Source organism: Rhinatrema bivittatum, chromosome 1 (assembly GCF_901001135.1).
Source record: "Rhinatrema bivittatum chromosome 1, aRhiBiv1.1, whole genome shotgun sequence".
NCBI lineage: Eukaryota > Metazoa > Chordata > Amphibia > Gymnophiona > Rhinatrematidae > Rhinatrema > Rhinatrema bivittatum.
In genome coordinates, this window is record NC_042615.1 from 683802222 (window position 1) to 684090579 (window position 288358).

The window sequence follows — 288358 nt, forward strand, 5'->3', positions numbered from 1 at the left end:
GATAATACTTGCTGGCACACGTGGCACTGAAAAGTGTAAGAGGAGTCTTCTATCCCCTAGTTAGCAAAGGGGTCTGAAATTACCTGACCAATCAGCCTTGGAATAGTGGAAAGCAGAAAGAGAAAAATATATTGCAAAATATGTTACTGAAATATGTTTCTGGACTGCCACACTACAATTTTTCCTTCATATTGCTATGACAGAAATCATAGGGGTGAAAATGTCTGTGATCTTCTGTTGTACTGAAATGCGCACTGCAGTAGCATATACTAAGGCAAAGGTTTATGGCTGATAGTGTATACATGTTGTCTAAGATACAACAAAATGCTACTATTAAGATCAGTAAGCAAAATATGAGTCTGTTCTAGTATAATCTCAATAAACTATAACCTTTTCCTAAGGCTGTACATACAAAAATTACAATTGCTTGATTTCAATTCTGTGGTCATTTTTCCGGGTGCTATATATATATGAAGCTGGAACAGTGCTGTTTACACTATTAATGACTACAGCTCTATGCATTAGCTTTCATACATCAATATATTTTTTAATCCTTCCTTGGATTCTATGTTTCATTGCAAACAATTGCTTTAGGCTATACACCTCCAGTATCTCTCAAGTATTTGACATCTCTAGAGATTCAGTAGGTGTTCAAAGAGAATTGTCATTAACTTGGAATGTGATCATGGTTTGCAGAAGGCACAAACTGCAGTCAAACTTAAATCATTTCCATTTTCAAGATTTTATACAACACTTTAATACAGTTTGTCATTCATGACATTACTAGTATTAATCAAAATAACTGTCTCTGTGTTAATCAAATTGAATACTAAAGTGCTGCAAACATTTGTTAACAGTGGAAAATAATTTGCACACATATGATTGGTTGCCTTCCACAAAGCACATTATCATTACAGCTCTCTTGTAAAGCTGTTTTTAAATACCCATGATTTTTGTCTGATGATTGTAGACTAGGCTAAGCATTTTCTGTTCTCTAGAAGTCTACTAATTTGTTATGTTTTTTACTGTTGATATATTTCACATATTGTTCCTTCATTTATAGGTAAGGGTGGGTGCAGATGTTGATTTGTGTAGGGTAGGATTGCACTAGGAAGAGGACATGTAGGCCTTATTACTTGCTCTAATTCTTCTAATAATAGTATATTACAATTAATACATGCAGCTGTATTATATTTTATTATGTTAATAATTGTAGTACTATAAAATGTTATGATGAAATGATGCTCCTATTGGTAATAAAACCCAACAGGAACACTTCTGCATCAGGGTTATGTTATTTTAAGTTATATGGATTTCTTTGACTTGTTCATCCGTGAACATCCTTGTGAAGCATGAGCTCACAGTGAATTATAGTTCATGTCAAAATATATCTTTGATTGTGATGTAATCAAGTTCTCTCTTTCTTGAATGTACTTTAAAAGCTTTTCATTTAAATTCCTAAAAGTATGGTATGTTTTTCAAAGGCACTTTGCATTTTCCTGTCCAATAATTCCCCTAAACTCTCGTTCCTGTGTTTAAAGTACAGGTAATCGGTGATAGAATGTCTCCGTCTATTATTTTCAAAGTGTCGTAAGTTCAGACATTCTTCTTTATTGCTGTCCTCTTCTTCTTCTTGATCTCTTCTTTCCTTCTCTTCTAGTCCCTCTTCTTCACTTAACATGTCCTCCTTTTCCTCGCAATAGGATTCTCCACCAGCATGTTCACGCTTGTTGGCTATGTCCTGTCGCAAGTACACCTTATCCTGATGGTGGTACACACCAGGACTGCAACAGCTGTCATCCTCTTCCTCGTGGCAGGAGCTGCCCTTAGCACTCTCCCCATCTGAATGAAATGAGGTCAGCTGCGCTCTTCTTTTCTGGGAGAGGTCAAAGGGCTCTTCTTGTTCCATGTTCCTCGAGACACCTGTTTGAGGCAGCCCAGTTCTTCCTCTTCCACACCCTGTGTATAATGCACAAAAAAAATGCCGTTACTTTAAATGTCAAACAGGTATTATCGGTGGCTGGTCCTTGGTAAGCTGCAGTACTCAAGAGGAAAATCTCAAGGGTAGTTTAAGTGTTTCATACCTTCCCATCCACGTTCACTTACCAAAAGATAAGGTCCACTTAAAAATGAGTGAGCACAATAAATAAAGTGATAACAGAGAAAAAATGGGCCCTTTTTGAAATTCTAACATCACCTTCTGTCTTGTTTCCACCCAAGAGGAGGGAAATTTTCAAAGAGGTTTTTGTGGGCAAGTACTTTACCCATAGAAATGAGCTTTTGAAAAATTGCAATCCCGATATGCAGGTAAAATCCCACCTGTATGTCCCTTTCATGAGTAAGTTTACCTGGACTGAACGGAGGCATTATGGGGGAGGGAGGGCTTGGCACTCATGCGCATGCATTTGAAAATTCAAACATGTGCGCATACATTTCCAGAAGAAACATTCCACGCACTAAACAACAGGTGTAGGTACATTTGGAGGGATAATTTTCAAGATGGACTTATGTGTGTAAGTCCACTTTGAAAACGGGTATAAGTTATGTGCATATTTGCCAGCTAACTTATGTGCGACATTGCAAAATTACTCCCAAAGAGACCACACAAAGGCCACTATGATCTCAGGTTTATTTTAGTTATTTATAAGCATTTGATATTCTGCCTTTTTCCAAGAATGGCCTCAAGGTGGATTTTAATCACATTTAAATTAAATTTACCGGTACAATAACAACATTAATTGCAGGGTCATTTGACTCATAATTGAACCAAATGTATCATCATCGTAGCATTTCATGTTTATTTTTTCTTCTCTACTGAGCAGAGGCTGAACTATGGAAAGGCCTGGTTGAACAGCCAAGCCTTAGCTTTTTTCCAGAAAGTGAGGCAAAGGGGGAGTGGCAGCTTTTTTTTTTAGTGCATAACAGCTGAAAGCATGACGATTTGTGCAAGTCAATCTGACAGAAGCCAGAGGAGGAGAGGAAACAAGGGCCATTTGGGAGGATCAGGGTTTTCTAGCGAGAGTGAGGAAGGAAAGAAGTTGGGAGATTCTCAAGGGCCTTTTTATTCACATTATTTCAAGATGAATCAAAGGGTTTTGAATATTATTCTGCTTTTGACTGGGAGTCAGTGTAACTGATGTAAGGTAGGCTTTATGTGGTCAGCTGCCTTGACCACTACCAAAATTCTGGCAGCAGTATTCTGCAAGAGTTGGAGGCATTTCAGACTGTACTGAGAGAAGTCGTTGGATATAGAATTACAATATTCAATTTGGTTGGTGATTAATGCTTGAATTATGGTAGCTAAGTTGTGTTTGTCAAGGTAGTTGCTCAGTTGGTGAATCTGGAGTAGATGCCCAAAGATTGTTCTTTTACTTTTTTTTTAAGACAGTCCACTATTATAAATGAGACAAAAAATGATAAATGTATATTAAGGACTTTTATACCAGCTGTGCATGGCTCTCTACCTCATAATGGACTTTAACATGCTATGGGTCATAACTAATTATTGGTCCTATTAAATAGCAAAAATACTTTCTTTGCATTCAATACACGCCTGACAGTTTCAGCGCAGTTTAACCAAAATTTATATCTGCTTGTTATCTCTCAGTGTCTTACAATCTTATGGCAACCATCTCATAAGATGCTGAGAGGTAGCAAGCAGATAATATGTTTGGATAAACTGCACTGAAACTATGCAGGATAAACCCCTGAAGCAGAGAATGAAACATGGTATCTTGTCAGGCACTTATTGAGTGCAAGGAAAGTACTTTTACTTTTTATTTTTATCTGCACATTTAAAAAACCTTTTACAGCTCTGACGTGAATCCTATCCTACCCCTAGGAACGAGGCACTGGGTGCAGGAGTGGAAGAGTAAGACAGACCTTGTGGACGCCACTTGGCTGCCTGCATAGGTTGCATGTGTGATGTGTGTGTTCGAAAGGGAGCCTGCCTGGGATGGCTGGATGTGAATAAGAGGTAGCCTGGGATGGGTGGGTGGGTGGCTTGTGAATGAGAGCCTGCCTATGATGGATGGATGGTGGGTGGGTAGGTTGGTTGGTTGGTTGGTTGGTTTTGAATGAGAGTCTGCCTGGGATGGATAAGTGAATAGGAACCTGCCTAGGATGTAAGGTTGGTTGGGTGGGAATGGATGTCTGTCTGGGCGTGATGTGTGTGTGTGTGTGTGTGTGTGTGTGAATGGAAGCCTGCCTGGGGGGATAAGGGATATGTGTTTGTGTGAATGGGAGTCTGCCTGGGATGGGTAGGTGGCTTGTGAATGAGGTCCTGCTTATGATGGATGGATGGTGGGTGGGTAGGTTGGTTGGTTGGTTGGTTTTGAATGAGAGTCTGCCTGGAATGGATAAGTGAATAGGAACCTGCCTAGGATGTAAGGTTGGTTGGGTGGGAATAGAAGCCTGTCTGGGCGTGGTATGTGTGTGTGAATGGAAGCCTGCCTGGGGGGATAAGGGATATGTGTTTGTGTGAATGGGAACCTGCCTGTACGTGTGTGTATGGGAGCCTGCTTGGGATGGAATGAGGGGGCATGTGTGAATGGGAACCTGCCTGGAGGGGATGAGTCCATGTGTGAATGGGAGCCTGCCTGGAATGGGGTCATGTGTGTCTGAATGGAAGCCTGCCTGCCTGCCTACCTGGGTGGCAGCAGAGCAGTGCATGGTTTTCTGTACACCAAACTGGTGCCAGCTATAATTTAATGTACCGGTAGGTGGAGAAGGAGCATCTGAGGATCGTTCCTGCACAATCTAGAAATTTGAACCTGTGAATGGGGTAAAAGAGGTTCAGGAATGTGTGTCAATTTTGACAATTTGGATTGCTGGAGGGAGCAGGGCTTTTATTTGGCAGCAAAAGGGGGCCTGGGACAGAGCATGAGACTGACAGTTTCTATTGTGTGTTTGTTATTGAGGAAAACAACAAAACATTTGTGTTAAAAAAAACAGAATGGAGGAGGGGTTTGAGCACAGCAATTTTTCACACAGGGCAGCAAAAATGCTAGCATTGGTCCTGTCAACCTATCTCCAAGACCTGATTATATCTTCAAGGGTTTGAAGGACTGGGACTAGTGCCTTCTGAAGATCAAGAACAGCAGCCACAAAGTCTCTAAGGTGATTTGATTTGACTGCAAACTCACCTCCAAAGAAGAACTGTTGCTATGGTTCTACCTGCTGCACAGCCTCCCCTCCACCAGGGGTCCTCAGCAAGTTCTACTCCCAGCTGCACAAGTTACTTTCTCACTGATTACCTGATGGCTCAACCCCCAGGCCTACTTATTCCAGCCTGTCCATTCTCTCAGTGTGTCTTCATTGAGACACCTTGGCTCTCTGACCTGGCTAGCTATGCCTTGTTATTCTATCTTGTCTTGTGGACTACCCAGGCTTTCTACCTTGCCTTGTGGCCTACCTTGGCCTCCTACCTTGCTCTTTGACCTTCTAAGTTTACTTGCCTTGATTTGGGCCCTTCCAGGCCCTCTCGCCTTGCTCTGCAGCTTTCCAGACCTACCTGCCTTGCTTGATGCCCTCATGGGCTTTCCTATCCAGCCTTGTGGCCTTCGGGCCTTCTAGGTTCACCTAGTCAGCCTTGTGCTTTGAGAGGCTTTCCTGTTTATTTTTGCCTGTTCTGTCTAGTCCAGTCTAGTCCTTGTCTAAGTCCTATCCTTGTTCAGTCCTAGTCTAGTCTTGTCTTGTCTTGTCCAGTACTTGTTCTGCCCTACCCAGTCCAGTTCTTGTCTGTTTCCCAAGCCTTTCCCTTGTCCTTTGTCTTTGGCCTGTCCTTGATACCAGTCCTTGTCTCCAGGGGCAGCTCAAGGCAATCTGCTGCCTGAGGTGAGGGATGAGATGGCGGTCCCTCGTCCCGCCCCCCCTGCCCCTCCTCTCTTCAGCCACCACTGGCACGCCGGCCTAGCCTCTGGGAGTGTTGGCAATCCCTCCTTCATGCCGCCAGCCTGGCCTCTAGTGGCGGCGGCGTCCCTCCTCCATTCAGCTGCCACCAGCCTGGCCTCCAGTGGCGGCAGCCCGCAGCAGTAACCCTCCTATTTTCTGCCACTACTGGCCTGGGTCGGCAGCTGCAGCAGGGGCAGGCAGGGTGAGGCAGACATCATAGTGGCATCTGAGAGGGGCATTTTTTGTTGCCTCAAAATTCTGCTGCCTGAAGCAGCCTCCTCACCTTGCCTCATTATAGAACCACCCCTGCTTGTCTCCAGCCCAGCCTGTACCTAGTCCCAGCCTCCAGCCCTGCTGTATCCAGTTCCCAGCTTGTGTCTGTATCTATCCCTTGCTGCCCTCAGTGCCAGCCTTCCAGCCCTGCCTATATCCAGCTCCTGTCTTCTCTCAGTCCCAGCTCCCAGTCTTTGCCTAGTCCCAGCTCCCAGCCTGTACCTGGATCCAGCTCCCAGCCAGTGCCAGTGCCTGAATCCAGCTCCCAGCCTGTACACAGCTCCCAGTCCATGCCTGCTCTAGCCATGATATTCTGCAGGAGACAAGTCCTACCGGCCCCCAGAACTCAAGGGCTCAGCCTGAGGGGGAGGGGGGCTGTTTAGGCAGAAGATCAGCCCTAGGCCTGCCCTGTGGTCCTGTTTCACCTCTGCAGGGGTGCTCCCTGACTTCAGCCAGCTGAACCGTGACACCAGGCTGCAATTTCCCTGAGTATAATTTCACAAAAGCAGCTTCCAGCAATTCTTCCACATACTGTTATTCTGTCTGTGAAGCAAATACTGTGTCCCTCAGCAAACACCAACAGTCCACTCATGGCGGAGGAATGATTTCTAAGATCCAAAGCCAGAGCAGCTCCATCAGTCAGAGATGAATACCCAGACCTGTTCGAGGTTACCAAGATGCAGACAAATTAATTTCCTGCAGGTTCCCACAGCATCAGTTTGAGGGGACAGGGGAACCTGTCTTTTGAACTCAGAATGGGAGTCTCTGCAGGGAACTCCCATGGCTTTTTCTTCCTCTTTGGCATAACAAATTTGATTGAAAACATCACAGGGAATTAAGGAATAACCCAGCCAGGAACTGTAAATAGTGAGCCAGCGGGGACAGCAGGTTTGTATCTAGGCTGCAGCAGCCACCTTGCTCTCACAATTTATATTTTTCTTAAAAAAACACAGTACCTCTTGTTGTCATGTTTTTACATTTGAAGAATATTCCTGTAATATTAATACTTTTTCCCCCTAGAAGAAAATCATCTTTTTTTTATTATGTACCATCAGTACTCTTACCTTTCTAGCATAATTATGTATTTTAATAATTGCAGATCTAGGTCTTTCCGTATTCCTTTGCATAAATAACATTTTCTAGGCTCTTGAAAGGTTCAGTTCTACATTCAGCCATTATGCACACTCAGTCAGCAGTTCTCTGACTTTCACATTTTACGGGATTCCCAGCAAACACAAATTAGTTCATCAGGACCTGCTTTCCCTGTTTTCAACTGTCTTCTAATACTGAACATTGTTAAGTAAACCTTTCAATCTCAATTTTTAAGAATCCTATCAAATCTTGACTTGGTTCTCTACTATAGCCAAGGGTACAGTGAACTGGAAAGAAAAATTACAAACAGTTGGAGTGGTATGGATATTCATATATACAACGTGTGGCTGGAAATACCTACAGTACCTGAATGTAATCCACTTTGAAATTTCTGAAAGGCAGAATATAAATCAAACAAATCAGACCAAGGTTTAAGTTTATGCATGTTATATAGCATCCGTTTATTATTATTATTTCCTTGGGGGAGTCACAGACTGTGCTCCTGTCCCTCCACATTAGTACAAGATATCTTGGGGGTGGGAGCCCAAGGAATTGTCTTTGTTGTGAAGAGTTTGGGAAAGAAGTGTTGTTAGTTGTTGTGATACTGAGCAAATGATGGTTTGTGTTTTATTCAGTTGGGCTAACCTGTTCGTGTGTTATGGGGTATGAGAGAGTGAACCCTTAAGAGAGATGAGAGGAGATAATTAGTTGGAGAGTGACCTGGGAAGGCATAAACTCTGGGTCAGTTCAGCAGGAATTGCCCTTTCTGAGAATGGCGTGGAGGATAGAGAGAGGGACCTCCAGGATGTAGGGAGCCTGGAGCAGCTAGTCCACAGGCTGGTGGGCCAAGGGACCCTCCCAGGATGCAGCAGGGCCCTGCAGGGGCTTTTCCTCTCACGAGAAGAAGCCTGAGGCCAAGGCACTGGAGAAGAGGTGAGTCTTCCTCCCGTGAGGAAATGGCCAGAAGGTCGGAGAACGGGGTCGTTCCAATACGAGGAGTGCCCTGACAGTATGGTCAGAGCGTGGAGGTCTGTACACTGCTGGAAGGGTGAAGTTGGGAGGACTGAGAGGGGTGGATTCCATGGAGGAGTGAGTAAAAAAAAAAAAAGGTGCATGTGACCCATTGAATTGTGCATTCTGTTAAATTCCTTTCCACACTGCTGTCAAAAACAATGAGAGAAAAATAATTTTATACTCTGCGGATACACTAATGAAGGTACAAAGAGGCCCTCTATATGCTATGTCTATACTTGCTGGCTGGGATCTGCAGATGAATAAAAATGAAGACGGTAACTTTTAAACAGGCTTGCGGGCGCCCATGTGCACACGTTCGTCAGCCTCAGGGACACGGCCATTTTAACACATATGTGCGTATATGCATGCTTGTTATAAAACAGACGGACTGCGTGCACATGTGCATGCAATTTTAAGTGGACATGCGCTTATGCATGCAAACGCCGCTTCTACCGCATAAGTGGGGGGATTTTAATAGACACGGACGCCAAGGTTATTATCAGTTTTCCCAGTTCATTCCCAGTTCACTCAGGTAAGGGCTAAGACTTACAACCCCCCCCCCCCCCAGTTTAATAGCCTCCCTTCTCCCCTATTAGCCCCAACCTTTAAAATTGCGCTGATCTACCTAGATTTTTTTGTTTTAGAAGTTGCATGTCATCCATAGCAGAAGTAAAGTTATGTGGTGGGGAGCCCGGTGAGCACCAGTGTGTATAAGTATTTATGTGCAAATTTCTATTTTAAATTCAGGAACACCAATACCCTGCCTAGACCACACCCACATCCTGCCCCTTTTTGGAACTTTTGATTGGTGTGGATAGCAGCAAGAACATGCGTACTCGGTTGGCTTTTAAAATCCGCTCAGCGCACGCTGGCCCAACAAATTTGCGCATCCCCTAATTGATGCACATGTGGGCTTTTAAAATTCACTTTCAAGTGTTTGAAGATATCCTTGAGCAATTTTCATTTTTCAGGACTCGAGGTGGGAGCCAGCAAAGGGAAGCTAGTCTGGAGGGGCAGAGTTCATGGAGGGGAGAGAGAGGTTTATCTCTTCCTGACCAGATCAAGAGAGAAAGGGAGAAGTGTTAACCACCTCACTTCCTCTACACTGGTCCACTTCATCATCTGCATGACCCATTTGCTGAACCCACAAAACAAATCAGAGACTGATCCTCGCTTTATACAGGTTATGTCCTCTCGATATTTTATGTACTTCATATTATTATTATTGACATGTATATCAAATCTCTCTATTATTCCTCATCTTCCTATTTGTTGAAGTCTCATGTGGGAGAGATTATTAAAGATCTTTTGCTTTCCTCAAATTCTCTTTTTGTTCATAGGGTTTGAGAATCCTGCAGACATTGAATTTGAGCCTGGTGACATATGCACTTCCAAAAGTGGTAATAGGTTACACAAACTGGTTTTCCTATACAAAGTTCATCCACATTTGCTTATCATAAAAACATAGGAAAGTTTATTGTTGTGTTTCTATCCACCTTGTTTCCATTACTGTTATGTGCTAGGAAGTCCATATTCAGAGGCATTTAGCAGGATAACTCAGAAGTTATTCGGCTAAATGCCAACTTTTGAATGTTTTGGGCACTTATTCATTTGGATTTCTCATTATCTAGAATGTTCCTATGCAGTCGGATAACATAGGGGCATTCTGGGTGTTTTTTCTGGGAGGAGTTTGGATAACCAGATAAAATATCTGGCTAACTCTGCTTGTGCCATAGAGCTGTCCAAACGATAGCTGGATAAACTCTTCTTTAAGCTAGCCATCTGTATTCAGTAGTGCGGCTGCACTACTAAGAACCCTTCCAAAGTTAGCCAGAGATCCAACCAGTGCCTGAATAAGAACCTCTCTATTGTGTTTTGTATGGTACTGAAGCATATACACAGTCATGTTAATGATTCTTACCTTTAGAATGAAATCTTCTTTCCATAACACCGTGTTTGACTTTCATGTGCCTTGTAAGGTTTCCCTTCAAGGTGAATTTGCTGGGACAGTAGACACATTTGAATGGTTTGCTATCCGAGTGCAAGTGCATGTGACCCATTAAATTGTGCATTCTGTTAAATTCCTTTCCACACAGCTGTCAAAAACAATGCGAGAAAAATGATTTTATACTCTGCAGATACACTAATGAAGGTATAAAAAAGGATGTATATTCACAGAGCAGAAATCAGTGAGCACTATACTTTAATCTGGGAGTAAAACAACCAAAATATAAATATCAGAATCTCAAAATACAGGTAGCTATAGCTGTAAAGTTAAACTAAATGTGACAAAACATAAAACATATATATTTAAAAATGAATAGTATTCCATAATATATTGGATAATATATTAAACAATACCCAACATGGCCATATTTCAGTGAGATGCCTGCATCAGGGGTAGGTACTCCCAAGATTTATAATACAAAACAAGAAAAAAAAAACAATTAACAACAAAGAAAAATGTAAACATAAGTAAGAAATATTAGAAATTGGTGATGGCAGCTGGTGGGGATGGGAGAGTGAAGAAGTTGGATGATTTGTTTAGTCCCTGTTCCCCAACCAAAAAGGCATTCTGCTGTCCCTGCTGAGAACAAAATGGTGAAAGGTGTGGACTAAAGGGTCAGGTATTCCTGGAGGAACCCATTGTAACCCATTGTGAATTTCTCTTAACTAAGAATATATCTGAATGTTTAGCAGTATCTGTGGAGAAAAATGTTCCTGATGAACTTAAACAAATTGGCCTTTCTTTGAAAAACATTACATTTAGCCATAGGGACATAGGATAAACCTTTACTGAGGAGACTTTCTTCTGATATAAATAAGGTTAGGATGCCAGGATTAATAACTGGTGGATCTTCCTGTTCCATCTTCTCCCTCTCACTAATCTGCCTTAAATGCCCATATGTGTCCTCCTCCTTATTTGCCTTCCTAGTTCTAAACTGTTTACCAAAACTTGTACGACAAAAAGATACTCCTGTACCTACATTTTTAGCCTTTCTTGTATTCTGAATGAATGAATAAATTGAGTGTTTGTGAGCTCCAGCTTTGCTGTTTAGCAATAGAAGTTTCTGATGTTTGTCAGCTGAATATTTTATCCTATTTATTTTTATTTTCATTAATTTTATATTTAATTATTGCATGCTTTTATTTTTAATTTTATATTTTCCAGTGGTAACATTATTTGTTCCTTTGTAACAAACATCATACATTTTAGTATTGAATTCTTATTTATCATTTTAATGTCTTGTTTGATCTTTTTTTTTTTTAATTCATTTTTTATTTTGTATATATTTTTTAAAATCCCTTTGTTGATTCACTCTGTTCTTCATGTCATTTAAAACAGTGGTTCCCAAACCTGTCCTGGAGGACCGCAAGCCAGTCAGGTTTTCAGGATATCCACAATGTATATGCAATCTAGGACAGGTTTGGGAACCACTGATTTAAGAGATACATGATTATTTTTGTTTTACAATAGTTATCTGTGATAACGTGCAAGCGGTTATTGGCTGTATAAGGGTGCCAGAGGACAAATTAGTCTGGACTCTAGCCTTTTCTCCATAGAATCAGCTTTATTATTTACAGTATAACAGAAAAGAGGTAGAAAGGTCTGTTACCTCAGCAGTTCTAAATCAAAAGTTACAACAAGAGACAGTCTTGTCATAGCAGCTGCCTTCTTCTCATCCCCAGGGCCTCCCTGTTTCCTCCTGGGCTTTCTCTCTTATTCCTCTGCTTAGGAAAATGCCCTGGGACCAGAATTTCCTTCTGGTTGCGTCAAGTTGTGTCAAGTTTTGAGAGTGGTGGCCACATACAAAAACATAGTTTGGAGAGGAGCATTTTTATGAAGATAAGTTGTTTTTTGCACTTATTTCAATACTTGGATTTTGAAAACACATACACTGTATATAGACCAATGATTATAGCAGAGGACGGCACTAAGTAGCTATTTAAGTATATTGCCATTGGCGTCCATGTATGATGGTCTACCATAATAGTATAATTTATTTATGATAATATAACATATAGAACAAATGAAGACATGGAAATTATTATATTTCTTTGATACTTATTGTTTCTATCTCATTGGGTTTTGATTTATTAGTATAAAATGTTCACAACCCCTGGATAGAATAAATCACAAACAGAGAAAAATACAGATCCCAAATCTGAATCTATACATGGGCCAATGTCTTGACATATGCCTTCCTCAGGGGAAACAAAATTACAGAAATAGCTGAATTAGATCAAGAAGTTCAAGGCCATCAGAGAAGGAAAAAAATTAAAAACATTTTAGCCTCCCTGTCCTTATTGACATTTTTATTTTAACCATGGCCTCTGCAAGCAGGTTAGTCCTGCCTTCTTGGTAGCCAAATGCTTTTGAACCACTGCTGTTCAGGGCTGTAACTGCTGCTCCTTGTAAATTACCCCAATGATTTATGGTAGGCCCATCTACCTTGGCCCTTCTCAGCCCCACTCCTTCTCATGCTCCCCACACTTTCACAGCTCCTCCACTTCCTACTCCCATGGTTCCTTCCTACTCCTCTCTCATGGTTCAGTGTGGGGCTTGTGAGTCGGTGCATGCTCACAGACCCTTCAGTGACCTTACCTCCTTCAAGCACATAGGTTTTCAGTTACCGTGGGAACCCATGTAAGAACTTAAAGTAGGGCTGCTCCAGGGCTTGTGAGTATATACTGACTCACAGACACACTAGAAACTTTAGATTTACAGTCACCATGACATTTTTATCAGTTGGGTGTATAGGAGGGTTGAAGGTGAGTATGAGGGGGCAGGTTGGGCAGTATGTGCAGTTTGCGCACAAGCTTTCTCCTCTTTCAATCATATACCCTCTAACACACTCACATATTTACTCTCATGCTCTCTCTCTCACTCACATACATGCTCATTTCCACACACATACTCACTCATATTCCTCTCATTCTCCCACACATATGCACACTTTTCCCCCTCACACTCACTCCCTCATCCAACACTCACCCATTATCTCTCTCCACCACAAACCCAGCAGCTGCAGCAGCAACCTCCTTCTTAGGGCCCACATGGCTGATGGGACTCCTCCTTCTTCCAGTCATGCCATACCCTGCTTCTGCCATGGGCTGATGGGACTCCCCCTTCTTCCTGCCCCCGTAGGTCAATCAGAAGGGCAGGAAGAAGGGAGGAGGCATCCAGTTGGTCCATGGGGTAGGAGAAAGGGATGAAGCATCCAATTGTCTTGCTGGGGCAGGAGAAAAGGAGGAGGCATCTGATTGGCTCACTTGGGCAAGAGAAAGGGAGGAGGCATCTGATTAACTGCGGGGCCAAGAAAAAGAGAGGGGGAATCTGATTGGCCTGTACATGTCAATCAGGCTGCACAGGCTGCTTCACTACAAGTAGCAGCAGCAGGGCATCCAGAAATTTTAGGTGTTGGCCCAGAGATCTGGCAATTCTGCTAGAATTGTGGAGTCTCCTGGTCAAACCTAGAGGGTTCCCAGGTATACTCATAGGTCCCATGCTGATTTTTTTAAAAATATTTTTCATGCCAAGTGAACATCTGCACGGTATTTCCTAGTTTCTGGCTACTGATGCCATATGAGGCAAAATGTTGGTTGGACCATAGTCCTCATGGCCCACCCCATTCTGCTCATGAGTACAGCACCAGGTTGGTTGGACTTAGCTGCTGAAGAGAGGAAGAAGCCTAGGGTCACCTGTGGAGTCTATCCCACCATTGGCCAAAAAGAAAAGGAGGCCCAGAGCCGCCACAGGTAAGGCGCAGAGAGAGAGAGAGAAAGGGTAATAGACACTGGAAGGTGGATGTGGTCAGAAGCCACAGGACAGGCTCCCCCAGCAGGGGACAAATGCTGGAGAGGGGAAGAGGCAAGGACACATTCTTCGGTGGACAGAGGGGTATCATTCGCCCCTCAATGGGGGAGGGAATGAAGGCAGACCCATTTGTTAGAGCATTGTTCATTTTGTTTCTATTATAGTCAATGAGAACAGAGAAGGGAAGCACTAATTGCCTGTAATAGAAACAAAAAAAAATCATAGAACTGAAATAGAAAGCTAAATAGCAGAAAATGAAAATGACATTTTTTCCCCCTGTATATCCCTAGCATTTAAGTGTCCTTCCCCTGCTGATCTGTCTTACAGTAGCCTTGTAAATGAGTTACACTGCTTGTTTACAGAGCCAAAAGTCTTCTTGCTGCTGTAAAGCCTGGCAATCCTGGAGGGAGGGGAGAGAGACACAAGGGAGGCACAGGGGAGGGCGGTTGAAACACTGTGGCAACAGCTAATGAACCCATTTTCAGGTTTGCATGTAGAGCATGCACAACCGCATTAAATGTAACTCAGTTGCGTTAGGGGTATTTACTGCTCACAAGGCACTATTTAACATGCACGTTAGGGTACATCACCAGATAGGCCACTAGTAATCTGTGTTCCAGCAAAGTGCATAATGAGGATGGAATATCCTCTTTGGAGTCACAACATTCTAGTACTTAAGTTTTCCTGATTTGTGTATCGTACATAGCTCTTAATATGGAACAGCATGGTTTTGTATATATTATCTTTTAAGCAGCTTGCTGTTCCACAGCAGTAGATAGCCCTGTGTATAGTACTGATTAAAGGTCAATACAAAAAAAAGCAATACAGTCTTTTTTCCTTTTGCTTTGATTTTGCTGTGAGAACAGGAGAAGAAAACAGAGGCATGCAGTGAGGCACAAAGGCCACTGCTGTGCTGTCCTTCCCTTGCCTTCTTTAAATTTGTTCCTAATAAGTAGGGTGTTCCTTTCCTCAAACAGAGAGAGAGAGAGAAAGAACAAGAGAGAAGGACTGTAAACTGTCCAAAAGGACCGTGAGAAAACAGGAAGCTTTGAAAAGTACAAGAGAAGGCAAGATGAAATCTGTTTTCAGGCAGTTCCCTGGGGATATGTGAGCCATTGTTAAGTCGGCAGCTTATGCAGCTATATCCTTCCTTCTGGTGAGGAGCAGCCTTATGCCAAAAGGCTGCTATCTGGTCATTGCCTTAACCCTCTGAACACCAGTTAAGCATATTGGACAAGTCCAGGAGTCCTTCATGATGACATGGTTATTGGAACGTGGAACCAAGTCTTTTTTTTTTTTTTTATTAATTCTCATCCTTATTAATGCTACAAATTGTAGTCTTGCTTTGCATAGGGAAATGAGGATTACAAATTTCAAAGAAGAATAAGTAAAGCATGGCACTGCCATGCCTGTCCATGATAACTTGGAGTTGGAGTCATTGGGTAACCATATTTCAGGATTAGTCGTTATGCTGGACTATCAGGAACACTCAGGCTTCGAGTTAACAAATGTCTCCAGCAGAAAGAGTTTACAGTAGACTAATGTTGCAGAACAATTATTGACTATACAGTGGTAGTTTATAGTTGTGTGCATGATTTTTTCCTATTGTTATGCATGAACCTGTTTTTCTTGGGGAAATCAGATCTGAAAGCTCATCGGACTGCAGCAGCAGCACCACCAGTCCTTTTGAATCAAAGATGATTGTTTTTTATGATTGTCCTTTTTGTGGGTCCAAAAATGGCTGATGAGGCCACTTCAGGATTCACAACAAACCAGATGTCTCACAAAATCAATTACTGAGGACAAATGATATGGAACACCTGTGCCATAAGTATTTATAAAGGGATTCCTTATAATCTATAGGTGCTATTTCACACACACAAGGATCTTACCTTTGTTCACCTCCAAATTCTTTACATTTTTAACTATGTTTATTCATGCTATCACATCCACACACATGTAATGCTTAAAACAGTGTCCATATTTTCATATCTCACACATGTCCAATATTTAGAGATCAAGTGGACATGTATAGAAATACTCCCTAAAATAATGACACAAGCATATAGAGGCCTCATGGTGTCCAGTTTTTCCAAGCTGAGATTCACAGAAATCCCAAACTGAAATTCACAGCCATCCAAGTCACAAAAGTCCAACACGAGATTAATTTCAACAAAGATTACCTGCTTCTGGGAATCTGAACATTTGCCTATTTCCAAAAACAAACTTCCATCTCATTGCAGCATTGTCACTTACTTTTTCAGAGATATTTTTGACATCTTTAAAAAAAAAATGATAATGCTACAATGAGATGGAAGTTTGTTTATGGATGTAGACAAATGTTAGGATTCCCTGATGCAGACAATCTTTGTCAAAACACAGCCTAATCATACTTTTGTGAGTCTGACACCTGTGAATTTCAGCTTGGAAGGTTCAGTTACCATAAGTCCTCTGATGTCCTTTTGCGTCATTTTGGAGAATATTTTTTCCATTCTTCTTGTCTTTAAGTGTTCTTCATGAGTGAGATGTGAAAATATGGTCAAAAGCTTGAAGAATTACATGCGTGTGTGATGTGATAAAATGGACAAAAAAAGATAAAAATATAAATAATTTAGAGGGGAGCAATGATTAAATTCTTTGGTGTTTAACAATTTTGTGAAATAACACAGATTCTAAGTATTCCCTGAGAAATATATATGGCATAGGTTCAGGGCCAGCAGAAGATTTAGATGGGGTTGGCAGTGGCCTAGGTTGCCGGAAGTGGGCGGGGCGGGCGAGTAGCTGGTAAGGGTGGCAGTTTGAAAAGGATGGATGAGATGAGAAGTGGTGTGAGTTAGGTAAAGAGCTGGAAGGTGTTTTCCATTTTGGGTATGTATTTCTTTGAGGAGCTGGGGTCATTTGACGTGTGTGTTTGATAAAGAGAGAGATCGTGTGACCACATCATCGTCTAGGGCAGCTGGACACCCTTCCACTGGCACTGCATAGGTTTTTATATTACCTTTCTTCAGTAATTGATCTGGTGATGCTACTGGCTTCTTGTGAATATTGTCATGGGGTAATTAGATGCCTTTTGGGAAAGTGATTTGCCAGTCCAAGGCCTAGATTTATCATTTTGCCTGTGATAAAAAGGGGTGTGGTTAGGGTAATTTTTTAGTTACTGCAACACATAGAGAGAGAGAGAGAGAGAGAGAGACTGAGAAAGAGAGAATCTTTAAGAACATAAGAAATTGCCATGCTGGGCCAGACCAAGGGTCTATCAAGCCCAGCATCCTGTTTCCAACAGAGGCCAAACCAGGCCACAAGAACCTGGCAAGTACCCAAATACCAAGAAGATCCCATGCTACTGATGCAATTAATAGCAGTGGCTATTCCCTAAGTAAACTTGATTAATAGCAGTTAATGGACTTCTCCAAGAACTTATCCAAACTTTGTTAAACCCAGCTCCACTAACTGCACTAACCACATCTTCTGGCAATAAATTCCAGAGCTTAATTATGCGTTGAGTGAAAAATAATTTTCTCGGATTAGTCTTTAATGTGCTACTTGCTAACTTCATGGAATGCCCCCTAGTCCTTCTCCAAGCTGAACAGCCCTAACCTCTTCAGCCTTTCCTCATACGGGAGCTGTTCCATCCCCTTTATCATTTTGGTCGCTCTTCCTGTACCTTCTCCATCGCAACTATATCTTTTTTGAGATGCGGCGATCAGAATTGTACACAATATTCAATGTGCGGTCTCACAGCGATAAAGAGGCATTATGACATTTTCTGTTTTATTAAGCATTCCCTTCCTAATAATTCCCAACATTCTGTTTGCTTTTTTGACTGCTGCAGCACATTGAGCCATCTTATTCCTGGGTGGTAGCTCCTAATATGGAACCTAACATCATGTAACTACAGCAAGGGTTATTTTCCCCTATATGCAACACCTTGCACTTGTCTACATTAAATTTCATCTGCCATTTGGATGCCCAATCTTCCAGTCTCGCAAGGTCCTCCTGAAATGTATCACAATCTGCTTGTGATTTAACCACTCTGAATAATTTTGGATCATCCACAAATTTGATAATATCACTCGTCATATTCCTTTCCAAATCATTTATAAATATGTTGAAAAGCACCGGTCCAAGTACAGATCCCTGAGGCACTCCACTGTTTACCCTTTTCCACTGAGAAAATTGTCCATTTAATCCTACTCTCTGTTTCCTGTCTTTTAACCAGTTTGTAATCCACGAAAGGACATCGCCTCCTATCCCATGACTTTTTAGTTTTCTTAGAAGCCTCTCATGAGGGACTTTGCAAACGGCTTCTGAAAATTCAAATACACTACTTCTACTGGTTCACCTTTATCCACATGTTTATTAACCCCTTCAAAAAAATGAAACAGATTTGTTAAGCTAGATTTCCCTTGGTCAAATCCATGTTGACTGTGTTCCATTAAACCATGTCTTTGAATGTGCTCTGTGATTTTGATCTTTAGAATAGTTTCCACTCTCTTTCCCAGCACTGAAGTCAGGCTCACTGGTCTATGGTCTCGTGGATCACCTCTGGAGCCCTTTTTAATTATTGGGGTTACATTGGCCACCCTCCGATCTTCAGGTACAATGGATGATTTATAGGGATCTGATATTAGGCAACTATTTATACCACTGTAGAAGGGTCAACTAGTAACTCGAGGTGAGGTTTTGGTGGTGGTCTAGGGTTTGGGGGCCAGTTTTACATGCACAGTCAGAGGTACAAACAGTACAGTACACATCAATGAACATTTGATGTGATTTGGAATGAGGAAAGGAACACAAAGATGAGATTTCTACAATGTACAATGTTCTTTCGCCCTATCTTGATAGCACCTAGGTATAGTATTCTGTCATTCCTACTTTTCCCTTCCTGTTGACATTACAGGTTTTCAAAGTGTAGAGATCCTTGAAACAGGCTCTTCCTCTGTCTGGGGTCCTCTGGAGCAATGGACTCTCATGAATTGATATTGAGTTGGTATTGATAGCATCTCAAGTTACTAGTTGACCCTCCTACAGTGGTATAAATAGTTGCCTAATATGTGTGCCACCCAGAGTCCCTCTCTCTTTCTCTCCCTCCTGCTATATTGCACAGCTTAACACCAGGGAAAAAGGTGTAATTATTTCTGGTGTCATAATGTGCATTACGCTATCGCACACAACATTAAAACATTAAACACCCCTCATTTTCATAAATTCCTCCCCTTTGACTAAATTTGCATATACATCTCGTGATGCGAAAGATAATGCATTATCATGGGAGTTAGGGCCCTACGCGATTTGAAGAATAACCCTGTGAGTTTGACAAACTCAGTTGCAGCTTTGGATACATGATTCTGAGCAGTACAGGTGGCCCTGGATTGTTTATTCAGTTGGCTGTATACTATTCTGTCATTCCTGCTTTTCACTTCCTGTTGCCATTACAGGTTTTCAAAGTGCAGAGATCCTTGAAACAGGCTCTTCCTCTGTCTGGGGCGCTCTGTCTGGGGCAATGGTCTCTCACAATGGTACTGATGTTGCACTTCTTCATGTTGGCATTGAGAGCATCCTCGAAATGCTTTCTCAGCCCTCCTTTTAAGTGTATGCCTTCCCTTGATCGATCAGGGAGAAGAGAATTTGCTTCAAATGTTTGGAGTCAGACATCCAGGCAATGTGACTGGCCCAGGGAAGATGGTGTCAGATGATCATCACGTCAATGGTTGTTGTGATGACTTGTGAGAGGACACTAGTGATGGTGCGGCTGTCTTTTGACTAGCTTCAGAGGATCTTTCTCAGAAATTCTCCAGCATCTTGAGGTGTGTACTGTGCCTATGTCTCAGCTTTGTACAGTAGGGTGGGGATTACAACTGTCGATCTGATGTTGCAATCATTGATCACTGGTTTCTTAAGGGCATACAATGAATGTGACAAAACTGGACTAATGAAACGTATCCGTTATGATCCAGATTAATCTCAGAGCACTAACCAGGAAGTGTAGGAAAATACTTCTCCTTTTCAGCTGAAATAATTGTTTGCGGCTATCAAATACAATACTGCTTCTGCTTTCAGTACTAATCTATTTGTAGGAAAATTACTTTTAATAAACTTTTTATAAATGTTCACTATCATTGCTATCGTTCTGATCATATACACACTGCGGATGAATCTTTGACTGCCTGCATCGCTGTAGCAGTGAGAGGTGTGAATGATGTGGCAGCACTGGGCACATCTTTGAGAGCGGCTGTCAGAGACGGTGAGCTGTGGCAGAGCTGTTATGGCCACCTGCCTTGCAGAAGGGGGAAGGAAGCATGGCCTGTTCTGCCTTTGCAGTATAGGATGCTAAATTCTGCAGCACTAGCTAGGACACTGAATCTGTGTATGGATTTGGAAGCAAGCCCTAACTTTCCCCAGCCCAACTTAAATGTGGTAGAGTCAGAAGCAGTATCTGAGATAAACACGGAGGATCGCCGAGGGGATGATGGGAATTGTAAAGCTGAATTAGTTGGGTGTATGGGCACACTAGATAGGCCATGCAGATTTTTTTCTCCCATCATGTTTCTGTGATTTCAGACCTGGATCTGTGTTTCAGGTATGGGGGGGGGGGGGGGATGATGGTACCAGAGCGTGACAGAAAGATTTTTTTTTTCAGATTAATGCTTTCATTTTTAAGCTTTGCTAATGTTTCTGTGATTTATAAGATCCCAACATTTCTTGCAACTGTGTGTGTGTGTATGGGGAAGGGGGATGCCCATTCATTTATAACAAAGAGAAAGTGATGTTACCTAAGTAATCTCTTTTTTTTTTTTTGGCTATTATCATTTCTTATGTATGTAACAATTAAATCTAAATTTCCAAGCCCAAGAATAATGAGGAATAAAGGTAACAATCATGATAAAAAAAAAAAAGAAAAGCATTAAGAGAGATACCAATTTTCATTTTATGCCAGCATTCCTAGTTTTAGCCCTGTGTGCATTAAACAAAGTTCTGGTCCTTACTTCATTCCAAATGTGAAGTTCTGAAAAGGACAAAAAAATCTTACGCTCATAAAGCAATACTCAGTCATAGATTAGAGCAATGACCCAGAAATGTTCAGGCTGAACGCATGGTTTCTGCTTGAAGTGTTAAGTCTGTAAGGTTATGCACAGCTTTCTCTAGGTGATAAATATTTCAGTATGACCTTGTTTCTAAGGTGCTGATGGGACTAAAATTTCCATGTTGTGAAACTCATCAGAAAAATAGAATATTGTGATAAAACTGTTTCAAAATATATTTATCTATGATTGAGATGTCTAATTTTGTATTATGTTTTTCTAAGGTCTATATACAGTATAAATATTATTTGGTATTGTGTATAGGTCTCAGGAATCTCAATAGATGCAGAATAAAAAGTCTTGATTAAGCACATATGTGTGGTTACCCTAATACTGAAAACTGACCCTACTATAAGGTAGCAACGGGTTCCTCACAGTCCTTGAAACTACAATATATGCTGTGAAGGAATGCATCCAAATGAACCTCAAGTTCTTTATTTAGAAAGCTGCAGAAACTTATGGTGCTAGCAAGAACCACAGAGGAAGATATTGCACCTTAAATAAACCTTTTTGCAGGAAACAAGAATTTATTTCCAGTTTATGCAGGTCTGTCACTGGAAAGGGGCATCTTCAGGCCTAAAAGCAGCAGGACCTGGGCTGTGCAGGAGTTAGACTATCAGTACCACTACGAGCCCCAGGAACTGCAGAGCTTCTCCCTTTTACTGGTCTGCAGCAGTGAAGTCCGTTAATGAGGGAAAGTTAGCAGGAAAGGCCTGACCATAGCTTTCTGTGCTGATATGGTGGGAATGCTGTCTAGTGACCAAAGGGGGAAAAAGACAGGCCAAGAAGAACAGAGAAGTTCATCCAATTACATACCATAAGAAAGATTTATCTTTACATGCAACAAACTGTACCACCGCTAGCTGCTGCTGTGTGGTTGGAGTTTCAGAAGGGTTCAGCGCAATCAGCTACGGGTAGTCAGCTCAGATATCACAAGCGCCCATGCCTCACTACTGGTACCCAGTACATGCCAGCCAGCACAGAATCTGAATCCTTATCTATCGTGTGGCCTCCAGCAAAACAGTAAAACTGCACTTAGGGTGCAAGGTCAGAGACTTGTGGTTCATATTGTAGGGATGTGAATCGTTTTTTGACGATTTAAAATATCGTCCGATATATTTTAAAACGTCAAAAGTCATTAGAGTCAATATTTAATAAGAATTCCCCCGATTTATAGTCAAAAATCGTAAATCGGGGGAAGGGGGGAGGGGAAGGGGGAGGGCGGGAAAACCGGCACACTAAAACATCCCTAAAACCCACCCCGACCCTTTAAAATAAATCCCCCACCCTCCCGAACCCCCCCCCCAAATGTCTTAAATTACCTGGGGTCCAGTGGGGGGGTCCCGTTGTGATCTTCCACTCTCGGGCCACGGGTGCGTTGATAGAAAATGGCGCCGGCGCTACCTTTGCCCTGTCATATGACAGGGCAAAGGTAGCGCCAGCGCCATTTTGGTTCCTATCCCCCGACGTCACGAGCGTAGGAGATCGCTCCCGGACCCCCGCTGGACCCCCAGGGACTTTTGGCCAGCTTGGGGGGGCCTCCTGACCCCCACAAGACTTGCCAAAAGTCCAGCGGGGGTCCGGGAACAACCTCCTGCACTCGAATCGTGTTGCCATACGGCCGGCGCCATTTTGCCGTACGGCAATATGGCCGGCGCCATTTTGCACATTTAAGACATTTTGGGGGGGGGTTCGGGAGGGTGGGGGATTTATTTTAAAGGGTCGGGGTGGGTTTTAGGGATGTTTTAGTGTGCCGGTTTTCCCGCCCTCCCCCGATTTACAATTTACACGATATTTAAAAAAACAAAACCGCGACGATCCGATTCCCTCCCCCCCCCCAGCCGAAATCGATTGTTAAGACGATCGATCACACGATTCACATCTCTACAAGAAAGTAGTTTTCTAGTGTAATAACCAGGTTATCAATAAGCAATCAGCAAAATGCATGTTAGTATTTGACCTGTTGTGGGAATTTGCGCTGCGTTGAATGGGGTCGAATATTACAGTGTGGGATCGTCATGTGCCTGGGCTATTTAATGCTTTGGCTGATTCTCTCTCATTGCAAGTGGGCCTTATTTCGGAAGCTTGCTCCAGAAGTGGATCAGTGCGGAGCATCAGTACCACCTTTCCTATGGAACTTTGGTTCCTGGTAGCATAGAAGCTGCTCTGGGCATCCCTAGCCCCTTCTACCTGGACCAGTTATTTCAAAGGAGCTGTCAAGGTGGTGCCCTTCCTTGCAAGCTTGGGCTGGCGGTGGTGTCCTGTTTCTGATGTTTGCCTCTTGCAGCTTATTGAAAAAGCGAAAGCTGATGGGGTTTCAAAGGCTGCAGTTTCCAGGCAGTTACTAGGGTTTTCCTTTTTTATGCGGGTTCATAGTTGAGGTTTTCCCATGGGTAGATTTTTGGTTCATCGCTTATTACCGGGTTGGTCCCGGGGCGCTGTGCAAGAATCAGACAGACAGTTACCCATTACTCATGATATCTTGATCAGGTTATGGGATGTGCTACCAAGTATTTGGGACTCGCAATATGAATTCTGTTTCTTCCATCTAGCGTTTGTGCTTGCCTTTTTCGGTGCTTTCTGAGTTAGCTGTTGCATCGGAGGTGGACCATTGGGCCGAGGTGGGGTTGACGCAACCCGTAGGTAGGGACCTACGGGTCCCCACCATTGGCAGGTGGAGTGGGCTGAAGGTAGAGGCCGCTGGAGCTTCACCTATACTAGCCCTCGTTCCCCATGGGTTGAGCCTTTGGGTTCCGGGGCCGGCAGGACTTAGGTGGGCCTCTAGGTTGGTTTGAGAAGAAAGGTTGTTCAGCCCAGAGACAGCAGTCGATAGGTGGCGTAGTCCTACCCTGGATTGGGTTCGGTACAAGAACTCAGGCGCCAATGGAACGGAGAGTAACTGGAGGCACTCAAGCAAAGAAAGGCCGGAGCCTTGTAAGTCCACGTCCAGGGAATAGGCTAGAGGAGGCATCACTGACAGGCTTGGATCAGGGCCGGCGGCAAGCGGAGGTCATGGCAAGCAATGTAGAATTCTGGACACGGAGATGTCTGTAGCAAGGCAATGGTCAGGGCACGGAGAAGGCAGGCGTAGTCAATCAAGGTGATGGTCAAGCATAGCAGAGGTCCGGGACTGGAAATAACCTGAAGAGTAGTCGGGCGTAGCAGAGGTCTGGGGCTGGAGATAGGCTGAAGAGTAGTCAGGCATAGCAGAGTCGAAATTCAGAGAGTCAGTCCAACACATGGACAGGTCAGGAACAAGGAAGACAGGAACAGGGAACCACGGGAGTCAGGAACGCGAAATAGAGAGGATTCTCTATCAGCAACGAGTACAAGGAGTACGAGGAGACCTGTTGCAAAGGCAACGCTATGGAGAGAGACCTGAGCTTATATACACTGAAGAGTCTGACATCAACATCTGGGGCTGCAGCCAAGTTCCTGTCGTGGGCCGTTTACAAGGATTAGCTATGCGCGCACTCACGCCTAAGGAGGGGCACAACGCTGATGGCAGCATCTCTCTGCAGGCCACACAGAGAGGCCTGATGAGCAAGAGCATCTTGGCTGGCAACACTGGGGACCATGGCAGAGCCAGAGGCACCAGAGGCAACCCAAGGTCGGAGCTGGAGGCCCACCACCGCCAAGGAAGAAGAACCAGGAACTAGAATCTGTGTAAGAAGGTGAGAGGGCCACGCCGTGGGTCTGCCACAGGTGGCACGTGTAACATTAGTGAGCTTGTTGCCAAGGTGACTAAAAGAGCAGAGTCTTCTGGCTTGTTATCTCAACACGTTACATTGGGTAGTGACTCAGTTATAATCTACATTCCCAGTTCAAAAATGAATCAGGGTGGTAGAGGTGCTTCTGAGCGGTTCCAGGCTTGTGGACCTATCCGGTGGCTGATTCTGTCGCTTTAGGCGAATTCGCCTGGCTTGGGGTTCGCGATTTTTGGTCCATTGTGACTTGTGTCCTTTGACTAAGTACCAGTTTGAGATGGTCTTACGTTCGGGCCTGACCGTGATCGGTCTGAACATTGGTTGGTTCAGGACTCATTCATTCCAGATTGGGGCCACAATATCTGCAGCCTCCTCTGGATTACTAATAAATCAATACCCAAAAATAGCATGAAAAAATGAACCATACAATGAATTAAGAATTCTGCTATGAAAAGGAGAACTTGTCTCATATACAGTGACCATCATATAGCGCCATTTGCTGCTTGTGGCTTATATAGGTAAAGCCCTGTATCGTGCTAGGGCTTTATAATCATTGGTCACTTATATGTAAAGTTCGTAGATTCTTCATATAGAAGCTATCAGATGCACTTATCTGAGAAACATTCCACAATACAATGAAGTCTCTTATAGTCCATAGTCCTGAATGGACAAGCCTCCTCTGGATTGTCAGGTGGTATAATTCAGAATATTGGGTGGAGGAAATCCAACACCTTTGTGGAGTATGTTCATCCTGGGGCTTCTTAATGTGTTTATCATACTAATTGTTTTCTCTTTGCAGGTGCTGCATGCTGGGGGACAATTGCATGGATAGGAGGCCATTCATACATTGTGTGGGCCTATACGCTTGCTTGCGAGAATCCTTATGGGATGCAGCTGGACTTGGGGTAGTATGGGGTGACAGTGTTGGTTGGGGCATAGAGGGATGAACTGATTCCTTGCCTGTGTCACGGGCTTGTTTGTTTCGGGCACCCACACATGGTGATTATTCATCTTGGGGGTAATGATTGGGGCAAGATGTCTGGCTACAAGTTCATCAGTATGGTCAGAAAGGATTTGATGTCTATTTCAATTCTATTGTCTGCTGATAATTTGCTGGTCTGACATAATTCCAAGGCCTGCTGCAAGTGAGCTAAGGCCAATCAACAGATTGGTTCTTGGCTGGTTTCAATATTAGACATGACTGGTCATGGGACCTGGCTGGGGGTTTGTATCTGGGGGATAGGGTTCACCTGTCCTTTATTGGCTTGGACTTGTTTCTGAATACGGTGCAGGAGGCCTTGGAAGTCATTGTTTGTGGGGATCCTGACCACACCTTTGGGGGGGGGGGGGGGGTCACAGGTAGTTTCTACCTGTGCCTGAGCTGGCTTGGGTTCTGCCTGGTGTTGAACAGCTGACTGACTTGACGGTGGTCATGTCAGGGATTCCTGGGAGATCAACTAGGTGCAATGTCCCACGTATGGCTTTTTGCTGGATGGTGGTAGGGGTCTACATGCACGGCTTCTTGCTAGGTGGTGGCAGGGGTCGTGGGTATGTTTATTATTAATTATGTTAACCTGCAGGCTGGGTAGCCTGGCGGTGTCTATCTTGCTGGTCGGTGGCAGATGGACGCTGTGGGTTGATTGTTATTTTATATCTGGTTCGGACTCCTGGTGGTTACTTGTAATAAAGCTGCGGCCTGTTTGATCCCACTCGTTGTATGTGTATTTATGGTGATGATTTTTGTGAAGGGACGGGCGCGGAAGAAGCGTACATCCTGGCTATCCATATTACTTTGGGTACCTGCAAATGAAAGTTCATAGCAGCAGAGCTCCAGCCCAGCAAGGGTGGGGGGGGGGGGGGGGGGGGGGGGGGCAGGTCGCAACTGACTTTGAAGATGAAAAGGAATATAAAAACATAAAGATGTCCTTGCACCCAGAAAAGATATACTGTAGCTAAAATTTATTGACATAAGAACAGACCTGCTGAGCTTTCTGTGTGATTGAAACAGTTTCAAAGCAGACATCTGTTACCTACCTTGCATTTAAAGGGTTTGACATCAGAGTGGACAATCATGTGTGCCTTCAGGGTCTGTTTCTGCACAAAGCTTTTGAAGCAGAGGTGGCACTGGTACGCTCGGATATTGGTGTGGATTAGAATGTGCCTCTTCATGTTAGCTAGAAGAGTGAACTCCCGGCCACAGATGCCGCACTTGTGCTCTTTCACCCCCTAAAAGAAGGAAATGCTTGAAAACAAAATAATAAAACAGATACAGTACAAGTGTAGGCTTTTGTTTGTAAAAGATTTTATTTCTCTCCAACAAATCCAATATTTCAGGGTTTTTTTCTTTTTAATCCCTAAAGTTTTGGGAAAGAAGGCAGAACTAATGTTGAAAAAATTGAATCAGTATTTTATAATACCTTAGGGGGTCTGATTCACGACAGCTTTCCTCCCTTTCTGCGTCTATGGTTAAAAAGCTCACTGAATCAGACCTTTAGTCATACTGAAAAAGGGGCTGTTAATTAAGTTTTAAGGATGATAAAACTAGTGAGTAACACGAGTAGAGAGATTATAGAGAGATGTGAGAGATCATAATGGGCAAAACCATAAGCATTTAAAAATTGTTACTTCAAAGACATTCTTCAGGCCCATTTTTCAGGCTCTGGTTTATCAAAGTGATCACTGCACTTTAAGTCTAAGATAAATAAGGAGCTACAGTACTTAGGGACTTTTATTCAACAAATAAATAGCTGATTGCTGTAAACAGAATTATGCATGCTGAAAGCCCAAATCTGCAAATTTGGAAAGTTTGTAGGCAAGTAAACTGGCTGTGGCCTGAACCTAATCATCAATGACAACACTGACTCAGCAGAATATCTAGTAGGGTCAATTCATTATTTTTATGTTTGAGTCTTACTTATATTAAAGACAAAATAAGACACCCATATGACCAAAATTCAGAAAGCCAAGGCAACAACACATTAATGCAGCCTCTCCAAACTGACTGACAGCATGAAGTAGTAAAGAGTAAGACCCACTTTTATTACTGGATTTCTCATCAATTTATCATGAAAGTCGTAGTGGCTGATCTGCTTATATGCAATTTTTTTGTTAAGTTTTGTATGCTAGATTTCTGCTTGTTATCATTCTCTGTTTGCATAGAGTTGTTTCTGATGCTTATGGATTAATAAGTGTCCTTTCATCTATTTCCTGTGTAAAGAAAGGAGTAAGTGCTATGAGCATCCCTTTGTGCTACAGGTTTGCATGATAAATTGTTGAGAAATCTAGTGATAACCATGTAGATTATACGTCTTTATGCTTCACCAGTTTGAACATTTTTTTAGAGTTTATACCTGGGATTATCTTTGTGACTGTGGTTCTTCTCATGATCTGAAGATTTATAAGCCTTTTCTGCCATCACAAATTATCTCACACTCATAAATCGAATCAGATACCATTCTGTGTATGAGATAAATTGAGACCCTCCTGCTAAGATGGCTGCTCTCAAAGGTCCATGGGAACAACAGTGGAATTGCTTAAGAATTTTCAAAAATAACCTAACAGTGCCATTTGTAATACGGGTATTGTGAGTGGGTGGAGTGGAGACACTGCCCGACGTCTCCACTCCGCCCGCCTTACCTCTTTGGCGACTCCCTCTTTGGTTGATGGAAGTTTGGCTGCTGCAGCGTCATCTTGCCAACCTCCTCCGGCGTCCCCGGACCGGCTAGACGCTGCCTTCCGCCATGTTCTCCTGAGGCCTAAGGGCGCACGCACAACGCGGCCCCGACTCAAGTACCAGCTGTGGCGCGAACCTCAGGGGCGTCCCCCTGAGGTGATGTCATCATCACCGGATATTTAAAGGTCTCTTGTTTTGCTAGCTAATCGAATTAGCAAAGGGTTTCCTACCTAGCTGCTTCCAGGTATCACTGTGGATGGGATTCGCTCTCCGCTTACCTTGCTACTCTGCCTCCTCGGACTTTACCAGGGGTACCCACTCCTCGGGGGCCTCGCTCTCTCTCTCTTGCTTTTCAGGTCGCAGTCTGAAACCGGTACTCGCTCGAGGGCCCAGGTTCCCGGATCTGCTACCGAATATAACTTCTGCCAGGAAGTCACCGCTGCCTACAACACCAGTGAGTTACTATCTCTCTCTCAGAGCTTTCCCTGGAACCAGGTACTCGCTCCTCGAAGGCCTACTTCATTCCAGCTCTTAGGCTGTTCTAAGGGACTACAGTGTGAGTGTTACCATCAAGGTTCTGTTCCTGAACTCTGCATACACTGCCTACTCACTATCTCAGTTTCTCTACAGCTCAGCCATTCTGGGATCGCTGTTCCAGTGCCTGAGGGACTACAGCCCAGCCGGGCTCTTCCAGCTCACTACTGCCACCTCTGGTGGTTCTTTAAAACAATTTAAAAGAACTAGTGTGTGTCTGTCTCCCAACTCTGAGCCTGTCTGGTGGTCCCTCTTGGGATCTTCTCCCATGGGCATGGTCATCTGCCACTGGCCCAAGGATCCACCCACAATTATCACAAATAACAACAACGGGATAGGCACCATCACTTGCCACATAGTTTTATAATATCACATACTGCAGGATGGCTATATTTAACTTTTAATACAGTATGGGATTTTAAATGCCCTGTGCGCGTAAATCCGGCCAGATTTATGTGCTCAGGTTGCACAAATGTGCACCCCCTTGCATGCGCCGACCCCGGGTTTTATAAGATACGCGTGGCTACGCGCGTATCTTATAAAATCCAGCGTACTTTTGTTCACGCCTGGTGCGCGAACAAAAGTACGCGCTCGCGCAAATTTATAAAATCTGCCTCTATATATTTAGAGGGGTAATTTTGTAACTGCCTAGACTGGTATAAAGTCTGCAGGTAGGTTTTTATCTGCATACTTTATGTCAGTTTTCAAAGGGAAAGCAAGCAAATACTTTCCTTTTGAAAATTTAGCCCATCAAATCTACCTGCACACAATTACAACTGCTAACTTGTGCACATGTTATTTTCAGGAAAAATATGCACATATTTTTGAAAATGCAAAAATATTTGTGTAATTCCTATCCCCACCCACAAGAATGCCTCTTCACACTGTGGATAAAAAAGTAGGCACATGGGCCTATCAGGTGGGCAATTTTATAAACGCCCATTTCTGCAGGTACAACATTGTTTTATCCACAGAAATGGCTTTTATTATTTTATTTATTTATTTCAAGTTTTTTATATACCGACGTATAGCAATCTGCCTTCACACCGGTTTACATGATAACAACTTAATACATCGAATTAACGTTGTAAAGTATATTACAATTAACATTGGAAAGTATATTACAATTGAACGAGAAACTGAATAGCACAGCTGTAGCAAATTTTAACCGATCAGTTACTAACATCAGGCACAATGAATGGTATTGTAGGCGGGGAGAATCGGATCTTTAATTAGCTATAAGAGGGGTGCGTTGAAGGAGAACGTGGAAGGTAGAGAGAATTGGATAGGTGAGAGGTGGGAGAGGAGAGCTTGTGTAGTAACTACAGTTTGGTTGGATGACACTTATGGATGGTTTTGCATTCGTAGACTCCAATTTTCTAATTGTCTTCATGAGGTCAAAGTCCCAAGATACTTTTAGCCACAATGAGGGAGAACAATCCCCAGATGGACAGTTTAAATAGGTATATCATGATTGAAAATTGTCTTCTTAAAGTACTAGGTGTCTATGGTTTGGTTTATAAGGGTCCAAGGTCTTTTCTCAGTGACATACAACTACACATTCACAATTCATTCATTTAACAAAGGTCTGACGTGAACTTTAAGATCTTTTGCACCTAGCACACCTTCAGCATAAAACTGCCTCTGGTTTAGAGAGGAGTTTGGTGCAAATATTGAGGAAGACTTCATGTCGCTATGGGACCTACCTTATGTGTTAGAGAATGTTGCTTGAGATGGTGAGGCTGCACAAACTCCATGCCACATTCAGTGCAGATGTAAGGGCGGATATCTTTGTGCTTCATCATATGATTCTGCAGCTGACTTGGATACTGGAATGTTTTGTCACAATCAGTGCAATTGTACTGAATCGGGCCACGGTGAGTGGTTAAATGCCTTTTCAGCTGCGCCAGGGTTGGAAAGTCAAGACCACACTCCACACAAATGTTTTCTCGGCCACTCTCATGCTTCAACTCATGAGCCTTCAGTTCACTTGGGTATGCAAAACCTCTGCCACAGATTCTACAATTGTATGGCTTGATATCACTGTGCTGCATCATGTGTCTCTTAAGGTGGCTAGTTTGTGTAAAGGCTTTGTGGCAAACTTGGCACTTATGAGGTCTAGTGCCTTGGTGCGTCAGCATATGAGTATGCAAGTGACTTAATTGCTTAAAAAGTTTGCCACACTGGGTACAAGCATGTGGTTTTATGCCATTGTGTCCTAAGATGTGGGTTACCAAGTTGTACTTGGATGTATAGGACTTCTCACACATTGAACATTTCCAACGCTTTTTGTCACCTCCTACATCAACATAGTAGCTATCATCAATCTGAATGTTGACATCTACCCTTTCCACTTTTTGCTTACTGTCATCAGTTTCTTTAGGTTCAATCCTTCGAAATGGTTGATCTTCTGACCTTTTTAATTGGAAGGGATGTCTGAAGTGCATATTGGGTGGGGGCATAAAGAAAGGAAACATCATGTTAGGGTGGACTTTAGGATAGTAAGGATAGGTAGGATGCAGGAAAGCAGGACTGTTATACCACATCATACTTGGACTTATAGGCTCTTGTTTAATAGGTTTGGCACCTAGATGTTCCAGAGTACTATAGAACTGAAGTCCGTTACACAGGTTGATCATTCGGGAGTTGTACTTAGGCTGCTGAGGTTGTGGAAATATTAGAGGAGGAGCTCCCATATTCTTGTCTTCTATAGATCCATGAGAGGATACATTGTGATCTTCAGGGAAACAGTCATAAGCCATCTTAGAAGGCATACTTTTTCTTTTCCGGGATCCTCCTTCTAAGGATCCATGAAAATTATCTAAATCTCCCAAAGGATGGCCATAATGAAATGGTATAAGTTGTTGTCTGCATTCCTCACTGAGTGGTGCGAATCTGTTAAATTTCATAATGGAGGGAAGGTGTTGCAGGCTATGTGGAAAAGGAGGCGGTTGCTTAATGTCCATATTGAAGCATGTGACTTCATTTCTGGCCTCACGGACTTCCTTTTGCATTGCTGTCTGTTTTCCTTCAAAAATAAAAATACAGTGTTTTAGATTTTTTATTCCTTAATTCTTTATCAAGAACTCTATACATCTTATGTAGTTAATGCGTAAATTTATAGTAGCATAATACAGACCATAAACTATTATTCCTATGATATTCCCATGCCATGTTAAAGTTTATTGCATCAAATTCAGATTATAATTTTCCAGTCTTATCATACTATACTTTTGATATATTAGCATATGAGTCATCACAGTTCTTCCATTTAATTTAGTACAGTAGATGAAACTAGATATATTAGTTTACACAAAAGTATCTATATTTTATGCTTAATGGTGTGATAGTGCTAAAAGGTTATGCATAATATATAATATATCTGGACAACTTATCAACATTTTATCAAGAGTAAGGAATGACAGCACAGTTACAAACTGTTTCAGGGATCTAACATACCTCTTTGCATTGTGATAAAGTAAAGGGAGATACAAACAGAGTATATCTGGAGGAATTCCAATTTGCATATGTGTAACACTCCAGAATATTCAATGGACTCCACTCAAATTGATGCAGTTAGAAGGGAAAATGACATATATTGGATAAGTACTGAAAACCAAAACCTTTTCCTATTGCATTCATATTGACTGCTTTGATTGCAGCAGAATTTGGAATGGATTATAGTGGACAACCAGTAATACTGCTAGCAATAGATTTAGCTTATCCCTTCCCTAATGACCCTCATCTCAGTATGGAGACCTTCATCTCAATGCAGTGACCTTTTAGATTTAGGGTCAGATGTGAACTTAACCTCTATTAGTTAACTTAGGTGGTTGGTTCTGTAGTACAGATTGATAGTCTTGGGTATCTATGTCTTTAAGTGAGTGTGATGGCAGATGTAACTGTAGAGTGATGAAGGGGTAATTGTTTGCTTCTTATATTTATTTGCTGCTTTGATACTGAAAAGACCACAACAAAAGGGCCGAAAATTGATTGACAGCAATATGTGTGCAGGCAAAAGACCAGCAATATACTGAAGACTAACAGTAGCATGAGGAAGTTAGTTAAACAGGAATATCAGAAGTGCAGAAAAGTCTAGAACATCTTGCTGCAGAGGCTATAAATGTGGCAAGCATATGAACATGTGCTAACATCTATATAAGGCAAGACTGACAATAAAGAATCCAATGTCTGGATAACCATGAAGAGCCTGCTTTCCAATGCATTCCTATACATTCTGCTTTCTATTTAAGAAATCTGATAAGGCTTTGTTGTTGGAGATGAGAAGAAAGAGAAAAAAAAATTCTGCATATACAGTGTTGATCTCCCCACTGAAATTTCTAAAATACCTGATTTAGTCCATCACAGAATATTTCAGAGTGTCAAGGCAAAGATAAAAGATGAGAATTTAGAATTATTCCACAATGCCAATCTATTGTCCTCTACAAACCTAGTGGGAATTATAATAATGGAAGATATTATATATATATATATATACAAAAAACCCCCCAACATACAACCGCGGGGAACTATAAGCACTATTATTATATTTAATAAGTCAAATACAATATGTAATGTTTTTTAGAAATATAAATCTTTTATTAAATGTTTTAACAAAATGTACTAATAATTTAAGTGAAAAATCATGTATACATGACATTAAATATTTCAAAACATACTAAAATCTAACTGTTAGTCCAATCAATGATATTGGCGAAACGAGGACCTTGTCGGGACAACAGAGAGATTCCATCAAAGGAATTACACTACTATTATACATTTACTGCTTTTGAATAAGTAATGTACATTAAGACATAATATACAAGATTGTTAAAACAATAAGTGGTGTATTCCTTTGTATAGACCCATGTCAACATCAATGAGGTTAGGGTACATTTAGTTCAATTAGGGTCAGATTGAGGATAGATACAGGAGAAGATTGGGGTTTATCATTGATTGGACTAACAGTTAGATTTTAGTATGTTTTGAAATATTTAATGTCATGTATACATGATTTTTCACTTAAATTATTAGTACATTTTGTTAAAACATTTAATAAAAGATTTATATTTCTAAAAAACATTACATATTGTATTTGACTTATTAAATATAATAATAGTGCTTATAGTTCCCCGCGGTTGTATGTTGGGGGGTTTTTTGTATATGAGTTTTTGCACTAGTAGAAGTAGAATTGCCAAAAATTTTTTTGCTAGCTATATTAGGTACTTCTTTGGCTATGGAAGACACAACGGAATTGGAAATGTTTAGTTACACGGATACCGCAGCAGCGGAAGTTTTGTCTGGTATACGTCTTTTTGATGCTCCCATTGAGACACATACTGCACCCCCGGATTGGGATACTGTCATTAATTTAAAAAAGCGTTTGACATGTACAGAATTACATTCAGCTCTGCTCAATGAGTATTGCAGGATGAAAAGAATACCTCGTGGGTTGAGGATGTACAAGGAGCCATTTCTACATGCGCAGAATGAGAAGTTCATAAGCCGTTGGAACGCTATTCTTAATAAATGTTCTCATGACCTTATGTTATTGATTATAGAAACATCTAACGAGTCGGTGACGGAGTTACAGACGCAAATAGAGTCTCATATTGATAAAATTAAAGCAGTGGTCACGTTGGATACCTTTACTAACCAATTGTCTGAATTCAAGACAAATATGGATAAATACTGGGAGGAATTGAAAGCAGCCAAAATAGAGAAGTTTCAAAGGGATGAGTCTGACTATACACGAGGGTACGTGTACCCTTGGATGAACAAAAATAGGATTTATAGACGTGCAAGAACTTTTGACTCATCCTCTAGTGATTCATCCGATGAGGATCCCTCTTCGAACAATAGACAAAACAACATGGGTAGACGGGTGACATTTCAGAATTCATCACAAGGAGGGCAATCAAAGTCTCAGTCAGTCTCAAATTTTCTACCACAGCAGACGGTCAATACAAAGAAAAAAACAGGGATCTTGCAGAACAAACCTTACAATGTGGACGCGAACAAGCGCAAAACACGATCCCAGCAATGAAAGACTCATTGGTATTTAATTTATCATCAAGAGGGCTGTCTCAAGTAGAAATGACATTGTTACAAAAGGGACTATCATTTGTTCCAAGTACAAAGTATGATTCCTTTTCCATGCGCATTTCGTTACAAAAATTTTTTAGAAAATTAAAAATTTCTCGATATTTTAAGGATCAACCCCGATTAGAGACTAGGGGTTTGTGGAGACCATCCAAGTGGAATCCCCCAGGGGTGGTGGATCCAGCCTTGGTAATTTTTGAGAAATTGATAATGCGTGATTTGGAGACTTTGGAATTATCATCCACACAAATGAATTATAATCTTACTAGGGAAGAGCGAGAAGCTTGTACAGCCCTCCAAAATGATGATACTATTACTATTCGTCCAGCCGATAAAGGGGGAGGCATAGTGATTTTAAATACTGACGATTATGATAGAGAAGTTATGCGCCAGCTGGCTGATCGAAATTGTTATACTGTGTTAACACAAGATCCCACACCTGACCTTCAAGGTATTATACAAGACATGTTGGAGGAAGGTGAAGCTCATAAATTCATTACAAAAAAGGAGAAACATTTCCTATGGGAACCATATCCTAATACACCGATTTTTTATGTGGTTCCAAAGATCCACAAATCCATGGTTGCACCTCCGGGACGTCCGATAGTTTCGGGCATTCATTCAATATTGGAACCTCTATCTAAGTATGTTGACTCTTTCTTAAATCCATTGGTCAAAAAGAGCCGATCATATATACGAGACTCTGCAGACTTTATTTTACGTTTAGAAACGTTGGCAGATATTGAGGATGAGTGGTTATTGGTGACAGCGGATATAGTATCACTGTACACCAATATCCCTCAAGAGGATTCGTTACAGGTGATACAGGAAACATTAAGAACAAATGAATTTTCTGAAAATAAGAGTCGGTTCATTACCCAAGTGGCAAGAATAGCGTTGACAAAAAATTTCTTTAGATACAAAAATGATTATTATCAGCAAATTCAGGGGACTGCCATGGGCGCCACTATGGCGCCTTCGGTAGCCTGCCTGTATGTTGCAGAGTTCGAGGAACGGTATATTTATTAGGGATGTGAATCGTTTTTCAACGATTAAAATTATCGTCCGATAATGTTTATATCGTCTTAAATCGTTATAGAACACGATACAATAGAAATTCTAACGATTTATCGTTAAAAATCGTTAAATCGTGTTAGTGCGCATTAACTCGAGTTAGTGCGCACTAACTCCCCGTTAGTGCGCACTAACTCGATTTAGTGCGCACTAACTCGATTTAGTGCGCACTAACTGAAAATGATACAAATAAACACTTTCCAGGTCACTGAAGGTCAGTTAGGAATGAATATGTGTTCCTATTGGCTGGCTGCCCTCTTATCTATTGATGTTACCAAGGTTACCACTGAGGTGATGGTTGGGGGGGATGGGAAATGGAACTGGAAACTAACGAACACCAACAGAAAATGAAACAAAGTGTTCACACTTCCCAGGTCAGTAAAGGTCACTTAGGAATGAATATGTATGTATGTATTCCTATTGGCTGGCTGTGCTCTTATCTATTGATGTTACCAATATGGTTGGGGGGATGTGAAATGGAAACAGTTGGAAGCTTGACAAAAAAAGTAATGTAATGATCAGCACTCACGTGACTAGAACTTGTTTGTTTATTATTTTTGTTAGCAGGCACCTGAAATGCTAGTGCATGTTGAATTTGCCAATCACTGTGCATTTTAGAAAGGTGGTCCTGGCTGGAACTGTACACAGTTCAAATATATGTAATTGATTGTTGGTAAGTGTATTTTTTAAGTAGCCACACTGGCACCAGTATGTTTACTTTTCCTCCTACTTAACTCACTAGCTCAGCTTTGTAAGAAGGGCTTCTCTCCTTGTGTGTTGTTTTTGTTTGGTGTGAGGAGAGCAGAAACATCAGATCTTTATTCAATCTACTACAGTCATCTCTTACAGTGCCCTATCCCTATTAATACCAGGAGTGTTGTGATCTTCCTGCACACAGTGCCCTAACCCTGATACCAGTCTGAGACAGCTCCCTCCCTGCATTACTAGTGAGAGGCTGGCTTCACAGACAGGGGGGAGCTGCCTGACCCTCACTCCTGACTTCCCCCATGTCCCAGCTAGTGAATGGTGTGTGGGTGAGGGGGGGGGGGAGGATGGTGAAGTCTGAGACAGCTCCCTCCCTGCATTACTAGTGAGAGGCTGGCTTCACAGACAGGGGGGAGCTGCCTGACCCTCACTCCTGACTTCCCCCATGTCCCAGCTAGTGAATGGTGTGTGGGTGAGGGGGGGGGGGGAGGATGGTGAAGTCTGAGACAGCTCCCTCCCTGCATTACTAGTGAGAGGCTGGCTTCACAGACAGGGGGGAGCTGCCTGACCCTCACTCCTGACTTCCCCCATGTCCCAGCTAGTGAATGGTGTGTGGGTGAGGGGGGGCGGAGGATGGTGAAGTCTGAGACAGCTCCCTCCCTGCATTACTAGTGAGAGGCTGGCTTCACAGACAGGGGGGTGCTGCCTGACCCTCACTCCTGACTTCCCCCATGTCCCAGCTAGTGAATGGTGTGTGGGTGAGGGGGGGGGTGGATGGTGAAGTCTGAGACAGCTCCCTCCCTGCATTACTAGTGAGAGGCTGGCTTCACAGACAGGGGGGAGCTGCCTGACCCTCACTCCTGACTTCCCCCATGTCCCAGCTAGTGAATGGTGTGTGGGTGAGGGGGGGGGGGGAGGATGGTGAAGTCTGAGACAGCTCCCTCCCTGCATTACTAGTGAGAGGCTGGCTTCACAGACAGGGGGGAGCTGCCTGACCCTCACTCCTGACTTCCCCCATGTCCCAGCTAGTGAATGGTGTGTGGGTGAGGGGGGGGGGGGAGGATGGTGAAGTCTGAGACAGCTCCCTCCCTGCATTACTAGTGAGAGGCTGGCTTCACAGACAGGGGGGAGCTGCCTGACCCTCACTCCTGACTTCCCCCATGTCCCAGCTAGTGAATGGTGTGTGGGTGAGGGGGGGGGGAGTGGATGGTGAAGTCTGAGACAGCTCCCTCCCTGCATTACTAGTGAGAGGCTGGCTTCACAGACAGGGGGGAGCTGCCTGACCCTCACTCCTGACTTCCCCCATGTCCCAGCTAGTGAATGGTGTGTGGGTGAGGGGGGGGGGGAGGATGGTGAAGTCTGAGACAGCTCCCTCCCTGCATTACTAGTGAGAGGCTGGCTTCGCAGACAGGGGGGAGCTGCCTGACCCTCACTCCTGACTTCCCCCCATGTCCCAGCTAGTGAATGGTGTGTGGGTGAGGGGGGGGGGGGAGGATGGTGAAGTCTGAGACAGCTCCCTCCCTGCATTACTAGTGAGAGGCTGGCTTCACAGACAGGGGGGAGCTGCCTGACCCTCACTCCTCCGGGGTATTGTGATCTTCCTGCACACAGTGCCCTATCCCTGATACCAGGGGTGTTGTGATCTTCCTGCATGCAGTGCCCTATCCCTATTAATACCAGGAGTGTTGTGATCTTCCTGCATGCAGTGCCCTATCCCTATTAATACCAGGAGTGTTGTGATCTTCCTGCATGCAGTGCCCTATCCCTGATATCGGGATGTGTGCAAGAAGATCACAACACCCCCGGTATCAGGAATAGGGCACTGTGTGCAGGAAGATCACAACACCCCCAGTATCAGGAATAGGGCACTGTGTGCAGGAAGATCACAACACCCCTGGTATTAGGGATAGGGCACTGTGTGCAGGAAGATCACAACACTCCTGGTATTAATAGGGATAGGGCACTGTGTGCAGGAAGATCACAATACCCCTGGTATCAGGGTTAGGGCACAAGTTCTAGTCACATTGACTGATCACATTACTTGTTTTGTCAAGCTACCAACTGTTTCCATTTCCCATCCCCCATATACTGTCAGTAGGAAACTTGGTAACATGAATAAATAAGAGGGCAGCCAATAGGAATACATATTCATTCCTAAACTGACCTTAACTGACCTGAAAAGTGTCAAATTGTATCATTTTCAGTTAGTGCGCACTAACTCCCAGTTAGTGCGCACTAACTCCCGTTAGTGCGCACTAATCGGAAAAAACGATTTTTAACGATTTTTTAACTAAAAAATCGTGCCTAAGACGATTTTCTTGCCCTGCCACACGATTTCTATCGTTAAGACGATATGGAAAACGATTCACATCCCTAATATTTATGTTTCAACCCATTGGTCTAACATCTTGTGCTGGGTACGATTTATTGATGACGTATTCCTAGTTTGGAAGGGTTCTTTGCAGGCTTTTTCTGAATTTAAACTCTGGATGAATGGAATGGATTCCAATTTACAATTTACTTTCACTGTGCATGAAAGAGTAGTTTCATTTCTGGATTTGCAGGTATATAAGCAGGGTAAACGATTGGTTACTTCCATTTTTGTCAAAGAAACAGATCGTAACAATTTGTTACATTTTAGCAGTTTTCACCCACAGAACCTGCGGACTAATATCCCTGCAGGACAGTTTCTTCGATTGCGACGGTTATGTGGCAGTAGAGACGAGTATAAGAACCAGGCAGCAAAGATGCGGGATAAATTTTTAGCTAGGGGATATCCGGGTAAGACGATTAAGAAAGCATATAAGAGAGGGTTATATGCAGACCGGAGATCTTTACTGCAAACTAGTCAGCGAAGAGAAGAAGATAGGTTAGTATGTGTACTTCCGTACACATACAGAACCCAAAAGATTCAGGAAATTATATTACAACATTGGCATGTTTTAACGTTTCATGAGACTTTACAGAATAGACCTTTGTTCGCACGCACAAGAGGACGCAATTTACGAGATATATTAGTGCATTCGGATCCGCACCAAATAGATACAGAACTAGCACCTGGCCAATATAGATGCCAGGGATGCTCCGTGTGTAAACATGTTTTAGAGACAAGGAGCTTTCAGCATCCAACTATGCCGTATAAACAGGTGTTGAGCCGTCACTTTGATTGTAGTACAGATAAGGTTATTTATGTCATCGTATGCCCGTGTCAGAAACTGTATATTGGCCAGACTAAATTACCAATTCGGACTCGTATTATACAGCACAGGAGTTGTATACATACTGGTAAAACTGAGTCTCCTTTGGTCAAGCACTGGCAAGATAGTGGACATACGGAAGATCAGTTAAAATTCTGTATATTACAGCAGCGACCCAATAGAAGAGGTGGACATATTTCCCAAGATCTGCGGCAAACTGAACAGAGATTTATATATTATTGGCAAACAATGGCACCTAAGGGACTGAATGCGACAATAGAGTGGGAAGCGTTTTTTTAGTACTGCAGTGTTGGTACTTTATAAGTAATATAAGTTCAGCACTGCATATAAATAAGAATTTCTTTATATAAAACTCTTCGAGATACTGGGGATTGGAGGTTGATGTTCAGCTGGTGTAATAAGTGGGATTTTTTTCCGAGTCATGTGAGAACGGGAGAATAGGGATTTTGCCCTTTGATAGGATTTTGGAGGGGGATGACGTGATTGGATGGAGGTGGGAACGTGAGAAGGGATTGGATGGTACAACAGACTGAAGGGACGCATATAAAGAACTTTTGGAGAAAGGGGCCTCATTATGAAATACGCTCTGAGTAAGACGCACGGTTATTGAAGCCCCAGGTGAGTGTTTGAGTTTTTTTAAGAGAATGAGGTTCAGCGCTAAAAACTGGAAGTATGTTTTATTTCTCTTTGAGCACAGGGAAGAAATATAAGTGGTAGGAACATTGGGGCGGATTTTGAATCATTAAGAAACGGATGCGAAACCTTACTTGTGCGGTTGAACGATGAGTCGGCTGGAAGTTTGTTAGGAGCGTGGTATCTGTGATTCCATCATGAGAACAGCAGTTTTCTTTACAAATAAGGTATATTACAAAGAGCTTTCTTTTTGTTTATAGAGCCATTGGTGAATTGATCTGAGTAGCAAAGTGGGAGCAGTGTGGGAATATATTCTGTGGTTTCTGTAGAAGTGGTAAATTAATCTGAGTAGCAAATTGGGAGCAGTGTGGGAATATATTTTGTGGTTTCTGCAGGTGTGGTGGATTTAATTGCAACCCTGAGAGGAGAGTTTATGGTCAGAAGATTGCAAAGACGGCAGTAAGAGGAGATAGAAAGGTAATACTATAATTGTGTCTCTGTGGAAACATCTTAAGAATATATCAGACTATAAAGCATATCATGTTGATTAATTTTTTGAATTATTTTTTCAAACTTCAAATCAGAAATAGAGTTTCAAGATGGGGATGTAAATTTTCTTTTTTTTGAATTACTTTATAGGAACACATTCATATTCGGGAGATTTCACATATTAAGATTTAAGGAGCCAATGAGCCGGATTGAATAGAATGTGTTTTTTCTGAATCCACTCCGTTCAAAACGCAGGTAGGAGTGGACATCAGGATATAGTTTTTTGTAAGTTTACCATTTATTGATTATTTTTCAATCAGTAACGAACATTTCGTTATAAATACAATGTCTTAAAACTGTGTTGGTTGCAATATCATGATTTATGTGACAAAATTGCTATATATTGACGTAGTAGATGAAGTGTTGAGTTTGATATAATAAGAGCTTTATGCTTTCAGATGCGGGTGATGGAAGTTTTTTGTTTTCATTGATGTGTGGTCTCAATAGAAGTATTCCCCTGAAGAAGCCAATATTGGCGAAACGAGGACCTTGTCGGGACAACAGAGAGATTCCATCAAAGGAATTACACTACTATTATACATTTACTGCTTTTGAATAAGTAATGTACATTAAGACATAATATACAAGATTGTTAAAACAATAAGTGGTGTATTCCTTTGTATAGACCCATGTCAACATCAATGAGGTTAGGGTACATTTAGTTCAATTAGGGTCAGATTGAGGATAGATACAGGAGAAGATTGGGGTTTATCATTGATTGGACTAACAGTTAGATTTTAGTATGTTTTGAAATATTTAATGTCATGTATACATGATTTTTCACTTAAATTATTAGTACATTTTGTTAAAACATTTAATAAAAGATTTATATTTCTAAAAAACATTACATATTGTATTTGACTTATTAAATATAATAATAGTGCTTATAGTTCCCCGTGGTTGTATGTTGGGGGGTTTTTTGTATATGAGTTTTTGCACTAGTAGAAGTAGAATTGCCAAAAATTTTTTTGCTAGCTATATATATATATATATATATATATATATATATATACACACATACATACATATACACATATACATACACAAACACACATATAAAAAGCATGGCTGTGTGTGTGTGTATGTATATATATTTATTTATTTATTTAAAGGCTTTTATATACTGGAGTTCATGTACTAGTACATACCACTTCGGTTTACACAGAACCAATATTGGAAAATTACATCAAACAAGTGGGTATAAAATAACAAGGCTAACTTTGTAGGAACTTAGAACTTGAGTTAAAGGAGAGAACAGGACCAAGTGGTAACAGATCAATGTAAATAGCTAAATAATAAATACAAATTCTTACAATGAATACAAATGCTTACAGATTACAGTCTTCAAAATCTAAGTTTACATCAGAATAATGTTTAAATCTACAAGAACTAACGGTTACATCTTCAAGGTTTGTAGACTTCAAAGCTGAGGTTACATCTGACTTAAAAGGTATTGGTGTAGCATGCTGTAAATTTAACGATTGGGAATATGAGACCAAGAAATACAATTAAGAGTTGCGGCATCAGACATCTGGTTAACGTGATTATGAAATGCGTGAATGAGTCTAGTTCTGGGACGTGGCTCTGAGCGAAAACTTTAAGTGAAGGCTTTTGTAAAGAGCCAGGTTTTGAGTTTCTTTTTGAATGTTCGAGTACAGGTTTCAAGACGAATGTCCGTGGGGAGGGCATTCCAATGGAGGGGGCTGGCAGTCGAGAATGCACGTTTGAGTGAGGACTTGGCTGAGGGTACGTGTAAGGTGCCTAAGTAACTGGTTCTGATTGGTCTTGATGATGCATGTGGACGAAGTGGACAGCTTAGATCAAGCGATGTTTGGGAATGGATGGTCTTGTGGGTTATAGTTAGTACTTTGAAAATGATTCTGGATCTGATAGGGAGCCAGTGTAAATTTTTTAGTATGGGTGTTGTGTTCACCTCTGCTGGTGTTAGTAAGAATCCTGGCAGCGGAGTTCTGCAACATTTGTAGAGGTTTGGTGGTGATGGCTGGAAGGCCTATAAGCAGAGAGTTGCAGTAATCGATTTTAGAAAATAGAATTGTTTGGAGGACTGTTCTAAAGTCCTGAAAATGTAGGAGAGGTTTCAACTTTTTCAGAATGTGTAGTTTGTAATAGCATTCTTTCGTTGTGTTCTTGACAAATTCTTTGAGGTTCAGCCTATTGTCTAAGGTAACCCCAAGGTCTCTTACTTGAGTGGAATTGAAAATTGGAGGTGTGGTTAGGTTGTTGGTAGGCTGAAGGTTCTCATATATATATATATATTTACATACATGCTCATTTACATTTCTTCTACTAAGAACATTTAGAAAAAGCTGTCAATATTTTGAACATCAGATGATGTATTGTTGAATATTGATAATAGATATCACTTGCTTTTCCTGCAGAATCTTTTTCTCTCTCAAAATTAACATAACTAGGTTTGCAAAACTAACCCCCTCATTTATCAAAATGTGCTAAGGCATTTTCGCATGCGTTAAGGGCTTATCGCATGTGAAAGCACCATATTGTATGGTGTGATGCAAATCCGAAAAAAAGAGGATAAGTTAGGGGTGGGCTTACCATAGCCCTATTGCATGGCTTTCACTACAATGTTTTCAGGAGCATTAAGCTGTATGATATGAGAGAGAGAGAGAGAGAGAGAGAGAAATAGCCACAATGCCATCACCCTAGTTAAGTATTTATATCTCTGTGGGAGGCCCACCTAGTAACTTGAGGTGAGGTTTAGGTATTAGTGTAGGGGGTTAGGGGCCACTTTGACATTCAATATGAGACGTACGAACAGTACAGTGCTCTCTTGTGAACATTTGATGACCCTCGGAGTGAGGAAACTCAGTCAATGATGAGATTTGTGCAATGTTCTCTCAACCTAGCTTGATGTCGTCCATCAAGCTAGGTTGAGAGAACATTGCACAAATCTCATCTTTGGGTGAATTTCCTCACTCCGAGGGTCATCAAATGTTCACAAGAGAGCACTGTTCTGTTCGTACGTCTCATATTGAATGTCAAAGTGGCCCCTAACCCCCTACACTAATACCTAAACCTCACCTCAAGTTACTAGGTGGGCCTCCCACAGAGATACAAACACTTTCCATGTATGAAGGTCAATTAGATACAAGAAATAGATCAACTACTGAGGATCTGCCAGGTACTGGTGACCCAGACTGGCCACTGTCAGAGATAGGATGTTGTGCTTGATGGACCTTGGTCTGACCCAGCATGGCACTAAGTTACCTCCAGCTCTGGATGAATACAGGTTGTGGTAACTTACATTTGGAACTGTTTTATAAAATTCAGGTGCCTATGTACTAAGCATTAATAACAGTATTAAATGCACATTAATGCGGGCATTAGCAACTGCTTATGTGGCAAGCGAATTACATATTCCATTCCCCTCCAATGTACAAAACGTGCCTCTTATCTCTCCTTCCCCTGACCATCAAAACAGACTTCTGTGCCTTCTACCACCTCCCAGACCTCATTCACCACTCCAAAAAGATCTTTGAATCATTGCCTATAGGAGGGTCCTGGTATTTATTCTTCTGGCAACAGCACCAGATTCAAAATGGTGTCACTGACAAACAGACCTGCTTGCCAAAGCATGTTTATCATGACTATTTCCCACCCCTAGTCTCTATTTTTATTGGTATCTCTAGTTAGCACCTTACTTAGGGAGTCATTTTCTAAGCCTATCGCACACGAAAAGTCCCTTTTCACGTGCGATAGCTTGCCGGGGAGGAGTCGGGGCGGAGAGGAGGCGGACGCAGCAGTATCTTTGCTGGCAGCGATAAGGTAAGCACTATTATCATCGCCAGTAGCGTGCCCAATAGCACCACCTTTCACGGTGGTGGTGCTATTGGGTGCGAAAGCCAGCATCGATAACATCATGATGATGCGATGGCTACTGGCTTTTGCAGGCCCGTCCCCCCCACCTTTGCCCCTCCACCACCGCTGGATTCACCATTCTGTGCGAGAATGGAGAATCCAGATCTTAATGGGAACTAATTTATTAAGGCCTTTTTTCTGGAAAGTTTCTGCACATCTGCAGATATTCTACCTTTGGCATTGATGTTCACGGTGGGGAAAAAAAGATATGTGGGCCATATTGCCCTCTGTATTTGTCCTAAGCATGCTTGAATTTTAATCGCCATTTTCTTATCATTACCCCTGATTTTAGCCTGTTCCAGGTGTCCATTACTCATTAAATAAATGATTCCTTGCATTTCCATTAACCGTCTCTAATTTCAAATCATGACTTCCTATTCTTGTACTTTTTTGCTATGGAACATGCTGCTTTTTTATACTTAACTAAAGCCTGCTTGATATTTGTATGTCTTCATGATGCTTTCTTTTGGAGTGCTTGATTGGAAGAACTGCCGTAAGTACAAAACCCTAAGGGCCTTGGAAAGAGTGAACTTTTCCCCTGTGCAGGGGTAGGGGCTTTGCATAGCCATGGCCCTCCCCATTTGCCTTTAATTCATTGAAATCTTTCACATATTTGAATGTTTCTACAATATCCCCTCTTTGCCTTCTTTCCTCCAAATAGAGTATAGTTTCAGTATGTTCAACCTTTCTTTGTAGGTTTTGTTTTGCAGGTCATGTATGCGTCTTCTCTAAACTACTTCCATTATCTCAATAGTGTTATGAACTTACGGCCTCCAGAACTATACTCAGTACTCAAGGTGGGGGTCTCACCAATGACCTATTCAAGGGCCATATTACCTCCTTTATCATGCTGATGATATTTCTACTTCAAGCACATTATTAGCTTTCCCTGTTGATAATTATGTTGACTGTACATCTGACATTATTACTCCTAAATCTCCTCATTCAACAGTAAATGATGGCAGAGAAAGACCCAAGTAAGCCATTCAATTTGCCCAGCAAATTGTTTAGAGTAGTAACTGCCAATCCATGCAGATGACCTCCAGGCAGAAATAGTACCCCTAAAGTTAACTGATTCATCGTATCTGCATACATTATTTTATGCAAATAGAATTAATCAGTGTAGATGTCGCCTTCCATGGGCAGATAAGATTGATTTTGAAGGTGTAGAGTTCTTATTTTCAAGTGATAGACACCTAACGTTAACACAGGTTACCTTATTTCTTCATTTCCATCCTTTAGCCACTAGAAGGTTCATATTCAGAAGCATTTAGTTGAATAAATCAGAAACTATCTGGCTAAATTAATATTAGGGAGCTTATCTGGCTGATAACCTTTTATCCAGTTAAAATTTGGCCAGATAAGTCATGTGTAACTGGGAGGAGCTGAGTTAGCTGGATAACTTATATAGTTAACTCCTGTTGCCTTATAGACCTGTTCTAAAGTTAGCCAGATAAATTTATCTGGCAAACTTTAAGATTTCTGGATATATTGCGGCATGGCCATACTGCTGCTGAATATATAGCTTAAGTTAGCCAAATATGTTTTTCCGACTAACTAGCCGAGCTGCATGAAGGTTGAATATGAACCTCTTGGGATACTCTGTATACTATTTATCCCATGCCCTTTTGAATTGTATTACTATTCTTGTCTTCACCACCTCTTCCAGGAGGGCATGCCACACATCCACCGCCCTTCCCATGTTCCTCCTTTGGAGTTTTATATCATGACCCCTAGTTCTACAACTTTCCTTCTATTGGAAAAGGTTCAGTCCTTGTGCATCATTAATACCTTTCAGGTATTTTAAGTCTGTTAAATATCTCTCCCTCCCCTCCCCCCCCATCTCTCCTCTTCTTCAGGGTATACAAATTTAACTCCTTCAGTCTCATCTTATAAGTTTTTCCAGTGCAGACAATACACCATTTTGTTTTCCCTTATCTGGACTGCTTGCATTCTGTCTCTATTGTCACAGATCATAGCTTTACCTGCAGAAAGACACACTTTTTTCTTTTAACCCTTCCGCTATGATGCTCAAAGATATTAAGCAGAGCTAGTCCCAGAATCGATCCTTGAGGCACCTCCGTTTATCACACGTCTGTCCTCAGAGTGAGTTCCATTAGGCACTACCTGCTGTTGTTTGTCAGTCAACCAATTTGTAATCTACTCCACCACCTTGGGACCCACTCCCAGGTTTTTCATTTTGTTTATGAGCCTCTTACGCATCATAATGTTATTGTTATTTAGCATTATAACACTCCAGTTCTCAGCTTTCCAATTATATATTGCATTTATTTATTTATTGGGGAAATGCTTCCAGCAATATGTTTTTATAAAGATATATTGAAATTTAATTTAAAAAAAAAATCCTTAGAGACTAAGTATATATTAAATGAAATCCTACAGGGGTGTGGCTGCCCAGCCTGTGCCCAAATCCTCTTCAGCAACACTTCTGCACCTAAAAAGTAGCTATATAGACATTAGCTCAGTAAACCAGGTCCTATCAGCCTCATGGTGGAATAGTGCTCAGTATTACTTAGGGTTTCTCTAAAGTTGTGAAAATTTCTCTTCACAAAAATGAGACTGCTTTCAAACAACACTGATGTTAATGTCTTCTGTAAGGTATCACACAAACAAGCCTCTGTATCATCTCTTCTATAAATACATCTGAAAGTGTTGTGGGTAATAACAGCTTGCCACTCAGAATATGCCCTTCTTTTCAAGGAGGCACTGTAGTCTCATGGTTTGAGAATTAAACAAGTCTGAAGAGTTGCTGGGATGTATGCTCAAATCTTCTTGTGATTAAAATCCCTTTGGTGATCTTAGGCAAGACGCCTGTCTCTCTGTGTTTCAGTTCAGCTAAGAGTAACTAGGTAGTGATAGCAACAGTGTCATCCCCCTTCAGCTCTTGCAAAGTTTTCCTCCATTTCTGGAATAAGTGGGGACTGCATGTACTTTCTGAAGTACAATAAAATTGTGTTGGAATTCTGTTTAAACAGTGATATATATTAATCTAAATTATTAGTTTCTTTATCGTCCATCAGACAGATGCATGGGTTTCCCCCCCCCCACCAACCAGCAAATGGAGACAGACAAAAAGCCTTCACTGCGCTCTTGGCACTTAAGCTGCTGTGCCATCTCCAGACTCAGTATTTTCTGTCTCCAGCAGATGAAGGGGTGTCTAACCTGCGGTTGGACATTTTGGTCTGAAGAAATTGCTTCCAAGGGTATTAAGTCCAGTTTTGGGTTATCCCCTTGGTGGAGTATGGGTGAGTGGGGGGTGGGGGGGGTGTCAGTGGCCCTTCTAGTTTTTCCCCAGTTTTTCATAATGGTTTGATAGCCAGTGGGACTTGCTCCCTCATAGCCTGTCCTCTTCCCGCCTTCTGGTGAAGCACCAGGCTGCCCTATGGAAGAAATCAGCCGTAGGGAAGTATGATATTTTTTCTTTTGTGGCTCCTCTTGTTGGGTACATTGTATCTTTACGCAATCAATCTTAAAAAAAGAAAAAAAAGGCACATGTTGGAAGGCAGTGCTAGGATTGGCTCAGAGACACTGAGGCTAAGCAGCAGGAGCGTTTGCAGTGCCAATCCCATGGTGCAGGGAGAAGTCTTTCAGCTCAATTTTGAGAGCGCAGAATCTGTTTATACATACATTTCTCCAGTTCCTGTACAGTGTTTGAATTCAAAATGGCCATACCTGAGCAGTACGAAAAGCACTGTGCAGCTTGTGGGGACCAGAAGGCGATTTTGTTCCCAATAGACCTCCCTGAGGATAGGGATGAAGGTGGGGAATTTCTGGAGGAAGGTGAGATTCCAGTAGCGGACGTTGATGATCTCACGGAGGTCCAGCTCTTCAGACATGAGGAATTGCCAGCCACGATTGCTCAGGCTATGCCAAAGTTAGGGATCAAAGAGAACAAGGCTGAATCTGAGTAGGAGGGAGAGGATCCCATTTTGGAGGACCTACCCTTTCCACCGGTCGGTTAAAGCCTTGGTATTTAAGGAGCGGGACATGCTGGAGGATAGCTTGAAGTTTGGGAGGGCAAAACTATATGTAGCCCCCTGGCGGAGTACATAAAATGATGGAAGGGGTTTCTCTATTGGTTAAGGGTCATCCCTTACAAATTTGTTTGATGGGTTCTAAAGTTTGGTCATGCAGATGGTGAAGTAGACCTTAATAGTAACAGCAGGAATAATATATGACACCATTTCTCTTTTTGACTGACTGGACAGGGAGGATACCCTTCAACTCCCCTCCATGAACTCTGAGCCCACGCTTCACCCCATTTGTAGAAGACACTGAGCTTCAAACTTCCAAACAATTAACTTTTTTCCTGGATGAATCAGCCAACAAACCATTAACATGGCTGAGAAGCAATATCATATTTTTGACACCGAATACATCTGAAATTAATGGGTTTCAGGCAGTCAGCACTACACATGACATCATGAAATTCTGGGAACATAGTAGTACATTCCTTTCTCTTATCTCTTTTTTTTCCACATATTTTTATTACATTTTTCACGAATTACAACAGGAGCAATCTCAACATCCAAACAGATAAATGAATATAATTAAACACAGTATGGTAATCCCCTGCTATCCACCCTCCCCTTCTCCCCTGAATACCCCAACCTGTGTAAAACTGAGTTACCCAGAACAATGACGAGGATAACTGCTTCTACATGAGTACTAGAATATTCACTTATCCAGGCAAAGAAATAAATAGAGACAGATGCATTCTAATCGTGGAACTAGAGGATCCTGCTCATAAATTGAAAATTACATTCTTAATCACTGTGGGTATTGTGTTTAAGAATGGGAGCCAGACTGCAGTCGTGATCTCTCTTCTGGCTTCAGAGAGCGATTTAACAGTAAGATATTCAAAAGTAAGCAACTTTAACATCCTCTTTTCCCAAGAAGGTAAGCAGGGGGAAACTTGCCCTATCCAGTTTTCTAATTTCACCTTTTTTGCAATAACCCTTGCTTTGCCTAAAAACATAGTTTGAGGCTTAGTGAGTTTGGGAGCGAGAACAAGATAGAGAGACCAAATAACCAAAATTGTAGATCACTGGGTAGGAGATAACTCACCTTAGCCCAAAAGGAGTATATTTTTGGACACTTACAGAAACCATGCATATAATCATTTTGTTCCGCTCTACACTTTTCACAAATAGGAGACTGACAAGCTTTAGCTTTAAATGCCCTAGATTGTGATAAGTAAACCTGCCAGATAAATTTGAATTGTGTTTCCCGTAAGACAACATTCTCTGAAATCTCCAGAATGTGTTTAAAGTAATATTGGAGATCAGTGTTTGTCAGCTTTACCTCTGGCCAATGAGACCACCATGTTATTACCTCAGTGTAATCCTGATGATCTTCTAAAAGGAGCAAAGCCTTAGAGTATTTGGCACATGAGGGTTCTCACCATTTCTTCTTGAAAGACTGAATCTAACGCCTATTTTTTTTTTATTTTTTTTTGTCAAAATAATTTTTTTTTTAACATGGATAGAGAGAAGGAGAATCAGAAACTTAAATAGCTGATCACAATAGGCCCAAGAAGAAAAGAACAATACAAAATTAAAAAGTACAGCATATCATCAAAATACAAACCTAAATTCTTAGCATCAATACTGAATGCATACAAACAAAGCCCCTGGGGCCACAGAACCTCAGGCCATAAAAGTAAGCTATACAGAGTACTTCTCCTTCCCTCTACCGCAGTAGGGCTACAGGCAAACCAGCATATAGGAACATACTCATCACATTCACACCCATGCATACATCTCAAACAGAGGAAGCAAATACTGAAACCCATCCCATCCTCCCAAACAAACACCCCTCACAATAAAGGACAGAATTACCGAGCAGGGAAAGGCACTAGAATAAGCAAGAACTAGTCCAAACAAAAGAAAAGGTTCCGCAAACACAAAGAACAAAGGAGAACATTTGAAAACAAATGAGCCACCCAAGACTCAGCAGTTGGTTCTTAATGCAACCTTAGGCCCTTGAGCTCTTCCTGTCACGAGGGGGCTCCCGCACGGGGCCAGGTCACTTTGTTTTATAGCCCGTATGTCGCAGCCCAGACTGAATATCTACGGGGAAGAGATCGTAAAAACCTCCCACAGTGTACAATAATATTCATCAGACTTGCATAAGAAAGCCATTTTCTGAAACCAAGAAGTTGGGGTGGGTGGCGCTTCTTCTATCCACACCGCCAAAATACATTTACAGGTAATCAAGAGGGCCAACCATATGAATTTCGCCTTGGCTGTGGACTGACTGGAGGTCATTCCCCCCCACACCCAGTAAAAGAGTAGAACCTCTCCTCGCAATCGTAAGGCCATTACACTGGCACAGGGATTTTAACACTACGGACTGGAAACCATCTAAGTGAGAACAGGAAATGAATCGATGAATAAGAGATCCTGTCTCCATGCCACACTTGACACACAAAGTAGAGGAAACCAAACCCATATGATGACTCCTCACATCATCAGTATAATCATGGTGTAACAACTTATATTGTAATTCTCACAAGCTGGAATTAGGAATGAAGTGATGTAGAAATGTAAAACAATATGCCAGGGATTCCTTAGAAATGTGTTCTCCTAACGCCAATGACCAATAGGTGGCAAGGCTGCAACTGTTTTTTTACACAATCTATGCCAACCTGCAATAGAGTTTTTCAAAAGGGACATCTTGAAGCTTCTGAGCAAAAAAACTTTCTGGGAAAAAGCTTCAGCGTCCCAAGTAAAAGTACCTAAATAATGCAGTGTCTGAAGATACGCAAACAAAAGTGTTTAGAAGGGACTTGAAAAACCCGACCCAACTCAGCAAAAAAGAGAACAGGTGCGCTAGAATCATATAAATGCAGAATAAACCAAATGTTCGCCTTAGCCCAGCCATGAAAAACCCACATTACCCAGCAGAGGAAGCAGCAAGGAGTGGCAACCGGGTAATCCCCATTTAGCCCTCAGCCAGAGCCAGGCCTATATACAAGAGTAAAGCAGAAATTTAGAAAAAGGCTGGCGCTGAACATCTCCAGGCCAGGCTTGGATTAAATATAAAGGAGACCAGGGAGCAACTATGTTATCGAGTAATCTAGCTTCACAAAACGTGTACGTACCAGTCAGCCACTCGCCCATGAACCTCAATTGGCACGCTGCATTATAAATTCTCAGATCAGGAAAGGCCAGGCCTCCTGCTACCTTGGAACATTCAAGTTTAGCATGGCTTATTTGTGTGCACTTACCATTCCAAATAAAATTGAGAAAAGTGGAACGTAATTTATGAAGGTCGCGCGCGGTAAGCCAGCAGGGAAGCACTTGTAGTTTGTCTAAAATCTTGAGTATAAGCACCATTTTTAGAAGCGCACATCTGCCAAATAGAGATAATGGGAGAGACTGCCAAGCTCTCCGCTGAGCCTGAATCTGCGTGATGGTTTCAGTAATGTTCAGCCTATATAGTGAACCTAAATCCCTAGGAATCCACACTCCTAGATATTTAATTTTATGCGAAGCCCAAGTGAGAAGAAATGGACCCTCCCAAGTTTCCTCCAGTCTCGGGTCCAATGCCAAAGCCTCAGACTTAGAGAAGTTTATTTTAAGACTTACCATCTGATTAAACTGAGAAAAAATATATATATTTATTTATTTAAGGCTTTTCTTTACCAACATTCTTCAGTGACATCATGCCGGTTTTCATTGCAAACAGGGAGAAAAGAAAGAGAAATCAGTTACAAAAAATAGGGATCAGCAAAACTGGGAGAAGTTGACATGAAATACATAAAGAGACAGGGGTAGATGCATACGTAGGATATCATAAAAGCTAAAACATCAGCTTACAATGGCAGAATATAACAGTAGAGAACTATTTACAAATCATGTGTGTATGTTTGAAGTGGCGTAAGGCAGAGGCAGGAGAAAAAGGTAACTAGAGTGTTCACAAAATTACGTATAAAGAGACTGGAACGGGTGGGAAACATATAGGGTGGGCAGGTGAGGTTATGTAGAGATAATCCAGAGGGGATTGAGATGCGCAGGGTTAGGGTTGGGCTTCTTTGAATAGCCATGTTTTGAGGGGGTTTTTTAAATTTCTGTGCGCATTGCTTCAGTCTGAGTTCCGGTGGCATGGAGTTCCAGGCATCATGGTAGCAATGTATATGGCACGCTTTTTGGTAGACTTGAGGTGCAAATATTTTGGAGGAGTGTGGAGAGTACCTTTTAGGGATGTGAATCGTTTTTGAACGATTAAAATTATCGTCCGATAATTTTAAAATCGTTCTAAACCGTTAGAGTACACGATACAATACAAATGCCCACGATTTATCGTCAGGAGCATTTATATTGTATCGTTAAATAGGGCACGGGAATTATTTGGGGGAGGGTGGGAAAACCGGCACACCAACACAACCTCTAAACCCACCCCGACCTTTTAAAACAAATTCCTTACACTCCCCCACCCTCCCGAACCCCCCCAAAATGTTAAATTACCTGGTGGTCCAGTGGGGGGGGGTCCCTGGCGCGATCTCCTGCTCTTGGGCCATCGGCGCCATTTTGGCTACCACTGATAAAAAGGCGCCGATGGCCCGAAAAAAAACCCCCCACCCCGACCCTTTTCAAATTACCCCTTTTCTTCTCCCACCCTCCCGACCCCCCAAAAACCTTTTAGATGTACCTGGTGGTCTAGCGGGGGGTCCAGGAGCCATCCCTTCAATCGTGCCGGTGCCGGTGCTGGAGGTTTCAAAATGGCGCCGATCGCCTTTGCCCTTACCTTGTCACAGGGAGCGACCGTCGCTCCCTGTGACAAGGTAAGGGCAAAGGCGATCGGCGCCATTTTGAAACCTCCAGCACCGGCACGATTGAAGGGATGGCTCCTGGACCCCCCGCTAGACCACCAGGTACATCTAAAAGGTTTTTGGGGGGGGTCGGAAGGGTGGGAGAAGCAAAGGGGTAATTTGAAAAAGGTCGGGGTGGGGGGTTTTTTTTCGGGCCATCGGCGCCTTTTTATCAGTGGTAGCCAAAATGGCGCCGATGGCCCGAGAGCGGGAGATCGCGCCAGGGACCCCCCCCCACTGGACCACCAGGTAATTTAACATTTTGGGTGGGGGGGGGGGGGGGTCGGTGGGGTTTTGTTTATCTGCTCAGGCCTCACTAAAAATTTAACAATGTGAATTGGAATCGGAACAATTCCAATTCACAATCTCTAACGATCCAATTTTTCCCTCCCACCATCCGAACCTGATCGTTAAGACGATCGGGCACACGATTCACATCTCTAGTACCTTTATATGATGATCTGGTAGGTCTATTGGGTGTGTGGAAGTGGAATGCGTCTTTCAACCAGTGCATGTTCTGGTTGTGGAGGGTTTTATGTATGATGGTGAGTGTTTTATATGTTATACGGTGGTGGATGGGGAGCCAATGAAGATCTTTGAGGTTCGGGGTGATATGGTCAAATTTGCGTGAGTTGGTGAGTATTCTAGTGGCGGCATTCTGAAGAAGTTGAAGGGGTTTAATCCTTGGGTAGACCAAGTAGGAGGGAGTTGCAATAATCTATTTTGGAAAGGATAGTAGCTTGTAGTACTGTTCGGAAGTCGGTAAGGTGGAGTAGAGGTCTGAGGTTTTTTTTAAAGTGTTGAGTTTAAAGTAACAATCTTTCATAGTCGCGCCAATGAATTTTTGTATAAAGCAAGGTATAGTCTGCCTGGGGCGGTCTACAAACAAAAGGATATTATCAGCGAACAAAGCAATTTTTAGTAGAAAATCACCAACTAAGATACCTTGAAACTCCGCCTCAAGTCTCAATTTAGACACCAAGGGTTCTATCATCAGAATAAACAATAAAGGCAACAAGGGGTAACTCTGACGAACTCTGCATTGCAGAGCAAAAGAATCCGACAGGATTCCATGGATAAGAATACGGGCACTAGGGTTACTATATAAAACTGTCAATCACTCCACTATTCTACCGGAGAACCCATAGTGAGACAGGGCCCAAAACATAAAGTCCCACAATAAAAAGTTACAAGCTTTTTCTGCATCAAGGCTGAAAATAACAGACTCAGCTGTAGTGGTGGAACTCAATGCAGCAATCAGCCTACACACATTTTTTATCCCTTCGCCATTTCACGAAACCCGTGATATTTATTATTCGGGGGAGGACAGTGCTCAGTCTATTTGCCAAAACAGCAGCCAGGATTTTCAAGTCAACATTGATCAAAGAAACAGGGTGATAGGAACCCACTTCCAAGGGATCCTTACCTTACCCTTCTTACACAATACAACTATTACCAACTGGTTCATATTAGGGAACCTTTCTCCACCAAAATATTATAAACTGCGATAACACAGGAAGCACCAGGAATCTTAGAATTTTGTAAAATTCTGTGCACAATCCATCCAGCCCCGATGCCTTCCCAAGCTTCAGGCCCTGATCACAGAAAAAATTTCACCATTCCAGATTGGATCGCTGAATCCCTCCACCTCCTCCATAAGAACATAAAGAACTCCATTGAGACAGAAAGTCATAGAAGGTCTCAAAAAAAGGAATCATGAACTTCCACATTCATATCTTTAGCACTAAAATGAGCACTATAATACTCCAAAACTCTCTTAGTAATATCTGAAAGGGAATGCCGGGGACACCTGAACTGTTCCGAATCCCTGCAATGCATGATTTCTGTCCCTGTATCTGCACAAGGTTTGCAAGAAGTTTGCTAGGCTTGTTTCCAAATTTATACATCTGATATTGGAAATATTGCAGGGACTTGGAGTCCCGCTGATGCAGCAAGTGATTCAAAGCTGCCTGGGTTTGATCTAAGGTAAATTTAAAAGAGGGAGACAGGTCAACCATATGCTGAGCTTGCGCAGCTTTCAATGCTTTGGTAAAAGCTAGAATCTCTGCATTTCACTTTCAGTTAGTTTTGGCCACATACGCAATTATGTGACTCCGCAAGACCACTGTACCCGCTTCCCAAAGCAACAAGAGTGCGATATCATATGTATTATTAAAAAACAAGTAATCCTCCCAACACTGCTTGATAAACATGGAACCTTTTATCTAAGTAGAGTTCAGGATGCATCCGCCAGGAAAAAGTGCGGCGCAGAGACTGCCCAAGCCTCCCACAGACACCGGGGCATGATCAGAAATAGTGCCAAAAGTAGCATCCCTCACCCCTGGATAAAGACCATTGGAAAGTAACAAGTAATCCAAACAGGAGTAGGATTTATGCAGATTAGAATAAAAGGTGAAATCCTGCTCCCTTGGATATAAAGACCCGCCAAACATCAAATAGCTCCAACTCCTTGCAAAGAAAATTCACACCCAATCCCTTCCAAGTACTTATCGACAGCCTTTGCAGGTTGACAATTGTCCTGTCTGCTAAAACATTAAAATCACCCCCAACCACTATTTTGTAGTCAGAGAAGGTAAGAAGGTGGCCCACTAACAAAAGAAAAAATGTATGAGAATAAGTGTTAGGGGCACTCACCATATTTCCCCTAGCCCTTCCCCTCCCGCCAACCATCCAGATGCAATCATAAATATACCAACCATTCTCACAAAAAATACCAGACTACCACAGTCACTCCAAACACCCCAAGAGATTCAGTGTCCCCCTGCGATAAATTATCTTGCAGCCAAGAGACATCTCACGGAACCTCCCCCTCCCTCCAAAAATTACAGTGATATGCAACTCAGTAGAAAGGTGGAGTAAACAGTGCTACCACTATAGAGGACCTAAACAGCGCATAAACAGTAGGTTAACATGTCCAAAAACTAGGCAACTATATTAATCCCAGAAAAAAGGGATGGGTACAAACAAACATGTTAGCCACATAAGACAGGATAGGAACAACATCAGCAAACTGTTCTGGCAAAGGATCCCACAGCAAGCCTCAGAGGCAATGTACTTAAAGAAAAGTAAAGACAGACAAATGCCAGCATCGCCTCTCCATGTGGGCCTTTCCTGGTCAAAAAAAATATAGGAAAAACAAAATCTTAGGGTGCAGAATAGCAAAACTCAGGCAGGAAAGCTGCAACCATAACCAAGACAAAAACATTGCCTGCCAGATCACTCGTTCAATCCGTTGGTCTAGGAGGTAGCATGTTCAGGAATGCCTCAGCTTCTTCCTTAGCGTTAAGGAACAAAACTTTGTTGTCATTGATGAACACGCAGTTTAGCAGGAAACAATAAGGCAGAATGGATTCCCCGTCAGTGCAACTCCGAACAGGCCAGCGACAGCTCCTTCCTCTGTGCAGTGACACGGGCAGAAAAAAATCATTGAAAGCAAGATTTTATGTCCCATAAGTTCAAGAACTGGATGTTGTCGTACTGCGCGGAGCAATCTAACCTCATGGGACCAATAAAGGATGCGCGTCTTAACCGGTCTAGGTTTGTTGAGCCTATTCGATGAATCCACTTGCAGCGGAGACGATCTCCCTCAAACACCAAGCCCACTCGCTCTGGAAGCCATTTCTCCAGGAAATCGTAGAGCTCCTCCTCCCATAGCTCCTCTGGGAGCCCAATAATTTAAACATTTTTCTGCCGGGTACAGTTTTCTTGATCTTCCAACTGGTCAATCAAGGCCAGATTTTGTGCTTTCAAGTCCACAATATGGCACTCAGCATCCACCAGCCTGTCCTCCTGGTTGGAGATACACTGCTCCGCTATGTCCATCCGTTTAGACTGCCCTTCAAGGCTTCCCTTTATATCATCCATAGAAGCTTGAATGTTTATCAGTTGTTCATCCAGGGCTGCCAAAACACTATTTGAGATCTGCAATAAGACCTCCTCCAAACTCGCTTGCAAGATTTTAGTGTGCTTAGTCATGGCAGCCATCTTGAAATCGCCAGCTCATTTTTGTCTCACACAGCGAACACTCCTGCTGCTCATAACTCAACCGCAATTCCCCAGGAAATACAGCAGACTGGACCTGGGCCCTTAAATGTAAGATTCATATAACATAGGAGTGGAGTCAAAGCTGTCTACGGCATTAGTCAGCATTGTGCAGGAGGGAGGGTCCTGAAGCTTGCACTCCCAGACTCTGTTCAGCTTGGCGCCATAACCAGAAGCCCCTAACTTGCCTATTAAACTTAAACTAGGATTTTTAATAAGCTGGGTGGAGATATAATGATGGAATTTAAATAAGCAAAAAAATATTTATGCAGTAGTTAGAATGTAAGTTGCAAGCCTTGAAAACTACACAGGGTACCAGTGTTTTCCATAATGTCGAATGTGGGTAAATTCCTTTTTTCCCCAGTCCTTGAACACCCCTTGTTCCATCCCTGGGGGAAAATAAGGGTTCCAGTCTATATGTAAGTGAGCTGTAAGATGTCCTTTTTGTCCAGACAACTTGCATAAGAATTTCCAAGCTTGCCTACAAGAGGTGACCACCAAAACAGACTTTAAGTCCTTCAAAAGATCACACCAATCCACTTGTAAAATAGATGAGAGGGAAAATCCATCCAACCACATTTGGTGAGACAAAAGAAGAACCCATAAGCTAGTCACGAATAAGTCGTAGTATACAGGCAACATTATAATGCTGTAAATTAGGGCAATTCAGCCCACTCCATAATAATGGTAATTGTAAAAGCTTCAGAGGAAGCCTGAATTTCTTTCCATGCCATACACATTTCTTGAAAGACTTTTCTATCTCCTGTAAGTCTTTCTGAAGGAGCCAAACCAGTAACATCTGCATCAGGTACAACCATTTAGGAACTTCTATCATTTTTAATAGATGAATTCGGCCGGAAAGCATTAAAGATAGATTCATCCATTGGTTAATATTAGTTTGCAAGGTCTGGAATAATGGCATCACATTCACCCTATAGAGAGAATACACGTCAGAGGGAATCCAAACTCCCAGATATTTCATTTCTGACTGAACCCAATGGAGAAAAAAGGTCCCAACCCATCATTGATGTAAATTACCTGACACATCTAACGCTTCCGATTTACCTTGGTTGATTTTCAGACCTGCAAATATGCCAAATGGATTTGATAGGTCAAAACTTTAGGTAATGAGTACTTGGGGCAAGTAAGAAAAATTAAATCATCATCAGCAAATGCTGCAATTTTAAAATAAGTCTCTCCTACTTCCAATCTGAGTATGGATTTGTCCTCTGCAATTATCCAAAGAAGGGGGTTTATTGAGCGTAGGTATAAGAGCGGCGAGAGAGGGCACCCCGTCTTACCCCTTTATTAATAGGGAAGGGGCAGATCTGCCTCCATTTGCCAGGATAAGTGACATCGGGGTTGCATAGAGGAGGGAAATGTGTTTTATGATATTCCCTCTAAACCCGAATCTACCCAATATAGAAAGAAATATGGCCAAGAGACTCTGTCAAAAGTTTTTTCGGAGTCAAAGCACACTGCTAGGGCTGGGATTCCCCTATTTCTACAGAAACTCATCATTGTAGTCAGCTTAATAACATGGGTCAGTGCCGTTCTACCCTTAACAAAACCCACTTGGAGAGGTGAGATAATAGCAGGAAGTACTAAACTCATCCTATCAAGCGAGAATTTTTGCAAACATTTCAAATCACAATTAAGTAAGGAAATTGGCCTATATGAAGTTGGTAGAGTGGGATCCTTACCAGGCTTGGCCAAAACTGTAATATGCAAAGTGAAAGCCCCTTGGAAATTTTCCCTGCAGTAATATAAGAACATAAGAAATTGCCATGCTGGGTCAGACCAAGGGTCCATCAAGCCCAGCATCCTGTTTCCAACAGAGGCCAAACCAGGCCACAAGAACCTGGCAATTACCCAAACACTAAGAAGATCCCATGTTACTGACGCAACTAATAGCAGTTGCTATTCCCTAAGTAAACTGCTTTTCTGTACACCCTCCGACTTAATATCATAGCAATATTAAGTCGGAGGCCCCAAAAATAAAAAAAAAATAAAAAATTAAATTAAAAAAAATTTAAAATCTGCCCGTGGCCCGCAGGTTGGAAGACGGATGCTCAGTTTAGCCGGCGTCCATTTTCTGAACCCGTGGCTGTCAGCGGGTTCGAGAACTGACGCCGGTAAAATTGAGCATCGACTATCAAACCCACTGACAGCCGCCGCTTCTGTCAAAAAGGAGGCGCTAGGGACACAAGCGCCTCCTTTTACCGCTGGCCAATACTGAATCGCGCGCCCAGAACACTGGCCTGTGCGCATCGGGAGAGCGGGCGCTCGACAGTTCTCCCACGCTTCTTTCTGTATCTGCCCAATAGTGATTCCAGTGGTTTCTTTGGCACACCTAGCACACATTGGGGCAGAAATACCCTTGGTACCTTCAGAGATTGCAGGACAGACACAAGGAGCTACTTTAGTACTCAGGGCCTTTGGAGTCACCTCCCTCCACCACCCGACCAAGGACCCAGGCCTTGCAAGGAAGAGTCAGTGTTCGAGCTAGCTTGGGAAGGTTCCTGATCCCACGAGTACAACAAATACTGTTATGGCCTCATCGGGTAGCAATCTGCACCCGGGGATGGGGTTACACCTGGACTGCTGCACATCAAGGGACGCTATGGGGTAGGGATTACATAGTGAGGTCCGTATGACATAGTGAGGGCAAAGGTAGCGCCGGCGCCATTTTGAAGATTGGCAATACGGCCTGCGTGCAGGAGGTCGCTCCCGGACCCCCGCTGGACTTTTGGCAAGTCTTGTGGGGGTCAGGAGGACCCCCCCCAAGCTGGCCAAAAGTCCCTGGGGGTCCGGGGGCTATCTCCTGCACGCGTGACGTCGGGAGCCAGGAACCAAAATGGCGCCAGCGCTACCTTTGCCCTGTCACATGATAAGGGCAAAGGGCCACCGGCGCCATTTCTCTTAACGCAGCCGTGGCCAGAGAGAGGGAGATCGCGCCGGGACCCCCCCCCCCACTGGACCCCAGGTAATTTAAAACATTTTGGGGGGGGGGATCTGTTTTAAAGGTTCGGGGTGAGTTTTAGGGTTTTTTTGGTGTGCCGGTTTTCCCGCCCTCCCCCGATTTACGATTTTTAACGATTAAAAAAAAACCAAAAAAAAAAACAACAACATGATGATCAGATTTCCCTCCCCCCCCCAGCCAAAATCAATTGTTAAGATGATCGATCACACGATTCACACCCTACTAGGAACAGCAGCTGGAAAGCTATGACCTCAAATGCTCATAGTCTGGGCAATAAAATCCCAGACCTGCAGGCTTTAATGGTGAAGATGGACTTGGACATTGTTGCTGTTATGGAGACCTGGTTCCCTGATTGGGATATGGCCATCCCTGGCTATAACTTGTTTGTGAAGGACAAAGAGGACAGAAAAGGTGGAAGATGTCAAAAACAATATCCAAGCAACTGAATTGCAAGGGACATGCAGTAGAGAAGAATCATTATGAACTGTCCAAAAAAAAAAAAAAAAAGATGGTGCTTCCATTTTTATGGGTGTGATCTAAAGGTCTCCTTATCAAACAGAAGAACTGGGCAGAGATCTGATTGAAGACATCCATTAGGTGGAAACGAAGTGAGAAGTGTTGCTTGTTGGAGATTTTAATCTGCTGGATGTGGAGTGAGCTATCCCTTTTATGGAATCTACAAGAAGTAGAGAGAGAGTCTATGTCCTTCAAGGGGCTCTCCTCAAACAAATGGTAATGGAACCAATGTGATACTTGACCTAGTGCCCACTAATGGGGATAATATCTCTAAAGTCCAGTAGGTGCCCACCTGAGCACCAGTGATCATCAGACGGTATGGTTTGATATCATGAACAGGATACAGAGAAGTCACACGAAGACCCAAGTTTTGAATTTCATAAATATGGTCTTTGTCAAAATGAGGAGGTACCTGGAAGAAGAACTGTAAGACTGGGAAAAAATAGGTGAGGTGGAGCAACAGTGAGCCAAATTAAAAGGAGCTATTACAAAGGCAACAAATCTATGTGTTAGAAAAGTAAATAAAAGTAAGAGGAAAAAGAAACCAATCTAGTTCTCAAAGGAGGTAGCTGACAAAATAAAGGCAAAAAGAACAGCATTTGAGATGTGTAAAGAATCCCAAAAAGAGGAACACAGGGAAGAATATCTGGTGAAGCTGAGGGAGACAAAAAAAGAAATCAGGAAAGCAAAAGATCAAGGGAAGAAAGGATTGCCACAAAGGTAAAGCGAGGTAACAAAACCTTTTCAGATAAATCAGAGAAAAAAAGGCCCAAAGTAGTATAGTGAAACTAAAAGGTGATGAGCAGCAATGTGTGGAAAGAGATGAAGATGTGGGAGGAGATACAAACAAAATCAGTCCACTCAAAAAAAGCAGAATATGTGTCTAAGAAGCTAAACAAATCAAGGAAAAGAAAGTGGAAAGCAATGACTACAAATGCTAGTAGTTTGAGCAACAAAATCCCAGACCTGCAGGCCCTAATGGTGAGGCGGACTTGGACATTGCCGCTGTCATGGAGACCTGGTTCACGGAGTCTCACGAATGGGATGCGGCCAAGCCGGGCTATAACTTGTTAAGGAAGGACAGAGAGGGCAGAAAAGGGGGAGGAGTAGCTCTTTATATTGTTTTTGATATAAAGACACAAGCAACTGAACTGCAAGGAATGAGGGATAGAGAAGAAGCATTATGGGTTGTCCTAAAAAAAAAATAAATGATGATGGTGCATCCTTCTTTACTGGAGTGGTGTACAGGCCTCCGACTCAGTCAGAAGAACTTGACAGAAATCTGGTCAAAGACATACAGAAGGTGGGAAAGAAGAGAGAAGTGTTGATTGTTGGAGATTTTAATCTGTCGGATGTAGACTGGAGAATCCCTTCTGTAGGATCTGCCAGAAGCAGAGAGATAGTGGATGCCTTGCAAGGGGCTCTGTTCAAACAAATGGTAATAGAACCCACGAGGTGTGGCATGGCACCCCCTAGTGGTGGGTCCTTGGGGTGACTTCTTGCTTGGAAACATCCTCAATCTCTGCAATAGCAGGGTTTTTTTTGTAGCTGTGGCAGCACTGAGGCTTCCCCTGGAGGTGGTACTGACACTGGAACCTTTAGGCAAGGAGGCTATCTGTTAAAGTTACTTAGACTGGGTGACTCATTAAACTAGGAGGTTGAGGCAGATGTATACTCATTCCCTCTCCTGTGCCAAAAGTAAGAGTCACCTTCCAGTCATGTGACCTTTTGCCATAACTTAAAATGACATATTGCACACTCAGGCAGTAGCTTAATATAATGCTCTGGAGTTTATTGAAGCTAGCTTCCCATAAGAGAAGTTACATACAATATTATAGTGTTGCCCAAAACATATTTCTACCTAATTAATGTGAGCTTTGATTTCCTATCCTTTTAATCCAGTGATTCATTAAAATAAAACAAACTTCTTTCTCTGTGCTCCACTATGCTTTCCAACCACCTGCACATGGGCAATGCAGGTTTAATACAATTATGTCACTCTTACTTCTCCCAGGTATAAAACAGCATTGGAAAACCCCATTAACAGAAGGGCTTCCTAGGTCAGCTATGTAGCCTTAATACAATTCTCAACAGCTGTAATAGTTTAATACAATAACCCTTTTTACACAGCTCCTAGCTCATACTTACTGTTAACCCCCAAAACATTTTCTTCAGAGTAACTCCTACTTGGTTCCCATAAAAAAATAAGTGCTCTCAGCATTTAAAATAAAACCTTCTACCTTCACTTTTTCTGTAATAGACCTAGCAACTCTAATTAACCCATAACAGTGCTAGAGGCTCTTATCCATCAAGCTGCTGCACAGAAGTGAAAGGGAAAGAGATAATCTTAGGGCTGACTTAGCTTTAACATAAAGGTGTGCCTGGGCATCGTTCTTCTGCCTCAGCCTCTCCATCCTCCTCGCCTTCCATTGAACTCTCCTGGATTGCCTGCTACCTCCTGTTCTCCCCTGCTTTTTGGAGGGCCCCTCCCTTTATTCAGGTTAGCCTACTCCTCCCTAAGAAGACACTGCCTCTTTGTTTCCCTGCCCCAGCACTTCCAGGGGCTGACTACCAGGGCATCTGGGAAATGTAGTTTCCCCTTTACACCTGAAGGGGAAAAAAACCTAAAGCTTTACAGTGCAGAGACTCACCACTGGGTCAATCACCACAGAGGGAAAATGCGATACTCGACTTGGTGCTCACTAATGGAAAAAAATGTCTCTAATGTCCGGGTGGGAGCCCATCTCAGCACTAGTGATCATCAAATGGTATGGTTTGATATCGCAAATAGGATGCAAAGAAAGTCACACAAAGAAACAGGTTTTGAATTTCAGAAGTACGGACTTTATCAAAATGGGGACGTACCTGGATATGGAATTAGAAGACTGGGAGAAAATTGTTGAGGTGGAAGAACAGTGGGCCAAACAAATCTATATCGAGCCGATTCAGTAAAAATGCGGGAGAGCGGACGAACGTCCACTCTCCCGGCGTGCGCACCGGCCACTCGCCGGTGTGCGCGATTCAGTATTCAAATTAGGTAGTGCGGTAGAAACGGACAAAAGGAGGCGCTAGGGACACTAGTGTGTCCCTAGCGCCTCCTTTTGACCCGGAGCGGCAGCTGTCAGCGGGATTGACAGCTGATGCTCAATTTTGCCGGGTCGATTCTCGAGCCCGCTGACAGCCACTGGCTTGGAAACTGGACGCCAGTAAAATTGAGCGTCCGGTTTTCGGCCCGACAGCCGCTGGCCCAATTTTAATTTTTTTTTTTTTAACTTTTTACACCCTTCGGGACCTCCGACTTAATATCGCTATGATATTAAGTCGGAGGGTGCACAGAAAAGCAGTTTTTACTGCTTTTCTGTGCACTTTCCCGGTGCCGGCAGAAACTAGCGCCTACCTTTGGATAGGTGCTAATTTCTTAGAGTAAAATGTGCGGCTTGGCTGCACATTTTACTTACTGTATCCCGCACGCATACCTAATAGGGCCATCAACATGCATTTGCATGTTGAGGGCACTATTAGGTGCCGCGGGTTGGATGCGCGTTTTCCACTCCTTACTGAATAAGGGGTAAGGGAAAACGCGCGTCCAAGGGCCTGATAGTTAGAAGAGTAAAGAAAAGTAAGAGAAATAAGAAACTGATTTGGTTCTCAAAGGAAGTGGCTGATAAAATAAAAGCAAAAAGAGCAGCGTTCAAGAAATATAAAGGATCCCAAAATGAGGAACACGGGGAAGAATATCGCTTGAAACTAAGGGAGACAAAGAAGGAAATCAAGAAAGCTAAAAGTCAGTTGGAAGAAAGGATTGCCAAAGAGGTAAAGAGAGGAGACAAAACATTTTTCAGATATATCAGAGAAAGGAGAAAGGTCCAAAGTAGAATAATGAAATTGAAAGGTGACAATGATCAATGTGTGTGTGGAAAGAGATGAAGAAAAGGCAGAAATATTAAATACTTCAGTTTGGTGTTCACTAAAGAAGACCTTGGACATTTGCTGGTTGACAAAACCATTGGTAGAAATGGGATGGATGAAACTCCATTTACAGAAGACAATGATATGGGAAGACCTAGAAAAACTGAAAGTGGACAAGGCCATGGGGCCAGATGAGGTACATCCCAGGATACCGAGGGAGCTCAGAGATGTGCTGGAGGGTCAGTTGCGTGACCTGTTCAATAGATCCCTGGAAACGGGAGTGGTGCTGAGTGACTGGAGAAGAGCGGTGGTGGTCCCACTCCCCAAGAGTGGGAGCAGAGAGGAGGCAGAAAACTACAGGCCGGTTAGCCACACCTCAGTAGTGGGTAAATTAATGAACACTCTGATGTGAACTATCTACAATCAGGAGGATTGCTGGACCCCAGGCAGCATGAATTTACTAGTGGAAGGTCCTGTCAGACAAATCTGATTGTTTGTTTTTTTGAATGGGTGACTAAAGAACTGGATCAAGGAAGAGCACTCGATATGATCTACTTGCATTTCAGCAAAGCTTTTGATATAGTCCCTCATAGGAGACTTGTGAATAAAATGAGAAGCTTGGGCATGAGCGCCAAGATGGTGGCCTGGATTACAAACTGGTTATCAGATAGAAATCAGTGTGTGATGGTAAATGGAACCTACTCTGAGGAGATACCGGTTTTAAGTGGAGTGCTACAAGGATTGGTGCTGGGACCAGTTCTGTTCAATATCTTTGTGAGAGACATTGCGGAAGGGACAAAAGGTAAAGTTTGTCTATTTGTGGATGATATTAAGATCTGTAACAGAGTGGACATGCCGGAAGGAGCAGAGAGAATGAGAAGTGATTTAAGAAAGCTTGAAGAGTGGTCGAAGATATGGCAGCTAGGATTCAATGCCAAGAAGTGCAGAGTAATGCATCTGGGGGAGAAGTAATACAAAGAGCTGTATGTGATGGGGGGTTAAGGGCTGTTGTGTACAGAGCATGATAGGGACTTGGGATGATAGTGTCTAGCGATCTGCAGACGGCGAAACAATATGACAAGGCGATAGCTAAAGCCAGAAGAATGCTGGGCTGCATAGAGAGAGGAATAACTAGAGAAAAAAAAGGAGGTGATAATCCCCTTGTACAGGGCCTTGGTGAGGCCTCATCTAGAGTACTGTTTCAGAAGCATCTGTTGGCCTACTTTGAGACTAGTCCTTGTTTCTGGCTGTAACCACTTCCAGCCGGCATCCTTCAACTCTTGTCGGATTACCTGGATTGGGGCAATGGTACATTTTGGAACGACGACCTTCCCCGGATAGATCACACTGATCTTACATGCACCATCATCACTGGTCACCTCAACCCAGGATGGCCCAGGCCATTTCTACAGCCTATACTAACTGCACCACCTCTTCCTCAGCATCCGCCTACGAGATTTCATCCCATGTGCTTCTACTCAACACCGTACTCCCTTCAATCATCTTCTCCATCACCACATCTGGGTCCAGAACAGTCTCAGAGGTCACTGCAACAACCCCATTCTCTTCCTGGGGAGTTCTTTAACCAATGCCATCTCCTCCACTTTACCCCAGGTTATGATATCGGAGGGTTCTATTTCTCGCCCCTCATCTCTCTTCCTAGTGTGACTGGATGTACGCTTGGGTTCCTTAATCAACAAAGACCCAGCTGGGAATCTAGCAGTCCCATGGGTGAGAACACTCACCAAAGCAGCCTCCATGCCCATTTCTCTGGGTACCTCTGTACTGGTGTCTGCCTCCAGGAACATTGCCAACAAACATCGGCAACACTGCAGGGTCACTGGCATTCTATACATTCTGCTGAAGCCATAATAGTGCAACCTTGTAATGACAGCTGAAGCTGCCTTCAATGATATAAATAATGCACATTTTTCTTCTCTGATGTAGGCCCAACAACTCCGAGGACTTTGGGGTCACTCTATCTGGTCCTGCCTAGGATTCTAATACTGGTCAATGGTCCTTGACTCTCTTCCAATTGAGCCAGTTTCTTGTCCTCTTCCATACAATGATTAACCAAGTCGGCCATCGCTAACCCACATTGTGGCATCTCCGATTTGTCTGGATCAGGTTTTGGTTCATGCTCTGTTGTCGTGCTCCTGTGTTTCAGGGTATGGCTAGCAGGCCAGATATCCTCTGGTCCTCATGGTGGAGCAGAGTGTTCCTCTGCCTGCAAATGTTGGCTTTCACTGATTGGCTGCTGAGTGATGATTCATTGATCCTCTCACCACTTCTGCACACCACATCCTTCTCCTTGGCCTTTTGGTGCAAAACTACTATCTTCTTGCCTAAATAGTGGGAAATCTGCCATCTTAGTCCAATGTTCTTCTTCCAATTGGTCCAAAAAATTAATGCCTTTAGAAAGGTGTGTGCTGAGCACCACCAATTTTAGATGCCCATAGCCACCGGGATATCCCATCCTGCCTGGTGGTCAAACTGTAGGAGGCCTGTGTGGCTGCTGGGAGATCCCAACCCACCTGATGGCCAAAGTGAAAGAGGCTTGTGAGGCTGCCAGGGGAATCTATCCTGCCTGGCAGCCAAGGTGAAAGAGACCCACGCAGCTGTTGGAAGATCCCAATGTGCCCGGCAGCCAAAGTAAAAGAGGCCCGTGTGGCTACCAGGAGATCTCAACCCACCCGATGGCCAAAATGAAAGAGGCCCATGTGGCTGCTGGGGGATCTCATCCCACCTGATGGCCAAAGTGAAAGCAGCCCTGCAATTGCTGAAGGATTGAACCAGGCTCGGTAGCTGAAGTAGAGGAGGCTCGGGGAACTGGAGGAGAGAAGGAGCAAGGAGGCAGTGTGCGTATGTGTGTGCTTGAGCCAGCTTGTTTGTGTGTGTTTGTCTGTTTTTCTGACAGATAGGGAGCCAGTGTTTGTGTTTGTCTCTCTGTCTGAGAAGGAGCCAGCATGTGTATGGCTGAGTGAGAGGGATCCAGCCTGTATGTGTGTGCCTGAGAAAGAGAGAGGGAGCCAGCTTGTATGTGTGAGTTGCTGAGAGAAAGGGATCCAGAGTGTGTGTGTGTGTGTATATCTAAAAGAGATAGAGCCAGCATGTGTGTGTGCCTAAGAGAGAGAGGGAGGGAGCCAACATGTATGAGTGTATCTGTGAGCCTGTGTGAGTTTTGAAAGAGTGTTTGTGTATGTCTGTGTAAGCATGAGAATGAACATTTGTGTATATGAGAGAGGAGAAAGTTTGCGCACTTCCCTTCCCCTCCTACTAATCCATGACAATCTCAGAGTGACTGGAAGTCAAAGGTTGCCAGGTATGGCAGGTATTCTTATTAATTTTAATTAATCGGGTGTTATTTGATAAGTATGATGTTATGAAATATTTTATTAGTGTTTGGGAAATATAAAAAAATATGCATTTTTAATTATTGGATGTTGTTCTGTTCATCATTTATTTTGAAATAATTCTTTTCATTAGTATGGTTTTTACCATTATAATTGATGCTTTAGATTTCTTGATTTTATTGCTTGATATTTTCTGAGGAATGGGGATGTTTCTGTTTTTCCGTTGGTGAACTTTGTAGGTACTTGTTGCGATTTCCAGTTCAGTTTTTGTCCGCATGCTTATATTTATGGTCTCTTTATTCTGTATTTAGTGAGGGTCTGTCTGGGTTTTCTGCATGTGTGACTGAGGTGAAGTATTTTGCTAGTATGTAGTTTATGTGTAGGGCTCTATAGCAGCCTGGCTTGTTCTGTTTTCCTAATAGCAGGTGTTTTGGTGTCTAAGGGCCTGGTGTAATATTTGCAGTGTTGCCTTTTCATAGGTAGGGTTGTTACTGTTTGAGTGCTGGCAGTTAGTGTTGTTTTGAAATGGGAGGTTTATTATATTGTAATTGTATTTTAGTTTGCTAATGCCTTTCTGAAGACCAAGCCCACAGTCAATATGCATTACAATAGTCTTAATACCATATGTCCCAATTGTATTTTTGGCTTTTATGAAGGGTTTTCTTGTTTAAAACCACAGCAGTGCATGTAAATATAATATACTTGTGATATTTTTACTTCAAAAGACTGTACTTTGAGTGTCCTTTTTCATGTAACATCTTGCATTATAAATGCATAATTTTAAATTGTGTGTGGAGAGGGCTGAGTTGGGGGGAAGGCCTGGGCACAAAGTTGTAAGATTTATTTAGGATGCCTAATACCCTTGCACTAGCCCTGATTAGAAAACAAATACAAATTATATGTTAAAAAAAAAAACAGGATGAGGATGGGCCAGCATGGTAACTGTTCACACAGGGCAGCAAAAAAGCTAGCACTGGCCCAGCGCATGAGCACTCTGTGGTGATGCGCTGGAGGGGTTCCCATCCCTCCCCAGTGAGAAGAGCTGGAGGGATGGGTTGAGCGACTGAGAGGGAAGGTATGGGGTGAGTGGCAGGGAGGGGTGAGTGTTGAGAGGGGAGGGAAGGGGTGAGAGGGAGGGAGGGGGTGAGTGACTGAGAGGTATGGGAAGGAGCAGGCATGTGTGTACCTGAGAGAGAAGGAAGGAGTGGGAGGAGTGAGTGACAGAGGGAAGGGAAAGGTTGAGTGGGAGGGAGGGGATAACTGACTAAGAGGGAAGGGGGGAATGAGAAAATGGAAGAGGAGAAATAGAAGAAGAGAGGCTAGAAGGGGTTTGTGAGAGAGGAGAAAGTTTGTGTGTTCCCTGTTCCCCTCCATCTCTTCTCCAGTGATCCACGACAATCTCAGGGTGACTGAAAATCAAAAGTTCCCAGGTGTTATTTCAAAATGTTTCTGGCAGTGAAAGGTGTTTGCGTGGCTGTTACTGAGGTGATGCCAGAATTTGAATTTTCTTTTGTATGGTGAGTTGGTGTGGGCTGTCTCTTGGAGAGTGCATCCCTTTTGGATACCTTAGCAGGGGCGGCAGCAGAGGGGAGCATCTCATCCTATCCTATCCCTCGCCTCAGGCAGCAGATTGCCATGAGCTGTTCCTAACTGCTGGCATCAGTTACCAATAAAGTAAAGCTCTGCTCCTTCTCTGGGCTGCCAACAGTCTGACGCCAGCATCATCAAAGTCCGGCTCAATGTCGCACATTGTGCTAACATGTCGAAGGAGACATTTTGAGCCTGGCCCTTATTGATGATGTCAAGCTGGGGAGGCAGCTCAGAGAGCTGATCACATGGCAGCAGCACATTTTCTGATGCACCACCAACTTCAGCTGTCACCCTGCGCTCTGTCAGTATATGCAAATTTATCTCATGCATATTCATTGTGGATGTCTTGAAAACCTAACTGGCTGTGGAGTCCTCAGGACAGGTTTGGGAAGCCCTGCCTTAAACAGTCATGTGTGATGAAGTGTCTCAGATTCCCTGCAATTCGTGCCCAGCCGCATATTATTCTTATAAGCGCAAAATTGGCAGTGGGATTCTCATAGGCCAATACTCTTGAGAAGAATGCTTTGCCCACCAAGCAGGTTGCAACTGTGGAGCTGGCTATGCTCTTATTCTTGTGCAGTAATATATATTTGATTAATGAATGTGCAGAAATAGTCCAGTCCAAAGTCTTACCTACACCAGAAAGGAATAATTGAAAATCAGCTATTGCATTCAGATAGTTTGTTTTTGTGCTTTCTGCCAATGAGCCTGTGGTAACTTGGGTGATAGCAGCTTGGAAACAGCCAGAAAGAAGGAGGCAGACTCTGGCTGTTTCCTTTTGTGCAATTTATATTCAGTGAAAAACTGCAAAGCAAAACAAAGAATGCAGCGCACCTTAATTTAGGTTTAATAATTTACCTTTTTGTAACTTTCTTCTTATGTGTAAGCAAAGTTCTCTTTGTTTTGTATTATAAAACTGCATAAATAAAAAATAAAATAAAAAAAAAGTTCAGGTAATATACACATCAAATATAGCAGGTTTTAGCGTAGCTTGACTTATTGCCTGCTCCCTGGGGCCTCTCTAACCCTTCTAGGTCCTGAGTTCTTGTTCATTGGTGAGGGGCTCCTCCCTTCACCCTGGATTCCTTGTGGGTCTGGATCTTAAGGAAGAATGGGAAAGACAGCTGTGCCCACTCCCTTAAGGTGGTCTGAGGGAGTTTCCTATAGACTCCCTCACAAAGCCCAGTAGCATCTCCCAAATCTAGAGAGGGCAAGCTGCCATATCTCTGCTGGCACAGGAGTGCTGACCCAGTTTGTTTTGGGAGCAAGAGTCCTGGAAGAGGGCCACTTTATACAGGAGAGAGAATCAGCAATGCCATTTTCTATGCCTGGGACATGTGTGGCATAGAATGTAATGTTGTGTTAGATACAGTTGAGTACCAGCTCCTTTAAGAAGGCATTCCCTCCTGTAGACCTGGCAGATGATCTATTTTTAGACTCAACTATGAACACATTGTCTGATCTGAACACAATGCACATGTTGCAAAGGCAGTGCCCCATATTTGCAATGTGACCACGATCGGGAATAATTCAAAGAAAGTTATATCCTCAGTGGTACCATTTTCCTGCCATTCTAGGGGCCTAGCTTCTATGCACCATCTCCTGAGGTATATGTCAAAACTTCAATCCCCAGATGCATCAGTGAACAATTCTAGTTCATTGTTGTTTCTATGTGGGTCCTGCCAAATTGCCATCCCATTAATCTCTTGTAGGAATTATTCTCAAATTTTAATGTGTTACCTAATGGCCTATGTGACACTGATGTGATATTTTTTCTTAGTACCAGCTGTGGCCATAACTACCTATGGATGAAAAACTTCCTCATCAGGATCAATTGGCAGGCAAAATTATAAAGGTCCATGAGGGACTAGAATTACTTCAAAGTAGTTTATTTGACCGACTCATGCCAAGGCCTCTTTCAACCTTACGATCTTAACCCATGGAAGCCTGGAAACCCTCACTTGGACATGCAATTCTTTACCCAAGAATTTGATAGATGTGGAGGTCCTTTTGTCTTGCCTTGTGCTAATGAAATTCCAAAGTCTGTCGCAACCCTTTGAAAGTGGGCCAGCAGGGAGCCACACTCATGAGCATCTTTGCCAGTAAAAAGAAAATCATCTGGGAGGAGTCTTGAGGGTAAGAAGAGAGATGAGAGAGCACTGAAATATCCACCCAGAGACCCAGAAGATCAAGGACACTTTCTGGCTGAGTTTCTGCTCCCGGTTCCTCTCCCCCAACGTTGTGACATCATTTGCATGAACCTGCTTGAGAATTTAAGTGAGGCTGTAGCGGCATGAGATTTAGGGGAGTGTCGAGAGTGAGATGAGAGAGTAGGGAGCGCTGAGATATCCACCAGGAGACCCAGATAATCAAGGATGCTTTTTGGCTGAATTGGCATTCTGCTCTGGGCTCTCTTCCTTCCCCTGTGATGACGTCATCTGCCTGAGCTGGCTTGAGTATTTAAGTGAGGCTGCAGTGTTGTGCAGCCACTACCGTGCTGCTGAAGCCACGTGCCAAAGCAGCATGCACCTTATGGTTGATGGGGGAAAATAGGAAAAGTAAGATTTTAATGTCTTTTTCTGCATCTGAGACAATCCAAGGACCGATGAATGCCCATATCCAGCGCTTGGATGAGTTGCCATTAATGGACAGTAGTTTGGAAACTTCTCTTTCAGAGGTTTTCCTAAGTCTAGGTATTATCCAGCCTTCTTCTCAGCCAATAGGGCCATCTTTGGTTTCACTCTTGATACAACTTAACAATACTTGGAGAGAACCTGCTCACTCAACTTCTAATTTAGAGCAAATTGCTATTTCTACTTTGGATCCTTCTTTAAATATAGTTGAATGTGCGGCTATTTCTCTTTTAGAGTTCCTCCTCAAGTCCCTTTACCGAAAGTAGTTTCTCTTCCTATGGAGGATTCTAGGGATGTGAAGAAGCTTAGTATATATAATATTGAAGGATGTTTGCAAAATTGTTGTAAAGTTAGAAAAAAGAATGTCCCTCAACTTTTACATTTTTCCACTGAAGATAGTGCAAAATTTGAGGATCATTTAAGTTCCCTGTGCAAAATGCTAGGGTAGCCTTCAAAAAAGATAGTTTGATTATACATAAGTTTTGGAAAATTCTATGTATGCAAAGAACCTTTGGTTCTTAAACTTTCCAATTACAAGGTTATTGCCTCTTTGTGAGAGAGCATATAAGAAACTTTCTCAGATCATCTTAAAGGACCAGCTACAGCTATTTGTACTGGTCCTCCTTAACTCCCAATCTAGCAAGGGATTCTGGGCTAGGGTGGATCACTGCAAGAGGGATAAGAGGCCAGGACCAGAGGGATGAGGAAGGCCCCAGAGAGAGATGGAAGCCTTAAGATAATGAACTGTAAGTTAAAATTGTTTTGTTGAATTGCACAAACTAGCTAAGTTATTTTCTTTATTATTGTTCACCAATAAAGAAATGAATAAATATTTTTGCCAGAGTCCAGCCTGAAGTCTGTTCTCTGGCTAGTTCTGACCTCTCAGAATCACATATGGTGGCAGAAGTGGGGTCTCTTGCCTAAGCAGGGAGCACACATGGAAGCCCACAGCTGCAGCAGAGAAGAAAAAAAAACCCTACAGAACTTTTTTTCTTTTCTCTTGGGACCTCCCAGATCTAGTCACCCAACTGAAGGTACAACAGGCCAAGGAGGGTAGCCCTGCCTGTGCAATCAGGGGTCAAGCAGTGGGGCAGGACCAGACAGGCTAGCAGGTTTTGGGGGTTTTTTTCTCACTTTTCCTTTCTCCGGAGAGATACTTAATTTGGAGGTGGCTCAGAAAGCAGGGAAAATGGGAAAAAAAAAATCCACGACCTTGCTACAAGGCAGCAGCAGCAATTGCAGAATAACACACAAACTCAAACTGACCAGTAGTAGGTGCTGCGAGAACAACTTATACAGCAAAACACAGTGTTAACAGAATTAGCGCAGGCTGTGCAGACTGCTGGGACCAAAATACACCAGGCAAATCCATTACTTCACATCCTGTTTAAAATGAAGGCAGGCGAGGACCCCAGTACCGTTGAACGAGAACAGTTCTTGAAGTGGGCAGCCCAAGCAGAGAAATTGGAGCAGTGAAAAGTGCAGGCCCTGTTTGGGTTGTACTATCCTTATGTGCCTGTATATGTAATAAACTATGTCGAATGCCACAGAGAGGAGTGGACTTTTGAGCATGCCAACCAGGTGATTATTAAGAATAAGCAAGACAAGGTATTTGTCCATAATCGTCCTGATTACCCAGTGTCTATCAAAAGGAAAATCTGGGACATGAAAGTGGGGTGTAATATCCACAAAGACAGTGTCCAGTACTGCCGCAGAAATGTGTGGGTGGATAGAACTGAAATAGAATGCATCCTTCCAAATGGGACTCTAGTAAAAAAAAACAAAAAACATACCTGTGCCTACCTCTTCCCCTGGAGGAACATGATAAGGGTAATGATTAATGCCTGGGGTTTTCTAACTGTGAATGCAAGTTTCAGAGTAAAGTGAACTGAAGTTGCTGTGCTGTTCATTATCATGTGTGCTGTATTATAACTGTAATGTGCTCAATGTTAAGTTACTATCATGATGTAAGTAAATCTTTGCTGCTATCCCAGGATTGGGAAGCTACCTTGGATGTTGGGAGGGTATGTTATTTCTTTGTATTGCAGATCTTCTAAAGTTAGCCCTCAACTATCAATGGGCACCTGGAAGCCAACAGCCACTGAAGAACTGGACCTGAGACTGACTCGGGCTTTGTAGACCCTGAGAACATATTGCAAACAAGTTAATTGCTTAGCTATTGATCCCAATCAAGGGTGGGAATGTAAGAGACAAGTGATTTTTCTCATTAATTGGTGAGTATATTTATGGAAAAAGAATATTTGGTTTGTACTTTGCAGGTGTTGTTGTTACAGGTGTTATAATGTGAAAAAGTATGCATGTGGAATATACTTACCTTAATATAAAAAATCCATAAAAATTACAAAAAAAACATGCATTTAAGGTGTTCAGTATATTTATTTAACACTAGTGTTTGATTTGGGTTGTATATAATCTGAAAAGAGGTTGTTCTTTGCTATTCTCATCCCAATGTTTGGGTTAGGCTTCTCCCCCTTCTGAGCCCCATATTATCAGAAGGTTCCAGAACTTTTTCTGTCACTTCTACTTTTTAGTGGCTATCAATACATTTCTGGGTTTGATGTTTTTCCAGGAATTCCTTTTCCCTCCTTTTAAAGGGAATTCATTCCCTATGCCAATTGAACCCTCATATTAGGATGTCCAAAGCAGTGTATAAAGCTTTATAATCTAAGAATAAGCAAAATAAGTTATTTCCCTAAAGATTTAGGTAAAGGGCTTCGCAATTGTATTCTTTACTAGTTCTTGGTGTATACAAATGACCAAAGGCTCATAAGTTAAAGAAGCCATCTCTCCATAAAGTTTGATGTAATGGGTTTACACATAGTTAATGTGCCCAGTTCTTATGGAGGTCCCCGCTTTCATGAGCTGACTAGTAAGTGCTTTTTCTCCCTTATATAGTAATAAGTAGGCAATGGATTTAAATATAGCCTGCTATGCCTCATGTAGATGTGCCTCTAGTGGGATGACCTCCTCTCGCCCCCTTACTGGTAGGAGTTAGTTATGGCAGTGTGGTTTTCCACTCTTTTAATGAAACAGGGCATTGGGTGCTTGTGGCTCTGTTTGGTCTTCCTTCTCAGGACCAATACTGGATCAATTATGTATTTGGTAAATTAGTTTCTATAATTCAGCTATAAGGTATGTGGTTCCTTATGTTCTACTGGAAGGTAAAATTTTCAAGGTGCAGTGAACTGGTACCTAATGTATGCGGAGTAGCTTCACTTTGAACGGGGGTAATGATACCCATAGGAGTAGCCACTTGGTTGGGTGAATGAAAGAAGTTGTAGCTTTATAATTTAAATCAGGTTAAATGTGATGTTATATAATCACTGTTTATTAAATTTTGTATCTATTAGGACTAAAAAGAAAAATATTTGCACTGTCATCCTGGCACAATCATTTGTATTTTATGTAGCCAGGGGGGAATGTGACCGGGGTCCTTGCCCATCATTAATGATTTTCCCTAAAGTAATTTTACTTAGCTATCAGTAGTAGAAGGGGTTGTGGATTTTGAATCCTCCCATTGCTTTAACCCCACCTTTTTGTGGGAGAGGCAACTGATGAGGTTTATAGACCCTGGGACCTTGCCCAGTGAGTTAGAGGAGAAGGAAGGAGCTGGAGATCACCTCTTGATCTCAGAGCAAAGGAAAGAGTTGGAGTTTGAGGAGAAAGAGAGAATATTGGAGGGGAAATGACATCAATCAGAAGCACCACTGGTTCCACACTGGACTGAAAAGTAACCCTCATGTATTTATTTATTTATTTTTGTTATAGAAAGTGTTTGTCTGCCACAAAGAGCTGCAGACATCGCTGCTGATTTAATCTCAAAAAGAGCAATGCTGGCTTCAGACACTTCAAACGTCTCCACCTCAATGGACTGAATAGTGCTACTGGGTGGCAATCTTTTTATTTTATGAATTGGCTCCTTCTCCGTTATGCATGGATCAGAATAAGAATTTTTGATTGGTCCATTATTTCCTGGGTTTATTTGTCAACACAAAGTGGGCTTCTTCGATAGCTTGATTGGACTCTTTCTCAAGTTTGGCGCGCTTGCATTTTATGAAATTTACTTCTTCTTCATCTTACTATGACTTTGCTTTTGAACCCCCAGTTTGATGGCTGAAGCAGGATAGTAGCAGACACCCTGCTCATTTTATGGAGTATTAAGTAACATTTAAGTGAGTAGGAATTCTTCTTCTATTATCATTTGAGGCAGACTGTATCCTGTAATGATGCCTCATCAGTTTTTGTTGTATGGCTGTAGCAGCTCTGGTTTTGATGGTGGTGTACCCTCTCAGGCTTGCAATAATGTTTTACAGACTAATGTGTTTTTCTGTACTGTTTTCCCAAGACGTGCATTTAATGTGAATTTAGTTTGTTTTCTGAACGGCTGCAATTTAAATTAATTGGTTGCTTTATAACTTGATAATCACTAAAGTGCTCCCTTGAAGAATCCCCTGTTATTGGATTTGAATATGCTGAAGCATTTGAATTTTCTGGATGATACCAAGCTCTTCCCCCTGAGGCAGCCCACCTGCATGAAACATGACTTGTGATGGGGATAGATCCTCATCTGGCTTCAAACGGGGCATATTATATTCAGAGATATTTCAGTTTGGTTTTGATGCACACAATAAGAGTTTTTTTGGTGATGGGATTTTAAAAGTAGGATATGAATTATTTCCTTCTGATAATCACGCTTTGTCTAAGCACTTTTGGGTGCCCAGTCTGAAAGACTCACACATTCTTACCCGGGTAAATTGCCTGGGCTGAAACTTGCCCTCTCCTTAGTGGATAAAAATCGGTATGGTATTGCAGGGCGTGCATCCTTTTCGCAGCAGGAAAAGGGGCAGAGTTAGGGAAGGGGTAATGAAGGACACATGGGGATTTCATTTTGCAAAGCTGATGCAAAATTCACAGGTTTTTGTATTTTTTTTTACCAACAGACCCTGCTGGCCTTGAATCTTCAAAATGAGCTTGCAGGTGTACGGCTTCAAAGTACCCATAGATCTGCAAGTTTCTCTCAGGATTTGAAACGTGTCCCCTACAGGACATACCAACTTTTTTTTCATCTTACTTTATTCTGCAGTTTTTGTTTAGCAAACTAAGATGTCATAAATGTGTTTTCCTTTTTTTCCTTTGACCACCTCCAGTTGAGGTATCCTTTACAGCAACACTAAAATACTCCATGGATAAGTATGTTTACTTAAGTTGTAAGGGTTTGACTCACCCCTCTTCAGGACTTAGAAGAGTTTCAGGTAAAAGGTTATTTGTTGAGTCGGGCAAATACAACTTATTTTGATTCCTATTGTAACCCTCATCCACAGGTACGGACTGCACTCCGAGGGGGCTATAAAAGAAATTACTGCCCCTTCGGGGCTGAAACCACTCACAGCCAATTAGTGCATGGTCTCTCACCCCCAGTGTCTGGATCCTTTGTTGGTGGTGGTGGTGGGGTGGGGGGGGGGGGGGGGAGAGATTATTATTTTACAGCCCGGAGTGCTAGGAGTGACTTCTTGTACCTTCTTTTCCCTGGGAGAGGAGCAATTATCCTTCAGTGTGTGGGCTGGAGCCACTGAGGTAGTGTCCAAAAATAAATACGTTACTGATGGGTGATCAGATGATATTGCACAAAAACCTCAGTCCTCAGCACCACAGCCTTCCTCTTTGACTACAGCCATTTTACCTCTATCCGTGCATGGGTCTCAATTACCAGGCCCAGGGAAACATCCATCCTCCAGGGCTTGGATAAGTGAAGTTCCCAGGTGGGCAGGGCAAGAAAAAGAACCCCTTCCAAAACCTGGTAAAAATGGTAAGTCACAGTCCCTGCACAGAGCGCCATAATCCTCTCTCTCCAGATGGGTGTCCTCAGTGGTCTCAGGAAAGCTCTTACTCACATTTAGTTATTTGTTCTTTGTCTTTCTCTTACTTGGCTGAATCCCTGATGGGGGGGGGATCCTCTCAGGAATAAGCAGCTGCAGATGTTTCTTCCAAGGGCAGGAAGAGAGGCAGTCGCACGTCTTCCCTGGTCTTCTCAACACAAATTCTTCTTCCTCAAAAAGAGGTAAAACACCAGAAGGTCCTGGCACCGGGTCACCGCCAGTCCCCTGTCCTCAGTGAGGAGGCAGACGTGCCTGGGAATTCCAGAGAGAGGGTTCCCCCATGCCCTCTCCCTAAGCAGTGTCCAGGGGTCCCGACAGGCTTCTTACAAACAGAAAGGCCCAAGCAAACCCTACCCACCAGGGAGGGGATAAGCAGGGCAGATTCCTTGCCTGTCCCACAGACTCCAAGCCCTGGTGGCTTGTGTCCCAGACAAAACTGTCCAACTCTTCTTATAACTCCAAGACACAAACTATGCTGCCCCCAGAGCTCTCAGGAGAGAGCTGCTTATAAACCCCCAAAAGAGGAGATGGTCATTCTAGCACCCTCAAAGGGAGGAGCTGTATACGAATGACACCACCCCCTAATTACCAACCTACTGAGTCCCCGGCTAAAAGACTTTACCTAGGGCACTAGTTGTGGTAATGAGTCCGGAGGGGCCATTACTCTATATTCGAAAAAGGAAACAGAGAGGCCTTCTATATTTCAGAAAAGGCACATGAGCCCCCTTTAATGGATTTCCAGACCAGCTCCTGATCTCCACCATTTTATATATTATCAGCTTTGATACAATATCCATGCGGGTAATTAAACCTTTTTGAGTTTACAAGTGTCTCTCCTGACATCAACAACATGTGAAATAGGGCAGAGGAACCACACCAAGGATACTTATGCCTTGATGTCAGCACAAAGTACGGGAAGGAGCTAAAATCACTTCTCTGTGTTTTAGGTGGATAGGGGATAGGGTTAGTCTTATGTAGGAGAGGAGGCTATTGTGAGAAGGATGGATACTGAGTCAAATGCTGAGGGAGGATTGGAAGTTTCTATGATGGGTCTATTTTGTGTAATGGGGCATTGATGTGTGATAAAGGGGGATTGTGATGAAATGTCTGTTTGGAGGCTGGACAATGTATAAAATGTTGAGGGTTGAACGTTATTGAGAGTGATCCATTTTGTATTTAGTTTACAGGGGGCTGATGAAGGTGGGTATGATGGGATTTTTATTTGGGTCGGATTCTGAACTGCCTAGTAAGCTATTGGTTTAGGTGATATATCAAGTTCAATAAAATAAATAATCACCCCACTGCTTCATTAAAATATTCTCTGAAACATTTGTGCTCCCTATGAAACAATGGCAGAAACAGGAGAATGAAAATGCCTATAGAAAAAATAGCATGCACTAAAATAAAACAAACCCAGACTGTCCATAACAAAATGCTCAACCCTATTGAGAATGATTTGCTCTTTTTTTACGTATTTTTCTTTAGTTACACAGGTCTAAACCTATTTTCCTAAATACCACTCCCCCCTATTTGGAGGACTTAAATTTTGCAGCATGGATTGTTAATTATTTCCTTTTTCTTTTCTTTTTTTCTTTATATAGTTTATATTGCATAATTGCACATTCAATGTCTTCAAAATAGCTACAACAAGCTATATACACAATTGCTTTATGATTATCATTTAAGAAACCATAGTAACATTGCAACTAGTAGCAAAATCCTTCTATGCAATAATAGACAAATCAAGTTTGATCAATACGAATTTCAGAACAAAAAATAAATTAAAGTTCACAGTGTTGTTAAACATTCGTCCATGGACACGTATCCTTTTAAAAATCAAAATTTAAAACCCAAATAAATTAAAACGGAAGTTTGTATTAAAAGTTAAATTACACATAATAAAATAATTTTATTTAAAATCAACACTAGAGAATATAAGACCGATGATTGGACCTATTGGCCACATGAAGTTTCTGTTAATTCAGATTTCTTGCCAAAACTGAGGTCTTATCTCAATACATAAATTATTGTCACAATATACTATCATTAAATATAGAGATTTTTCTCACTCATTTATCCATTCATTTTGCAGTCCATGCTGATCCACTTTTACTAGCCCCTCAGTTGTTTAAACACTGCCCAGCCCCTTAAGGTGGAACCCAGGTTGCTCAGATGGAAAAGGACACATTTCTCCTTTAGGAAAGACTCAACACTCTACCCATCCAGTGCTTGGATGCCCTAACAATCATCACTACATTACACAAAGAAACTAAGCCTAAAGGGAATAATCTTACACATTAACACCTGTACTATATGCATTTTCTATGTGCATGCAAACCCATAATGTCAAGTCAACATCTCATATACAAAGGGAGAACTACATTACCATTAATTTAATTAATATAAACTTATCTACACTCATATTATGATACAATATAATAATCCCACAAAGATGAGAAAAATAGGAATGGAATAATACAGAAAAATGTTAAACATTCATGATACAGCCTAAAAGGAGTAATTTTATAACATCCCTCCTAGTATAAGTGGCATATGTTACACCAATTTTCTAATTTACTTGCACTCAATTACATCTGCTATTATGTGTCTGAATATTTTTTTGAAAAATCTACAGTCATACCAGTGGCGGGGGATAGGGACCAAGTCTCTTGGGTGCAGGGCTGAAGGGGGAATGCATCAGGAGTGGGTCTCACACTGTGCCCCCTTCTCTTACACATTGCTTGTGGGGTTGCTACCCGCCGTGGGCTAAAGAAAAACCATAGTAGTGTTGCGACCGTCGCTGCTCAATGCTTTCACTCCACCCTCATTACCTCTGTGGCAACTCCCTCCGGGTCTGATGAACGGCTGGCTGCTGCGGCGTCTCCATGCCGTCTCCCTCCTGCGTCCTCGGACCGGCTCGACGTTGCAGATCCGCCATGTTGCCTGAAGACCTAGGGCGTGCGCACTCTGATTGAAGTACCAGCAAGGGCGCGAACCTCAGGGGCGTCCCCCTGAGATGATGTCATCTGCTTCCAATATTTAAAGGTCTCTGTTTCGCTATCTAACTGAGGGGGTCATTTTTCAAAATGCGGTAAGGCGTTTTCGCATGCGATAGGCCTTTAACGCATGCGAAGAGTTAGGGCTGGGTTAGCCTCTCTGCGAAGAGCTATTGTACAGCCATAGCGCAGATTTTAACTACACCTCTTTCAAATGTGTTAGCAGCTGTGACCATGCGGTAAGGTTTTATCACCATTTGCAATGTGTCCCGTAAGGCTTATTTCAGATGATTTGAGAGAGAGAGAGAGAGAGACTGGCCATAATAGCATGTCCCATAGGCAGGTATTTGTATCCCTATGATAGGCCCACCTAGTAACTTAGTAAACCTAGTAAACTCACAATTCCAAATCATTAAATATTTGAACATGCTACACCAATACCTCTTAATCCAGATGTAACCTTAGTTTTTGAAGTCTTCACTCCTATAGAAATAACCGCCAGTTCTTATTTACTTAACCCTATTCTGTAGACGTAAACTTTTCTTGAAGACTGTAATCTGTAAACACCTGTATTTATTATAAGAACTTGTATTTACTATTTATATTTATTATTTAGCTATTAACATTGTTCTATTACCACTTGGTACTATTTCTCTCCTTCACCTCTAACTCTAAGTTCCTACTAAGTTAGCCATGTTATTTATACCCAATTGTTGGATGTAATTGTATATTTGTTTAATTGTTCAATCTGTTTGATGTAATTTTCTGTTCCTTGTTCCGTGTAAACCGAAGTGGTATGCACTAGTGCATGAACTCCGGTATATAAAAGCCTTTAAATAAATAAATAAATAACTTGAGGTGGGGATTAGGTAAGAGTGTAGGGGGTTAGGGGCCACTTTGACATTCTACGTGACACCTATGAACAAAACAGTGGTCTCTTGTGAAGATTTGCTGGCCTTTGGAGTGAGGAAACTCACTCCAAGATGAGATTTGGGCAAGGTTCTCTCAACCTAGCTTGATCAAAAGGAGTCAGTCAACAGTGCATACACATATACTGGTTGATTTTAAAACCCCTATGCACACCAAAGCCAGAAGACACATGCCTGACTCGGCCCTGCATGGTTCACATGGATTTTAAAACCTGTGAGAGTTTGCGCTTATCTTCCACTACGTGCACAAATCACAAATATCAAAAAGGCGAGCTGAGTCTATAAAATATCATGGGTGAGCTGAATCTATAAAATGAAATAGCACACACTGTGGTCCCCTACTGCGAAATTTTACTTCTGCTATGGACAGCATGTAAGTCATGTAACAAAAAAAACTAGGCTAGTCAGCAGGGTTTTAATGGTCGGGGCTAATAGGGTAAAAGGGAGACAAGATAGCTAGGGGGTTTAGGAAGTCCTCTCTTTTACTGGGGAAAACTGGGAATGGAGCAAAAGGTAATTGTGTCGGCATGCTTATCTATTAAAATTCCTTCCACTTATGTGCTTGAGTTGTCATTTACGGTGTACATGCGAGCATCAGTATAAAGTCTTGTGCACATGTATGTGCATATAGCTGATTTTATAACATGAATGTACCTGCATGTATGCACATATGATATAAAATTGCTGCATCCATATTCACGTGCACCAGCAAACACACACATGTGCACCCTCGCAGGTCTTAAAATTTACCTCATACTGTTAGGGATAGCCATAGAAAGGCAGAGATTGATTTGTGCCACTAGAAAGCTGTTAACTCTAATTGGCAAGTTGGCAATGCTTGCTAAGACCTGAAGTGAACTCAGTCTGTCAACTTGTTTGAGGGTGTGTGACGGACAATCAACAGTAGAATAATACCAGTAAGTGGTGCAGAGTATCACTAAAGTATATTGTGAAATCAAAACTTCCAATAGCCACTTCAGTTGTCACTGTGAGGAGAGAAGGAATTGGTAGCAGGCAGAAAAATGGCAGAGGCAGAGGACTGGGCGTTCTTGCAGAACCAGACCAACTTCTCAGTAGCACAAGAAGTAATAACAGTAAGAAAAAAGATAGTCCTGCCCCAAAACTTAAGATACTTGTTTCACTGCAGAAAGCCAGAAGTGGAAGCCAGTTCAAGCCATAAATTAAAATGAGGAGAGCATGTGCCTCTACCCACCTGTTCTTCTCCCTCTTTCTTTGGAGCAGGGACAAAAGCTGGGAGAGCCATCTGAGGCTGGCCTTGGGAGGGCAGAAGCAAGGACAAGGGCAACAGAAGTGCAACATCCAAAAACCAGCAGCATGCCATGTCATGATTACTGCACACAAAACGGATTCCCTATAATCAAAAGATGTTGAGGAGCTAGTAGTCAAAGAGAATGTGGGAGCTTTAGTCAGTAGCATCTTAGCCCTCAGTGGGAGGAGGGGGAGGGGGTAGATAATGTTGATGGTGTTGAAAGCACCCACCTGGAATAGCAGGCAGAGTTGATGGAAAGGGTTTTCTTCTTGAAAATCAATCTTCCTTTGCTGGGTTTCCCAGAACTTTCATGCGAGCGGCAGGATAAGTGAAAGCACCTTGGGGGGGGGGGTGTCTTGCTGACACTCAACCTTGCTGCCGCTCCCCAAACTCTACACTTGGGGGTCTCACTGCAACTCTGCCTTGCTGCCATATCCCTGATATACCACATTGGGGGTCTTGTTGCTATATCCCTTATGTTACACCATGGAGGTCTTGCTGCCATTCAACCTTGCTGCCATAACCCTTATCCTACACTTCAGAGGTCTTTCTGCCACTCTGCCTTGCTGCCATACCTCAGCTTCTACATCGAGAAGTATTCTTACCACTGTAGGTGGCTGCTTTGCATCTTTCGTGGTGTTTTGGGGTCTTCACGCCACTCTTTGTGATGCTTTGACCCTTCTTAGGTGCCTTAGGGTTTCTCCTGCCACTTTTGCTGCTCTGTTCTTCCTTCATGGTGCCTTAGAATGTTCATGCCACCCTTGGTGCCACTTTGCCCCTCTCATGTTACCTATGGGGGGAACCTACCACTGTTGTTGAAGCCTTGGCTGTTCCTGTTACTCCTTTCATGGTGCATCGAGAACGCCTGCCATTGCTGGTACCTTTTTGCCCCATATGGTGCCATTGGCTATTCATGCCAGAGTTTTGATGTCTTAGAGTTCTCTTCACCTTCTGATAACATCTACCCACAAGTTTCATTAGAATTGATTAGAAAACCCAGTTTTCATTGCTTCTCTCATTGACTTTAATGGAAAACAAAAAATGAATGGAATGAAAAAACAAACATTTTTTTAGTGTGAAATGAACCAAACAAAGGGTTGGGGGGGAGGGGGCGGTGCAGCCTACAAAATAAATAAACAAACCAAAATGAAAATTTTGCCCCCACACATTCCTAATAAATATGTTTTTCTAATCATATATTTAAGATTTAAATTTGTATTTCTTATTTTCTTTTCCCATTTGAGGTTGGTCACATAAATGCTTTTGAATACATTTTAAATGTGGCAGTGTAGTGATTGCATACATTTTGGCTTTGGGCCATCAGCATGACTTGAGGTCATGCTAGGAGTATGCATACTGCTAATGGTGCCTAATTCCAGATGTTGCTGATGCTATCCAAGTGACTCTGCCTATCCAAAAAGGGAAAATAAAAGTTAGGCATATTTTAATGAGGCTGATAATGTATTATGTGATTTAGAGTTATTGCCAGTCTAAAATCCTAAGCAAAAGGGTTTTATTGGGTTTCCATGAGATATGCAGGGTCTCTGAGTTGTATTTATTTAATGCAGGGTGTGATTAATTTTATTCACCAAACTCAGCAAGTATCTTTCTGCTGGAAATGTTTCTGATTCCCAGATTTTGGTGAAGCGAGCCCTTAATCACAGAGAGAGGGGGTGTCAAAGTCCATTCTTCAAGGGTTGCAAACTTTGCCTTGCTGCCATACTGGTTTTCAGGTTATCTATAGTAAATATACATAAGAAATGCTTACTCTCAGGCTTAACTTTATAGCTTTATTTATTTATTTATCTTGGGTACCTTTGTAACTCTTAAGGACAGAAGTTTGACAAAGGGATGTAGAATTTATATAACATCTATCTCCATTACATCATATATTTTTTTTTTCGAGAATGCAGATTGTCAGAAAAAACATACATGATTTTTTTTGTCATTTGTCATCACCTGATCCGATGTAAAAGATTTGTGCTTAAGTTTAAAACTTCATGGTCCCAGGGGTTTTTAGTATGTTACTTTGTATTATGGCAATACGAAACAACATTAGGTTGTTTTTTAAATGCTCTAATCTCCAATTCATCTATTCTAGTGCATTCTTTCCAGCAACTGTCACTTCATTTCTCATATGGATCCATCCTGTGAAGAACACCAGCTACCTCAAAAATTAAAAATAGTGACTGATGCTATTTCTATGGCAATGCAATTTTATATGAGATCTTATTTAGTTGCGTAAATACAATTTCACTTTTAATTTTCTTTTTCATGAGTGACAGGAACTGTTTTCAGTCAGTTGCTAGTTTGAGGTCCATTGTAGCCATAGCTGGGAACTCTCTGGATTTATCCCAGAGACTCTAGGTTTAGAGATTCAACTCTGGGTCTCCAGGAGAGCACCTAGGATCTCCAGGTACTAGAAATCACCTTCTCTTCTCAACCAAGCTGCCTCTTTCCTACCTCTATATTGAGCAGCTGGTGAGTGCTAGGACAGAGTCCGAGGCAGGAGGCAGGAGAAGGGTCTGCTGTTAATTCTCTGCCTCCCACCTCTGATTGGCTCATTCTGATAGCCAGAACCAATCAACAGCAAGAGGCAGGGAAGCACTTCCTTTGTCTCCAGTTCTGCATGGATCTGGGTAAAGGAGAGGGATAAGATACTGCAAGAGAAAGTGTAAGCGTGTAAGTGAGTGAGAGATCAAAGAGGGATGGGAGAAAAAAGCTAAGGGTCTGATTTTAAAAAGCATTTACATGCGTAAAACTGGGTTTTACGCATGTAAATGCACTTTACTCGAGTAAGTGGGCTTTTGAAAATTGCTACAATATATGCCATTGAATCGTCCATAGGATTTACTCGCATAAGTGCACTTTACATGAGTAAATGGCTTTTGAAAATTGCTACAATAGTAGTTACATTTATGCACGTAACTCCTTTGAAAATTACCCCCTAAGTGTCTATTGAGTGGGTGGGGGACAGAGAGAAAGTAGAGAGCAAGAGAACAGGTATCTGGGTGGGGAGCAGCTAGAGGAGATACCAAGAGTGAGTATGGGGAAGCAGTGAGAGGAGAGGGCAGAGTGAGCGCTGAGGGGGACAGTGAGAGGAGCAAGCGTGCTTGTGTGTGTGTGTGAGAGAGACAATGAGAGGGGAGAGTGGGGGGAGCAAAAATATGGGGGAGCCAGAGGGGAGAGTAAAGATGGGAAAAGAGAGAGGCAAGCAAGGGATGGGTCAAGAATGTGTAAGAAATAAAAGGAAGCAGCCAGAGGAGAGAACAGGTGTTTGCAGGTGAGAGGGAAAGGGGAGATGAAGAGAGTGTGTGGGATGGGCAAGAGAAAAGTAAGAACAAAAGTGTTTGGGCACGACAGAGCTAGGGCAAAGAGAAGACAGCAAGATGGGGAGGGAGAAGGTGATAGCAAGGAGGAAAGAGGGTTGAATTAGAGGAAGATGAAAGCAAGGGGGAGGAGAGGAGGAAGAGAAAGGGGTGAGGCTGAGGACCAGAGGTCGGGGAATGGGGAGAGGAAACTGAAGGAAGGGGATGAGGAATGGAAAGGCAATGCAGGAGAATGAGGAGGAAGATGATGAAAGCAAAGCAGGTAGGACAGATAGGATGGAAGAAAGAAGGAAAAAAGCTGGAGAAGGGGAGAGAAAAAGAAGGAACGTATGAAAGTATCCACTACTGAATGAAGGCAGACAGAGAGAGACCTAGGGTTGCCAATTGGTTCCAGATTTTCAGGACAGGTTGATCCAGTCCTGCTTTTACCACATTGCATATTGGGATTTATTCTGATTGCATTCCCTAAGAAAAAGCAAGACAGGGTAGTAAAACCAGGACTGGGGATCAACGTATCCTGAAAATCTTGAGCCAGTTGGCAACCCTGGATAGAACTGAAACAGAAAAGAAAAAGGAATGAGGTCCTACAGAGAAACTGTCAATGAAGAAAGGAATATAGATAAGGAAAGAGAATGAGAACAAAAAACTCTGAACCAGAAAATCAAACCAGAGACACCAAAGGTTGGAAGCTATTTTATTATCTGATAGGGGTGCAGAAACTTGTCTTTGGAGCCCCCGGCCAGTCAGGTTTTCAGGCTATCCTTAATGAATATGCATGAGAAATGTTTGCATACATAGGAGGTACTGCATGCAAATAAATCTCATGCATATTCATTAGAGAGCTCCTGAAAACCTGACTGGCTGGAGGAAGCCCAAGGACCGATTTGAGCACTGCTGTGATAGAGAATATAAATTAAGAGGTTGATATTCAAAAGCCATTTAGACGGATTATTGAAAAGTCTAAATGGCTAGCCAACTATACTCAAAGTCCTATGCAACTAAATTCTAGCCGCATAATGACTGAGGGTTATTTTGTAAGCCTATCGCACGCGAAAAGGGACTTTTCGCATGTGAAAAGTCCCTTTTCGCGTGTGATAACTTGCTAGGGGTGGAGTCAGGGCGGAGTCGGGACCAGAAGGTGAGGAGTCGGAGAAGCGAGGAGGCGGACGCGGTGGTAACTTCTCTGGTGGCGATAAGGTAAGACCCGTTATCACCGCCAGTAGAGCCCCCAATAGCACCACCTTTCACGGTGGCACTATTGGGTGCAAAAGCCAGCAGCGATCGCACAGCGGTGGTGCAATCGCTGCCGGATTTCGCAGGCCCGCCCCCCGTTACCGCGGGATTCACTAAGCTGTGCGACATAGGAAAATCCAGGCCTAAGTCGCATAAGTCGGGGGCGTTCCAGAGGCAGGTGGGAGGCATTTCCGGATGGGCCAGAGTTAGCCGCATATGGTATACAGCTAACTCTGGTTGAACCGTAGAACTGTTGTAACGTTGGCCAGATATACTTATCCAGCTAACTTTAAGATAGCCAGGGATATTCAGCAGCATGGCTGCACTGCTGAATATCCCCCTTAAGTTAGTGGGATAGCTATATCCAGATAACTTAACTAGCCACTCCGCGGCTGAATATTGGCGTCTAAAAAATTAAGAAAAAAGTAGTTTCCCAGGGTGAGGGGGCATGGAGGAGAGGAGTGGAAGAAGAGAGAAAGTCTGCATGGCCCCTCTCATGCCCCTGCTAATCTCAGGGTGACAAGAACTCCAAAGTTCTCAGGCAGAGTTGTAACCCTTGTTTCATGGCTTCTAATAAGGATTCTGTTTGCATGCTTGGTATGAGACCATTACTGTAAGAATTTTCAGATTTCAGATATGGAGACCCATTTCTTAAGATACATGGTAAACATTTATTGGAAACGATTGGTTATTTTTACACACAATCGCAAATCATTATATGAAAACCAAGCAATACATTAGCTTAAGCAGTACTGCCTTGTACCATGGTACAAGCCACTGGTCTGTGCATGGCTGACAGTGAGTTTATATATTTTATTTACTCTTTAGTACAGAAGCTCTCAGCTACAGCCCTTGACGGCCACGAGCAAGTCTTGTTTTCCAGAGTAACCAAGCTGTGCAAATTTAGTCCAATTCTGAGACTGTACTGTATGTATGCAGAACTAGTCCATGAATACGTATTGTGGATCTTCTCAAAATCAGACCTGTTTGTGGCCCTTTCCACAGTATGTCTCCTTAGAAATATAGCAATGAAGAAAAGAAAGGTCTGGATTAAAATTAGGAAAGACACAAGGAAATGCACGCAATTCAAAATCCGGTGGAAGAAGAGTAATATGCCTCCATAGTAATGCCATTTGAGGACAATTTGCCAAGCAGTTTAAGTGGGTAAAATGTGCTTTACCCAAGTTAATCAGCAGTCTGATAATTGCTCTCCCTGACAGTCTATGCGTTGTTCCAACTTTTAGCCACATTAAGGAGGCATTCCCAGGGGTGAGGAGGAAAAGTATGTGCGCAGGTTGCATCTTCAACTCTACGGATGGACTTTCCTAGCAAAAAAAACCTAACCCTCACAAAGCAGGTGCAAGTGCCCAGGCATACCTTCCACCCGTGGCGTGTTTCAAAGCAAGCATACATGTGGACTCTTGCTTTGAAAATTGGTGCAAAGCATGTGGATGAGGAGTGCATGCAGACCTCGTCTCAGTGCAGGCAGTTTGCAAGTTGCCCCCTATATGTGTTGGCAGTAATCCATGGAGTCTATATTTCCTGTTGCTCGTGCCATTCTTCCTGGTTCCTTATTACACTCCCTTCAACTCTTACCACATTGGAACTGAGTTTCCCCTCTTGCTAAAGTGAAGTCCTGATAATTATTTTTCCAGAGCTTAAATATTGATAAAACTAATTTTTCAAATCATGCAGATGATGGGGAGAGCAATTTTCAACTGTTTTTTTTTTTCCCATAGGTAAACCCGTGTTTACCCACTTAAGTTCTTTTGAAAATTGCCTCTGTGTTTGGGGCTAAAGACATGTATTTTTAGCCATGAAGAAACGGGGCAGGGCTGGAGTGGCCTTGAGGTGGAGAGAATTAAGTATGAGCGGAGATTCAGTTTTTAAATTCCGGTGCATACCTCACTGTGCACCTGTGCGGGTATAAAATATACGCATGTTCCACCAGCCCTCCCCCTCTCCCTAAATTTTCAAAGAGAAGCCCTGCTGGGAGTTTCTCTCTGAAAATGAGCTTGGAGTCCTGGGGGCAGTGGGCACAAAGTGCTTGTGGGTTTGCCAACTCCACAACAATTGTAAAAATTGCCCAGTGTGGCTGTATGGTTTGCGAGGACTCTGACAATTTAGGTCACAGAGTATTTCTTTATTCCAGTTTGCTTTTTATCACAAATAACACAGGTAACAGAAGAGAAACTGGAAAGAGGAGACACTGGCATATAAGAAAGATCCAATTTATCCTTCTTCACCTGAAAATGTTGTTTGTTTGGGTTTTTTTTACACTAGATGCTTTTATTTCCTCTCCTTGTTTTCATTACGAAGGATAAGTTATGTCCATGAAAGACACAATGACTGGGCTGAACAACAGTATGGGACTAAGGGCTGAATTGGCTAAATTTTTCTTCTCTCCAAAGATGCAGAATGACAAAAAAAAAAAGCTTTAGTAAATCAGGCCATTAGTCTTGATGTGTAACTTTTCTCTTCACAGTTCCCACGCTTATGCCAATCCAGCTATTTAAATACATTCTCGGTTATTTAATTATATGGTTGACACTTGCATATAATTATATGATCTGTCGCAAACTTCTGCTCAGCCTCCAGTGGTCCCTAATTTGGACTCATCAAATAAAGGAACATACAGTGGTATAAATACAAACTATTATAATCCCCTTTTCCAGAGGGGAATACTGCATGTTTCCTCATGCACAAGTAAAGGTAACCCTAATTCCTATTGTCCTCTCTTCTTAGAAGATATGTTCCTGTGCTTTATGGGTTGTTTGATTAATATTTTTAATGCAGTATTTCTTAAAGAAAGGAGAAGATTCCAGGCTAACAATAAGTTTCTATTCAAAAGGGAAAATAGCAATTCAAAGAGCAACTTTGTGGGTGTGCGAGTTTAATTTCCCGACAATGCAGGCAAGAAAATGAAAGGATCATAACTCAAAAGAATAGGTTAAATGTAATCTTTGAGAATGTACAATGGAAGAGACAAACACTGCTGAAAATTAAATTCTGAAGCCAGGGTTTTATTTTTATATTATCTATTGATATAGGATCTGTATTAATTTATTTTATATTTATTGTAGTTTATAAATGCACAAATATGTCATGTAAAAAGCGAAGAAAACAAACAATCAGATCCAATCAAGCATGTAAGAAAACAAAAATGAATGTATTCTTTCATGAATCCTCTTTGCAGAAAGCCAGAAATCATCATAACCTCAATAAAATATCAATAATCGCCAGAACAGGTGCAGAGCAGAGCTAGGACAATTCACATTACAACCAACATGAAAATAAATATTCAAATTGTGATGTCACCTCAGCAAAAGATATCCCTCCACTGTTGGTTGTGAGCTCTCTGTAGTGGGTGCAAGCCAGTGTATTGATAAGAGATTTTTAAACTTCAGAAAATGCACTGCAGTGTGTGGGTACTGACTAGGAAACCGAACAAAGGTGCCAGACTTTAATTTTTGTCCTCCAAGTCTCATCGTGAAGTGGGGAAAGTGTATAAACTGTGCATTTTCTGGTGTGCTGTTTTTCCATAAGCTATGTCTTTATCTGTGGAAAAAACCACAGATTCACAGCAAATACAGGCAGTGTGTGTGTGTGTGAGAGTTCTGAAAGGAGGATCACACACACTAAATCCCTTTCCATATGAAGTGGGCAATACCAGTCACAAATGTGTCAAATGTCCATCATGCCACGGGGATTGGAAGGAAGAAGAAGGTGCTTTGGTTACAATGGCAGAGAATGATACGTTCCAAAAGAAGGAGAAGCTTTCCTCTCCCTCTAAGGGCAAAAACCAATTCATCTAGCACTGTCCTCCCTAAGCTAAAGAGAGATTTTTTTTTTGCAGTAGAGGGAGCACAGGCACAAGCAGTGTCAAGCAAGAAGAAGCTAAGGCTGGAAGAATATATGCTGCCTGCTGCTATGGTTAGCTCCATTCCTAAGGTACAGGAGACGGCAGAGTCAGTGGAGCGTGGTATTGGCACTGGCAGTGGCAGTGGAGGGACAAGGGCCGTACTAGGAGTGGAACAGCCAAAAGCAGCACATTGCTCCTCCCTGATGCCTCCTGAGAAAAGTCTGCAGCAGATCCTCCAAGAAACTAAAGAATCAGAGGAGAGCAAACAGCTAGGAGCTGTGGAGAAGCTGGGGGTGACTATTTACTAAGATGCTATCCTATACTGAGCAGACAGAGGCGCCAGAAAATAGTACTGCAGAGCACAGAGCATCTCCCAGAAGAAGGAGAGAACTTGAGTGATGCTCCTGACCTTTTGCTTCTCAGTCTGTCCTCAACCCAGGCTGGTAGTGGCATCCAAGCCTGAAGAGAGAGTGAGGAAGTCTGTTAAGAAATCTGAGGCATGGGGGCCACTTCAGAGTAATGGGAAACCTGTGTTCTTAGAGTAAACTCACTGTTGTAAATGCATCAATAGAGGAAAAGTAGTGGATCTTCTTATAAACAGTGGCAGGCAGCATCATGTGAAAAGAGAACAATCTTTATCGTGGTGTTCAGGAAGGAGAACCTTGTGGACCCTGTCCGCCCATCAAAGAAGCAGAAGCAGAATCAGCAGAAGCAGGAAAGCGCTAGAACAAGGGAAATTTGTCTCCCAAGCTAATCTCCAAGGCCTCATCCTCTTGTGAGGTGACAGGCATGCAGCCTTCATCCTCACATCAGTACAAGCCACCACAGAGAAGACTGGGTGTGTCATCACCTCACTGTCCCATAGCAGGAGACGGGCAGCATCAAACTGGTGACACGCTGCATTGGGGAAATGATTGCCCTGGATTGTCCTTACAGATGGTTGAGAACATGGGATTTAAGTGGCTGCTGCAGCTGTTAGCTCCTACTTACAAAGTGCCCTCCCAGACAACATTCAGCAGGCATGTTATCCCCGGTCTGTACAGCTTGCATGCAGGTACAGCTGGCTAAGATGGAGCTGGGAAACATCTATTTTACTAGTGACATCTGGACTAGCCAGAATGCTACACAAACATGTCTATTTTTTCCCTGATGGCGCACTGATAACAGCTGTATGAGGCAGGGGCAGACAGCAGCTCTATTGCAGAGCAGCAGGGTACAGATGGGCTGTGCTGCACATCCAGATGATAGATAAGAGCTATACCTTGGTAAATATTTTAGTAGCAATAAGGAAGATGATGGAGGTCTGGCAGCTATATTGGAGAGACAAAGCTGTTGTTCCTGTTTTTTCATGATAGATAATGGTGCAAATATGAAAAAGGCAGTGGAAGGTGTGGGGGGGGGTGGGGGGGAGGCTATGAAAGGATCTGCTGGTTTGCACATTTGCTGACCTGGCAGCAAAGGACATCCTGGGGGTCAAGGTGCTGTTGCGACCGAGGGCTTCGAGGCCTTCAGATCCTGTTGCGACCGCGACCTACGGGTCCTGATATGGGCGCAGCCGCTAGCTTATGGGAGAGCGTGAGCCCCTGAACCACGGCACGACTCAGAGAGGAGCCCCGAGCCACACCGTGGGAGGTGAGCGCATGCAAGCATGGGCGGAGCAGGAACAAAGCAGGATTGGAACAAAAGCAAGGAACTTGGAACAGACACCAAACAGGATCAGCCCTTCCGCTGGACCCACACGCACCAAGGAGATCCAGCAATGCAATGCTGGTCTCAGAAGTAGCCCTCCAGCCACTCGAAAGCCCTTTCGGACCCGCCACTTGGGAACGACGAGTGCGTGAGGCCAGAAGGAGGCTGAGGACAGGAACAAGATGAGGACTTGGAACTTGGAAGGACTCAGACGAGGACTTGGAACTTGGAAAGACTCAGATGAGGACTCAGGTTACTCGGAAGACTCAGACAAAGACTTGGAACTTGGAAGGAGTCAGACAAGGATTCATAGAAGTCTCGGAACAAGGATTCAGGTTACTCAGATCTCAGGCAAGGTTTCAGGACTCAGGTGAAAGTCCTGGGTGAGAACTACATCGCAGCACGCCCTACACAGCTGCCCATGGCTGGTCACGGACCACGCTGAGCGCGAAGCAGACTCCAGGCGAAGTAGTGGAACTTGAAATTGGAACATGTCAAAGATTCAGTAGAGGCCTGCACCGGGGCGCACCCTACACAGCCACCTGTAGTTGGTTGAGGACCACGCTGGAGTGGAGCAGGTTCTGGCAGAGTCTTGGGCATGGACGGAAGCAGGCAAGGAACTCCGAAGATAGGACAGGATTCAAGTCTCAGGATTCAAGACTCAGGATTCAAGACTCGGAACTTGGAACATTAAAAAAATTGTCTTCCGGAGACTTGCGCCACAGACGAGAAGAAGGCCTTGTACCATGAAGCGCCCTACACAGCCCCCCATGGGCTGGTCATGGACCACAATGGTGGCACGCCAAGAAAGGTGGACGCAGGAAACTGGGAACTGGTTACAGAGGCGAAGATGATGGCATCAGGATCAAGACATCAGGAATACGGAATATCTGGAACATCAGGACTTTCAGGAATGGAACCATGGAACATCAGGACATCTGGAGCAGGTCTTGGAACATCAGGACTTCGAGCAGGCAATGAAGGAGCTCCGACAGAGGAGAAAACCAGGAACATCAGGACGAGAAGACCAGGAACATCAAGACATGGAACGAAGAACCATCTTGGACACATGAAGACCACGGAGGACCTGGACTGGCACAGAAGAACATGGACAACCATGAGGTCCGATCCAAAGGACTCGAGGAACAGGAACTGAGCCCTTTTATAGGGCTAAAGAGGACTTCCGGTGGGGCTGCGGGCTTTTCCCGCCGCTGGCCCTTTAAATATCTTTGAAGAGGCATGCGCCGGCGCCTAGGAAGGGCCCAGGGAGGAAGCAGAACCATGGACAGCGGTGTTCCTGCCGCAGACGGAGGAAGGAGCAGGCAGGAGTCAGGAGCGGCCGCTCGAAGGATTTTGGCTGCGACTTGGGCCGCACAGGAGGAAGGAGCAGTGGCGGCACTCCTGCCACATCGAGACAGGTCCTGGCAGCGGCTAGGCCGCGAAGTTGGTGTTGGGCAGGATGGCAGCACTGGCAGCCGGGCTGCGGGGAGTGGCCTAGTGGTTCGCAGGTGAGTGGAGAGGCCTGCTCACGGGATGGGCTCCGCGAGCAGGATCGTAACAGGTTCAGCCTGGCAGCTTAGTCCTGAAAGAAGTGATCAAGAAGTGCAGGAAATTAGCTGGACATTTTCACCAGATTATGAAGGGTGGCCAGCAGCTGCATGAGAAGCGGGAAGCAGTGCAGGTGCCTGTGCCCTGGCTGATTCAGGATGTTGGCAGCAGTTTGAATTCCACTTAGCCTATGCTGCAGAAGTTAGTGGAGCAATAGACAGTTGAGTTGGCTCTTGAAGGCAAGGTAGGATGGTGTCCCCCTGGGGAATTATGATTGGAAACACATAATGCAGTTGGTATGAGTCCTGAAGCTCTTCAAAGATGCCACGGAAGATCTCAGTTCCTCAACAGACACCCTGAGTGAAGTGATCCCCATGATCAACAACATCCTAAGGAATACATTAGAGTGCTTCCGGCAGGAACAGGGACTGATAGAAGAGATGTTGTTGTTCATGGACTCTGTCCAGCAGCAAGGGCAAGATAGGCTGAAACTCCTCATGTAGAAAAATGCTTATATCCTAGCCATGCTGTGCGACCCATGGGTGAAAGGGAATATTGCCCTTTGGTCCAACTCTCTAATTCAGTTGAAGATGTTGTTGTATAGGGTGCAGGAACAGGAATGCCAGAGGCAGAGTGAGAGTGGGAATACAGTGGAGGAAAGAGTGTGCACCCCACCCTGTAATGTTAATCAGAGCAACACCCTGTCAGTTACCACTTTCTCCCCAAAGTTTATCAGCAACTCCCCCCCCCCCCCCCCCCCCCCCCACTACCCCATGACCACATTGGAACATTTTCTCTTGAAATAGGCCATAGTTACTGCACTCAGCAGCAGAGGAGATTATTCTGCCCAACCAAAGGAGACCCTTGCTGTAGTTACACAATGTTAGGTTCTATATTAAGAGCTACCACCCAGGATAAAGATCTAGGCATCATAGTGGATAATACATTGAAATCATCGGCTCAGTGTGCTGCAGCAGTCAAAAAAAGCAAAGAGAATGTTAGGAATTATTAGGAAGGAAATGGTGAATAAAAAGGAAAATGTCATAATGTCTCTGTATCACTCCATGGTGAGACCGCACCTTCAATACTGTGTACAATTCTGGTCGCTGCATCTTAAAAAAGATAATAGTTGCACTGAAGAAAGTACAGAGAAGGGCAACCAAAATGATAAAGGGAATGGAATGGCTCCCCTATGATGAAAGGCTAAAGAGGTTCAGGCTGTTCAGCTTGTAGAAGAGACAGCTGATGGGCGATATGATAGCAGTCTATAAAATCATGAGAGGTCTAGAACGAGTAAATGTGAATCGGTCATTTACTCTTTCGGATAATAGAAGGCCTAGGGGGCACTCCTTGAAGTTAGCAAGTAGCACATTTAAAACAAATCAGAGAAAATTCTTTTTCACTTAACTCACAATTAAGCTCTGGAATTTGTTGGCAGAGGATATGGTTAGGGCAGTTAGTGTAGCTGGGTTTAAAAAAAGTTTGGATGAGTTCTTGGAGAAGTCTATTAACTGTTTTAATCAAAATGACTGAGGCAATAGCCACTGCTATTAATTGCATCAGTAGCATGTGATCTTCTTGGTGTTTGGGTACTTGCCAGGTACTTGTAGCCTGGATCGGCCAATGTTGGAAACAGGATGCTGGGCTTGATGGACCCTTGGTCTGACCCAGTTTGGCAACTTCTTATGTTCTTAATACAAGCAAAAACCTGCTCCAGAAAAATACTTCCAGTTTCCTCAGTCATCATGTACAAATAAAGAAAAATTTAAATAAAACCATTATTTGAAAACCATGTAGATTAGTCCACCATAAGAGGTGGATGTTCAGCAAAGGAAAACAAAACATAATTTAAAGAAAAAAGAAAGGTAAAAAGGACAATGAACTGGATATCTTAGCTTCAGCCTAATTATGACCCAGTTCTCAAATAGTGCCTCCCTTCCTCTCTGTGCTCACTATGCTGGGACTTGGAACTTTGACAGGGAGCCAAACTGGGCGTTCTTGTTATACTGAACTTGGGGGTGTACTGCTGCTAACTGCCTTTGGCACCAGGGAAAAGAATCAAGGAGTTAAAAGAAAAAAAAAATGGAGCTAAAATGCTTATTTTACAGCTTTCAGTAGTTGCCTGCAGATCCCACCATCAAAAGGTTAACAGTTTACAGAGATGCACTGTGAAGGGAGGGGAGAAAGGAGTCTGCTGACTCCCCGGGAACCAATGGGAGCTGTAGAATCTCAGCATCAGCTAGAGGAAGAGAAAAAAAACAAAAACATTTTGAATCTGTCTGGCTACTGAGAGGAGAGGTCTTGTAATGCTGGCAGAGTGGAGAGACACAATTTCCTGCTTTTGTAGGAGCTGAAGAAGTAGCTACCCATCTGTCTCAGAGATGCAGAAGGCTGATGACCGGAGTGTTTGACGCTGCCCCCCCTTGGACTAAAGGGAATTCTGTGACTGCATTCTGCCCCACCAGGAAAAACACAGCTAAGTGAACTGAGTTTCTTCCTGGAGGGGTGAATAGTTAGAAGGTAGTTGGGTGACTTTCCTAAAATCTGTTTTGTATGGAGAAACAACTTCTTAGATTAAAAAAAAAAAAAAAATAACCCCCCTCCTCCAGTGCTGCCAGGGTTCCTCAGTGTTTTGACCTAACAGCAGTACTACAGAGGGATTTGCTGTTACAGAAATCTGCACTCAGAGGATTCACAGTAAGAGAATACTGATCTGAGTGAGGCCTGAGTATGAAGACAAGCAAATAAAGCCCCAACTTGCCCTCATGGAGCTACAGAATGGGCCCCACTGTCAAATGCATGTGCACATCTAGAGAACCTAACAATTTTAGGGCACCTACTATTTCCATATTTATTTACTGGAAAATTTATAAACTAAGAAATCGGCCAGTTGCTATAGGTGACTTATACTACTACATAACTGACTGTTTTACAGAGTGAGTTCCATTGGCTTGTGTTTTTCCCTGTCCCCTTTTATTGTTACTTGTGTTACCTGTTAATTCAGTGTTCTTTGTGGAATTGTGCCTAGTAAAAGTTAAACCTCTTTCGCCTGTTGTCAGTGTGATCTGCTGAACGCAGGTGAAATATTACTGCTCAGACAATCTGTGGGAAGACCAGGGTGAGGAATCGGTGGGGGGGGGGGGGGGGGGGGGGGGGGGGCGGGCTTCTGGGACACTATCTTACCTGCTTCTAGGCGAGCAAAACTGCCAGAATTTATAATATTAGCTCTTTTATGGTAGCTGCCACCCCCTCCCCTTGGTACCAGGTAAGCTAAATTACTTTGGGGTGAAGAGGGGGCCGACATAATGAACAAGCCTCAAACAAGACTCCTGCTGGTATTTCGCGTGGCTGAAACACCGACACAGAAACCACAACATTGTTGGACAAGAATGCCAATACTTGAGAAGGCTCAAGAAAAATATATCGTCACCCCTGAAACTTTACAATGGATTTGCATGGAAAATGCAACTGAAAAGAAGCAGCTAACTGCAACAACTTAGGCCTCATAAAAAAAAACTGCTTCCTCTTCTTTTGTGCAGCAAGCACCACATTTGGAAACATTCATATCTTGCAATTTAAAAAGGAAACTTATCTCTGTTTGAAAAACGTTTTGAGGAGCTTCTCTCTGCCCTCAATCCAAAACTCAATGATCAATCGGCGTCAACAATGATACAGCATCTACATCTGACCTCTCAAGAAATCCAGTCAAATCAAGTCTTATCGAGCCGCAGCTGAAGCTACTGGCTCTCTGCTACTTTCCTCTTACTCTGAAGAAGATAATATATTTTTAAGAGAAGGAGAAAAGAATGTGAAATGCAGTTTTCTTTGAGGTAAATGGAGTTTTCTCTGAGGAGGGAGATGTTACTAGCAGCGTGTCTCAGAGATAAGTCCTTGGACCCGTTCTTTTCAACATTTTTATGAGCAACTTAATGGAAGGATTGTCGGGAAAGGTTTGTCTTTTTGCCAGTGATACCAAAATTTGTACCAGGGCAGACAGCCAGGAAGGTGTGGAAAATATGAAGAGGGATTCTAGTAAAACCCGAGGAATGGTTTAAGGTCTCGCAGCTAAGATTTAATGCTAAAAGATGCAGAATAATGCATCTATGATGCAAAAACTCAAGAGAAAGGTTCAGTATTGGAGGTGAAATTCTTCTAAGCACAAAAGAAGGGCAGGCTCTGGGGATAATTGTATCTGATGATCTTAAGGTGGCCAAACAGGTGGATAAGCAATGGTAAAAGCCAGCAAGATGCTTGGCTGCACAGGGAGAGGAATGGTCAGCAGAAAAGGGAGGTGATATTGCCCCTCTATAGGTCCCTGGTGAGACCTCATTTGGAATACTGTGTACAGTTCTGGAGACGGCACCTTCAAAAGGATAGAAACAGGATGGAACTGGTTCAGAGGGTGGCTACTAAAATGGTCAGTGGTCTTCATTCTAAAGCATATGAGGATAGACTAAAAGATCTAAACATGTATATTGTAGAGGAAAGACGAGATAGGGAGATATGTTAGAGACGTTCAAATATCTCACAGTTTTCCATACACAGGAGGTGAGCCTTTCTCAACAGCAAGGAGGTACTAGAATGAGAGGTCATGCAATGAGGTTGAAAGTGGGCAGACTCTGGAGAAAGTTTAGGAAATATTTTATAGAGAGAGTGGTAGATATATGGAACAGCCTCCCAGTGGAAGTGGTGGAGGCAAAAACAGTATCTGAATTCAAGAAAGCATGGGATAAATAATACAGGGGATTTCTGAGGAAGTGATGAGAATTATAAAGTTAAATTAATTGGATGGATGGGCAGACTGGATGGGCCATGTGGTCTTTTTTTGCCATCATGTTTCTATATGCTCTATTTGTTCTTTAACATTTCAAGTACATATCTTTTAAACATATCACACAAACAGAGAAAATAGCTTAGGAAAATTAATCAAGCACAGAGTCCTAGACCTGAAAACATTTTTTAAACTTTCATGCTCACTGTGCAATGTTAAATTATATTTCAACAAAGAAACATAGAAATGATGGCAGAAAAAGGCCAATCGGCCCATCCAGTCTGCCCAGCAAGCACCCACACTTATTTTCCCATACTTATCTGTTTCATTATTTTCCCATACTTATCTGTTTTATCAACCATCAAGTTCAAGGCCCTTGTTGGTAACTGATTCAAATTGATGCAGAGAGTAATGTTTGAGTTGCATCAAAAGTAACCACCGCATCAAGCAAGTTACCCCGATGAATGGTTACCCAGACTGCACAGATTAATGCCTTGTTGGATGTTGTCTGAATGTAAAACCTGTTTTCCACATTTCCCCCTACTGTTAAAGCAAAGAGCAGTGCTGTATATGTATTCAAAGTGATGTATCAGGCTTAATTGATTTAGGGTAGTAACCGCCGTAATAAGCAAGCTACCCCCACTCTTCTTTGTTTACCCAGATTGTGAAGTTCAGTCCTTGGTGGTGATTATCTGAATGCACATCCTGTTTTCCACATTTCCCCCTGCCGTAGAAGCAGAGAGCGACTCTGTATGTGCATTCAAAGTGATGATTCAGGCTTAATTGGTTTAGGGTAGTAACTGCCGTAATAAGCAAGCTACCCCCATGCTTCTTTGTTTACCCAGATTGTGAAGTTCAGTCCTTGTTGGTTGCTTTCTGAATGCAAATCCTCTTTTCCACATTTCCCCTTGCCTTTGAAGCAGAGTGCAATGTTGGAGTTGCGAAGGCTTATTGAGTAAGTGTAGTAATCATCAGGTAGTAGTCTCCACTCCAGTACTCCACCCCCATGGGTCTTCTCTTCATTCCCATCCTCTAACCTTTATGAATCCACAGTGTTTATCCCATGCCCCTTTGAAATCCTTCACAGTTTTGGTCTTTACCACTTCCTCCGGAAGAGCATTCCAGGTATCCACCACCCTCTCCGTGAAGAAATAATTCCTGACATTGGTTCTGAGTCTTCCTCCCTGGAGCTTCAAATTGTGACCCCTTGTTCTACTGATTTTATTCCAACGGAAAAGGTTTGTTGTTGACCATGAATCATTAAAACCTTTCAAGTATCTGAAAGTCTGTATCATATCACCCCTGCTCCTTCTCTCCTCCAGGGTGTACATATTTAGATTCTTCAATCTCTCCTCATAAGTCATTTTATGAAGACCATCCACCTTTTTGGTCGCCCTTATCTGGACTGCCTCCATCCTGTCTCAGTCACTTTGGAGATATGGTCTCCAGAACTGAACACAGTACTCCAGGTGAGGCCTCACCAAGGCCCTGTACAAGGGGATCATCACTTCCTTTCTCTTACTAGATATTCCTCTCTCTATGCAGCCCAGCATTCTTCTGGCTTTAGCTATCGCCTTGTCACATTGTTTCGCCGACTTCAGATCATTAGACACTATCACCCCAAGGTCTCTCTCCTGCTCCGTGCACATCAGTCCTTCACCCCCCATCAAATACAGTTCTTTCGGATTTCCACATCCCATATGCATGACTCTGCCCTTCTTGGCATTGAATCTCAGCTGCCATATCTTCGACCACTCTTCCAGCTTCCTTAAATCCCGTCTCATTCTCTCCACTCCTTCCAGCGTGCCACTCTGTTGCAGATCTTAGTATCATCCGTAAAAAGACAGACCTTACCTTCTATCCCATCCACAATGTCGCTTACAAAGATATTGAAAAGGACCAGTCCCAACACCGATCCTTGCGGCACTCCGCTTAACACCGCTCTCTCTGTTCAGAGTAAGTTCCATTTACCATCACACATTGTCTTCTGTCTGTCAACCAGTTTGCAATCCAGGCCACTACCTCGGCACTCACTCCTAAGCTTCCCATTTTATTCACAAGCCTCCTGTGCGGGACCATATCAAAAGCTTTGCTGAAATCCAAGTAGATGACATCAAGCGCTCTTCCTCGATCTAATTCCCTAGTCACTCAATCAAAAAGGTCAATCAGATTTGTCAGACAGGACCTTCCCCTGGTGAATCCATGCTGCCGGTGGTTCAGCAATTCTTCCTACTGTAGATGGTTCACTATTCTTTCTTTCAGCAGCGACTCCATTACTTTTCCTACCACCGAGGTGAGGCTAACCAGCCTGTAGTTTCCAGCCTCCTCTCTGCTCCCACTCTTGTGAAGCAAGACCACCACCGCTCTTTTCCAGTCACTCAGCACCACTCCCATTTCTAGGGATCTATCGAAAAGTTCACGCAGCGGACCCGAAAAGGATATTCCCCACATTTATTCTTGTTGGAGAGAGAGGTAATTTGCCTTAGCAATCCCTGAGTGGGAACTGAAACCTGGTTAAGGGTCCATTGCTCTGACCACTAGGCTACGACTCCACTCATTAAGAAGAATCATTATATAAAGTAAAATTTCCCCCAAATGAATTAATTTGACTTTTGAATGTCAAAGGGTCTGAGACCACCATTTCAAGTATGGTGGATAACTGCTGAATATAAACAGATAGGAATAACTACAATACAACTATGGCTTCCCAAATATGATTCAAGATTGAAAGTTTCAGGATGCTTGAGAGATCCCACCACTGAACTCAATAGCTGCGAGCTCCCTAAAGGAGGATCCCCCGAGTCCACATCAGTAACCTCCAGGATGTCTCCAAAGGCTCTGCTCTTTCCCAGTCAACTCCTGTGTCTCCATCATCGCAGCTCTGTCCAGCAGAGGCATCAACTCTCCAACATCCGGACCAATGTTTACTCCTCCCGTCACTGCTGGAGGAATCGCTGCTCACCTGTGCAGGGGGCGCCATACGTTCTCTTCACCGGCACAGAGGGAGGGACTCTTACCTTAAGGGAGAGTAACACAGCTTCAGGGGAGGAGCAAGACCTTTCCATTTCCTCACGCACATCCAGGAACTGGGTCTGAGTTCAGAAGGAAAAGAACTAAGCTTTTTCTTTACACTTGATCCTAAGATCAATAAAAACAGCCAAATACACAGACCCTGTCCACAGAGCATCACAGTCCATCACCCATAGGGATATCCAGATGGCTATCTACTTAGCCAGCTAACTTGGAGGCGGTCAGAGCATGGGAATTTGAAGAGCCTGAGGGTTGTCTGGCTAAGTTCTGAACTGAACCGGACAAGAAATCTGAATATTGTTCCCCTTGTTTTTAGAATTTGCTCTTTTTACTTTCCTGCATATTTTTCTTGCTCAAATTCAATGTTTTAAACTCTCAGTTTCTTACCTGCTTACATGTAATGCTGCATGTGTGCAGCATGCACGCCACAAACTCCAAAATTATGCGAACAGCGCGTGCACATTTCTCTGTTCTTCTTCCCATTTCACTTTCACTGAGACGCTCTTTCCTTTTGACTGGACACTTTGTATTATTTCAGTTTTGGATTCTAGAGTGTGGAAACAGCTGCCAACACCGCTGATGCATATTTTTAGTTTACTGAAGCAGTTGCCAGTGTGTCTGCAACGTGCATGTGTAATTGCCTGGCCCATCGCCGATGCTGCAGCCTGCTGAGAGAACTCAGTGACAGATTCTGGGTGCTCCCTAGCATGCTTCAGAGTTGTCACATTCATCAGGTTGAGGGCCTGCTGGCTCACTGCCACTGCTTCAGTACCCAATCTTGTTTGATTCCCTTGTTTCCAGTCCTCTTGCTGCTGCCAGGCGGCTCCCTTTCCTCTGCACCTCCAGTATTGAATCAGTGCAAAATTCCAGGGAGGCAGAGCCTGGCAAGTTTCCTTTTCTCTGCAGAGTGTAAGGAGGGACATAAGCCGTCTGGGCTGCTTGCCGTAGGAAAGACCTAATTGTCTGAATTACGATAAAGTACTTATGAAGAGGGAGGTCCTTTTCCCAGTGAATAAAACACATTTTCCAGAGTTGGCTGCTCCCGCTATACACATGCCGCATGCGTGCATGGGAGAGCAGCTCATGCACATTGAATAAACAATAGTTATACAATTCCACTTCTCAACAAGAATAAGGCTGCCGGCTATTTAGCAGCCCCACTAACTACAGAGGGATTGATAGATGCAATCACTTTCCTTTTCTCTTAAATGTAGACCAACAATAACAAGCACTGGCAGTGAGCTACCAGGGACCATGGTCATCTTTTAAGTGTTCCTCAGAACAGTCTCTTCTTTTTTTTTTTGGTTGGTAATTTAAATTCATCTCATTCATCTGACGTTCATGCCTAAGGTAGTTAAACTAAACCTCTAGAATGCTAAGAGTGCCAGTGGTGAACTCTGCTAGTATCCTGACTGAAAGTACTACTCCCATCTCATAATCACTTCCAGAGACCCCTTGGGGGATCTCCACTAGAATCTGGCCCTAGAGTAGGACTTGTAGGGAAGTAGGAATTAGAGCATTGCCGCTTTGCTGCAATGCTCCCTGTGAGGTTGCTGCAGTGATGGGCTCCTGCTCGCCCAAGAGAAGATGGCATTTGAGATTGGGGTGGCTTTTTGGCTTGGCAAGTAAAGTAGAAGGATGCATTTTTCTTTGGTCCCCTAGTTCTGTTAGGCGGGGTCTCATATACCTGCTTGCCCAGGACAGGAAGTGAAATAGCACCGTGCTGGTCCACAGTTTGGCTAGTGGGTTTGAATAATTTTAAGGATGTGAGGGCCTTTAGTCAGATTTTTGTTCTGATTCCCCTAGTTCTGCTCAAAACAGAAAGTACCCCTTGTCCTGCAGAAGGCTAGGAAGAGAGAATCCCAATTCTTCCACCTCCTCTGAGAGTGACTTTTGAGGTTTTGGAGATGTTTTATGGGATTTACCTTTGTTATTTCGGAAAGAGGTTTCTGCCCACCTTTTCTGCCCAGGAGCTGGGAAAAGAAGAGTTTTCCCTGCTATTGATATTGGGACTTTCAACCAGAAAGATCCCAAAAGGGCAAAGAATTGGGAGTTTGTTGTGGAAGAATCTGAAGACCCCCACCACAGGAATTTCTACCCTTGGAAGGGAAAGGACTGAGAGAACTGGAGTCTGGAAAACCATCAGTTATTTTTCCTTTTTGAAGGGGGAGAACCATTTCCAGCTGGAGGATCTCATTCCATCCTGGAAGCTTTGCTTTGCTACTCTGGAAGGGAGGGTATCCTTGAGCCTGCAACATTTGCACAGATTGGATATTGCAGATGGGTATAACAGTGAGGAAATGTTTGCTGCTAGATTATAAGCCTTAGTAAATTCTTTTTGTTTGGAACACCTATCCTGAGTGTCCCGACAAAATTATTGGCGCTCACATCCACCAGACTTAAGATCAGAGATAGCACCACATTAAAGATTTTCACCTTTACCTTGGACCCTCTTCCCCTCTCAGAAAATCCACACTGGGGTGAAAAGGAACTTGGTCTGGACTTAGCCCTGGGACTGAGTCTGACCCATTCTTCATAGCACATCCTATAAGAAGGGCTGCACACTCAAAGCGGGATAAATGTTGCTAACTATACAACGTACATACATTTTACACCAAAAACAGATTATGTAAAGAGCCATGATGGAGCAAAAGTAAGAAGCATCAAAGGACTGCATGAAGCTTTGGGATTGATAGACTAAGTGTTTTTTCCATAGAATGGGAGAAAGATCTAATATATCAAGCCCACTGTTTATTAAACAATCATAGGCTTAGAAAGACATTTAGGGTCTGATTTTCAAAAGCATTTACATGCTTAAAACTGGATTTTATATGTGTAAACACACTTTACCCGTGTAAGTGGGTTTTTGGAAACTGCTACAATATAGGCCATTGAATTAAGTTTTACCCGTGTTCAGTGCACTTAACAGGTGAATTTTAAAAGCAGCTACACGTGTAAATGTAACATGCTATCGTTGCACTTTCAAAATGAATATCCTATGGACAATTCAATGGCCTATATTGTAGCAATTTTCAAAAGCCCACTTAACATGGATAAAGTGCATTTACATGTGTAAAACCCAATTTTAAGTGTGTAAATGGTTTTTAAAATCAGGCCCTTAGTGCAGGTAAATGGCTTTGGAAACTTGCTCCGATAGTATGTTACATTTACATGTGTAACGTCTTTCAAAATTCACCTGCAGAGCCATAGCCAGGCCATTTGGCAGCTATGGCCAAATGCAAAATTGCACCCTCACCCCAAGTATCATAGAGTACATCAAGCTGGGAGACACTGTTACATGTAGGGGCTTTAATTTCTATTTTTTCCTAGTAGTTTCCTCCTGCTTCTTTAGGCTTTAAGCTCAGTCAGAACCAGCCCAGGGATCCAGATGCCATGAGTCTTATTTATCAATTGTGCTGAATTGTAAGAATTTGTAAGATGTGCAGCATTTTAAGAAAATATGAGTGATCAGACAAAACAAGTCTGTTATTTTTAATGTGTTTCAAATTAAATTATCATCACAATAGCACAGTCATTAAACAACCCATAGCAGTAAGGGAAATAACAAAATGGTTCTGTTCAAAAGTTTGCATACCCTTAGTTTTTAATATCGTGTCTTACCTCCTTTTGCATCAATGACAGCTTGCAGTCTCTTGTGATAGTTGTGAATGAGGCCCTTTCTTTTCTCATGTGGAAAAGCTGCCCATTCCTCTTGACAAAAAACCTCCAGATCCTGTAAATTATTTGACTGTCTCGCATGAATTGCATGTTTGAGTTCTCCCCAAAACGGCTCAATGATGTTGAGGTCTGGAGACTGTTATGGCCCCTCTAGAACCTTCACTTTCTTCTGTTGCAGCTACTGTAGGGTCGACTTGGCCTTTATGTTTCAGATCATTGTCAGGTTGGAAAGTCCAAGTGTGCCTCATAAGCAGCCTCCTGGCTGATGGATGCAGATTCTCCTCTGGTATTTTCTGAGAAGATGCTGCATTCATCCTGCCCTCAATTTTGACTAAATTCCCTGTGTGGCTGTAGCTCTCAGACCCCCAAAACAGCAGAGATCCATCTCCATGCCTCATGGTAGGGATGATGTGCTTCTCTTCATAGGCCTTGTTCACTCCTCTCCAAACATAGTATTTATGGTTGTGACCATAAAGTTTAGTTTTGGTCTCATCACTCCAAATTATTTTGTTCCAGACGTTTTGAGGCTTCACTAGGTGCTGTTTGGCATATTGTAAGCGGGCTGTTTTATGGCATTTGTGTAGCAATGGCTTTTTTCTGGCAACTCTACCGTGCAGCCCATTTTTGTTCAAATATCTCCTTACTGTGCATGCTGAAACACCCACACCACTTTGTTTCAGAGAAGCCTGTATTTCAGTAGAAGTTGCTTGTGCATTTTGCTTTGCATCCTGACAAATTTTCCTGGCAGTTTATTTATTTATTTACTTATTTATTTATTTATTTGTTGAGTTTTATATACCGTCATTCGGTGAATCCATCATAACGGTTTACAAGATTCAAATTGTAATACTCTTAACAATTGTGCAAAAAAGTATAACAGGATGCATATTAAACAAAAGATTAATCATTTATAGTCCAGAAGAGAATCATTTTTGAGTGAGGAGGGTTTGTTTGGAGCTGGTTGGAGACAAGTTATTTTATGGATTTAGTTGGAAGTTCCTTTGGGTGTGTGATTTCAATTGTGTCTGAAATCTTTCTTGGTCTACTTCTTGATCAGTTTGAACAGTACTGATTGTCATTTTCAAATCTTTGGATATCTTTTTATATCCTTTTCCTGAATTATTTATTTATTTAAAATCTTTTCTATATCGTCGTTAAACAGACACCATCACATGAAATTGAACGATTTTTTTTAGCAGATCCTTTGACAGTACTTTTGCTTTCTCCATGCTTCAGTAACCACCAAATTTGGTGCAGCCCTGGATGAAATGCACAAGGGTTTCTCAAGAGCTAAGAAACTCATTGACTATTTATACACAGACACTAATTGCAATCAAACAAGGTACAGGTGTGAACACCTAGCCTTCATTGCCCTCTCATCCTGTGTGTGTCATCTTGAGTGTATATTATTACTCCAAACATTGAATGGTATGCAAACTTTTGAACAGGACCATTTTATTATTTCCCTTATTGCTATGGTTTGTTTAATGATTGTGCTATTCTATGATGCATAATAGTTTAATTTGAAACACATTAAAAATAACAGACTTGTTCTTAAAATGCTATACATCTTGCAAATTGTGTCAGGGGTATGTAAAGTTATGATGAGCACAACTGTATTAATAAAAATATATAACCTGCTCTATATACAATTCTAATCAAGGTACAAAATGGCATTCATGTTAAAACTTAGAATCATCAACAGATTCACAAACAAAAATATTTATATATCTATGCATCAAATATTGCTCACCATATTTAAATTCATCAGGTTTCCAATAATGAGCATGCAAAATATTTGTATCTGTAACGTATGAATAGATGAGAGGATTCAGTATCCACAGACATAGCCAATTAACATAATATAAGAGGCTGGAAACCGCCCATGAAATTTCTCTTTAAAAATCTGAGGACCAGCCAGAACCAGATGTACTTGCACAGCCACAGACTTTGCACCTGCTTTGTAGCAAATACAAAGTCAACACCAAAAAGCACATGCTGGAATTTCAAAATTAAATCCCAGCATGTTGCTTGTCAGCTCCACTCTCCCCCTTACAGCTTGTACCTGCCCCCCAAGTCACACCCTCCCTAAATACAATTAAAAACTATGCATAGGATTTTATGTGAAAGCATTCAAAGTACAGCCTTCTGAGACTAGAAATTATTATATTTACTTGCACTATTTACATGCACTATTATATTTATTATATTTACATGCACTATTGTGGTGCCAACCAGAAAACTCCACTAAAAAGGAACTCATATGATATTAGGCCTATGGCGTGTTATATATGGATTGGGCCCTGAAAAAGCCATGAGTAAACTGAATTATAATTTTAATATAGTAAACTCTCATACCAAAACTGCACTTTACTGCCAGCGCTCAAACAGTAACAACCCTACCTATGAAAAGGCAACACTGTAATTATTACACCAGGCCCTAAAACACCAATACACTTCCTATTAGGAAAAGAGAACAAGACAGGCTGCTATAGATCCCTACACAGAAACTACACGCTAGCAGAATACCTCACCTCATTTATACATGCAGAACATAGATGCACCTTCTCCAAATACAGAACAGAGAGACCATAAAGTATAAATATAAGCCAGACTCTATATGCAGTACAACAGTGGAAAAACAGAAACATGGCCATTCCTCATAAAACTGTAAAAGCAAGTACTATAAATAATCAATCAGAATAGTAAAACCATATTGATATAAAGAATAAATATTTCAAAACAGCTGAGAAATACAGCACCCAATAATTAAAAATGTGTAAAACATTTCCAAATGCCAATAAAATATTTCAAAAGAGCAGATGCATCATATGGTACCCAATAATTAAAACAAATAAGGGTTTTAAAAAATCACCAGCTTTCCATATCTGGAAACTTCTGACTTCCAGATGCCCTGAGGCTGTCATGAATTAGCCGAGGGCGAGAAGGGGGTTGTTGCACTTGCACACAAACTCATAAGCACACACTCTCTCTCTTTCTCACTCACACGCTCTTAGTTCTACACATTCACACACTCTCTCACATGCTCAGTCACACACTTTGGTTCTTTCATAAGCTCAGTCACGCACACTCATATGCTCAGTCACACAATCACATGCTTGCTTTCTTCTATGATTAGTCACACACACATTCACACACTCTCACATGCTCAGTCACACATGTTCGTTCTTTCATAAGCTCAGTCATGCACATTCATATGCTCAGTCACACAATTACATACTTGCTTTCTCCTATGATTAGTCACACATTCACATACTCTCTCACATGCTCAGTACACACGTTCGTTCTTTCATAAGCTCAGTCACGCACACTCATATGCTCAGTCACACAATCACATGCTTGCTTTCTTCTATGATTAGTCACACGCACATTCACACACTCTCTCACATGCTCAGTCACACATGCTCGTTCTTTCATAAGCTGCTCAGTCATGCACTCATATGCTCAGTCACACAGTCACATACTTGCTTTCTCCTATGATTAGTCACACACACACTCACATACTCTCTCACATGCTCAGTCACACATGTTCGTTCTTTCATAAGCTCAGTCACACAATCACATGCTTGCTTTCCCTATGATTAGTCACACACACATTCACACACTCTCTCACATGCTCAGTCACACACGTTCGTTCTTTCATAAGCTCAGTCACGCACACTCATATGCTCAGTCACACAATCACATGCTTGCTTTCTCCTATTTTATTTATTTATTTATTTATTTAAAAACTTTTCTATACCGTCGCTAAGTCATGTACCATTGCAACGGTTTACAAATAGGCACAAAATAAGGTATATATAGGTAGTTTATCGTACATTCTAACAAGTGCCAATTAAGAACGGTTACAATATCATTAATAAAATCACATTTTTTGGGTAGTGGTGGATTAGTCCAGGAAAGTTATTGAGATGCTTTTATTTCGGTCTACTTCTTAACTGTATTATGTATTTATAATATTGTAATGTCATTTATTCTTAGCTGCGCTTTTCTGTATTTTTCGTTCTCTCTCTCCCTCTCTACCCCACTGTTTCTTTTGGAAAGGCTTGCTTATAGAGCCATGTCTTTAAGGTTTTCTTAAAGGATTTGAGATCACACTGTAATCTGAGTTCAGTGGGCATTGTGTTCCATAGAATGGGCCCAGCCAGTGATAAGGCCCTTTTTCTTACTTGGGTTAGTTTTGCCGATTTTACTGTAGGGATTGTTAGTAGTGCCTTGTTAGCTGAACGAAGGTTCCTTTGTAGGACATGGACTCGTAGGGCTGTATTTAGCCAGTCTGCTTCTTTATCATATATTAATTTGTGTATGGTGCATAAGGCTTTGTACTTTATCCTGTATTTGATGGTAACCAATGTAGTTCTGCTAAAGTTTCTGTTATATGGTCCCTTCTTTTTTTTCCTGTTAGTATTCTGGCTGCAGTATTTTGAAGTATTTGGAGTGGTCTTATTGATGAGCTGGGGAGTCCTACTAAGAGTGCATTGCAGTAATCAGTACTGGAGAAAACAAGTGTTTGTAAAATTGTTCTGAAGTGGGCAGGTGTGAGTAATGGTTTCAATCTTTTAAGGATCATGAGTTTTGCGTAACCTTCCCTTACTTTTAAGGATATGTGTTGTTTTAGATTGATTTCTAGATCCATTATTACTCCCAGATTTCTCACTTTTTCGGCTAGTTCTATTTTCTGGTTATTTCCTAGAGTTATTGGGGTTTTGACGATTTCAGTATGTCTTCTTTCAAGGTGTAGGAATTCTGTTTTATCAGTGTTAATAACCAGTTCCATTTGGGTTAGTAGTTGTTTTATTATGTCAAGGTACATGTTTGCTAGCGTGTGTGTGTGTGTGTGTGTGATTAGTCACTCACACACACACACACATTCACTCACATGCTCAGTCACAAGTACACATGCTCGCTCAGTCACGCACATTTGCTGTCTTATATGTTCAATCACACACACACATGCTCGCTTTCTCCCATGATTAGATACATGCATGCTCAGTCACACACTCACACACGCTCCCTGCTCAAGTGCTCAATCTCAGACACAATCACGTACGCTTTCTCACTGGATTCCCCCCTCTGGATCAAAAGGAGCAGCAACAGGAGCCTTTTCTTTCCCATCTTTCTTTTAGCCTCATCCCACAGCTCTTACTCCTGACTATGGGGGGGCGGGGAAGCGGAGAGAGGCTGACGGTGCTTCTTCCAATCCTGCCAGCCAGTTCTGCTTCTTCTCCTGCTCCTGGCTGCCGGAGGGGAGGGGGAGCCGATGCCTTTTTTTTTTTTTTTTTGTGGCACTGCAAAGTTTTTCTTGCTCCCAGCTGAAGGGGGAAAGGCCGATGATGATTCTTGTGGCCCCATGGGCCGCACCGCTTCTCACTGCGGGGCGGAGCAGAGCGAGGAGAAACGTCTGTGCGGGCTGACTATGACAGCCTCCAAGGACAGAACACCAGGAGCAGGCAAAGCAGCTTCTTCATTCTCTAGGTCGGAAGCAGAGCTCTAGAGGGAGGCAGGGAGGCTTTTAAGCTCCATTGTCAGAGAGTGACGGCACCCCTAGTGGGCGGCGCCTATGGCCGAGGCCACGTCGGCCATAGGCTAGCTAAGGCCCTGTTCGCCTGCATTGGTGCAAACACTGTGGATACTTTTACCTGCAGAGTGTGCACCAATAACTAAAGCAAAACAATGCCAGTAGTTTTACTTTGATTATTGCCCCAGACAAAAATATCCACACAAGTTTGAACCTACTTTTTGTGCAGGTACATTATTTAGGAAAAACAACACACATAGTTCTGAATATTCAAAACTGCATGCAAAGTTGCCTCCACTAGCCTAACCTTATCCCAGAAAAGCCTACCAAATGTGCAGGTAACAGTCCATGCCTTTTTGATATCCACAGTTACTTTAATCTGCATTGGTGATGTGTAATAATCATACAGCCCATTTCCATAGTTAAATCAGTGTATCGCCCTCAGAAATCTTTGATTATTGCCCTCAAAACTCTCAAGTGATTTGAGTCGGCTGCTAGCAGGTATGTACTGGTAAAGTGATCTGGCCTGACCATTCTAAATGATTGGCCACCATTCCCATTTTTCTGATCCCTATGGTGCCAGCCAATAATAAACACTAGGTTGATCTTTTTTGTATAGCTGGACTTCTTCAATACAGAGCATGTTTACTAGGGATGTGAATCGTGTGATCGATCGTCTTAACGATCGATTTTGGCTGGGGGGGGGAGGGATATCTGATCATCATGGTTTCTTTTGGTAAAAAATCGTAAAAAAATCGTAAATCGGGGGAGGGCGGGAAAACCGGCACACCAAAACAACCCTAAAACCCACCCCGACCCTTTAAAACAAATCCCCCACCCTCCCAAACCCCCCCAAAATGTTTTAAATTTCTTGGGGTCCAGTGGGGGGGTCCCGGCGCGATCTCCCGCTCTCAGGCCACGGCTGCGTTAATAGAAATAGCGCCGGTGGCCCTTTGCCCTTACCATATGACAGGGCAAAGGTAGTGCCGGCGCCATTTTGGTTCCTGTCACCCGACGTCACGAGTGCAGGAGATCGCTCCCGGACCCCCGCTGGACCCCCAGGGACTTTTGGCCAGCTTGGGGGGGGGCATCCTGACCCCCACAAGACTTGCCAAAAGTCCAGCGGGGGTCCGGGAGCGACCTCCTGCACACGGGCCGTATTGCCAATATTCAAAATGGCGCCAGCGCTACCTTTGCCCTCACTATGTCATACGAGGCCGCTCCGAAATCGGAGCGGCCTCGGAGGGAACAGGCAGCGCGCACTGGGCTCGGCACGAGCAGGTTGCACAAATGTGCACCCCCTTGCGCGCGCCGACCCCGGATTTTATAAGATACGCGCGGCTACGCGCGTATCTTATAAAATCCAGCGTACTTTTGTTTGTGCCTGGTGCGCGAACAAAAGTACGCGTTCGCGTATGTTTTTAAGATCTACCCCTGTGGATCCATCAAGTCTAGAGGACGTGAATAAAGAGGAGGCAGCAAAACACTGCACGGAGCGGCAGTAGCCACAGAGGCATTCACGGAGCGGGATACCAGTGGTTGGTGTTCCACCTTCACGGAGCGGAAGGATGGAGGGCTGCCATCTCCAAAAAAAAAAACAAACCAGGGGTGGGTAAGAGTATGGGGCAGGGGTGTGGCCTGCTTATTGCAGCGGTTGCTACCCCTAATTGAGCTGGATGTTCACTTGGATGCAGATCCAGCGCTGCTCTCTACATTGGTGGTGGGGTGGAGAGGAATTAGGGCTGGAGGGTACTGGAAGCCAATAGTAACAGGTGGGAGAGAGTAAAAGATAAAAAAAAAATTAAAAAAAAAAAAGGATAAAGTGCGTAGCTTGCTGGGCAGACTGGATGGGCCGTTCGGTTTTCTTCTGCCGTCATTTCTATGTTTCTGTGTTTCTATTTTATGACTTGGACTATAAGAGTTTTTAAATAAATAAATAATAAAAATGAAAACAAGTGACTCGGCTCCAGCAGGTGCCAATGTGGTCCCCCCCCCCAGCAGCGCCCTTGGTTTGCTCACTCAGGCCTTCTCACCCTCTCTGTGCCCTGCCTTCCAAATCACCAGGTGGCTAAAGAAACCAGTGTTCGAGAGAGAAAAGAAATGTTTATTGGGATATAATTGAGGCTGCAGCAATCAATACATTGCATCAAGTTATCAAAATATGTTCTAACTGTTCTAGACCATTAACACTACTAACTGTAACCTAATAAACAAAAACCCTAGGCGTGACGGTGCCTCCACTAGCAACGCCCACTGCACCAAAATGCTCCCCAATGAAAAGTCCATCAATGAAAACTCTGTTTGCAGGGTGTTGGCCATAAAAGCCCAGCACTCACCGTAGCAAAAATGTCGTCAAAGAAGGTGAGGTCTCCTAAGCCGCTAAAGCTGGGTTCCTGCTGTAGCTCTCTACCGGGAGATCCCGGTCCTTTGAAATGTCACATTCATTAAGTAATCCAGTGGAGCGCAGTTGCTCGTTCTATCCACTTTGGGTAGCCGTTGAAGCGCATCTCCAGACAAACAAAACTCATGGAATATATGCCACAAGGGAGACAGTAAAAACTCTGTAAAGCATGTCCCTATTGATACGGGTTATCAACAACATGCTGCAAAATGTGGAATGTGCACAGCCACCCCCATCCCACCCCTTCTATGGAAAACTTATTTACACAGTTACCAGTGTATAAGTACATTCATTCCTTGCTAAAACAACAAGTTAAAATCTGCATACATTGCCAGTGATAATCTTAGTCTTAATACCTTAACAACATCCTACCAATAAAGTTCTTGGAAGTTTCACAGAAGGCTCATATAGGCCCAACTAATTCTAGAGGCAATATCCAAACTGCTTGTTGGGACCACGGTGTACATTGTGGACCCTTGGCCTGAGCTGGTGTTGAAGCTACCCGAGATGGGTACCCCTGCAGGTCACCAAAGTCAGGAGGCGAGGCCGGAGGAAGACAGGGACCAGCTGGAGCTTCGCCATTACCAGCCCTCGTTCCCCCGCAGGTTGAGCCCTTGGGTACCGGGTCCGGCTGGTCTTAGGTGGGCCCCTGTGGAGATGCTCTGGAGTACAGTCAGTGTGTCCGAGGGTCAGAGGCAGGCGGCTAGCAGGCGGAGTGAAGCCCAGGCCCAGGTTCGGTGACAGACAGTTAGCAGGCACAGTGAGGGCCAGTCCATGGTACAGTGGCAGGCGGCTAGCAGGCAAGGTGAAGTCCAGTCCATGGTACAGTGGCAGGCGGCTAGCAGGCAAGGTGAAGTCCAGTCCGAGGTCCAATGGCAGGCGGCTAGCAGGCAAGGTGAAGTCCAGTCCGAGGTCCAATGGCAGGCGGCTAGCAGGCAAGGTGAAGTCCAGTCCGAGGGTCAGAAGCCAGAAAGATCCGTCCAAGGGGAGAGGGCACGAGGAGCAAGGAACTGGAACACGAGACAGGAACTGGAACAGGAATCAGGAACTGAACAGGAGTACTTCGAGGAAGCAGCGCAGGAGACTTGTTGCCAAGTCGTCTGGGTTCAGCCCGGAAGAGCCTTAAATAGGCCCAGGTTGATGATGTCATCCTCCGGAGTGGGCGTAGGTTTTCCACCGTTGGCTCTTTAAATCGCGGCTGGAGCTGCGCATGCGTAGGGGAACCCCGGGCAGGGCCAGAAGCTGGCGGCGTTGCATGAGCCGGCGAGGCCAGGGAGGACCCGGCGTCAGAGAGTGTGAGCGGAGTCAAACAGGGGAGACAGGCCGCTGCAGCCAAGGGTCCAGGGACCGGCGGCACAGCAGGGAGGCATTGAAGAGCAGGAGGAGCCGGCCTAGGGGTTCCGCGTTTGGTGAGTGCAACACTGCTCCCATTGCCACAAAGTTCACTGGCACATTTTATCCGCAGCCTTTGCGCCCCTCTAATCCTCCAGTCCTCAGTCTCCCTCTTTTTACCTGTCACCTACCTACCAGCTTTCTATCTCCCACCCCTTCTCATTCCCTCCATCTTTCATGCATCCCGAAACCCATTCCTTCTCTGTTTTCGCCCAATCCTTAGTTCCCCATTTCCACCTTCTGTCCTCATACCCAGCCTAACCTTACCTACCTTCCTCTGCCTCTCTCAGCTCCAGCTCCCTTTCTTCTCACACTTTTCCTCCTTGGCCCCTTTGTTTTGTCCCTGGCTTCCTTCTGAGCCTTCTATTGCTCCTGTTTCATTGCCTTCTGAGCCCCTTTTCCACCCTCTCTCACTTTCATAACACCCAACTCCTTTTCCACTGTCCCTCATACTCTTTCCAGTACTCCAGATCATTCACACCCTCACTCATACTTTCCCCACCTCATCTAACACCCCCACTCATACTCACCCAACTGCCCAATTCCTATTGTCTGCCCCAAATGACTGCTCAGTCCTTGTTCTGCCCCTCCCCTCCACTCTATCTCAGATTCCCTGCCCTCCCAAGTCCTCAAATTCCTAATCACCGAGTTCCTGCTCTTACCCCCTGGTCACAGAGTCCCCATTCTTCCCCGTCTCCAAGTCCCTGTTCTTTCCCACTCTCTCCACTCTCCCACCACCCAGTATCTGAGTCCATGTTCTCCCCTGCTCTCCCACCCCTAGTCCAGTTCTCCTCTGCTCAGTCACCCTTCCAGTCCGTTCTTCCCCTGACTTCTCCCACATTCCAGTGCCCTAGTCCCCACCTGAACTCTACTGTAGTACCCAATCTTGCCCTGTTCTCCCACCCCAGAACCTCAGTCCCCACCTAATCTGTCCCCCAGTCCCCATTCCTACCTTGATTTCCAATCCCCAAGTACCCCAGTCCCCACCTAATCTGTCCCCCGGTCCCCATTCCTACCTTGATTTCCCACCCCCAAATACCTCAGTCCCTGTTCTTTCCCTGCTGTTCCACCCCCCCCCCCCCCCCATGTGACAGTACCATTCTTCCCCTGCTCTCCCGGTCTCCCTTCTACACCTTATCTTCCCAAAAAACCCCACATCCTTACTTTTTTGTGTGGATACTTTTTCCAGCCAAAACTACATACACGGGGTGAATTTTCAGAGTTTTGCATGTAAAAATTGGTATATACACATGTAATTAGCCTGTACTGGTGTAATCACTATTTTAAAAATAAACCAAATGTTACATGGGAAAAGGGGCACTGTAGAGGCACTCTGATATGGAAGCTGCTGTTTCTATAAGATACATATGTGTGTACATTTGACAACTTGTGTAATTTTACACCTGCTAATTATCCTTAATTAATACCAGACTTGTTAATTGTGTATTATTGGCTGGGTGAGTGATCTAGGTGAACTGGGAGGAGCTCAGGTTGAAGAGCCAGGAAGGCCTCAATGGTCTGGAGGACTGGGTGAACTGGTGGAGTAAATGGAAAACTGTTCATTTTTAAATACATGCACATGTTTTAAAATATACTAACTTCTGCACATAAATTGCATTAAGTGGAACAAGAGAATGCTTTTATGGCTTTATTGCCTCCTGTTACAACTGATTTGACTTGGAGAGCAAAGGGATTTCCACAGGTAAAAAGCATTTTACCCATATTAATCACCTGAAAAAATTGCCCACCCTCTATAGAGGTAAAATTACATTCACAGATCCATTAGGGGTGCACTTTTATCCTCATTGTAGTGAAGGCGATCCCAGAACGGGGGTTAGGGGCTTTACGTGAGCAAGTTCTACTTTATTTTCACGCATAAAGTATGCATGCGTATGTTTTTTAAATTGGTGGGGAAAGTACATGCGTTCGGTGCATTGAGAAATACTTTCAATGTATTGCATGTATTTGTACATAAACATACATACGCACGTTTGCTGTGGATAGAATTGTGCGTATTTCCTAAAACGTACATATCTGATATGTGTGGGCTGTAAAATACTGTTGTACATCTCCATTCAGTCATATACAAGTGTATGTGGGGCCACACAAAATTATTTAAAAGTTATCCTGAAAGTGCTGAAAATCCAAAACTATAACTGTTATGGCCGCCGGCTGTGGCGGTCCGCAACCGGGGCCGGCCACTCACCTACGCCGTCAGGCCGTTCTTGAAGTGCCTGCTGGGGCAGGCAGCCATCCCAGACACTCTCTTCGCGGCTGTTCCAGCCGCCGCTGAACTTGGCTGTGTCTTTGGCCTGCCTCCTTCTTGCTTGCTGGCTCCTCCCCCGCTGGGCCTTCCTAGAGCCGCACACGTGGCTGATCTCTGGATTTAAAGGGGCCACGACAGGAAATAGTCACGGCCCTTCCCTGGGGATTCCTCCTTCCGTATTACTATTTAAGGCAAGGTCTGCCCCTCAGACCTTGCCTTGGTTTCTTGGCTCCTGTTCCGTATTGTTCCTGAGTTCCTGATTCGGAGTTCCTGTTTCCTGTGTTCCGCTGCCTTCCCTCCTCGGACCTGCTCCTGTCTTCCTGCCCGGTCCCAGCTCTCGCTCTTCTCCTCCTTGGATGGATCTTCTGGCATCTGAACCCCTGGACCGGCTTCCAACCATTCTTCTGGCTTCTGACTCCTGGACCGGCCTTCGACCTCCCTCAGGCTTCCGACCTCGGACTGTACATTGAACTTTCTCCTGTCTTCGCGGAGGGCCACCTAAGTCCAGCCAACCCCACGCACCAAAGGGCTCAACCCGGGGGGAACAGGGCTGGTATTGGTGAAGCTCCAGCCAGCCCGGCATCAGTACAGCCTTGCCTTTCGATGGTAGGGACCTGTGAGGGTCTCTCACAGGTAGCGCCAACTCTACCTCGGACTAAGGATCCACCTCTCAGAATCATAATAATACTTGTAGGCATCTTCCTGACCTAACCCCCGTCCTGGGATCGCCTTTACTACAATGCGGATAAAAGTGCACCCCTAATGGATCTGTAATTTTACCTCCATAGAGGGTGGGCAATTTTTACAGGTGATTTATATGGGTAAAATGCTTTTTACCTGTGGAAATCCCTTTGCTGTCCAAGTCAAATCAGTTGTAACAGGAGCAATAGAGCCATAAAAGCATTCTCTTATTCCACTTATTGCATTCTATTATTCCACTTATTGCAATTTATGATGGAATCAGTGAGACATATGATAGGGTTTGGTAAGATTTAAAAGGAAATGTTTGGGAGAAGGCATAATCAGTTGTTGAGACTTTTTAGGATGATAATCTCTGAAAGAAATGGATGTAGTAAAGTGCCAGAAACCAAATGAGTGTCTAAAAATTTGGTCTCCATAAATCCTGCCTAAAAATGATGCCTGAAGAGTAAGTCACTCTCTTTTCCATGAGTATCCCAGATATGGAAGATTTAGACTGGGTATAAATTCTATCATTTCTTTGTTTAGATAGACACGTTGGGAAGAGAGGGAGAACTTTCCATCCAAAGATGATCCCTACAGGGAAAAATACAGTTTGAGAGTCTTCATTGCACTTGTAAGCATGTCCAATACATTAGAATTAAATAATGGAAGACCCTGAGGGAAACAGGGGGCTTGAGCTAGACATTTGGCCCACACCTTTGTATGCTCTGAAAAATATTCACGCATTATTTAATAGTCTCACAAAATTCTGTGACATATGAATTATCATAATTTTATTTAGTTTTAGCATTGCATGATCCTGGCTAAAAAAAAGGATAGATATTATGTAATTAGAAAGAAATTAACAAATGGATAGGACTGCAGATTTGTTTTGCTCTCTCCCTGACTCTAATACTTCCTCAGATGCTCAAAGATCAGTTGCTTTTTTTCAGTTCTGTCTGGGAAATTACCTTTTCTTTACTGATGGAGAGAGATGGATAAAACTTCTCTTTTCGAGCTCAAAAAGTTTCAGATCATCATTTTTATTGTTTGCTTGAAAGTGGAACTGAGTAACTGGCAGCTGCCAGGTTGGTTTTCCACTAACTTTTGAAATCGACATGAAAACTCCACTTTGCTGTAGCTGATACTTGATAGTTTTAAAAATGTGATCATTTTAGCATGGTTTTGGGCCAGATGTACTAAGCGCATTCTTATAGACATAAAATGGGAGAAACCCATCTGGCCCATATATTTAAGACCGGTTGACAATTTCTAACAAAAATAAACTAAACTGAGCGATGAAGAATCTCAAACGCTAGTAATTAAACCAGTGTACTATACACAGTATAGCACTATATGATATGACAGCATCTGGTTTCCCATGATTGCACGGCCGTGGCAAGGGCTTCAAAATCTGGCCATTTTCCACAGGACCTATTTCTTGTGGCATCGCAAGAAACCAGCAAACTAGGGAGCCGGGCTGGGGACTCACCCACAGAGCCTCACTGCTGCCCGCCGTGCTGACCCTGCCTCCCACAGGAATGTGCTGTTATTTTAAAATGCCAAGACAGCATCAACAACATTTATTATGTTGTTTGCATCCTAAATTGCATAATCTCTCTACAGAATTGTTTTATGCTTATGCCATTTTGTTTCAGAGCAACCAGTTAGCTGGGAGGATTCCCTCCATTTCTCCTGCAATCCACACAAGCCCCATATAGGGCAGCCCTACCTCCTTCCTCCTTCCGTCCCTCCAGGAAGAAAATTCCTCTCCAGAGTATCCCCTCCTCCTACCTGAGTAAACTCGTGCCCCGTCCGGGTCATTACCCACCCTTCCTATTCTCCCTCTTTGTCTGACAAAGAGCCCCCATCAGGGTGAGGCACATGACCGCCTCCCCCAACCAGAAGAATCAAGCTGGCACTTTATAGGACATCCCCGCGTCCTCCTTCCAACCCCCCTCCCACAAGAAGAGTGAAGCCTGCCCCATTTAGGGCATCACCGCTCCCTTCACCCAGCCCCCCCCCTCCACAAGAAGTCCGCCTTCTCTGAGTCTGGGGCATTCCCACAGCCCCCCCTCCACATCCCCTTCCCCCATGAGAAGAACCAAGCCCACTCCATCCCAGCCCAGCCTCCCCCTCCCCAGCGGCTCCTGATGAAACTTCACTCCCTGCCCACCTCTTTAAAATGGATATTTATCATTCCAGCGGCCCCCTTCTTTGTCAGCACGACTACCGGACTGTAAATGACATTGCCTACAGCTAGCCAGCATCTTTCTCAAAGGGGTAGATTTTCAAAGGGTTACGTGCGTAACCCCCGAAAACCTACCCCTGCGCGCGCAAGCCCCGGGACGCACGTATGTCCCGGGGCTTTCAAAAAATGGGCGGGGCGGGGGCAGGGTGGTGGTCCGGGGGCGTGGCAGGGAGTATGGCAGCGGTCAGGGGGCGGTCCCGAGTCCTCCGGGATTTAGGTAGGGCTGGGGGGTGGGTTAGATAAGGGAAAGGAGAGAAAGGTGGGGGGGGGGGGGGGAGCTAAAAAAAAGTTCCTTCCAAGGCCACTCCGATTTCGGAGCGGCCTTGGAGGGAACTGGGAAAGCCATCGGGGCTCCCCTCAGGCTCGGCGCGCGCAAGGTGCACATGCTCGCTGTTATAAAATCGGGTGTACATTTGTGCGCGCCAGGTAGCGCGCACAAATGTACCCCGCGCGCGTAGGAATTAAAATCGGCCCCAAAGTGTCTGTCTCTGTCTGCTTTTTTTCCTTTGAATCAAACTTCTGTGAGCAGGTAGAGAGGAAGGGTCTTGAGTTTGGCTGGCCGGATGGCATTTGTGTTTCTCCAAGTGTTTGGTTTTAATGCTGTTGTTTTATTATCTTTCTGTGAAATTATGCATAATGTATGCTGCTTAGGGTCTTGTGTATTATGTGGCATATAAAGAAATATATAAGGAAATAAAATAAATGGCGCAGTCGCCAACCTTCCACAGCCTCTAATCTGTTCCCATAGGAAGACAATGGGAATTTTTTGGGAAGATTAATTCTCAGAAAATACTGACCTGGCATTTTTTTTTTAACTCATCTAATATATATTCCCATTGTCTTCCTATGTGCCAGATTTGGTGACTTGCCAAGCCTTTCTTGGAGAGTTATTTGCCCCATGGACAGACATTGATCCATTTTACACGATACTTTCCAGCATTTCATACTGTGCAAAGCGTAATAAAATGACAGAGAAAAATGAATTCCAAAGTCCATTTAAACAAAGGAATGAGAATAAAATGCAATTAAACCTTGAATAAGCCCAGCTGGCTTGTTAGTAGGGGAGAGAGCTAATGGGGTAACTAGAGAAATAGTTCTGTTGGAGGATTTTTGTTTTATTTGGATAAAGGGATTAGCAAGGGAGGGTGACCTCATAATCAGTTAATTCCTAGGTTTAAAAAAAAATGGAAGTGAGTCAATTTTATTTTGAGGGGAGTGAAAAGAGAATACTATTGCCCGGTAATGCCACTGGATATCACCCTCTGTCATTGCACACACAAAAAGTCATTGTCCGTTCTGTATGAGCCGGTTGAAAAGATGATTTGCCTGTCATTAAAGTAAATTGAATGGAACAAGGGGGGTACTGCAGTTGTTGCAGTTATGCAAAAAGCTAGTCTTTAGTTTTAGCTCGGTTTGTTGTGGTTTTGGCAGAAAGAGACACAAAACCGCAGCATTAAAGTAGAGCATGCTAGCCTGGGTCCTCAAATTTCTTTATAAACACTTGATATTCCACTTTTTTCCAGGCATGGTCTCAAGGCGGATTACAATCCAATTTAAATTAAACTTACAGGCACAATAATAATAATATTAATTGCAGGGTCATAATTGAACCGTGTGCAGTCATAGTAGGTTCCTTTCTTCTTCTCTATGGAGCAATCTCTGGAAAGGCCTACTTGAACAGCCAAGCCTTAATGCTGCCATTTCAAAGAGTTGCGTGCTTACAGATTAGCAGATGCATGTACAAATAGCACATTTTCTTGCTGTTTTATAAACCTCTCATGTACACAAGCAAGGAAAGGCGCATGAATACATCTGTGCGTATACAAAGGGGTGAGCCAACATTTACACATATAAATTGCGAAAGCAACGCATATATTACCTGCATATATTTGCACCTGCTAATTATCGGGCATGAGAAAGTTCTTGATAGGCAAATAGACTGGGAGAGGAGTCAGGGTAAACTGGGGGGATTTCAGGCTTAAGAACCAGGAGGGTCTTGATGACCTAGAGATAGACTGGGCAAACTGGAGGACTAATTAGTAAAACTGATAATTTCCTTCACACCCACACACATGTTACAAATTGTGATGACTTAAACGCATAAAAGCAGATACGTGCTAAAGAAAATACACGCTTTAAATCTCCACGTGTAAATGATTACAGTTAGTAGCACAAATACTCGCAGATAGCAGATTTGCACGACTTATCCGGATAAATTTTGACGTCTCTGGGTAAGTGGCGGCTTTCCTGCCACTTAGCCAGATAAGTCTCAAAAACCTCTGCATATCTGGCTGAGTAATATAGCTGGGTAAGTGATCAACCTGCCTGCTTCTTCACTCTATTGCTTCATCCTTTGGTCTTTTTCCTTGGTTTGATTTATTTTTTGTCTCCAATTTTATTTTGTTTTGTTTCATTTAAAATGTGTGCTTTTGATATTAGGTATGTCTCCTTAAAAATAATCTCGCTGAGTCCACTCTTCAAGTGCATTTGCTCTATTCCTGTTTCATATGGCCCTTGACTGCCTGCTGCTTCATAAGGGTCAGCTCCACAGTTCCCCTAGTTACTTCACTTAAAAATGTAGGGTGTGGCCAAGTAAAAGATGTTTTTGGAAACCTTGAACATTAGATGCCTCCTTAGGAAAGAAACAAAAATCAGAATGAAGATGTGAAATCTTAACAAGGCTGTGTGTTAGTGGGGAAGATTGCTGTGGATTTTTTTTTTTTAAGAATATTACTGTAAATGACCTCTTTAGTTGCTTGCTGAGGCTGAGGTTTGGGAAACACCATCTGTATGGGAAAAAAAACAAACTACTCTTCTTTGTATTTTTAATGTAGTACTGTAATAGTGGAAACTTGGCTGTTAGTATTGCCAAGGGCATGAGATTCCCGCAGTGGCATCACTAGCGTGACATTATATGGAGCTGAATTCCTACCGTGACAGCGGAAGTCCAGCTCCAGCTGTTACAGGACTATTGGAATCAATTACCAGCATTATGTTAAAAAATATAAAACATGCCATTCCCCCAAATCACCATCTCCTATGCCAAATGACGACAGGATTCCTACAGATAATGTTAACAAAATAGTCACCGCGCTTCTCTCCCCCTCCCTCCTTAAAAGCCAACAAAATTCCCTAAAATGCTTTTTTGCTAGTGCGGCTGCAGCTGCTTTGAAATTGCATTTCACATTGTCTCTAGATACATTGAATATGAGTTGATCCCCTCACAAATTGAATGTAATAGAGTGCTCCTGTGAGCATGGTTTTTTTTGTTTTTTTTTTTAAACCTTCCTTAGCCAGGGCCTGTGACAGAGCAGAATTTGTGCTACTGGTAGAGCTGAGACGTTGGAGGTAACAATAAGGGATGGCACAGAACCTCATTTCTCCACCACACTGGCCCAAACACAAATCAAAACTAGAAGTTTGCGTTTTAAGCTGAATTCAAAATCTCAGAGTACTTGGAGCTTTGGATTAAAATTTCCAAACTGGCATCATGTGCTACATCAGCACATCCCCTGCGAAGGTGAAAACAGTAAAGGGAGAATTTGGTAGTTTTTTTTTTTTACTCGCATATTTAAAAGAGCTTAGTTACAGCCTACACTAGTCCGTAGTTCAGTATGGAGTACAGTATGACATTCATAAAAACTACCACATTAAAATGAACTCTGAACATTGAGGATATAATTCAAAACTGCTCACGTGCACCCATAAACGCATGTTTAACGCAAATTTACTAACGTACATGATATGCACAGCTTATAAAATGCGAGAACATAAGAGTGCACACAGGCTTGCATATGAAAAACCGTGACCTGAGCAAGTTCGGGCTTATCCAGAAAACCAGCAGCACGTATCCGGATAATTTCCAATTTTTGCAGCTAAGAATCAGCGCCTAGCAGGATAAGTATGAAAAGCCCTACTCGTCCATCTAATTAGCACTTTTCTGACTTATCTGGGTATCTAAGATAGCCAGATAAGTCTAAAACAAAAGTGCTATTGTTATCCAGATAAATTCAAATTTGTCCATCTAAGTGGCAGCAAAGGCGCTATTTAACTGGATAAGTTGTCATTTAGCCAGATAAGTGTGTGTAAATGATGTACCCGTGTATTTCTACTCTGAATTTTAAGGGGATATGGGAATAGATTATACTCGCATTACTAAGATGCATTTACCCCCGTAAGTCAGCTTTTATATGCATAAGTCAGGGGATTATATAACATGCACGTGGCAATGAAATTACCAATTAGTCTACCAGTTCACCAAGTCCATCCACAGGTTGCGAAGACCCTCCTGGCTCTTCAGCCTGAAGATCCCCCCCCCCCCCCCACCATTTCACCCTGACCCTCATTCAGTCATTTTTTCACTTTTGAGATGTTTACGATCACTTACACCAGATAATGAGCAGGAGTAAAAACACGCGAGTAAAAAGAAAGACGTCTGTGCGGCACTTTGGCAGGCAACATAAGCACATTACTGTTAAACACCCCCCCCCCCCCCACCCGGAATACCCCAGCCCACCCCTTTATTTACACGTGCAAGATTACTCGCGGTCCCCGATATACGTTCGCTTGCTGCGTTGTTTAAAATAGTATTTTATTATTATTATGTATGTACATTTGTAACCTGCTGTGAACTATGGAGTATGCGGGCCATACATTTCTAAAAATAAATAAATTGCATGTACTTGCGTATATGCTATTTTACGCATGTACGTGTTATTTTTTTATGCATGCATCTTTGGAAAATTCACATCAAATTGAGCAATTTCATTGCAAGCCATTCAAACTAATAAATATATTTCATCACAAATTTTTCAATTAACCAACTGTTGACATAAGCAAGTACCAAGGAAGTGATAGTATTAACACTGAGATTCTGCATTACAGGCATACTAACTGGTACTCCTGGGGGAATTCCACACAAAATAATTATAAATTCTGTGCACAAAAATGTAAAATGCTGCACACAATATTTACGAATTCTGCAGAATTCTGCATACTTTATTTGTCAAAATAGCACAATGAAATTAGTCTAATTGATATTAAATGCAATACAGAAAATGGTTACTCCTGAAATATGCAGAATTCTACATTTTTTTATGCAGAATTCCCTCAGGAGTTCTGTAAAAGTACATTATAATGCCCAGGCTGTTGTGCTTGGAGGTGGACCCTTGTCCTCGAGCAGTATAGAACGGCTCCCTGGTAGGGACCAGGAAGCACCTGCCCCCAGGGGGCGGAGCACTGGAGGAGACAGAGGCTAGAATGAGCTCCACCACTGGAAGCCCGCGGTCCCCCCAGGTGGAGTCCGTAGGGACCCAGGCCGCTTGGACTTAGGTGGGCCTCGCAGGGTCTCCAGGAGAGGTAGTAGAGAGGCATGCCCACGAGCAGCAAGGGAGCGCGGTCAGTCACTAGGCTGTAGGTCTGGAGAGCCAAGGAAGGCCAGTACAGCGTAGGCGATGACAAGGCAAGGGACAGAGCCAGAATCAGGAGACGTGGTCAATGGCAGCCGGGGTCAGAATCCGAGGATCAGTCCGAGGAGTAGTCAACGAAGCAGAGGCCAAGTTCCAGAGGTCAGACGAGGTCTCAAGGCAGGCAGAGATCAGGATCCAGGCAGTGAGCAGAATGGTCAAGGAACAGGCGAGGTCACTACCAGAGAGACAGTCCGAGGGTTCTACCTGGGGAGACAGGACAAACAGACGCTGGAACAAGGCTGGAACAAGACTGTGAACGTGGAGGCAAACGAGTACAAATACAGTGCCGACCTGATTGCAAGGCAAGGAAGTGCAGGCAGGGACTTCCTTATATCATACATTCAATCGGCACGCCACGGAGCTGGAACCCGTCCCTGGCCCTACACGAGGCTGGGCGGTCCGCCCGCGCGCATGTAGGGGCATGGCCAACGCCACCGAGGATACTGAACTGTGGCGTGAGGTCTGGTGTGCAGTGGAAGGCCCAGCGACCGCCGCCGCAGGACACCGAGGCCTGGAGTTGCTCGTGGCTGTCGCTGGGAAGGCCGACCCATGACCTGCAGAGGAGCTAGTGAGGTGAGCAGGCCCATGCGCGGGCCGGGTGTGGATTGGGCGCGCAACACAGGCCCTCATCTCTAGATATCAGTTCCCCTAGCTCTCTCCTCCACCTCTCTTTCTCCCACAAACAGACTCTCCCCTTTCTTCCTCAGGTCTCTCTATCCAACCCAAGCTCATCCCCACCCCAGATCTCTCTTCTACCCACCAGGGTAAATCTCCAACTCACCCTCCCCTGCTGATGCTCAACAACCAACCCCCAGCTCTCACCCCACCTCATTCACCCCAGGGTCAACACTCACCCCCCACTCAACCCAGGCTCGACACCCACTACCCTGCTGCCTCTCCCCCGTTTCTCTTCTCTTCCCCCAGTCCCCGAGGCTCAACCCTTGCCCACAAGTGGACTGCTTTGGAGAACAATCAAGGCAGGTGGCGGCTAGCTGAGGACCCTGAAACAGGGTCTAGCTTCCTGGCACACACTTTCCTGTCTTCACAGTAAGGCTTTCCTGTGTTTGCTGGCTCCATTGCATTAGTTCCTCCTGAGTCATCCTTCTGCACATGGAGCCTAACTCTTATGAAGAGCCAGATATCAGCTGTACTATCTCCTCCTGCAGGCTCACGGAGGGGGCTCTTTGTATTGCCATGCTCACAGTGGGCCGCTCTTCATGCAAAGTCATCCGCCAACAGTGGCACCAGGCGCTGGTTCCTCCTCTTCCAGCAGGTTCTTGGAGCCTGGCTCTTCATGTTGATGTGCTCATGTGAGCCCACACGCTTCATGGGACTGCTGCAGTAGTGCTTCCTCTTCCAGCAGGCTCCTAGAGCCCGGTCTTTGCTGCATTACCAAGGTACCAAGGTACAATCTGCACCGGGGGAATTCTGCACAAATTCTGCATTGCGCAATAGTGCAGATTTCCTCCTGGAGTGTAATGGGGTATGTCAGAAGTTTGCCCGAACAGGAAAGTTTTCAACTGCTTTTTAAATGACGCAGTACATTTTATTTATTTTTATCTTAAAATTTATGTGCTGCCTTCTCCAAGGGTCAAGGCAGCTTACAGTACATGTTTTGTAAGGCACAGATGTTCCGGAAGGAAATTCCATAGTATAGGCTTTTCAACTGAAAAAGCCCTTTCACAGTTTCAGAAAGGCGATCGATGCATCGGGAAGGGACCTCAGTGTCCGTAAAGGGTTGTAAATACACAATGTGACACATATCCAGGGAGAGGCAACATTGAGCTTATGTATCAACATCACTACTTTGTACTTAATCTTCCACTGGATGAGAAACCATTGAAAAGAGAGAAAAGAACTGGTGTAATATGGCCATTAGACTCAAACCAGAGATGATACATTTGCCAGTAAGTTCATGTGCAATGAGTTGCGATAATCTAGGCCAGTCAGGGCAAATGCTTGAAAGATGGCCCAGAAATTATATGGATTCAGTAATGACTTTAGACTAAGAAACATTCGCAGTTTTAAATGAAAACAACCTTAACTTGGATCTGTAAAGATAAATCTAACTTAAGCATAACATCCAGATTTCTCACCTGAGATGCTCTCTTCAGTTGGACACCTTTATTTTATTTGTTGTGTTTTTAATTGTTATGCATAGCTTTGATTGGTCTATTGACCAGAAGGCAGTATGCAAGAGTTTTAAATAAATAAGTAAATAAAATAAATAAAATAAATACATTTGGGGAGTGGTTGAAGGATTGTGACTTTTTTCAGGCCTTCTGGTAATAAAGCCTTATCTGGGTAATTGTGTTACGATAGCGGAAATTCATGAGTGTCATACTGTAACCAAAACCAGATTTAACACAGGATTCACTAAAGGCTTTATGCCTTTTAGTAAATGGGGTGTTGAATCAGGAAATGACAGTTATGCTGAAATCAGTCATTAATGTGGCTTAGTAAATAGCTAATCCTTAATCCTTTGTCCACAAAATGCACAACCAAAGCTGTAGGAATATAGAGAGGAGGAAAGGAAAAAAATTACATGTTTCATAAAAAAAAAAAAAAAACAACCCCTTTAATACTGAAAGGGCCTGATTTTAAAAAGCATATACTCGAGTAAAACCCAGTTTTATACCACTAAATGCACATTGAGTAAGTGGGCTTTTGAAAATTGCTACAATATATGCCATTGAATTATCCATGGGATTTACTCACATAAGTGCACTTTATTTGAGGAAATGGCTTTTGAAAATTGCTACAATTGTAGTTACATTTACACGTGTAAATCCTTTTGAAAATTGCCCCCTGTGCTTTTACTTTAATTCATTGGTTTATATAATTTTCAGTATGACATCCTTATTTTCTTACAATCTAGATGCTAACATTAAGTCAGGAAATTGATTTGAGAGTTCTTGTGTTACGCTGTGCAGCCCGTGGGTCGACCCCGCAAGCTGCCATGCCCACCTCCATCACCAAGCTGTAGTCCTCTCCTGATGTGGCTCAAACGCCTCCAGCATACCGCCACCTGCAACTTCCTCTCTAACTCTCTCTAGGCATGCACGTACATAATTCGTACGCTCTTAAAGGGGCCGTGGTGAGAGAGGTCCCTGCGACGCTCTTTGATGACATCACAGGTCTTCCATATATAAGATGCCTCAGAACGCTGACTCAGTAACAGGTCTCCTGGAGTGCCTTGCATCCCAGTGCATGCTGCTTTTCTCCTGCATATTGTTCCTGCCTTGTTTTCATTTTCCTGTGCTCCTGCCTTGTTCATGCCTTCCCCTAGTCTTGTCTTGTCTGTCATGTTCTTTGTCTCTTTCTGTTTTCCCTCAGCTTGACTTCATAGATTCTAAACCTGCTTGGACTCTGACCTTCCCAGATTGCTGCCTGGACCTCACCTTTTGCTTTGGAAACCTGGACTTGGGATTCTCATACCTTGATTGCCCCAGGGACCCGCCTAAAACTTGCCGGTCACCAGAACCCAAAGGCTCAACTGCTATAGGCAAAGTTCCAGCCAGTCCCACCACAGGGCTTCTCCGCCAGCTGTTGGTGTGGGCCAATCACACCACAGCACCAATGGTCCACTTTTTCCGTGAGCATTACATCTTGTCTTTTAAAAATTGTGATGATTTCTCCAAATGTTTTTGGTTAAAGCTCACTGTCTTCAGAAAAGGGCTTTTCGGTCATTTTTGTGCACTATACTTTATTCACAATTTAGTAAGGTTTTTAGCACTAAAATAATATGCCCCAAAAATATTATTATTATTATTATTATTATTATTATTATTAAAACAGCTTATAGTCCACTTCTTCCATTAAAAAATTGCCAAGTGTGGATTACAATAAAATCATACATAAATTGTACATAAATCATTAGAAACATAACCTTCATGCAAATCCCTGCTGGGTGCAGGAGTCCTGGATTTGGGTCCATAGTTTCCTCTATGCTGAGCAAGAGAGCAATTGTTCATACATGTCGGAGCATTGCTCACAGGTTTTACATGGTCGCTCATATAAATCTTTCTTTGTGCTAAATTGCACAAACAGGGATATTCTCTCAAGTATCTATTGAACTTGAATCAAGTGGGGGTGGAAGATCTCAAATAGCACCTAGGGAATCAAGTACACCTAAGATTCCTAAGATTAATGTTGTTGATTCCTCAAAATCAGATCCTTCTAGAGTTATAGCTTTAAAATCTGCTAATATAACTCTAGAAACATTATGGAACTATATGGCCAAGCTAGACTTTCTTATAGTCAACTTAACTGAAGATGTTAGGCAAATAAATACTTCCTTAAAAGAGAATGTAGCTAAGATAGAAGATCAACAGGAGAAGATCAGTGATATAGATAACCGCATTAAGGCTATAGAAAATATTCAAGAACATCAGATAAAGAATGAAATGGTACTTCAAAGAAAGATTGAAAGTTTGGAGAATACTGTCAGAGCATTAAATTTAAGGATAACTAATTTTCCTATCTCTGATTATATTGGTCCAATTGAATTATTTAAATCTTACGCCACTAAAATTCTTAACATACCTGATCAAGGATACCCAGTAATTGTTAGGGCTTTCTATATAGGATTAAAGAGAAAAGGTCAAGAAGAAAAAATAATAGCTACTGATAGAGAGAAGGAAGTGACGGAGAAGGAACATCAGGCAAATATATCAATTAATATATCAGATTTGCTGCAGAAGTCTCAAGAAGAACTTGAGATTAAAAATAGAGGTACTCTCTTAATTCAATTTGCCTTCATAACTGATAACGATACATTTTGAAGTTATTTTTCCGAAACAGAATGAAAACATTTAATGGGCAGAAAGTTTGGATCTTCCCAGATTTAGAAAAAAAATACTCAGAATCGCAGAAAAAAATTTTTGGCCTTTAAAAAAAGTAGTTGATAAGGGGGGTTTCTTCCTGCTAAAGTACCCCTGTAGATGTGTAATCAAATATGGGGGGAAAGATTATTCTTTTCTGGATCCGGAACAGCTGAGAAACCTCCTTGGAAACTTAGATCTGGTTAAATAGTTTAGAAGGGGATTCTATTGTGTCTTACTTAAGTGGTAAATTACAATTCAGAAAATTTGCTCATTTTTCAGCTAGGAAAGATTCTCTATTTTCCTGTGGTTAGAGGACCATTTGCATCAATTTATTTTTCCTGTTAACATATTTTATTGGCTTAACTATTGATGTATATGCTCTGTAATTGCTAACAAGATATTTTAGTAATTCTTGTACTGTGAAAATTCATAAATAAAAAAAATGTTTTTTCTTTGTGCTAAAAACAGAAATGCAACACTAATACTTGTGCTCAAAAAAGGACTGTGCATATGAGTGAGAGCTCCCTTTCATCGCTTATAAGGACTAAAATTCTTTAATGATGTCAATTTTACAATGGATACCTCTGAATGTGCCTGTAACACCACTCCCCCACCCCAACCCACCTCCTGAAAACTCACCCTGAATCAAAGTGCCCCTTACAATGGTCCATATATAGCGTATCAGACTGAGCCTTACAAAGAGTCTCTCTCTCTCTCTCTCAACTAGGAGCTGTAGCAAAGTTACATGTGCTGGCTGATGAAAATTAGAGGCTACACACATCAGTCCTGGAACACCCATGCCCTGCCCCTTTTCTGGGTGCACATACATTAATGTACACACACCCTTCCTGGCTATTTAAAATTCATGTAGCTCACTTACGTGCATTCTGGCCATTTTTGTGCTTTTAAAATCTGCCCTAAATTGTTGGTTTAAAAAAATTGTTGCTCACACGAAAATATATGTGCACATACCTAGTCACCGGTCTAGGATGGACCTAGGAATCCCAAGCCTGGAAGAAACCTTAAATAATGTTTGACTCGTGGAAATACACAAGCGATGGATTCATGTATGGGTTTGAAAAAGTACCACCTTGCTACCAACGGAGGAGAATATATCAGAGTTTTTGTTTCATTTTTACCAGATTTTCTAAACACCATCATCTGTATCTGAAATGGCATTATGGACCCTATGCACTAACATTTGTGCTAAAATGTATTTAGTGTGCCCTTGCTAAGAATTCGAATGTGCATGCTGAAAGGTCACTTACCTGGCGGTGCACTATGATGCTAACTTTAGAATGAGTGCGCGAGCACCAATATATACTTGTATATGGGCATGTGGCCACAACTGCTGAAATCTTCTGCACAATTATGCATACATGCTATAAAATAGGCTTAGTGCGTGTATGTGTGCCCCTACCTTTAAGCATTTACACATCCAGCAAGGAATCATCAGCATTTACACTCAAGAGCCAGGACATTTTTATAACCTGCACGTGTGAAGGAATTAACCAGTTTAACCTGTTCATCCACCAGCTTGCCCAGTCAATCCCTAGGTCATCAGGTCCACCCTAGATCTTTTGCCTGCATTCCCCCGAGTTTACCCAGACCCTTCAAGTAATTCATATGTGGCTATAAATAATTTTATTCAGACTCCTTAGGATCAATAGCAGAAGTAAATTTGTGCTGAAATGAACCAGAGGTGCACCACGTTCGCTTCACTACATACGAGCATTTCTCTGGGCGCCACCCCAGAAAGCCAATGACCCACCCCTATTCTGCCCCGTTTTTTCTAGATGCGAGATATTTGCGCATCGATACTTGGGCGTGTACATGGCAGGTTTATACAATCGACCGGCTGCAAATAAGAGATACATACATGTGCATTTCCCATTTTTGGTGCACATATCACTTTCAAAATTCACCTTTAAGTATTTTAATGCATGAACTAAAAATTAGCCTTAACAATGCACATTCTCACTAAGCTAAAAACTATGGGGGTCCAACACTATGGGCCGGATTTTTAAACCTACGCACACACGGGGTACATTTGTGCTCGCTACCCGGCGCGCACAAATGTATGCCCAAATTTATAACATGCGCGGCCGCCGCACGCATGTTATAACCGGGGTTGGCGCACGCAAGAGGGTGCACACTAGTGCACCTTGCGTGCGCAGAGCCCTGGGGAGCCCTGATGGCTTTCCCCATTCCCTCCAAGGCCGCTCCAAAATTGGAGCAGCCTCGGAGGGAACTTTCCTTCTGCCCACCCACCTTCCCCTCCCTTCCCCTACCTAACCCGCCTCCCAGCCCTAACTAATCCCCCCTAACCTTTATTTCACAAGTTGTGCCTGCCCTTGGGCAGGCGTAAGTTGCGCGCGCCGGCCAAGTGCCGGCGCACGATCCCCCGGCACGCCCACTGTGCCGGAGGCCTCAGTCCCACCCCACCCCGCCCCGCCCCTTTCACAAAGCCCCAGGACATATGCGTGTCCCGGGGCTTTGTGCGTGTCGCCATGTCTATGTCTATCTGAGCACTAAACAGCATGCACCTGGAACAAAAATAGCATTTATCAGTTACACTGAGCCTGCTTAATTCCCTTGTTTGAAACCTGTAAAAAAAAACCCTTCATTGGGCATATGGGGCCGGCTGTCAGTGCTGAGGGGAGGAGATGAAGACCAACTCAATCCCAGGACAGGAACTAAAAGAGAGCAGAGAGTTCCAGAAGAGAGAAATCAGATGTCCCCATGGCTTGTGATGTGTCTTGCACTCCTTTTGTGTATTACCTTTCCTTTGTCCTTTATTCAAGTCTGCAAGTGAGAGGGTGGGTGAGTGAGCGCATATTTCTGTCCATTTGTCTTCAGTAGCAGTGAGGCTCTAGAAAGAGCAGGAGTGGGAACATGAGATTGATGAGAGAATGAGGAATGGAAGGGGCAAGGACTGGGTGGGTGTGGAAGGATCAAGAGAGGTAACTCATGATACAGGAGCGTGTAGCAGAGAGGAAAAGGGGAAAGGTTTTAGAACCAGGAGAGAGTGGAGACTACAAAAGGAAATCTACTACAGTGCAGAGAGGGAGGAAGAATTGATGGGACAAGAGCAGTTAGAACAGAGGGGTGCAGATGGTCCACGTGGCCCGGGTCAGGCCCATTGACACCAGATGGACAGCTCAGCAGGGGGCTGCAGGGATGGGGGAAAACCAAGGAAGGAGAAATTAATATAGCCTGGACTTTCAACAGCACTTGCATCATATGTTTGTGAAGGTGGAAGAGGAGGAAAAGATGGAGGAAGACAGTACAGAGGAGCTGGCAAAGGAAAAGGAGCAAGATGCTCTGTACCTTATGAAAGCAGTCCTACAACCATGCCCCTGCAGAAGAAAGCAAGCACATTCTGAAAGTGATAAGGAAAACTACACTGAGATCTGTGGGACAGGCGCCAGAAGAAAATCTTTGGCAGCAAAGGCTTTTGTAAAAAAGTAACATCAGACATCAGCAGCATTAGACTTGCTCATGGGACAATAAAATACATTAAACATAAATAAACAGGACATTAAATGGGCATTTTGACAAAAGAGCGGAAAGATCTGTGACTTCAGTTGCTTCTTTGCTTTTCTCTGCTGTTCTTCTGACTCAAGGCAGGTTTTACCTCCTCCTCTGTTTCTGACCCTCCATATTCCTTCTCCTCTCTGTTTCTCCCTCTGTCCCCTCTACCTCTCTGTCTCTCTTCTCTCTGGTCTCCTTTCTTTCTCACTCTGTCTCCTCCATCTCTCTCCTGTCCTCTATTTCCTTTCTTCATCTGCTCCGGCAGCCACATCTGCTGCTGTATCTTGAAACCCAGAAGTTGTTCTGTTGGCTAAGCCCTTAAAATAGCATGCAAGTTAAAGAGATGTCACCTAGATGGAGGCAGGTGTTCACTTTTAGACCTTTGTGAATAACAGGTGGAGGAGAACATTGCACGCTATTTTCTACACTTCTCACTAAAGCCTAATTTGCATCTGACATTCCTTCATTTGCTCATGCGTACAAACTGTCTTATGAGACTGAGTTAGCATTCATACTAGGATCTTTGTGAACAGGACGCTTTTACCCCAAGTTCATATGAAAGGGCCTTAGTGTACCAATAAACTGTAATGCTACTTAGGGCCCTGTGTCTTTTCACACACACATCAAAACAATTACAGATAGTCAGTGGTCTCAACATTTTTTCTGTGGTTTTCTTTAAATGAACCTAAAGCAAAATACCCTGATGATTCTGCAGTTTTCATGCAAAGTTTCTGCAGTTTCACAGCAGTCTTGGCTGTGAACCATGCATGGCAGTGACATCCAGTGGCAGGGGTAAAAATAGTCTTCATGCTGCTGTCCTTGATGGGACATTGGAATTTAACCAATTCATACCCTGTAGCCTGGGACTTACTTTCCACAAGTTAAATTCCACATATAAACATCTTTGACTTATCAGAAATTGATTTATTAGTATTTGGTTTGCTAGTGTTTCCTTTTAAAGGATGCTAAGCCATTTATTGCTGAATTTAAAAAAATAGAATATAATGACCTGAATGATATTCCTTGTACTTTAGGAGATCTTGCACTAGCAGTCAATATCCAGTATGTGAATCAGAAGAAATAGATTATGTACAGCAATGTTAAAGCTGACCTGACCTGAAATTGGAGTATCACAATTATAATGATTCAGCTGTGCTTTGACAGTGAAAGACTAAGTATAAACCTCTTACATATGCCTTTCATACATTAATCATAGATCACAGGAGAAATTCAACTTAGTTAATTTGTTGTACTCAGTAAGGATTTTCTGCCATGTAAGGGCTGTAGAAAGTAAATAAATGGTTACATAAAAGATAGAAATTGGCTAGAGAAGTACAAACAACTTTAGAATAATTCACTTAATGTGAAACATTTTACAAGTTCATAAAATCAGCTCAATGCACCTTTATTTTATTTATTTTATTTTTAAGGAACAATGTGCAACATCTGGAGCGGGTTTGAAAATCTGCCTCAGACCTTTGAAAACTCAAGTGTATTTGCTTGGTGTTTTCCAAAGTAGCAAAGAAGATTGTTTTTGAATTGGTTTCAGATTGTACAGATTAGATTTTCTTTGGGCTTTCCCTAGATCCACCAGGAAAAATCTGATGGATTTGTCCAGTGGATCTGGAGAAATTTGAATTTCTATTGCACCCAAACCAGGCTGAAATCCACCTGGTTCAAGTTGGACTTTGAATTGTTCACCTGTTTCGCCTTCAGGGCACACAGTTTCTTGAATGTTTTGCACGAAATATTATTGAAAAATAAGTTCCGTTTTTGTAAAATTATTTATCAGTCATAAGAATATTGCACTTATATAACATTTCTACCCGAAGTACAATACACACATGGTTTACACTCTATATGGTGAATTTTAAAAGAGATACATGCGCAAAAATTGGCAGAGATGCGTGCATATTGTGTCCATGTTTTATAAACCTCTCATAAACTCGCTCAAATACTGGAGCGCAAATAAATTGGTGCACTTAAAAAAGGGACAGGACGGGGCAGGGCAGGGACGTTCCAGGCGGGGCCAGCAGTTAAAAGTATAAGTTGCTATTTTATAACCAGCGCAAGTGATGTGCGTACAGCTGTTACCAGCGCGCATTTACTTCTGCTATTTATCAGAAGTAAGTCAAAATGACCCTCACAATAGCCAATTTCTGACTGGGTGAAGGGTCAGGGTAAACAGGGAGGAGTGCAGGCTGAATAAGTAGGGGGGGGGGGGGGTGTCAAGATGACCTAAAGAGAGACAGGACAAACTGGTGGACTAATTGGTGAAACTGATCATTTCCTGCACGTGCGCGTGTTACAAGACGTGCTGGCTTGCATAAATAAAAGCCAACAGAGGCTAAGAAATAATACACGATTGTCATTTCTTGTGCAAATGCTTAAAATTAGGGGCACACGTACATGCGAAGAAGCATATTTTGTATAATGCGCGCGCACTTGTGCAAATAATATAAAATACTAGCACAGGCGCACATATTGGCCTCGCTTTCCAGTTATTCTCCTTTTATCCAATCATATTTAGTATTCTTTCTTTGCCTCTGTAACCCTGATAATAATCATCAAGCTTGTAAGGTTACTCTCCCAAAAAACAAAAATTAACATGTATAGATATATATTTCCTAGTACTAATTAAAGCTTGGATGGCAATTGTGGTAGAAGAGAACACACATGTTAATTGCTCACTACACTTATTTTAAGATTCACAAACATGATGATTTGTCATTGTGCATATCTAAGAAAGCAGGCTTCCCCTTTTAACACAGTCAGTCCAGCTCAGTAAAGTTCACATTCAGATCACTTTCAGAAAATATTTGTGATGCCCTTTGTCTGCTGGGATGAATAAAGTGGAATAGACTGGGTCCAGTGTTGAAGTGAAGTATTGATATTTTAGCCAAAACACTTAACATATTTCAATTAAAGTTTACATTATGGAAGTTAAAAAGTGCAGGTCTCCGCATTTGAAACTGCTTTCATGTTTCTCTTGGTTTTTGGAGGTAAAAGAAGAATGAAGCCCCAGTTACAATAAAATCCTCAACCTTTGGAAGATTACTGCTGTTTGGAAGTAAACACATTTCCAAACTGAAGTTAAATGAAGGCCAATTAACCTTAACATAAATATGACTTTTGGTTCCACTTACATTTTCATTAAACTGTGCTTGTTTTGTTTTTTTAAAATACACTTTAATGTTTTTCATGCAATTGTTCACCATGGAGAAAAAAACCCCCACTTGAATATATGTACCCATCCTACTATTTGAAGTTATATATTTTTAATTTTGAAAGGATTTACCCAAACTGGCTCTGCTATAGCTTAAAAAACTGATTATGAATCAAAAGGTTTTTTTGTAAGCAGGCACTGGCCCATAATTTCACTAACATGGGCGTATAATCCCTTCTGTTTCTGTCATTTGCTATTAGATCTCTTTAAATACAGCCTCCAGCCGCCAGCAAACGGACAACTGTACCCCACCTTACATGGTATAGATAATTTATTCTCGAACAAGAAACACATTGCTGACTGAAACTCCAGTCCTTAATGAGTCAGATAAGTACCAGCTTAATTAATTATGCTTTTGTTTAAAATGAAATGCCTTTTGGGTCATGAGCACCAGGAAAAAATTCTTGTAGGTATGCTGCTACGAAGCTGCAAGTTTCTGTCAGAATGCATGCCTTGCCCTGTTTCCAAGGATGGATGTTTGCAAATTGTTTGCAGGCTTCTGAAGCATTTCTCCAGCCTCTCCTGTAGGTGAACCACAGTGGCTGCAGGAAAAACGTTGATTTGTGATTTAATGTAACTTTCCATTTTCAAATTCATGTCATGCTAAGGTACTGACATGAGCATGCCGACTGATAAATGTTTGGGTGCCAGCCTTTTATTCCTAACAAATTACAGCATGTTAGAAAACCAAACCTGAACGTAATCTGCTTTGAAGTGCCTGAAAAAGCGAAATATCAATCAACTAAATACAAAGAAATAAATAGAGGTAATTGCATCAGTTTGCAGCATCCCTAAAATCAGCAAACACTTTAGCCTTCTATATGGTTCGATGTACCATATATTTGCATTCACCATATTTTTTATAACCTGTACTTTTAAATAAAGCTGATTCCCCTAGCAACCAATGAAGCTGCCCCAGGTTTCCTACCTGCTCTTCAGTTTATCTCGCTCTCTTGTAACATGGATGTTGCAGTGAATTAAAGGAGCTAGCAGGGACAGCAAATAAAAGTGACTTAAGAAAGAGAACAGGAACAGTCATTTGGTTCTCTCTTTTTTTTTTTTTTTCAGATGAGTACCTTCGGAAAGAAGGAAGGAAGGGAGGGGAGAGGAAGTCAACAACCCTTAGCTTTCCTGAAAAAAATAAGGAAATGGCAGATAGACATCTTTTTCTTCTCAAACAAAAAATGTTTGGCAAAAAGAAATGAAAAGAATTCCACAAGTATTGTAGCCACTGCATTCATTTTACAAAAACCGCTGTAAACTGTGTGCGATTCCTTCAAAGCAAACGCATTTCATAAACTTGTTTTTTCCGAATTTAGCATTAAAATATGCACATCCTATGCATAAAATTGCAGTGACAATATTGGTATAGTGTAAGGGTTCATGGCTCTTAGTTCAAGAATGAAGAAAACAAGTCAGCTAGTCCCTTGTAAAAAAAAAAGCAGAATATTATATGCTACAGTAGCCTTCCTTTCTTCCTTGTATAATTCCTCAATTTAATTCTGAAATAAATACGAGATAGATTTTAAAGGCCCGGCAATTGGGGGATGCGTGCTCTAGTTAGGTTTGGGGGTGCCGACTGAATTTTAAAAGCCACCCAGAGGAGCGCGGATCTCCCACAACGCACAAATCTCACTCGATTTCAAAAAGTGGCAAGGTCTGGGTAGGATGTGGGCATCTCAGGGCGTGGCCAAGAGATGTGTGGGTAAATACTTATGTGCCCCGGGACGCACCCAGGTCTACTGCTGCGTAAGTTTACTTCTGCTATGGAGGAGGTGTAAGTTTAAAAAAACAAAAAAGCTGTTTCAGGGGGGGTTTAAAGGGTTTGCAGTAACTGGGGGGAGTGCCAGCTATTAAACCAAGGGGGTTTGGAGGACCTAACTGTAGACTGGGCAAACTGGTGAATGAACTGGTGAAACTGGTCATGGCCTGGATGCGTGCCAGTTTTAAAATACCCTGGCTTATGCACTAGAAACCGGATTTACACGGCTGAGCGCACACACACTTAAAACTGTGCATACATGTGTGCATGCCCTGGCTATTTTATAATGTGCACGCAGGTTATAAAATGGGCACATATTTGGCACGTGCCAACACACATGCGTCTACGTGCACTGCTTTGAAAGTTACTGTCCCTGGTTTTAAAGATTCTGCTGCACATTTCGAACCTCTGCATGCTTAACCAGTGTTTGCTTCGGCCTACCAATCTCATTAACCTATGGTCGCTGACTGTTCAGCACTGTGCAATTTTCTTAGTTATTTCTATGTCCAAGTACTCAAAAGAGTGATGAAACTCAGCCATTGTAAGGTAGTCCATTACCAGCGAGGAACATAAAAATTAACAACATCATTTTCCTTAACTGCAGAAGGCAGATTGGTTCAGGTATCACATTATACATACTGAGATGGTATTGTGCACAGTCTTCGCAAAATTTTTCTACCATTATGACTTTTCTATAGATGATTTCCTTCTTTTCACAATTCCTGACCAACCATCATGAGCAACTGCATTGATTGTATCATATATGCAGTGAAAGAGGAAATACCAACTGAAGTGCATCTCAGGAGGAAAGAATTAATTATGACAGACGGAGTTTGATAGATTTCTGCATGGTATTTCAATTCCAGTTCCAATTGCATTCAAACATACAAAGATCTGCCCCTTTTCACAAGCACTGCATGTGGGCAGCAATGTAAAAGATATTTCTAGGAAGCTGACCACTGTCCAGTAACAGTTTCAACTAAAAAAAGAATTTCAAGAGAGCCAACATCAACAAGCTGAAACTTCCACAGGTCCAGCCAGCTGACAGTCACAGTGTTGCTTGTCAGTCTCCTTTTTATCTCTTGCGCTATCCTATCATCGCCAGAGGAAAGAGGAGCCTGGCTTGGTGCACAGTGCTGAAAGCTGGAGTCACCAGTAGCTGAAATTATAATGGGCTCAGCATTATGGAACTTATAGTTGCCACATGTATGTTTTAAAATGAGAATTTTAGCAGAAATTCTGAACTACTCTGTCCAAATGTTGAGGTTTGACACATAACAAAAAAATGTGTATTATGTACCATCCTCATATTTCAAATTCGTTTTATTATTAAATGTGAGGAAATCACCAGGACAATAAAAAAAAAAAAAGAGGTATTCTATCATAATATGGTCTGGAGTTTGCGTGGATGCCCCCAGGGCCAGTGCAAGGTCAGTGCAAGCCACCCTAGGCGAACCTTCTGCCTTGTGCCCACCTCCACTTTCCCCCCTGTCCAGGCCCTGGCTCCAGCACTGACCTCATTCACTCAGACAGGCCCCCCTCTCTTACACACACTTAGGTTCCTTGTCTCATTCACATACACAGGCTCCCTCCCTCTCTCTTACTAATACCATTGCTCTCTCATATATACGCAATCCCTCTCACTCTCTCACACACACACACAAACAGTGGCCCGCTGAGACTCTGCTTCTCTCGGCTGCAAGCAGGATGGGTGCTGCTTGCAGTCCACCAAGTGACTGCATTTCTCGGCTGTGAATAGGATGGGTGCTGCTTGCAGCCCATCAACTCGCTGCTCCTCTTGGCTGTGAGTGGGATGGGCTCTGCTCACAGCCCCACATGGCTGCTCTTTGCCATCTCCTAATGGCTGGCGCACTAGGCAACCACCTAGTTCACCTATTGGGATGCACTGGCCCTGGATGCCCCACCTGTACATCTAGATATATCAGACCAGCTCATACAGAACCATAGTTCAAAATTGTCCATAGCCTGTGTGGAGGTGGTTAAGGCAAAGCCAGGATAATCTATCCTGTTAACAGTCAGGTGATCTCAAACAGTGCTCTGGGATAAATTCTCTCTGGCTACATGCTTTGGTGTCCCATCATACTTGCCACTAGTGCATACTAGTGCATGAGGAGAAAGACCTTCAGATACAGAACTCAAAAGATGCAGATGGTTGGCCAAAGGGTGCCAGTTCTCTTGACAACTGGGAGCTGTTGTTTAAGTGTTGAATATACACATCTTGATATCAGCCATATTATATTGTTGAGAACCCTGTCAACTTTGTGTATGAGTGCTCCTGCACCAGCAGGTACATATTTACCCTACCAGAGTACACCAACACTAGAGCTGTTGTGGAAAGTACAGTACAGCTAGCACCTCATCTAATGCTGACAAGGCATGGAAGCAAGTTGTCACATGCCTGGACTCTGCTTACCAGTTGTTTAAGATGCATCTTGTAAGTCAAGGACTGATCCGTTACCTCAAGGTATTATGGAAAATGTTGAAAGGAGAGAATACTGCCCCCACAATTGATCTCTAACTTGACCGTGGCATACTGATTAAGTAGATGGAAAGCATTGCTGACCGTCGTTTACACATTCAGCTTTAGTTTTCAGCTGCAGAAGAAAATTCTCAGAAGACAGATTACTAGAAAGGATCATCTCAAGGTCTGTCAAAACGTGGTTGACAGTAAAGCCATAGGGGTAGATTTTAAAAGGTGCTCACATGCATACATGTGTGCGCACTACCCAGCGCACACATGCACGCCCGATTTTATAACATGTGCGCGCAGGTGCGCGGATGTTATAAAATCGGGGGTTGGCGCACGCAAGGGGTGCACAATTGTGCACCTTGCGCGCGCCGAGCCGCGCTGCCTTCCCCTGTTCCCTCCCAGACAGCTCTGAAATCGGAGCGGCCTGCAAGGGAACTTCCCTTCCTCCTAGCCTGACCTTCTCACCCCTTCCCCTAACCTTTCCCCCCCCCAGCTCTACTCTAAATCCCCCCTGATGTTTGTCTTACCTTTTGCGCCTGCCTCTGGCCAGGCGCATGCTGCGTGCACTGGCAGCCTGCCGGCACACGATCCTCTGGCATAGCGGCAATAGCTGCTGTGTCAGAGACCTCTGCCCCTGCCCCTGTCCCGCGACTGCCCCTTTAGTAAAGCCCTGGGACTTATACGCGTCCTGGGGATTTATGCGTGTAGGGCTTTTAAAATCCGGCCCATATTGTTGAGAGATCACATGATGCAGTGAGGATTTGTCTCCTTGATCTCTGGGTGTGTCTCCCTTTATGGTGAAGATTTTCTTTGCTTCAGTACATATTTTTTTATTTAAAAAAAAAGTCTGCCAACACAATTTATGGACAGTTGGATAATTAAACAGGAAGCAGGTTTGACTTCTAAGCCATCTAAACATGGGAAAGATAAGACGAAGCGAGTGAAGGTAAGATGGCGAAGGAATTGACACAGCAAATTGGGAATACCTCTGACAAAATGATTCATGAAATATCTAAAGCAGTTCATGCAGCAATGGATGCTAGAGAAAAGCACTTCTATATGGCTGTTGATATAAAACTTTCAGACTTTGCTTGGAAAGTCACATACATGGAAGACAGAGTAACTAAAACAGTCATTAGTATGCAAGTGCTGGAAAATAAAAATTGCTGTTCTGGAAGCAATGGTTAAGGAAGCAGAAGAGAAGTTAGAAGATTAAAAAAATAGAAGCTGCAGAAACAATATTAAAGTGTGGGGATTCACAGAAAATGTGCAAGAATCAAAACTGAAAGAAGTTTTTGAGAACTGGTTGGTGAAGGAATTAAAGTTGGATAGGACTGAGCAAACTATTCAGTTTGAAGTGCACTGCATTGGAACTAAAGGTGAACTAGGGAGCCGTACTCATCCAATAATGGAAAGAGTCTTCAATTTTGCAGATAAGGTGAAACCTCTGAGAGCTTACTGACAAATGCAGAAATTGAATTATGTGGGTCCTAGATTTTTACTGTTCAGTGACTTCTCGGAGAAAGTGGCTTCAGAGTGAAGAGAAATGGCACTGGTATGTGCCACGCTAATGGAAAAGAAATCAAGATTTATGCTGTTCTATCAGGTGACGTGGAAAATCATGTTCTTGGACGTACTACTTCCTCCCTGCCTTTGCCATTTGTATGGTGACTAAATTGGCATTTCATGAAACAGAGTTCACAAGAGTCCTGGAGGGGAGTGGTTGCTGGAAGTGTCAGTGGCGGCTTCAATTTCTACTAGTATTTGTGACAAAGCTGGAGAAGAGCATGCAAGAAATTACAGAGAAGTCTGAATAGATTTTGTGGGATAGGGACTTATGATGCATTTGAGGTGGGAGTGTGGGATAGCCGAGCAAATTTCACTGGCCGGAGTCAGAAATCCCGCTGACTCCAGCCTTTCTTCATGCAACTTAAACTTTATTCTTCCATTCAATCAGCAAACAAAATAGTAGCCTGCCTCCCTTCTTCTAGCAGTGTACTCTTACAATACCTGGGGAAGCAGGGCCACTCCTTCACAAGGAGCAACCGACAAGGTCTACTATATAATCAAGGTTTGATTTTTCTCAGAGCTATTTGCTGGTGGACCTTTGAAATAATGTTTGTTTTTCTCTGTATTAGATATTTCTCTGTATTAGATATTTTTTCTCTGTATTAGATATTCTCATTAACATAGTCTAGTTTGATGTGAAAATTATGCTGATATAAAATATATTTTCACTATGGCTTGACTGAGCGTAATTGCTAAGAATTACTATTGGTGAGTATGTGGGAATAGTTTGGATGATTAGGATTAGTTATAACTGTTAGAGGGGGGTTGATCATTAATAATAGAAGGGATGGCACCCTAATACATGTGAGAAGCTGGAGAGGAGAAGAGCATGATTCAGCCCTTGGCTCCAGAGCTTCTGGGGTGGAGAGTAAGGCACTGTACTAAAAGCTTGGTGTTTGCTGTATGTGGTATGATTTTACTGCTGGACTTGTGTCTGGACATAGAGGGCATGCCCTTTTAATAAGTGACTAGTACATTTATTTATTTATTTATTTATTTATTTATTTATTTATTTAATTAAGGGGTTTTTTTATATACCGAGGCACGTTTACAAAACATCACCTCGGTTCACAATGTAACATAACTTAGCAACAAACTTTACAATAATAACATTTTTTAACAGGGAGAGGGTTAACAAGGGCAGGAGAAGATAATACGAGAATTATATACATATGTACATGTTAGTTTTAACAAGTGAGTTAATCAAAGCAATCAGAATAATTAGCAGGGGAAAGTAATAAAGGGAAGGGGAAGAAGAGGAGTATACCCACAGAGGGTGGGGGGTAGGGGGAGAAAATAGAAAGAGCGAGAGTCAGTCGGGTGGTCATGTCGCATCTTTGGGGGGGAGTCAGTTCGTTAGTCAGGGTACGCTAGTTTGAACAGCCATGTTTTAAGATTGTGCTTGAATTTTTTGTGGCAAGGTTCCTGGCATAGTTGGGAAGGCATTTTATTCCAGTGGGCGGTTCCTGCAATGATGAATGATCGCTCTCTAAAGATGGTATGCTTCATGAGCTTAGGAGAGGGAATTTGGAGTTTGGCCTGGTGATGCGTTCTTGTGGGTCTAGTCGGAGTGTGAAGCAGGAGATGTTCTGGGAACCATTGCATGTCATGGTTATGAATGGCTTTGTGTATGAGCGTGAGTACTTTATATACTATCCTGGAGGTTACGGGGAGCCAATGTAATGATTGAAGGACGGGAGTGATGTGGTCATGACGGTGAGTATTGGTAAGGATGCGTGCAGCAGCATTTTGTAATAACTGTAGAGGTTGTAGAGTACTTTTTGGTAAGCCTAGGAGGATAGCGTTGCAATAATCAAGTTTGGACAGGATCATAGCTTGCAGTACTGTGCGGAAGTCAGAGGTGTGAAGAAGAGGTTTGATTCTCTTCAAGGTGTGGAGTTTGAAGAATCCGCTTTTTATAGTGGCCGAAATGAATTTTTTGAGGTTAAATTGGTTATCTATCATAATGCCAAGGTTGCGGACTAGTAGATAACATGAGATAAGGTTGGTATTTTAACATAACCTATTGCTGTATACTGTCCTCTCACCTCCAGATCCAATGAAATGGATTATTTGCCAGCTTTTCTAATCAACCATATGACCTCAATGTGATAGAAGAGCCTGCAGTGCACCAGATCCAGAGCCAGTAAGTAACCCTTTTCAAAACTGTATGCAGATAATTTATGACCTCAGCAGCTGGGCAGGCAGAGTTAAAGCCTGTGGTATTACAAACGATATGTTTGGAAGAGGTACATGATTTATATGTTCATGGAGAATCAAGAGGGGCAGAAAGAGAAGTCGAGGACCTGCATTGATTGTGACCATAAACAATCTTTAGACACTTGTGCGTGCATGTTATAAAATTGGGCGTAGATTTGTGCGCGCGGGGTTGTGCGTACAAATCTACGCCTGCATGTAGGTATTAAAATCTGGCCCTATCTGCACAAACTCACATCTTTACCTGTTACAGAATGGATATGCCAAGTGAGCAATCTCTTGATAACCAAGATCCCACTTCCAGGAAATTAGAACAGTCCATGGGGGCACCGCCAGTCAAGAGCAGCCCACCATGTCGATGCATGGAATGTCTTCCCAGTGGTGACAAAAAAAATAGCAAAATTCAAAAAAGCCTGGGATGAGCACAGAGAATTTCTAGTTGAAAGAAGTGTGGTGAAAACCAGAAATCAATTACGTTTTATAGAATTGTATGAGGAATGTAACTAGGCAGCAGCCTAATCATCCTTGTCTGCTGTCATATTCTATGTTTCCATTGAGAAGCTCTGGAGGGGTATCCAGACCCCCACCCCTACCCTCATACCTTAAAAAATGTCCCTGGAGGGAGGAGCCTGAGGGAGAACTCTCTGCAAAGAGAGATTTTGGCTAAAAGACTGTGTATGGGGCTCCAACCCTCTTGCAGTCGCTGGAACCAGGAAGAATGGCGGAACAGCTGAAGCCACGCCCCCCTGTGATGTCATCAAATGGGGAGGGACTGCTTCAGGTATAAATCTGGGGAAGGAGCGTACCTGAACCGGAGGAGCCTGAGGGAGAACTCTCTGCAAAGAGAGATTTTGGCTAAAAGACTATGTCTGGGGCTCCAACCCTCTTACAATCGCTGGAACCAGGAAGAACACCAGAACAGCTGAAGCCACGCCCCCTGTGACATCACCTAACGGGGAGGGACTGCTTCAGGTATAAATCTGGGGAATGAGCGGCATGCAGCCAAAGGGACACGCCCCTTATCAAAATTTTTTCCTTTTTATATATTGCTATCTTATCTATATGGGAACGAAAAGAAAGGTTAAAACTTGGACTTCTTCACCGTCGTTACCAGTTGTGAGGGGACCTATGGACTCTCATGTTGCAAGAGGGGTAAGTAACCCTGTTAGAGGGCCTATCCCTGAAATATCTTTTTCATCTGGATCCACAGATAGTCCAGGGCCACAGCAGCAACTCTTAACCTTGATGGAAGACCCAAACCCCATAGCCCAGATTTCATCAATGGGATTAAGGGAATTAGTTAATTCTGAAGTTGTACCACCTGTAGTGAGGGAAAATATAGAGGGTGGTAGGGATCATGAAAGCTCTGGACCTCAAGAGTTGGTCATAGAGCCTATTGACCCCCAAAATATAACGCTGGGAGATGTTTGGAGAGTTTTGGTTGGTTTACAGAAGACTATGGTGCTCATTTTCCACGCTGCTCGCACGCGATACCAGGATGGGGGCGGAGTCGGCCCCGGAAGAGGAGGAGTCGGGGCGTCACCGGGGCCGACTCTGCGCCGATGCCGTGGACAGCGAAAAGGTAAGTGCCTTTTCGCGTCAGCTTTCGCTCCCAATAGCTACACCTCCTATGGTGGCTCTATTGGGTGCGAAACTGGCAGCGATTGCACCTCGACGGTGCAATCGCTGCTGGCTAGCGCAGGCCCTCCCCCCGCTTCGGCCCCCCGCCCCTCATCTTGTAAAGTATCGCAGGCCTGCGATACTTTAGAAAATGAGGCCCTATGTCTAGTTCAATTGTTCAAAATAATAAAACAACTGTTGAGATAAAAAATGTGAATGAAGTACATAATACTCGAATGAATCAATTAGAAGAGCAAGGAAAAACAGTGGTAGCACAATTAAATGTACTACAGGAGGTTAATAATTCCTTTATAAAAGATGGATTAGTGATTCATAGGCAGATAGAGAATTTGGAAAATTTTAATCGTAATAGAAATGTGAGATTTTTAAATTTTCCTGAAACCAGATTGCTATCACCTATTGAACTACTAAAAAAATACTTATAGATTTTGGCTATTTCAACAATTGATGAGACTAGTATCTCTAAGATTTATTATATCCCAAGAACTAGGTTAAGGATTCAAGAAGGTGAGGAAGGTATGGACCTTGATCAATAGTCTCCAAATCTGACTTCATTCTTGGAATCATCTTTGGATGATATTGCACAGAGGGCAACTCTTATAGTTACATTTTGTAGAGAGAGGGATAAAAATCAGATCCTACAAAAGTATTTCCTAAATAAAGATTATATGTTTTGCGGTCAAAGGATCCAAATATTCCCTGACATCTCTCGGGTAACACAATTAAGGAGGAGACAATTTTTGGCTCTGAAGCCAAGAGTGTTGTCTCTTGGGGCAACATTCTTTTTAAAGTTCCCCTGTAAATGTTCTATTGTTTTCCAAAAGAATAAATGTATATTTCAAGAACTCCCTCACCTAGAATCCTTCCTAGTGGATAAAGAGCAAGGTTGAGGTAAATTGTCTGCAAAATGAAGTATTTTTTCTCCTTCTTTCTGTAATAATTACAGATTACTTGATTTATTGCTTTGAAATATCCTCCCATAATTTGGACTAATAGTTTTTTGTTAATAATTCATATAAATGGTGTTATGAATGTTTGTCATTCTTTTTTGTAACAAAACTATTTTCCTGATTTTTTGCAAATGTAAATTTGTTTAAAACTTCAATAAAATATACATTTTAAAAAAATGTCCCTGGTGGGCTGGGGGGGCCCGGAACACCCTCTCGCTCTGGGCCCAGTCGATTCCATCTTTCAAAATGGAACGAACCCGACTTTGCCCCATCATGTGACGGGGAAAACGCAAGTGCGTGCCATTTAGGGAAATGGCAACAACTGGGATTGTGGCTAAAGGGTGCTCTGAGCCCCCACTAGAACATCAGGGTTCATATTGGATGGAAAGGGTGGGAGGGGAGACCCCTGACCCCAGGGATCAGTATCTGTTGGGAGGGGCAGTCTGGGTCATTTCCATATAGGAGAGACTACTTGAGCTGGAGGATTCTGATAAGAACACAAGAACATAAAAAATTGCTATACTGGGTTAGACCAAGGGACTATCAATTCCAGCATGCTGTTTCCAACAGTGGCCAATCCAAGCTACAAGTACCTGGAAAATACCCAAAAACTAAGTCTATCCCACACTACTGATGCTAGTAATAGCAGTGGCTATTTTCTAAGTCAAGTTGATTAATAGCAGGTAATGGACTTCTCCAAGAACGTATCCAAACCTTTTTTAAACACAGCTACACTAACTGCACTAACCACATCCTCTGGTAACAAATTCCAGAGTTTAATTGTGCATTGAGTGAAAAAGAACTTTCTCTGATTAGTTTTAAATGTGCCCCATGCTAACTTCATGGAGTGCCCCCTAGTCCTTCTATTATCCGAAAGAGTAAATAACTGATTCACATCTACCCGTTCTAGACCTCTCATGATTTTAAACATCTCTATCATATCCCCCCTCAGCCGTCTCTTCTCCAAGCTGAACAGCCCTAACCTCTTTAGTCTTTCCTCATAGGGGAGCTGTTCCATTCCCCTTATCATTTTGGTAGCCCTTCTCTGTACCTTCTCCATCGCAATTATATCTTTTTTGAGATGCGGCGACCAGAATTGTACACAGTATTCAAGGTGTGGTCTCACCATGGAGCGATACAGAGGCATCACGACACCCTCCGTTTTATTCACCAGTCCCTTCCTAATAATTCCTAACATTGGCGAAAACGGGGGGCGGGGGGGCGAAGGGGGCGGGCCTGCGAAAGCCTGCAGCCTTCTCATCATGGCAGTGTGCCGGCTGCTGGCTTTCGCACCGAATAGCGCCACTGTGAAAGGTGGTGCTATTCAGCGCGCTACTGCCAACGATAATGTTAGTAACATTATCGCCGGCAGCAAAGCCACCGCCGCCCCTCCCCGCCCCAACTCCTCCCCTCCCCCTAATTTGCATTATATTGCATGCGAAAAGGCCCTTTTCGCATGCGATACAGCCTTATCGCGTGCGGCCCTAATGCACGCGATAAAGCTTTAGAAAATAACCCCCATTGTTTGCTTTTTTGACTGCCACAGCACACTGAGCTGACGACTTCAAAGTATTAACCACTATAACACCTAGATCTCTTTCCTGGGCAGTAGCTCCTAATATGGAACCTAACATTGTGTAACTACAGCAAGGGTTATTTTTCCCTATATGCATCACCTTGCACTTATCCACATTAAATTTCATCTGCCATTTGCATGCCCAATCTTCCAGTCTCACAAGATCCTCCAGCAAAAAATCACAATCTGCTTGTGATTTAACTACTCTGAATAATTTTGTATCATCTGTCGTATTCCTTTCCAGATCATTTATAAATATATTGAAAAGCACGGGAGGGGTTTGGAAAGGGGGCAGGGCATCCGAATTTATTTTAAATTCTATTTATTTATTTGTTTTAAATTCTATTTTATAAACACTTTTGGGGCCGTCACAACCTCTACAGATGGCGGAGAAGTGGGCGGGGTGTCTCAAAAGATCTCTGGGGCATTTTATCAGGTTGGAGGGGGTACAATTTTGGCCTCAGTGCCCTTTAAATTGTACCATAGAACCATCAGGACCAGTACTAGCATCCCAATGCTCCGATGGTAAAATACCTAGATCTCCCTCAAATGCGATAAAATAATGGCACTGACATTTTTTAAAGTCAGCCACGCTTTTTTATTTAATTCTGAGCAGGGATTTAGGGCAGACAATAGTGATGGGTGGGGGTATATTAGATGGGCTAGGGAAAATATGAGTCAAGGTATGAACTAGTGCACTAGTGGAGAGAGTGTGAGAGGCAATAGAAAAGGAGGTGGCTGCTGTGAAGGTGAGAGAGAGTGAGAATGGGGTTCAAAAGGCAGAGAAAGAAGGGTAATAGGAGGCTTGGTAAGGGGGTAAGAGACAGCAGAAAGGGACCAGGGAGGGAATGAGTAACAAGGAAGAAGCTGGAGATGAGAGACAGAGAAAATTAGATGAGGGTTGGGCAGGGTGTGCGTACAGAGGGGGGAACAGGAGGTTGGGGAATGCATGAAAGTCAGAGGGGAGAATGGGAAAGGGTGAACGTGGGAGACAGAAAGTGGATATATGAGAGGTGGAAAGAGGAAGAATGTGGACTGGAGGATTAGAGAGGGGAAAAAGAGAGGTTAAATTTAGCTATGAGTGGATTGAGAGGCAGAGAAGAAGTTACACCTGCTCTCGAGAGCAGGTGTAACTCTGTGCCTGTGGATTTACAGGCAGACTTTAAAAAATCAAAAGAATGTGCCTAAATATCCCTATCCTGCCCCAACTCCACCCCCACAATGCCTATTTGCTATGCTCATAAAAATACACGTGAAGTCGTGTTCTGCGAGTACTGTTATGTGCATTCGCACTGGGGCTATTTTCTGAGTCTCTTAAGTGCAATAAACCAGGTTTTCTCAGTGTGGTGCCGTTGAAAATTACCCCATTATTCACAGTCACTTGAAACCTTACTTTCAAATGTTATCGTTTCTCCCACATTGCCAGAAATGTCTTACTTTTCTGTGCTGTGACTTTGTTTATATCTGCAAAAAGCCAAATGTTCTTTCTTTCCTTCCCAGAATACAGTTTCTGTTCCTTGAATTTTTTTTTTCAGGATTATAGTAATTTTGAGGATATGTCAAGCTATGAATCACCATTGGCCTTGGATGTTTGTGTTGCTGATGGTACGGGAGCGCATTCCATGAGCTCTTTCAGTCTCAAAATCCTTCATTGAAGGGTGGTTACATTTTTGTATTAATGTACCTCTAATGCATTTTGCGGATTTTAACGCAAGCACTTATTTGCTGCGCTAATAGGTAATGAGCTATACTGGAAAGGTAAGTGGGGGGATTCACAAAACTTGTTCCTTATCAGTGGGTCTCAGCCTCGCAACAGCCCTGAGTGCACGAACGCTGCGAAAGTCGAGTAGTGCTCTAGAAGTGATTGGTATTAGTAGTAGAGGGTGAGGTCAAAGAGAAAGAGTAGGAGTGTCAGTGATAGAAGTATGACTCAGGGTTCTTTGAGGGTGGGGGGTGTCTCTCTTTCTCAGAGAGAGGTTGTTCTTTAGGGGGAGAGTCTGGCTAATGCACAAAGTTGGGTTGCCCAGGCCTTCAGGACTAGGGATTCTTTGTCTTGGATGTCCAAGAGTGAATCCCTAAGTCAAAGCTTTCCAAATTTTTAGCATGTGTGACCCCGTTTTAGCACTTGAAAATTCAGATGACCCTTAAAAAATAACCAAAACAAATTATTTGGGAGTGCAGCCCCCATCTAACAATCACTCTAATCTCATCCTCTTCACAGCCAGCTGATCGCTCACTCAACCTCAGCCCTTTCCAACTGATTCTTTCTCTCAGCCTCCACCCCCTCCAGAGGACCTCCTCTCTTAGCCTCCTCCCCCCACCCCCAGCAGACCCCCTCAGTGAACCTTCGCTCCTCTGTCATCCCCCAGCTCCTCTCACCTCCCCAGACCCCCTCAATTTCTTTCTACCCTTTTGGTTTTTTCCTCAGCTCCTTCTCTCTTACCCCAAGCCCTTCTTACACCTCCCAACTGATCCTCTGTTACCCCTTCTCTCTCACCCCATCTCCCATTTCCTCACTGTCATCCCCTTCCCCTCTCTGTCCCCTCCCACCTTCACCTCCTCACCTCCAATCCTTCTTTCACATCACCCCCAGCGGATCCCCTCTCACCCCCCCCCCCCCCCGCCCACCACCAATCTTCTTTCATTCACCCCTCACACACTATCCCTCTCCAGCTAATCTAACCCTCAAATCCCTCCTGGATCTGATCCCTTCCTTCAAATATCCCCTTGGGCCAGGGCAGACAGCAGCATTTTCCTTTGGGCCCCAGGCCCTGGGTGGATGACAACTAGTGAGAAGAGAGGGCAGGCTGATGACAGGGCAACATTTTCTCTTGGGGAGGTTCAGTGGTGAAAAAAATGATTGAAATGTATGAAGCGGGCAAGAGCATACATTCGGTGGGGAAATCCTTACTGCAATTACCATCAGAACAGAATGTTAGGAATTATTAGGAAGGGAACGGTTAATAAAATGGAAAATGTCATAATGCCTCTGTATCGCTCCATGGTGAGACCGCACCTTGAATACTGTGTGCAATTCTGGTCGCCGCACCTCAAAAAAGATATAATTGCGATGGAGAAGGTACAGAGAAGGGCGACCAAAATGATAAAGGGGATAAAGGGGTTGGAACAGCTCACCTATGAGGAAAGGCTGAAGAGGTTAGGGCTGTTCAGCTTGGAGAAGAGACGGCTGAGGGGGGATATGATAGAGGTCTTTAAGATCATGAGAGGTCTTGAACGATAGATGTGAATTGGTTATTTACACTTTCGAATAATAGAAGGACTAGGGGGCATTCTATGAAGTTAGCAAGTAGCACATTTAAGACTAATCGGAGAAAATTCTTTTTCACTCAACGCACAATAAAGCTCTGGAATTTGTTGCCAGAGGATGTGGTTAGAGCATTTAGTGTAGCTGGGTTCAAAAAAGGTTTGGATAAGTTCTTGGAGGAGAAGTCCATTAACGGCTATTAATCAATTATACTTAGGGAATAGCCACTGCTATTAATTGCATCAGTAGCATGGGTTCTTCTTAGTGTTTGGGTAATTGCCAGGTTCTTGTGGCCTGGTTTGGCCTCTGTTCGAAACAGGATGTTGGGCTTGATGGACCCTTGGTCTGACCCAGCATGGCAATTTCTTATGTACTTATGTTCTAACAGTCATTTCGTCACTTACAATGGCAGAACTGATGGTTTTCAGGGACTATTCCAAGTTTATGGAATAGTCTCCCTTTGGATCCAAGAGATGAAATGGACTTGAAGCAGTTTAGGAAAAATTGAAAACGTGGCTCATGTCTGTTGCTTCTAATTTGCAATATCTAAAACCAATTTTGGTGGAGAAACAAACTGAGAAATAGGTACATTTTTATTCTTTTTATTTTTCATATTGTACTGTTGAAGATTTTAATGTATGTACACTCCAGCCGCCCTAGCTTCCACTCAATTCCAGCCGCTCCAGCTTCCACTCCAGCAATCTGGGAAGAATGTCTCCATCATTCCCAATCCCAATCCTCCCACACTGTCCATCTTCCAAAGGACATTCAACTCGACACGCCCATCACCACAACCTTAAATCCCTCTCTCCAATCATGATCACTCCCATTACCCAACTGCTAGGCCTCACACTATTCTCATTAACACTGTTCAATGCTCAATCCCTAACTAAGAAAGCAGTAATACTAAACTACTATCTCATCGATGTGAAACCGGATATATGCGCAATTACTGAGACATGGCTCAAACCTTCAGACACTGCAATAATCAACCAATTACCCACAGAGACATACAACTTCTTCTCCATCCCACGCCAGGGAAAAAAGAAAGGAGGAGGAATCCTCCTAGCTACAAAAAAGGACCTCAGATTCACTCAGCATTCCACCAATACCGACTCGAAACTCGAATTTGGCTTCTTCTCGTCAGACAAACTCCAAATTCTACTTGTCTATGCTCCTCCAGGTGTACTGGAAATAGACGCCTCTCCTCTGGTCGAAATAACTACTTCCCTTATCAATCTAGATGCCCCAGCTATAATCTTAGGTGACTTCAACCTGCACGTTGACAACTCCATATTATCACCTAACTGCGAAGCCTTACTCACAGCATACTCCGCTTTAGGTTTCACTCAACTAGTTAACAAATCCACTCACAAAGCCGGACACACATTAGACCTTATCTTCGTCAATACTGCAATCAAACTGGTCCAGCACCCCACCTGCACGAAGGTACCATGGTCAGATCACTCCCTCATAACTTCCTCATTCTCAATAAAAGATACCATTCCATCTCGCATACCCTCACATTGCTTCACTTACAGAAAAACATGCACCATAGAAGATCTTAGCAACCACTTATCATCACATCTCACCCAAATAGACTGCACCAATCCGAACTCAGCGCTTCGTTCTTGGAACAACATCACGGAATCAATAGCCAACAAGTTATGCCCTCTGACAACAAAAAAACCTCACCCCAATTCTTCCAAAAGACAACCATGGTTTACCCTAGAGCTAAGAAAGCTTAAACTACTGCTAAGACAAAATGAGGCCAAATGGCGTAAAAACCCATGCACCATCACCCTATCTACCTATAAATCAACTCTTCACCAATATAAATCCAATACATTAAGATCCAAGAGGAACTACTACGCATCCAAGATCCACCATCTAATCTTCGACGCTAAAGCCCTCTTTAGCTACGTCTCTAACCTCACACAAATAAACCCATCAGAAATCGCTCTCAACCAAGCCAAATCTAAAGCGGAAGAACTAGCGCTATTTTTCAATAACAAAATAAGCAAACTACTAACTCAGCTGCCCCATAACATCACATCTACTTCAACACCACCTCAGACCGCCTTCAAAAATACCCGCTTAGAAGAACTAGAACTCACCTCTTCCATTGAGATCCAAGGTATACTACGGAAAATGAAACCATCTTCTCACCCTTCGGATCACATCCCCTCGAAATTGCTTCTATCAATTCCTGACTCCATCGCCAAATCCCTGTCAGACATCATAAATTGCTCAATAACACAAGGATCTTACCCAGATGACCTAAAATTGGCCTCCCTCAAACCACTACTCAAGAAACCTAATCTAGATCCTAATGACCCAAACAACTACAGACCGATCGCCAACCTCCCCTTCATAGCCAAGATTATGGAGAAATTGGTGAACACCCGACTCTCAAACTACATTGAAGAAAATAACCTCCTATCCCCATCACAATACGAATTCCGCAAAACACTAAGCACGGAGTCCCTCCTCATCTCCTTAACAGATTACCTCATCCTGGGCCTCGATAAAGGTCAAGCCTTCTTATTGATCCTACTGGACCTTTCTTCAGCCTTTGACACCGTCAATCATTCCCTACTCATTAACCAGTTAACCGCCATAGGCATCTCAGGCACAGCACTATCTTGGTTCATATCCTTTCTCAGCAACAGAGGATACAAGGTCAAGATCCAGAACAAAGAATCCTCTCTACACCCGTCGTCAGTAGGAGTCCCACAAGGGTCCTCCCTGTCTCCTACTTTATTTAACATTTACCTTATACCATTATGCCAACTACTCACAGACCTCAACCTCAAACACTTCCTTTATGCGGACGATATCCAGGTCCTGATACCCATTAAGGATTCCTTCGCAAAAACTCTGGCTTACTGGGATACATGCCTTCAAAAAATTAAACTCCTCCTCACCAGCCTAAACCTGGTATTAAATTCCGGCAAAACTGAACTACTGCTCATCGCCTCAGAGAACAACCCCATTACCTCTGCACAGCAAGCCACACCAACAATCACACAAGTGAGAGACCTAGGAGTCCTAGTTGATAATCGCCTGAATTTCAAAGCCACTATTAACAAAACCACCAAAGACTGTTTCTATCAATTACAAGTTCTGAAAAGAATTAGACCTCTTTTCTATGCCCAAGATTTCAGAACCATTCTGCAAGCAATCATTTTTTCAAAATTAAACTATTGTAACACCATCCTACTTGGCCTTCCCGCTTCATACACCAAACCGCTTCAGATGGTGCAAAATGCAGCTGCACGAATTCTGACAAATACCAGGAGAAGGGACCACATAACCCCTATTCTAAAGAACCTCCATTGGCTACCGATACACTTTAGAATAATATACAAGGCCATTCTCACCACATACAAAAACATCCACCAACTGGCTCCCATTGACCTACAGATCCCTCTCCGACTACACAATTCGTCAAGACCGACAAGAGATGCATACAAGGGTTCGCTACAGGTACCACCGCCCAAATCTACCAGACACAGCACACTAAGAGACCGAGCTTTCTCTACAGCCATCTCACCGTTATGGAACTCCATACCCTCAAATCTCAGAATAGAACCATGCATCTCAACCTTCAAAAAAAGACTAAAGACCTGGATATTCATACAAGCCTTCCCAGACGTCAATTGATCTAATACTTCCAAGCCACCCCTAATCTCCATCTACACTATGGTCGACCTTATCTCCTATCGTTTACTTGTGTAAATTAATAACCTGTCCTTTCTCTTCCTCTAAGCCAAGTTCTTATCACCTTGTTATATGTAACTGCCTTTTCAGCACCATTGTTATTGTTATGTTTACTTTGCACCCCTGTTTTATGTGAACCAGCATGATGTGACTGCTGTCTCGAATGCCGGTATATAAAAAAAATCTAAATAAATAAATAAATAAATGTACTAAATTTCTGTACATCACTTTGGGTGATTATTAATCAGTACAGTGATGAGATAAACAAATGCTATTAAATAAATATAAAATAAAATAAATCTTCACTATGCCATGCACCCTCAGCCCTTCCCTCCAGTAATGAGTGGTCCCAAGTCTGACAGGGATCTGCAAGCGGCAGCAGCATTGGTAATGAAAGTCAGTTAGGGGCCTGTGATCCAGTGCAACTTCACAGGCCCTGCAGTGGTCCCAGTCTTACCTGGGAACTTTTGACTTCCAGTCACCCTGAGATTATCATGGATTAGCAGGGGGGGAGGGGGAACGGGGGGAGGGCAACTGCACAGTGGGACTGGATGCTCACAAATTTGCTCTCATAAACACTCCTACATGTTCACACTTACTTTCACTGCTCATTCTCTCACATTCTCACATGTCCATTTACACCTTTACTTCTGCCATTCTCCCACCATCACACACTCAGTCACATCTCTCCCTCTTCCATATACACATGCCCACTCACTTTCACACCCATGCTCACTTGCACTCAGCTCTCTCCTACTCACCTACATACACTCTCAGATCTCTTCTTCCTATACAAATACACACTCACTCTCACAGACATGCTCATTCATTCTCTCTCCTCCCCCTTTCAAAGTACACTAACAACAGCAGACTCTAACTTGGGCTCCTGGAGCAGCAGCCTCTTCCTTCTCCTCCTGTGCTGTGGAAGTGGACGCTGCCTGTTTCTTACTCCTCGTTTGATGCACGGGCAGGAAATCGCAATGTCGATTGGCCAAGGCCAACAGGATGGGGCGGGCAAGTGGCTGGATACAGGAAACAGGCTGTGCAGGAGCAGGTGGTGTCACGAGGAAGCGAAGTTAAGAGTTAAAAAGGTCCGGAGATAGTAGAAATCACTGTCGAGTTCCTCCTTTTTCAGCCGCGCAAGACCAAGGACTTTCCTTTCTTCTTTCCGGGTCCAAGCAGATTGGTTTTGCTGCAGCACCCGGAGATTTCCGATATTGGCCCGGAGACCCGGTAATTCCTTTAGAATTCCGGAGCCTTCGGGCCAAATCCGGAGAGTTTCCAGGTATGGTCCCAGTTCATCCTCACACAGGGCTTCCTATTACCACAGAAACTCATGTGAGGGCAGGGCCACTGCAGGGCCTGTGAGTGTGTGCTGGCTTACAGTTTCTACACTGCTTTTCACTACTCGTGCTGCTGCTTCTGGCACCTGAAGAGCTCTACCATTTGAGGCACTTCTGACCCCATCTGAAGATTTTGTGGTCCTATTTGGGCTCCTGACTCACAGTTTGGGAAGCCCTGTGCTAAGATATTCCGAAGATTCACAGAAGAGGCCTCTAAGAAGAGGGGATTTAATCTTAGACATCTGTTCTATCTCAGAGGGATTTTCTCAGTGTTAGAGCAAGAGGATTTTCCTTTGTGGGGAGTCAGAGGAAAGACTGCCTTACAAGGAGGAGTTCTCATAAGAGTTGCTGTCTGAGGAAAGCAATGCATCAGTCAGAGGCCCATCTGTATTTGTCTCTGGAAGAGCATCCAGTTTCAAATATATTGGATCCCAGGATCTGCATTCAGATATGTAGGAATTACCAGAGGAAGTGCCCAGGGAGAGTTTTCCTTACCAAGAGTACCTACTGCCAGGGGGTGCAGAGTTTATCACTGACTAAGACCGTGATTTCTTGGAACTCTATTTTTCTGAATTAAATGTTCACTAAACAAAAGGATACCCACTGTGACCTTTTCACCTGCAATCAAGTTTTGCATTTCTGCAAGAGGGTAACCTGAGAGGAGCAGCAGTTCCTTCCCTTCAAAGCTTGCTAGGCAGACTGGAGGGACCCTTTTGGTCTTCATTTGCCGACATTTACTATGTTACTGTGTATTTAAACAATATTTACAGTGGTGGTGGGTGCTTTTTTTTAACTATTATATGCAGAGAACCTCCAGAAAAAAACCATAAGGATCCCTCCATGCAAGAAGATCCAGGGAGTATGGGAACTAAAATAGGCCATGATCTTCACTTAGAATGGTCGTTCTGTGAAAAGCAGAATATAAAAATTTTAAAGAAAGAAAATAAAAAATCTTCCAGATGAGTCTCTGTTACCAAGGAGAAGAGGGGCAGGGGCTACACATTGCCAGCGGCCAGTTTCTGTGGTGATGGAAAGTCCCGTCTGTGCCTTTTGACTCCATGTAATGTCATAAAAGCTGCTTCTGTGCTGTAAATTATTACCACTGGCTATGACAATTAGGGACAATTAGAGATGGTAACTTTCAAAACGGTGTGTGGGAACACATGTGCACAAGTTTGTCGGCCTGCACCCAGGCATGCAGATATTTATAACATATGTATGTCTATGCATGCATGTTATAAAATAGCCTGACCACGCGCACGTTTATTTATTTATTTATTTATTTATTTAGGTTTTTTTTCTATACCGGCATTCATGAACAGATCACATCATGCCGGTTTACATTAGAACAAGGGGTGCATAGAACAATAAAACTATAACTGGTGCATCAGGGTTGCAGTTACAATGAAACAAGGTAATAGAACTGGGAGAAGAAGAGGAGAGCAGTATAGGTTAACATAGGTTAATTATTTACAGTGCACGTAGGCTACATTGTTTGGGTGGAATTGGAGGTGGTTAAGAGTTGTCTGGGAAGGCTTGTTTAAATAACCAAGTCTTCAATCTTTTTCGGAACGTTGGTAGGCAGGGTTCTTGGCGCAGATTCATGGGGATGGAGTTCCAGAGTGAGGGTCCTACAGTCGAGAAAGCCCGGTCTCTTGAAGTTGTATGCCGGGTGGATTTTGTGTTCGGTACCTGGAGGGATCCTCTGTAGGCTTCTCTGGTTGGTCTGTGAGAGACATGTAGGCTAAACGGATATTGAAGGTCCAGAGCTGTAAGGTGATGGATGGACTTGTATATGATGGTGATGGACTTGTATTTATTTTATTTATTTATTTATTTAAAATTTTTATATACCGACATTCATCAGGGATATCACATCGGTTCACAGTGTAACGCAAACAGACGCCTGGGGAGGCGTTTTACATCGAACAGTATTATATCGAACAGTTATAACATGTTAACATGAGAACAAGTGAGGAGGGGAGGTATGAAAGGGATATAAAGAGGGGAATATAACATTAATTGTTAAGAACAAGCTTTGCAAATATAAATAAAATAATATAACAGTATATTCAATATCCATTAAGAAGCTATGACATTGAACAGAAATTTGTGTAGGGTTTGAGAAGAGAAGGAGGTGGAGGGACATGAAGGTTTGAGAAGATAAGAAGGTGGAGGGACATGGAGGGGGAGAGGGGTAGGATGGTAGATTGTGAAGAGTTTGAATTGAGAAGAGGGGGTAGAGGGATGGGGTGGGGGGGAGGGGAAGGAGGGGATGGTAGCGTGGGGTGGAGGGTGGGGAATGAGAGAACTGAGAAGTTAGGGGAAGTTAGGTGAGCTGTACTGTAAGGAGAATGAAGAGAGGATGGGAGAAGAAGATGGAGAGGAAGATGAAGAAATTAAGAGTAAGCTTTAGTAAAGAGCCATGTAGATGATTCTGAAGTGAATGGGGAGCCAGTGAAGATTTTTTAAGATTGGTGAGATGTGGTCTCTTCTTTTGGGGGCTTAATATTAAGAGGGTGCGCACTTGTGCATGCAAATCCCACTTCTACTGCGTAAGTTGGGGAATTTTAATAAAGTCCCCCGCCAACACCATTGCCAGTTTTCCCAATTCATTCTCAGTTCCCCCAAGTTAAGGAATAGGTCTTCCAAACCTCCTTAGTTTAATAGCCTTCCTTCTCCTCTGTTAGTCCCAACTCTTAAAACCCTGCTTAGATTTTTTTTTTTTGTTTTATTACTTACACATCATCCATAGCAGAAGTAAAGTTACGCAGCAAGGGATCTCTGCATGTGCCAAATCAGGTAAGTATTTACGTGCAAATTTGTGGTTAAAATCCTGGAACGCTCAGATCCTGCACATGCCCCGCCCCTTTTTGAGAAGATCTGATATTTGCATGCAGCAGCATTTATGCACGTATACGGGCAGCTTTTAAAATCTGCTCAGCACGCGTGAGCCTGATATATTCACGCATCCCCTCATTTTGGTGGACGTTGGACTTTTAAAATTCAGCTTTAAAAAGAGACAGCAATTTTACTTGTCTGGTTGACTGTTTTATGGTTTGTTCTTCAGAGATCAGATCTCTCACACTTCCATCTGGTAGCAAGCTTTCTAGTAATTCCTTATATTTTTTTTAATGAATTATGATATAAGAAACAATGGAATAATAAACATTAAATGTAATTACAGACAAGCTAATATGTTGAAGAAATACTTCTATACTATAAATAATTTTCAGTGTTCCAAACCAAAATATTTTACCTAAAACGATAAAACTCATTACTTAGCATTTATCCTGTAAATGTTTGAAGGGGCTTATTTCCGCCACGGTCAAGTCATGAACTATCTTTTGTGAGGACCAATGGCCACATACTGAAAAAGAAAGTAATCTTGTAAAAATGCTAACAATGAGAAGATCCATACGCAAAAGTATTTAACTGGCTAACTCAAAAGTTAGCTCTGTTAGGGGTAAATTTTAAAAGAGCCGCACAGGCGTCCATGTGTGCAGTTCCCGGCACATGCACATGGACACGTCGATTTTATAACAAGCACACTTTGACTCTTGTTATAAAATTGGCTACCCGTGCACCCATGCACACCCAATTTCATATCGGCATGTGCGTGAGAGCGATGATTCACGCGTGGAAGAGGGGGTATTTTGTAATAAACACGTGGCGATGCGATCGGGCCATCCCTAGTTCCCTCCCAGTCCGCTCCAATAAAGAAGCGGACTAGAAGGGAACTTCCCTAACCCCCTTCCTACCCTATTATTTTTTTTTCAAACTTATCTACTCTCCTGAGCAGAAGTAGGTTCCGCGTGCCGGCTGGCTGCCGGCGTGTGCTTCCCCAGGAAAGCGCCTAATGGCGCTATCCTGGCCAGACCCCGGCCAGACTCCACCCCTGGCCCAGATACACATGTGGCGGGGCTCTATGAAAAAGCGCTCGGCGCGTGCACGGTCCAGCCACACGTGTATCTGCTGGTGTTGGCGTGCACCGGCATATTAAAATTCCCCTGTAAATTAATATTTGGGCACATAACCAGCTGAATTCTAGCCGGCTAAGGTAACCGGCTAACTCCACAGACAGAGGTACGAACAGCACAGTAGACATCAGTGAAGATTTTATGTGACTTGGAATGATGAAAGGTATACAATGATGAGATTTGTACATTGTACTCTCACCCTAGATTGATGCACAATCTACCTATCAAGCTAGGTTGAGAGTACAATGGACAAATCTCATCTTTGTATACCTTTCATCATTCCAAGACACATAAAATCTTCACGGATGTCTACTGTGTTGTTCGTACCTCTGACTGTGCATGTAAAACTGCCCCCAAAACCTAGGCCACCACCAAAACCTCAGCCCGAGTTACTGGTTGCCCCTCTTACAGTGGTATAAATAGTTTACTTATACAAGAACCTTATAAAGAATCTCTCTCTCTCTCTCTCTCTCTCTCTCTCTCTCTCTCTCTCTCTCTCTCTCTCTCTCTCGATAATAGTGCAGCTGCACGATTGAATAATATGCCTCTAAAGTTAGCCAGATATGTTTATCTGGCTAACTTTGCTATCTCACTACGAACCTTGTTAGAAAGTATATTAAATTTACTGCATTGCTTGTTCATGCATGCAAACATCTTGTAAGGAAAGAAAATATTGCTAATTTGCTGTCAGTTTGTTTGCAAGAAACATGTAGGAATTTGTTCTTTGAAATAAATCTGAATGATCTTTCCAACCATAGTGAAAGCATGCAAATGAATTTTGACACACCACAAGCATTCATATTTGTAAGAGCTTTTAAGGGTTGAAGCATATTAAAAATTGTGATACTAATTGATGGGGTATTGCACCTTCCATTGGTGATACTAGTCCAGACAGCACTAGTAATTATCTTAATGTGACCTCTAGTGTTCAACTTGGGTGGGAATATCCAACACATTATATAATTCTGCGATAAGAGGTTCACTTAATTATTAAATACACCAGAGCAGCAACTGTAAATTTATTTTGGCTATCAATTTTTATATTTATAGTTTTATATAGTGCTAGGGTAAAAAATAATCTGCGTTCAACATTTATAGAACTGAACAACCCAGTGACCCATGTGGTCAAAGGACCTCTGCTTACAGCATAAACTGTCAAATTTGGTATTTAAAAAAAATACTCTCAACAAATAATTCTCTCAAAAAAATGTTTCCCAGTTAACAAATATTTTGTATAACTGATCCCCTAAAAATGAGTGAAAGGCTGATATACTGAACTGAGAAGATTTTTTGCAAAAGGAGGCGTTGCATGAAAAATTGCACATAATGCCCAGAAACACACTGTAACATGATAATGTAAGCATTTTGTGCTATTTTTTAGATGACATAAGAACATAAGAAATTGCCACACTGGGTCAGACCAAGGGTCCATCAAGCCCAGCATCCTGTTTCCAACAGTGGCCAAACCAGGCCACAAGAACCTGGCAATTACCCAAACACTAAGAAGATCCCATGCCACTGATGCCAGTAATATTGTGATACTAATTGTTGGGGTAATGCACCTTCCATTGGTGATACTAGTCCAGACAGCACTAGTAATTATCTTAATGTGACCTCTAGTGTTCAACTTGGGTGGGAATATCCAGCACGCTATATAATTCTGCAATAAGCAGTTCACTTAATTATTAAATGCACCAGTGCACACCCTTTTGCAAGCAGTCCTTTTCAAAAATGGGCTTTGCAGTAGTGTTAAAGTTTATTTACATCTAACATTAATGAGCTGTTGCAATGCACAATCATGCAAAACAACTCATTAATGCGTGAATTTGCAAAAACAGGTTTGTGAAAAATCCTTTGCTGTTATGATCAGGCTTGTGAATCCTTGGACCGACAGGAGGATGGTATACCTTAGGAGGTGGATCCTTAGGTTCTCCCGTCGGGAGGTGAGGCGGAACAGAAGATGTGACCAGCTGACCCTCGGCACCAGAAGTGTTGCAACTACAAAAACTATTCGGAACCTTTGCTGGCCTTAAAATCAATGAAGAAAAATCTGAAGCCATCGATGTGATTGGCACCCTTCAAAAAGCTTAGCCCTCTACATTTCGCCTGCGATAGGTGAAAACTGATTTAAAGTACCTAGGGATTAGAATACCACGCAACATTAAAGATCTATATAGTGCAAACATACAACCCTTACTGTTGCACACAGATAAGATTTTGAGTAGATGGCAATCTCTGCCCCTCTCTTTAATAGGACGGATTCAACTATTCAAAATGGTCTTAATGCTGAAATGCTTTATACTCTCCAAATAGCGCCAATATGGCTTACCAAGAAGGATTCCAACGCTTCCATAAAGCCTTAAGGTTTTTTCTATGGCAAGGGAAAAAAGCGTTGTTAAACTTGGATGTCCTTACCAAGCCTCTGAAGTCCGGAGGCCTTGGGTGTTCGGATCTGATGCTGTACAATTTGGCATGCAGCCTGCATTATATCCAGGACTGGCTTTTTCAATCCTCTCTCTATACCCCCACATCAGGACCTTTTAGCTTGGTATAATGTGCCTTCGCTCAACCCCCTTTTACAAATGGAATTGCAGGAAATTCCCTCCCGCATCAGGCCTCATGAACTGTTTCACACATGTCGAAAGGCCTGGCTACAATTGTGCAAATTTTATGGTCACTAATCTCGCATGACTTCGCTGATAACTATCGCCAACAACCCTGTTTTTCCGCCAGGGTTAGCAGAGGCTGCCTTTCTACGGTGGAACAGGCAAGGCCTGGTTTATATACATCAGTTGTTCCAACCTGCCATGGGAGGGAAACTAGACTTTCCTACCTTGCAACAGCAATACAACCTCACCCACATAGACTTTTATCCAGTTCTCCAGATCCGGCACTTCATTAATAGCAACCCAAAGCCTTATGAAGATCAAGGGGCCAACCAGAGAATGTGGATGGTTTTGGCCCTGGGAAAGATACAACACCCCACTATCTCTTATTTTTACAAAATGCTGACTGAAGACATTATTTTTCTTAGAGACATTACATAAGCGTTGGATGAAATGACCTCAGTTTTCGGTACCTTATGACACCTTTAAAAAAATGTTTGGCTCTCTTCAAGACTCACCTCTTCTCCAGCGCCTTGGCCTCAGGCTTCTTCTCATGAGAGGAAAAGCCCCTGCAGGGCCCTGCTCCATCCTGGGAGGGTCCCTAGGCCCAGCAGCCTGTGGACTAGCTGCTCCAGGCTCCCTACATCCTGGAGGTCCCTCTCTCTAACCTCCACTCCATTCTCAGAAAGGGCAATTCCTGCCGAACTGCCCAGAATTTATGCCTTCCCAGGTCACTCTCCAACTAATTATCTCCTCTCATCTCTCTTAAGGGTTCACTCTCTCATACCCCATAACACACGAAGAGGTTAGCACAACTGAATAAAACACAAACCATCATTTGCTCAGTATCACAACAACTAACAACACTTCTTTCCAAACTCTTCACAACAAAGACAATTCCTTGGGCTCCCACCCCCAAAATGTCTTGTACTAATATGGATGACGTCACCTGAGCACCACTTAAAAGGCGAGGGCCTTCCCACAGTTCCTTGCCTTGGCAAACGGGTCGTCACGTATTGTGAAGCTAGTTGCCGTCCTGTGTTCCTGCGTTCCTTGTTCCTGTGCTTGTTCCAGTGTTCCTGCATTCCTGTGTTCCTTCCTGTGTTCCAGGTTGTACCTGTGACCCAGGTTGTACCTTCTCGGACTGATACTCGGTACTGACCTCGGCTTGCCATTGACCACATTTGGACCGCTGCCTGGATCTGAACTTTGTTTGATCCTGACCACGCTCAGACTGATACCTGGAACTGACCTCTGCTTGATATTGACCATGCTCGGACTGATACCTGGAACTGACCCCTGCTTGCTACTGACCACACTTGGACTGACACCTGGAACTGACCCTTGCTTTGGCTGACCACCCTCAGACGGATACCATGGCTTTGACCCTTGCGCTCTACTCGGACATTCTCTTTGCTTCTCCTGTGACCATCAGGCCTGTCTGTTCTGACGTCACTCGGGGCCTTCTCCAAGCTAGACCGCTGCGTATCTTGACCGGAGGGCCTTCAGCTCCTGTTCCATTCCAGTGGTCTCTGGTACTCTCAGTTCCAATCTAGTTTATCTGTTCTCCACTAGCCACGCACCTTTGCTCTTGGTGGGCATACCTCTCCGCTACCTCTCCGGGAGACCCTCCGAGGCCCACCTAAGCCCAGGCGGTCCGGGAATCCAAGGGCTCAATTCACAGAGCCCCCGGACTGTTATTGGTGAAGCTTCAGCTAGCCTCAGTCTCCTCGTGTGCTCCACCTCCTGGCGGCAGGCGCCCTCTGGGAACTCTCAGAGTACCAATCCTGCGCCAGGTCACCTTCAGCGCAACAGAGATCTGTTCCACTCTCCTATCAAAATGACATAGCGCCCCTTGGGGTCTGTCAAGCTCTTAGTTATCTGGAAATTTGTTGTTCTATTGACAAGTATGGCCACCCATGCCTTCCTACCCTGGGCTGCAGAATATACGCAGGATCCCACCCATTCGCGGCACAATTTCTCACTTTCTACTGAGGATAAGTGGGTTTCCTGAAGGCCCACTATAGCTGGTCGTAATTTCTTGAGATGGGATAAAATCTTTTTCCTTTTTATAGGTGAGCCCAACCCATTCACATTCCAAGTTATTAATTTAGACATAGCAGTTTAAAATTAGGTGGGTGATGCTTAAGAGATTAATTAACCATATTGGGGGGGGGGGGGGGAGAGGCCCCCAGCCTAGCCTCAACCCCTCTGTCTTTAATCTGGGTGCTCATTTGAGTACAAACTCGTGTGGTGCCTTCTAAATCAGTTGGCCCAGTTGTATCAAAGGTGAGGAATATATAAGTGAGCTCTGTTATAACATACCAGTAACTGTGACGAAGATGCGAATTGATGTCATTAAAGTACATGAGAATAAAGAGGAATAAAGCCCAGTACCCTAGTCCTTCTCTCCTCCCCCTACTCCCCACCTCCCTCCCTTAACTACTCCCAAACCTTTTGTCCATAACAAAGACCTCATTAAAAGAGGATGTGGAGTCATGTGTGTCCATGTGTGAGGGTCAGTCTCCTTACTGCGCTCACATGTGTTGAGAGTTCAGTTTTGGGTGTGTGGGTGTTATGTAAGCTGGATGGCATGGGAATGATATGCCACTACCCCAATGAAAGTTCCAATAGGCAGTTCACTCTGTCTGGTCAGCGTTAAGCCTAGATGATCCATGTTGTGGGGTAAGGTTGCACTCGGGCATGTATACGAACAGTATCTGTTCTCTCCGTGGTGCAGACTGTCACGTGTGGCGGCAGGTGTGGGTCCCGGAGTTCCACACAGCCCTTCAGCTCTAGATAGATAGTGTTATCATGGATGTGGGCTGATACTGCTCCTCTATCCCCTCTCGGAGCCCAGATCTGTTACGCGGTATTTATGGTTTGCAATGGGGTGGACTGCACGCGGACCTGAGGGGGGCTCCGGTCTTGTTAAGTACCTCCAGGCTCTAGTACATATAGTCCTAGAGCAACGCCCATGGGTTTGGTGTTATCAAAGTGGTCCAGTGTATGTGTTCAAGTGCCTCGCGGTAGTATTACCTATTCCGGAACCGTCCGTCCAGTCTAGCGACATTGAGGGAGAGTCTTGGCTACAAGCGACCTAAGAGATGCCTGAGTAAGAAGCCTCATACTTGTTCCCAACTGAGCTCGCGTTCCACTGTCTTTATATCTATCAACTTCTAAATGGCTGGTTTATGGGGGCCCCATGCCAATCATGCCTTGTGCCATTAGTAAGAGTGACGTTCACCGAGACAGGAATCTTATAGCTGAGTTAAAAATTCCCCAGCTTTTTCAGGGGTTTAAAAGATATGTGTCTGATCCTTGTGCCAGACCCGCAGCCTGGCCAGGAACTGCAGCGAAAATTTTATCTGCTTTTGAAGGAGAGTGAACACACCCGAGAGAAGCCCTTCCGTGCCTCAGACACCCGGATGGAGTAATCCTGGAACAGTCAGATCGGGTGCGTTTCATAAGCAAGATTTTGCTTCTTTCGAGACGCCTGCCAGATTTTCCGCTTGTGCTGGTAATTTAAGAATTTCGCAATTACAAGCCTTGGCCTCTGCACACTTTCTCTTTTCACCCCTAATTCTGCGCGCACGCTCTATTGCCAACCGGCCCTGTAATTCCGGGAGGTTTAGTGCTTCGGGTAACCAGGTCTCCAGCAGTGGTCCCAGAGCACGATCATCTACTGCCTCCGGAAACCCTAAAAAGCGGAGGTTAGAACGACGTTCCTGATTTTCGAGGTCGTCCAGTTTGTCTCTGAGTTCTACGATCAGTTTATCCTGCCCCACCATTTTAGCAGTGTAGGCAAGCGAGTCATCCTCCAACATGCTTCTGTGGCCTTCCGCCTGTTCGATGCACGGATTGAGCTCAGCAAGGGCCAATTTTACCTCTGTAATTTGGGAAGCTATTGTGGCTAGTTTTTCATCCAGCGCTGCATGGATGACATCCTTGATGTCTGAGATAGTAGCAGCTGTAGCTGGGTTGCTTCCAGAAGCCATTTTAAGGTTTGAGCCGTGCGATTTCTCTTTTTCTTTCTTACCTCCTTTCGCTGACATTACTGGGGAGGTCCACTGTATATAATGTTCTATGGACATATGCTCTTGCGTTTAATGAAGAAAAATGGGTAGTTTCCCAGAGAGGTAAGAAAGATTGCAGGTGATGAGCGGAGCCGACCCTCAGAGCCTAGACAGTTCCCTCTTGCCTGGCTCACCACATCACGTGACTCCAACATATTGATTTTTATACAGAATCTCTCTCTCTTGCTATCATTAGCCTAACCATGCCCCCTTTTTTTTTTTTTTATCACGGGCACTATTTCTGCTATAAATATAGCATTTTGATAAATCTAGGGGTTAGTAAGAAGCCATCCATCCCTCTCAGTCCCTCCCACCTGGAGGCTCTGGTTTGGATGTCTGAACAGTTTTTAGCCCAGCCATTCTCATGTTCAGGGGGTTCAGTCTGAGGAAGCAGTTAGAGGGTAAAGATGTGATTTTCCACACTCTGGTGGGGCCTTCCAGCTTCACCCAAAGGAGTTTATTTTAGAAGTGATACCTCCCAGTGCACCCCCCTGCCTGAAGGTCCTTCTTATAATTTACACAGAGATACATATATCCTTTAGGAGCAAAAGGGATTTCACCAGGGGACCAAAGACCTATGAGCCTACTCTAAACCCTAGGTGGGAAAGCATCAGGGAACAGTGATGGATCCTGCTGCGAGAGACAGTGAAGGCAGAAAAGATATCCAGCTTAAGCTTTAAAGTAATTTTTGGACTTTGAGTTAAGTGGGGAGGTTTTTGGATCCCCATTCCCCACTGAGATTTCAGAGCGGACAGCGTGTCTGATCCCACCGACTTTTCCCTAAGAGAAGTCCCCAGGAAAAAGAACAATCAAGGATAAAAGGAACAACTAAATTAAAGGAAGAAAGAAGAAGAATCAGGAGATCCCATCTAGATTTCCTCCCAAGGGAGCGGGACAGGCTGGGTGTCCAAGGAGAAGACGATGTCTAAAGGTAGGATTTTGCAGTAAATCTGGGGACACCTCCACTAGGATTCCCACACAGCCACCGGGAGAGTATGTGCAGTTAAAATCACCATTAGCTCTTCCCAGAGGTCCGAATTAAGGACATCTACCTACATAGGAAAAAACCCCAATGCACATCAATCAGATGTAAAACTCACACTTCTGGATAATGGACTTTAATTTATTATTACCAATCAGTAAACTTTTATTTAACACCCAGACCTGGCCCTGTCTGCTTATTACAGCCTCTCACCTCATAGAAGCACCACTACAGTACACACACACTGGTGACCTTTTTCCATTGTCTGGGCCATAAGCAAGAGCTTCCCTCCATAAAAAGAATCCCTTCTCCAGGGATTGAGAGTCAGCGCGAGATATAACATGCTAGTCGGAGCAGCCCCAGAAGATATAAATTAATTGTGTGCCCTCAGGAGGAACAAGCCTCCAAAAAAGGGGGTTACACTTTTATGCTTCTTTTCATATTTGCATTTTTATGCTTGTACATTTGTTACTCGCCCTGAACTTTGGAGGGTATGGGATAAAAATGATTGCCTTGCCCCAGGGCTTTTTCTATTCCACCCTTCTAATTGGGGTCTAAATTTGGCTTATTCTATTGTTATTACAACTTTACTTATTTCTACTCTTTTATGATTTGAAATTTGCATAATGCCTATTTTTTTTCAAATATGTTTTATATTTGATTTTGTTTTAAAATTCATAAATAAAAATAAAAAACAACACTTAAAGGTGAATTTTCAAAACATTATGCATGTAAAAATTAGCATATATGCACATAAGCCTCTACTTATGTACCCTGCATTTTATAAAAGTCAAAAATGTGTGCATAGTTTCACTTTCACAAGCACATATATGCGTGTAAAAAAGGGGTGGTCTAGGGACATTCCAGGGTGGGGCAAACATGCACGTAAGTTACTATTTTAAAATACATGTGTTATGAACCCTCCTGTAGCGGTGCTACTGGAGGCTTCTTACCTCATCCTGGAGGCCGCTCCGAAGCTGGGGTCTCGCCTACGAACTATCCAGGATTTGCTCCAGGGCCTGGGAGGCCTCAATGTTCTTGGGGTCTGCCTGAGGCTTGCTTGTGTCTGCATGGACTTCCTGGTTTGGGCCACGCCCTTCTCCCTAGGGTCCGGCCCGCAGCACTCCTCCTTAGTTATAGGGCCAGCTAAGTGTAGGCCTTCCAAACTCCTCCCAGGGAGTCGCCTGTCTGCAGCCCTATAAAAGGACTTCAACTTCCAGTCAGCCTTGCCTTGCATCGGAGTTACTTTGTCTCTGAAGCTTCTGCTGTCCAGTGCTCCAATAGGCCCTTGTCTTCTTCGTGGAGCTCCTTGTCTCGTCTGTGTCTAGAACCATGTCTTCATTGCCTGAGGTCCCTGTCCAGGTGTCTGATCTTCCTGATGTCTGTTCCTGCGATGTTCCAACTCTCCTAGTCCTCCAGGTGACCACCATGAGGGTAAATCCATTCCATCCGGTTCCTGTTCCTGGTCACTGGAGCCTCTGCCAGCTGGATTCCTTTCCTGGGCTCGTCCCGCTCTCCGCGTGGTCCGGGACCAGTCTCCTTAGGCTGTGTAGGGCGCGCAGTGAGACAGGGTGGTCCGCGACAAGCCCATTGGGTCCGCCCGTGAAGGTGGGCTGTGTAGGGCACCCTGAGAGATAGTGCCAATGTCTTCCTTCCCAGCTTCTCGTCTCGTCTGGACTTCCTCATCTCTGATGCCGTTGCATCCGCCCTGGTGTCATGTCTTTGCTTCAACCCTCGTCTGTGATGCCGTCGCATCAACCTTGGTGTCATGTCTTTGTGTCAAGGCCTCCGTCTGCCCTCATCCTCAGGCCGGCCTGCTGCTCCATGCCAATTCAAGCAGCAGGTCTGAAAGGGCTCGGAACAGTCGGAGGACCGTTCCCCTACCAACATCATCTGTTGTTGGCTCTGGGAGCTTGCAGACCTGGCACAGGGTAAGACCATGTTCTGCCATGCTGGGACACGTCGCCAACCCTCGGTTCAGTCCTGGATCCATCTGGGGTCGGGCTGAGGTCCAAGGGCACACTAAACACACTAAACACACTAAACTAAACACTAATGCCTTTTGGCAATTTTCATGTTCTGTTTCAATGTAAACCGATGTGATCTTTATTTCATATAGGAACACCGGTATATAAAAATCTAAAAATAAATAAATAAATAAATAAATAAACACCCCCCTTTTCTAACAGATGCCTATCAATTTTCCAACTTACTTGCATATTTTTACACCTGCTAATTATCTGATGTATGTTATATTAAATGTGTTTATTGTGAAGTTCTGATTGGGAGGAAGGTCTGAATGAACTAAGGGGCGGAGCTCAGGCTGAAGAATCAGAAAGTTCTTGATGACCTGAAGAAGGACTGGGCAAACTGGTGGACTAATTGGAAAAACTGGTTAAATTCATTTGCATACCCATGTTTCAAAATTGGCTGATTTGCACACGTAAATCAGGTCTTACATAAATAATTCCTACTTTACTTTCACATGTAAAATCTACACGTGTATACTTTTAAAATAGGTAGGAAAATATGCGCGTTCAGGGCTGGATTTTAAGACCTACTCGCAGGCGTAGATTTGTGCGCGCAACCCGACACGCACAAATCTCCACCCAAATTTAGAACATGGCGAGCAGCCACGTGCATGTTATAAAATCCGGGGTCGCGCGCCGAGCCCTAGGGGAGCCCCGACTTCTTTCCCTGTTCCGAAATCGGAGCGGCCTTGAAGGGAACTTTCCTTCCGCCCCCCCCCCCCCCCCCACCTTCCCTTCCCTTCCCCTACCTAACTCGCTCTACAGCCCTACCTAAAACTCTCCCATACCTTTATTTTTCAAGTTGCGCGCGCCGGCCAAGTGCCGGTGAGCAATACCCCAGCGTAGAGGCCCTATGGAGGCCTCTGGCCCTGCCCTGCCCCACCCCGGACCGCCCCCGCCCTGCCCCTTTTTTCAAGCCCCGGGACATACGCGCGTCCTGGGGCTTGTGCGCGTCGCTGGGCCTATGCAAAATATGCTCAGTGCGCGTAGGGCTTTTAAAATCTGCCCCTCAAGGCAGTGTGTGTGTGTGTACATGAGAAAGAGGAAAGCAGTGTGTGTGTGTGTGTGTATGTGTCTGTTTTGAGCCAGCTTGTGTCTGTCTAAGACAGTGGGAGCCAGCGTTTGTGTGTGTGTGTCTCTGTCTGAGAGAGAGGGAGGCAGTGTGTGTGTATGTGTGTATGCTTGAGATAGCAGGAGCCAGCATGCATGTGTGTGTGTGTACTTGAGAGAGAGGGAGTGCATGCCTGAGGGAGCATGTGTGTGTGTGTGTATGTGTGTGTGTGTATGTGTGCACTTGAGAGAGAGGGAGCCTGTATGTGTGCGTGTGTGTGCTTGCCGGAGAGAGAGGGAGCCTGTGTGTGTGGTTGAGAGAGAGGAAGCACAAGTGTATATGTGCGTGACAGAGAGGGAGCCAGTTTGTGTGTTTTATTTTAAATAGATAGTCAGAAAGTCAGGCAACAAACAGAAGTTTGTGTGTTTTGTTTTAAATAAGTAGTCAGAAAGTCATGCAACAAACAAAAGTGTGTGTGTTTTATTTTAAATAAGTAGTCAGATAGTCAAGCAACAATTAAACTTGGAAATTCCCCACTCCTTATCAAGAGTTTGACCATTCCCTTGTAAGTCTCTACCAGATATATAGTGAATACACTAATATATTTAAAGGACCCTAATTGAACACAATCCTACACACATAGCAACCTAAAAATTAAATAGGAATTGAACAAATTTAAGATGAAAGCAGCAATCCAGCAGCAAGAGGGGGGCCTCCAGTCTTTTGCATCGAGTGTCACATGCATGATTTTTTACTCACTGGTGAGAAGTTGTATGTGTGCATCTGATGCAAAGAGCTCCTGTCTGTCAAAAAATGTCCAATCTCTGGATGCTAGAGTGGCAGACTTGGAGGAGCTGAGGCAGACAGAGAAGTATATAAATGAGACCTTCAGGGACATAGTAGCCAAATCCCGACTCCACTCTGGCTTCCCTGGTGCTGCCTTGAAGGAGGAAGGTCTCATGATCGGAGAGCATCAACCTGGTGCAGCAGGAAACGATCCTGTAGCAAGGACCTGCTCTACAGGTGGTGCATCATCCTCTCACACCGAGGATGTGTCTTCCCAGGGCTTCTGCCAAGGAGGGAAGGGTTAGGTCAGCCATCATAGTTGGTGATTCGATTATTAGGAATGTAGACAGCTGGGTGGCTGGTTGGCTTGAGGATCACCTGGTAACATGCCTACCTGGTGTGAAGGTGGCAGACCTCATGTGTCACCTAAATAGGATTTTAGACAGTGCTGGGCACCATGTAGTACATGTGGGCCCCAACGACATAGGAAAATGTGGGAGGAAGCTCTGGAAGCCAAATTTAGGCTCTTAGGTAGAAAGCTGAAATCCAGAACCTCCAGGGTAGCATTCTCTGAAGTGTTCCCTGTTCCATGTGCAGGTCACCAGAGGCAGGCAGAGATCCAGAGTCTCAATGCGTGGATGAGACGATGATGCAGGGAAGAGGGATTCAGTTTTGTAAGAAACTAGAGAACCTTTTAGGAAAGGGGGAGTCTTTTCCGAAGGGATGGGCTCCACCTTAACCAGGGTGAAACCAGGCTGCTGGCATTGACCTTTAAAAAGGATATAGAGCAGCTTTTAAACTATAACAAAGGGGAAAGCCGACAGTCGCTCAGCAGCGCATGGTTCGGAGGGAGGTATCTTCAAAGGATACTAATGAAGCCTTAGAGTTAGGGCACCCCAACAAAGAGGTTCCAATAATAAGACAAGTAGTCCAAGTGCCTATAATTAAAAACTCACCTGAACTAAAAGATTCCAATTTATCCTTGTCAACTGAAAAGCCGAATGTAAATACAAACAAAAAACTCACTTTGAAGTGCTTGTTTGCTAATGCCAGAAGTCTAAGAAGTAAGATGGGGAAATTATTAGAGTGTATGGCAGTGAATGATGATATAGACTTAATTGTCATCTCAGAGACATGGTGGAAAGAGGATAACCAATGGATAGTGCTAAACAAGGGTACAAATTATATTGCAATGACAGAGAGGAGCATTTTGTTGGTGAGGTGGCGCTTTATGTCCGGGATGGCATACTGTCCAACAGGTTAAAGATCCTGCATGAGACTAAATGTACAATAAAATCTTTATGGGTAGAAATAACTTGTGTGTTGAGGAAGAGACTAGTGATAGGAGTATGCTACCATCCACCTGGCCAAAATGGTGAGATGAACAGTGATCAAATTGGAGGGAGGACATTAAGGAAATCTACTGCAACAGCATTTAATTTTTAAAAGGAAAATTATGAGAAAATTAGAAAAATGGTTAGGAAAAACATGAAAAGAGCAACTGCAAAGGTTAAGACTTTACATCAGATATGGAAGTGGCTCAAGAATCATCTTGGAAACCCAGACAAAATGTATTCCATGAATTAAAAAAGTTGGAAGAAAGCCAAATGAATGCCAGCATGGTTTAAAGGTGATGTGAGAGAGGCTATTATAGCTAAAAGAACATCTTTCAAAAAATGGAAAAGGGATCCAAATGAAGAAAACTGGAAATGGCATAAACACTGACAATTTAGATGTAAAAACAGAATTGAAAAGAAGCTTGCTGAAGAAGCAAAAATGCATAATAAAAACTTTTTCAGGTACTTTTGAAGCAAAAAGCTTGTGAGAGAATCAGTTGATTAAATGATTGAGGGGTAAAAGGTGCATTAAAAGTAGACAAGGTCATAGCAGAGTGATTAAATGATTTCTTTGCTTCAGTTTTTACTGAGGAAGATGTAAGGCAAATAACCTGCCAAAAGTGATATTTAATCGTAATAATTCAGAGGAAAAAAAACAAATTTCAGTAAACATGGAAGATGTAATAAGGCAAATTGACAAACTAGAGTAGCATATCACCTGGAATAGATGGTGTTCATCCCAGAGTTCTGAAAGAACTAAAAAATAAAATTGCAGACCTATTATTATTAATCTGTAATCTATCATTAAAATCAGCTATGGTACCTGCAGATTGGAGGATGTCAAAAGATATGTTTGTTTTTTAAATTCAATGAATTCTGAGAATAATGTTCAAATCCTAAAACATTTACCAGTGGAGATTACATTTATTTCAAATATCTTTAATATGGCTTGATTAGATTTTTCATGGAAAATATATGGTTATAAATGTAGAGCGTTTATTATTTTATATATTTTATGTTTCACATTTGTTTATTAAACTTTTGCAAAAGAAATTACAGACAGTTATCGAAAAGGTATGCAAAGCATTGATGTACTCTTTCCAATGCCTGTCCTATACAAACTGTATATTCTTCCTTGGTGAGAACCTCCCATCCCCTTCCCCTCTCTATGTATCTTTCACACGTACCCCTTTGAAAATCTGCCCCAAGCTCCCCCTGCACGCGCCGAGCCTATGTTGAATAGGCTCGGCGGTGCGCGCAAGCCCCGGGACATGCATAAGCCCCGGGGCTTTCCTGGAGGGCGTGTCGGAGGCATGTCACGGTGGTGCGTCATCCGGGGGCGGGGCCGTGGGCATGGTTCTGGTCCAGGGGTGTTTTGGGGGCGTGGCCGAGGCCTCCAAAACTGCTCCCGAGCCGGGGAATCGTGCGGCCGGCGCGCGCGAGTTACGCCTGCCTCGAGCCGACCCCGAATTTTAAAGGATGCGCGCAGCTACGTGCGTATCTATTAAAATCCGGCATACTCTTGTTTGCGCCTGGTGCGCGAACAAAAGTACGGGCGTGCGTACTTTTTAAAAATCTACCCCTTAGTATATATCTGATTCTTCAATTGGGTCATAATAAGATGATTCTCCCCCATTCAGCACTGCAAAATAGCTTGTTTGGCCAGTAACAACACTTTTCAAATCCAACGGTGGATATATTTGCAGCCTATTGCTACCCCTGTCAAGCTGTTGAAAAATAATCACTGTGACCCGCAAAGGTAAAAGAAACCCTGTGACAGTTTGTAAATATCGAACAACATTGCACCAAAAGGTCTGAACCTTGGAACATGACCAAAACTGGGGCTCCAAAGTTCCAGGGGCCACTGTACATTTAATACATATGTTTATTTATTTATTTATTTATTTATTTAAAAACTTTTCTATACCGTCGCTAAGTTATATACAATCGCAACGGTTTACAAATAGGCACATAGACTAAGGTAAGTAAATGTAGGTTATCGTACATTCTAACAGATGCCAATAAAGTTCGGTTACAATTTCATAAATAAAATCATTATTTGAGTATTGTTGGTCAAGTCCAGGTATATTATTGAGTTACTATCTCTTTGAGATATTACTTCTTAAATGTAGGATTGAGTAAATTCATTCTCATCTGCATTACCCTGTACTTTCATTCTCTACCCTCCAGACTCTTTAGTGAAGGCTTTTTTAAAGAGCCATGTTTTTAAATTTTTCTTAAAAGTTTTGAGATTACTCTGTAATCTGAGTTCAGGGGGCATCGTGTTCCATAGTATGGGCCCAGCCAATGATAAAGCCCATTCTCTAACTTGGTTTAATTTTGCTGACTTTACTGAAGGGATTGTTAGTAGTGCTTTGTTTGCTGAGCAGAGGTTTCTTTGTGGAACGTGTACTCATAAGGCTGTGTTTAGCCAGTCTGCTTCTTTATCATATATTAGTTTGTGTATGGTACATAAGGCCTTGTATTTTATCCTGTATTCGATGGGCAACCAATGTAAGTCTGCTAGAGTTTCAGTTATATGGTCCCTCCTCTTTTTTCCCGTCAGTATTCTGGCTGCAGAATTTTGAAGTATCTGGAATGGTCTTATCGATTGATTGTAAGAATGCATTGCAGTAGTCAGTGCTGGAAAAGATAAGTGTTTGCAATACTGTTCTGAAGTGGGCGGGTGTGAGTAATGGTTTCAATCTTCTGAGGACCATAGGTTTTGCGTAGCCTTCTCTTACTTTTATAGATATGTGTTGCTTCAGGTTGATTTCTGGGTCCATTATTACTCCCAGATTCCTTACTTTTTCGGATAGCTCAATTTTCTGGTTATTTCTTAGGGTTATCGATGTTTGAATGATTTCAGTATGTTTTCTCTCAAGGTGAAGAAATTCAGTTTTGTCAATGTTAATAACCAGTTCCATTTGGTTTAGTAATTGTTTAATTATGTCTAGGTACATGTTAGCTAGACTTAATGTTTTTTCAATTGTGTCGTCTATTGGTAGAATTAATTGAATGTCGTCTGCGTAAATAAAATGTATTATCCCTAGGCCTGCCAGCAGATGACATAAGGGTAGCATATATATGTTAAAGAGGGTAGCAGACAGCGCTGAACCCTGAGGTACTCCTGTTTCAATTTTAAATTTTTCTGATAATGTGTTTTTTATCTGGACTTGAAAGAACCTATTGTTTAGGTAGGATCTGAACCAGTTTATTGTTTTGTCACATAATCCAATTTCTTCAAGTCTATTTAGTAGTATTTTGTGGTTTACTGTATCAAAGGCTCAGATAAGTCGAGCATTATAAGGATGTAATGTTTACTGTTATCAAAACCTCTTAGTATGTTGTCTGTTAGTGAGAGAAGTAATGTCTCAGTGCTGTAGTGTTTTCGGAAGCCGTGTTGTGAAGGGTACAGTATGTTATTATTGTCTAGGTGTTCAGCTAGCTGTTTCTGTACTGTTTTCTCTATTAATTTAGCTAATAAAGGGCCTCATTTTCTAAAGTATCGCAGGCCTGCGATACTTTAGAAAATCGCGCTAACGGGGGGCGGGGGCCGAAGCAGGAGGGCGGTCTGGCAGCGATCGCACCACCGCGGTGCGATCGCTGCCGGCATCGCGCCCAATAACTACACCATAGAAGGTGTAGTTATTGGGCGCGAAATAGAGAGCGAAAAGGGCCTTACCTTTTCGCTTGGCGTGCTGTCCTCGCGAAGTCGACCCCGGGGACGCCCCGACTCCTCCTCTTCCAGGGCCGACTCCGCCCCGATTTCAGTAGCGCAGACCTGCGCTACTTCGCTAGCTATCGCAGGCTTGCGCTAACAGAATATATCCCAATCCCAAAGGAGATAGCAACATAAGTTCCAAGGAAATTGGAGTATAAAATTGAGTCCCAGGAGCCAGTCGGCTACGTGATGCAAATTACAAGCAACATTGTACAGCTAAAGATCCACCAACCCCAAACTCCCATTTTCCCACTTACGCATAAAGTTCACTAAGGCAATATAAGTTTTACCCTTTCTCTAGAGATAACATCTAAGTAATTTTTCCAGACAACTTATATCTTGTCTGGGTAAGGAACAGGGAATGGTTTGGAACATATACAAACAATTAGACAAAATAGTCATTTGAAATAGGTTAACCCTCCCCACCAAAGACAATGGGAAGTCCTGCCAACTACGTAATAGTATCTCTGAGTCATCAAGCAATTTTTGGAAATTTACCTGGTATAAATGATCCAAATCTCTATGCAAAATTATACCTAAATAAATAAAAGAATCAGAGACCCAACACATCGGAAATGAGGCCTTCCATGTCAATTGGACAATATCATCAGTAGACAATGCTTCACACTTGTCTACATTTAGCTTCAAACCCGCTAACCAACCGTATAGGGCAAATTCTTCCAGGACAAACCTAAGGGAAGATTGAGGATCCACAATATGCAACAAAATATCATGTGTAAAGACTGATATTTTAAATTGCTGAGAGGATCTCTCCCCAAAAAGCACTCCTTTAATAAGTGAATTACCTCTCATATTTTGGAGTAAAGGCTCGAGAGACAAAATATATAGCAGAGGGGAGAGCGAGTAGCTTTGTCTTGTGCCTCTACCTAAAGAAAACTCTGGCAAATTGTACCTAGTGACCCGCACATATGCATGAGGGTCATTGTAGAGGGTTTGGATTACTTGGACAAAATAGCCTTCTATCCCAAAGGCATGCAGAGTATGAAACATAAATCCTCAATCCAGGCGGTCAAATGCCTTTTCTGCGTCAATAAAAGAGACGGCAGTTGCAGCCATTGACACCGCTCTAAGGAGGCAAGGATTTTACGTATATTGTGGACAGCATAACAACCCTTAACAAACCAACCTACTCTTTCCCTAGAAGCATTGGCAAGATGGTGGACAAGTGGACGGAGCAATTTAGAGGCCATCCGCAGCGTGCAAACACCCCGGAGTTGGTATCTCTGCAGTGAGAAGAGCAGGAGCCACACCGAAACCGGTCAAAAAAAAGAGAAAAATCGCAACCAGCGAGCTGATTAAAGCGGATGTGGGAAATGGGGCCCCAGAGCAACGGTAGAACATGTCTTCAAGTGCTCACCACATCACGTGACCCTTCTATTTTTTATATTTTAAAGTCCCATCCTGGTTTTTTTTTTTTAGCTCATCTCATTCACACTATGCAACTTTAGTAAAACAAAATCACAATAATTTTGAACTTCATGATATTATGCATGCTGGAATCAAGCAGCCTTATAATAAATTGATGAATTTTCCAGATACGTGAGCTGCTCACAGAATAATAATGAATGTGCTTTCATTTATTGTTACTGTTAACATAACTACAGAACATTTGGCTCTAATGCTGAGCCCCCCCACCACCACTACTACCATCTTTCCCTCTTCTCCTTCAAGTGTCTTCCTCTTCTTATCCCAAGTGCTTTCACGTTGTACCTATGGAATACTTATGAATCATATTAGTGCTGATGTAAAAATGAAGTGTTGAGATCAATCACAACTAGGCAACACATCAATACACAGATGAGCTCCAAGTTCTTCACTCATTTTTTTGCTTCCAGACAGCATGTCCCAGTGGTCTACAGACTGTTCCAGGGATATGTTAAGGTACATTTATAGAGATGAAAATGTTTTATAAACATACTTGTCATTTTAACACATTGGTGCTTGAAGTCAAGGTTTTATAAATTTCAACATACAGTAGAAGTATCACTAGCAGGGGTAAAGTGTTTAACATTGCGGAAGGTGTCCGTTATCTTCTATCTCATCATTCGTTGCTGAGAAACTAATTCAGCTTCATTTTACAATCGGTGACACGCCAGTTGCTTCAGCTGGATTTCTATTACCTTTTCTTAAGATATTGTAGCTTTTAAAGTTGACAGAATGGGGTAGGCCACAGAGGCCATGGCCCTCCCGTAACTTTGAGCAAATGGGCTGGATGAACTAAAAAGCTTCTTCCTGCAATATGGAGGAGCAAACACCTCCCTGATCTCCTAGCCCCCTTCCAGCTACCTGATGTTGGAAGCTTTGATCCTCCCCCTTCGGTGCAGCTTGCTGGTGGTGGAAGTTATAAGACCTAACTTCTGCTGTGAGCAAGTTGTACATTTAAAGGAGCGGCAACACATTGTTATTGATCAGTTCCCCCGAGGGGAGGAGTTAGCAATCTGTTAGAAATCAGCTCACCCGAGGGGTGGAGTTAGCAATCTGTTAGAGATCAACTCCCCCGAGGGGCGGAGTTAGCAATCTGTTAATGATCAGCTCCTCCAGAGTTAGTGAAGTTAGCAATCTGATCAATGCTGTACCCCGAAGGGGAGGAGCTGGCAATTTATAATACTCTGTAGTCGGAGTTATCGATCTGTAGTGGGTTGGCTCCCCACAGAGTGACAGTCTGTTACAAGACAACTCTTGTAGTGTGGGGAAGAGCACCCAATGTAAGTTGGTGAATCCCTGGGCCGATGGCAGATGACAATGCCCCCAGGAGGATATCCTGAGAGGGACCACTGGCTAGGCTGGAGTATGGAGACAGACACAGATAGTTCTTTATTTAAGGTAGTAGAACCACCAGAGGTGGCAGTAGTGAGCTGATGTACCCGGCAGGGCTGAAGTCCCTCAAATACTGGAACTGCGATCTCTGGGTTTGCTGAGCTGTAGAGAGTAACTATAGATAGTGAGTAGACAAGGTATGCTGGATACATAACCAGTAGATGATACACTCACAATTGTAAATATATCAGTAATGGAGCCTATGCCACAGAGAGTCTTCAGTATATTCAGGATCAGGAGCCTTTAGGCAAGTACTGGTTCCTAAATGCAATCTGGAATAAGAACTCATAATATCTGTGTATGCGATGGCTTCTGAAATAGAAGAGAGTCTTTGGAGGGTTATAGACGAGAGTCTTTGAAGGGTTTTAGGAACATGGGTCCTCGTGGAGCGAGTACCGGTTCCTATCTGCAATATGAAATAGTAATTCACAAGATATAGGTAGGTGATAACTTCTGAGATAGAAGAGAGTCTTTGAAGGGTTTTAGGAACATGGGCCCTCGTGGAGCGAGTACCGGTTCCTATCTGTAATAGAACTCACAGTGTTCACGTCTGCGATCGCTTCCAGGCAATAGGGAGTCTTCTGAGCATTCAGGGTCATAGGCCCTCGAGGAGCGAGTACCGGATCCTGTCTTCGAATCTGAAATCAAGAAGAGAGAGCGGGGCCCCCGAGGAGCGGGTACCCCTTGGTAAGTTTGTGGAGGCAGAGAGAAAGAATTCCCCTTGCTAACTCAATTCGTAGTTGCAAAGAAAGACCTTTTAAGGTGGAAGTGGATGACGTCACCAGGGGGGGACGCCCCCGAGGTTCACGCCCTTGCCGGTACAAACTCTGGAGCTCGTGCTCGCCGCCCTTATGTCATCAGGAACATGGCGGATCCACAGCGTCAGGCCAGCCTGGGGACTCCAGGAAGAAGCGGCGAGGAGAAGCCGTGGCAGCATCTGTCCGTCAGACCTGAAGGGAGTCGCCACAGAGGTAGAGAGGGTGGAGCGAGGGCAAGAACAGGCATGAACGCAACACACATGCAGGCTCCCTTGGCCATGGACCTTGACTTCAGCTCTGGACTTGGTCTCTACCTGTTTCTTGCTGCTGCTGCTTAGACTGGCCTTCCTCAAGCTGCCGCTAGAATGGCCTCTCTCTCTCTCTCTGGCCCCTGCTGCTTTGACCTACTTTGCCGAGGAACTTGCAACACCTGGCCTCCCTCTCTCTCCTGCTTGCCACGGCTGCCAGAGGTCTTTACTGTGAGACATGCCTTCCTCGATGCAGCCAACGCTGGACTTGCAGTGCTTCTGGGAGTCCCAAGGAAGGGAGAGTTGCACCATGGACCACCAACACAATCGTAAGTCATCCCAGACAAAGAATAAGAAGGAGAGCTGGGAGCATGGGTGCGGGCAAGAGAGAGAGAGAGAACGTCAAGAGGAGGGGATGGGAGGAAGGGGGTAAAGGTAGGTGTGGGAGCAGGGGGAGAAGGGCAGGAGGAGAACAAGGGTGAGGAGAGCAGGGGTGAGGGGAAAGGATGGGGCAGGGGTGATGGCATGGGAGTGGGAAGTGGGGGAATAGTCTAGTGGCAAGGGAGAGAGAGGAAGGGACTGGGGCAGGAAGAAAGAAGAAGCGCTGAGGGGAGAGATGAAGTCCTTCATTGTTTATGTCTGGAGTATTATGTTGGCTAATAGTGAGAGACATTTTTATACTTAAAGGATTACAGATTTTGTTTTTAGCTGCACTCACAGAGAGTACACGTACAACTAAGAGTGAGTTTGTCTTTTCCAAAACAAATAACATATGAAATGTAAGTACTTTAAATGGAATCATCTTGATATTTAAGAGGGTGGTGACACTCAAGTGTATGGAGAGAAACATGTGATGTGACTTCCGTAAGAGTGAGGGAATGCCTTGGCACTAGCAATGACCAGCAGAAAAGTTTTTCTGTAGTCTCAAGGAAGCAGAATAAACACAGAGCAAACAGTGATTCCAAATAATGCATATGAAAAAAAAGATATAGCACATGTAAAGATATCCACAGATACCCTTAAATACAAAGAGGTCAATATTCAAAGCTAGCTGTTTAAGTAACTTGGGCAGTTATAACTTATCCAGGAAAGTTACAAGGTATGTTCAGCGGCCTGGCTAGGTGGCTGAATATATGTGTACATCTTCACGCTTAGCGTATAAGTTATAGCCAGCTAACTTTAGACCTGCTCAATGGCACATCTAGTTTAGCTGGTTAACTTATGTGGCTAAGGCTGAATATCGGTAATTAGCCATATAATTTATTTACTTTATATGGCTAACTCATTCTACCCCGATTCGCCCACTACTCGCCAACAAATAACGTGGCTAACATTTTAGCCCTATAAGTGACTTATATGGCTAAGCGATGGCTGCTGAACGTAGGTGCATAATCAGTGGACACTACTTAGCCATATAAGTTACACTTATCTAGCTAAACAGTGCTTTGAATACTGACCTCAAAGACTAGGGGCCACTCTGTGAAGTTAGTAAGTAACACATTCAGAACAAATAAGTTAGAGTAGCTGGATTTAAAAAAGGTTTGGACAAGTTCCTGGAGAAGTCAATAAACTGTTATTAATTATGTAGACTTAAGAAATAGCTACTACTTATTACTGCAACATAGGATCTATTTATTGTTTGGGGTCTTGCTAGGTATTTGTGACCTGGATTGATAATTGTTGGAAGCAGGATACCTGGCTTGAATGACTCTCAGTCTGATCCAGTATGGCAAATTCTTATGTTCTTATTTCCCTTACCATGCTGCCTCCTCAGGGAGTCAGGTTAGAGGCAGAGTGTAGTATATTAAAGACACATCCCACCAGGTGCCTGCCCCTGCCTTGGCCAGCTCCAACCAGTGTGCCATCAGGGAGAGGTAAACATGTGTAGCATTTGCCTTAGACATCTGCACCTGGATGTGACTATACCATTTCTTCTGGAGGGTAGGGATAATCAGCCTACTAAATGTAATCCTGGATGGAAATTTGAAATTGGGGGCTAATAGGAGCAGAGGAAGCATAAAGTCCAGGTTTTTCCCTATTTGCAGAGGCCGATCATTTAGAGTAATCATTTCCTCATTGCATCTCATTACTACTTTTGATACTGCCTAAATCTTGCTCCAGGACAGATGACACCACTCCATTTCCTCTATGGTGGGTTTCCGCTGCAGACGCGTGACAGGGGGCTGCTGGCTTGTCACCTGACTGGTAGAAGGGGCCATGGGATCAACCTGGGGCAAAGCTTTGCCTTTTTCAACTCCATTCTTCTGGCTTTTGCTTTGATTGATAGAGGAAGTCCCCAGAGGCTAGTCCTACTGTCCTCCCCTGATGCCAACGCTAGTGGGTGCTGCTTCTGCAGGTGATAGTGTATACCAGAATTTGTCAGATTCCCCGGTACCTTCTCTCAAGTGATGGCCTTACTGCAGTGAATAATACACTGAGCCAAATGCAGGGCCGCTCTCACTTTAATGTGATTCCAGACCAAGGGTGTCTTGTGTGATTCTTCTTTGCATCCTGAGGGAACTGTTACTGTCACTGGACTTGAGGTTGAGGGTGGATTGTGAGGAAAAAGGCAAGGGGCATCGCTCACACTCTCTATCTGCACTCCCTTCTCTTCCACGGTGTTTCTTTCAACACCATCAGTATCATCTATTTCCTCCACTATCTCACTGGAGGCTAAGATACTACTTACTAGACAGCCCAAATTTCTTCAACTGCCAGCTCTTCAATATCTTCTGATTTAAGGAATCCCAGACAAGACTCTTCCTCAGTTTCAGTTGTTGAAAATATTTTTTTTATTTATTTATTTATTTATTTATTTAAAATAACTTTTATTCCTAGTGGTCAGAGCAATGGGCCCTGATCCAGGGAAGCCAGGGTTCAGTTCCCACTCAGGGACTGCTAAAGGCAAAATTACCTCTCCCTCTGGTAAAAATAAATGCGGTGAATAACCTTGTAAGAGAAACATGGGGGTAACCTGCATGGAGTGGCAGTTACTACCCTTAAAAGAAACACGGGGGTAACCTGCCATCTAGTCCATCTAGTCTGCCTAGCAAGCTTGGGAAGCTTGCTAGGCAGACTAGATGGACCATTTTGGTCTTTTTCTGCCGTCGTTACTATGTTACTCACAGTGTGGTTCTAGGCAGATTACATCTCAAACCTTCACAGTAATATAGCCAATAAAAGAAACATAGAAACATAGATATGATGGCAGAAAAGGACAAAATGGTCCATCCAGTCTGCCCAGTAAGCTTATGGTAGTATCTGCTGCACCATACAATTCATCCCCATGTTTATCAGCTTCTCAGACCATCAAGCTAGGGGCCTTTTTGGTTGCTGTTTGAGTCTGATTCCCCATCACCACTTGCCGTTGAAGCAGAAAGCAACATAACAAACCTTAAAATCAAAACATCACCAAAAACATAAAACATGATAAAGCAATTACATTATTTATATGCTTCATTAAAATACAAGGTCTTCAATTGCCTTCTAAAATTCTTTAAGTCTCTCTTATCCCTCAAGCTTGCTGGTAATGCATTTGTTACAGTGACTGAGACACTGACTGCAGCAGAGATCAGAAAAAGCCCTTTACCAGTGCCAAAGCCTCTGAAGAGAAATCCTTCTCTGCTAAATGAAACAGAGCAAATAGATTTTCTTGGCACAAGCTGAGATCTTTCAGTGGGAGGATGTCAGCATCACTTGATCCAGATGGCAGCTATAGGTTAGTTAGAAAAATACTTCACTGTAATTTGCCCTCCATCTGGTCTCCTCACCAATTTGTACTGCTTTGGCTCTGATGAGGTTATGTCTCACAGGCTGGTTGCTATAATTACCAATTAGCCCCTGCCTACACCTGTTGCTTGCTCAGAACAACCATAGACTCCAATAATCAATAGACTTGAATGGGTTACAAACGAATTAGATGAAAATGTTTGTTTGAATTCATGGGCACCCTCTATTCGTTTTGATGGTTAATGAATGAAAGAAAAATGGACTCATTCGATGCATTTTTATTCATTTTGAACAAATGCACATCCTTGACATCTAATGCATTCCTCAGCTTGGAGCATGGCAGTTCCAAAATAGTTCATTATATACTTGCAGTCCTTGGACTGGGTAGTCCTGGATAGGGGCCCAGGGCACATATCTCAGTTTGGATATTAACTGTTCAATTCTCAAAAGATGTGCACATTTATCTAAGTGACCAGAATTTCCTATGGGGGAAAGATTAACTTCTAGGCCCTAATGCATTGCTTTACACCAACTCAATCTTTAAGTCCATTGTAAACTGCACTGATGATCAAGTAACACAGACAGCAGCAATGATCATGCAGCAAGCTGGTCTGGTTTCCAATTCGATTTTACTGATAGTTTGCTAGAATTAAATGAAAAATTCTTTATAGCTGTTGATGTTACTATCCAATTAATTTAGACTTTGAGATCTTAATACATTTGTGACCTTAAACTTCCAGCACAAGTCTTCAGAAGTTAAAGACAATTTCTTTAATAATTTAGCTCCTTCTCCTTGCCATTCAGAGAAATTAATGTTCAGCTCTTCCCAGATACTTACATGAACTCAAAGCCCAGTTCTCAAACCTCTCCTGTAGTCTTCCCTAGCTTTCTTCTTTTTCCTTGTAACATGGGGTTGGTGCAGTGTTACTCCTCTCCTGCCAAGTGTTTTTCACCTGGGTCAGTAGTGACCTGCTCTGAATACAGTGTTTCCCAACCCTCTCCTGGAGGTACACCTAGCCAGCTGGGATTTCAGGATTTCCACAATGAATATGCATGAGATAAATTTGCATGCCCTGGGGCTCCAATGAATGCAAATCTATCTCATGCATATTTATTATGGACATTCTGAAAAACTGATTGGTTAGTGTGCCTCCAGGAGAGGGCTGGGAAACACTGTCTTAACAGATACTCTCAAACACCTTCTCTCTGATAATGAAGGTGAATTCATTCGTTCCTGATGATACAGATGGTCTTCAGGTTTTTCTAGATTCCACTTCCTTCAGCTGACAAAGAATCTGAGTCCCTGGGCCAAAGGGCACTCAGTGAAACAAAAAGGAAAAATCTTACTCAGAAGGGGAAACCAAATAAGAGGCAGGAAGGGTGGAAAATCTTCCTCCTTACTTGACAGAATGGTTTCCAAAACCATGGACTAAAAATAGGGGATAAGGCATTCTGTCTGCATTTCTTTACCCAGGTCTCAGTCCAAGAGACCCCCAGAGTCCTTTTCCAATAAAATAATTAGAAGTAGGGACAGCAAAATACATGCTGTCCCTATAAGGGGCAGCTCAGGAAAATCAAATGTAGAATCCAGGTCCTGAGATAGTGGCAGGGGTTTATAAACTGTCAAAGCACACTATCTAAATCTCCCACAACTGCCCACCCAAAGAACTGGATTACTCCTTCTAGTACAGAATCCTGTAGGTTCTCTACATACTTATTTGCAGCCCTTTCACCTCAATTCAGCCTCCCAAAACGACCCTGCTCTGGCTTTGAAAGGAAATGTTTTATTTGCCAGCTAGCTTGAATAACTATACAACACCTTAGCTGATTGTCAGTGGGGAAAATGAGTGAATTGATCCCCCTTCAAGTTTATTACTAAAAATTCCTAATTTACTACTGAGAAATTAAACTCATTTTCTCCTGACAAGTTGCAGTGTCCTGGTTCCATTGTTAAAGTACTGTTTTATTGCACAGGGCAACATCTGGGAGAGGCCACCAATCTAGTCCTTTGCAGAACTGAATAATATTCCATGCTTTAAAATGAACAAGATTAAAATTAATAGATAAGCAGAAGAATGTGAGAATTATAGAAATAAACCTATCCAGAAGTTATTTATGTTTATCTCTTACTGACATTTTTTATAGGACTTTGGCATGGAGTTGAATTTGTCTGATGTGAAATGTTATATGCAGCATCAGAAGGGTCTTATAAACTATAGTAAACAAGTATGGGTGCTGTGAATCAAGTATGACTCTGTTAAAGAAACATGAACACAAAAAGTATGCATGTACTACAAAACTAGTGAGTACAGTGTCACGGTATTACAACATCTGCATTGTTCCCCTCTTCGGTTTCATGATTACTTGCAGGAACTATGCTATGTCGTAATCCTCATTGCTTTAGAACAGGGGTCCCCAAACTTTTCAAAGGAAGGGCCACGTAGAAAATGTCAAATTATCAAGAGGTCGGGTTGGGGGGGGGGGGGGTTTCTACATGTCTACCCTGGAGTTTGCTGAGCCAGGAAGGGGAGGGGGTGAAGGCAACAAATTTGTCTCTTTGGATGATTTGAAATGCTGGGAAAGGGAGAAAACAGGGTTCAAAAGGGTGTGGCAGATACATGCCAGTAGTAATAGTTCTAGATTACGTAAAAGTTGGCAACCCTGACACACCCCTGAGAACTCTGATCCCTGGCTTCCTCTTCCCCTGCATCTGCCCTCCTGAGATGCATGTGTGGGGGGGTGTGGGGGGGTGTATATATGCTGCTCACCCTCCCTTTCCTTCCCCCTCACTCTTACTCCCTTCTTTCTCTCACCCCCTCATTTACTCTCCTCCCTCTCATTCACTCCACTGCCCTTTCTTCCCTCCCCTCTTTTTACTTATCCCTCTTATTCCCTCCCTTCCTTTTCCTTTCCTCCCCTCTTTTGCCCACTCCCCTCCCTTCCCTTCCCTTCACTCGTTCACCCACCTCCCTTATGTGGCGGGGCTCTCCTCCCTGTCAGTGGTGCCCTACAGCTGCAGGTCTGTCTGCCTCTTCTCCCACTGACTGGAGCCTGGCCACCCAGCCAGTGGCTTTCTTCAGCACCCCGGGTCTGGCTGCCTCTTCTCCCACTGACTGGGGCCTGGCCACCCAGCCAGCGGCTTTCTTCATCACCCCGGGTCTGGCTGCCTCTTCTCCGACTGACTGGGGCCTGGCCACCCAGCCAGCGGCTTTCTTCAGCGCCACGGGTCTGGCTGCCTCTTCTCCCACTGACTGGGGCCTGGCCACCCAGCCAGAGGCTTTCTTCAGCACCCCGGGTCTGGCTGCCTCTTCTCCCACTGACTGGGGCCTGGCCACCCAGCCAGAGGCTTTCTTCAGCATCCCGGGTCTGGCTGCCTCTTCTCCCACTGACTGGAGCCTGGCCACCCAGCCAGCGGCTTTCTTCAGCACCCCGGGTCTGGCTGCCTCTTATCCCACTGACTGGGGCCTGGCCACCCAGCCAGCGGCTTTCTTCAGCACCCCGGGTCTGGCTGCCTCTTTTCCCACTGACTGGGGCCTGGCCACCCAGCCAGCGGCTTTCTTCAGCATCACGGGTCTGGCTGCCTCTTTTCCCACTGACTGGGGCCTGGCCACCCAGCCAGCGGCTTTCTTCAGCACCCCGGGTCTGGCTGCCTCTTTTCCCACTGACTGGGGCCTGGCCACCCAGCCAGCGGCTTTCTTCAGCACCCCGGGTCTGGCTGCCTCTTCTCCCACTGACTGGGGCCTAGCCACCCAGCCAGCGGCTTTCTTCAGCATCCCGGGTCTGGCTGCCTCTTCTCCCACTGACTGGGGCCTGGCCACCCAGCCAGAGGCTTTCTTCAGCACCCCGGGTCTGGCTGCCTCTTCTCCCACTGACTGAGGCCTGGCCACCCTGCAGAGGCTTTCTTCAGCACCCCGGGTCTGGCTGCCTCTTCTCCCACTGACTGAGGCCAGGCCACCCTGCAGAGGCTTTCTTCAGCACCCCGGGTCTGGCTGCCTCTTCTCCCACTGACTGGGGCCTGGCCACCCAGCCAGTGGCTTTCTTCAGCACCACGGGTCTGGCTGCCTCTTCTCCCACTAACTGAGGCCTGGCCTTCCTGCAGAGGCTTTCTTCAGCACCACGGGTCTGGTTGCCTCTTCTCCCACTGACTGGGGCCTGGCCACCGAGCCAGAGGCTTTCTTCAGCACCCCGGGTCTGGCTGCCTCTTCTCCCACTGACTGGGGCCTGGCCACCCAGCCAGAGGCTTTCTTCAGCACACCGGGTCTGGCTGCCTCTTCTCCCACTGACTGAGGCCTGGCCACCCTGCAGAGGCTTTCTTCAGCACCCCGGGTCTGGCTGCCTCTTCTCCCACTGACTGGGGCCTGGCCACCCAGCCAGAGGCTTTCTTCAGCACCCCGGGTCTGGCTGCCTCTTCTCCCACTGACTGGGGCCTGGCCACCCAGCCAGAGGCTTTCTTCAGCACCCCGGGTCTGGCTGCCTCTTCTCCCACTGACTGGGGCCTGGCCACCCAGCCAGAGGCTTTCTTCAGCACCCCGGGTCTGGCTGCCTCTTCTCCCACTGACTGGGGCCTGGCCACCCAGCCAGAGGCTTTCTTCAGCACCCCGGGTCTGGCTGCCTCTTCTCCCACTGACTGGGGCCTGGCCACCCAGCCAGAGGCTTTCTTCAGCACCCCGGGTCTGGCTGCCTCTTCTCCCACTGACTGGGGCCTGGCCACCCAGCCAGAGGCTTTCTTCAGCACCCCGGGTCTGGCTGCCTCTTCTCCCACTGACTGGGGCCTGGCCACCCAGCCAGTGGCTTTCTTCAGCACCCCGGGTCTGGCTGCCTCTTCTCCCACTGACTGGGGCCTGGCCACCCAGCCAGCGGCTTTCTTCATCACCCCGGGTCTGGCTGCCTCTTCTCCGACTGACTGGGGCCTGGCCACCCAGCCAGCGGCTTTCTTCAGCGCCCCGGGTCTGGCTGCCTCTTCTCCCACTGACTGGGGCCTGGCCACCCAGCCAGAGGCTTTCTTCAGCACCCCGGGTCTGGCTGCCTCTTATCCCACTGACTGGAGCCTGGCCACCCAGCCAGAGGCTTTCTTCAGCACCCCGGGTCTGGCTGCCTCTTATCCCACTGACTGGGGCCTGGCCACCCAGCCAGCGGCTTTCTTCAGCACCCCGGGTCTGGCTGCCTCTTTTCCCACTGACTGGGGCCTGGCCACCCAGCCAGCGGCTTTCTTCAGCATCACGGGTCTGGCTGCCTCTTTTCCCACTGACTGGGGCCTGGCCACCCAGCCAGCGGCTTTCTTCAGCACCCCGGGTCTGGCTGCCTCTTTTCCCACTGACTGGGGCCTGGCCACCCAGCCAGCGGCTTTCTTCAGCACCCCGGGTCTGGCTGCCTCTTCTCCCACTGACTGGGGCCTGGCCACCCAGCCAGCGGCTTTCTTCAGCATCCCGGGTCTGGCTGCCTCTTCTCCCACTGACTGGGGCCTGGCCACCCAGCCAGAGGCTTTCTTCAGCACCCCGGGTCTGGCTGCCTCTTCTCCCACTGACTGAGGCCTGGCCACCCTGCAGAGGCTTTCTTCAGCACCCCGGGTCTGGCTGCCTCTTCTCCCACTGACTGAGGCCAGGCCACCCTGCAGAGGCTTTCTTCAGCACCCCGGGTCTGGCTGCCTCTTCTCCCACTGACTGGGGCCTGGCCACCCAGCCAGTGGCTTTCTTTAGCACCACGGGTCTGGCTGCCTCTTCTCCCACTAACTGAGGCCTGGCCTTCCTGCAGAGGCTTTCTTCAGCACCACGGGTCTGGTTGCCTCTTCTCCCACTGACTGGGGCCTGGCCACCGAGCCAGAGGCTTTCTTCAGCACCCCGGGTCTGGCTGCCTCTTCTCCCACTGACTGGGGCCTGGCCACCCAGCCAGAGGCTTTCTTCAGCACACCGGGTCTGGCTGCCTCTTCTCCCACTGACTGAGGCCTGGCCACCCTGCAGAGGCTTTCTTCAGCACCCCGGGTCTGGCTGCCTCTTCTCCCACTGACTGGGGCCTGGCCACCCAGCCAGAGGCTTTCTTCAGCACCCCGGGTCTGGCTGCCTCTTCTCCCACTGACTGGGGCCTGGCCACCCAGCCAGAGGCTTTCTTCAGCACCCCGGGTCTGGCTGCCTCTTCTCCCACTGACTGGGGCCTGGCCACCCAGCCAGAGGCTTTCTTCAGCACCCCGGGTCTGGCTGCCTCTTCTCCCACTGACTGGGGCCTGGCCACCCAGCCAGAGGCTTTCTTCAGCACCCCGGGTCTGGCTGCCTCTTCTCCCACTGACTGGGGCCTGGCCACCCAGCCAGAGGCTTTCTTCAGCACCCCGGGTCTGGCTGCCTCTTCTCCCACTGACTGGGGCCTGGCCACCCAGCCAGAGGCTTTCTTCAGCACCCCGGGTCTGGCTGCCTCTTCTCCCACTGACTGGGGCCTGGCCACCCAGCCAGAGGCTTTCTTTAGCACCTCGGTCTGGCTGCCTCTTCTCCCACTGACTGAGGCCTGGCCACCCTGCAGAGGCTTTCTTCAGCACCCCGGGTCTGGCTGCCTCTTCTCCCACTGACTGGGGCCTGGCCACCCAGCCAGTGGCTTTCTTCAGCACCACGGGTCTGGCTGCCTCTTCTCCCACTGACTGAGGCCTGGCCACCCTGCAGAGGCTTTCTTCAGCACCACAGGTCTGGTTGCCTCTTCTCCCACTGACTGGGGCCTGGCCACCCAGCCAGCGGCTTTCTTCAGCACCCCGGGTCTGGCTGCCTCTTCTCCCACTGACTGGGGCCTAGCCACCCAGCCAGAGGCTTTCTTCAGCACCACGGGTCTGGCTGCCTCTTCTCCCACTGGTTGGGCCTGTGAACTCCTGCCATCATTTCTGTTGCTGTCATGGATGGAAAAAAAATACTTCCTCCACAGGCCGAATCTGACCACACATAGGAATAGTATGGCAGGAAGGCTGAATGAGCTGGGTTTGGCCCCTAAGCTGTAGAGCTTAATATAAGAAATCAGTAAATGCATTTGTTGTTGAAATCTTCCACTGTTCTGTTTCCAAGGAAACAAAAATAATTTTCATGTTTTCATCACCAGTGGGAGTGTTTTCAAGTTTTTTAATTGTCTTTTGCAGTTTTGAGCCACCCGAGTGAGTTTTGCTTTCTTGATCAGGCACGTAAACTGATAGCTGCTTTTTTTAAAATGCCCTACTCATCAAAACTTTTTTAACCACATGTGGAAAGGCCGGTCAACTGCATAATCATGTTCTCAGAAGCTGCAGGCTCACTGTGAACTACTGAACAGTACACAACAAAACACAATTTGATGTTGCTCAAATACTCAGAATTAATTTGTCCCCTATTTGATTCTTTTAATTTTGTTTGTGGCAACTCCAAATGCATATATTTTTCAACTAGGCACTAGCAAGAAAAAGTAATTGCAAATGTTTTATGAAAATAGGGTTGCTCATTATAAGGAACAGGACTATCAATGTAATGGCTGGGTTAGGGAAGGTTACAGAAATAAGGAAATAACCTAAATAATTATGAATTAAACTTCATAGCTCTGTTGCCCAATAAAGACCGGTTCCAACTGAGCTGGAAGCCTAAGGGTCTGATTTAAAAAGCATTTACATGCGAAAACTGGATTTTACTCGAATAAAGGTACTTAACTCAAGAAATTGGGCTTTTGAAAATTGCTACAATATATGCCATTGACTTGTCCATAGGATTTACTCACGTAAGTGCACTTTACTTGAGTAAATTTCTTTTGGAAATTGCTACGATAGTATGGTATAGGTACCTGTGTAACTTCTTTGAAAATTACCCCCCAAGGGAGCAAGCATCTTAGCTAAACTTTTGGAAGTAGAATCCAAGTTTTACTCTTTTCCCTGATACAGCCTGATCAGATGGCATTTATTTTGCACAGATATTTGAAAGTATATCTCAGATGAGCATTCGTTGTAATACAGTAACACAGTAAATGATGAAAGCTAAACACCATATGGTCCATCTAGTCTGCCCAGCAAGTTTCTTACGGTAGTAACCTCCACTCCTTTTAGATTACCCGTGACCTCTGTTAAGGGTAGTAACTGCTGCTCCGTGCAGGTTACCCTCCTGCTCCTTCAGGCTTGTCCACTCTATTGCAGATCTTAATATAATCCGTAAAAAGACAAACCTTTCCCAAAACCCCTCTGCAATTCTGCTCACAAAGATATTGAACGGAATGGGTCCCAAAAGTGATACATGAGGCACTCCACTTACCACTCTTCTCTTCAGGGTAGGTTCCATTTACCATTACATGCTGTCTCCATTAGTCAACCAATTTGTAATCCATTCTACCACGTTGGCTACCACTCCTAAGCTTCTCATTTTATTCATAAACCTCCTATGTGGGGCCATATCAAAAGCTTTCTTTTAATCCAAGTAAATCACATTGAGTGCTCTACCTTGATCCAATTCTCTAGTCACTCAATCAAAACAATTTATCACATTTGTCTGACAATACCTTCCCCTCATTAAATCATGCTGCCTCAAGTCCAGCAACTCTCTGGATTATAGCTAGTTCACTATTCTTTCTTTCAGCAGACTCTCCATTAATTTTCCCATCACCGAGGTGAGGCTATCCAGCCTGTAGATTCCAGCCTCCTGTCTGCTACCACCCTTGTGAAGTGGTACCACAACTGCTCTTCTCCAACCATGCAGACTTGAGGCTATATCGAACCATACTGTTTGATGATCATTGGGTGACATTATTTGCATTTGCAAGGACTAGGTCGAGTATCACACCTTCCCTTGTATGTTCCATCACCATTTGTTTGAGCAGAGCCTCCTGAAGGGCATCCACTATCTCTCTACTTCTTGCATTCTGCAGTAGGGATATTTCAGTCCACATCCAGCAGATTAAATTCTCCAGTGAGCAACACTTCTTCCTTCTTTCCTACCTTCAAGATGTCTTTGTTCAGACCTATATCCAGTTCTTCTGTTTGAGTTGGAGGCCTGTAGAAGACATCACTGTAATGAAAGCACCATCTTCTTCTTTTAGGATGGCCCATTGTTCTTCTTCCCTACCCATTGCCTCTTGCATTTATTTATGTATTTATTTATAATTTTTATATACCGATGTTCCTGTATAGAATACATATCGCACCGGTTTACAGAGAACTGAACTGTCGCCCCAGGGGCGGATACATTGGAACAAGGTTGATACGAACTTAGGTTGATACGAACTTGCAGTGAACAAGAGGGATGCAATTAAAAACATGATAGCTAACATGATTGGTACAATTAAAACATATTTACAATGACATATTTACAGTGGTATAAGTGGAAGAACGGCTGTGAAGCACATTTCAGTTGCTTGGATATTGTTTGTTTGTTTTTTTTATTTCACTTTTATTGAACCATCAAAAAAAGATTACTAATTTGAAATATGAGCAATCCATCACTAAAAATATAAATGAAAATAGATGGATTCAGGGTTTTCAAGATATTTTTTATCTTACTCCCAGCAGCCCTCCCTTCAAACCCTTTCCTACCCACCCCCCTAAACCCCTTCACTCATCAAACATCAGGAAGACTTTATGTGGTCTGGAGCCAAATTATCTTTACTTAAAACAGAGTATTCATTTACTAACACTGCACAAAGTAACATAAGGTTTCCAAACAGTCAGTTATGAAGACAGTGATTCTAAAGCAATCAATTTTCCCATATAAAACATATTCCAAATATGCTTCATTAAAGATAATAAGGACAGTATAAAAACCTTCCTACAAAAAGCTATTTCACACCTGGCAGCACAGATAATTTGAGCAAATAATTTTATCTTTTTCACTGGTCACTCATTCAGAAAAAGGAAGAAAAGAAGGATCTTTGGGTCCCTGGGCACCATCACGCTCAACATTTCCTCAACTAAGTCCATCCCTACTCCCCAGAAGGACTGAACTTTCAGACACTTCTACCAAATGTAGAAGTGTCTGAACTTTCAGACACTTCTACCAAATGTAGAAGTGTCTACCAAAAGTGTCTACTTTCTTTCATCACATTGATACCAACATGTGTCCAGGAATAGATTTAGGATTTTGCCGCCTCTAGGAACTTTTGGTGCTTTTACCCAGCCCATCCCCCACCTCCAGTAAGGGTCTGTTACAGAATAGCAGAGGGCTGTTCTCTGTTGAATGAGATTCAGCAGAGCTGGCAGGCAGCAAATTTTAGCCAGCCTGCTGTCCCTAAATGTATGCATACAGGCATAATGGGTGCTTATTGACAAATCCAGGGCTGGCATCAGCAATTGTAGAATAACTCCTATGCAATTTGACAGGTGTCAGGTACCATCAGAAAAGAACCTTGTAGCTATTTTCCACTATTAGAGGAGATAAAAAGCTTTTATCAGTCCACCAAACACATTTGCCCCAAATGATCTCCTCCAGCTCACACACTAAATCCTTCTCCCAGTCAGTTAAGTGCTTTGCCAGCCAATGAGGGAGAAAGAAGAATATATATTTTTTATATAAGGCCCTTCACTATAACAGATTTAGAGCTTAATAATTCAAATGAAGTTAAAGCCCTAGATACTTCAGACCTACTCTCTTTTTTCCATCTTTTAACCAGTTCTCAATCCACAATAGAACATTAACTCCTACGCCATGACTTTTTAATTTCCTCAAGAATCTCTAATGAGGTACTTTGCCAAACATTTTCTGAATATCCAGATCCACGGTATCTACATGTTTATTCACGCCTTCAAAAAATTTAGCAAATTGGTGAGCCAAGATTTCCCTTGGCAAGATCCATGTTGACTTTATCCCATTAAACTATTTTTATCTATATATTCAGTAATTTTATTCTTTAAAATAGTTTCAACTATTTTTTCTAGTGCTGACCTCAGGCTCATCAGTCTTTAGTTTCCTGGATCATCCCTGGAATCCTTTTTTTAAAAACTGCCATTACATTGGCCACCCTCCAATCTTCAGCTGATTTTAATGATAGATTAAAGATTACTAACAGTAGGCCTGCAATTTCATTTTTCAATTCTTTCAGCACTCTGGCATGTATACCATCTGGACCAGGTGATTTGCTACTCTTTAGTTTGTCAATTTGCCCTAGTGCATCTTCCAAGTTCACTGAGATTTGTTTCAGTTCCTCTAAATCATCACCTTTAAATATCACTTCTGGCATCAGTATCTGCCTTACCTTTTCCTCAGTAAAGACCAAAGCAAAGAATTCATTTAATCTCTCCACTATGGCCTTAGCACCCTTTTTACCCCTTGATCATCTAAAGGTCCAACTGACTCACCCGCAGGCTTTTTGCTTTGAATGTATCACAAAAAGGTTTTATTATGAGTTTTTGCTTCCACAGAAAGCTTCTTTTCAAATTATGTCTTTGCCTTCCTTATCAATGCTTTCTTCTAACTTGCCAGTTTTTATGCTATTTCCTGTTTTCTTCATTCAAGTCCCTTTTTCAGTTTTAGAAAGATGCTCTTTTGGCTTGAATATCATTTTTTACCTTACCTTTTAACCATGCCGGTAGTTGCTTGGCCTTCCTTCTACTTTTTTTAATGTGTGGGATATATCTGGTCTGGGCTTCCAAGATGGTATTTTTAAACAATGCCTGATATAAATTCTTGACCTTTACAGCTTCTCCTTTCAGTTCTTTCTTAACCGTTTTTCTCATTTTATTATAATTTCCCTTTTGAAAGTTAAGTGCTATTGCAGTAGATTTCCATAATATCCTCCCTCCAATTATCAAGTCAAAGTTGATCATGATATGATCATTATTGACAAGCGATCCTAACACCATTACCTCTTTCACCAAATCGTGTGTTCTAATAAGAATTAGATCTAAAATAGCTCCTCTCTTGTCAGTTCTTGTACAAGCTGCTCCATGAAGCAGTCATTTATTTCATCTAGAAAGTTTACCTCCTTAGCATGTCCTGATGTGACATTTACCCTGTCAATACTGGGGTAATTGAAATCACCCATTATTACTATGTTCCTAATTTTGTTAATTATGTTAGCATTTCATTATCTGTCTGTTCATTCTGGCCAGGTGGACAGCAGTACACCCCAACCCGTAAGGATTCCATAGAGCATTTTGTTTCCTGTAGAACTTTGATTCTGTTTGGTGGAAGGGTTAAAGAGGGCATAGAGTCAATTTGATCCATCCTATCATTGTGATATAATTTGTACCCTAGTATCGCAGTATCCCATTTTTTAACCTCCTTCCATGCTCCAGCCAAGTACATAGTATACAGTTTCAAGTTGGGATATGTGAGACTGCCAACAAGAGCTGAACTGAGAGAAAAGATCCAGGGTCTCTGGTATTGTTTTGTTTGTTATTTGTTCCCAAGCATTCTCATAAGTGTTTGGTTTGTGTATATATATATATATATATATATATATATATATATATATATATATATATTATAGAGAGAATATAGCTTTTCATGCTTTCACATAAGCAGTAGTCACTGTTATTATTTTTTTAGTATGTTTTGTGTGATCCAGACTACAAGGCAAATACCTCATTTCTAAACCCATTACATCCTCATAAAAGCAAGTTTTGAAAATGTTAAAATCAGTGCCATAGAAATTAATGAGAGTTGCATAGCTATGGCAGCTCTCCAGACCAGGATTATGCCAGCCTCATTCAGGAGTAAATTAGATTCAGATCTAAACATTTCTAGAACATATGTATTTGGGTGAACTTGTGGTTTTTGACAGGCATGTAGATGGAGTGGAAGATATTAATATCATGGTACGTCCTCTTCCCGTATGCTCCAAATATCTTTTTATATGGCTATGATGAATATTTTCTCTTTTTGGTGATAATCTCCTGATTAAATGCTTGTATGGCAATTGCTGTTTATGTTTTATACTTTTCATCCTCAAGTGGTCAAAAATAACTTGGGTGAATTGAGCCCCGGATCTGCACTGTATGCTCTGTGTAGCCTATTTGAATTTAAAACAGCCTGTCTGTGTGACAGAGCAGTTATATCCCTGTCTGTGCAAAGAATGTTTGCCAGCTTTGAGTTTGCATTGGACCATTAGTGATTGCCTACACAACTGACTGGACTGGTGGGGCCTTTCTTTCCATGCTGGTCTTTGGCCACTTGGAAAGGAGTGAAAGGAAAGGGACATAATGGTTATATTTGCATGTTCCTCAAAAACTATTGAATTTCTATGTAAGAATTAGGGGCTGAAATGTTAATTTATCTGACTTTATTTTACACCTACTCACCCCCTCTCACTTACTGTTTTTCTTATACAGACTCTTAAAAGGCCTTATTTGTTGCTGTTTTTCACAATTAAAGTTGCTTTCCTCAATTAATCCCACCTATAACCCGCTTAGTTTAGTTCTTCCTAATCATGCCCTGGCTGTTTTAACTCAAAGCCTCTTATTTGTTGTTGACTAGATTATAAGCTCCAAGGAGCAGATACTGTTTCTAATGTGTTTCTGTACAATTCTACATACAAATGCTAGTGCTATACAAAATAAAATATTAATTATAACAGTATTTATAATTTATCCTGTTGAATAAGCTATACATCATAAACTATAATAAGCAGGCTTTCAAGTTTATTTGCTGAATAGGAAGGCAGAGAAAGGGACATGGTTCAATCAAGGTTTTTTTTCATTATATTCTTCGGATTGTGAACCTGAATCAATTTTTATTCAAAAAAAAATCAATATCTATGAGAAAAAAGCTTAGTAAATCAGGCCCTTAATATGGCAAAAAATGATAATAGCTCCAGAAACAAGCCTAGCTCCATTAAAATTATTGGCATCTTCTCATATAGTGGGTCTGTCCTAAGGGAAAAGCAGTAGCACATCTTAATCAAACACAGGAGAAATGCAATAGACAGAAATTCTACTTCTGCATTAAAACATCAAAATGCACTTTTAAAGCATCTTTAAAAAAATCCTGTCACAACCATGTTTTCAACTCATCCAGAAGCCAGGATGAAAGGTGCTAACACAGTCTGGTAAAAAAATAAAACAAAAGCAAATTCAGTTCTTCATGTGTCCTTCAACCACCACCACCACCTGTTTATAACACTGAAGGATGAATGAATAACTCTAATTCCCAAGCAGGCAAAATAGAACACCAGAAGAGAATGTTCTTAGCATAAAGCGAGAACTTTTTTTTTCTTTTTACTTTTTATACTTTTTTGTCAGTTCTTGCTGGAGACAGTAATTTGTACGTCTGCCAATTGATAATTTGGTCTCCCACCATATGCTAAGATACTGAAATGTGTTGACTGATTCAAGCACAGCACCATAGAGCACAAAGATCTGAAGACTTACTGACGCTTTGGAAAATGATATCTTTAAAGAGATTTCTAGTTTTGCAAGAATAAAAACAGAACCTGTTATATTATCAACTAAGAGGTGTCTAAAACTGAAATGAAAGTGCAAGGATATATTTTCCAGCGCGCACAAATATCATTAGTGGTAAAAATGCACATCTGCATCCCAACATATGGTAGACATATCAGTTATAAATAAACTGTAAAGTAACACTGCTATTCTGCAAAATCCTTAGCAGTATAGATGGCCAAATATCAGGAGATATTCTGTCCACGGGAAAAAAAAAATGTTTATGCTGCAGACAGCCAAAGTCTCCTGGTTGTTCTGGGTCACTTGCAGACTGTTCGGACTTTCCTATCACCACCTTGCTCCAGTGCCGGGTTTTTAGGCTGTTTGCATTTGAACATTAGAGCTGTGGGTACTAAAGCAGCAGGATACAGGCTCTCTCCCATATGAGCATGCCCCATCTCCTACCTCTGGAGGTGTGGCAGCACAGGAATACTGCATGAGAGAGCGCATGCTTACTGTCTCAGTCACTGCCTTTTCTCTTTTCCGGCAGCACATTTAAGTGAACCTGAGGGAAGAGAGGGAGCTGTGGGGGACAGTGAGCCCATGCTCTCTCTCTGTCACCTGTCCTCTCCAAATGCACTAAATATCACATGTGATATTAGGAAAAGGGGTGTGTTTTATGGTACTAGTGTACTTTGTGATAAACAGCACTTTGCATAGGTATTACTGAAATAACATTTTTGCACTAAGTACCCAAATTGTTACAATTCCTGCGAGAGAGAGAGAGAGAAACTAGCCATAAGGCCCTCATACTAGGTAGATATTTATATCTCTCTATGAGGCCCACCTAGTTTAGATAGGAGTGTAGGGGTTAGGGGCCATTTTGACATTCAAAGTGAGATGTACGAACAGAACAGTGCTCTCTTGTGAAGATTTGATGACCTTCGGAGTGAGGAAACTCACCCAAAGATGAGATTTGTGCAATGTTCTCTCAACCTAGCTTGATGTTACCTAGGTAGAGAGTCCCTCAAGCTAGGTTGAGAGAACATTGCACAAATCTCATCTTTGGTTGAGTTTCCTCACTCCGAAGATCATCAAATCTTCACAAGAGAGCACTGTTCTGTTCGTACATCTCACTTTGAATGTCAAAGTAGCCCCTAACCCCTACACTCTTACCTAAACCTCACCTCGAGTAACTAGGTGGGCCTCATATAGAGGTATTAATTCCTAACTACTATTTATTTATTTGTTTATTTATTTATTAGCTTTTATATATCGACATTCGTGGGTACATCATGCCAGTTTACAATATAACTGAAGGAGGGAATAACAAAAAATCAGGGTGGGGGGAGAGGGAGCAGATAGGAAGAGAGAGGGGCGAGAGAAGAGAGGGAAAAACAGGAAGAGGAAACAGCTAGTATGGGGCCCTTATAGCTAGGTTCTCCTTCTCTCTCTCTCTCTCTCTCTCTCTCAGCCTGATAGCTAGGCTGTCTCTCCAGCAGCTTAAAATGCTATTTGCAAAAACATCACAAAGCACAATAAAGCCATATCACACAGCTTAATGAAAAAGGTGTTGTTATAACTGTGCGATATGGCATTGCAAAGCCAGCCCACTTGGCCACAAATCCCACCCCAAACTCCTCCCCTTCTCCTAATTTGCATTGCACCATGCATTATGGCATTTTTGCATGCGTTAAAGGTGTTTTCGCATGCAAAAATGCCATATAGGGCTTTGATAATTGACCCCCTTAGTTCTGGTGCTATCACGCTGCCAGCGGGTGAGAATATAGAGTTAGAACCTATTTTCAACAAGCTACATTCAGTTTCCAGAAGATTCCTCATTGCTTATATTTTTTCTTTAGGAGCCCATTCTGGAGTTTAAGGACTACATTCAAAAAATACATTTTCGCAATTCTATGTCTAGGCCCTAAGCATTGATTGTTTTCCATAACACCGACAGCTCTTGTAGAAGACCCAGGAAATAGAACTTCATGGTGGATGTGGGGTGGGAGAATATTATTCCACTTAATCTCTGAGCGATACAACAAAAAACAGTTAGAAAGTGTTGGAATGAAACCTTGCTGTCAGCAACAACACAGGGCTTAGGTTGTACGGAAAAGAGTAAATGAATTTAGCTGGAGGGGAATTATATTGGGGGAAGTTTTCAAACTAAGCACTTTGGGCCAAAGTCTGTGGGTACGTTTTATCTATGGACTTTGCCCCAGATTTCAGAAGGAAGGCACATGAGTACGTACGTTCCCTTTGATGCTTGCTGCAGCTACTTTTTTTTAACATGAAAATAATTAGGTGAATTTTAAAAGCCCGGCGAGTGCCAAAACCGGGAGATACAACAAGCGAGTTCAGCCAGCGCCCATGTACACACGTATCTCCCAGTACGCATACAAGTGAGAAAAAAGGGGGCAGGGCATGGGCATGGTCTGGACAGGGCAAGGGCAGGATATGGGCACTCTGGGTCTTTAACATGGAATGTGAACGTAAGCATTTCCACTCACAAGCGTGCGCCGAGTTGCCCTGCCACGTAACTTTACTACTGCTTTGGATGGCATGTATGTAGTAAAACAAAAAAAAAAAACTAGCCTAGTCAGCAAGGTCTTAAGGTTTGGGGTGATGGGGGAAAGGAAGGCTAATAACCAAGGGGATTTGGAAGTCCTATCCCTTAACTGGGCGAACCGGGAACAAACTGGGTAAAACAGTAATGGCGTCGGCAAGCATCCCTTATAAAATTCCCCCATTTGCGTGGTAGAGGCAGCATTTGCGTGCACGTGTACACGTCCATATAAACTTTTGCGCACATGTATGTGAGTTCAGTCTATTTTAGACCATGGCATGCATGTACGCGTGTATGTTATAAAATGGCTGTGTCCTTTTGCGTGAGCCAGCATATGCACGTACATGTGCGCCTGCACGCAGGTATCAAAGTTACCGTCAAAGTGTGTAGAGTGGAAAATGCAATCTACAAGTGTTATTATCCTCCCCTGACCAAAAGGACACCTCCAGAAACGCCCGTTTTTAATGCAGCTTAAAGTGTCCTACTGAAATATAAGTAAACCATAACCACTACTTGCCCCAAATCCTTCTTCATTAGAATGGACCAATAACTTGCTTTTGATAGCCTAGGAATTTGATACGACCTCCACAAAAGTTATTAATTAAATATTTTTTTTGTGTTCAAAATATCATCTTGGGGAGATCAGTTGCTAGCTTATTAAGTATTTATAACATCCAGGTTCAAAAATGCATTTTATATGTGTTCACCCTACCTCCAAAAGGATTCTGGCTTTCAATGCCAGCTTTAATTCTAATAAAGGGAGACCACGTGATGCAGTGCTGGGGACAGACGTGAACTCCCAGCGCGGCGCCTAGGCCCATCTATCCAGCCCCATCCAAACTCTTAAAAGACAATTTTTCTAGTGGCCAGCCTAAAATCCAGCTTCCCCCGACGGAATCTGCAGAGCCGCGTCGAAAATGACCTCGCGTTTGATAAAGAAGGACAAAGACAAGGACAAGCCGAAGACCCCGGAAGTGCCCACAGAAATGGCACCGGAGCCCTCGATGCCGGCGAATACGGCCGCGATAACGGACATAAAGGTAGCAATCACAGAATTACTGGGCCCCGAATTAAAAACTATATCCTGTAAATTGTCGGAGCTTACCGAGGCGTTCATGGGCTATGAAGGCAGATTTGGGGAGCTGGAGAGGAGAGTCTCAGACCTCCAAGATGGCGACCGGGAGAGAACTGCTGAACTTGCAGTTCTCAAAGCACAACTAAAAAGGCACTCAGAACGCCTCGAGGACATGGAAAATAGATCAAGAAGATCTAATTTGCGTTTTTTGGGTTTGCCGGAAAGCTTGGAAGAGAGGGGGCTCCCAACATTCTTGGAAGGCTGGTTAGCTAAGGAACTCAATCTCACTGCAGCACATGGCCCACTTCGTATAGAAAGAGCTCACAGACTGGGAGTGAGGCGGGCGACGGAGCAAAGGCCCAGAATTGTGATAGCAAAAATTTTTAACTACGCCCATAAAGTGGAAATCTTACAGGCGATGCGTGGCCTGGGAAATCGCTGAACTATGAAAATCAAAAAATCTTAATATTTCAAGATTTCTCGGCAGAATTATCTGCGGAGTGCAAGCAAATGGCACGAATCTGCACTAAACTTATACAGGGCGGAATGAGAGCCACCCTGGTGTACCCAGCTCGCCTGCGGATCCAGACGAAGGATGGAGTGCGGTGGATTACAGAATTGTCAGAGGCGCAGAGCTACTGCCAGGCACAACTACCTCAAGATCAGCAGGGGGAAGTGGCGACAAATATGCCACACGGCTGATATTGCAGTTCTGCCACTTGAGATAAAAATTTCTATTTGAGGCACTTGGAAGCCTGAATACCTAGAATATTGATCTAGGGAAATTGGTTACTTTCACTTTTGGTCTGTGTCACCAACAGTACTGTCTTTTTTTCTTTTCTGACTTTCCAGTGGCGTGCTGTGAACGTGACAGACCACCAAATGTCTGGCAAAGCCGGTAACTGGTTGTTTTTTTTTTTATGCTGGCACGCTATACATCAGAGATGTTTGCTGTTTGGTTTACCAGTTTACAAGTTTCTTTTGGAGTATGCTGTAACATGTTGAATTTTTTTGACGGATGGGGCTGGATGAGGGGGGAGGGGGGTGGTCGAGGGCATGGTGGTGGTCTCTATGTGGTTGATGGAAAGAGGGGAAACTATGGTGGGAATTGTGAAGGGGGAGGGGGGGAGGGGAGGGTTTCATGCTGTTCAGCAGGTCAGTGGTCATGCGGTGGGGAAAGTTGATACACTCGTATGTACACAGGTCCACTTTTGTGTATTTCTTCTTAACAATTACTTGGGCTCCCCAGCTGGGAGGGATCCCAAGCATCAGGAATCCAATTTTTTTGTGCAAATCATATTTGATCATTACAGTCTATAATAGGCACATGTATCGTATCCTGGAATGTCTGTGGTATTAACTCGCCAGTAAAGCGAACCAGGATTCTTAATTTAATGAAAAAAAAGCAAGTAGATATAGCTCTACTACAGGAGACTCATTTGACTGACCAAGAACATGAGAAGTTACGTAGGAGCTGGGTGGGAGATGTCTATTACGCGTCGGCCACCCCCAAGTTCGCAGGGGTGGCGATCCTCTTCAATAAACAGTTGCCATTTAAATTAGTTACTATGCAGAGAGACCCACAGGGGAGATATATATTACTAGTGATAAAAGTGTATGATCAAACGCTGGTCCTCTGTAATATCTATGCACCTTCTAACTATACTCCTGAGTTTTATAGAATTGTGCAACGTTTATTGCTTCCTTATGTGGAGGACGCGGTAATTCTGGGTGGGGATTTTAATGTGGTAAGAGACCCTCACATAGATAAATCCCACTGTAACCCACAGGATATACGCCATAGCCACAGTTTTCGCAATATTGAAAAATCCTTGCAGTTGCTAGACGCTTGGCGCATGTTACACTCGATGGAGAAGGATTTTACTCACCTTTCCCGAGCACATCACACTTGGTCCCGATTAGACTACTTATTGGTGGGAAACCAGTTATTCCCTAAGGTAAATGACATGGGCATTGGTGATATATTAGTTTCGGACCAGGCTTTGATTTGGTTAGATCTCCACTTAACAAGGAATCAATCGCACACTAGACTTTGGAGATTTCCCTACTATTTAGCGGATGATATCCAATTTAAAAAATACCTGGTAGACAAATGGGAGGACTATGCCCGTTTAAATGCGTCCCATTCTAATGACCCAATATTATTTTGGTATACAGCGAAGGCGGTTATCAGGGGGGATGTAATAGCCTATGTAGCGCATCGTCGGAAAACTCTGGATAAACGCATTCTCACCCTTACGACACAACTGCAACAGGCTAAGAGCCGGCTGATTCAGAGGCATGATTGTCTGACTAGGAAGGACTACCTGGTGGTGCAGGGGGCTTTGAACACTCTGCTTCATCAAAGGGCGAAAAAGAGCATCCTATATTATAAATTTCAGTTATATAAGCATGGCAATAAATCTGGGAAACTTATGGCCAACTTGATTCGGACTTCCCGTAGATCCCACCATTTAGCAGCCATTAAAACCCCGGGGGTCAAATGATCTCAGATACAGAAGGAATTTTAACTAACTTTAGGCAAAACTTCCAGACACTTTACACGTCTGAGGGGTGGCAACCGGAAGCCTGCGAGCGATTATTTGTGCCACAGTGGCATTGCCTAAGCTATCGCCTGAGCACCGGGAGTGGTTGAATAGACCACTGGAGGAGGAGGAAGTTCGAGGGGCCATTCACCAAGCCAAACGTTTTAAAGCTCCCAGACCCGACGGATTTACATCGGAATTTTACAAATATTTGGTGGACCAGTTGGGACCGGTGTTGGCCCGAACTTTTTCCTCCCTGATTGGGGCGGGGGAATACCCAGCGCATGCTAATATGGCACACATCACCTTAATTCCCAAGCCGGGTAAAGACCCGTGCTCCCTGGAAGCCTATCGCCCAATTTCTTTGCTTAATGCGGATCAAAAGCTGTTAGCGAGGATTATGGCTGAGCGTTTGGCACTTGTGATCCCACATTTAATTGGACAAGGGCAGGTGGGCTTTGTCCGGGGCAGATATGCTATCTCCAATGTTCGGAAGCTTGTGGCGGCCATGACCATGGGGCAACATATGGAATCTCCCTACTTAATGGTTAGTTTTGACGCTGAAAAAGCGTTCGATAGGGTGGAATGGGAATATCTTTTTCACGTTTTAAAGGCCATGGGATTTACTGGTTTTTTTCTTAGAAACTATATATTTGCTGTACCGGAATCCTATGGCCTTGATTCTTGGGAATGGCTCCCAGTCCGAGCCCTTTCCGGTTACTAGGGGCACGAGACAGGGCTGCCCGCTCTCCCCATTATTGTTTCTGTTGCAGTTGGAACCTCTGTTATTAGCAATTCAGAGAACGCCCGACATTAGGGGCATCCGGATGCAAACGGAAATATTTAAATATGTTGCGTTTGCTGACGATATAGCGGTATTCCTTACGTCTCCTGAACGTTCCCTTCCAGCTCTTCTAAGATTGGTAGAGACTTTTGGCACATTTGCAGGGCTGCGGCTCAATGGTGGAAAATCGATGGCAAATTGGCAATGGCGTTCCCAGACACGATTCGTGCGTCATGGGAAGGCGTCTTTCCATTGCAATGGGCGGCGGGACCGATACGAAATCTGGGGGTATATCTATCACTGAACCCTAGTATGCTCTATGAGGTTAATATCCCACCCTTATTGTCCTCCACTTTGGAGAAAATGCGTGTCTGGCAGGGATTGCCCATATCGTTAAGTGGACGCATCAATAACGGCAGGGGAGAAGAAAAACTGATACTTCACGCATATCCAGCATAGCTCTCTGCTTCAACAGCAGGGGAGAAGAAAAAAGGATTCGCACTCACAAAGCGGGGAGTAGCTGGCTTGTTACGGCGGTTACTACCCCAAACCAAATAAGCCTGATACTTCACTTTCAATGCATATCCTGCTTCAACGGCAGGGGAGAAGAAAAACTGATACTTCACGCATATCCAGCATAGCTCTCTGCTTCAACGGCAGGGGAGAAGAAAAACTGATACTACACGCATATCCAGCATAGCTCCCTGCTTCAACGGCAGGGGAGAAGAAAAACAACCAATAAGGGCTGAATAACACAGTCTGGGTAAAACAAATAAGCATGGGTGTAGCTTGCTTATTGCGGCGGTTACTTCCCCTACTACCCATAACTAATCAAGCTTGATATTTCACTTGGTTGCAGCTCCATCACTGCTCTCTACATTAATGGTGGGGGTGGAAGGGAAATAGAACCAAAGAGCTAAGAGAAACAGATAAGTATGAGAAAAAAAAATGTGAAGCTTGCTGGGCAGACTGGATGGGCCGTTTGGTCTTCTTCTGCCGTCATTTCTATGTTTCTATGTTTCTATGGTCCTGTTACCCAAGTGGCTTTATGTGCTCTCTACTTTACCAGTATGTCTCAAACAAAAAGATCTGGCCTCACTAGATAAAGAGCTTCAGAAATTTATTTGGAAGGGTGGTAAATCTCGAATTTCATTGACTACCTTGCGGGCGCCTTGGGGGAGGGGGGGACTTGGAGTCCCCGATATTGGGCTCTATAATTTGGCGGGTAATCTCCGTCTGGTTAGGGACTGGCTTTTAGACCGGCCCACCTTTGTTCCTGCAGCGGCTGAACAGGCCTTGGTAGCCCCCTTAGCTTTAAATTATGTACTACAAGCCCCTGCTCATTCCCTGTCTTCATTGCTAACTAAATCTCCTTCCCTTCGGCCGATTCGCCAGGCTTGGCTGAGGGTGACAAAACTACTTGGGATTTCGCGGGTGTGTGCCTATCTCCTCCCACTACAGGGTAATTTAGAGTTTGCCCCTGGTTCTCAAACTCCAGGGTTCCAAGCCTGGAGACGTCAAGGGGTAACGCGCCTAGGGCACTTATTTGATATGGAGGGGAACTTATTAACATTTGCGGAATTACAGAAAATGTATAATCTTGGTAGAACGCATGTCTTCCCCTACCTGCAGGCAAAGCATTACATTCGATCTCTCACTCCTGATATGTTTAGTGTGAACGCACTCCACTCCTTAGTTGATCTGTTTCAGTTAGATGGTGATAAGATACCATCATTGTCCAAATATTATAAGACTCTGGTCAAATACTCAAAGGCAGCTGACCTTCAGGGTCTGTTAGAGCGCTGGAATAGGGATGGGCTGGTCGTGCTGATACTAAATACACTTAGAACTTGCTTCCGGAACATACCTTACATTGTACAGGGCATGTATTATCGGGAGATGCAATATAAGTTTCTCTATAGGGCATATGTGACTGAACAAGTTGCATATCATTCCCGGATTGCTATTTCTGACACTTGCGTGCACTGTGGTGGAGCGGTGGGCACACTCTCACATGCGTTCTGGGCCTGTCCCCCAGTGAGGAGGTTTTGGGGTCGTATTGCTCAATATCTTATGCTTTTATTGGATTACAAGCTGCCTATAACACCCATGGTTTTTTTGTTTGGTTGTCTGCCCAAACTTCCCGTAAAGAGACGTAGGCTGGGACTGTTTATCTTAAAGTCCTGCTTGGTGGGGAAGAAGGTAATATTAATGCAGTGGCGCAGTGCGGAACCTCCTCTGTTCTGGACTTGGAGGAATCACCTACATCAGCTGATGCGTATGGAAGACCTTGACTCCCGAACCACGCCTCAGAAGCGTCGGCGATTTTTGGAGATCTGGGATGCTTATTTGCAGATGCTGCCACATCGCTCCAGGAGTTTAATTCTAAATGATTGATTTGGATCTACATATGACTAGTGGACAATGTGACCTGTACCGAAAGGACTGCTGGCTTGTTGCTGGGGGGTAGGGGGGGGGGGGGGAGGGAATTCATAAGACACAGTGTGCAAGATTATATACTGTTGTTGAGGCAGTGCGGGTGCAGGAAACAACCTTCACTGCCGTTCTTGTTTGTATTTTATTTGAAAAATAAAAATTTTATACAATAATTCTAATAAAGACATTATCAAACTAGCTTTGACTAAGGATGAAATATCTGTTGAAATTAAGATGCCTAAATAGTTAATGTGTGAAATGAACCAACAAGAGACAGAAGGACAGATCCAAGAAGAGAAAAGAGATTTATAGCATGTTCTGAATGAGGAAAGCAGCTCAGATTTCTGCCAGTTCATTTTGTATCCTGAAAGCATGCCAACATTTTTAATAAGGCCTGGCAGTTTTGGTACTGAAATCTGAGGACTTCAGACAAGAGTCAGGGCATTATCTGTGAACTACAATATAAAACTTTATCTACATTATGTTTATATAAAATTGCAAAGATTAGTTACTCCTACTTAAATGAAGCTGCCAAGGTTTTCAGAGATAGGTCAAACAATAATGAATAAAGAAGGCAACCTTACAAAATTCATCTAGCAAAAGGAAATGGAGTGGGCAGTAATCTATTAATATTAGAAGATGCAAAGGATTATTACATAAAATATCAATCAAGGCACAAAACTTTGGATCAAAGCCAAATTCTTAAAATACATAATGTGCAATGGCCAATTTGCTCTGTCAAAGACTTTCTTAGTATTCAAAGTCAGAGTAATCAGCAAATGCAGAGCTAGCATAAGGTTTCTGGCCTTCATTCTCCCCTACTCCTTCTCCCGCTGACACCATTACTACTGATGTCTCCCTCAGTCCCTGGTTTTACTTGCTAAGACACTTCCCTACCAGCAGAGGCCTCCAACGAGCTTCACTCACAGTTCTGCCAGTCAGATCCTCAATGGTCACACCACGCCTCAGCTTCAGTCTGCTCAATACCTTAGTGCCTCTTTATCGAGTCACCTTGGCTTCCTGACCTGGCCACCCTGTTCTTGCTATCCTATCTTGCAGCCTTCCCAGGCCTCCTGCCTTGCCTTGTGGTCTCTCTTGGCCTTTTGCCTTGCCTTGTGACCTCCCAGACCTCTTTGCCTTGCTCTGAAGTCCCCTGGGCCTCTCTGTCTTACCTTACGGCCTCCAGAGCTACTAAGTTCTCCTAGCCAATCTTGTGTTCTTTTGGGCTTCCCTGCTTACTGTTTTCTCTCTTTATCTAGTCCAACCCTGTCTGGTTCTGATCCCAATTCTGTCTTGGTTCTTGTCTTTGCCATGTATCCTGTATCCAGCGCCAGTCAGTCCCAGTACTCATTCAGTGTCGTTATCCAGCTCCAGCCAGTCCCTGCATTCAGTCTCTTACTGTATACAGCCCTAGCCAGTTCCATTATGAATAATGACAAATATCGAACATTTACAATTATCATACCAAAGAAAATTTTATTAACCCTTATCAATACTTTTTTAAACAATGTTGTACAAAATATATAATAAAATAAAATTGTTGTGATAAAGTACACAACTACCATCATACACACAACCATTCACACCCATAAAATGCAAAACTAATATAAGATGCCTGTCTATTGGCTATATACAGGGCCGGAGGAACCACTAGGCGAGCTAGGCCTGTGCCTAGGGTGCCGAGGCTTAGGGGGGCGCCGCAGCAGGTGGCAGAATTTTGAAAGGGCAAAAAGTGCCCTTTCAAAATTCTGCCAGCACTCGCCTCACCCTGCCTCACCCCCCCCCCCCCCCCCAGTGCCACCCTCCCGACACCTCCCTGGTGGTCCAGCAGGCACCCTGGGAACAATCTGCTGCTCCCGGGGCCTTGGCTGCCACTAACCAAAATGGTGCCGGTGGCCTTTAGCTCCTACCATGTGACAGGGGCCAACCAATGGCACCGGTAGCCCCTGTCAAATGGTAGGGGCTGAAGGCCACCGGCGCCATTTTGATTAGTGGCAGCCGATGATCCGGGGGCAGCAGATGGATCCCGGGCCCCCCACTGGACCACTAGGTGATTTGTGAGTTTTCTTTTTTTACGGGGGGGGGGGGGGGAGTCGGGGCTGTGACCGAGGGGGGGGGCAGCGCAAGGTTGAAGGTGCCTAGGGTGCCCAATCCCCTTGCACCGGCCCTGGCTATATACCAAATATACAATGCACAATGCAACAATGCACTATCTAACTAACAAAGAATAACTCACTATCTATAGTCCCTAGTTTTTGATCAGTCATTGATGTTGTTAACCAATAGCTATTTTGGCTTTGAAAATGTACTATATTGTCAGGTGAAAGGAATATACCTATGGGCTCCTCAATGGCTCCCTCAATGGCATGCCTATATATACATCGATTTGATCAGAAGTATATTTATACTTCAGTGTTTTTTGGCATAATATTATTGGGTGGAAGAAATTTATAGACATATTTTTTGTCTAGTCAGGTTTCTTAAGTGATCTTCAGTTTTTTATGTAATGGATTAATTCGTTAGATAGCAATTTGACGTTTTCATTCCAGTTTCACACAGGATCATATTTCTTTGTTAGATCTTATAATTTATAATAGGTCGAGCCAGTTCCTTATGCTATATTTTGGAAAACCACAGACAAAAATACTCTATTACATTATTCCAGCTTTTACCCAATAATGGAATAAGAAAATATCCCCATTGGCCAATAAACTATGTATATATATTTCTTATTATAAAAATCAGGCGGTGATGTTGACTTGGTGGTTCGCTCACCGTGGGTATCCTAAATCTTGTTTAAGTGGGCATATAAAAGAGCCTTATATGCTAATCATGACAATTTTTAGATTAAACTGGACAAAGATCCAGTCATGAGGTTTATATGTGTGATACCTTTTTCTCAGTATTTGGGAGACATTAAAACAGATTATTTGCATATCATACAGGTTAATGATATTTTTTGAGAATCTCCTATTACCACAAGCAAAAAAAAATCATAATTTACAACAGCTTATTACACCCTCTACATTTATTCAAAATAAAGATCAGGTAGAGGAACCGGGCCAATATATTTGTGGCTAGCATTGAGTGAGTTCACATGTTTATTTATTTATTTATTTATTTATTTATTTATGTATTTATTTATTTTGGACTTTTATATACCGACATTCATGTGAAAATTACATATCATATCAGTTTACAGAAAAACACAAAGTTGCAACAAGCATTACATAGAACAGGGTATCCTGGAACTGGGAGCAAGGGATAAAATACAAAAACGTGGTAACTAATAACAACTGCAAAAGTGTGAGCCACCTAATAATTGGGATGACTCTTAAATAATATTAAATCCAGAAAGACATGAGAAAATGGTGAAGCAATGGTAGGAAAAGCCGATACGAAGATCAGCAAGTAAGATTCATTTCTAGATACTAAAACAATGCGATTAAATAAACGATGATAATAAGTCCAAAAGGGAAGTCAGAGTGTGTGTTTAGTCTCTTCCAAACCATATGTAGAGACTATTCCGGGCAGGAATGGAGAAGGAATCAGCTAGAGAGGGGGGGTGTTTCATGTGCGTATGAAACAGTATCAGTTAGTGATCAGGGAATGATCTTCCTGATTTCATGGGAGGATCATTTTATGGGGATTCAAACTTTTGAACGTCCAATCTTACCCAAAAAATATGTACTTCCTGAGCAATGTACATATTCCTCCACCCAGGTTATTTTTGTGATAGTCTGTCTGTGCTCACTTATCTATACAGTATAGGCTAAACACATAGACAAATACATACTCGTATTTTTGAGCATTTGAGTTGTTTAAGAACTGGCAAAATAGAAGCTCCATTGGTGGACCATTAGATGCAGCATCAATACACTCTTGAGGACATCAGTTTGCTTTTGTCATTCAGTAGATTGAGACAAAATGAAGGGGAGATGTGTCATGTAAGTTGATATGTTATGAACAGAAATATATATTTTATTGGAACACTCTCTACCCAAAGGGTCTGAATAGGGAAATAGAGTGGACCTAATTTTTGTAAGAGTTCTGTTTCTTTTAAGAACATAAGAACATAAGAAATTGCCATGCTGGGTCAGACCAAGGGTCCATCAAGCCCAGCATCCTGTTTCCAAGAGAGGCCAAAACCAGGCCACAAGAACCTGGCAACTACCCAAACACTAAGAAGATCCCATGCTACTGATGCAATTAATAGCAGTGGCTATTCCCTAAGTAAAATTGATTAATAGCCATTAATGGACTTCTCCTCCAAGAACTTATCCAAACCTTTTTTGAACCCAGCTACACTAACTGCACTAACCACATCCTCTGGCAACAAATTCCAGAGCTTTATTGTGCGTTGAGTGAAAAAGAATTTTCTCCGATTAGTCTTAAATGTGCTACTTGCTAACTTCATGGAATGCCCCCTAGTCCTTCTATTATTCGAAAGTGAAAATAACCGAGTCACATCTACACGTTCAAGACCTCAAATGATCTTAAAGACCTCTATCATATCCCCCCTCAGCCGTCTCTTCTCCAAGCTGAACAGCCCTAATCTCTTCAGCCTTTCCTCATAGGGAAGCTGTATTAGCTTCATATAGAGGGGAAACAACATGTATGAAATAATAATATAATCATGTATTATTGAGGGTTGAGTGGCATTGATAATATGGTCAGCTGTTTGAGATAGGTTGTAAACATAATTGATTAATTAATGATTAAGGTAGCTTAACTCTGTTGGGACTATAGATAAAACTTCATAGGGACTATAGATCGTATGTTATTCTTTGTTAGTTAGATAGTGCATTGCTGCATTGTGCATTGCTTATTTGATATATAGCCAATAGACAGGCACCTTATGTTAGTTCATTTTGCATTTTATGGGTGTGACTAGTTGTGTGTATGACGGTAGTCGTATAGCTTATCACAACAAGTTAAGAACATAAGAACATGCCATACTGGGTCAGACCAAGGGTCCATCAAGCCCAGCATCCTGTTTCCAACAGTGGCCAATCCAGGCCATAAGAACCTGGCAAGTACCCAAAAACTAAGTCTATTCCATGTTACCATTGCTAGTAATAGATGATGTGCTAGTAATAGATGATGTGCTAGTAATAGATGATGTGCAAATCCTCATCCCCTTCACAAATTCCATTCTCACCGCACTCCAAAACTGGGACACTATTCTTGCCTCCATCAACCAGCTCCTCACTGACATGCACCTTGCCCTCAATCCACAAAAAAACTGAACTCCCTCTCATCTCCTCTAGACATGCGTCAATACCCATACCCTCTACCCTCTATTCCACCAACTTTCCCTCTGACACACGAAACCTGGGTGTTATACTCGATAACCAACTCACTTTCAAACCATATATCAAATCTATCCTCAGCAGCTGCTATTTCAAATTACAAACCCTCAAAAAACTCATACCCCTTCTCTATTTCTCTGATTTCCGTACTGTACTCCAATCTATAATTTTTTTCGAAGATTGATTACTGCAACACTCTCCTCCTTGGACTTCCTGCTACCCACATCAAACCTTTACAACTCCTTCAAAACGCTACTGCACGCATCCTCACTAATGTTAATAAGAAAGAGCACATCACTCCCACCCTCATTGATCTCCACTGGCTTCCCATTCACTCACGAATTATTTACAAGACCCTTACCCTCAGTCACAAAAGTATTACTAATGAACATTACAACTGGTTAAACCCACCTTTCCTCCCTCGCACCTCCACAAGACCTACCCGTTCCTCACTCCGTGGAACTCTAATTTCTCCCTCCATAAAATCTACGAGACTTATCTCCACCACCAACAGAGCCCTTTCCCTCGCAGCCCCCACCCTTTGGAACTCTATGCCTCTTGACCTACGCACCGAAACCTCCACACCCACATTCAAAAAGAAACTCAAAACCTGGCTCTTCCTCCAAGCATACCCCCAATCATCATCACTTACTAACACTCTAACCATATCTTCATCACTTACCAACACCCCCCTCTCAGATTCTACATCTAACACTCACCCCCTCTAGCCTTCCCCTCCAGTCCTCCCCCCCCCCCCCCTACTCAAAAAAAAAAATCAGTAAGGAACTACAAATGTTTCTCTTAACCTTTGTATATAAAGAATGTTATGTTATATAACCTCATATATAACCTCACCTCAACGACTGTTGTATTCGGGGTTATATAACTTTGTATATAACCAGTGTACATAATGAATGTTTCTCTTAACCCTGTACATAACCTATCCCTTTGTGTCATTGTTTACACCCTCCCCCCGCCCCCTCCCTTGTCACTCCTAATCTGAATCCCTCCCTCTTCAATTTATCTAGTTATTGTTCTGTTACTGCGTTCTTTTGCATACTGTTCTTTGTAAAGGCTATGCCTATATATACTTTGGTTGTAAGTTACTTGTAAACCGACACGATGTGCAAACGGTTGTCGGTATATAAAATCATTTAAATAAATAAAATAAATAATAGCAGTGCCTATTTTCTAAGTCTACTTAATTAATAGCAGGTCATGGACTTCTCCTCCAAGAACTTATCCAATCCTTTTTTAAACACAGTTATACTAACTGCACTAATCACATCCTCTGGCAACAAATTCCAGAGTTTAATTGTGCGTTGAGTGAAAAAGAACTTTCTCCGATTAGTTTTAAATATGCACCATGCTAACTTCATGGAATGCCCCCTAGTCTTTCTATTATCCGAAACAGTAAATAACCGATTCACATCTACCCGTTCTAGACCTCTCATGATTTTAAACCCATCATATCCCCCCTCAGCCATCTCTTCTCCAAGCTGAAAAGTCTTAACATCTTTAGTCTTTCCTCATAGGGGAGCTGTTCCATTCCCCTTATCATTTTGGTTGCCCTTCTCTGTACCTTCTCTATCGCAATTATATCTTTTTTGAGATGCGGCGACCAGAATTGTACACAGTATTCAAGGTGCGGTCTCACCATGGAGCGATACAGAGGCATTATGACATTTTCCATTTTATTCACCATTCCCTTTCTAATAATTCCCAACATTCTGTTTGCTTTTTGACTGCCACAGAACACTAAACCGACAATTTCAATGTGTTATCCACTATGATGCCTAGATCTCTTTCTTGGGTAGTAGCACCTAATATGGAACCTAACATTGTGTAACTATAGCATGAGTTATTTTTCCCTATATGCCATACCTTGCACTTATCCACATTAAATTTCATCTGCCATTTCGATGCCCAATTTTCCAGTCTCACAAGGTCTTCCTGCAATTTATCATAATCTGCTTGTGATTTAACTACTCTGAACAATTTTGAATCATCTGCAAATTTGATTACTTCACTTGTCGTATTTCTTTCCAGATCATTTATAAATATATTGAAAAGTAAGGGTCCCAATACAGATCCCTGAGGCACTCCACTGCCTACTCCCTTCCACTGAGAAAATTTTCCATTTAATCCTACTCTCTGTTTCTTTTAGCCAGTTTGTAATCCACGAAAGGACATCGCCACCTATCCCATGACTTTTTACTTTTCCTAGAAGCCTCTCATGAGGAACTTTGTCAAACGCGTTCTGAAAATCCAAGTATACTACATCTACCGGTTCACCTTTATCCACATGATTATTAACTCCTTCAAAAAAGTGAAGCAGAATTGTGAGACAAGACTTGCCTTGGGTAAAGCCATGCTGATTTTGTTCCATTAAACCATGTCTTTCTATATGTTCTGTGATTTTGATGTTTAGAATACTTTCCACTATTTTTCCTCGCACTGAAGTCAGGCTAACCGGTCTGTAGTTTCCCAGATTGCCCCTGGAGCCCTTTTTAAATATTGGGGTTACATTAGCTATCCTCCAGTCTTCAGGTACAATGGATGATTTTAATGATAGGTTACACATTTTTACTAATAGGTCTGAAATTTCATTTTTTAGTTCCTTCAGAACTCTGGGGTGTATACCATCCAGTACAGGTGATTTACTACTCTTCAGTTTCTCAATCAGGTCTACCACATCTTCTAGCTTCACTGTGATTTGGTTCAGTCCATCTGAATCATTACCCATGAAAACCTTCTCCAGTATGAGAACCTCCCCAACATCCTCTTCAGTAGACACCAAAGCAAAGAAATCATTTAATCTTTCCGTGATGGCCTTATCGTCTCTAAGTGCCCCTTTAACCCCTCGATCATCTAACAGTCCAACTGACTCCCTCACAGGCTTTCTGCTTCAGATATATTTTTTAAAGTTTTTACTGTGAGTTTTTGCCTCTACGGCCAACTTCTTTTCAAATTCTCTCTTAGCCTGTCTTATCAATGTCTTACATTTAACTTGCCAACGCTTATGTATTATCCTATTTTCTTCTGTTGGATCCTTCTTTCAATTTTTGAATGAAGATCTTTTGGCTAAAATAGCTTCTTTCACCTCCCCTTTTAACCATGCCGGTAATAGTTTTGCCTTCTTTACAGCTTTTTTAATGTGTGGAATAGATCTGGACTGTGCTTCTAGGATGGTATTTTTTAACAATGACCACGCCTCTTGCACACTTTTTACCTTTGTAGCTGCTACTTTCAGTTTTTTTCTAACAATTTTTCTCATTTTATCAAAGTTTCCCTTTTCAAAGTTTAGTACGAGAGCCATGGATTTGCTAAATGCCCCCCTACCAGTCATTAATTCAAATTTGATCATATTATGTTCACTATTGCCAAGCGGCCCCACCACCGTTACCTCTCTCACCAAATCCTATGCTCCACTGAGAATTAGATCTAAAATTACTCCCTCTCTTGTTGGTTCCTGAACCAATTGCTCCATAAAAATGTCATTTATTCCATGCAGGATCTTTATATCTCTAGCATGTACCGATGATACATTTACCCAGTCAATATTGGGGTAATTGAAGTCTCCCATTATTACCGCACTACCAATTTGTTATCTTCCCTAATTTCTCTTAGCATTTCACTGTCAGTCTCACCATCTTGACCAGGTGGACGGTAGTATACTCCTATCACTATAGTCTTCCCCGACACACAAGGGATTTCTACCCATAAAGATTCAATTGTGCATTTAGTCTCATGCAGGATGTTTATCCTGTTGGACTCTATGCCATCCTGGACATAAAGCGCCACACCGCCTCCCGGGTGCTCCTCTCTGTCATTGCGATATAATTTGTACCCTGGTATAGCAGTGTCCCATTGGTTGTCCTCCTTCCACCAGGTCTCTGAGATGCCAATTAAGTCTATGTCATCATTCACTGCTATATATTCTAATTCTCCCATCTTATTTCTTAGACTTCTTGCATTAGAATACAAACATTTCAAGGTTTGTTTTTTGTTTGTATTTTCTGTTGTGAACTGTATCACTGGAGAGGTGGACCCTTGGGCTGGCCGTGAAGATGAAGGAATGGCAGTGGGCAGACCACCACCGAGAGGACTGGCCGGGAGGCAGTACGTGGCTGGGAGACTGGGCAAGAGCTTCACTCTGGGAAGCCCTTGGCCCCCCCAGGAGGAGCCTGTGAGGACCCGGGCTGCTGGGGCTTAGGAGAGATCTCCCGGAGCAGACGTAGTCCGTAGAACGGTTCGATTTTGAGGCAGACAGCAGAACAGCAGAATGAAGATGTACTGAAGACGAGGCCAGGAAGACAATCCAAAAATCAGGAACCTGGTACTGAAGCTGAAAAACCGACCCAGAAGCAGGAACTCAGGAACTGAAGCAAGGAAACAGGAACTGAAGCAGGAACTCTGAAACTGAAGCAGGAACTCTGAAACTGAAGCAGGAACTCAAGAACTGAAGCAGGAACACAGGAACGCGAGGCAACTAGTGACTCCAAGGAGGGAACCCTGTTGCAAGGCAATTTCCCTAGTCAGACACCGGGTTTAAATACCCTACCGGCGTCTGAAGTCATCTAGGTGGCTGGCCGGGACTCCGTGCAGCTGGGCCTTTAAAAGGCTTCCCCTTGTGCACGCGCGTGCCTAAGGGGGGGGGCGGAGTCAGGATCAGAGTTCAGCGGCGTCGCCCTCGTGGAGACGCCGCCGAGGAGAGGCCTGGCAGGCCCAAAGAACGCCAGACCCCGTCACGGGCCTCAGCGCGGGTAAAAAGGTAAGGACCCGGTCGCGAGTCTAGCGACCGGGACCACAACATTTTCATTCTGCTTTTTAATTGATAGGGATAAGTTAGAATTTTTTAGCTCAGGTGAGTTTTTAGTTACAGGCATTTGGACTACTTTTCTTATTATTGGAACCTCACTGTTGGGATGCCCTAATTCTAATGCATCATTAGTATCCTTTGAAGATACCTCTCTCCGAACCATATGCTGCTGAGCGACTGTCGGCTTTACCCTTTTTCTAGTTTAAAAGCTGCTCTATCTCCTTTTTAAAGGTTAGCGCCAGCAGTCTGGTTCCACCCTGGTTAAGGTGGAGCCCATCCCTTCAGAAGAGACTCCCCCTTCCCCAAAAGGTTCCCCAGTTCCTAACAAAACTGAATCCCTCTTCCTTGCACCATCGTCTCATTCACGCATTGAGACTCCAGAGCTCTGCCTGCCTCTAGGGACCTGCACGTGGAACAGGGAGCATTTCAGAGAATGCTACCCTGGAGGTTCTGGATTTAAGCTTTCTACCTAAGAGCCTAAATTTGGCTTCCAGAACCTCCCTCCCACATTTTCCTATGTCGGTGGTGCCCACATGTACCACGACAGCCGACTCCTCCCCAGCACTGTCTAAAATCCTATCTAGGTGACACGTGAGGTCCGCCACCTTCCCACCAGGAAGGCATGTTACCAGGCAATCCTCATGCCCACCAGCCATCCAACTATCTAAATTCCTAATAATCGAATCACCAACTAGGACAGCCGATCTAACCCTTCCCTCCTGGGCAGTAGGCCTTGGGGAGATATCCTCGGTGCGAAAAGACAATGCATCACTTGGAGAGCAGGTCCTTGCTACAGGATCCTTTCCTGCTGCACCAGGTTGATGCTCTCCAATCATGAGACCTTCTTCAAGGCAGCACCAGGGCTGCCAGTCTGAAGCTGGGGTTTGGCTACTATGTCCCTGAAGGTCTCATCTATATACCTCTCTGTCTGCCTCAGCTCCTCCAGGTCTGCCACTCTAGCCTCCAGAGATCGGACTCATTCTCTGAGAGCCAGGAGCTCTTTGCATCGCATGCACATGTACAATTTTTCACCGGCGGGTAAAAAATCATACATGTGACATTCGATGCAAAAGACTGGGAAGCCTCCCTCTTGCTGCTGGACTGCTGCCTTCATCTCAATTTTGTTTAGTTCCTAGTTAAGTTTGAGGTTGCTATGGGAGTAGGAATGTGTCTAATTAACATCCTTTAAATGTATTAGTGAATTCACTATATGTCTGGTAGTGGCCTACAGGGAAATGATCAAACTCTCAATAAAGTTTTTGTTGTTGTTGCTTTTTTGTTTGTTTTTTTTGTGAAAGTGGCACCTGCCTATAAATTAAAGGATGAGGTAGGGGTGGGTGGGCGAGGGGTGGGAGGGTTGGGAAATACAAACAGTCTAACTTCAGTTAGTCAGCCAGAGTAAATCACTGCTCCTTGATTAACAAATGTTGGTACCTAATCATACCAAATCACACTACCTTAACACTTTTCCAAGGTGAGTAACTGAACTGAATTTTTCAATCTTTTTACTTAGGTATACACTGCTCCTAGCTTATTTCTAGCTTCTGGCTACTTTTTGGGTTTTTGTTTTTTTAAAATACAAACACTCAGTTCTGCTTACGAGCTGCCTTACAGACCTTTAAAAATAAACACACTAACTACTGCTTCCTGACTGACTATTTAAAAATACAGTCTAACTTGTTTATTCGCTGCCTTACTGACTATTAAAAGCACAAACACACTAATAATATTCCCAAATAGTTAACTTTGCCCCAATACAATGTCCCAAGCAAAAACTTACTGATTCCTTTCAGCCACCAGCAAGGTGATCCTCTCCTCTCAGTGTTTTATTATAAATTTTGTAGAACATTGTTTACAAAAGAATTGATAATGGTTAATAAAATTTTCTTTAGTATGAAAACTGTAAATGTTGTTTGATATTTACCATTACTTATAATTTTGTATACATCACATGAATATATATAGATTGTGCTATTTAATTGGAAATGGTATTGAGGATCTATAATATTTATGGTTTATACTATTTAAGATTCCCCATACTTTTACCTTCTAAAACTATTCCATAGCACAGGGCACTGATCACAGAATAATCACTCGTGAATTGTCCAGTCTTAATTGCTTGAATGAAGGGACACATAACAAGTTCTGAGACTCTGATCTTAAGTTTCTTGTTGGCTGATAGAGTTTAAGTGCTGCATTAAAGATTAGTAGGGCTAAACCAGTATTTATTTATTAAAAGATTTATATCCCGCCTCTTCAAAGTTTGAGGCAGGTAACAAGATGTACAAGCATAAAATGATTACAAATAAAAACAAATCAGATCAAAACAAACACAATAATACTCTTAAATACCAGTAGCAGTATTTTAAATTTTATTCTCCAAGCAATAAGTAACCAATGTAAATTGGCCAAAATAGGAGAAATATGTTGATGAATTGGTGTTCTTATAATAATATGTGCAGTGCCATTTTGCACTAGTTGCACTAGTTGCATTTTGCACTAGTTGCAAAAAAGATTGTGGTAAGCCAATAAATAATGTGTTGAAGTAATCAAATGAAAAAATGATTAATGCATGCATAATTGATTTTAAATTCATCTTTATTTTAAAAAAAGGGCTCAGCCTGCACAGCATGCATAATTTATAAAATGGCCTTTTCCATGACCTTGCTGATGTGGGGTGCTCATGCACGGCCCACATACGCACATATGTGGGCCGTGCATGAGCAACGTGGATTTTTAAAAGCCACAAAATACATGCATATGCACCAGTGCATGCGTGAGAAATAAAGGGGTAGGAGAGGGGTGGGGAATGGGCGGAGCATGGGCATTCTGGGCTGGGGCCAACACTTACATGCTTGACTTCAAATTGTAAAACCATTAACTGCAGCGTGCATATGCAAAATATCCATATAACTTTACTGCTGCTCCAAATGAGGAGCAGATCTGTAGATCTCGAATTGTACAGCTTAGAGGACAGGATGAGGGGTCCAGGTCAACTGGGGGGCATGCAGGATGAAGAAACAGAAGGGTCTGAAAAACCTCAATATTAACTGAACAAAGTGGTGGACCAATTGGAAAACTGGGAATGTGCCTTGCACGAGCATGTTTTAAAATTCGCTGACAAATACACATAAAAGCCAACAAAGTCTTATGGAAGACACATGCGCGCTAACTGAGCTCGAGTAACCTCTTAAAATCAGGAGCACGCTTATGCATGGTTGGTGCATTTTAAAACATGCATGCGCAAGTGTGAGCACGATTAAAAATTCCAGCGTATCCTTGTTTGCGCTCCAATACGTGCATGTATGAGTGCATGTGCTCTCATTTTAAAATGACTGTGTTAGTGTCCATGATTATGCCAAGATTTCTAGCTTGTTTAACTATGGAAATTGGAATTCCATCTATGCACACTGAGCCGGGGATATCAGGAGATGAAATCTGCTAAGTATAGGATCTCTGTCTTCTCCATGTTCAGAAAAAGCTTGCAATCAGCTAGCCAAATTTTTAAAGAGGGTAAAACAGTGGAGACCTTTCTAATGGTGTCATTGAAAGAATGCTTGATAGGGATAAAAGACTGGAAATCATCCACATAAAGTCAAACCTAAGCTGTGACTAGCAAAATTAAACTCTAATTTTTAAATCCCTGGCACGCAGAAATCCCGGGAGATACATGCGTGGTCAAAATGGCCCGGCCATGCTTGTATCTCCCAGTATGCGTGGAAGTGCCAAGCATTTAAAAAGGGGCGGGCTGGGGGAGAGCCAAGGCGGGGTCTGGGCGGGTGGGAGCAGGGCAGGGCCAGCCAGGACAGCGCCATTTGGTACTGTCCCGGTGAAGTACGTGCCAGCAGCTGGCCGGTGCGCAGAACTTGCTTCATCTCTTCAGATGAAGTAAGTTCCAAAACAAAAAAAAATGGTTAGTTAGGTGGAGAAGGGAAAAGAGCGGAAGGTTAGACAGGGGGATAGAGAAGTTCCATCCCAGTCCACTCCTTTATTGGAGTGGACTGGGAGGGAACTGGGCAAAGGTCTGATCGCACCGCCATGCGTGTTTTAAAAAATCCCCCCCACCCCTGCACGTGCAAGTGGGCACCCATGCACACAGCAATACAAAATCGGGCGCGCATATGCATGCGGGCATTGGATTTTATAACGTGCGCATGTTATAAAATTGGCGCGGCTCTTTAAAAATTTACCCCTAAGCTGCTTCCAGGCAGGTTGAGGAAATGTTGACATTGGGATGTAGCTGTAGCTGGATCCCTTTTCTGCCTTTCCAGCTACTGCAGCAGGGGGATAGGACCTTTCAACTTGTCTTTCTCATGCTCCCCTGGAGCTACAGGATTAGCTTGTTGTATGACTTCAAAAGAAGAGACCAAGTACCTGAATCCTTCCTTAAAAAGGAAGGAGGAAAGTCAGGAGCAGAAGTCAGTGAGAAAGAAGGAAGTGAACTTATCAAGAGGTTGACAGATGACAACTAACTAGAATAGTGTCAATAGGAAGATGGATGGCCTATAGAGAAAAAGAGAAAGCAGGCAAATCAAGAAGGTATCTAGGAGGGAAGAGTAACTGCAAAATAATATTCATAGAATGATAGCAAAATAAAGAACATTTAAAAACGTAACTGCACTTTAACCAATGGCCTCCCTAACCATAATACAAACCTTATAACCCTTCAGAGAACACAAGAACAATGACAACACCAAATAACTTAATGTCCAGTCCCAGTCTTCCCACAGTAACACATACCAAACATACAATAACCAACCAGCATCCGGCATGACATGCTGGGCTGGTTTTTGGGGTGTGCGACCTGTGCAGTCACTCGGGGTGCCATGTTAAAGGGGGCAACGCTGTCTCTTCCCTCTCGCACCCTTCTATATGATATCTGCAAGCAAGAGACTCAGGAACGCTGTGCAGGAGGAATGAGACTTCTGTCTGTGGTGATATGTGAATGATCAGCCTGCAAGGAGGAGGAGGATAGGAGGCGAGAAAAAGGAGGAAAGGAAAGGAGAGATAGAGAGATAGAGAAGAGGAAGACAGGAAAGAGAGAGAGCGGTGCTGGGCACTGTGGGCAAGGGGAAGAGAGCAAGGCAGAAGGGATAGTGGTGCTATGGAGAGGGTAAAGGACATGTGGGTGAGGGAGAAGAGATGGATTTACTATGCCAGAGTCACCTCTTCTACTGTAAGAGGCTGTGACAAATCTACTATCAAATGGGAGGGGCTGCCAATTTCGCTTTTTGCACATGGAACCAATTAGCCTAGAGCCAGTCCTGATGATATACAGTACATGCATTACAAATGCCACACCAACAGACAATTGCAGTCAAGTTGACTGCACTTACATGCCAAAAGGAACAAAGCAGCCATGCTGTTATGTGATCATGCACTAAAGAGAGACAGCATATGAATCAGGGGCAGATTGCAGAAAAATATAGGCCCAGGGGATTTTTTTCAAATCTGGCCCATGGGATATCTGATGCCCTCATGCAATTTCCCTGTAGCACATGTCAACAGCTCCCAAAAGTACACCAAGTCAACACTGGATCCCAGCAGAATTGAGCCAAAATATGCATCCAAGATGGCTGCCTGAAGGAGAGGCACGACAGACACGCTCTGCTCTGGGCTGAATTATTTCCTCTCTCTGTGGCTGTTTGAACAACATGCCGCACACTAAAAGAAAAGGTAAATTGCGGGACATACCCAGTGTATTGACTCCAGTAAGCCTGTCTCAACAGAGGATTCAGAGCTTTTTCGCCGTGGGTCCCAGTATATCTCCAAGAGTTGGAAGTGCTGTGACTGCTGCTGAGGAGCAAAATGCAGCGTCACTTGCTGTGTCCATCTCTCTTAGTCTTGGAGCGCCAACAACACCCCCCCCCCCCCCCCCCCCCCCCACCCCCGTACCTGTAACATCTGCGAAGTGCAACAGATAAAAGACTCTGCGGGAGTGGGCACCACGTTTGGGCTAGATGCCAAAGGAAACCAATTGGATCGGATTGAGAACCATGAAGTAAGTGAAAATGTGGACCTTGGAGATTCTCTGACAGAGAAAAGTTTTCCAGATAAGTTTGTTCATCAAGAATTAGTAATGGCGTCGGCTCCTAGGGGGAAGGGAGGAACCGCCAGTGAACCCAGAGGTGTGGTAATAACTGGCGGAGGAGATTCAGTTGCTGATATTCCTGGAAGGACTTTGCAGAAACCTTCTATAATAACTTTGGACAGTGTTTGGTCAGCTATAATATTGCTAGAAAAATCGATATCTTTATTAACATCAGCCACAGCTGAGGCAAACAGACGATCACAAGTTTTGGAACCACAGGCTGGAGTTCATGTTACAAAAATAGAAGATCTGGAACAAAAAATGGCTCAAATTCAAAAGGTTCAAGGAGGCTTGATACAGGGAGAAATGGATTGAATAAAAAAGCTGGAAAAGATAGAAAATGAAGCAAGATATATGAACTTGAGAATATTGAATTTTCCTCAAATTCAGTATGTTTCAATTCAAGATCAGTTCAAGAGATATCTACAGGAAATCTTAAAAATTCCACCTGAAGCAATGCCACCTTTGGCTAAGATTTATTTTGCATCCTTTGATAAGAGAAAAGAAGATCAGGCTACTGTCAATATTTCAGCTATGTTGGAGGCTTCTGGTGAAGAGTCTTTTGAAAGACGAGGAACAGTGCTTGTTAAGTTTATATTTCCTTCGGACAGAGATTTAGTCCTCAAGCTATTCCTGAGAAACAGACAGGTTCATTATTATGGACAAAAATTATGGATCTTCCCGGACATCGTGAAATCAACTCAACAAAGGAGAAAAGAATTTTTAGCCTTAAAACAACAAGCTGTGCAAATAGGAGCCCAGATTAACATACGATACCCATGTAAATGTATCATGAAAATAGATAATGTCAAATATGTATATTTTCAACCAGATGACCTTCAGTCATTCTTGGAAGCTAAGACACTGATCAGGAATACTGCTAACTAGTGTTATTGCACTAGAAGTTAGACTGGGACTTTCCTTGTTTCCTTTATATTCGAGTGTTGAATGTTGCTCCTAACTGGATTCTGGTTCCCCCAACTGTATAGTAATTGGTTATTTAATCATATAATGTTATGGGAGAGAAGGGAATAAGGGTAAAGGATAGTGTGAAATAATTGTTCTTTAAATAGATAATATAATGGTAATATTTTTCTATCTGCCCTTTCCTCTGAACAATGTAGTTTATGTTACTTTGATTGTAATCTTGGTGATTTAATATCCAATATTTTGATTGGCATTGTATGTCATATATATATATATGTTAAAACTTAATAAAGAGTAATTTGAAAAAAAAAAGAATTGAGCCAAAATATCTCCAAAATAAACTTCATCTTTCCTAAATAACTAAGACGTTGAGCACATTCTAAACCAGAGGTGAGCAAAACTGTAGCTCCCATTCCACCCATTCAAATTGGTTGGGCCCCCTACACATCTGCTTATATATCTTATAGAGATATATCCTGGATTCCCAGTCTGGCTCTTGAACCAGTTGCAAGCAATGATACTGCCAGCCAGTGTCAGACACTCATGCTCAGTCACAAACACATTTTTAGATTGCAGAAGCTTTATTGGCACATACACAAGAAAATGGGATCCTGCCAGGTACTTGTTACCTGGATTGGCCACTGTTAGAAACATGATATTGGGCTTGATGGATCTTTGGTCCGACCCAGTATAGTAACTCTTATGTTAATGTAAAGTCTCCTGACACGGTCATATTTTGCCAGTCGGCTTTTTCATGAGGGACCTCACTAGGATACCATGCAGAAGCTTATAACCCAGTGAAATACATAGCTCAGTGTCACATATTGTTCCCTGGGCTTATAAAAAGAGAAATTTAAGCCCTGGCTGAGACTGGGGAGAGCCACTAAGCCAAAGAAGCACAGCTCCATATGGAATCCTGCTTTCTCTTGTGGAGTCAGTGCAGCCAGGACTGGTGCAAGAGTATTAGGTGCCATAGATAAACCTTACAGCCTTGCACACACTCCTAGCTCCACCCTTTCCACAAATAATTTAAAAACATACATTTATAGTAACATATTTTACATGAAAATGAACATTCAGTGTTCTAAGGTAAAAATATCACTTATGTATATTAATTACATGCACCGCTGTGGTACCAACCAGAAAACTGCAAAAAAAAAAAAGACACCTGCAGCCATATGTAATTGGGACTGTTGTAAAGCGTCGGCCATCAAAAAGCTTTAAGTAAACTGAATTACAATATAGTAAACTTCTCATATAAGAACAGCACTAACTGTCAGTACTCAAACAATATCAAAACTATCTATGAAAAGACAACACTGCACATATTACACCAGGCCCTAAAACACCAATACACCTAATATTAAGAAAATAGAATAAGCCAAGCTTAAGAGCCTGACACAGAAATTAAATGCTAGCAGATTACCTCACCTAGTCACACATGCAGAACACAGTCAGACCCTCACCAAATACAGAATAAAGTATAACTAGAAACATGCAAGCAAAAACTAAATTGGAAACCGTAACAAGACAGACTCCGTAAGCAGTGCAACAATGGCATACCAGAAACATCACCATTTCTCTTTAAACATCAAACAATAAAATCAAAATATATAAACTTTCAATCATAATAGTAAAACCATATACTCAAAAAGAATAAATATTTCAAAGCAGCTGATGAATAGAACATCCAATGATTAAAAACATATAACATAGATTTTTAAAATTTTCCAAACATCAATAAAATATTTCAAAACAGCAGACACATCAAATAACACCCGATAATAAAAACTAAAGCTAAAAAAAATCCCTTGCTCTCCATACCTGGGAACTTTAGACTCCAGTCACCCTGAGATTGTCAAGGATTAAATAGGGATAGGAGATATGCACAAACATTCTCCTCTCTCATATATACACACTCTCTAACATACATGTTCATTCTTACACAAATTCCCTTATATTCTTTCACACATATGCTGACTGGCTCACAAACTCTGGCTCACACACATGCTGATTGGTTTAAATAGTCTTCTTGCTCATACATATGCTCACTGACTCACTCATTTTCTCTTACACACATGCTTACTGGCTCACTCACTCTCTCTTGCTCACACACATGCCCTAGAAACCACAGCAAGCCTGACTGTATTATTATGCAGTGCAACAATGGAAAAACAGAAACATCATCATTCCTCATAAAATATTAAGCAATAAAGTCAAGAAATTCAAAACATCATTCATAATATTAATACCATACTAATAAAAAGAATAAATATGTGTAGCAGGCAACAGCCAGTGAACATCCAGTAATTAAAATGACTCACTTTTTAAAATATTTCCCAAATTCCAAATATTTCAAGCAGCAGACACATGAAATTTAAAATAATAGGATTAAAAATCTCCAGCTTTCCATACCTGGGATCTTTTGATTTCCAGTCACCCACAGATTATTGTGGATTGAGGGAGGAAGGTCTCACAATCATTATACTCTCTTGCACCCCATCCCCGACACACAAATGTACATACACAGGCTCTCTTACTCTCACACACCCACACAGTCTCTCTCATTTTCACATCCACATATACTCTCACAGACACATGCAGGCTGTCTTGCTCTCTCACGCACAACACAGTCTCTCAGACATATGCTGGCTCTCTAACTCTTTTATATTCATGCAGGATCTTACACACACGCAGGCTCTGTCGCTCTCATATATATGCAGGCTCTGACACACACATGCTCGCTCGCTCTCTCATGCACAAGCATACACACCTACAGCTTTCAGGCCTCCCCCTTTCTTCTGGGCCTTGTCTTTGCCACTGTTGGATGGCAGTGCTGCTCCTCACTGCCCGAAGGGAGATGGAAGGAGGCCATTGCTACTGCATGGCTCCAGCAAAGTTGGGCGGAGGGGGAGGATCACACGGCCTTGCAGGCCTCTCTCCCGGCCCCACACAACTGTCTCTCACTATGGCAGGATGGACTCTGCCGCGGCCTTGCAGGCCTCTCTCCCACTCCACATGGCTGTCTCCCACCGTGGCAGGATGGGCTCTGCCACGGCCTTGCAGGCCTCTCTCCCAGCCCCGCATGGCTTTCTTCTGGCCGCTGCAGGATGGGCTCTGCCGCGGCCTTGCAGGTCTCTCTTCTGGCCCTGCACAGCTGTCTGCCACAGCCCTGCAAGTTTCTCTTTGGGCCACAGCATCCCCTCTTCTTCTATTTGGCTGGGAAGTTTAAAAAAAAAAAATCATGTGATGGTAGTGACCGGCCCACTGGGAGAAGCCCAATCCCCCGATAGGGTAATCTACCCCCATATGAATTCACACTTGCAGCCAGACACAAACTTACGAAATGCTAGTATTTACAAAAGAGGACAAGTGAATTCAGCTCTGTTGGACATTTTCCACCAGTCTTGTCCCAGTGCAGGATGTAACCATTTGGACTCTTAGAGAACAGATGGAATGCTCTGCTGTCCAAATGAATTGTGTCTTGAGGAAAAGGGCCTCGCATGAGAAAGACAGTGATGGCCTGTTTAATATCTGTCTTTAAAACACAAGAAGGAGAAACATTTCAAATAACCAAGCATTACATAATCATATCATAATTTATTTAGTACATACAATACAACTTTTAACCATGTAATGAGCAGGTCACTGGTGGTAAGTCGTGTGGGGAAACAGATAACACAGACACAGGAGATCAGTAGAAAAGTTTACTTTATAAAATTTTTTTGATTTTTGGAAAAGTTTTAAAAGTTGTATCTGAGTTTTTAACTATTGGATATTATTCTATTCATCTGCTGTTTTGAAATATTTATTCTTATTATTAGTATGAATTTACAGTCATTGATATTTTAAATTTCTTGATTTTTTTTTTGTTTTATGAGGAGTGGTGATGTTTCAGTTTTTCCATTGTTGCACTACATACAGTCTGGCTTTTTATGGTTTCCAGTTCAGTTTTTGTTTGCATATTTATGCTTTATGGTCTTTTTTTTCTGTTTTTGATCAGCACCTCTCTGTGTTTTGCATATGTGACCGAGGTGAGAGATTCTGTTTGGAAATATTTTTGTATAGTGATCGATAGCAGCTTGGATTTTTAATTGTGTGTGTGGAGGGCTAAGGAAGGTGGGAAAGCAAGGTTATAAGGTACACCTAGGTTGAGCCTGCTGGTCAGTTCAGAGTCAGTGGTGTCTGCAGGACCAGAGTGATGTGTTGAGCATCGTTGATGGACGGACAGTGGCTGAAAGGGCAGATGACACTGTAAGTGAGTGAGGGGCTGCGAGGTTGCCTACCTGCACTCGGCGACTTTTTGGGATGGATTCTGTTTCAGAGTTAGTTTCCTCACACTCAGTCCCCACCCCCACCCCCTTCTCCTCTACCACCACCACTACAGAGAGGAAAAATGTGAGGTGCGGCACTGCTGCTCCGGCTACGGGAAGGGCTCAGTTTTCTAGGAAACTAATTTCCTCGTGAGCGATTGTTAGAGACTCACTCATGTAGTACCTCCTGAAAACCGTCTAAATCTCGATTACTTCCGTGGCTTTCTGTTTTCGCTCTAGGGTGGTGTTGTATGTGATTATATGTTGGAGTAAAAACGTACTTCTCTGGTTACATCCATGGCTTTATGTTTTCACTCTAGGGTGGTGTTGTATATGTTGGAGTAAAAACGTACTTCTCTGGTTACTTCCGTGGCTTTCTGTTTTTGCTCTCGGGTGGTGCTGTATGTGATTATGTATTGGAGTAAAAACGTACTTCTCTGGTTACTTCCGTGGCTTTCTGTTTTTGCTCTAGGGCGGTGCTGTATGTGGTTTTGGCCACTTCCTTTAAATGTGTTTTTATTTCTTCCTTTATTGCTAAAAGTTTACTTGGCTCCTCCAAGTGTTCAAAATTTTTGCAGTTGAAAGTTGACAACCCTACGCACAATTAAGCTCTGGAATTCATTGCCAGAGAATGTGGTTAAGGCAGTTAGCTTAGCTGGGTTTTAAAAAGGTTTGGACAAGTTCCCAGAGGAAAAGTCCATAAACTGCAATTAGTCAAGTAGACTTAGAGAATAGCCACCGCCAGTGCTTATATCGAAATTAGTAGCATGGGATCAATTTAATGTTTGGGTACTTGCCAGGTAACTTGTAGCCTGGATTGGTCACTGTTGGAAACAGGATGCTGGGCTTGATGGACATTCAGTCTGACCCAGTATGGCAACTTCTTATGTTCTTATGTTCTTAACTTCTTTTCCTTGGAAATGGATGAATCATTTCTTCCTTGATGACACCTCTTCTTCTCCAGGTTCTTTGGGTACTTGCCAGGTTCTTATGGCCTGGATTGGCCACTGTTGGAAACAGGATGCTGGGCTTGATGGACCCTTGGTCTGACCCAGTATGGCATTTTCTTATGTTCTTATGTTCTTATGAGTCATTTCAAAAGGAAAATCTCTCCTCAAGCCAACATAGCTGAGCCCCAGGGCCAAAATATCTCTCATAAGGTTAACCAAAATATCTCTCTCAAAGGTAACCAAAAAGAGACAGGAAGAGTGGAAAGAATGATTTCCTCCTCTGGCAACTAAAACAGTTACCAAAAAACATGGACAAAACCTATAGGGAATAGGACTCTGCGTTCTTACTAGTCCCAAGTCTCTATGTAGAGAGACCCCAGAGGCCTGACCCAGAAAAATAATCAAAGTGGTATAGCAAAGGACATGCTGCCCCGTAAAAAATTAACTAATTCTTTCAACTCAAAAGTCCAACTTAAAATCCAACCTAAAATCCATGTTCTAAGATGGTGGCAGGAGTTTATAAAGGCTCTGCACACAGTCCACACACCATCTTCTTCTCCCACATGGGGGAACAACATCCAAACCTCTGCTTCACTACCCTCTCTGTACCACCCCAGAATTTAGGTTCAGTCCTGGTAAGGAAACCAAAAATTCGTTATAGAACCTTTTTCAGTACAACAGAAATTGCATTCTTTTGCCTTGAAATAAAGGCAAATCCATGGTCTAATGCTACAAGGACTGAAACCAAACTACTCAATAAAGTATCACTTAGTCAGTAGCACAAAATGTCTACAGTCACTTGCTTGGTTGATTCTGTGATGCACTGTACTGAATGAAAGATGAGATAATTTAAAATACGGTGAATTGTCCAGGTAGTTGTTTAAAGCATTACTAAGGAGCTGATGATGTATTTTCATTGTACCAGCATGTATGCCTCCAGGATTTATTTGTAGGGTTCATGTCTTTGCTTTTTCATGGATTTTATCCAAGGGATGCTTGGACATAAGAGTTCTTGGAATGTCTCTCTTGTGGTGCTGAGATGTGGTCAGCCACATCAGCAAATGGCACTTAGCAGAGCAATATCTGTTACAGTCCAGTGTAGTTTGATTTACTGCGGAATTTTTATATATGTATTCTGCTGTAACTTATTTACACAGGTCAGCAAACTGAAATTTAGTCCTTTATATTAAGGAAGATGTCACCTCAGCCTTCTGACTAATTATGCAGAAAACAGAAGAGCAGAATACAATATATACAGCATAAAAGCAGACATAGATAACTCCCAGTCGATATTCAGGGCACAGAAGTTATGTGGATGACTGCAGAGAAATATATTTGTATAATGGAAGTGAGCAATAGTTAATGAGACAAATTTAGAAACTGAAGCTCCAGGACAGATTTGCGTGCTTAGCATTTGGTATACAAATATGTTGTCAACAGAGGTCAGTTTTGAGCTCAAGAGGGATGTTGCAGTATGCCAAGTCATTCATTAGCTCTTGGTTTCTAACCAAACACAGCAGCCAAATCTCATTAACAGCAGGGGTATAGGGATCCATGTCCATACTGCAACTCAAAGAACCCACAGGACCTAAAATTGTTAATACCTTTACAATGAAAAGTGAAAAATGAATGGCCCCAACACCAGTAAGGAAACTAAAAGATACTTAATCTGATAACAGTTATAATCTGAAATAACTAAAAAGCTTGCATACATTCCAACTATAATTTTAACAGCAGCACTATCAAAATATCAGCAGCCTGGAACTTGAATCAGTAAATATCAACATCAGAGGCAGGAAACCAAGCAGCAGAGCACCAGGAAAGCAGAAACTCAAATAGATGTCTATATCTAGATATCTGTAGATAGAGCTATCTGAGTTTCTGCTTTATATAAATGCTGTATAGAGTTCTATCTGGGTTTTTGCTTTAAATATATGCTGTATACAGATCTATAGATCTACAGATAATAGAAACACTGAACAGTCTTGAAATTACTTAAACAAAGCTATAAAAATTAGTGTGTAATTAATTACTTATAAGATATGAAAGATAGGCCTGTCCATTCCTTCTGGCTTTATATTGTGCTCCTTATTAGGGCCTCCACCATCTCTTGTAAATTCACTGTTTTCCAGGGTGTGTCCTAGAGCACTCTTGGAAAGGTCTCCTGCTTGACTCCAACTTCCTGCCTGGTTCCTGCTCTATGATTTCTACCTGGCTAGTCCTGGCTGCCATCTGCACCCGAGGGCCGAACCTGCAGGCAGCGATAACTGCTACAGGCTGAAGATTGCTTGCTTCACTTAAGTCTTCAGTGATACCTGGCCACTCCAAAACTCGCCTTGTGTTTAGGTATGGTTCTTTCCTGGTCTTACCAGAGCAAGTTAGTGACACGTGCATGCCATCCTGATTTTCAAAATGAGCTTGCAATCCTGCAGGTACAAGGCCTGCAAGTCCTGCAGGCAATACCAAAATTGCCCACCCTATGTGTATGATGAAAATGCTTATCAATTTGCAAAAGATTTAACTAACTTTAGAAGTTAGCCAGTTAAATCTCTGCTTTTATAAATAAGTTTTACTCCACTGACCAGCTAAATTTAACCTACTGTTCTAAATCCACAAAGTATCCAAATTTAACCCAGCAAAAAAGGTGCTGCCCCAGAGGTGTTCTCAGGATAGGCTTAAGAACATAAGAACATAAGAAAATGCCATACTGGGTCAGACCAAGGGTCCATCAAGCCCAGCATCCTGTTTCCAACAGTGGCCAATCCAGGTCATAAGAACCTGGCAAGTACCCAAAAACTAAGTCTATTCCATGTAACCATTGCTAATGGCAGTGGCTATTCTCTGAGGGGCGGATTTTCAGAGCCCTGCTCGCATAAATCCGCCCAAAACCGGGCGGATTTACGCGAGCAGGGCCCTGCGCGCCGGGAAGCCTATTTTACATAGGCCTCCCGGCGCGCGCAGAGCCCCGGGACTCGCGTAAGTCCCGGGGTTCTCCGAGGGGGGCGTGTCGGGGGCGTGTCGGCAGCATTTTGGGGGCGGGTACGGGGGCGTGGCTACGGCCCGGGGCGGTCCGGGGGCGTGGCCACGCCCTCCGTACCCGCCCCCAGGTCGCGGCCCGGCGCGCAGGAGGCCCGCTGGCGCGCGGGGATTTACGCCTCCCTCCGGGAGGCGTAAATCCCCCGACAAAGGTAAGGGGGGGTTTAGACAGGGCCGGGCGGGGGGGTTAGGTAGGGGAAGGGAGGGAAAGGTGAGGGGAGGGCAAAGGAAAGTTCCCTCCGAGGCCGCTCCAATTTCGGAGCGGCCTTGGAGGGAAAAGGGGGTAGGCTGCGCGGCTCGGCGCGCGCCGGCTATACAAAATCCATAGCCTTGCGCGCGCCGATCCAGGATTTTAGCAGATACGCGCGGCTCCGCGCGTATCTACTAAAATCCAGCGTACTTTTGTTTGCGCCTGGAGCGCAAACAAAAGTAGGCTATTCGCGCGCCTTTTAAAATCCGCCCCTAAGTGAACTTAATAGCAGGTAATGGACTTCTCCTCCAAGAACTTATCCAATCCTTTTTTAAACACAGCTATATTAACTGCACTAACCACATCCTCTGGCAACAAATTCCAGAGTTTAATTGTACGTTGAGTAAAAAAGAACTTTCTCCGATTAGTTTTAAATGTGCCCCATGCTAACTTCATGGAGTGCCCCCTAGTCTTTCTATTATCCGAAAGAGTAAATAACCGATTCACATCTACCCGTTCTAGACCTCTCATGATTATAAATACCTCTATCATATCCCCCCTCAGTCGTCTCTTCTCCAAGCTGAAAAGTCCTAACCTCTTTAGTCTTTCCTCATAGGGGAGTTGTTCCATTCCCCTTATCATTTTGGTAGCCCTTCTCTGTACCTTCTCCATCGCAATTATATCTTTTTTGAGATGCGGCGACCAAAATTGTACACAGTATTCAAGGTGCGGTCTCACCATGGAGCGATACAGAGGCATTATGACATTTTCCATTTTATTCACCATTCCCTTTCTAACAATTCCCAACATTCTTTTTGATTTTTTGACTGCCGCAGCACACTGTACCGACGATTTCAATGTGTTATCCACTATGACACCTAGATCTCTTTCTTGGTTTGTAGCACCTAATATGGAACCCAACATTGTGTAATTATAGCATGGGTTATTTTTCCCTATATGCATCACCTTGCACTTATCCACATTAAATTTCATCTGCCATTTGGATGCCCAATTTTCCAGTCTGGTTTTCGGCACTACTCAGCTAAGGTTAGCTATTCTATCCTGGTCACACAAATAGGTTTAACTCTAGCCAGATAAATTTTGTCTGGCTATATGTAGGTGAATTTTCAGCCAAAAACCTAGCATACAGCAGTCATGTCAGACAAGAAAGCTCTAGAGTCACAGACAACAGTGGAGATAATTACTGATGTGGAACAGGCGTTAGATAAAAATTTGAGAAGGTATTTGAAGAAATGAGCACTAAGTTGGAGATGCCTGGAAAGGAGGAAAAGAAAGCAGGTGGGGAACCTTTTCACTCTGCCTTACTTTTCCTTCCATACATTAAGAAAGGTGGAAGGAAGGCCAAGCAATTGTTGGCATGGTTAAAAAGTGAGGTGAAAGAAGCTGTTTTAGCCAAAAGATCTTCATTTAAAAATTGGAAGAAGGATCCATCAGAAGAAAATAGGATAAAGCATAAGCATTGGCAAGTTAAATGTAAGACATTGATAAGCCCGCAAGAGAATCAATTGGACCATTATGTGATCGAGGGGTTAAAGGGGCACTTAGGGAAGATAAGGCCATTGTAGAAAGACTAAACAAATTCTTTGCTTTGGTGTTTACTGAAGAGGATGTTGGGGAGATACCTGTTCTGGAGATGGTTTTCAGGGGTGATTATTCAGATGAACTGAATCAAATTATGGTGAACTTGAAAGATGTAGTAGGCCAGATTGACAAACTGAAGAATAGTATATTCCCTGGTCCAGATGGTATACACCCCAGGGTTCTGAAAGAACTAAAAAATGAAATTTCAGATCTATTAGTAAAAATTTGTAACCTATCATTAAAATCATCCATTGTACCTGAAGACTAGAGGGTGGCCAATGTAACCCCAATATTTAAAAATGGCTCCAGGGGAGACCCAGGAAACTATAGTCCAGTGAACCTGACTTCAGTGCCAGGAAAAATCATAGAAACTGTTATAAAGAATAAAATCACAGAACATTTAGATAGACATGGTTTAATAGGACACAGCCAGCATGGATTTAATCAAGGGAAGTCTTGCCTCACAAATCTCTTACATTTCTATAAAAGGGTGAATAAATATTTGCACAAAGGTGAATTATAAGATGTGGTATATTTGGATTTTCAGAAGGCATTCGACAAAGTCCCTCATAAGAGGCTTCTAAGAAAACTAAAAAGTCATGGGATAGGAGGCGATGTCCTTTTGTGGACTGCAAACTGGTTAAAAGACAGGAAACAGAGAGTAGGATTGGAATGCCTCAGGGATCTATACTAGGACCTGTGCTTTTTAATGTATCTATAAATGATCTGGAAAGGGGCACGACGAGTGAGGTACTTAAATTTGCGGATGACACAAAATTATGCAGAGTAGTTAGATCTCAAGCAGATTGGGATAAATTACAGGTTGATCTTTTGAGACTGGAAGATTGGGTGTCCAACTGGCAGATGAAATGTAATGTGGACAAGTGCAAAGTGATGCTATAGTTACACGATGTTAGGTTCCACATTAGGGGTTACCACCCAGGAAAGAGATCTAGGAATCATAGTGGATCATACATTGAAGTCGTCAGTTCAGTGAGCTATGGCAGTCAAAAAAGCAAAGAGAATGTTAGGAATTATTAGGAAGGGAATGGCCAATAAAATGATGGATTTCATAATCTATATCACTTCATGATGAGACTGCACCTTGAATAATATGTGCATTTCTGGTCACCACATCTCAAAAAAGATATAGTTATACTGGAGAAAGTACAGATAAGAGGGACCAAAATGATAAAGGGATGGAATGGCTCCCCTATGAGGAAAGGCTAAAGAGGTTAGGGCTATTCAGCTTGGAGAAGAGACGGCTGAGGGGGGATATGATAGAGGTCTGCAAAACCATGAAAGGACTTGAACAGGTTAATGTGAAATGGTTATTTACTCTTTCAGATAATACAAGGACTAGGATGCACTCCATGAAGTTAGCAAGTAGCTCATTAAAAACAAATCAGAGAAAATTCTTTGTCACTCAAAGCATAATTAAACTCTGGAATTCATTGCCAGAGGATGTGGTTTCAGCTGTTAGTATAACTGGGTTTAAAAAAGGTTTGGATAAGTTCCTAGAGCAGAAGTCCATAAACTGCTATTAATCTATAAGAATTAGTTGCTTGGGATCTATTCATTTAATGTTTGGGTACTTGCAAGGTACTTGTGACTTGGTTGGCCACTGCTGGACACAGGATACTGGGCTTGATGGTCCCTTGGTCTGACCCAATATGGCATTGTCTTATGTTTTTATATGTTCTAACCAGAACTGTCAGGCTACCCTGCTATTGGAAAAGTGGAAGTACTTCCTTTTATTCATAGAAAGGTGTGTTTAAATATCTGAATAGGACGCTATATCTATATGGTTAGGACAACCCTTTATTTAAAAAAAACTGCAATGGTGAGAATGAAGTTTGCATAAAAACATAGGAACTGCCATTCTGAGTCAGACCAAGGGTCCATCAAATCCAGTATCCTATTTCCAACAGCAGCCAGTCCAGGTCACAAGTACCTGGCAAGATCCCAAAATAGTAGATAGATTCCATACTGTCTACATCTCTTGGCTTTCCCAAGTTAATAACTATGGAATTTTCCTCCAGGGATTGTCTAAACCTTTTAGAAATCCAGCCATGTTAATTGCCTTTACCACATCCTCCAGCAATGAATTCCAGAGCTTAATTGTATGTTGAGTGAAGAAATATTTTCTCTGATTTGTTTTAAATGTGCTACTTAATAACTTCATTGAATGTCCCCTAGTAAAGCGCAACGTGCACATTAATTAGGGAATCCATAAATATGTCGGGCTTACACACGCCGAGCAGATTTTAAAAGCAACTCAGATATACGCGCAAACACCTCAGTGCATACATTTCAGAAGTTTTCAGGGGCCTGAAGTGTGTGGAGGGAAAGGGGTGGACACAGACCTGCCTGGCTCAGCGGAGTGGTGAGAACTTTAAACAACCAGCTAACAGCTGTGGGACTTCCTGAGGTTGACGTCATCTGCCAGAGACCACGAGGTTAAGAGCCCATGGGATTGCGGCATACCACAGCCGCCGGCACGCCACCTAAGCCACGCATGCCAAAGGGGCATGCGCGCGGCTTAGATTGGCTTTGATCGCCTTTGATTGTATTTTGATTGAGTGTTTGAATTTTATGGGGCGTAAAAGAAAGGCGAAGTTTGTCACCTCCTCTCTGGCCCCACAAAGATTCAGCCCCCATGGACGCCCACGTTAACAGGCTATCGCCACAAAGGGACTACGATAGGGACACATCAGATGTCTCTTGAGTCCTGGCATAGACCCAACTTGAGTCCCGGCATAGACCCAACTCCTCTACAGCCCCAGGAGGAACAACAGGAGGAAATGCCACCATTGGAGACAACGCAAATGTAAGTGACTTAGAAATTTGTTCTCAGCCACCGAAAGTTGCCTTTTCTCCCTGCTTGGAGCTAGAACAGCAAGAAGCAGGTGATGGAACTCTAACTATTAACATTGGTAGCACACGGATGAACACCGTAGACACATCCAATGTTACCCTGGGGGATCTGTGGAGGATGCTGATCAAGCTGGACTCCAATGTTTCTCAAATGAACTCTTCCTTTGGTGCTATAGTTAATGGGAATAAAATAGTTATTCAAGAACAGGGGAAAAGATTAAATGATATAGAAAGTTCAGTTAGGAACTTGTCCTTAGAAGTGCAGAATGTAAAAATGTTAGAAAATTTACATACATCTGATAATATGGTATTACATACTGATTTAGAAAATTTAGAAAATCTTATTAGAGCAAAGAATTTACGTTTTGTAAACTTTCCAATTACCAGATTGCTCTCTCCATATGAGATGTTTGTGAAATATTTATGGGAAATTTTAGCATGTGAAGAGATACCATCCATTTCTAAGATTTATTATTTTCCTATTCAAATGAGTAATACACCTGGGAGGGAGGAAGAGAATACACCAGGTATATCTACTTTCTTGGAGGAATCCATCAATGTTATAAACAAGAGACCAACAATGTTTGTATCCTTTGTTTTAGAAAGGGAGAAAGAATTTATTCTTGATAAGTTCTTCAAAAATCCATAATATTTCGGGCTTGGTAGTGTGTCCGTCAGTGCTCGTGCATGTTCCCCAGCCCGCCGATAGAGGGCATAGGTGGCTTCCTGGCCACCTTGGAGGCTCAAACACGCCAGAGGTACGAAGGACAGCGGCCATTGCGGGACAGGCAGAATATAGCAGAGGAGACTCTGGCAAGCCGCGAACCCCAGTGTGCTGTGACTGGCACGCCCAGACCTTCATCTTCTCCGTGAACGGAGTGTGTACCGCGGGAAGAGCTCCGTTCGCAGCATGCCGGGGTCTCGACTGCTATTTTCTGCTCAAGGCAAACGACACGCCGGGCTTTCATCTTCGCCATGAACGGCGCAACAGGCCTTCATCTTCGCCGCGAACGGCGTGGATCCTGCAGCATGCTAGTGAGAGAGAATGTATGTCGGGGAGGGGAGGGTGAGAGAGAGCAGGCGGGTGTGAGAGAAAGCATGGAGGGGGGGTATGCCGGTGAGAGAGAATGTGTGTGTGAGGGGGGGTGACAGAGAGCATGGGAGGTACGAGAGGGTGGGTGGGGGATGCTTGACTGTGGGATTCAGAGAGAGGGAGCCAATATGAGGGGAAGGGGATGCCGGTGAGAGAGAATGTGTGTGTGAGACAGGAGAGGGGGTGTGGGGGATTGCGAGAGACAGCTTGGTTGGTAAGAGGGGGAGTGCGCGGGATGTTTGACTGTTTCAGAGAGGGAGCCCATAAATAAATGGGCTCCCTCTCTGAGCCCATAAATAAATAAACTTTGCCAGCCCTGGCTTTAGCAAATGTGCCTCCATATCCCTTGCCCTGGGTGAAAACAATTTTGTTTTTCCTTTTCAGCTAACGCTTCCATACAAGAGCATATGTACCAATAAAAAGGCTCGCCACCCGGGCGTAGAACGGATATAATTGCTAGTAAAGATACACTATTCTGCGGGCAGAAGGTTTTCGTTTTCCCTGATGTCTCCAAGCCTACTCAGGCAAGGAGAAGACAATTTTTAGCCCTGAAAAAAAAAACCTTGGAATTAGGAGCAACATTTTTCTTGAAATATCCTAGTAAGTGTTTTATTAATTTTCAAGGGAAAAAGTATATTCTTTCGAAACCTTCACACCTGGAAACTTTTTTGAGGGACAAAAGTGAGGTAAATTTGGGTAACGCAGGATCAGCAGAATTAAGCCAGAAAGAATAGAAATAGAAATTGCCCCTTATTCTTCCTTGATATTGGTTTAGGGGTAGATTTTAAAAGAAGCGCGATCAGCCTACTTTTGCTTGCGCATCAGACTCAAGCAAAAGTACGCTGGATTTTAGTAGATACGCGCGGAGCCGCGCGTATCCACTAAAATCCCGGATCGGCGCGCGCAAGGCTATCGATTTTGTATAGCCTGCGCGCGCCGAGCCGCGCTGCCTCCCCCCATTCCCTCCAAGGCCGCTCCGAAATCGGAGCGGCCTCGGAGGGAACTTTCCTTTGCCCTCCCCTCACCTTACCCTCCCTTCCCCTACCTAACCCACCCACCCGGCCCTGTCTACACCCCCCCCTTACCTTTGTCGGGGGATTTACGCCTCCCGGAGGGAGACGTAAATCCCCGCGCGCCAGCGGGCCTGCTGCGCGCCGGGCCGCGACCTGGGGGCGGGTACGGAGGGCGCGGCCACGCCCCCGGGCCGTAGCCACGCCCCCGTACCCGCCCCCAAAACGCTGCCGACACGCCCCCGGAACGCCGCGACGACCGGGCCCGCCCCCCGACACGCCCCCGACACGCCCCCCCTCCGAGAACCCCGGGACTTACGCGAGTCCCGGGGCGCTGCGCGCGCCGGGAGGCCTATGTAAAATAGGCTTCCCGGCGCGCAGGGCCCTGCTCGCGTAAATCCGCCCGGTTTTGGGCGGATTTACGCGAGCAGGGCTCTGAAAATCCGCCCCTTATTGAAGGAATTTTCCTATGTTGGGCCCCCCTTATTATAGTATTAAGTGTAATGGCTATTTTATTTTATGTGGAAAAGTATTTTCTAATATGTTACATTACAAGTTGTTACACTGATTTACCTATATTATGCACAGAAATGTGATTTTGTATTGATAAATGAAATATTCAATAAAGAGAAAATTATAATTAAAAAAAAAAGTTTTCAAAAAGGCGTGGACATGGACTGGGCAGGACATGGGCATTTCAAGGCATGAAGCTGAGATGTGCATGTAAATCGTTATGTGTCTGGTGCGTGCTGATGCCCCCTGCCGCATAACTTTACTTCTGCTATGGATGCCGTGTAAGTTATAAAATATAAATAGGCAGATCGGGACTAACTGAGGGGAGTGAAGGCTATTAAACCAGGAGGTTTAGAAGACCTTTCTCTTAACTGGGTGAACTGGGAATGAACTAATAAAACTGGGAATGATCGGTGCACCCCCCCCCCTTTTAAAATCCCCCGATTTATGCGATAGAAGTGGCATTTGCACACACTTGTGCGCCCACTTAAATTTGGTGCACATGTGCACGCGGCCAAACTATCTTATAACGTACGTGCATATACACGCTCAAGTTATAAAATAGCCATGTCCCTTGGCACGGACTGACGAACTCGCACACATGTGCACCCACGCACTGGTTTGAAATTTACCATCCCTGTGGGCCCACTATTCAATGCTACCTGGATAAGTAACTATGCCATTTAATATCTGCGTATATATCGCAACTTAGCCCGATATAACTTATCCAACTAAGGGGGTTATTTTATAAGCCTATCGCACGAGAAAAGGGACTTTTCGCGTGCGATAGGTTGCCGGGGGCGGAGTCGAGGCCAGAAGGGGAGGAGTCGGGGCAGCGGTAACTTCGCTGGCGGCGAAAAGGTAAGACCCGTTATCGTCGCCAGTAGCGCGCCCAATAGCGTCACCTTTCACGGTGGCGCTATTGGGTGCAAAAGCCGGCAGCGATAACACCGCGGTGGTGCGATCGCTGCCGGCTTTCGCAGGCCCACCCCCCGCTCCGACCCCCCCCCGCCCCTCGTTACTGCAGGATTCCCTAATCTTTGTGACAATAGAAAATCCAGGCCTAAGTTAGACCAGCTCTAAGTTATGCCGCCCTGATCTGCCCACTGCCTGCCCACAAATTGACTGGCTAAAAGATATCAGATAAGTACCTTAACCGGCTATCTAGTGGCCGCTGAATATAATTGGATATTGAGCGGCCCACTAGATAGCCAGATAAGTCCTACTTATCTGGCTATCAAGTACTGAATGCGCTTTGAATATTGGGCCCAGTATTTTTTAAAAGAGTAAACAACTGATTCACATTTACCCGTTATACTCCACTCATGATTTTATAGACCTCTGTCATATCTCCCTTTAGCCATCCCTTTTCCAAGCTGAAAAGCCCTAATCTTTTTAGTCTTTCTTCATAGAGGAGTTGTTCCATTCACTTTTGTCATTTTGGTTTCCCTTCTCTGTATCTTTTCCAGTTTTGTTACATCTTTTTTAGATGCAGAACTAGATTTGTACATAGTACTCCAGAGATAAGGTCAGACCATGGAATGATACAAAGATAATATGATATTCTACATGTTATTCTCCATTTCTTTCCTAATTATTCCTAATATTCTGTTTCTGTTTTTGAAAACTGCTGCACACTGAACTGTGGATTTGAACATATTGTCCATGATGACACCTAAATCCTTTTCCTGGGTGGTGATGCTTAATATTTATTTATTTATTTGAGCTCAAGAGGAGCTAACTAAACTTAAAATAGATAAGGTAATGGGGCCAGATGGGATACATCCGTGGGTTCTCAGGGAACTTAGAGAAGTCTTGGCAGCTCTGTGGCTGACCTTTACAGTGCTTCTTTAGAGTTGGGAGTAGTTCTAGAGGACTGGAGACAGGCGTATGTGGATACCTATTCATAAAAGTGAATGTAAGTAGAGGCTGGGAACTACAGGTCAGTTAGTATAACCTATTCAGTGAGCAAATTAATGGAATTGCTGCTAAAAAGGAGGATAGTGCAATTTCTGGAATCCAATGGATTGCAAGAACCGAGGCACTATGCTTTTACTAGAGGTAGATCTTGTCAGACATATGTGATCAATTTCTTTGACTGGGTGACCAAAGAGTTGGATCAAGAGAGAGTGTTAGATGTATTGTACTTGGATTTCAGTAAGGCCTTTGACACTGTTCGCATAGGTTACATAAATAAATTGTGTATGGGCCCTGGATTAACTAACTAGGTTAGAAACTAGCTGAGTGGGAGGTGACAAAGGGTAGCGGTAAATGTTTACTCTGGAGAGGGGGGGCATTACTAGTGGTGTGCATCAAGGATCGGTCCTTGTACCCGATCTTTCAACATTTTCAGAAGGATTGTCAGTAAAGGTTTGTATTTTTTGCCAACAATATTTAAATGACCTGTTGGAGATAGAGATGGGAACCAGTAGTTGGGGGGAGGAAGGTATCTGACCTAGGGTTGCCTCCCCGGTCAACCCTAGGCCTGCGAGTTCCTGATTTCTCCAGGCACTGGGATGCCATATGTCCACAAACCACACAGTATAAGCACAAACCCAACTGACTTCTTTGAAGCTTCTGCTCCAGAGAAAGCTTGACTCGGCCCAACTGCATTAGTTCTTCCAGAGCCTTGGATTCTGGGGAAGGAGCCTTGGCAAGAGGTTGCTGGAATTGAGGAGTCATAGTTACCGGATGCTAGCTAGTTTTATTCTCCAATGCCCTTTCCTGAAAGTGGTGATCAATGCGGCAGCCAATAAGATCAAGGCATCCAACGAGGTGAGAATGTCTCAGCCAGCCAGCTCATATTTTATTTTGCCCGAAAGGCCTTGCTAAAATATGGCAGTGAGTCTGTCTTCTCCCCAATGCAGTTCAGATGCAATGGTGCAAAACTGGATGGATTATTCTCTAAGAGTTAAGGAGCCCTGCCAAATTCAGAATAGATCAGCTGCCAAGGAGAATGTCCAACTTGGCTCCTCAAGAATGAGCTGGAACTATTGTAGAAAATCTGAGAAGCTCTGGAGTAGAGAGATTGTCACACTCCCATAAGGGAGATGCCCATGCTAGCATACTGCCATCCAGCAGTGACAAGATGCAGGCAAACTTGGAATGGTCGGTGGGAAAGAGCATGGACTGCAGCTCAAAATGCATTGGTTGATAAAACTGCAGCATTCCTTGGGATTTCCATGATAATATGGAGCTGTCAGCAGCTGGGGAACCAGCCTGTAAGGAGACGTGGGGCTAGAAGAAGATAGGAATCAGAGCATCCATGCAGAGCATGAGTCTTTCAAGTAGAGCAGTCACCTGGTTAAGAACTCCTTGCTACTCTTGAATATGTTGGGCCAAGCCTGGTACAGCCTGGAGTGAGGTCAGGTCTTCCAAGTCCATGGCCTCAGCAATCTGTAAGATTCGTGGACCCTTGCTGCTATGGTGAGGTTGACTCAACTTATGGGGTAGACCCCGTAGATCCTCACCAACAGCTGGCAGAGCTATGCATGAGAGACTGGACAGGAGCTTCACTTATACCAACTCCTTTCCCCTTGGGTTGAGCCCTCAGGTTCCAGGGGTCTGGCAGGTCTTAAGTGAGAGTCTCTGTGGAGGTAGCATATGTGTAGGTCCTGAGCCAGGCTAGGGTCAGGGAAAGGTGGCAAGCGAGAATGATCAAGTTCCAGAAAAGGGTCAGTGGCAGGCAGCAAGCAAGAATAGTCAATATCCAGGCAAGGGTCAGATCCAGAATTCAGTCCGAGGGCAGTCGTTGGAGATGAGGAGAAGGACTGACATAACAGGACAGGCAGGAAGGTTAAGGGCTGGATAAGATGAGATTGGATAGGCTGGAGAAATGATGCAATTCTGGGCTGGAGAGATGAGGCAAGGCTGGGCTGTAGAGACAAGGCAAGAAGGAGGATCAGGACCGCAAGAACCAGAGAGCAGCAACAAGCACTACACACCAGGATGAAAATACCAATTAATGAGGCTGGAGCGCAGTCTGAGGAGCACTTAAATAGTTAGAGCAGCATGACATTATCATTAGGCTTTCCCGTCATGGGTCCTTTAAGAGGAGGAGTTGTGCACATACTCGCACACCTTAGGACATCCTAGGCAGGAGAAGGCTGGCTGTGTCTAGAGCTGCGTTCAGGAGTACAGAGGAGGCTGGGTGGCATCAGGGTGAATTCCTAACACTATGGATTAACCACAGAACTTTCCCTCCATGAAAATCAGCTGAAGTAGCATTTATGGGAACCTAAATATTGTCACTATTGATTCTGCTTCTCTTTTAGTCCAACAAGATTGCAGACTAATCTTGTTATTTTTCATATATTAGCTATCTGGTACAATGTGTGTGGTCAATAATAATAATTTTGCTCTTGGCATATGATATTGCTATCCGTCTGTTTTCTCCTTGCATGCACTGCTGAGAGGAGTGGGTCTTAGATTCATTTGGCTAATATAGTCAGGGGAACATATAAAAAAATTTGAAAATCTGGTAAAGGGGTGCACAAACCCTGTAGATGCATGTGTTTACTATTTGCAATTTTGTTTATTTTCTTATCAGTACTAAAAATAGAGGATGGATACCCAGAATATCAAACTTGATTTAATATGTTCTCCGTGACCACAAAACAACTACCATGGTTATTGCTCTATTATAAAATAGGATAATAGAGTGTTGTTTTTAACTCAGATAGAATACAGTCCCTAGTTAGTCAATAGTATGAGGAGCTTTCAACCCAGTTGGAAGATATAGATTGGGTCCAAATATGGGTTGATGCTCATGAAATCTTATTATGTAGAAAATGTTTGGATTTAATATTTTATCTTTTATATCACACTTATAAATGCCCAACGTTTAAAAATAAATTTAACCCGCATTCCAGCACTGTGTTGGAATGGGTGAGGGCTCCGGGGTATACATATTCATATGTGGTGGACATGTCCATTTGTATCCCTATTTTAGGAGCAGGTATTCCATATTATTTCAGAGATGATAGGATTTACAGTGGACCTGTCCTCAGAATAGAGTCTCTTAGAGTTTGGAGTGTCTTAGATATCTCATACAACTTTAAAAAGTTAATTTATCTGTTAATCCTGGCTTCTAGATCAACTAGAACATGTCTTCAACAGTGAAGTCATGGAAAATTTAATTGCTTAAAATGGCTTGTATTGAAAAGTTGTCATACTTACTAAAAGGAGAGCAAACGAAGTATGACAAAATATGATGATTTTGTGGGAAATACTATTCTATTGGGGTTTAGGATATGTCACAGATTATTTATATTTAGACTTATATGCATGATTTTATCTTTGTATTTATTTCCTGATTTAAATCAAATCCCAAAAAGTGGTATACAATAATAAAATTCAAATATAAAACAACAAAATGAACAGAAAAAAAACCCCATATTCAACTCAGAAAATCTCAGATTCTCTACACTTTACAAATTGGACTCTTATCTTCCCTCAATTCACATCATTAATCATGAGCCAGGTCTTTCATTTCTTCCAAATTTTCATTAGATTTGTTCCTCCTCAATCACCAGAGGTAAATCATTCCACAATTTTGGGGCTATGATTGAAAACGCTCTATGCAGGAGTCTGACCTGACAAAATGCTTTAATTGAAGGCAACTGTAATTGAAACTGATGTTGCAATCTCTGAAACCTACTCGATATTTTACAAGACAGCTGATATTCTATATGCGATGGACCCTTCCCCTTCAAAATTTTAAAAGCCAAAACTAATACCTTGAACTGAAAATGAGATCTTATAGGAAGCCAATGTATTATTTTAAAAGAGGTACTACAGGGTCCTGTCTTGTATGTCCCAAAACTACTCTTGCAGCCATATTTTGAAAGACCACAATAGATTGCATAAACCACTGATATCAATACTTGAACATTTAGGAATGGTCTCAATTGATGGATCATTCTCAAACATAAAAAAATTTCTTTTCATATTCTTAATTCTAAATGTTTTATTTCTATTCTATCTCTATTTATTTTATACAAAGGATTGGCTGGCTATCTGGCAGTATCTTTGTTGTTTCTTACAAATTTTCCTCTCAGATTATATTCAAATTTGTATAATACACTGTGTCTGTACTTCTAAGACTATAAATGGGCATTTCTTCTTTTTCTTTTCTTTATTCTGTCACATAGAAAGTGTGAGCATTATGGGTCCATATTCAAATGCTATTTAGCTGGTTAAATAGCCACTTATCCAGCTAAATAATTAGCTGAATAGTCAGTGGCCAGGCAGTGGGCATAACTGGGTGGCACTATGTATCCAGCGAATTTAGGACTAGATTAATCAAAATGCGATGTCTTCTTACATGAATGGAGTGCCACTATCAGAGGGGGGTGTCACTGTGATAGTGGGGCTCCTCTTTTGAAAGCGCATCGCGGCTCTATGGTGCATTCTTTTGTGTTGCAGCCAAAAAACGTGACACAAAAGACCGGGGCGAGAGGCCATTTAGCATGATGGTGGTCCCAACCTCCATTGTCTTAAAGGGCCACTGGCCGCCGAAAACAAACCTGCAGCCAAACGGGGAGGTTGAGCTGCAGTCATTGCTGCTGACACCCGTTTCAACCCAGAGTTGCCAATCAAGGCGGCCCTGACGCCCCGAAAAGAAAAATTAAGTTTCTAGTAAGCACGTGGTGGCGACTGCAGCCCCCCAACCACATATACTATGTCCACCGGCTCACCATTATCCACAGGTCTATTAACTCCTTCAAAAAAATATACCAGATTGGTAAGACAAGATTTCCTTGTGTAAATCTATGCTTGCTGTGCCAATTAAACCATGCCTTTCTATATGTTCTGTGATTTTGTTCTTTAGAATAGTTTCCATGATTTTCCTGTCATTGAAGTCAGACTCACCAGGGGGTAGATATTCAAAACATAGCTAGTTATCTAAGTTAGCCAGATAGACTTATCCGGCTAACTTAGTTGAGATATTCAGCTGCATGGTTATGCAGCTGATAATCCCCATATTTGAAGCTACGTAGCCAGATAAGTCTTATCCATCTAAATTTAGACCTGCTATTGATCAGGTCTAACCTAGATGGGTAACTTATCCAACAAAGTCTCATTATTGCTTATCTGGATAACTTATCCAGCTAGGTAGTGCCGCCCCGTTACGCTCACTGTCCACCCACAAGTTATCTGGCTAAAAACTTAGGGCCAGATTCATTAAGGCTTTTCTCCCATTTTGAGTCTATGGAGAAAAACACTTAGGGGTAGATTTTATAACATGCGTGAGCGCATCCATGTGCGCGAGCTACCTGGCGCACACACATGGACATGTGATTGAATAACATGCGTGCACAGGCGCACGCATGTTATAAAATCAGGGGTCGGCGTGCGCATAGGGGTGCACAATTGTGCATCTTGCATGCGCCAATCTTGCGTCAAGCCACGCTGTCTTCCCCCGTTCCCTCCCAGGCCACTCCGAAAACTTCCCTACCCCCCACCCCACCTTCCCTTCTCTTCCCTTCCCCTACCTCTCCCGCCCTTTCCCCCCTACCTTTTTCTTTTTTTTTTTTTTTTCTTGTTTTAAAACTTACTTCAGCCCTGGGGCTGAAATAATTTGTGCGTGCCGGCCAACTACCTAGAAGAGAGTTAGTTGGACCCTTAGATGATCAAGAGGTTAAAGGGGCACTTATGGAAGAGAAGGCCATTGCGGAAAGACTGAATTAATTCTTTGCTTCGATGTTTACTGAAGAGGATGCCAGAAACTGTACTTAGCCGGTAAAGTTGGACTTATCAAGATAAGTGGTGGCTGCTGAATATCCAGCTATGTTCAATTGCTGCTACTTAGACGAGTCCCAGGGCTTTATGCAAGTCGCCAGACCTTTTTAAAATAGGCCCAGCGCACGTAAATCTGGTTACATGCATAAATCCAGTGGTCCATCAATAACACTTTGAAAATCCAGCCCTTAGTGAATGAGGTACTTAAATAAGTGACTTATCAAACTAAATAGCAGCAATCGAACATAGCTGGATATTCAGCACTCAAGGCAGCAGAGCCTACAGGCGGGAAGGTCCATGAACGGACGCCGCGACCTTGGACATCCGAGGTCGCGGCTTCCGTTCAAGGACCTTCCCGCCTGTAGGCCCCGCTGCCTAGAGATGTCCATATGGGCATCCGTATAGGACATCCGTATAGGGCGTCCGCATAGGCGTCCGTAGAGACGTCCGTATGGGCGTCCGCATAGGCGTCCATGTCTCCGCTGGACCCCGGAGCCTCAGGACACCTATCAGATGCCTATCTCTCCGGTGTCCGTAGAGGCGTCCATGTCCGGAGCCTCAGAGACGCCCAGAGATGGATGGTACAGCTGAACCGAAACAGAACACATACCTCCTCTGGTCTTGCTGCTGGGTTCTCCGGTCTTGCTGCTGGGTTCTCCGGTTGGATGGGTGCCCCTTGCTGCTGGGCTCCCCTGTTCGCCTCTCCAATCTGCCGAGCATTTCGAGAATTTCTCAGTCGAGCATTTCTCATTCTGCTTCTCAACCAAATGAAAAATATCGCCAGAGCCAGTATATACATGTTGTCCATGGTGCTGACCGGTAGGAAGCTGACTGAACACCACATTAACGCCAGGGACAGGGTAGGCGGTAAATATTCAGGTTAAAGATGCGGTAAATAAGCTGGTTAACAGGGCGATAATTTGGGAGCACGTTACTGTATCGGAGGGAATAGCTAATCCGATCATTAACATGTCATATACATGCAGCGGGTGGAAAGGGATACGCGTCCTTTTCGGCAAACGGTAAGGACGCGTAAAAGCCGATACTGAATCGTGGGTACGCCTTATGCGTCCAAAATGTGCGTCCAAAGCAGGTTATAAACCAGGTAACCACGGCCGCGCTTTACTGTATCGGCCCGCAAGACTCAGCAGTTAGTGCACCCCATCCTGTGAACTGCAGAAAAGAAGACCAACACAGGCAAGCCGACCTCAGTGGCAGAAGAGATATAAAATATTTTCAGACTCATGGATCAGTCGTGTTAATTTTGTACAGCAAAAGATTAACAGAGCCGACCTGCGAGCTTTGAATATGTTTGCACTTAGACTGTCTTCGGTCTTATAGAGAAGGAAAGGGAGAAGGGTGGTTCAGTGATTGAATATTTGAGGGGAGAAAAAGAAGGTGTGACTGAATCCTTCGGGGGGGGGGAAGAGGTGGATGAATGCTGACAGGGGGACAGGAGTGGCTGAATCCTGCTGGGTGGGGAAAGAGTGTGTGTGTTTGTGTGTGAGTGTGTGCTTTTATATGTGTTTATAAGAGAAACAGTTCTGTCCCATTCCGCTTATTCAGGGTCAGAACTGGGTGTGTGCACAGCAGGGATCCTCTCGCCCCCAGGAGAAATACTTACTGTGAAGCAGAAATGATTCAAAACTCTTCTGTGGCAGCATGCAATGATTTTTTACTTGGAAAACTTGGATAAAAAAAATAAGCATTATATATTCAGTTGCATGGTTCTGTATGAATGATTATGCTGGTATATAGCCAGCACAACAGGCAGGAAAAAAGATGGGACTAGACTCACTGGTACAGGTTACATCTTATCTAGATGGCCTTGAAAACCCATCCCATCCCATCCAGTGTCAGGTGACATATGGGTGAGGGGACAGGTATTAACCCCTTGCTGTCTGTGCTTGAGGAGGACCAACAAAACAACAAGGAAGGCTATCTAAGAGCGCCGTGAGGAAAACAAAGTGGAATAGAAACCAGATGTCCGATAAGAAACTTTATTTTATGGAGACGTGGTATTTTTTTAAAAACAAGCCCGACTCTGGCCGAGTTTCGCCCCTTACGTTTGGGGCTGCCTCAGGGGCTAAAATACACAAACAAACATAAATAACTCAGTAAAAATAGGCAAATGAAATCATAATCTAAATCATAATTAAAACATAACATTTGACAAGACTATAAAATGGCAACATATAAAGTTGTGTGTTAATACATCAAACCATGGGGTAATAGTTGTATAGATATAATGATAAGTAGCTATCAAACTATTATTGAGCAGCTTTAAAAAATTGATGACAAAAGGTGCTTGAGGAGGATCTTCTTTTGGTCCTCCAATAGAGAGCAGAAGGGAAAGTCAAGAAGCAAAAACTGGCGTGAGGTTCATGAAACCACTGTGGCGCTCCAGGGTGACCTTGCTTCAGATACCTTGTGTGAAAAGTCCTTCCCAACCCCAGAGATTGGGCACCACCGAGGCTAAGTCTGGCCATGAGAATGAGGAAGCAGCACTGGTCGTGACAGAATCAGACCCCATGCTAGGAGAGGAAACGAGAATTGAATCATCCTGGGGTCAGCCACAGCTTCAGAGGTGGGAAGGAAGGAAGTTAGGTAGGTAGATAGAGAGGTTGAGTGGTTGGTTAGGAGTAGTCTAGTGGTTAGAGCAGTGGGCTATGAACCAGGGAAACCCAAGTTCAGATTCCACTCTCCGACCTTGGGCAAATCACTTAACTCTCTGTTGCCTCAAGAACAAAGTTAGGGCCTAATTTACTAAACATTTTCTCCATAGACACAAAATGGGGAAAAAAGCTTTAGTAAATGAGGCACTTAGATTGTAAAACCCTCTGAGGATAGGGAAATACCCACAGTATCTGAATATAATCTGATTTGAAGTGCCAAAAAGAGGAATATAAAATAATAAATGTGTATAATCATTTTATATGCCCAAAGTGGATATAGGCTGGTGGCGTTGCGCCTGCTGCAGGAAGAGGGATACTGGGGTCTGTTCTGGGGGGAGAAGAGGGAGAGGTCTGAGGAATGTCCTGGGCAGGTGGAAAGAGGAGAGTGCTGAGGTTCAGACTGAGGAGGGGAGAAAGTGCTGGAGCAGGGGGAATTGACAGAAAGTGTTGGAGTTTGTCCTGGGAAGGGGGGAAGGGAAAAAGAACTGGAGGCAGGCAGAGAGAGTGGGAGTGAAAAGAATCCACGATAGGGAGAGCGTTTGGGGGTCTGGGAGAGAGAGAATATTCATGTGCTCCCTCCCCTACTAATCCACAGGAGTCTCAGGGTGACCAAAATTCAAAAGTTCTCAGCTATGTTTCTTGGGGTTTCCAGTTCGGTTTTTGTCTGCACATCCCTATTTCTAATTTGCTGTTCCTTATTCTGTATTTGGTGAGGGTCTGTCCATGCTCTGTATATGTGACAGAAGTGAGATATTTTACTAGTGTTTGGGTTTTGTGTTGGGAGCAGTTCAGCTTGATCTATTTTCTCAATAGAAGGCGTATTGGTGTTCCAGGACCCAGTGTACTATTTATAGTTTTGCTCAGCACTGGCTTTTGGGTATGGCAAGCAGGGCAATTGCCCAGGCCACTGTGTGACAAGGGGGCACTGCCAGCCCTGGGTCACAACCAACATTATTTCCTACGGTGCATGAATATGTGGCTGAACAGAGTCTCTTAAGCACCTGTGCGTGCCACACCTCAGGGCAAGCAGACCCTGCCCTGATCCCAGCAGGAGAATGAGAGGAGTAGCGAGAGACTATGCCACCACTGCCACTGTTCATTTCCAGTTATGCTGCCCTACAATCATGTTCAAAATTCATGAGCCAGCACTTCCTGTATGCTGATCTCATTCATCATGAGCTACAATTTTTCCTGGCACTGACGTCAGGTTTACAGGTCTATAATTTCCCAAATCACTCCCGAGCCCTTTTTAAAAATTAGCGTTACATTAGCCACATTCCAGTCTTCAAGTACAATTAGTTGAATGATGCTATTGAATACTGCATAGAAGGCCCATTGGACTTTTTCTTATAATGTCTTCTTAGCTAGTTCTACTTACATCAAGTAGTGCTGCAGAAGTGATAAGTAATAGTTATAGTAGTTATAGCCAATTTAAAGGCAGGAGCCATGTCGTGAGAATGGGTATGATGTATCTAAATGTAATTTGGCTTGCCCTCCACCTTACCTAGATTGTATACTCCCCCAAACATTTCTGTCTAGCAATGCCACTGACGTGCAGGCCCAGTATCCCCTTGCCCCACATCCAGTCACACCGAGCTGTGGCTGCAGTCAATCCACCCGGGCCTGCAAGTGACCAAGGTAAAGGATTCTGATAGCGTGTCGTTTCTGTATAGGGATGTCTAGCAATTCAGCTTATTTTGTTTTACCATAGGAGGTTTTTTGGTGTTCTAGAGAGCAGTGTAGCATTTGGCAAGCAGCCTTTTCATAGTCTTTGTGGCCGGATGCAGGGGGTGGGGCTACTGAAGGGTATGTGGGGCCCTGACACATACCCTTCAGTATGGGCAGTTGTCCCATTTTGCACTCTTACTCCCTTTAAAAAAAAAAATCACTGCATTCACCTCAACTAATATCTGGCTTTGCTCATACCTCTCTGCCACCAGGGATTCTCCGTGCTTATCCCATGCTATTTTGAATTCCATTATCGTTTTTGCTTCCATCACCACTTCCACTCAGAGTTTTATTCTATGCATCCATGACCCTTTCCCTCAAGAAATATTTTCTAATGTTGCTCTTGAGTCTACCTCCCTAGAGCCTCATACTATGACTTCTTGTTCTAAAGCATTCTTTCCTCTGCAAGAGGTTTGCTTCTTGTGCTTGATTTATGCCTTTAAGGCATTTAAATGTCTTTATTGTATTCCTTTGTCTCTACTCTCCTCATAGCTACATGCACTTAGCTAGGAGGTGAAAAAACAAAAGCAAAACTGATGCCTTGGAAAGAGAATTTATTGAATACCCAATATATAAATTAAATTACAAGCTACATTAAAATTAAACAAAGTGTATAACATCCATCCAGTCAAACAGAATTCTATATACATACATAGAATATCACAATATAAGGAGGAGAGCCAACATATCACATGTATTTGATAAGAACAGAGTAAATCATACAACACATAGGGGCAGATTTTCAAAGGGGTACGTGCGTAAGATACACGCGTAACCCCCGAAAAGCTGCCCCTTCCACCCCCTGCGTGCGCCGAGCCTATGTTGCATAGGCTCGGCAGCGCACGCAAGCCCCAGGATGCGCGTACGTCCCGGGGCTTTCCTTGGGGGTGCATCGCGGGCGAGTCGCGGCCGGCGTGTCATTGGAGCGTTCCGGTGCGGGGCCGTGGGCGTGGTTCCGGCCCAGGGGTGTTCTGGGGCTGTGGATGCAGCCTCCAGACCAGCCCCCGGACCGGAACATGGCACGCTGGCGCGCAAGTTACACCTGCCTCGGGCAGGCATAACTTTTGAAATAAAGGTGGGGGGGGGGGAATTAGTTAGGGCCGGGGGGAGCGGATTAGTTAGGGGAAGGAAAGGGAATGTGGGGGGCGCCAGAATGAAAGTTCCCTCCGAGGCCGCTCCAATTTCGGAGCGGCCTCGGAGGGAACAGAAGCAGCGGCCTCGGAGGGAGCGGCCTCGGAGGGAACGGAGGCAGGCTGCACGGCTTGGCACGCGCAGGCTGCCGATTTTGCACAGCCTTGCATGCGCCGACCCCAGATTTTAAAAGATATGTGCGGCTACGCGTGTATCTTTTAAAATCCGGCATACTTTTGTTTGCGCCAATTGCGCAAACAAAAGTACGCGCGCGCGTACTTTTTAAAAATCTGCCCCACATTATTGCACTCGGGGGTCGACTCTTGTCCTGAGGCAGTGGAGAATGACTCCCTGGTAGGGACCAGGAGGCAACTGCCCCCAGGAGGCGGAGCACTGGAGGAGACAGAGGCTAGGAAGAGCTTCACCTCTGGAAGCCCGAGGTCCCCCTGGGAGAAGCCTGTAGGGACCTGGGCTGCTTGGACTTAGGTGGGCCTCGTAGGGTCTCCTGGGAGAGTGGAAGTCCGGTGTGCCCACAGACAGAGGGGGAGTATGGTCAGGTTCGAGACTGGAGGTCAGCTGGAACAAGGGGACCAGAATAGCGTAGGTGATGACAAGGCTAGGAACAGAGCCAGAATCTAGAGACGAGGTCAAGCAGGCAGAGGTCAAAGTCCAGGAATCAGTCCGAAGAGTGGTCAACAAGCAGAGGTCAGATACCGGAGGTCAGACAAGGTCACAGGCAGGCTGAGGTCAGGAGGCAGGCAGGCGAGTCGAGTAGCAGGCTGGAGTCAGAAGGCAGGCACCAGGCAGGCAGGCAGGTCGAGGAGCAAGCTGGAGTCAGAAGGCAGGCAGCAGGCAGGCAGGTCGAGGAACAGACTGGAGTCAGAAGGCGGGCAGCAGGCAGGCAGGTTGAGGAGCAAACTGAGGTCAGTACCAGAGAGTCAGTCAGGAGGTACTACCTGGGAAGACGGACAGACGAACAGGAACAGGAGGACGCTAGAACTAGGATGCAGGAACAAGGCAGGAACAGAACTGGAACAGAAGGATCCTGGAACGAGACTTGGAACAAGACTAGGACAAGATTCAAATGCAGTGACATTCTAACAGAACGCCGACCCGATTGCCAAGGCAAAGAAATACAAGCAGGGACTTCCTTATAACAAGGAATCAATCAGGGCGCGCCGCAGAGCTAAGACCCGCCCTTGGACCTACAAGAGGCCGAGCAGTCCGCACACGCACACGTAGGGGCGTGGCCAACACAGCCAAGGATGCCGAGCTCCAGCGTGAGGCCTTGTGCGCAGTGGAAGGCCCGGCGACCCTCGCCACGGGACGCCAAGGCCTGGAAGTGCTAGCAGCTGCCACTAGGGAGGCCTACCCGGGACCTGCCGTGGAACCATGAAGGTGAGCAGGCCCGTGCACGGGAAGGGCGCGGATGGGACGCATAACACATATAATTTGGAAACAAAGGAAAGATGACAACCAATCAAAAGTAATCAAAGTTAAAAATATTAGAAAACAATTACCTTATAATTGCATACTCTACAAATATGTTCACAAGACATTTGTATAAAGGTGTGAATCTCAGCTACAAAAATGAAATAAACATGTAGATTAGGTGTTTAATTCTGAACAAATTATTTTAAAAAAAAACCAGTCTACAAGATATTGGATCCAAAGGATCAAAATATTCTTAATATGTTTACATGAGGACTAAATATTTGCTTCAAAATTAATTGTTTCAACACAATACTGTTGCGCTGGAGGTGGACCCTTGGCCTAGTGCAGGATTGGTACGGCCCTCTGGTCGGACCCAGAGAGCGCCTGCCACCAGGAGGTGGAGCACACGAGGAGACAGAAGCTAGCTGGAGATTCGCCAATAACAGTCCGGGGTTTCCGCAAGTTGAGCCCTTGGGTACCCGGACCGCCTGGACTTAGGTGGGCCTCTGATGGTCTCCCAGAGAGGTAGCGGAGGGGTGTACCCACCACGAGCAAGGGTGCACGGCTGATGCAGAGAGGATGGACCAGACCCGAACTGGAAGCTCCGGAGACCTCAAGGAGGTAACAGTTCAGGAAGGTTCTCCTGGCGAGGCAGGCAGCACCTGCGGGTCTAGTCGGGTGAAGGCTGTGGGTAGAATCCAAGCAGGTTGGTCTGGTAGTTGAGAACAGAAGAGAGTTTCCAAGTGAAGCGCAAGGGTCAAAGCCAGAGTATCTATCCAGAAGTGGTCAGCCAAAGCAGGATTCAATACCTAAGGTCAGTCCGAGCGTAGTCAAGGAAAGCGAGGGTCAGTTTCAGGCAGCAGATGAAGAGAGTAGTCAGGCAGGCAGTGGTCAGTTCCAGGCAGCAGAAGAAGAGAGTGGTCAGGCAGGCAGTGGTCAGCTCCAGGCAGCAGATGGAGAGTATCAGGGAGGCAGTGGTCAGTTCTGGGCAGCAGACAAACAGGCCGATACAGAAAGAAGCGCGGGAGAGCAGACGAGCGCCCACTCTCCCGGTGCACGCACAGGCCAGTGCCCTGTGCGCGCGATACAGTAAATTAAAATATGCTAATTAGGGCCCGCAGTAAAAAGAGGCGCTAGGGACACTAGCGCATCCCTAGCACCTCCTTTTTGACAGGAGCGGTGGCTGTCAGCGGGTTTGACAGCCGACGCTCAATTTTACCGGCGTCGGTTCTCGGACCCGCTGACAGCCATGGGTTCGGAAACTGGATGCCAGCAAAATTGAGCGTCCGGTTTTCAACCCGCCAGCCGCGAGCTGATTTTAAATTTTTAAATTTTTAATTTTTAATTCTTTTTTTACTTTTGGGACCTCCAACTTAATATCGCCATGATATGAAGTCGGAGGGTGTACAGAAAAGCAGTTTTTACTGCTTTTCTGTACACTTTCCTGGTGCTGAGAGAAATTAACGCCTACCTTTGGATAGGCGCTAATTTCTGAAAGTAAAATGTGTGGTTTGGCTGCGGGAATAACTAATAGGGCCATCAACATGCATTTGCATGTTGCGGGCGCTACTAGTTTCGAGGGGGGTTGGACGCGCGTTTTCAACGCGCTATTACCTCTTACTGAATAAGGGGTAAAGCGAGCGCGTCGAAAACGCGTGTTCAACCGCGGGTTAACAGTGCGCACTGTACTGTATCGGCCTGAAAGAGAGTAGTCAGGCTGGCCGAGGTCAGTACCAGAGATCAGTCCAAGAAGGTACTACCTGAGTAAGGACACAGGAAGGAACACAGGGTGCAGGAAGACTGGAACACACAGAGATGCTGGAACAAGGAGACGCTGGAACAAGGAGACGCTGGAACACAAGATTAGGCAAACTAGAACACCACAGTGTCGACCCAATTGCCAAGGCGAGTTCCTGGGGACAGGGCCTCGCTATTTATAGAACTATTACGTGATGTCATCATACTGCATCTGAATCGGTTTTCCCGCGCTTGGCCCTTTAAAGCTGAGGATGTCAGCCGCGCGTGCGCCTAGAGGAGGCCGAGACGGCCGAAGACGCGTAGCCCGACGGGAGTTCCGCTGCGAGGCCTGTGGCATGGAGGAAGCTGGAGATGGCCACGGTGAGCGTTGGGGACGACAGGAGCTGGCAGCAGCGGCAAGACCGGAGCTAGTAGAGGGCAGCGCGAGGAGAGCAGGCCCGGTTGCGGCACCCACGCGGCTGGGACACACAAAAAATACTTATATAATGCAAAAAATCAGAATCACTAAACTCACTATTGTCACACACTAATTAAAATTTCTCATCATATCTAAATGTATTAAAAAATGTATATATTGGGTTGATTTATTTTTAATTTATTTTTAATATATATGAAAATAAATAAATAGTTATTACTTTTTACAGCCCCTGATGCAGCCGAAAAGGCAAAACTCGGCCGGTCGAGCGTTATTGTATTCAATAAATTCTCTTTCCAAGGCATTGGTCTTGGTTTTGTCTGTGGCTACTCTAGACCGACTTGTTTGTTTTTTGGGTCCTTCCTTAGCTAGGAGGTTGCACTCTTATGTTACCTAAGAGAATAATATCCCAGGAAGGTGTCTTGAACATTGAGAGGTCAAAATTTATTCAGCAGATTTGTTTAGCTAAGTTCGGGACTTAGCCAGACAAACCCTGAGGGTTCAATTTCCCTCGCCCTGTTTAGGTTATACCCAGGTAAGTCATTAACCAGCTAAAATTTACACAAAAAAAGAAGTGGTGCAAAGGCATTGTAAAGGTGTTGTGGAGGCAAGACTTAGTCTTAGCTGGGTAAGTCTAAGTTTATCATAATAAACTGACCTGGAAAACTTTAAACTTAACCTGATATATTCAGCAGGTTACATTTTCTGTTGAATATCCCGGGTAAGTTTACCCAGCTATTTTCCTTTTATCATCCTCTCCTTTTCACCCACCCCCATTCCCTCCTCAGTCTTTCCCATCTCCTCTCTCTCTCACCTCCCAGACTCACCTCCTCCCCTCTAAACCATATCTGGGAACTCTCTGTATTTGACCCAAATTCCAAAGAAATTGATGGGTCTCCAAGTCAAAACTGCAAATTTCTGGGTTCTGCTGCTCAAGCATCTACATGGGCCCAAAAGAGGAACTCACTTGAGCCCACACATGCGGAAAGAAGGCGGAGCAATGGGCATGGCCAGAAGAAGGAGCAAGAGAAGCATCAAATACACAGGCAGCATCAGAGTGTCGGTCTGCAGAGCAGGAAGAAGGAGCGAGACAGCATCAGCTCGCATAGCAGCAGGAAAGAGGAATCCTGTTAGTCACACAGTGCTAAAGGTGGAGGCTGTTGCCACTGGTAGGTTCTGTTTGGGAAGAGAGAGAGAGAAAGAGAGAGAGAGAAAGTGTATGAAAGTGAGCGTGTGTATGTGTGTGAGTGGACATGTTTGGATAAGGGAGTGAGTGAAAGGGCATGTGTGTGAAGGAGTGAGTGTGTGAAAGGCATGTGTATGTGAGAGTATAAGTGAGTGAGTGTGGGAGTGGACATGTGTTTATGGAAGAGTGAGAAGTAAGTGGGCATGTTTGTGAATAGGCCTATGTGTGTGGGAGAAGAGAGAGTGGGCATGTGTGTGAGTGAGCATCTACCTGAGAGATTATGTGTGTGTGAGAGAGAGAGAGAGCATGTGAGCATATGCATGTATGTGTTTGAGAGTGTGATGTGAACATATGAGTGTGAGAGTGTGTCTGTAAGACACGAGAAAATATATTTGCACACTTCTGCCTTGTTCTCCTTCCCCTTCCCCCACTAATCCACAACAATCTCAGGGTGACTGTAAATCAAAAGTTCCCAGGTATGCCTCTAATCCTTCTCTTACATCTCTCACTCAATCTTCTCCCTCTCTTATCCTCCACAGTCAGTCCTCTCTCCACTCCCACATCCTTTTAAGATGGCAATCTTCACTGGCCCATGCACACTCAGCCCTCCCCTTCCTTCATAGTTGGTTCTGAGCCCGACAGTGATCTGCAAGTGGCAGCAGCATTAGTGATGAAAGTCAGCATGGGGCCTCTGAGCCAGTGCCAGCTCACAGGCCATGAAGTGGCCCTGGTCCTTCTTTGCACAAGGCTTCCTGTTAACACAGAAACTCATGCAAGGGTGGCGTCACTGCAAGGTCTGTCATTGCAGTGTGTGCTGGCTTGCAAACCCATACTTACTTTTACTGCTAATGCTGTTACTGCTGACACCTGAATAGTGCTGCCATTTGAGGCACTTGTGACACCAGGGCAAGGCTCCAAGGTATGCCCATGGGTAGGCGAGCACATCTGTGCATGTGCTAGGCTGAAGCTTAGAAGCACTTGGAGACTTGGAACACTGAAGCCTCCACCGAACTTGGGGTGGCTTGCGCATCAGGACAGATGGAGGCTGAGGACAAGAAGATGACTCTGGAGACTTGAAACAAGATGAAGGCACTGAAGACTTGGAACAAGATGAAAGCACTGGAGATTTGGAACTTAGATGAAGGCACTGAAGACTTGGATATGACTTGGTATGAGGAACATTGTTTGGAACGAAGAACATGGATCCAGGTGAGGAACAAGTAACTAGGTTAGGAACAAGAAACAAGGAGATCCATTAACTGGACAAGCTCCACGAGACCAGAACTAGGAAACTGGAGTATCGGAATGAGGATGGTCACCGAGGATTTTCACCAGTGGGAATGAACTTGAAGACTTGGAAACAGGTCTTGTGCCACGAGGCACCCTTCACAACCCACCGTGGGCTGGTCACAGACCATGATGCTGGCATGCCTGAAGGAACTTAGAACTACTTGATAGATGAAGAAGGAGACCTGGAACTCAGGCTTGAAATGAAGACTCAGACTGAAACTCTGAAGTTGAAGACTAGAACTCTGGAGACAAGGAACAGAACTCCAAAGATGTGGAAGACTTGGCCCCAGAATTTGGGTAGCAACATGATCTACACAGCCCGCCATGGGCTGGTCACAGTCACACTTGGCTGCAGGGCTCCAAGGACTTGGAAGACTCAGGAACACAACAAAGATTTAGGAACCAGAAACAAGATCGAAATACAGGAAAGAAAATTTGAACTCAGGAACAAAGGCAAAGACTTGGACTCAGGATTGAAGACACTGAAGACAGAAACCTATGAGAGACCAGGAATATGGAACAAAGAACATGAAGACCTTGATGGTGCTAGGGATCCATTGCGAAGGCCAGGAGTGAAGACAGAAGAGCCCTTTAAATCCACATGCCTAGGGAGAGTGCCCTAAGAAGCAGCAGCATCAAGTGCAGGAGCGGTGTGTCGGCAGCATTTCCAAGCTGCAGCAGATGGCAGACGTGGCGTCTTGCCGCCAAGCTCCCAGGCAGCAGCAAGAAACCATGGTGCTCTAGCCACACAAGAGACAAGGCAGTGACTCTCCGCCCTGGGAACCGGCAACAAGACTCATGCGGCATTGACGGCTTCTCAGGCTGCACTGGGAGATCAGGAACTGGCGGCATCAGGGATGAATGCCCACGAATGGTAAGCACAACAGTGCCCCCCCCCCTCAAGCCTCTTCTCTTCGACTGCTGAGGAGACAAAGGTGTCACAATACCAATAGGGGAAGTCAAGGGTCCAAAGACAAGATCAGAAGATACTTGACTTGGGTGCTGAGCAAGAAACGTACACAACTGAAGACAAACATGGATGTAATCAACAGACTTGGACAAGGACATAACTGAGCACTTGGACAAAAATTTAACTGAGGACATAACTGGAGACACGGGATTAATTTGTATCATCCAGGTATGCTGGTCCAATTTCTTAGGTTCTCACTTGATTATTACAAAAATGAGGGTCAAATTAGAATTATTGTCCACTTTGGCAATGGCAGAGTGTGATAGTTGTTAAAGAAGAATTCTGTGAGCTTTGTGTGGCTAATCCTGCTGTTGGACCATGATAGATGAGAAGTTGGACTGCAGAATTGCAAACAGGTTGACACTTGAATAACAGATGGCACTGGAGAAGAGACATGTTTTGTTGGAAACCAAGGGATTAACTGCTACTCAGATGATACTCCACCTGTGGCTACCGCCACAGGTGAGGTGGCTGATCTGTACATAAGAACATAAGAACATGCCATACTGGGTCAGACCAAGGGTCCATCAAGCCCAGCATCCTGTTTCCAACAGTGGCCAATCCAGGCCATAAGAACCTGGCAAGTACCCAAAAACCTTAGGAACTTAGGTGCAAAGCAATAGACCTTGGTACCATCTGAAGAATAGGGATACTTCCAGGGAATGTTAAAGTCCTAGATGACTGTCGTTCGGGTTCATGATGCATCTATCGCAAGCAGATGGCACAAGAATATGTAGCTTGAGGTGGAAGTGAATAATATCCCTGGATTTTCTTTGCAGATAAGAAGTAAGGCCAACCACAGGCAGAAATTGTGATCAAAAGGCAACCTGGTCTGCTGGTCATAATACAATTATAAAGTGAACTTAATCCTTGATTCCAAGATCCACAGAATCAAACAGGCTTATAATCAAAAGTGGATCATTTTATGTAGGTGAAACATGGACAGGAAATAAATGAAGACTGGACTCTGCTTCTCTTTCCCTTTCCATTGAACACAAAGAAATGGTCCTGAACAGAGATAGTTATTCTCAGACTGGAGAAGGTGGTACCACAACTTAGCTTAAGCATCTCTTTATCAGTTCTTGCTTCCAACTCCCATTCATGGTGACCATTTTAAGCTTTGCCCACAAAGATGAGTTTTGAGTTTTGCAGACAGTTATGTCCAGACAAACCCATTTCTTCCCACTAATCACCAGAAGGGTATGGGTACTTGCTTCTCTACCAAGGTAACTCTTGACTTGATCTTAGAAGCACTCAAGGGGTTTGGATGAAACTTGCATGAACAGGGTTTTCTCATTGGATGTGGAAAATGAACTCTGAAACCAGTCTCTCACATGGTTAAAAATGCTCCCAAATTGATTTCTGGTGAAGAAAGGATTTCTAAACTTATATTAGAAAATATGGCTTCATAGTTGATGGTAGAAATGATCTGAGATATGAAGGAACTAGTAGAAAGAGAGGTCACAGCAGGCAGTTGACTATAGTGCCAATGGATCAATTATACTGAGAGGCTCATGTAAGAGGTAGGAAAGACATTTTCGGGTTAGCTTATTGGGAAGGGAACTGTGATTTTAAAAACTCTTTGGAAGAAAGTCTGTTAGCAAGGGGATCCCAAGATTGTCATTGGCAGATCTTCTTTTGAGTACTAAGAGAAAGAAATTATGTTGGAGGTTGATAACATCAAATAGCAGTGGCAAAAGTTCTTTAAAGTTGGAGATAGCTCCTACCATAACAGTATCTTGACAAAAGATTGTTACCCTGCTATGTTCCATTTAATGTGACATCTCAGTTCGAGATGTCACATTAAATGGAATTTACAGCTCAGAAAGGACAAAACTGATGGCTGAATGAAGTGAAGCTGAAAGGTTGAAGCAAGCTGAAGACTTAACTGATAACATAGCTGAAGGCTGGAACAAAACTGATGACTTGGAGCACTATTACAAGCTGAACCACGGTTGATGGCTTGAACCAAGGCTGTGCAAAGCAGAAGCTGGAATGTAGCTGAAGATCTTGAATGCAGGTGCCCCCTGAGGGTCAAAAAAATAACTGAAGAGAGAACCAGAAAACTTGGATTGACTAAAGAGCTTGAACAAAACCTGGGTGCAATTGCCTCCTGCAGATTGAAAAGAAACCCAGGAAAAAATGCAGGCGCCACCTACAAGTTGTAGGAAAAAATTCAGGAATAAATGCAGGTGTCTCCTGCGGGTCATAGGAAAAAAATTCAGAAGCAAAACAAGGCTTGGACAAAATTCAAGACTGAAACAAGATGCAAAAAATCACACCAACATAGGCCCGTCGCAGAGACACATTTTCCGAGCTCATGTTCTTCACAATCTGTTGCCCGAGTGAGGGTGAGCCCCCAGACCATGGCACAATCCCAGGACAAGACTCCAAGGTACGCACTGTGGGTAGGTGAGCACATCCAGGCATGGGCTAGGCTGAAGCTTAGAAGCACTTGGAGACTTAGAACACTGAAGCCTCCTCCAAACCTGCACACACAGGAGTGAGGCAATGCAATGCTGGTCTCTGGGATAGCCCTACGGCCACTCTGAAAGCCCTTTTAGACTTGCTGCTTTGGAATGCCTTGTGCATCAGGGCAGATGAAGGCTGAGGACAAGAAGTTGACTCTGTAGACGTGAAACAAGACGAAGGCACTGAAGACTTGAAACAAGACGAAGGCACTAAAGACTTGGACATGACTTGGAACGAGGAACATGGATCCAGGCAAGGAACAAGGAACTAGTCTAGGAACAAGGAACAAGGAGATCTGTTGACTGGACAAGCTCCATGAGACCAGAACTAGGAAACTGGAGTATCGGAACGAGGATGGCCTCCGAGGACTTGCACCAGCATGAATGAACTTGGACTTGGAAACAGGCTTTGTGCCACGAGGCACCCTACACAACCCACTATGGTCTGGTCACGGACCATGATGCTGGCACACCTGAAGGAACTTCAAACTACTTGAGAGACAAGGAAGGAGACCTGGAACTCGGACTCAAACTCTGAAGACAAAGACTAGGACTCTGGAGACAAGGAACAGAACTCTGAAATCTTGGAAGGCTTGGCCTCAGGACTTGGGTAATGATACGACCTACCCAGCCTGCCGTGTGCTTGTCATGGTCCACGTGCTCACAGGACTGGGGTGCAGGGCTCCCAGAACTTGGAAGACTCAGGAACATGACGAAGACTCAGGAACAAGGAACACAACAAAGACTTAGGAACCAGGAACAAGATGTGGAATGCAGAAACAAAGACTTGAAGTCCAGGAACAAAGGCGAAGACTTGGATTCAGGACTGAAGACACTGAAGAAGACAGGAATCAACAAGAGACCAGGAACATGGAACAAAGAACATAAAGATCTTGATGATGCTAGCGATCCATTGCAAAGGCCAGGAGTAAAGACAGAAGAACCTTTTTATAGGGCTGCAGGCATGACATCATCAGAAAGGTCGCAGGGCTTTTCCTGACGCAGTCCCTTTAAATCTACAACAGAGGCGCATGCGCACCTAGGAAGAATTCCATGAGAATCAACAGCATCAAGTGCAGCAGCGGCTTGTCAGCAGCATTTCCAAGCCGCAGAAGATGGCAGAGACAGCATCTCATTGTGAGGCTCCCAGGCAGCAGCAGGAGACTGTGGTGCTCCAGCAGCACAAGAGACAAGGTGGCGACTCTTTGCCATGGGAAGCAACAACAAGACATAGGCAGCGTCAACGGCCTCTCAAGCCATCCTGGGAGGTAAGGAAGTGACGGCATCAGGAGTGAGTGAACCACTCACAGGCCTGAGCCACAGGTGGTAAGCACATTTCACTGCAGGCTGTTCTCTCTCTCAGCATGTCTGTGTGCGCGTGTGTGTATGTGTGTATGTATGCACGTGTGTGTGTGTGTCACCTAATGGAAGCATACTAAGCACAGTATACCAGTCTGTGTTGTGCAAGCACAGTATAGCAGCCTGTGTTTTGTTTCAAAATAAAAGTGACTACCTCATGTGTGTGAGTGAGTGTCCACACTGCTGGGTGTATTGTAACAATACAGACCCTAGTCAGTGCCACTAATCTCCTGTATAAAATTCCGCCATGCACTATCTGTGGCAACAAAGGTTAGTTGTGCTGGGAAGACTGGGAGAGGAATGGGTCTAAGAGCAAAGCTTTTTCCTCCTGTGCAGAGAACTATGCCTGCACAAGCAGCACAGGCGATATTTGTAATCATACTAGAAATTCCCACTAACCCCATGACAGACACATAAGATGTTGAGAAGTTCTGGCACTGCTTAGCACTAAGTGTCAGGCTCTCAGGATTTTTAGGGTTCAGCAATTTAGATCATGCAGATGGAGAAGTAGACCTGAGCCAGAGGCAGTGGTGTAGCTAACTCTTCTTCAGCTGGACTGGGAGTCTCGCCCTTGTATCTCCCCTCTGCAAACAAGGATCCACCCACAACTATTCTAAATAACTACAGATTGCTAAATACCAGCTTTTTCAACAGAGCTTTCTGACACCTGCGTTCTTCTCCAGAGACTCTGTACTTCCCCGCTCCTCGGGCCAGTGCATATGTCTACTCCAGAGACTGTCTGTGCTTTGCCTCATTGCTGTATCTCTCACTCTGTTCCTTAGGACCTTTCCACAGATTCTCTCCCAGAGCTCCAGCTGTACCAGACCTTGCCCCCCAGCGGTGTGGATCTGTGGGGCTCCTTCCCATAGGTGGTAACAACTCCCACCTTGGGACAAGAGTCCATGAAACCCACAAACCATAATACTTATCATGTTTGGAGCCTTAGAATGAGGACTGAGCTGCATTTGAATCTGAGTGATGTATTTTGGACCTGTCAAAAAAGTGGTTTTCAACCCAGCAGAGACTGCAAGCTGCCGCAGCCAAGGTGAAAAAACATAAAAATATGTCAAAAACCCCTGTGTGCTCTCCTGTGAATGACAAATGTTCTGCAAGAACCAGCATCCAGCACTCATAATATTAACAAGTTGAGAAAAGGACTATATTGTTCTGCCTAGAGAACAGCACTATATAGCCAGCAGAGGAGGAAGCCAAAGAAATGCTGTGAGACCATTTAAGGTAGAAAAGGCACAATTTGGCTTTCTCTGTCTGTGTGTGCAGGCCAGGGATGGCCATAAGTTGGAGCCAAGAGCATGGAAGAGAGGAGTGAATCTGGCAGCCTTGCAATCAGTTCTTCTCTTGAAGAACTAATTATTGAGTGGGAGAGACAGAAGTCTGTGCTCTGGGGAAATAGAGAGACAGATAGCTGTTCTTGCTTCATAGCCAAGCTACATGTAAAATCCCAACAAGGAACAGAGCAGCTAGGAGCTGAGAGAAAGCGAGATTTGCTTTCCAGAGATATCCAGGCCCAGGTGCACATGGCTGGATCACCCTCCTAAGAGACTGAGTTAAGTACTCTAAACTTTACACAGAGAGTATTTTAGCAGAGGAAGGAGAATGTTTATTTCCTTGCCTTTTGTCACAAATTCAGTATTTTATCTTAACTGCTTCAGCATTTCAGCTGAAGTCAAACATAAACCCTTGCTGGCAGGCAAGTACTGGGAAAGAAAAACTGGTGGCCCGTGGTATTTCTGTAAGAGACTGAAACCAGGCCCACTTGGTTTAGTACCAAGTAAACCATTTGGGGAAGCTCCCCAGGTGAGAGAGACCCACACACTGCAGTGCTCATCTATTTGGTTTGTTATCTAGCCAGCTCCACCATCCAGAGGGACTTCTTCATTTTCTTTATTTTTTTCCCAAACATGTTATGGCTGCCGGCCGCAGTGTCCCACAACCGTGGCCGGTCCGCACTGTCATGGCCGCCGGCCGCGGTAGTCTGCGACCGGGGCCAAGTACCTTAACGCGGCATTGGGCTGCCTCCAAGGCTCCTTCGGGTGCAGGCTGCTCCCTTTGACGTTCTCCACATGGCCGCTGCTGCTACTAGCTCAGCCGCATGGTCCTGCGATGCCAGGCTGACTCCTCCCCCTCTGAGCTCCCTAGAGCCGCGCGCGCAGCTGAAGATTATAATTAAAGGGGCCACGACAGGAAGTTGTCGTGGCTCTTTCCTGAAGATTTTCCTCGGCTCAGGTATTTAAGGCAAGGTCTGCTCCTCAGACCTTGCTTTGTATTGAGGCTTCCGGTGGCTTGGGTTCAGTGCTGGTGTTCCTGTTTCCTGGTTCCTGGTCTTCGTTCCACTTCTGTTCTCCTCCCTCTTTGGACTGATTCTTGGCATCTGACCCTTGGACCGGCTGTAGTTCTTCTCTTGGCTTGACCCTGGACCGGCTGTGGACCCGTCTCATGGCTTGCTCCTGGACTGGCTTTGGACCATTCTCCTGTATTGCTTCTGGAACGGATTTTGACTCTTCTCCTGGCTTTGACCCTTGGAACGGCTCCGGACTACTCTTCGGATTCTACTCCTGGACTGACTTGACCAGCTGGAGGCGCCAGCCGTCTGGAACCTATGACCTGCAGGAGACGCCTGCATCCAGACCGATCTTCAGTCTTCAGTGAGACTCCTAAGTCCCAGCAGCCAGGTTCCTACAGGCTCCTCCTGGGGGAACCGTGAGCTTCCAGGGCGAAGTCTTCGTTCAACTACTGAATCTTCAAGCCTTGCCGTCCGACGGTAGGGACCTAAGAGGGTTGACTCTCTCTTTGGTAGCATTAACTTTACCTCAGAACAGGGGTCCACCTCTGGATTTGTAACAACACAATTTTGTGTTTGGGACAGGATGCACCCTTTACAAACTGGTGACATTGGGGTGGATCTGTTTCCTGCCCTCCCCGCCCCCCCCCCCCCCCCAGATTATATACTTTTCCCATTTAATGTTCTGGTTGGATTTGCTGTCTAATTACACAATACTAACAAAAGGATTAATGACTGTTTTATTCTGGTGTGATGATTTTATCTGGTCTGTGGTGCCACAAGTGAGAGATTGTTTGGGAAGGGCACAGAAATGCGGTATTGAGATGACTGGGACCTGTCTCATCCCCCACTCAGGCTTCAAACCCAAAGATATATCATATTAGTGAATATAATTTCTCATGTGGTACTCCCACATCAAGCATAGGGGTAATTCATAGTCCAGACCAAGGGGGGGAAGGCACACCCTAATACAGAGAATCACAATAATCTGCAGTACTGAGTACCAATGTCTGAACTTCCAAATGAAAATCTAGCAGCAATAAAATAAATTCCTTAATGGGCGCACTAACTGCAACTTATAAAATTCCATTCTTGCAACATTTTTAATATGAGGTTTTAAACTAAGTTTAGAATCAATCGTCACACCTAAATTACGGGCCTCTTCCCTTAAACATAAAGACCAGGTACCAGTGATAATTGATAACTGAGTATCAGCACACTCCCGCCACCCTAACCATAATTCAAAACTAAACGGTTGACATCTAAGCCAATCTCTAATTTTGATAAACCACATTGAAATAACTCATATGGAAATTTCCATCGTTTCTACAAGGAATCTAAAACTGTACATCATCTGTGTCTATTTTATATATTAATCCCAGTGATACCATCATTTCTTCAAGCAGCTGCAAGTAAACATTAAAAAGTGCGTCAGATAATACTGAACCTTGTGGTACAACCAAAAGATTAAAAAATCAGTTAGACTGAGTGCCTTCCAAACATACTTGCTAGGTTCTTTCCTTTAAAGAAAAAAAAAAGATATAAACCACGTTAATACTATTCCACTAATACCTATTGCTTGTAACTTTGCTGCAAGCTGAGACTGGCATAAAGTGTCAAATGCTGCCGACACAGCTAATTGTACAAGTATCCGATATGTATTGGAATCGAAACTACAATGTATGTCATCAAAAAGTGACAGCAACAGAATTTCTGTGCCATTAATGTTGCCTGGACCCAAACTGGCCATTATCCAATGTATTATGGTCTTTCAAAAACTCATCCAATTGCATCAACATGCACTTCTTCAACAACTTTTTTAATGAGCACAAGTTGGAGATAGATAAAAGAGCAGCTGACACAGTAAGATCCTTCTGCATTGATCTAATTAAAGCTTGCTTCAGTGAGGCTGGAACCACACCTTCAGTTAATGAGAAATTAATAATCTGAATAATTTGCTCTGAAAATGAATCTGCTTATAATTATCCAGAAAGGACATGGGTCTAAACTACAATTCAAGGCTTAAAGCTTGAGCATACTTTCAGAAAGACCTTTTTTTGTCACTATACTAAAAATGGTCCACTTAATGGGCACATCAGTAATTAAATATGCCACAGTGTTATAACATGACTGCTTGGGTAATGAAATCTGTAATGACCTAATTTTCTCTTGGAAATATCTAGCAAGATCATCACAACTAGGAACACTTCCACAATGGTTCTTTGGAGGTTTTAGAAGAGCCTGTACCACATTAAATAATTCCAGTGGCTTATTAAGAAAATTACTAATCATAGAAGAATAATAGGCTTTCCCCCACCTCATACAAAGACATTCTATATAAAGATAAAGCAAAGAAATAAGAGTCCTTAAATGCTTCTAACTTAGCCTTACACCATTTTGTCTCATCTTACATAATTTTTTTCTCAGCATAAATACATTCTTATTAAACCAGGGAGCATAGTTTGTATATATTTTTTCTGAACAATTTTAAAAAAATGCTATGAAGAGTATAATTCCACCACTCAACCACTTAATCCACTTAAGTAAGTCTGCCAACCTTTTCAGCATTCTCCCAACAATCTCTAAAAACATCTAAATCAACCCTAGGCCTTACAAATAGCTGCACACAAGTTTAAATCTTCATAACTGTTTATAGTTCCAACTCAAACAGTAATAAAGATCAGACCACAGCATAGATAAATCTATAATAGGAGAAATACAATTACCATTAATAACTTTTTCAGAAGCTAAAATCATGTCTAAAATGTCAACTGAATGATGAGTGACACATTTAACTAATTGAACAAAGCCCAATGCAGTCATAGAAGCTATAAACTCCCTAGCAATGGTAGACCTATCATAATCCTAAATCCACATGCATGTTAAAATCACCCAAAGCAATCAGGCTTTGACAATGTCTTTCTTCTTTACAGATTTAGCATTTAAGTATGCCATTGATAGCTTTTCATAACTCTGAACCACCTCATTAGGGACATCTTAGAAGGACAGACTAAGCAACTCTGACAATACCAAAAATTATGAAAAAAATGCTTACTAAGAATCCATGTCTTCCCTGATCAATAATAACAGGATTATTGCTCAGACAATCATCTAAATATAATAAAGAGGAAAGTTGCCTCCCACTTGCATCGCCAGTATGCAAATTGTGCTTCCACCCATCTCCCTCCCTGTGGTCTCCAGCTCTACCCCCTCTCTGTATGAAGATTGAGCTCCACCCCCTCTCTCCCCCTGTATTCTCTAGCCCCACCCCTTTCTCCAGCTCTGCTTCTCTTTCTCTGTTTTGTCCAATCCACTGTTTATTACCGCAGATGGAAATTGGGCTGCGCCCTTCTCTCCAGCTGTACTCTCTAGCTCTGCCCCTCTCTCTCTCTGAATTGTCTAATCTCCTCTCTACTACCACACAGTACACCCAAGCTCAGGCTGCACTCTCTACTTCCACAAATCTCAGTTATGCAATTCCTACACTTCACAGTATTTCCCCATCCTTGGATGTGCTTTTACTACTAGTTAAATGTATTAAAGATAATTAAAAAAAAAACAAGCAAACAATGCAAAGCAGAGACCTAAAAATACTTTCTGACAAACAGAAATGCAAGGCCCCGTTCATGGCCCATGAAGAGGCCCACAAAGGGGCAGGCCCTTTGGTGGGTCCTTCAGTGAAGGCTCACTGGCAGAAGCCCGCCAGTGGGGCCTCACCTTAAATGTTAAACATCGTCGATGCATGGTGATGTCTTCTCTAGGGGTGAGGCTCACATTCATGCCAGCGGCGAATCAGGATAAGAGCTCTGGCAATCACAGTTTGTAGCAGCAAGGTAATTTCTGGTCAGTAAATTGCAGCCTGTAATCTCTTAAATGCAGAAGTCCTTCAGGCCTGCAGGCCTTGCCTTAAATGTTAAATGGTGTTGATGCTTGCTGACATCACCCTCTAGGGATGGGATTCACATTTATGCCAGCAGCGGATTGGGAGAAGAGCACTGGTAACCACATTTTGTAGCAGCAAGGTAATTTCTGGTCAGTAAAGTGCAGTGTGCAATCTCTTTAATGCTGTTGTCATTCAGGTTTGCGGTCCTTGCTTTAAATGTTAAATGGTGTCGATGCTGGCTGATGTCACCCTCTAGGGACAGGACTCACAGTCACACCAGTGGTGGACTGGGAGAAGAGCACTGATAACCACGGTTTGTAGCTGACAGGTAATTCCTGGTTAGTAAAATTATAGCGTGCAGTCCATTCCAACAGTCTAATTTAGTGGAAGAAGATGCTGGTGGCTAGGGTGCAACAATAGGAGCAGCAGAGGCAGAGTGGCAGTGGGGATGCAGCGCAGAAGTGGGTACCCCACACAGTACTCTCAGCATAAGCAACCCGTGTCCGCTTCCACTTCCTCCCTCATCTTTATCTGCCTCTCCCCATGGCTAAGGCAGAACAGGCTTTCCTAACAGAGTCCATAGCTACAGTAGTTGGCAGCAGAAATTATCAGGCCCAAATCTTGGTGTATTGGAGTGCTCTTTCCTCTGCTGTGCCTACATGTTTCTCTAAATTCGAAAAGAAAACCCTAGTTTTAGAGTCAATATGGGATGCATTGCTTCCCCCATTGACATTAATGGAAAACAAATGACCAAATGACATTTATTTATTTTCTATTTTCAAGCACATCAAAACAATTACCCTCAGATACTCTAATGTTTTGAGCCCCAAAGTTAACTGAAAAAAGCAAATCACTGAGCCAAACAAACTGAACCCAAAATATTTTCCACGCACATTCATATCAATTTTTCCTAGTATACCCCCTCTCAGAGCACATACAATGAGAGATGTGTCTGATGCCTGTTTGAGAGCTAAGCGCCTGACTCTCTGTGGTTTCACAAAAAATAAAAATGAGGGGACTGATCCATTTGGGAGGAGGTGAGGAGAGGTCCTGCTCTGAGGGGGGACATTGCTCTGCTTACCCTGAGTTTGCTGCCATCGGACTCACAAGGCCCTGGTGCAGGAATGGAGGCGTCGTGACATCACTTCCGATCAATGCTGGGAGGAGCCCTTAAAATCGGGCTTGCAGCAGCGCGCAGATTGGGACTAATCCGTTTGGGAGGAGAGGTCCTGCTCTGAGGGGGACATCGCCCTGCTTATCCTGAGTTTGTTGCCATTGGACGCACAAGCCCTGGTGCAGGAACGGAGGCGTCATGATGTCACTTCCGGTCGACGCCGGGAGGAGCCCTTAAAATCGGGCTTGCAATGGCGCACAGATTGGGACTGATCCGTTTGGGAGGAGGTGAGGAAAGGTCCTGCTCTAAGGGGGACATCGCCTTGCTTACTCTGTTTGCTGGCATCGGAATCACAAGGCCCTGGTGCAGGAACGGAGGCGTCGTAACATCACTTCCGGTCGACGCCGGGAAGATCCCAAAAAACAGGCTCGCAGTGGCGCGCAGATTGGGACTGATCCATTTGGGAAGAGGTGAGGAGAGGTCCTGCTCTGTGAGGGACATCGCCCTGCTTACCCTGAGTTTGCTGCCATCGGACTCACAAGGCCCTGGTGCAGGAACGGAGGCGACATGACGTCACTTCCGGTTGACGCCGGAAGGAGCCCTTAAAATTGGGCTCACAGTGGCATGCAGATTGGGACTGATCCATTTGGGAGGAGGTGAGGAGAGGTCCTGCTCTGAGAGGGACATCGCCCTGCTTACCCTGAGTTTGCTGCCAACAGACTCACAAGGCCCTGTTGCAGGAACGGAGGCGTCATGACGTCACTTCCGGTCGACGCTAGGAGGAGCCCTTAAAATCGGGCTCACAGCAGCAGACAGCTGCCGCCAGTGTGCTGACAAAGCTGCGCACGCCAAAGGGGCGCACGGCTTTGTAAAGGAATTTAATTCTTCTAAGAAGACCACCCTGACTCTCCCAACAAGGGTAAAGGTAAATTAGTGGTATCTTTTTACAGCAAAGTCCCTTGGCCTAAACATCCTGGACTTTCTTGCTTATATCTTTTTATAGTTCTGCCGCACAAAAGGAAGGGCAAAGTGAGGATCTTCCCTTCAGAATCCACACTTCCATTAGACCAACAGGTCATCACTGACTTTGCTGTTTCTACTTCCGCGGGTAAGCCTCATTGGCGGAATAAGTAAAGGAGGAGCATCTTTTTCGCCTGAGGAAGTTTCACTTTCGCCGCCAGACCCTAGGACACCACTGCTAAATTTCCCTGGTAATGACACTACTGCTTGGGGGAAAGCAAATACGTCTGTTAGTCCCCTGGCTGAGGGAAGCAGAGAATCAAGCCAGGTTCGAGGACCTGATGGGAATATTTCACGAATGCCATCTTTGGTGAATGAAGGAGCTGCAGGGGAAATACAAATACCAGCCTCTCTTGGAGAGAAAGATCATGTTCTGGAAAGTATATCTCCAAGGACTAAAACTATACCAGATCCTCCTAAGTTTATGATGAGACCAGCAGTGGTGCCTCTAGATTCGCTTTCGGATTTGACTGTGGGTCTTATGCAGGTTTTCAAGGATCAATCCCAGCGACTGGAGGTTGTTTCAACAAAGTTGAATGTAGTGGCTAGAGATCATCAAAAAATTATTTTGGAACATTCTCTTACTATGCAAACTATGGGATCTGATATAAAAAATGTACAGATAGTCAATGCCTCGATAATTCGAGAGCATTTGAATACTATAAGGAGAACTGAATCTTTGGAGAACCATTTCTGTTGATTAAATTTAAGGATTACTAATTTTCCTAAAGTTTTAGGATCACCTATTTCTGTCATAGTGAGGAAATACTTTGAGGAAAATTTTAAAATTCCATTAGAAAAAATTCCTGTGATAAGTAAAAGTATATTTCTTCCATTCCAAAAGAAACAGGGTTTAATGATGATTTCCACTAATCCACAAGAGTTAGATAATTTGACAGCTTTTCTAGAAGAAGAAGTTCTCAAGAGAGCAACACTCCTGTTGTCGTTTCTTTCTTTTCAAGATTTAAATTTAGTAATGAAGCACTACTTCCAAAACTTTAATACTTCCTTTTATGGTGGTCAAATTCGGATGTATCACGATTTTGCTAAAACTACCCAAGATCGCCGTAAGGCTTTCTTAAATATGAAAAAAGAAGGATTGGATTGTGTTGCATCATTCCTTCTATGATACCCCTGCAAATGTGTGATAAAAAAGGGTAATAACACCTTTATCTTTTTTAATCCAGATCAGCTATGTAATTTCCTGAAAAACCAAAAAGAGCCCCAAGACCTAAAACAGCCCCCAAGTACTACTAGGTAATATATAAGTTTACGGGACTTGTTTAAACACTATTTTTTCTTCTAAAATTTTTAGATATATTGTACAATCTCCTCATCACTAAATTTCCCTTGTTAAAAAGATTGTGTATCCAATATTGAGATGATTGAACTGTCTGCTCTAAGTTTTTCTTTTTTCTTTCCTATATAAGGGTATAAAATTTCTTGGTAATGATCTCAATGATTGCTGTACAAAGACGTATTGCTTTGTATATTAATTTGAAAATATTAATAAATAAATAAATAATAAATAAAATGATCAAGCAAATGGTGTAGTGGACCTGGCACAGAGGCAAGGGTTGTTGTATACCTCAAGCTAGATAGGGAAAACTCCCCAAACACTTATTTCCCTCTGTGACTCCTCTGACTGCATCCCAACTTCTTCCATGGACTGACAGATGCCTCTCTCTAACCCTACACCTTGAGATAAAGGAGGCTATCAGGCAAAAGGTATCTTCAACAAAACAAAACTTGATTCTGAGGTTTCCAGCAGTCAGAGATGAATAACATTCAAATTCACTGATCAAATCAGGGTTCATAGGTTCACAGCTTTAATTAGCATCAACATCAACAACAACAGCACATTCTTCCTTCACATCTTCAAAGTCATAGTCCTATCAATTCAGTTCATACATTTTCCATACAGGTATCTACAAGGCTGTTGTGATCCATAAACCCCTGTGTTGCCACCAAATACCACCCAGACACCCAGCAAAAGTTTACTAATCTCCCTTGCCTGGTCCTTTATGCTTCTTGAACTTGATATACCACTTATAAAAACAATCTGAGTGGTTTACAATAATTCTTTCTGGACTAAAAGGACCACCTGCCCTCCAAGTTGCTATGGAGCTCCCCACTCACCATTCAAAAATACCAAGGCAAAGAGGAAAAATAAAAGAGACACTTTTCCACTCTTGAACACCACCTTATATTGACTCCAAAGAAGCTCCCTCTTGTGGTTATCCCTCAAAACACTCCCTTAAAGGAGTACACCAAATTCCCTTAATAAACCTTTACCACAATGACTCATCACCATAAGTAGAGATTAAGTGACATCCCTCAACATTTCAGCCAGGAATAAATTTCTAATGTAAGGCTTGAAGTGATGAGCCAGTTTTAATTAATTTAGTCATGTGAGTTGTGTATACTTTTAAAATGTATGTTTTGTTATATGTGGTTTATTATATTAATGTTTCATGTTTTATCACATGATCCGCACTGAATACTAAAATGCAAGGAAGTTGCAGATACAAGATTTTAATAAATAAATAATGAATAAGAATGCAGGCAGTCTATGGCTTACAAAGCAGTACCAGAAGTGCATTTACTTGTATAAGATAACAGTCTCATCTTCTGCCAGGTTTGGAAGGAAAGGGGTTGAAAGATCCATATACAGCTTGGGAGCCTTGGGTTTCACATCCCTAACCAAGGCCAATACTGGCATACATGCTGTGACTGGCCTGGACAAATTTATGGTGCCCCCCCTGCCTCCAGCTGAGCTGAAGCCGAAAGAGGCCAAGAGAAACATAGCACAAATGGTGCTGTATATGACTCTGTACCAGAAAAACATATGGGGCCTCTCTTTATTTCCCTAAGTTCCAGTCGGAGATACAGTGTTTATCAATGCCCTGTCAAAGTGAACAACTGTCATTTGTCAAAGTGATTGCTCGCTGAACCTGAAGAAGGAGACAAAGGACTGGTGAAAGAGTGGAAAAATCAGCTAATTAAAAGCCTTAATCATGCATTCACCTGACTATTCATGAAGCTGTCGAATTATGCATAGGTAAGTCCTTAAAAGCAACAAGGATGCAAGCACGCAGAGTAGTCATCATCATCGTGGCCATCCAAAGAGGGAGGCGCCCCGTCCAGGTGCTGCTGCTTCCCACCCCCTGCTTTGCCTCTAAGCATCCAAGGCCGAGGTGACTAGTGGAGACCAAAGGCATATTGTTGCGCAGCACGGCCGTGTAGCCGCACGACTGACTTAGCTTACCAGCGCGGGCGGATCTGCGGTCGTGCAACGAGGCATCAGGACATCTCCTCCGGCATGATCTCTGACGTCGCTGAATGCAGGCATGAGCAGCTCTCCAGACGCTCGCCCCACCTCTTAAAGAGGCTAGGGACCAGGAAGTGTCCCGGCCCCAGGAAGTGACATCAGTAACAGCCTCCTTTAAAGCCTGGGACCTGCCTGCCAGTCTTTGCCTTGCAACAGGTCTTCCAGCCTAGCTGTCTCTCTGCCTTGGTTGTGATTTGGACTGCCTGACTCTGCCTGCCTACCTGCCGCCTGCCTCTGACTTGGACTGCCCAACTCTGACTGTCTGCCTGCCACTTGCCTCTGACCCAGATTGCCTGACTGTGCCTCCCTGCCTGCCGCCTGTCTCTGACCTGGAGTGCGTGACTTTGCCTGCCTGCCTGCTGCCTGCCCTGATACAGATTACCTTTTGGACTTTGCCTGCTTGCCTGATGCCTGCCCTGAATCGGATTATCTTTTGGACTTTGCCTGCTTGCCTGCTGCCTGCCCTGATTTGGATTACCTTTTGGACTTTGCCTACTTGCCTGCTGCCTGCCTTTGACTCAGATTGTCCAACCAGTCTATTGCCTGCTTCCTGCCCTGCTCTGGACTACACGGGATTCTGTCTTCCTTCTGCCAGTCGCTGACACCAGTCCACACCCGGATTCCACCTATTCAGGTGAGGGGATTTCCTATTCACTGTTGATTCTGCCTTCCGATGGTGAAGGTTCATGTGGTCATCTTCTGATAGCCCCATCTCACCTCGGTCTAGGGTCCACATTCCGGCTGGCTACAGCCAACACACATCAGAGCAAGATAAAAAGGACGGGAGAGCTGAACCGCCTGTTGTTTCGGTGATAGTGACTGTCCTCTCTGCCTCTGTGCTGAAGACCTGTGAAGGAAGAGACAGCCTGACCAGCAAGAGAGCATGTCTTGCTACAAGTCCCATATTTTAAGAAAGTGTAGCTCTATTTCCCACCCCTTGGGTTAGTAAATTAGAGCTTATTAGCCATTCAAACGTAAATCTCTGCTAAAGAGAGGTGATGCCACATTAATTAATTGTAATCTGATAAGCACAGAATGCCACGTATGCTTTTGTAACTATTGTTTATATTATTTTCTGTTTCCCTAATTGCTTGTGGGTTTCCCAATGAAGTGCTAAACCTAGTCCTGTGTAATTTAGCAATAAATAAGATTTCTTAAGACAAACACTTTGGTAATTCTCTATGCAAATGGACAGGAGAGTCACTGGTGAAATAAGGAAGTTTATACATAAAGGGAGGTGGGGTTGGAACTCATACCTCTTTTCCCTACAAAGTTATCCTCTTCTATTTGCCCTCCTGATCTATCTTCTGAATATAGCATTTCACAGAAATTTCTCAGTGCCTCATATATATCTGCACTTTTGGTTACAATACAGCCTTGTTTATTTTTAAGCTGTTCGATAAATGTTTTCCCCCTCCAGACTTTCATTGCATTGGATAAAAATTTCCCCATCTTGTTACCAAATTAGATTAAATTATGCCCTGTACATTGCAACATTCTCTGCATCCTTTGATGGAGGGACACATTTAAGCTCTCCAAAATGTTTTTATATTCTTCTTTATGTCTTTTTGTAGTCTGCATCACTAATTTTTCTTTTGATATTTTTAACTTCTCTTCCAACTATAAAATAGTCTTATTCTATCTAGCATTCCTTTCTATCAAATATGAAATTATTTCCCCCCCATAAAACAACTTTGCTGGTTTCCCAAAAGAGTGTTGGAGAATCTTTATGTTGACTGTTATTAATCACAAACTCCTTCCATTTTCTGCAAAGGAATTTGAAATCAATGTCTCCTCCTAAGGAGCTTGAAACTCTCCAGATTCCTTTCCTCCTCCCATCCTCTGATAACTTGAAATCTACCCAAATTAGGGAGTAATCCGAGATTACAGGAAGACCAATTTCTGCTTTAATAATTTTAGGGAAGAGATCTTAAGAGGCTAAAATGTAATCAGTTCTTGACAAGGAGTTATGTACTCTGGAAACATGTGCAAAGTCCTTAACTTCAGATCTCAATACATGCTAGGGATGTGCAGACCAAAAGTTTAAGTTCATAAGTCCATAAGTCGAATGGGGGTCCCATTTGCGGTCAATATGGACTTATGGAGAATTCCATAAGTTGATTCTATGTCCATATGTGCAAATAAAAATTTAAACCCCTCACCCGCCTTAATCCCCCCCCCCCCAAAGACTTACCAAAACTCCCTGGTGGTCCAGGGGGGTCAGGACGCCATTCCTGAACTCCTTTGCAAGGAGCACGTGACGTCGGCGTCACGTCAGAGTGACCCGGCGTCACGTGATTCCCCTCGGGTTCGCTCCCGGAAGCCTCGTTGGGCTCAAAAGGAACTTTTGGCCAGCTTGGGGGGGCCTCCTGACCCCCCCAAGCTGGCCAAAAGTGCCTTTTGAGCCCAACGAGGGTTCCGGGAGCGAACCCGAGGGGAATCACGTGACGTCGGCGCCACGTCAGAGTGACGCGGCGTCACGTGATTCCCCACGCGTCGCTCCCGGACCCTCACGGAACTTTTGGCCAGCTTTGGTAAGTCTTGGGGGGGGGGATTAAGGAGGGTGAGGGGTTTAAATTTGTATTTAGATCAACAATCGCGATTTCCAACGTATTCAACATAGCTATGTTGAATAAGTTGGAAATCCGATCGTTTACGCCTCATCTTTTTTTTAAGTCAAAAAAAAAAAATAAGTTGCGTTTTCCATTTAAGTTGAAAACGAATGCACACCCCTAATACATGCCATACATCTAGCAGTTGTAATTCTTTATATAAGTATGAAATTCCCTTCTCTGTTGCTGTCCCCAAGCCCCTTATACTTAGAGATTTATCTACCATTGGATCACTCACACAATTATAATCTCCAACCATAAGCAAATCCCTTTCTATTTACTAAAGTTATATTTACCAATTTAGTAAAAAAAAAAAAAAAAAAAAAGGTGTGTTTACACTCATTGGGGCATATTGATTTTTTATTATATTCCACTTTTTGCAGCACTTCAAAGTGGATTACATTCAGGTACTGTAGGTATTTCCCTATCCCAGAGGGCTAATAATCTAAGGCCTGGATTTATCTAAATGCACTAAATATCACATGCAATAGGAAAAGGGGTGTGTTTTAGGTAATGTGGATTATGGTAATGTGGAAATTCAACCAAAGATGAGATTTGTGCAATGTTCTCTCAACCTAGCTTGATGGACTCTCTACCTGGGTAACATCAAGCTAGATTAAGAGAACATTGTACAAATCTCACCTTTGGTTGAATTTCCTCACTCCGAAGATCATCAAATCTTCACAAGAGAGCACTGTTCTGTTCGTACGTCTCACTTTGAATGTCAAAGTGGCTCTTAACCCCTACCTAAACCTCACCTCGAGTAAATAGGTGGGCCTTATATATATATACCTACCTAGTATGAAAGCCTTATAGCTAGCTAGGTGTTCCCTCTCTCTCTCTCTCTCTCTCTCTCTCTCTCTCTCTCTCTCTCTCTCTCTCTCTCTCTCTCTCTCTCTCTCTCTCTCTCTCTCTCTCTCTCTCTCTCTCTCTCATTCATATACACTGAAAACACTATTTGCAAAAACATCACAAATTGCAATAAAGCCATATTTATTTATTTATTTATTTAACAGCTTTTAATATACCGGTGTTCGTGCGGGCACATCGCGCCGGTTTACAGTAAACTTGCGAAAGGAGGAAAGTTACAAAAAACAGGGCGCGGGTGTGGGAGCAGGCTAGAAAAAAAGGGGCGGGTGTGGGGGGGGAGAGAAAAGGGGAGGAAGGGATAGCAGCTGTGAAAGTAGAGGAATGTAGCCATAGCATAGAATATGGTGGAGGTATTTACAGGAGGAGGTATTTACAGCAGAGGGACTGCGGAGGTGTGATAACTTAGAGAGGGTTATACATAGTAACTTAATTACATTCTGAATTCTATACATAGTAACTTATTTACAGCAGTTTGCAAATACAATTAACTTACGTCAGAGCAGTCTTAAGGCGGCATGATAAAGATAAATCCGAGTGGGCGTGCAAGGGTTTGCGGTGGGGGGGGGGAGATGGCTTCAGGGGGGATTGTTTATGGGGGGTTGGTTTCAGGGTAGGCCTGTTTGAAGAGCCAGGTCTTGATGCCTTTTTTGAAATTGGTCAGGGAGGGTTCAAGGCGGAGGTGTGTCGGGAGGGAGTTCCAGAGGGCAGGGCCTGCGATGGTGAAGGCTCTTTCCCTGGTGGTGGAGAGATGTGCTGTTTTTAGGGGGGGCGTGTGTAGGGTGCCTGTATGGGAGGATCTTGTGTGGCGACGGGCAGTGTGAAAGTGGGGCATTTTCTTGAGCCAGGCGGAGTTGCTTTTGTAGAGAGTGTTGTGAAGTATGGTTAGGGTTTTATATTGAGAGCGGAATTGGATGGGCAGCCAATGCAGTTGTGCAAGGATGGGAGTAATATGCTCTCTTTTGCGTGTGTTAGTAAGGATTCTTGCCATGGCGTTCTGTAACGTTTGTAGTGGTTTGATGGTGGATTGTGGGAGGCCTAGCAATAGGGCGTTGCAATAGTCCACTTTGGAAAATATTGTGGACTGTAGGACTAGACGGAAATCTTGTGTATGGAGTAGTGGCCTGAGTTTTTTAAGGATCTGGAGTTTGTAGAAACCTGCTTTAAGCAGGGACTTGATGTGTGGCTTGAAGTTGAGGTGTTGGTCAAGGGTGACTCCCAGGTCTCTTACAGAGGGGGGTAGGGCGTGGGTGAGGGTAGAGGGGGTAGGTGTAGAGGAGGAGGGATGCAGAGGTTGCTTGGATATGAAGAGTAATTCGGTTTTGGTTGCATTAAGTGCAAGGTGGAGGTTAGTTAGTAGGGAGTTGATGGCGACTAGGCAGGATTCCCAGAAGAGGATGGTTTCATTGAGGGTTTTTTGAATAGGGATGAGAATTTGCACATCGTCAGCATATAAGAAAAAGTCCAGACCTAGGTCAGAGAGTAGGTTGCAGAGGGGGAGGAGGTAGATATTGAAAAGGGTGGAGGAAAGGGAAGAGCCCTGGGGGACGCCTTGCATGAGGGGAACGTGAGCAGATTCAAAATATGCATGGCTTAAAGCAAATGAAAAAGGTGTAGTTAAAATCCCTGTTAAAGCAGTGTGATATGGCTTAGCAATTTGCAAAGCCAGCCCAGGTGGCCACAAATCCCACCCCAAGCTCCTCCCCTTTTTCTAATTTGCATCACACTATGCATTATGGCGTTTTCGCATACAAAAAACACCATATAGCACTTTGATAAATGACCCCCTAAGTTTGTACCTAAGACAATGGAGGGTAAAGTGCCTTGTCCAAAGCCTCAAAGAACAACAATGGGACTCAAACCCTGGTCTTCTGGTTTATAGCCTGCTGCTCTAACTCCTAGGCTACTCATCCACTCCACATTTCAAATTGTGACTTCCTTCCAATTTATCTTTCCAATGAGTATCATCACTCTACCTCCTGGGTCTTGCATTAAATTTTCTTCCTGAAAATGAACACATTAATTAATAAGAATAGCTATTCCTGCCCTTTTACCTTTTGCGCCGAAAAGAAACTTGAACTCACCCATTCCCTTTTTAATTTTTTACTCTCCAGTTCCGAAAGATGGGTTCCTGCAAACAAACCACTGAGACTTTATTCTTTTTTAAAGTTTGCTAAACTTTTTTCCTCTTTCTTAATTGTTGTTCCCAGCCATTAATATTCCAGGAGATGAGCCTTAACGGATCACTCATTTTTGAGGTGTACCTTCAAAAAGAAAAGAGATTGCCTACATAGATAGGTGCAGGTCACCCAGCCTTGCACCACACTTCTCAAAAATTCTAATTTAATTATTACTTGCTCATTTGTAAGATGTGTTTATTCAAGGCGTAAGCCAAATTTCCTCTGGATCTATAGTCAATAAACTAATAGGTGAACTCACATTTCTCCGATATCACTCGCATTAGTGTGTCACTGCCTGTCCATGAGAACAAAAAGAACTTTATTCTTCTTGTTGTAAAATCACCAAGTTGTAAACCCTTTATGCCTTGAAATATAATATCTTAGCTGCAGCAAATTATGGCAATGATCAATAAACTCCTTAGCTGCCTTCGTCTTGTCAAACAAGTGTGCAGATCCTGCATGCTAGATGCAAAAGCGTGCTGGGTATTGCAACGCAAACGTAATTCGTTTTTTCACCAGTGGCATATAAGGGTCTGAACTCTTTATGCTGCAAAGAAACTTTCACCGAATAATCTTAGAAAATACATATCTGTCGCTCCTGATAAATGACTTCTTGACACTTGGGATAAACTTGCATAATTTGCTGTTTTCGTGTCCACCTGAAAACTTTGGTATTTGTAACATGGGGCCAAGCTTCTACTTCAAGTTTGCTCCCTAGCCGGTGTACTCTATCAGTTTTTAATTCCCTCATTAAATCTGGAATATTTAGGTCCTCTGGTAACCAATTCTCCAGGAATCCCAATAGGTTACAATCTTCTATGCTCTCCGCTGGCCCTAGCAATCTAATGTTGCTTCTTCAAGACTGATTTTCAAGGTCCTCTTTCGTTTCCAATGCCGTTAACTTACTGGTAAGGGCTACCGAGTTGTCTTCTAAGAGAGACACTTTCCCCTCTACTGTGTCCAACCACGGATCAAATTCTGTAATCGCAGCTTTAAGTTCTGTGATTTGACTGAAATGGTATTTAGTTTACTGTCTAAAGTGGCTACCATCATTGAAGTCAATTCAGCAATTGCATCAGTATTTAATGAGGACCTACTTAATTGCTCTTGTTCGGCAGCCATTTTTTCTGCAAGCACCCACAGTTTCTCGCAATCTTTTTTCTTCCCTTTCAAAGGCATAACAGATGGAGATTTCTGCATGTATTTGTCAATAAACATAAACTGTTCTCACCGGAATGGAAAACAATCATCTTAGTCACCAGATGAAGTGATTTTTTCACACAATATCTGGAGATGAGACCAGGAGCCTGAACGCATATGGCTCTCCAGGCTCACCAGATCACATGGCCTCACTACCAGTTCTTTTTTTAAGATCAGGTTTCCAGATCTTCTAAACAACTAGTAACCAATGTTGTATAAAATCTTTTAGGAAAAAGGTCAAGGGCTATCTGTTTAAGCTAGCTTTTAGTGTGACTGCCCTGATAAGCAGTTTGTTAGTTACTCTTGACTACCTAATAGGCCAATGCTGAGCCTAGCATACAGGTTAACGAGCGCTTGGATGCACGTTTTGGACTTTGGTCCATAATCCCCAATACAATAAGGGGATCAGCGCTTCCAAAACGCGCATCCAAACTGGCGCATAGTTAATAGCGCTCATCACATGTAAATTCCATGAAGATGAAGCTAATAGCTATTACCCCGCAGTACAAAAAATCCCTTTGCGCCTGAGGTGCACTTTTTAACCCATCAAATTTTACACTTGTCAGGAGCAGGCATAAAGTCTTCCCGCGCGTCAAGAGCTCAACTTAAAAACAAAAAAACTGCTTTTCTGTGGTTCCTCCTACTTAGTAACAGAAAGCAGCACCATGCAAAAAATAGTCTTGATGTAAACTAAAAATTTGGGGGTAAAATTTCGAGTTGCCCATTATACACCCATAATATAAACGCTCAGAGCCATGTATATTGTGCATGCATATTTTGCCAGTAAATTAGCTGCTGCGGGATAAAACGGATGCTCATAAATTGAGCATCCATTTTGGTAACCTGCACACACAGGGCATTTAATATTAATTTATTCACTGCTTCACTTACTGCCAATTGGTCCATTCACTGTCACATGTCAGTGAAAGAAACATAGAAACATAGAAATGATGGCAGAAGAAGACCAAACGGCCCATCCAGTCTGCCCAGCAAGCTATGCAGTTTATCCTTTTTTTTTTTTTTTTTAATCTTCCCCCCCCCCCCCCCCTTTTTTCTCCCTCCCACCCATCACTATTGGCTTCCAGCACCCTCCGGCCCCAATTCCCTTCCACCAATGCAGAGAGCAGCGCCGTATCCGCATCCCAGTGAACATCCAGCTCAATCAGGGGTAGCAACCACCGCAACAAGCGGCCACACCCCTGCCCCATACTCTTACCCACCTCTGTTTTGTTTGTTTTTTGTTTTTTGTTTTTTTGTTGTTTGGGTTTTTTGGGGGTTTTTTTTTTTTTTTGGAGATGGCAGCCCTCCATCCTTCCACTCCGTGAAGGTGGAACACAAACTACTGGCCACTGGCATCCTGCTCCGTGAATGCCTCTGTGGCTACTGCCGCTCCGTGCAGTGTTTTGCTGCCTGAAGGTGGAACACCAACTACTGGCCACTGGCATCCCGCTCCGTGAATGCCTCTGTGGCTGTCCTGAAAGGGGATTGGTCCTTACACTGACACTTGTCAGTGAAAAGGACCAATTGGGAACAGCCCTGCCGGGGGTACAATATAAACATACAAGGTCGAAGGAAAAGGGGAGACAAGACCATACATAGATCATCAGAGTGGG

The 288358-nt window shown here is 43.6% G+C and overlaps 1 protein-coding gene across 1 annotated transcript; it reads right to left on the minus strand.

The window, feature by feature from the left end:
- Positions 1-363: 363 nt before the first annotated feature.
- Positions 364-140001, minus strand: ZNF366 (zinc finger protein 366). Its single transcript, XM_029574683.1, has 5 exons — positions 139890-140001; positions 30792-32113; positions 26913-27104; positions 10193-10367; positions 364-1959 (listed from the first exon to the last, which is right to left on the minus strand). Exons 2-5 carry the CDS (start codon positions 32097-32099, stop codon positions 1451-1453), a joined length of 2184 nt encoding a protein of 727 aa, XP_029430543.1. The 5' UTR covers positions 32100-32113; positions 139890-140001; the 3' UTR covers positions 364-1450.
- Between the last annotated feature and the right edge of the window lie 148357 nt (positions 140002-288358).

Excerpts from the sequence above, each read along its gene's own strand:
- ZNF366 (XM_029574683.1), bottom strand. The coding sequence starts at position 32,099 with ATGCAAAAGGAAGTCCGTGAGGCCAGAAATGAAGTCACATGCTTCAAT. Across the intron at positions 27,105-30,791 it reads AACATTCTCTAACACATAAG|GGGGTGAAAGAGCACAAGTG; the intron begins GTAGGTCCCATA and ends TCCTTCTTTTAG. Across the intron at positions 10,368-26,912 it reads TCAAACCCTTTAAATGCAAG|CTGTGTGGAAAGGAATTTAA; the intron begins GTAGGTAACAGA and ends TGTTTTTGACAG.